General features: G+C 38.9%; 1 protein-coding gene across 8 annotated transcripts; it reads left to right on the top strand.

Moving 5' to 3' along the window:
• The first annotated feature begins 55,612 nt into the window (after positions 1-55,612).
• kazn (kazrin, periplakin interacting protein) lies at positions 55,613-273,629 on the top strand. 8 transcript variants are annotated; one of them, XM_031904692.1, is made up of 10 exons: positions 55,615-55,747; positions 156,428-156,611; positions 189,243-189,314; positions 219,675-219,866; positions 225,421-225,557; positions 239,787-239,957; positions 243,304-243,387; positions 265,536-265,725; positions 267,707-267,845; positions 270,357-270,450. In XM_031904692.1, the coding sequence occupies exons 1-10, from the start codon at positions 55,712-55,714 to the stop codon at positions 270,361-270,363; spliced, it is 1,212 nt and encodes a 403-aa protein (XP_031760552.1). In that variant the 5' UTR covers positions 55,615-55,711; the 3' UTR covers positions 270,364-270,450.
• Positions 273,630-288,358: the final 14,729 nt, after the last annotated feature.

Raw genomic sequence — 288,358 nt, 5'->3', positions numbered from 1 at the left:
GTTTTAAAAAAAGGGATTTTGTTGTGCTAATGTAAAAAAAGAATTGCCTGAAAAGAATATTTATTATATATAAAATCTATCACCCTGCAATTTAAAACGTAGCACAAGTATAAAGGATATTTGTGGTATAGAAATCATATGTTTGAAAAATGGAATGTATAATGCAGTTGGTCTAGCTGAGCCTGCGGCTGTGCAACATCTATAACATATACAATGTCCACTTTAAACTAGAATACAGCCACTGAAATCTGCCCTAAATTCACAGTATTCTGAACCCATTTCCCCAATATATATACCCCAACAGTTTAATGAACAACACCAAGCACTATATACCTGACTTTCTACAAGACAAATTTGCTGACTCACAGGGTTATAAACACCAGGCAAATTTGCACCTGGGCAGTAACCTATAGCAACCAATCAGTGGTTAGATTTTTTTTCAGCCAGCTGCAAGTCGAACACTGAAAGCAATAATCTGATTGGTTGCCATGATTTACTGTCCAGGTGCAAATTTTGGTAATTGCTTATAAATCATTAGATTGTCCACTGCATACATTGCATGCCCAAATCTAACCCTGAAAGAGGCCATCAGTAACCTGTGTGCATAAGACTTGCTGTACGACTTATATTTATTTTTATTTAAAAACAAATCATTAGGGTTGAGGAGACTGCCTCATACAGATACAAATAAACAAAAGGAATTCTGGGTATGAATTTACATGGGTTTATCCTATAGGCTAAAGCTTACCCACTGGGTTTTTAAAGCAGAAGCCAGGATAATAGCTGATCAGATTCCCAACTACAGACTGGTTAAAAATACAGACCTGCTTTAAAAACCCAGTGGGCGAGCTTTAGCCTATAGGATAACCCCATGTAAACAGGATTTTTTTTGGAGCTTGTTTGGAATTCATTCCCAGAATTCATTTTGTTTATTTGTATCTGTATGAGGCAGTCTCCTTAACCCTAATGATTTGTTTGTGAAACCACAGGGTGACTCTACCTAAGCTGATCAGAAAACCCTGCACTACACTGATGAGCCTCAAGAAAGGCGAAACCGGTCTGTACTTGGGAATTTGATCAGCTATTATCCTGGCTTCTGCTATTATAACCAATTGGGAGAGCTTTAGCCTATACGATAAACCCATATAAATGGGATTTTTTTTTGGAGCTTGTTTGGAATTCATTCCCAGGATTCCTTTTGTATATTATTTATAAGCAACAGAACTGCTTCTGGTACTGTGTCTTATATGACTAGGGAGTATTAGAATAAGGACTACAATAAATGATCTTCAGCAACTCAATTGGCTTGTCTGAATATCAATTCAATTCAAAGGGGAATTTTACATTTTGGCACTACTTAATGTACAATTGCTTAGAGTGCTGCTCTGAGAACATTTCTCCATTATTTTCTATGATATTTGCAGTTGAAAACGGCAATTATCATGAATGTGTATCACAAGTGCCCCCTGCTGTTCTGTTGGGGTACATTCCACACAAGCAATAAGCCTCTTCTGTTCAGTTCTATAGTTCAGTAAGACAAGAGTGATAGAACTGAGCAAAGAAGCATCAGAAGATAGTTCTTGCGTAAGACGCTAAAGCTGTTAAAGTTCTTTTTTAAAGCCTTTGCCCTGACAGAAAGCAAGAGGTATTCATGGCAGACACTCATGATATTAGATGTGTCTTACTGCTAATAAAATGGAAATGCATGGAAAAAAAATAATGAATGTAAATTACAAAAGTGCTCACAAGAGCAATTTGACATTATATCCCCTTTAAGTGCCCCTTGTATGATCCAGTGTGCCATTAAATGCAAAACTAGATCATCTGACTGTTTATGCAGTGTATTACATTAAAATATGGGTGACATATTATATTGGCATGACCACATTGTATAATTACATCTGCTGCCAGACCTGCACACTACAACACACAATGCTAACCTCCTAAGCATTATATTGATATATGGGGTGGCTTATTACATGCATACAAGCTATGAATAATAGTACAGGTTTTCCGAATCATAGTTCTTTCCTTTCCCACCTCCCCAAACTTTATTTATACTTATTTAAGAACAAAAATGATTATTACATTACCAAATGGGATTTTCTTTTCCCCAAAGGTATAGGACATTATAGCATAATACACAGTGTTTGAAGTATACCATAAGTGGGTATTTATGCGGGAAAAAAGGATATGCAGGTTTAATGCAAGTTTTTATTTCTGATGAATCTTTGCAGTCAGCACCTGGATTAAAACTTCGGTGCAAGGCGCAGAGCATAGTGCCGGTGGGCGCAATGCAGCCCTGTCCTTACTGCGTGCCATAGGGCAGGATTCCTGCACCCTGTGACTGCCAGAGCTTCCTAACGAGCATCTGAATGACACACAAAGCAAGAGGTAGAGGGAATACCTACTGTATGTGCCTTTCTCTACATGTGAATACAGTGTTGCCAAAGCAGCCAGCAGTGTATTTATGGAGGAAGAAAAAGTCCTTGATGGTGGGGGCAGGATCCAAAGTGTAAAAAGCATGGCAGCTTGCACTTATTTTTTTTCACTTTGCACCTTGCCCCATTGTCAAGTGCCCTCCTGTGTCTCTCATGATACTAGGCTGCCAGCGTTATATGATATTATTATTACCTAAAACATGTTCCTGTAAATGTTCTCTTTAGTAGTCTTGTGTTGTTGTTTTTTGCTAATAATAATGAATTGGAAACACTTTCCAATTGTCATTTTGAGGTGATGACATGCATTAAAGCATAAGCAGTTAATTGAGCTGGATGGAAGCCTATTATAATATAAAGTGAACCGGTTAAGAACACCCTGAATGCTAATTGCAAGTTTCTCATCCAATTTTCCAAGCAGTTTCATTTTTCTTTTATTTATGTACCAATAGAAGACTGTTTTTGACAGATGTGACCTCTACATAATAAAACATTGCCAAATAAATGCAATGAAAATACAATTTGTTAAGCCAGTGACAGGAACAATGCCATGTTCTATGCGTTAATCAAATCAGAAAAATTGCTTTTTGTATCTCAGTGCCATCGGGAGAACTGCCTTATGTGCCATGCATCTCGTACTGGGCTAATAAATCCAATGTCTGGAAAATCTGCAATTAGGAATTCCAGTTTTACTTATGAAGTAACAAAGGTTTAAATGACAGTGCTATTGGGACTACTGTACATTTGTTATCGTTTGGCCAAAGTTTAGGCAAGAAACATAGTCAGGAATGAGCCACAATAAGCTTTCTCATGTAAATGAAAATCTAATTTGTTTCAAGCTTCATTACAGTTCCTTCCTTAACGGGTTGTTCACCTTTGAGTTAACTTTTAGTATTATGTAGAGGGTAATATTTTGAGACTATTTGCAATTGGTCTTTATTTTTTATTATTTGTAGCTTTTTTTTAATTATTTACATTTTTGTTTAGCAGCTCTCCAGTTTGGAATATCAGCAGTTATCTAGGTGCTAGGGTCGAAATTACCTTAGCAACCAGGGAGTGATGTGAATAAGAGATTGGTAGATAAATTGGAGAGGGCCTAAATAGAATGATAAATAATAAAAAGTAACAATAACAATAAAATTGTAGCCTCACAGAGGAATAGTTTTAGGCTGCTGAGGTCAGTGACCCCCATTTGAAAGCTGGAAAGAGTCAGAAGAAGAAGTCAAATTATTCAAAAACTATAACAAATCAATAATGAAAAGTTGCATAGAATTGGCCATTCTATAACATACTAAAAGTTAAAGTAAAGGTGAACTAATCCTTTTGCTTAATGCCAGGGATATCTACAAAGGGTGCATTGGCAAAACTGTGAAGACATAATGAAATACTAAAGCTCTCTGACAAAAATTGCTGAAAACTACATAAAAGGAGATAAGGGTGAAACAAATGAAATAACAAGTGATCTCTGTATATGGTATGTGTTCTACCACATATGAAACTCCAAATCTATTTGATTTTATAGCCAAACACTGTTAAATACTTCTCAGACATGGCAAAAATGAATTACAACTGGGGTTTAAACATAGGTCAGAACAAATATTGGACCCCTTTGTGGACTATGGTTTGGGCATTCATCATATAAATTGGGTGTCCTTACCAATAAATTATATAGAATCTTAAATTACCTGAAAATGTTTTCTTCTGCCTTTCATAGCAAAAAGGCTACTTTTTTTGCACTGGCAGAAACATTATGTTCAAGAAAGGGCTGGATGGCTTATTAGCAAGTGAGAAAACATGGGGTTATTCAAAATAGCTTGTACAGGGACTGGTCCGATTGCCATCTTGGAATCAAGAAGGAATTTTTTCCCCTTTGAGGCAAATTAGAGAGGCTTCAGATGGGTTTTTTGTGCCTTCCTCAGGATAATTAACAGTTAAGCGGGTTATATATAGACATGAAACTTGACAGAACTTGATGGACGTGTGTTTCTTTTCAGCCTAACCTACTGTGTCATTATGTACTATTATGAATACTACATGCACAGCTGCAGGAAAGGAAAATTAGAGTTACTGAACATAAGTGGAGAATGTTCCTTTAGAGTTGGGGAGGTACAACTGGGACAAAGATTCACCTATATATTCATTGTCTCTAATGAGTCCCTAAGATGGTGGCATTATTAATACATACATTTTAGAGTTTTAGTGAGTAACCCTTTCCAACATTTCATGCACCGCTGCCTTTAAGCTTATACATGATTTCTCCACACCATAGCATTGGGCACCTCTGAGACGGAAGTGCTCTTTGCAAAGTAAAAATTCAGACGCAATGTGCCAAGTTTTTTTTGTAACCCAGAATGCAACATTTTTTTGGACAATTCCTATGTAATTGCAGCTGTGAGATGAGTTGGATCCAATGCAACTGCAGCCAGTGCATCAAAACAAACGCAATCAGTTGGTTGAAAATTTTCTACATCCAGATCTCATCATTTCTGGCACTTGGCATCAAAATGATGTCTGCCCTGAATTTTTTAGGTGCAAGTTCACTGCATGTATTGATGTTGGCCACTGTGGGAATCACAGCTTGAGCACTGGTGCCGAGCTCAACTTTATGGAAGTGCAAGAACCGGCTTTTGACTGAACCTGCATTGGATGTCGCCAGTTCGTACAACTGCAGTTATGGGCGTTATTGAGCCTTTTTTGGATTTAGCGTGAAATAAAGCCAGTGGCCTTTTCTTGATTAAACTCATCTTTGTTATGAAATATTCATGATTTTTGCTTCTTTCACAATTTATCTACCAATTAGTGATCGGCGAAATGTTTTGCCAGGCATGGATTTGTGGCGAATTTCCGCGTTTCGCCATTGGCGGATTGTTTCGTGAAACGGATGAAAAAATTAGCCGCAGAAAAATTCGCCGCACATCCAAAAATTGTCGCCGGCGTCATAAAGGAATAGTCGCGGGCGACAAAATAATAGCAGCGGGCAACAATTTTTTTTTGCCGCTTGACACTTTCGCCGTTTTGCGACAGATTCACTCATCACTACTACCAATGCTTTGGCAGTTTTGTGTGCCAATACAAAAGTCTGTAGTACAGATATCTGCACTTTTACTAATAAAATAGTTGATGGGGTAATATAATTTAAGTCTTAAAGTTTGCAACAGGTCTAGAAACCCACAACAAACAATCAAATGTTGCCTGTTAAAACCTGTGACCAGTGAGCTGCTGATTGGTTGTTATAGGATAGGTTATTAGACCTATTTGAAATTTGGCTAATGTTATTCCACTGACAATTTTGGCAGAACATTAATAGTAGTTCAGATGATTTCATAATGGAGACCCGACACTACTGGAGCTTCAGGTAAGTTAAAGGAGTGGTTCACATTTAAGTTAATTTTTATAGGGGAATGTAATAAAAGTCATTAATAGCTTAAAAAATGCACTTTTCCGCATTTACAAAAACTATATTAAATTCACGGAGAGGCAAATGTGTCCGCACAAAGGCAAACTTTTAGCATTGTTTATTTATTACATTCCCCCATAATTATGTTATAGAATGGCCAGTTTTTAGTAACTTTTCAATTGGTCTCAACATTTTTTATTCTTTTTTCATTTTTGAATTATTTTCTTTCTTTCTCTGACTCCTTCCAGGTTTCAAATGGGGGTCACTGACCCTGGAAGCCAAACAACTATTGCTCTGTGATGCTGCAATGTCATTGTTATCGTTAATTTTTATTATTTATCTTTCTATTCAGACCCAGTTATACTCATTTTTTATTATTTTATTATTTATTTCTCATTCAAACCAATGCCTGGACCCTATATTCCAAGCATATCAACCTAAGCTCTGTTAATTATATTTTATAAAGTTTTCAATAAACAACATAAAAATCCTGTATTCCAAACTGGAGAGTTGCTAAATAAAGGGCTTAATAACTCAAAAACCACAAATAAAAAAAAAACACCAAATGCAAGGTGCCTTAGATTAGCACTCTCTGTAGCAGGGATCCCCAACCTTTCTTACTTGTGAGCCACAGCCAAATGTAAAAAGACTTGTAGAGCAACACAAGCATTATAAAAGTTCATGGAGGAGCCAAATAAGGGCTAAGATTGGCTATTAGGCAGCCTCTATACACACTGTCAGCTTACAGGAGGCTTTATTTGGTAGTAAATCTTGTTTTTATTGAACCAAAACTTGCCCCCAAGTCAGGAATTCAAAAATAACTACCTGGTTTGGGGGCACTGGGAGCAACACCCAAGGGGTTGGGGAGCAACATGTTACTCACAAGCCACTGGTTGGGGATCACTGCTCTACAGCATACTAAGGGAGTTATGTAATACAAGGTACAAAGTTAGCCCAGGAGCAGTAACCAATAGCAACCAATCAGCAGAAAGCAATTATTGGTCATCTGTTTAACAGCAATCTTCTTGTTGGTTGTTCCTGGGCAAATTTAGCGCCTTTTATTACACATGGGGTATAAGTTAATTTAAAGGTGAACAATGCCTTTAAGCTCTAGCTCTGCCCGGTAGCGACATAGCGTTCCTGCAAGAACTCAAACTGCCTCTTCACATGGTGGATACATCTAATTATAGGCGTCAGTCTTTTCCAGAACTCTGTTGTCTTCTACCTTAAACCAATGAGTTAGGAAATGAATACAGCTTGTCCCAATGCCAAATACAGGACTGACTAATTTATGCTTTTAGCATATGCTATATGCTATACTATATTTACTGTAAACTCATTTGAACAGGATTCCCATGAAATGCTTGCTGCTACAGAAGATTGTATGGAAAATTCCATCAATGTGCAATTTTTTGTACTCAAAGCAAGTTTTCAAGTCAAGCTGTTTGATGCCATTGATTCTGGGCAGGCAGTGCTGGTATCTCAGGGAGCAATATCTCAAAAGCAGCTAGTGCAGACCCTGGGAACAAATGTAAGGTTTCTGCCTACTTCACTAAATGCAAATTGCCATGCAAAAGGTCAACAGGATCATCAAATACAGCAGACATAAGTATAGTCTAATCATTTCTCTCTACAGTATATTTTCCCGGGAGATATTTACGTATATTTTTGCTGTTATCTTCAGAGAGCACATACATTTCATAAGTTGCTAGGCAACATGATTGCAGCAAAGGCCGATTAGCAGGCTTTCTATATAATTAACTCTTCTGCTTTTTAAAACAAACTGCAAAGCTTTGTGAAGATATGACGTGGAAGTCAATGTTTGTTGCACAGAGGCATTTCTCGGGGAAAAAGCAAGATAGGCTCAAAGAGGCTGAAAGGAGTTAGATTTATTGACTATAACATCGTGCAAAATCACTTTTGCAGTGTAATCAAACGACAAATTAACCCTTTAGGGTATGCATCACTGCTATATATGGGGGGAAGGAGGCTTGATGTTGCGCACAGAGGAGAATAAACTAGAGGTGCACACAGTCTTGCATGGAAACAAGTTACTAGTATAGCTTCTCCAATAATAGTCACTGTGGACAAAAAACACAGTTATCATGAAAACAGAACCAGGATTCCCAGGCCGCTGGCCATGCCTGCTGCCTACCTTCCTGCCTCTGACTTCAGGTCAGGGACTCCAGGCACAGGGGTCAGCCTTGGTTAAGGCACTAGACCATATGTAACCTAGTTCCCTCTCTCTGGGTCCCTATCTGGCGAGGTACCACAAAGGCACTGGCCTCTTCATTTGAAGTCTCAACTGCTCAATTAATTGGCCTTCCACCATCTCTCACCACCTATAGTGAGCTCCACAAATCTAGCCTCATTAGCTACCCTAACTATTGATTCCCTAGGGTACCTCACTGAGGTGAAAAAACTCCCAGGCTCCCTGGCATCGTTCACTCTTCATCATTCACTCTTCTTTGCCAGAAGTGGCCCTCTGATCTCTTGCTTATATAGCCTCTGTAGGGAAATTCCCTCCAATTGCCACAGAGGAGAACCTGCTCTACAAGCTCATCTAAATCTAAATGCACCATCTGGTGGCTGGACCCTAAATAACACTATTTATACAAACAAACAATTTCTACGCCTTACAAGGATTTACTGGTCACCTGTTTAAAAGTAAATATTTTGCAATGGATTACTGCACCCAGGCAAACCTTGTGTGTTTTATTATATATGGGGTAAGTGGATAATGTTATAACAGGTGTAGATTTGCTACAGGTCTAATCACCTATAGCAGCGCTTCTCAACCTGTGGGTCGGGACCCTTTCACAGGGGTCGCCTAAGACCATTGAAAAATACATATTTCCGATGGTCTTAGGAACCAAGACACCGCTCCTCTATGGTTGGGGGTCACCACAACATAAGGAACTGTATTAAAGGGCATTAGGAAGGTTGAGAATCACTGACCTATAGCAACCAATCAGCAGGTAGCTTTTACTGATCAGTTTTCTTACAGGGTTCTCTTACAGGAGGTCAAAATAGAATAGCAGAGGTGCCAGGAGGAAACAGGGCAAACACCTGTGTACAACCACACAGCTGAACAGTGGGTTAACAAATGGCCCCCTTCAGCTAAGATGACCAGTGATGTTCCAAAACAGAGTGAGACCAAAACTTGGAGTCTAGGCTTTCAGTATAAGAAGAACTGCTTGAAAGGGAAAATCCTTCATACAGTCCTCTGCACCCCTGAAGGCCAAAGCCTCTCTAATAGGCAGTTGTGATAGCTTCCATATTTTTCTATTGTTTTGTTGTTAATTAATTATAAAATGTAAACAAAACCAGCATTCCCTGCTGTAGCTGATTAGGCCGACCATGAAACTATTCTACAGAGCACCAAGCTGTATACTAGGTCTCGTTCTGTGGGGACTGTAGGAGCAATTCTCATGGGAAGATCTAGCTAAGTTTCAGTACAATCCAACATCACTGTCTATCTATAAACTGTTCTTAGCCAGTTTTTGTTTTTTAGATTACCTTTGTGAATATACATTGCATCAGGGAAGGGATTATAATTTGGTTCAGTTCCCAGATTTAAAAAAAAAAAAAAAAATAATAAGTTTCAAAGAAACAATGCTACATGGTTAAACCTCCCCCAGAAGGTATACATAATAGATTCTTAGTTCATCTTTTTTATAGATATTACTTGCTCTGACAAAGCCCTCATTCTGCACCCTTCTCAAGAACTTGGAAGAGGACTGTGACTGTTAATGTAATTTCTAACTCACACTTGAAATGAAAGAAGAAATTTATACCATTCAATTACTTGGCACCGCATCAATGTTCATTTTATGTTCAGACGGGCTTTTAGAAAAACTTTGCATTAGATCCTTTTTTATTTTCTGTTATACTAAGGTACAGTGGTCAAAGGAGCTCTGGTTATGTGATGGATTTTTAAGAAGAAATTGGGTAAGAGATGCAGAATAGCCTAAAAGCCCACAGCAACCATTCAGATGTTTTCTTTTATTAGTCTGACTAAACCAATAAATGCTAGTTGCAGGTTCCAATACTAGACCTGGAGCAAACTGTTACTACAAGAAAAAATGAAAACACTAAGAGGGTGCCAATTTATTTGGCCAAAATTGCTGACATTTTTTTCGGGCCTCTGTTCCTCTTCTTTAAAAAAAACTTATTGGTCCAGGGTACTTTTTCTGAAGAACTCCACAATGCCATTTGTTCCCCATGCCTAGCTGTGCATTATGCTACCCAGGGTGGGCAAATTCACAGTAGAAAGCTTTCTTCGGAGCTTACTCTACAGTTAGGGGATCCATTATTCAGAAACCCATTATCCAGAAAGCTCCAAATTATGGGAAGGGATTCTCTCATAGACTATTGTAAGCAAATCACAATTTTTAAAAATGAATTCCTCCTTTCTCTGTAATATAACAGTACCTGGTATTTAATCCCAGCTCAGATATAACTAATCCATATTAGTGGTAAAACAATTGTATTGGGTTTATTAACTGTTTAACTGTTTAAATGATTTTCAGCAGATTTAAGATATGGAGACCCATATTACGGAAAAACCCTGGTCCCTACATTCTGCATAATAGATCACATAACTGTACTATTCCTGCATCCCAGCTTGAATTAACACAAGGTATACCACTGAGCAAAGAAAAAAAATGGAAGTGTGGAACTCTGGAGAAAATTATCGGAGGCTGGCACATTTATAAAGAAGAAGCACACCAGCCTAGAGAAAAAGTCAATATTGGCCACTAAGGTTTGTTTAACCAATTGGCATTTATCAGTATTTTACTTATGTCTTTTAAACTGCAAGGGTGGGAATAAAAATATTTTTTCCTGATTAGAAATTAAATTATATTTGTCAGACCGGTAATTAAACTATTTTATTATACATTCTTCTCAGGCACATATCATTGAAGCAAAAGGTGAATGTTTTCTTTGTGACCTATCTAAAATTTAGCAAATCTTTAGCATTAAATCCCATGTGGAACTTTCCTATTCCAAGGCAATTTGCCTCATCACCTATTGCGGTTTAGGTCCTAAGAGATCCAATATCATTAGGATTTTTCCTTAAATAAAAATATAATATCCAGAGATGTAGCACTAACAGTACCTACTACTGGTTTTACATATATATATATTTATATATTGTATATGTAATACATATTAAAGAAACCATAGAGATACAGCTCACATAAACAGGTTCCTGATTCCAAACCTTAGAGCCATGGTTGGTATGTGTGCTTTCAATTCAAGAAACATTTGTATTTGAGATTGTTTCCTAACTTGTATTAAAGCACTAAATCACTTTTCTCAGCTACACGAAAACTCCCTGAAGGTCATAATCAATAACCACTAATAATAAAAAAAGACAAGTTGTCCACATCCTCTGCTGCTGCCTTCTATTTGTACTGAGTCACTTATGCTGTAGAAATATTACACTTATAAATAATAGACCTTAAAAATGATTGTACAAACAACAGACAACTTGGAGCAAATGTGATGCATATTTTTTTTTCCCATACACTCTGTTTTCTTATATTAGAAAGATAAGGCATTAAATACCGTAAATATGGCGCTATCATTTTATAGGAAACAGAATACTCTTGCAAGTATTGTTTCACCAAGTCATCTTGCAATTATAGTCCAGAATGTAGTCAAACCACTCCTCTCCAATAACTATGATTTTAATTTGTGTGTATTCACCAATGTATTTTGCTTTATTATTTAATATGTGAGTGTAGTTTTTTTTCAAACTAGCACAGGGGTCCTCAAACTTTTTAAGCAGGGGGCTAGCTCATGGTCTCTCAGACTGTTGGAGGGCCGGACTAAAGTCCTCCCCTGTGTCCTCATACTATGGCCCACTCCCCGCTGCGTCCTCTGGCTCCCCGCTGCGCCCTCACGTCAGATTATAGTGGGGGCCGGGTAAATTACTTGGGGGGCTGTATCCAGCCCATGGGCCATAGTTTGAGGATGCCTGCACTAGCACTTTCTGCAGAAGTAGTGATGGCCAAAACTGGACAAGATGACTCCAAATGCAATAGTCAATAGGGTGGTAAAATTACATTGCAGTAAAGGTGTTATTAGCACTGCAATACCATATACATTGCCCTACCATGTTAAAGAACCTTCCACAATGCTACAACTGTTCTTCATAGGTAAAAAAGGCTCCATTGCCAGTTTCTTCCAAACATGATGCCTGGACAGCTTCTTAAATAGACATGGGGAGGACTCCAATCTGATTAATTCATATGTAAGGCAGGGGGGTGAATAATAATGACCTTGGTGGGGGATTTTTAGTGTTTTTTTTTCTGTTTGGCAAAACAAAATTATAGCACAGACTTTACTGCAAAACTGTACCAGGCAAAAAAGTTTGGACATTCCTATTCACAAGATGATTTATATGCTCACAAGGTATAGCAAGGTTCCCTGGGCATTTCTGCATATGTACCAAGCATTAGATTCATGTGCGCTAGAGCAAGTGGCCAAGCAGTAGCTACAGCCTCTCTACACTTGATCATCACAGACATTTTACTACACTCTCTCTAAGGTAACCGTTAGTGATGAAAACTGCCCCATTTTGCTTCAATGATAAATGTGCAAAACCGCAGGAAAAAAAATACAAAATGGCATTAGACATTTTTATCTTGTGTTTTTTTTTTCTAGCAAAACAAAACACGTGGTGAAATTCTAGCACAGATTTCTGAAAAAATTTGCCACTCACAAAAAGGTGAAATTCACTTAAAAATATTTGCTTATCCCTTGTCCCCAGTCTCTTTAACTGTGATTAAGCAGTGACAAAAGTATAGATCATTTATAAGCTCATCGTGGTGGTGCAGAGCACGCGGAACTCTTGCGTTAAGGCTACAATTGATACGCCAAGTTGAAATTTGCTTTGACAGCTTGTGACAGATCTGCTTGTAACACAAACAAAGAGCAAGTTTAAACTTGGCAAGCAACCCCAGACTGAATTTAATGCCTCAGCATGCAATGAAGTACCATACACATGCCAATTTATTACCATAATCACAGCAGGCACTGTATTACAGGTATTTCTAACTATACTATGTCAGTATTTGTCTAAGGAAAAGAAAACAAGTAAAGACTGTGGGACCCAAAGCAGCAGGCAGGGCAGTCTTAAGAACATTTATTTAAACACAGAATGCGGTGTATAATCTGATTACTAATGGAAATAATTGAGAAATCTATGATAGCATATAACAAGTACAAAATGTATTTACACGGTAGTATTTTGTAACCTATAACTATTATGGCAACTCCCTATACCATTTATTAGGGTTCAATACACCTTGCAATGAGAGCAGTTCATTAGCTGTACACACAGTACAATAGGTTGTGCAGTCAGTTTTATGCAGATAACCTGCAACTCCCTTTACCTGTGCAACACCAGTAATGATCCTTATTTTCATTTTTTTAACAACCTCACTTTTCAACTGGATGTTCCCAGACCACAATGGGCCTAATTTACAGATGCACCAGGTGCAAGTGCTGAGACTCTAAGGGGAGTAATTTTGCACCCATTAGTGGTCACTAAATAAGGACTTGTGTCCAGGGCATGGTGGGTGCAAGGGAGCCCTGTACTTACTGCTTGCCCTTTGGCCTGCCTATGCCTGCCAGGGCTCCCTAACTTGTGCCTCTGACTGACATGCTATACCATATACATTGCCCTACCATGTTAAAGAAACGTCCACAATGCTACAACTGTTCTTCATAGGTAAAAAAGGCTCCATTGCCAGTTTCTTCCAAACATGGTGCCTGAAAAGCTCCTTAAATAGACATGGGGACTCCAATCTGATTAATTCATATGTAAGGCAGGGGGGCGAATAATAATGACCTTGGTGGGGGATTTTTTGAATGGTTTTTTTTCTGTTTGGCAAAACAAAATTATAGCACAGACTTGTGAAAATTTTTGCCACTGAAGGAACTGTGATTTACTGCAAAACTGTACCAGGCAAAAAAGTTTGGACATTCCTATTCACAAGATGATTCATATGCTCACAAGGTAAAGCAAGGTTCCCTGGGCATTTCTGCATATGTACCAAGCATTAGATTCATGTGCGCTAGAGCAAGTGGCCAAGCAGTAGCTACAGCCTCTCTACACTTGATCATCACAGACATTTTACTACACTCTCTATAAGGTAACCGTTAGTGATGAGAGAAACTGTCCCATTTTTCTTCAACGAAAAATGTGCAAAACTGCAGGAAAAAAAATGCAAAATGGCGTTTTTATCTTGTGTTTTTTTTTTCTAGAAAAACAAAACACATGGTGAAATTCTAGCATAGATTTCTGAAAAAAATTTGCCAAAAAGGTGAAATTCACTTTCAAAAATTGCTTATCCCTTGTAACAGTCCCTTTAACTGTGATTAAGCGGCGACAAAAGCATAGATGCCCTGGCAGGGCTCCCTAACTTGTGCCTCTGACTGACACCCTAGTTAGGGTAGGGGCAAGACTGGGGATGTCTATATGCCTTCCCCCAGCTAGCCCATCATGAATACAGAACTGCCGAAAACAGGCAGTTGTTTATGGTGGCCATACACCTTTTAATTACAATCTTTCCCATAACCATTGGTCACAGGAAATATTGTTCCTTTGCTCTACTAACGTTAAGAGCCAAATCATCAAAAATGCAGGTAGAAACAAAAGAATTCTACTCCTGTCTGACAATTCATTGATAACATTTGGTCTAATCTCCCACCAAAGTTTGATACAATTATATCAGTGTAATATGGCCATTTTTTTTTCACTGGGAAACTGCAGATGCTCAAGCTTCCTTTTATAGTTCAAATACCTGCCCCATTGGCAATGACAGCTGGACATGGTCCACAGTGTGAAACTCTTGGCCACTTTTGCACTTCAAAAGTCAACAAACTATAGAAGGTAAATTCACAACGAGCATATACATATATATATATAGAGAGAGAGAGAGAGAGAGCATAATGTACCCCCAGATGTAGAATATAAGGCTATTTTAAGTAGTTTCATGACCATATAAAGTCATAAGGCCAGGTGCTTTTATACAGGTCATGAAACTCCAAGGTGACTTTTAAAACCCTTATTTTTTTTTAAAAAGGTACACTATTTATTATAATACACAAGTTTCAGTAAGTCACGTGACAGAAATTACATCATTAAGATTATACCTGATAACATCACTAAGCACCATTTATTAGGATAAATGGTGCATCATCTGCATCATCTGCAGGTAGTACAGTGTTGAATGCATACATTTTAAGTTTACCCTGCATTCTAATTACACGTAATACAAACATTAACAGCCTGCTAATCAGTGATTGCCAATATGGCCTCTGGCGAAAGGGCACAATGTTTGGGGGCAGTGACTTATTTCAAGGTACAAGAGTAGCTGTGCAGGTAAGGGCTTTGCTTTACTTTCCATTCTCAAAGGGAACGGGATGGAAATTGAACCTAAAAAGGCAGGAAAGATCAGAACTAAGGGGTTACAGTGCATTGAAAACAAATCCTGTTGCTAGGTTGAGGACAGAGAGTGGAGATTATGCTAGTCTATAGCTCATATCTGGCCAGTGGGCCACAAATGTAACTTTTGTTCACTTTTATTCCCCACAGATCTTTTACTGTTGTCCAGAAAATGCCGACTGTAGTCTGTTGCTTTAGTACAGTGCTGTCCAACTGGCGGCCCGCGACCCCCCTCTGTGTGGCCCCCCACCTGTCTGGCTGCTTTGATGGCTTACTCTTGTGTAAGCTTTAAATGGTATCAGTACTGAGATTAACTCCCCCCCCTGCATGGTTCTCACCTCAGATTCAGGCTGTAATCAGGCTGTATTGTTTAAACATGTAATCACCTGTACTGTTCACACCTTTAAATCTCTGCATTGTTCACCCCCTGCAGTGTTCACACCTCAGGCTCAGGCTGTAATCACCCCCATTGTTCCCCTGTTCACACCTCAGGAGCAGTAGAAAAGAACATATACTGAGGTGGTACTGCAATTAAAAAGTTTTTTAATATATAGTTATTGTACAGACTGTAGGAGCAGTGCCAGCATTGTGTCACTGTAGGCTGCCTGTGTGTGCCATACACACAGGCAGCATAGGGCAAGCAGAGTATGGCACACACAGGCAGGGTAGGGAAGGCAGAGTATGGCACACACAGGCAGAGTAGGGCAGGCAGAGTATGGCACACACAGGCCAAGTTTGGCACAAACCAGCCAAGAATGGCACACACAGTGAAAGTATGGCACACGCAGGCAGGGTAGGGCAAGCAGAGTATGGCACACACAGGCCAAGTTTGGCACAAACCAGCCAAGAATGGCACACACAGTGAAAGTATGGCACGCAGGCAGGGTAGGGCAGGCAGAGTATGGCACATGCAGGCAGGGTAGGGAAGGCAGAGTATGGCACACACAGGCAGGGTAGGGCAGGCAGAGGATGGCACACACAGGCCAAGTATGGCACAAACCAGCCAAGAATGGCACACACAGTGAAAGTATGGCACGCAGGCAGGGTAGGGCAGGCAGAGTATGGCACACACAGGCAGGGTAGGGAAGGCAGAGTATGGCAGGTTTTTGCTGTACTACAACCATTAATATGGGTATGGTCATGTGATAACATGGGTGTGGTTTCAAGTGGGTGCGGTTTCAAAAAGGGGAGTGGTCAATACTGGCTTCCATTATCGGCCCTCCACCACGTAGGTCAGAAAAATTCCGGCCCTCGGTACAACAGAAGTTGGACAGCACTGCTTTAGTAGATATGTGTTTATATTACGGTATCTTTATGCCTTTATTTAATGATTTAAAAGGCTTTGCTAAGGTGCTATGGAACTTCACTTAAAGATCCATAAATAGGTAATGTTAAGTGTTTCTGCGTGGACAGTAGAAAGCCTGTGAGTACAGGTGTTGCATTAAAGTTAAAAGGGTTCCATATAAAAATTGCACAAGACTATTTTTGAACTCCCTGATTCTTTTACTTTTACTTGAAAGATCTAAGGTTTTTTTAGGCTTTGAAAGGTGCCCTAAATACATTCAATTCTGTTTATCATCCACTTTTGGAAAAAAGATATATAGGCTACACCAGAGATGAGGGATTTATCCATTACATTATACATTACCCTGTAAAAGCTTGCACTTTCTTGGTTGTGCAGTTCAGGGCTACCTAGCCTTTCTCTTGGAATTTGCTATATTTTCACATTGATTTCTATGACCCTTATTGCTTAAGGCTGCATTATCAATTATCATTCCCTGAAAAACTTGCTATAAAATAAATCTTATACTATAAACGTGAGCAAATTTTGCTCTAATACAGTAGTTATTAGCATTCAGTTAGCTGTTAGCTTGTGTTGGACTATTTCGCCCCCCAAATTTACTAGCCGGCATTGAGGTAGGGTGGTGGTGATGACAGGAGGTGGGCAGTGAAGCGTTTAAGGGGTGGGAATGGGCATGTTGGCGGGGAGGGGGTTAAGGAAATATAGAATAGAGCTGGTACTTTATGGTTAGAAAGAAACTAAGCCAAACAGTTCAAAAATTGGATTTTTCAAAATGAAAGGAAATGTAATGTATTTCTAAGTAACTTTCCAATATACATTCCTACATGTTTCAGATGATTTTAGTTATTTGTAGATTCACATGCTATTAAAAGTAATGTTTGTCTGCCCCTGTTATTCCCAGGGAACTAGGGGTAGGCAAAAGAGGCATGTGCCTAGCCGTGTCTGCCATCTGGATCTCCTGGTCATAGTGTGTGCATGGGGGGGGCTTGTTAGGATGGGTGCTTGCCTTGGGTGCCCTCAGTCTTAAGCCTGGCACTGACTGTTGGTCCTGACTACATGCACCATTTAAACATTACAGCATAAGTTAGCTCTTCTCAGCTAGTTCTTCTCATTTGTATGTAATTCTGTTTTATCTATTTATAACTACAAACAAGCTTGAATTAGTAAAGAGAACTGGACAAGAACAGGTACACTGGGCAATATGCTTTGTTGAGTACTCTTGTCAATAGTGATCTGACGCAGAGCTAACCTAAGGAGCTAAGCACTTCTTGCTTGCATTAAACAATAGAGATATATCTGGATAAGACAACAAGATTAATTAGTGATGAGCGAATCTGTCCCATTTTGTCCTATGTAGTAAAAGGCACTGAGTTTTCCCAGTAGCAATAACCCACAAAAAAACAATAAGATGCTTGCTTTTAGCAGGTAAACAGTAAATTCTACCTGCTGATTGGCTAAGAGTAATATATGTGTGAGTATGTATATCTGTAAAGCTTATAGTGTATTTATATAATCAGACTTGGTACTATGTACTATGTACTTATTATATGGTTACTGTGCATTAACATGAATTAATTACAACCCTTATACCCTGCAAACCTGCCAGTATATGTGTCATTTTCACATATTTCATTGTAGTCACAGCCAATCACATTCCTAATAATTATAGGCACTTTACTGGCAACAAGAAAATAATAGAACAGTAAATACAAGCAGATTAAAAAAAATTGCCTTGAGATATATGGAATAGCAAATAGAAACAGCAAGTATTGATTTAAGTGGAAACTAGCAAATTAAATGCTGAATACATAGTATTGTATTAGTGTATACTGATGAGTGAATTTTTTAACACGCATGGATTCGCAGCAAAATTCCACAATTTGTTTTTGTGAAAATTTGGCACGATAAAAAATCGCCAAGGGAATGTCAGCAAGACAAAAAAGTCACTGCAAAAAAAAAATAAAATCTATTGACTTTAATGCATTTGGAGTAAGAAAAAAAGTTGTGCATAAAAACTGTTGTGTGTAAAAATTGTCGCCTATTGACTTCAATGTGTTTCTCAAATTTTTCACCATTTCATGAATTTTTCAGCAGTTTGGCTAATTTTTCTTTAAAGCAAAACAGGACAGATTCACTCATCACTATTAGTCAACTGAAAGAACTGATTTAAACAGATGCAGATTTGGAGCAAGGGGACAGAGTTATAAATCTACAGGCAGCAATATCTATAGAATCAAGGCTGTGCATTTTCTATCTACGGAGACCTGTGTATTTTATATCAGTCAAGAAAGCAAAGGATGACAATATTATCATGCCGTGGGCATTAAAAGAAATGTTACCAGCTTAGCATTATAACAGTACAAGGTGAATTGTGGCGAGGTTGACAGATAAATCAATGCTATTGATGAATGTGATTGAAAAATAGAGGTGATATAAAGTGCTGTAGTGCAAATGTCAGAGCTGGCCAGTAGAGCCATGTAGGTGCACAGGCCCCCGGTCTTTCATGATTTAAGAAGAAGAAGTCTCTCACAGATCACACAACAAGCGTTGTAAAGGAAACTTCTACTATGAAATCCATATCGGGTATAAAAAGTAGCCCAACAGCATGACATGCTCACACCTTGGCATTCAGTTTCTGTTATCCAGAATGACATTTCCATAATATGGTTAGGGGTAAATTTATCATAGTGTGAAATTAGAGCTCTCCACAGAAATATTCATCCACTCTCTATTAATTCCTAAGGGGTTTTTAGAAGCATATTTATCAAATGGTGAACTCTAACTTTCCCCATTGATATGCTTCTAAAAGTCCTATAGTGAAATGTATGCTTTGGTAAATCATTTTCTGGCCAAACCATGGTGACCCACCCTAAACAGCATGAGGAACGATTTTTGGGTCCTGACCCACAGGTTTAGACCCCCTGAAATAAAATGAAATGAAAACCCCTATTTTCCAAAAAAAATTTCAGTTCTTTTCTAAGAATATTCTTACAAATAAATAGCATTCATGTTTCTCTCCCAGCTGTATTATTCAGGTAGCTGCTATCTAGAGATAAAACTCAAAAACATACACTATGAATTCTTTAAGCAATGCTGTCTGAAAGATGAAACACTTCAATTATACAGGCCCTGCAAGGGAAGGAAAACTGGCAATAGGAAGAAATTGGACCAATTTAAACTTTGTATTGGATCTGCAGATATTAATTAGACTTCAGTTAAGAATGTGGGTAAAAATAAAGCAAACGCTTATTTGTATACAAACACATGACATACAATAACGGATTATTAGCTGTAGCTATGCTGTATATTGCTAGTAATACAGATATTTCCAATATTTTTTATTGTTTTAATAGCAACAGCCTTTCTCATAGTAAAAGCTTCATTGGATCAGGGTGTAGGGGTGGGTTCTCGGCCTGTGCTTATTCGCAGGCCAGCAGAATCAGCCTGGTGTGGCTGTAGCCTAAGGGCTAAAAATATGTTCCTAGTCCCATTTTGTAAATGAACCCTGGAGTCCTTATAAAGTATTACCATTAAACAGTGGTGCCAAGTTATGCTGACTCAGATCCCCAGTTACCTATTTATGTTCCAATTTCATTGCAAGGTGACGGAAAAAGTTATAATGGTCATATTGTTACAACATTCTTTGCGTTTCTACAGAATACAATAACATCTTGATTGTGCAGTTTTATTTCTTTAATAAATGACATCCTAAATATTTTTAAGACATCTATAAAATAGGTCCATCATTGTTTCTAGGCTCTGGACCCATGGGTTCAATAAGCCAATGCTAGGGATAGCCTGCTAATCAAAGCAACCTGATAGTAGGAATACTTCTGAGTCTTTAACATTGTTGGTGATATAAACCCAAACCCATGGAACATATTTGTTTCCTTTTACTTAGTACAGGTTACCCTGGTTAACAGGTTAACCTGTACAGGTTAACAGGACCCACTATCCAGAATGCTCGGGAACTGGGGTTTTCCGGATAAGGGGTCTATCCGTAATTTGGATCTCTTTACCTTAAGTCTACTAAAAAAAATATTTAAACAGTAAATAAACTAATATTATTGTTTTGGCCCCAATAAGGATTAATTATATCAAACTTGGGATCAAGTACAAGGTACTGTTTTATTATTACAGAGAAAAAGGAAACCATTTTTAAAAATGTGAATTATTTTATTAAAATGGAGTCTATGGGAGATGGCCTTTCCGTAATTCAGAACTTTCTGGATAATGGGTTTCCAATACCTGTAGAAGTAAAAGGCAAAGTAAAGGAGTTATTGGATTAAAAAATATCTATTGGTTTCCCATGTTTTTCTAAACTTTATCAGCTTTTGCCAAAATCCTTTTATTTCCATCCAGAAAAGAGTGAGCACTCCAACAAATACTCACAGTAGTCAGTTTAACCCATAGTTTGGCGATGGAGAATATTCCATACACTATAGTTGACAACTGATGGATCAATCCTTATTTGGATAATAGTATACGGCCTTGGAGAAATGTAATACACTCAAAGTTCTCTGTTTAGATTACTTACAATTTTATACTTTTTGATACATGTTTTTACTGCAACTCCAAGTCTCTAACACTGCAGAGATGACTACTGTGCCATTGTTTCAAGGCTTCATTTCACAGATCCGATGCTTCTCTACATATTGAATGTTTATTCCCCTGCCTTTTCCTCATATGTTACAAATGCTGGCTTGATAAAAGGGTTCCCCTCTAGCCATCCCATAATACCTGACCAGATGGCAGATGTGTCAGTGACTTTATATTATTACTGAGTTACATCACAATCAGCATTGCATTGTAATGAGCCAGTAAGTCTATTGGGGGAATGAGGTAAACAACGCAGATAAAACAAAATACCAACTCTTTGTGCTCTGCAAAGAATTTTTTCTCTGAGTGAAATGAATTAATATTTCAGGAACTAGTGACTCAATAGCCCGCAGAAAAAAATGTCCCATGTTGTCATTTTCACAAGTGCACAGTGTATCTAATAAAATATATTGCTGAAAAAAGCAGTGATTTCACACCAAATAATTGCACAACCTCTATGCGGGCCTCAAACAATGTGCTATCCATAATTAAAATTCGTATGAACGCTATTAAACTGTGAAATGTGTTTTTTCATTCTTATTTTGGAGACTTTTCGAGCTGTTAATGGTTTATTTACTAACATTGAGTATGTTTAAACCTGGGATTTAACCCATGGAATCAAATATTTGCTTTAATTGTTTTACTTGCAGCTAAATAAACAAAGATACTTACAGACTGGTTAGTGATACACATTTTTTACAATTTTTTGTTTTGTTCTTTTTTATATAAGCACATTTCTTAAGATTACCATTAAAAGCTGCAACAAGTTTAAACAAGGCTTACAAAGTTATGCTATAATTGCACACCATGTTAGACCTGGCAAATCCCAATAAGACCAATGAAATAAATGTAGGCAGGGAAGGTGAAATGGGTATAATGTGCTGTGCAAAAAAAATCATCAGTACTTAATGGCAGCTTTTACAGACCTTATTTTAATGTAACATCTCTTTTATACCAGACGATTGCACTCAGCTACACATCTGCATAAAATAATTATATGCATGTCTGATTTTACATGACGTACCATGTTGTTAAAAGGTAATGTTTTGTGTATTTCAACTAGATTTAAATTTCACACCTTTGTGAATATGCCCCTAATAATGGAAACCATTGATGCAAGGAATCTTCCACAGCTGCAGAATCCTTCAGTCATTTTAATAAATTTCTACATCAAGGCTTTTCCCCATATGTAATAAAAAGAATTAAGTTTGTCCAGGTGCATAAACAACCAATAAGATGTTTACTTTTAAACAGATGACCAGGAAATTCTACCTGGTTATTGGTTGGCATAGGCTATAAGAACGGTAGCAAACTTTGCATTTTATATTACATAACTCATGTTATAGGAGAGGCCTAATTAAAACACCAGTATAAGTTCATAAAATGCCTAAAATTGCTAGTCCTCATTGCAGTCTTAAAGGCAGCCTCATTTGGTGGCAAGTAATTCTTCTGATTTCTTTTGGTTGTCTTCTCTCCACAGAAAGGACCTCTCCTGGCCAATATTTTAGTGCTGCAAGCTACTCCTTTCCCTAGCTGTGTTTTTTACTGTGGAAGAAGAGATTTCCATGGTCAGTGCACCATTGTGGTGCTTATTGAGCATAATATACAGTATCTAGTAGAATTAAGTCTAAAACAACTGGACTTTTCTGAGTTTTTCTTGAAAACGTTTTACCACTCATCCGAGTGGCTTCTTCAGTTCAAATGACTGGTAGGGAATTCCCCGGTATTTAAACTCTTGATGGTAGTAGAGTCACAGACATCCAATCACAATGGTTCCATTGAACTTGTTCAGTTAGGTGTTAGCTGAAACTGACAGGTGTAAGAAGGTATGATCCAATCACAATGGTACCAAGATTCTCATTGATGAAGGTGTTAATCCTTCAAAGTACATGACTGGAAGTGTGAACTGTTGTGAAACTGCCGGGGTAAGGATGTCAACGCGCCATTGTATGTTGGTGACAAGCGGTGTCTCAGGCCCCCTCCTCTGTTCAGGGATGGTTTTTCCAGGCTGGCATAAATGGCCTCTTTCACACCTCTTTCAAACCATCTGTCCTCTCGTTCCAAAATATGCACGTTACTGTCCTCAAAAGAGTGACCTTTTTCTTTGAGGTGTAGATAGACCGCTGAGTCTTGTCCTGAGGAGTTTGCCCGCCTATGTTGGGCCATTCTCTTACAGAGAGGTTGTTTTGTCTCCCCAATGTATAAGTCTGAGCACTCTTCACTACACTGGACAGCATAGACCACATTACTTTTCATGTGCTTGGGTGTTGGGTCTTTCGGGTGCACCAGCTTCTGTCTCAGGGTGTTGCTGGGTTTGAAAAACACAGGAATGCGATGTTTGTTGAAAATTCGCCTAAGTTTTTCCGATGTTCCAGCAACATATGGAATGACTATGTTGTTTCGCCTGCTGTGTTCCTCCCTTCTGTTTGTAGGTCTGGTCTTTCTGTTGGTCTTTGATTTGGTTTTGATGAAGGCCCAGTCTGGGTACCCACAAGTTTTCAGAGCTCCTTTTAGATGTTTATATTCTTTCTCCTTAGCCTCTGCATTGGATGCCACAGTTTCAGCCCGATGATGTAGAGTCCTAATTACACCCAGTTTATGTTCCAAAGGGTGGTGGGAATCAAACAGCAAGTACTGGTCTGTGTGGGTGGGTTTCCTGTATACTTCAATATCCAGGTCCCTCCCCTCTTTGATAACTATAGCACAGTCCAAAAAAGCCAGTTTGCTGTCTTTCACATCTTCCCTTGTGAACGGGATGTTTTTGTCCACCGAGTTTATGTGTTTGGTGAAGGCTGGAACCTCGTGTTCTTTAATTTTGACCCAGGTGTCATCCACATATCTGAACCAATGACTTGGTGTTGTTCCCTTGAAGGTGTCCAGGGCTTTCTTTTCCACTTCTTCCATGTAAAGGTTCGCTACAATTGGAGACACAGGCGAACCCATGGCACAGCCATGTTTTTGTCTATAGAAAACTTCCTTGTGCTTGAAGTAAGTGGTATTGAGACATAGGTCCAGTAAGGAACAAACTTGTTCTGGGGTCAGTTTTGTTCTGCTGCTGAGGGTGGTGTCTTGTTGCAGCCGTTTCCTCACTGTATCAATTGCCTCGGCAGTGGGTATGCATGTGAACAGAGATGTTACGTCATAGGACACCATTGTATCATCGATCTCCAGCTTTAACTCCTTCACTTTTTTGACAAAGTCCATGGAGTTCTGAATGTGGTGTACTGTGTTTCCAACTAAGGGGGCTAAGATGTTGGCCACGTATTTAGCAATGTTATAAGTCACACAGTTAATGCTGCTGACAATTGGCCTCAAAGGGGCTCCTTCTTTGTGTATTTTTGGGAGTCCATATAGGCATGGAGTGGCTTCGCCTGGGTAAAGGCGACGGTACAAAGCTGGACTGATGACCTTTTCCTTCTCAAGGTGCTGCAAGCAGTCTATAACCTTCTTCTTGTAGTTGCTTGTTGGATCTCTCTTGAGTTGCTCATATGTGTCTGAATTGTTGAGCAGTGTGGATACTTTGGCATGGTAGTCTGATGTATTCAGTACCACTGTACACCTTCCTTTATCCGCAGGCAGGATGGTGACACTTGAGTCCTTGGCAAGTGATGTCAGAGCCCTCCTCTCTTGCAGACTTAGGTTGGAAGGGGGAGCTTTAGCATTAGCTAGGGCTGCTGATACTTTTAACTGGATGTTTTCAGCCTCATCCACTGGTATCTTATTGTTGTGGATGGATGATTCTGTGGCTGTGATGAAGTCTACCACTGGTACATACCGTGGGGCCACTGCAAAGTTCAGTCCCTTGGCTAAGACATCCTTCTCTGGTTCTGTGAGTTCCCTGTCTGATAAATTCTTTACCCACAGATCCTTGATGTTCTGGCATGTCTTGTTTTCATCTTCCTTCCTCCCTGTTGATTTGTCTGTTCGCTGGGTGTTGTTGGTATGTGATAATAAACTGGTGAATTTGTTTATTTGCCTCTCCTTGCCCTTGGCATGTTGTGCAAGTTGCGCCCGCTCTGTGAATTCAACCACTCTTTGCAACGTCAGCACCGGTAGTTTTGCTGTCACCAACATACAATGGCGCGTTGACATCCTTACCCCGGCAGTTTCACAACAGTTCACACTTCCAGTCATGTACTTTGAAGGATTAACACCTTCATCAATGAGAATCTTGGTACCATTGTGATTGGATCATACCTTCTTACACCTGTCAGTTTCAGCTAACACCTAACTGAACAAGTTCAATGGAACCATTGTGATTGGATGTCTGTGACTCTACTACCATCAAGAGTTTAAATACCGGGGAATTCCCTACCAGTCATTTGAACTGAAGAAGCCACTCGGATGAGTGGTGAAACGTTTTCAAGAAAAACTCAGAAAAGTCCAGTTGTTTTAGACTTAATTCTACTAGATACTGTATATCATGACCTGGATGAATGAGAATCTTCATAGACATATTGAGCATAATCTTTTGGCCTGACATTTCAAGACTAAAGGTTGCCATAAACGCTAAGATTCGCTTACTTGGTGAGGTCGACAAACAAGCAGATCTTCTCCCGGTGTCCCCACCTACCAAAGATGTCGGTTGGGCAGGCCCGTCTTCAGTGCCCATACACAGGTCGATAAGCTGCCAAATCAGTTTAAGGGACTGATATCGACAGCTAGAATCGGCCAGTGTATGGCCACCTTAACAGGTTGGGCATTTCAACATGTTGAAAATCTGTGTTCTCATTTATATACAACATAGCAAGGCTTGGTATATTATAAAAGAGACCACATTTAAAATAATAAATTCAATGAATTTGCTTGGCCTTTTCAGAATTTCTGCCAAGTCTGCCTGCGCAAATATTTCTCAAGTGTCTGTATGATGTAGGAGAGGTCTTGGGAAAATACTTCTGTTATTTGCTAAAGATAAATGTTCAAGTTTGTAAATGCAAAACTTCCTCCAGATGTACCTGTCCATTTATATCAAGCCATTTTACATTAATAGAAGCCTAATGAAAATGCTTCTTACAGTATATAGAGACAGGTATTCTAATGCATTAATTCAACCCTTTCTCCATGCTTGTCTGCTCTTATATATATCAAGGAGAGGTACTGTATGGGAGCCCAATTAAGGTACAAATTCCTTTTGTATCCATTTATGTTTGTAACTCCAACAACATGAAGGATTCCCAGAAGCTCCTGAGAGCAACACGCACCACAATTGCCCCGAGCCAATGATTGTATCAGATTTGGAGCCTGTGTAGATAAATCTGGATTGGATCAGACAGTGGTCATCATTTTGGCCCTATGCTCTTTCAAGAGGGACTGTTTCAGCTGCCAATATTAAACCATGTATGGAAACAAATCCCCTTATTAATGCAAGGTGCAACAAAACTAGCAAGGTAAAATAACATAATATCAAAATATCTACTAATCAAAGATAATAGAAATATTTCTATAGCATTTATGATTTAATTGTTTTGACATTAAAATGAACAAAATATATAATAAAAATAAAATATCTAAATATGTCTATATAAAAAAGCTATATATTGTTGTTTGTTTCTTTTTTAAGGACTAAAAGAAGTGGAATAACTCAGCAATCAGTATTTTCTATAGTTAAGGTATCAAAACAATTGAAATCATTCACAAATTCAATTATTTTTGTTAGTGGGATGGGATGTGGGGGTATGGGGATAATTCCGCACACTGTAAAAATGACAGAAAGGAAAAGTTATGTTCCAGGTGCAGGAACATAATAGTCTAGCATTTTAATGTCCTTGACCACTTTGACTGGATCAGATGCATTAAAGGGCTTTTCAGCTATTAACATTCCCACTGGACAAATATCAGTAGCATTTTTTTAAAATGAAGATATAGCAGTCTTTTTATGAAATATAATACATATTTATTTTCTTCTTTTGATTAACACCAAAGGGGGCATTTTAAAGCTCAGTTTTTTGGTTTAGGATTTTTGATACGAAAACCCAATTTTGTCTTGAAAAAAAACACGATTTTGTCCAAGTTCATCAGGCAACAAAACCATGACAAATCCAAAAGCAAAAATACGCCATCTAAAACCTGTCAAGATAATGTAGAAGTCAATGGCAGATGTCCGTTTTATAAGTGGAAGATCTTTTATTGCTTTGTGGTTTGGGGTGTTTTGACACTGGCTTTTGTATGTCAATACTAAAAAGTTGATGGTTTTCATGCAACGAATAGAAAAAGTTGTTTTTTTCACGACTTTTTTCATTACTCCACCCAGTGCTAAGCAGTTAACATTCATGCAGGGATGGATGGAACAGCATTACACCTACCGTACTGTGCCCATTTATTCAGTCTAATAATTTCAACCACAGTGGGAAGAGGTTAATATTTTGATATGGAGAGGCTAATAATTCCTACTGCCTAGAGTGAAACAGTTATTCACCCACAAAAATCCCCCAATTAAGGAGGTAGGGGACAAGGTTTGCTCATAAATTGGCAACACATAGTAGATATTACAAAATGTTGAATATGTTTACCCCTAGCAAATCATTCAGCTCATTTAACATAGAAATCATATCTTGATGTGCTGCTACTTAAAGGGATGCTATTATCACAATAAAAAAGACTAAGACGATTCACCAATAACCAAACTGAAATTTGCTGTGCGACCATAACCTACTAGTAGATACAGTATATAGCATTCCAAAAGGGAATTTTTATAAAACACTTCTATAAGAAAAAGAAATAACAGCCCCTGCATGTAGTTACTGCTTTGTTACACAAGGAATGACATGCTGTAAATGTATTTCCTTACCTGTCAATGTAATTACTGTGTTATTGTGCCCTGATGATATCACAGTAATATACTGCTGCTAAAACTAATAACAGTGATCTCTTAGAAGAGCATGTCTGTGTACAAACAGAAAATAGGCTATTTCATCTATTCCCATACTGAATCTACTACATTCGTAGCTTTCCTTGATTCAGAATGATTTTCTTTTTATTAAAGGGTCAGGCAAAGCCCAAGGAAGGCTGACTTGTTTGCAACTGACAATGGCGTGCCATAACATTTAATAGAGGATAGAGATCAGCTAATAATGAATTGCTTAAAGAACATGAAATCAAGATTTACGAACGGAATAAAAGGACCAGCGTGTTTTCAGCTGTATTGGATTGTAATTGATCTGATATTAAAGCATATTTCATCTCAAATACTATGAAATTTTAATAAAAATATATATCTTTACTTTTCATCTGAGTAGCAGACACCTTGTTTCCCTTGATAACATTTCAAAATCATTTCTATGGTGATCCGCATTTCTGTCATTCTTTCTCCTCGCGCACAGTGTGCTGTGCCATGATATCATTTCAGCAGTAAAAAAATGCTTTAAATAGCTATCATTGTTATTTCTAATCATATGTGGCTTAGTTTACCCTTAAGGGGGTGTGTGCCTTAAAATTACATTTTAGTATGATGTACACAATGGTAGTTTGGATTTTATTTTTTCCTTTATTTGTTTGGTGTTTGAATTAACATTTTTATTCAGCATACTGGTATATGGTATTTAAACTGCTTTCTTTTTGATGGGGTCACCGCTTGGGAGCAGTTTGAATGACAGCCTGAAAGATCTATAGGAGAAGGCCTGAACGGAAAGATTAGTAACAAATCATAAATAAAATATGTTGCCTCACTGTAAAGCTGCCTTCTGGTTACTATTGTGACTGTCCTTAAATTGCACTTTAAAAAGAAACAGAATAACAATAACAACTTTAACTGCACAAATTGAGATAAAAAGACGATTTGTAAAGCTCATTTTTTGCCAATTTTTATGGCCACCCAGAGAGTAGCATTATGTATTAAAACACCAGAAATGTTATATTCAAGGAGAAGGAAAGGTAAAAACTAAGTAAGCTTTATCAGAAAGGTCTATATAAATACAGCCATAAGCACTCACAGAACGAGCCCTCTATCAAAAGAAACACAGGATTTCTTGTCTCCTTTTTTGTAAATATGTTCTTAGGGTATCTGACTCTCTCAGAAAATCCTTCATTCCATGGGCCATTCCCTGAGTCTACACAGTTCTCACCTCTCCTCTCTCCCTTCTCCTGCACCCCCTAAGAATTCAATTCACTCACTCCCCCCATCCTTAGGAATGTGTGATCTCAGCTATAACGGCTAGACTGCAAACAGGAAGCTATGAACACCAAAATGGCAGCTGCAATCAGAGAAAGCTTCTAGGGCTCTTTACTTAGGTATGGTAAAGCTTTCTGCAGAATAAATATAGTGTTCTAATGTGGCACTAATGTGGCTAATCTATTGGCGTTAAAATGCCAAAATGACATTCCTTCTTTAAGTAACATTCGGGGGGCATTTGCTAATGCACAATTTTTTTCAGGTTGCACTTTTTGACGCAAATTTTTCATGAAAAAACTTTTGCTCGATTTATAATGCGGCAAAACTACAACAATTCCAAATAAAGAGATCCTCCATCTAAAACCTGTCGAGATCATGTAGAAGTCAATGGCAGATGTCCTTTTTACAAGAAGATCTTTCTTTGCTTTGTGGATTTGGAGATTTTTGGGGTTTTTGAAGCTGGCTTTTTTAGGACAATTCAAAAAAAGTTGTGGTTATTATGCAACAAGTCAAAAAAGCTTTTTCAGTTTGTATCTTTCGATAAATGACAGCCATTGTTGACAGTCATGAGTTTTTTTCCTGGCTTCAAAAAAAGAAAAAAAATGAGTTTTAGTAAATCTTCCCCTTAACCTCAGTTTTTTTTTAACATTAGCAGCAAAAACAAGTAAGATCGTTAGGGTAAAATTATATATTCATATTAGTGATAAATAATTTCTGATTTCTTAATTTACTGTCCATAATTACATAAAATAATACATTGATATATTGCTGATAATTCCTATTCTATATAAGCATATGCATGATTGTGGTCACTTGCAGTGGCGTTAACAGAAATTGCCACGATTTCTAGCACATTAGGCACATGGACTGAATGAACAGCAACAAAAACATTAGCTGTTACTCTTCTGTACAAGACTAATTTGTCATATTATACTTTAGTAAACATAGGAGACATGCTCATTTGTTTTCCAAAATAAATAAAAAAATACATAATTACAGCCTTATTTGGCGATGAGCTAAAACAATTTTTCCCAACTCTAGTAAGACTGCTAATACCTATGTAGGGCAACAAAGATAAGACCTGGCAAATGATTTGCTTGCACCGAATCCATGATATTTGAATTCACCCAAATACCGAATACTTCACATTCAGCACGAAATCATATCAATTTTTGAATTTCTAAATTTGAGAGATTCTTCTACATTAAATACACTCACATTTTAAAAAAAAAAGCAAATGTTTATTTATTTATTAAAAATCTGAATATGAAGAAGTTGATCAAATAAAAAAACTTGAATAACTTGAATTTGAAAAAATGGATTGATTTTGCCTTGGACAACTCCCAGTGACTTCTACATAAACTAACAAGCTTTAAAGAGTTACTGACACCAGAAATTAAACCTTTTTTACATTTATCTTAACATTGTCTTTGAATGCTATTTATGATTTTGCCTTAAAAGTATTTGCCCGATACATTTACATTACATTTACATTTTCCCCTATAAGGGGGCGGCCATATTTGTGCAGCAGTAGGCTGTTAGTATTAGAAGCTATAACTGACAGGCTGAGAAGGGACAGTCAGGTTGCAAAACAGTCAGGTTTAGGGACTTCAAGTAACAATTACGTACAAATAGGGATGGGCAGAATTATTCAGCAGGCATGGATTCACACCGAATTTCTGAGTTTCACCATTGCTGGATTATTTTGCAAAACGGGCGACAAAATTTGCAGTAAAACAAAAAATTAGCGCGTCAAAAAAATGAGGTGCGTCATTGTTTTAATGTGGACAACAATTTTTTTCAGCATTTTCGCCATTTTGCAAATCTTTTGAAAGATTCACAAATTTTTGGGTGAAGCGAAACGGGACAAATTCACTCATCTCTACTTACAAAGCAGCCCTATCAGCGACAAACAATCAACATGACCTATAGGGAACTTTTTATGTAGATTCATATTTTCATATTTAGTTTTTTAGTGTCAGAATCACTTTAAGATTCCAAAGTTTTACATTTTTGAATTCCCGAATTCGAATATCGGGAGTTATAGCTCAAAAAAATTAGAATTTGAACATTGCTAAATCACCCCCTAATGGCATATTAATATTTAAGAACAGTTTTAAAATGATATTAGTTGTGAACAAAAACATTTCTCATTCAGTTGTGCAGAGATTTAGAACCACGTGACTTTGGTTTGGCTGATAAAGTCCAAATCCTTTAAAAGGTTCTATTGTCCCAAAGTAACTGCTGAATTCAGTACATTTATAGTAAATAGAAGGGCTATAGCACAGATGTGATTGGTTGTTTATTGGTTGGGTGAAAATGTACATTCAGCAGAAGGACCATAGGGGTTCTATGCCTTGGCTTTACATTTCCTAAGAAACTACCAAAGCTGCTCACTAAGAAGAAACATTTGTCAGTTTTTGTGGAGAACAAGCAAATACATAAAGAACAACAGAGCTGAGACCTAACAACGAAGAACTGACAGTTACTATCTTCAGATATTTGTGCCTTGAGAATTTTCCAGCCTTCTAGCTACTTGGCCACAGGGATAAGTGTAATGAGTATAAAACATCAGTGTCACACAGGCCTACTGTTCTTGTTAATGAAAATGATCCTATGAAACGGCAGAATTGTGACAATGACAACTTTCTCTCCCACATTATTCTAATTACTGCAGCACACAAAGCTGCACATTTCTCTCTCTACCTGTCACAGGAGCACGGCAATGGATGTTGTTTGTAATTCTCTGCACCTCGGAGGGAAAAGGAAATGATGAATGTGATGAGACAAGCAAATTCCTATCACTTAATTGAATAAAGCAAATTACGGCAAGCTATCTGACAATAGTAAATATTTGTTATGACACGGGTGACCTTATCTGTCAATGGTAACCCGAGCTTAAAGGCTGCCGTATTGTTGCACAGAATGGGAATTGATGCCGATGACATTATTAAAATGATATGTTTTCATACATCCAAAATCAATTAAATCTATTTCTGATTTGTGGCAGATGAAGGAGATGGATTTCTGACTCAAAAATTGCAATTATGCCTGACCCTGAATTAACCTTAAACTATATATGAAATAAAAGATCATTGTAGCTTATAGATTTAATAGTAGAATTTTAATTGGTATAGTCAAATGCCTGTACTGACTCAGGTGCACTGGAAACTATAGAGGAAGCAGACCCCTGGTCACTGGGGGGCCTGGGGGACAATGGGGTTTAGACTGCAGGGTCTGCTTCCTCTATAGTTGAAAATAATTCCCCCTTCCCAGCTGCTCTTCTACGGAAAGGGAGAAGAAATGCAGGAGGCACAGGTGGGGGATGGGGAGCCAGTAAGGAGTCTCTTTGCACTGGGCCCCTCCCTTTTTACAGACTACTTACTCCACTGCTCAGGTGACTAATCAATAGGGCTTGAAACCCTGGCTGGTCACTCCCTCAGTGACCTCTAAAAGAAAATCACAGGGAGCAAGGTTTGTAAACTAAACACACAGAAGTCAATGTGTCTGTACACACTGCTCTTTGCTAAGGGGTCTTTTTCCTTGTTTTATACTGCTGCTAAAAGCAGTCTTAAACTGCCTTAGGTTTTCACATATTACTCCCAAATGAAATAAAAGCCATGTTTCTTTAACAGAATTTTATTTTGTTGCCGTCCTGACAATTGGTGATGAGCGAATCTGTCCCATTTCGCTTCACAGATTTGCAAAACTGATTGGTGAAAAATTTGTAAAATACAGCTACCAGATAACTTCTTTTACATGCACGACTTTTTGACACAACCACGATTTTTTTTGCCCTGACTGTGACTTTTTTCTCACTCCAAATACATTAAAAGGCATTTTTTCTCTGCAAATTTTTTGTCGTGCCAAATTTTTGCTGCTGTTTCACAAAAACATTCACCAATGATGAAAAGCAGAATTTTGTAGCAAATCTATGCCTGGCAAAGAATTTCACTCCTCGCTACTGACAATTGCTTTATATTGAGTTTATATTAAGTTATGTAGTCTAGTGTTACCATGCATCCAAATGGATGTCAGTAGATTATATATAGTATTATCATTAATGATAAGCGACTCTTTGCTTCTCTGAAAAATGTGTGAAACTGTGGAAAAATTAGCAAAACGGTAAAAAATTTGCGAAATGTGGGTACCGCAAATTTTTTGAAATGTGAGTTATTAAAATGATTGACATTCCCATGCCTTGGTGCCTTTGACCCAAAGATGACCATGGATCTGACTGTAAGAAAAATGGCTTGTGCTGCCTTGAAGTAGCGTTATCATTCATTTGTAATTATGAGTCGATGCACATTCAACTGTTAAGCAATAGGTGATTAAGCACTTGGATTATGAACTCTTCAATGTACTTTAAGAAATTGGAAGTGTATTGAATGGTAGTCTGACAATACAACGTCGGCGCATTTCCTAAATTGGCCCCCTGCCCTGTAAGATAAAGCAGTGGTACAATTAGCTGCACATTCTCCCTTTATATGCTTTGACAGATTTTCTTATGCTTCTGTAGAAGACTAAAAAGAAAATTGACTATAACTCAGCTTTCAGTTAAATTTCCCAAATGTACAGACCTAGATCTATCTCCTACACTGGTAATAACAAAATATGATAAGCCACAAAAACTTCCTGTAACACTCAGTTTCTAAATGATACCTGTCTTCTTCTGGCAGCTTGTCAGAGATCTGATTTAGTTTTATAACCAAACTAACTAATGCTGGAAATCTTCCCAACTACAGGTATCGGATATGAGAACCCCGTTATGCAGAAAGTTCCCACACAGCGCCCAGGTCAGAATGATAAATTTCATTAGGGATACACACAGCGCCCAGGTCAGAATGATACATTTCATGGGGGATACACACAGCGCCCAGGTCAGAATGATACATTTCATGGGGGGGTACACACAGCGCCCAGGTCAGAATGATACATTTCATGGGGGGGTACACACAGCGCCCAGGTCAGAATGATACATTTCATGGGGGGGTACACACAGCGCCCAGGTCAGAATGATACATTTCATGGGGGATACACACAGCGCCCAGGTCAGAATGATACATTTCATGGGGGGGGTACACACAGCGCCCAGGTCAGAATGATACATTTCATGGGGGGGTACACACAGCGCCCAGGTCAGAATGATACATTTCATGGGGGGGTACACACAGCGCCCAGGTCAGAATGATACATTTCATGGGGGGGTACACACAGCGCCCAGGTCAGAATGATACATTTCATGGGGGATACACACAGCGCCCAGGTCAGAATGATACATTTCATGGGGGGGGGTACACACAGCGCCCAGGTCAGAATGATACATTTCATGGGGGGGTACACACAGCGCCCAGGTCAGAATGAATCTCAGGGCCCCAGTGCTGCATGGTACCAGTACTTACTACTAAATAACAATGTTTTGCTATTATAAATTTTTTATTTATTTTATGAAGTTTTACAATTAAACACCCATGAACCTTTGTCAATGTTAAATGGTTTTCATCTATTTTCATATACAAAAGGATGAGAGAAGAGATTGATTCTTATTTCTGCTTCCCAGATACACTGTATAACCTTACATAAAAGAGAATATCGTGTTTTAATGTTGCATTTTCATTTCTCCACATCTAATTAGCACTCTGCAGATTTCTATTACACAATATCCATTATAGTCAAATTATACATTTAAATTGTAAAACAAAAAAAACTCAGAAAGGAGCTCTGAAAGGGCTTCCATGCCAAACTTTCTATGGAGTCTAGCTTGGTAATGTAATAAGTATGAAGTCGTCCAAAGCAACCAATCAGAACTTTGCTTTCAAGCAGGTCTCTAGAAAACGTTATCTTCTGATTGGTTGCTATGAATGAATAAGTTATATTTTCCTACATAAGGATATAACTGACTATAGATATAGTTTTTTAATCATTTAAAAAAATATGAATGTCTCTGCCAGTTTGGTATTGAACCATCATCCTCTAGGATAGTTCTGAAAAATCCATTAGTGAGTTATATATCATTCTTTGCATATTATGCATGTAATTGGGATTCAAAATGAGAAAGCCATAATGATCATTGCTCTATAATTCATTCTGTTCATTTTTCCCAGCTTAATAAATGCACAATGGATCAATGTAAAGGAACATGGAATTATTTTAAATATGTATTTTTCATACTTTTCTCCCCCACTTCTTCTCCATTTGACCCTGCAATTAGCCCTGGATTAAAGGATACAGAGTAACCATGACACACTAGCAAATCATGTAATTTAGGTATCCCAACAACCCTGTCAAACCAAAGAAATAATACATATCTTAGATCAAGGATCCCCAACCTTTTTCACTCTTGAGCGTTACAAGTGTTGGGGAGCCACTTAAGCATGAAAAACCTCTTTGGGGATGCCAAATAAGGGCTGTGATTGGCTATTTGGTAGCCCCATGTGACCTGTTGGCCTGCAGGAGGCTCTGCTTGGAGAGAAACTGTGGCTCAGTTTGCGTATTGTGCATAAGGCAACTGAGGGACATGGTAGACCAGTGATCCCCAACCTGCTCAAGAGCCACTGGTTGGGGATCAGAGTAGTAGACTAAAGTGCATGCTACTCATAAAAGTAAGCATTTTTGTGTAGGGCTACCTGTGACTTCTCTGTATGCTTTACACTTGGGCATGGCACTTCTCAATTAGTAACAAAATGAGAACATGGTGACAGGCAAAGAAGGACACATTGACCATTGCCGTTTTCTGCCAGATTGCAATGGCGGCCAAATTTTCCTTTTGCAATAAGCCTTAAAGGGTCCCTGTCACCCAGAAATAAACATCTGTATAATAAAAGTCTTTTTCAAATTAAATGTGAAACCAAAATTATTTTTTTATTGTCAGTCATATATCGTCTTCCCCACCTCTATGTCTGATGCATGAAGTCACTTTCATTTCTGCACTTCACCAATGTCACTGCCCCTCTCACATGCCCCCTCCCTACTTGTGAATTCTAAACTAATAAAAGAAACAACATTTAATTAAATCATAGAGCATAAATAATGTTTATTTAGCTCAACTAACATGGCAAAATAGGATTTGGAATTATTTCTTAAGTCCCCTTTAACTCAACATGTGCAATGCATAAAGGGTATTTTCATTCTGGAAACCCAACAAAGCATTGGATGCATATTACCTAAATCTTTTTGAGGTCACCGCTTCCACACATCCTTCCCAGTAGAGGAGAGGAAACCCTGAGCATTTGTATTTTTGTGGCATACAAGTTTACCTGCCATGCCTTCTATACTTATGGCATAGTGTATATATACATCCATTTTTATGCTGAAGCAAATAGAACAAAGCTTAACCAAACTGCATGAAGTCTTGGCTTATAGAGGGCCTGGCCTGAAATCTTCTTGATTTTATAATTAGGGGATATATGATAAAGTATCAAAGTCATGCTACGTATGATTTGGTCTGCTTTAATAAAACTAAATGTGTTTCTTGAAATGGATATACAGTAGGACTGGTATGCTGGCTGGGGGTAGGGGTACTAAGTAGTCATGGGCGAAACAATTGGCCAGGCATGGATTTGAATTTCTGCGTTTTGCCTTTGGTGGATTATCTTGTGACAAAATTCAGCATTTAAAAATTCACCATGCGACAAAAAAATTGTTGCCCACGTCAAAAAAAAATGGTTGTACTATTTTGTGCATCATTTTTTGGGCACACGCATTAAAGAAATGATGTGCACATTTTTTTTGACGCACAACATTTTTTGCCGTTTCACAAATCTTTTCAAAGATACACAAATTTTTCAGCAAAGCAAAAAGGGACAGATTCGCTCATCATTGGTACTATGTAGTCTAGAAAAATGCCAGCCTTTCTATTTTCATCTTACATTTGCATTAATAACGTTTGTTCCCAAGATCAAATTTACCAACTCAACCAGTAAAAGACATTCCATAGGGCAATTCTATTTGTATTTATTTATTTCCTTATGTTAATGGTACATTTCATTTATATAAAACTCCAAGCTACCTTGCTTTTGTACCAATAAGGATAGAATGAACAATTTTTTAAAGGTAGCAGTGTCTTCTCCATAATGTGCTGTGGAACGGGGAAAAGGAGTTTTCTCAGCAGTTGCCACAATTTACTATATTCTGAAGAAAACCATTTAAGAAGTTGATAGGAAGCAGGGTAGTATGAAGAGACCCCCAGCTTATCTGATGTATGGCTATTTGGCACACTACATGGGAAATGGATAACACTGACCTACAAGAAAAATAAAATAAAGATCTCTAGCGCTATCCATAGATTGACTATCGATTAAATCCCACTTGTGGATAAGTTACCAAAGAGCACCAATGTGCATGAACATTATTAGAATGATATTAGTGGATTGTTATATCATGTAGCCTCACCTTACATGCATTACTGGTAGTAAATAACTGTATGCTAAAAATGGAAAACCAAGCAGTGGCTTTTTTTTAATTTGGCAATTTTTCCCCTCTCGTGATAATTCCCTATAGCACCCCATATTACTTTCTGGTTAAGCTTTCCATAACTCATAACCCATAACTCAGAGTCTGGTGTTTTTCCTAGGTGCAACTGCTAGGTTCTTCAAAACAGTAAGAGAAGGCAAGGAAAAAGCAAACAACAATTCCAGGAAAAGTGCCAAAAGGTTGATGCAGACTGTTAAGCATAGATGTAACCATGGCAAAATTTGTACAGCAGAGAATTGGAAAAACACCAAGGAACTCACAAGATAAGAACTAAGTAGCAAAGAACCAAAAGTAAACTGGTAAAACATAGTTAAGGAGCCACCCAGCATGCTGGAAAAGGTGCAAAATGAGCTTCTTTACACATAATTTGTATTTCATATAGAAATGAATGAGACAGAACTAAACTAGTAAAAGGGTTTTAAACTATAAGGTTAGACTGTCAAGGCTGGGTTTTTTTGTTTTTGTCTTTTTTGGAAAAAAGCCACTTTAGAGGGGACATGATTACACTTTACAAGTACATTAGACGGTGTTAGTGCAGGTGGTGAATCATGCCGAGGGCAGTGAGGTTGGGGAATGCCCTTCCTAGTGATGTAGTAATGTCAGACTCTGTTAATGCCTTTAAGAGGGGCCTGGATGAGTTCTTGAACAATCAGAATATCCAAGGCTATTGTGATACTAATATCTACAGTTAGTATTGATGTTGGTATATTTAGTTTATTAATTTGTGCATATGTGCATTGGGCTTTACTTTTAAGGGTTAAACTTGATTGTCTTTTTTCAAACCAACTTAAAGGAGTACTAAACCCTAAGAATGAATATTGCTTAAAATGCCATATTTTTTATCATGAATTTTTTGCTCCAGCCTAAAATTTTAACATCTCAATAGCAGCAATCCCCGATCCGACTAGATTTTTTAATCTGGCCGATTTCAGGCCAGATATCGGGCAGGCCCGTCGGTACTGCCCATACACAGGCCAATTAGCTAGAATCGGCCCGTGTATGGGGACCTTAAGCTCAGTAACTAAGAACAGCACAGAGCATGTGCAGGGAATCAGCAGGAAAGAAGATGGGGGTCTACTGGGGCATCTTTGGGGGCACAGATCTTCCCTGCTTAATGGCTGCGGCCTTGGGCTGGTAGCAAGTGAGGAAAAACAGGGTTATAGCCAATAGCTCACAATATAATTGATCCAGGGACTGGTCCGATTGCCATCTTGGAGTCAGGAAGGAATTTTTCCCACTCCGAGGCAAATTGGAGAGACTTTAGATGGGTTTTTTTTTATTTTCCTTTTATTTTTTCTGGATCAACTAGTAGTAAGGCAGGTTTCTTTTTCATATAAAAGGTTGAACATGATGGGTATCTGCCTTTTCTCTACCTAATTTTACCATGTACCAATCTTCCAGAGCTCATTAAACATAAGATGGTGATCTGAGCCTTTTAGAAAACCAGATAACATATAGCAGAGGAAAGAAAGTTGTTAGGAAATGATACAGTAAGTATAATACCCTAAATCCCTAGGTGTCTCTGACAGGGTATGGTATGCTTACAAATTGCGAGCTTGAATATAATACAGCAGAAAACAAAGGATGCCAGAGGCAAAATGTATTGAAAATAACACTTAGCTATCAATGATATATTGTTGTTTATTTAGGTTATTTTCTCACCTAGACATATCAGAAAAAAAGAATGTCATCTCGAGCAGTAGAAATATATAAAGATTAGAATGCATTTTGCAATGACTTTTCCCCTGCATAAAACCTTCTGTTTGTGTTAAGCAATAGAAACCTTTTTGTACCTCTGCAAGTAACGTAAGTGTGTATGAATAATGCCTTGGACTAGCACAGTAATTACTTACATGCAATTTTAGCTCTTTGTGCACTTATCCTTATTTGTAAATGCCTTTCTGACTCATAAAATGCAGCGATAATAAAGGACCACAAAGACTCAAAGTACTCATTTTGTGGTTTAGGGCAATAGAACGTGTTAGAGCATTCATTTACTGTACACGGTGTGACTGGTAAACACACTGGCATGTAGTGGGTAAGATTTGATAAAAAGCTCTGAACTAAGAAAACAAGATAAATAAACAGAATAGATACTTACACAGCAAAAATGGAATATTAAGACTCTGGGGGGAATTCACAAAAGTGGTGATATTGAGACAAAATAAAAGTGGATATAGATTTGTCAGATTTTCTACCGTATTCACAAACCTCTATCTCCACTTTTGTGAATTTGTCTTTTAAACAGACAGTTTTCAGATTTTGTCATTTTACCGACATTTTTTTATGAATTTGCCTTTAGCTCTTAGTAAATCTGTCGGTGCCACCAAACCCAGTCCCACAGCTACATGAGCATTGGAATAAGGATTTTACCAGCAGGATTTTGCATTTCATTTGCCATTTGTCATTTCACTTTAGGGGCATTTCCTGAAGGGCTATTTTACTTTGCCAAGGAAAACTATACATCATTTTTTTAGGACAAGCTGGGCTTTCTAATGTTGTCTATACAGGTATGGGACCCCTTATCCGGAAACCCATTATCCAGAAAGCTCCAAATTACAGAACGCCTGTCTCTCATAGACTCCATTTTAATCAAATAATTCAGAATTTTAAAACTGATTTCCTTTTTCTCTGTAGTAATAAAACAGTCTCTTGAAATTGATTCCAACTAAGATATAAATAATCCTTATTGGATGCAAAACAATCCTATTGGGGTTAATTAATGTTTTGTTGATTTTTTAGCAGACTTAAAGTATGGAGATCCAAATTATGGAAAGTTCCCTTATCTGGAATACCCTAGGTCCCGAATATTCTGGATAACGGGTCCCATACCTGTACTATATTTCTGTGTAATTCCACTTCTGTAATGAGATGTAAGCGTCTAAATACCTTCTTCGAGGTGAAAAAGTGAATCAAGGACTCACCCCTTGCTCTACTCTGCCCCCGCACTACTTCTCTAGCCCCTACTGATTACTGGTCAACAGCAATCCGTCCCACACCCCAACATGCCTGGCGAAAAGGGGCCCCAATAGGACACCCCAGCCACATACTGAAGAGTGAAGGGTCTAAACCGGAAGCGGCATAAGGTCTGGGTAGAGCACAGTTTTCAAGCAGACATAATTGAACTAAAATTAAAATAAAAGCACTTACTTCTATTTTACATTATTTTCCATGGTTTAGTGCATTGTAAAAATGTATGGTATATGTCCCCTTTAAAGAGGGGGCACTGCTGCTAAAACTAAAAATTTTGCCTGGGAGGCTTTAATTTTCCTTTAAATAAAAATGAATATATTCACTCAAAATGTTATTATTGCCTCATTCATTAAGCTGAAACTAGCATAACAATAACAATGCAAATGTGAGGGAAAAAACTTTTTTATATAAAACATATCAATTCAACTTTTTGTTTAATCTGTGTTTTACTTGTTTATAAAATGTCGATGAGGCTTTTTGCGCCTATTGTTTTAGGGTTAGAAAGAGACCCCCCCCCCCCGGGGCTCACTTATCAACTTTCTCAGAGAATGTTGATAAATGGAGGATTCATTCTCACTACTTATTAAACAGTCCCCCTAGTTATTTAGGTCTTGAGCAAACAGCAGGCTTCTCAGTTAGGATACACCAACTGCCACTATGTAGCAAATAAAAAACATCCTATAAGTGGGAGGAGGTGGGATAGCCTAGTGGTAGGGAGACCGCCCTGTGACGACGGGGTTGCAGGTTCAATTCCCTCCACCGGGGTCCGCCTCATGACTGCCCTGGGCACGGTCACATAACCTTCCAACGTAAAGATATCAGCCTTTAGAAATGGGCTGGTGGAGCGATGTCCAGATTTTTTTTCAGTGGCTGCAGTTTCTTATCACTGGCAATAAGAAGCCAATTGATAGGTGAGCTGAGCTGCAGCACAGGGCCAATGGAGCCACCAATGCAGCTAAAATCAGCGAGTGCATTTTAGGGTTATTTTTGGGAATTTGATTAAGATATATGGAAATAATCATAGAACAGGATCTACACTGGGGAGCTGATAGGAGAGTAATGGAGATATTCCCTGAGCCGTATAATAGTGCCCAGCTGGTATGTAATACAGGCGATATCCTGTGAGCGCTATCTGTTATCCCCTGCTGGTATAAGGTACAGGAGATTAAAAAAAAAAGTGGAGATAGATTTGTGGGTATTTCCACCTAATTCACAAACCTCTATCTCCACTTTTGTGAATTTGTCTTTTAAGCAGACAGTTTTCAGATTTTGTCATTTTCCCACCATTTTTGTTATGAATCTGCATTTAGCTCTTAGTAAATCTGTCGGTGCCACCAAACCCAGTCCCAAATCTACATCAACCTTGGAATAAGGATTTTACCAGCAGGATTTTGCATTTTATATGCCATTTCACTTTGGGGGCATTTCCTGAGGGGTAATTTTAGTTTGCACAGGGAAACTATACATCATTTTTTTCAGGACAATCTATAATTTTTTTCTATATTTCTGTGTAATTCCACTTCTGTAACAAGATTTAAGCGTCTAAATACCTTCTTCTCTAGCCCCTACTCATTACTGAGCAGCAGCAATCCGGCCCCCACACCAACATGCCCGGTGAATAGAGCTCCAACTAGGGGACTAGGGCCCACTGGGTTTTTATTCAGTGCCCTGTTGGGGCCAGTCCAACCCTGTACCCCAATATCCCAGTTTGGGTGCCAGTGTGTATGTGCTGTTTGCTGATCCCCAAGATGGCTGCTGGGAACAGGTGGGGCCAATGCTGTCAGGCAGCTCTGTAGTTCTGGACATGCTATGGGGGCACAGATAAGTTGCGGAAAGTGTCAGTGAACTGATTAAAGAGGGGGCACTGCTGCTAAAACTAGAAATTTGCCTGGGAGGCTTTATTTTCCTTTTAATAAAAATGTTTACAATATATTCACACAAAATGTTATTATTGCCTCATTGATTAAGCTAAAACTAGCATAATTATGTAAATGTGAGGTAAAAACTTTTTATACATAAATTATAAATTAAACTTTTTTTAATCAGTGTTTTACTTGTTTATAAAATGTTAATGAGGCTTTTTGCACCTATTGTTCTAGGGTTAGACACAAACTTGTTCCCTAACAATAAGCTGCTAATCCCCATTAATATGTTAACGATCCCCAATGGGGCCCCTACCTTAGGTGTGAAATGGAGACTGGGGGAAACAAAACAAAACAGAAGAGCTTAGAATTGATCTGACAGAGTTACACTGAGCTTTACTCCATTTTGAAAATGTCAGGAAAAAATGTCGTTAAAATGTTGTATAAATGTCATTTAAACGACAAATTCCCGAAAGTGTCTGTAAACTGTCTTTCTTTCACCAAAAACGGAAAAGTGGCGGTTGAGTCGGAATTTAGGTGGATTTCTGTTTGTGAATCTGGAGAAAGTGTTTTCCACCAGTTTTTCCACCACTTTTACTCCAAAAAAGGGCTACCTCCACTTTTGTGAATGTCTATCTCTTCATCTAAAGCTTATAGGTAAAGTGATTCAAAATGGTACAATAATGCTTAAGATTTTGTTTTATGTCAAATGCTATGTTGCACCATTATAACATAACAAATACGGACAAGTGGACACTCAGGAGGCTGTGTAGATAATTTTCCGCCAATATATGGCACTGATATTCAATTCCATTCATTAAATGACCATAATGCTTTCATTTTTATTTGTCCATTGATTTATCTCTCAAGCTGTATTTCTTTACCCTCATTCCTTCCCCCATACCTTAAAAAAAGTTGTTGCTAGCTTAGAATTATAGCATTGTCTGAACAGCCACTGTGTCTTTGACAGGATGGCTACAAAATTCTGTAGTACTTTATACATTCTTGTTAGATGCCCTAGCAGTGCTGAGAGTGTGCCCAATCACAGGGGCCATAAATGGCTCTCTTTATGCCAGTTCTTTAGTTTTTCCTATTCTCTGCACAGAGAAATGCCTTAAAAATATTCAAGTACTATAAGTAAGGCTAGACCATGGAGTAAGCACACTTGAGCAGGGGGACAGGGAGGCTACAGTATTCTCTTACTCTAATCTAATTTCACTTAATTTTAGGGAGGCAAACTATTTGTAAGCTGTGTGAGGGAAGTCAAGGTGAGGGTACAGGAGGGTAGGGTGAGGGTAAAGTTGAGGTGGGGGTAAAGTTCTAAAGACAGGGCCAGCAAAGACCCAAAATACATACAGCCTTGCACATCATTCTGTGGTGTAGGGTAGGAGCAACAAATGCAGCCACATTGCGCCCTGACACCACAATCTTTACTGAGCACCGGATTTTTCATCCGGCACTTAGTACAGAGTGCAGTGTAGAGAGAGGCACAAGTGCTCCATAGATGAGCACTAAGGGGCACGCTCTCGTGCCAATAAGTGTTCTTGTACTTGCTCCCCCCTGGGGTCATAAAAGACCTCTAAGATTGGGACAGGGAGAGAGTGGGTGAAGTTTGGTAGGATGCAGGAATAGGGTAAGAAGAGAAGGACAGTAGGAACAGGGTCACACAGTGCAGCTATAGCTCGGGTCAGCGTCATTCACAGGATGCTAAAAGCAGTTGAAATGCAACCACAATAGGGGAACTGGAAATGTTCACTAGTGATGAGTGAATTTTTTCACCAGGCATGGATTTTCAGTGAATTTATGCATTTCGGCATTGGCAAATTGTTTCACGAAACTTCCATGAAAATCTGCCGCGATAAAATTCGTCACGCGGAATATTTTTTTTTGTTGCGCATCAAATCGGGCACGGTCATGTCAAAAAAGGTGTGGTTGTGTAAAAAAAAGGCACGGGCGACAAAAAATCGAGGGTGACAAAAAACCGCACCACAAATGCGTTTTCGCAAATTTTTCGCCGTTTTACTAATTTTCGTGCAGTTTCACGAATTTTATGGCAAAGCAAAATCGGACAGATTTGCTCATCACTAATGTTCACATAAGTACTTAATGTTTTCTAATATCCTTAGAATTTATTGAGGTGCATTATCCATTATATAATTAATGCAGAAGAACAAAAGTGACATTTCTACCCCTTTGGCAGTCTGCATAACTTGTAAGAAATCTTCTGTAAAAGAAGAAATATCAAAAAGACTGCCTATTCTTTTTAAACTGGAAAAAAAAAATTCTGTCTGATATAATAATGTTAAATGTTGCTTAGTAAATATGCACAGTGTTTCTCTGTTCTTTATTTCCAAAATGCCCATTGCAAGCACAGGAGTTAAAAAAAACCCATAATATTTAATATCTTCATTTTCCAGCATCCGCAGACTTCTATTTCTGCATTATAAATAGGGGTCACTTGTGTCTGGCAGAAATGAAAAAGCACAGCTTTATGTAAATTATGTTAAATTGCTGGTTTTATCCTTCAGCCTCTGCAAGGACCCACCTCCATTATACTGCAGTGGGCTGAGAAATGGAGCAGAGAAACTGTGTGACTTATACAGTGGAAATACAGTGGATTGTTTGCTATTAAATTTATGCTTTTTAACCATTTTAAAAGCTTCTGTAAGCAGTAACGCAAGATAAATACATCCACTTTCTCTTTGCTAGGCCTGATTAAGTAAATTGGTCGAAGCAAATAGAGTAAAGAGGAAATATAATATTCATTCTTTGTTCCATTATCTTTACTACATAGAAACAGAAGCAGGCAGAAAGGAAATAGTGTTATTTGGTGCAGAGCTTTTATGGGACACATAGAAAGGAGGGAAATGCTAAACAGAGACAACATCGTTCTAGACAATAAGACAATCATTTAGGAGAAGAGGCATCCCCAGTGCAGGACAAAGCATCTTGCAAGCTCATGTTATATTTTAAAAACCTATAGATTACCCAGGTGCAAGGAATTTATGCCTGGTTTACTCCATTTCCACACGGGCCTTTTTTACATTTTCAATGATAATGCAAATATACAGGGAAAACACCAGTACATCCTGCCCCCCTGCCCCCAGCATATAGGTAAACAAACTTTCTCCATGCACACTTTTCAGTATAAATGTACTGTCATTACTAAGGCCTGAAAAGCATTATTTATTATGGCTTATAATGTTGTACAGGGACCAGGGATATATTTCTGTCCATTAACACCCTAGGTACCTGACTCCTGATCACCCCCACCCCTGTCAGCAGTTGGTACAAACAGAGTACCCCCTCCCTCTCAACTCCACCCTCAGGAACATTTTTTTCTCTTTTGTAAACATATTTTTCATATATAGCCGCCCAAGGCCAGTGATTCCCAAGCAGTGGCTCATGAGTAACATGTTGCTCACTAAACCCTTTTGATGTTGCTCCCAGTGGCCTCACAGTAGTTTATTTTTTAATTCCTGGCTTGGAGGCAAGTTTTGAAAGTATAGGGATACAATTTACTACAAGCAGAGGCTCCTGCAGGCCACAGTCCCCATGGGGCTACCAAATAGCCAATTATTGCCCTTACTTAGCACCCCCAAAAAACTTTTTTTATGCCTGTGTGTCACCCTAAGCACAGGCCTTGGGGTGCCTATATATAAATACAACCCTGATGGGGGCCTTAATTCCAACTGGAATATTTAGGGCCAGATTTATTATGTTTACAAAAACTGTGAAAAAATTTGCCACACATAGTCAAGCTTCGTCATGTAAAAAACAGCATAAAATCAGCATTTCTATGTGTTTTTTAAAGCACTGGAACTTACATAAAATAATGGCATCAATTCTGCCATTCGGACGGTGAACTTTCTATTTACTATTTATTTTACACAACTTTTGACACCGTTTTTTAATGAATTTCATTTTACACAGCATAAAAAATAAGCCCCATAGTGTGGTGAGATTGCTCCAAAATGACATAATAAACAAAGGGTAATCTCCCTGCATTGATTTGCCCTGTTTTGCTGGTTGTCTGCTTTGCTGCTAAGCAGGTGCTGCTCGCAGCATTTGTATAAATAATAATAAGCTTATCTTCATACTTTGCCTTACTGTGTATCTAAGAAAATAAATGGAAGTTATAACCTTTATATAAACAGGGCACATTTTCCATTTAAGCTACGCGTCAAACTACTCAAAGTAAAGATATTCTGTTCATTTAGTTTCTCAAAAGCACTTGCCGTATATTAGCCTTCCTGTTAATTGAGGTCCCTCCTTGCTGCAAATATTTACTTGAGTATCTATTTAAGCTATTATTAATTCCTTTTTCAATCAGTAGACTGTTGCTTACACACACTGCCTTGATCTTGCTTGTTTTTTTAAAGAGAAATAGAGATTACCACTTTGTAAAAATGTATTCTTACCTTTAAACATTACTTTTCTGAGAGTGTTTTTGTTTGGAATCAATCCCACTTTGTTCCCTACATGCTGCCAGTTAGTTCCATATTTGCATACTTTGTAGAATGAATATTGGCATGGAATTGATATCTCTAGCCTAAATGCAAAAAAAAGGTTGCACTGCTTTCTGCCCACTCTTTACATTATGCAGTGGAACAGTCGCACGGTAACATAGCAACATATTAATACATTGCCATTGAAGCTATTATTAATTTTGCCTCACAGATGGGAAAATATGTTCAGGCTCTCAGAAAACATTTATTCCTGGATGAACATTGTACCTGGGTTTTATTTTATCTCACAGTAGAATAAAAAAGGGATATCCAATTCTTTCTGGAAGGTGTATCTGCCAAAACAAATACCCTTGCCTTCAATGTTAAACTTTGTCACTCCCTCTATAAAATGAACTTCCGATAGTTAAATCTGAAACCTCATTTCCTTTTACCTGAAAGGATGATTTTTAAGCCTTTTCACACCTGGAAATATGACCTTGTATATACTGCAGTAAAGCCATTGTGTATGCATCCATTGAGAACAAAAACCTGTTAGCACATACAGCAATTCATTCTATTTTGTATTCAGTCTGATTTTTCTTTTCAGTTTGTCCATGTGTATTATTACCCAGATATGTACTTTAGAATTATCACTACTGTTGTCCTCCAAGAAACAATACTTGTTTTAAACATTTCCGGCTTTCGCTCTGACCCATTGACATTGCCTGCTACTGCACAATCTATCACCTACAGTAGAATTCCCCTTCCATACTATGATCTGAATATATTTATTCTATAGTTGATTTACATTTATATAGAATTGATTTTGAGTTTTATTTCTTCATTTGTCCAGGTTGCTATGCTGAAATAATATTGCTTGCTTCAGGAACTGAGATTTTCCAGATAAGGGGTTCTTCTGTAATTTGGATTTCCATACCATTAATCTACTAAAAAATGATTTAAACATTAATTAAACCCAGTAAGATTGTTCTGCCTCCATTAAGAATTAATTATATCTTAGTTGGGATCGAGTACAAGGTGCTGTTATTATTATTATTATAGAGAAAAAGGAAATCATTTTTTTTAATTTTGAATTATTTTATTAAAATGATGTCTATGAGAGATGGCCTTCCCATAATTTGGCACTGGATAACTGGTTTCTGGATAAAACATCCCATACCTGTACTTAAAATGGTTACTAAAGACTAATGGATTGACCCAAGGTGCGCACAGCAGTACATCCAATATTTTGACCAGGGTCCAATCATTGTCTCACCTTAAAACCCACATCTGCAATTATAACCAATTCCTTAGTCTCACACCTTCCATTCATCCATAACCCTCAGAGTATGCACTGGTTCTTTTTTGCATAGCATCTTTGAACTATTGTGCCCAAACGCCAGGACATTGTCATGATTTCCTGAAACCTCTGTAGTTACAACTATGGGCACATTCATATGACTCTCTGGCTCAGTAGAATATAGTGCTGCAACCTTCTTCCCACACTTTGTTTGCACTGACATTTTTCATGTAAATAAGCAACGCCACTCAAGGATATCACTTAACCAGCTCTGGAGAATGAATAAGATAAAGTTTTATAAATTACTTGGGGTGGGTATTGCAAGGACTCTTATTTTTGCTGACGATAATAAATTGTGCAAAGCTATAAGTTCCATGCAGGATGCTGCCACTTTGCAGAGTGATTTGATAAAATGGGAAAACTGGGCAGCAAACTGGCAAATTCAACATGGATAAGCGCAAATTACAGTATAATTTAAATGCAATTTATACAATAAAGGGGGGTGTGTTAGGGGGATCCTTAACTGAGAGGGAAGCCATCTTGGTGAAACACGTCTGACATGATGCTATCAGGGAGCACAGGACTGGGAGACATGCTATGGGATGGGCTTTTGCAAATATTATACTTCTGCCAAATGAACAATGTGTAGATTTGAATTTTATGTAAAAATAAGTGGCTCAAGGGCAGAAATTGAATATATTCAACTGTACCAGTGCAAAATTTTACGCAGGTATGGGATCCATTATCCAGAAACAAGTTATTCGGAAACCTCAGAATTACAAGAAGGCTATTTCCCATAAGCTCCATTTTAATCAAACAATTCAATTTTTTCAAATATTCTTTCCTTTTTCTCTGTAGTAATAAAACAGGAGGCAAAACAGTCCTATTGGGTTTACTTAATGGTAAAATGATTCTTTAGCAGACTTAAGGTTTAGAGATCCAAATTATGGACCAATAACCATTATCCAGATAATGAATCATGGTATGTACACTGCGGACATTTTATGTGCTTGCCAACTTGCTTTGATTTCCCAATGTCAAAAAGATAAACATGAAAAAGAGACTTTGTACATAAAATAACATTTTATCACAACACACTTCATTAAGTGCAAACAAAGCAATTTCTTACCCATGTACACAATTAAACAGTTGCTTGAGTAACAGCAGCTTCACATATACAGATGGTTATTAAGTCCTCTCTTTAGGAGCATAAATGAACTGAAGCATTTTATAAATACAGGGGAATTTTTCCTGTTAAAGGACAACCTCACTTTTCATTTTTATTTGTAATTATCTCATAGAAACATTAGCATATAATTATTCCCACTTGCTTTGTTTTCTCTGGCATGTATCTGACTAAGCCCACAGGTTCAGTCTTACTTTAGTCTCCATTATACTTCAGTTATCTGACTACCTTCCATTGCTCTGCAATTACATTCTGCCAACAGCAGCATGTTTAGGTTTATAAACCAGGGGGGATCGTTAGGTATTGGCCAACCAACATAGTTTATTAAAGTAAAACTATACCCCAAACAATGTAGGTCTCTATAAAAATATACTGCATAAACAAGCTCATATGTAAAACCCTGCTTCATCTAAATAAACCATTTTCATAAAAATATACTTTTTTAGTAGTATGTGCTATTGGGTAATCCTAAATAGAAAATTGCCATTTTAAAGGAACAGTAACACCAAAAAATGAAAGTTTATAAAAAGAATTAATATATTATGTACTATTGCCCTGCACTGGTAAAAGTTGTGTGTTTGCTTCATAAACACTACTACAGTTAATATAAATACCCTGCTGTGTAGCCATGGGGGCTGCCATTTAAATTGAAAAAAAGAGAAAAGGCACAGGTTACTAAGCAGATAACAGATAAGCAGCAGATTCCCATTGTATTCTACACAGTTATCTGTTATCTTCTTATGTAACCTGTGCCTTTTCTCCTTTTTTCAATTTAAATGGCTGCCCCCATGGCTACACAACAGCTATTTCTATTAACTATAGTAGTCTTTCTGAAGCAAACACACAACTTTAACCAGTGCAGGGCAGCAGCACATTATATTTTAATTATGTAGGGACCCATAGGGTTAAATGGTCCCTATGGCTTTAAATCCCTACAGGTTCAGTTCCCTTAGTTGCTGGGCAGAAGGGAATGTATCTAAGTGAGTTCATTAACATGTGTGCTATTGGTTAGAAGGTACAGTGACCACATCCTGCCTGACTTTGGTATAGTGTTGGGAGAGGAGTGGCACCTTCCTGTTGTTTGCTTCCACCTTAGGGACAAGGTGGATGTGTGCTGAGAGCCCAGGGCATGGGCCCAGGCCCAGTGAAGTCGGGGAACAGGGCCCCATGAATGAGGCATTAGATAGTGGCAGGTGTAGCTCCCTTTATAGTACACTCTAGGAGTGTAAGGCAGTTAGGGCTGAGCTAGAATGAGCAGCATGAGCTCCTGCATAGGATTTGCAGTTTTTCTGGAGATAGTTCTCCCAGGCCACATTGCCTGTAGTGTAGGGATCCAAGTGAATAGGGAATCAGGATAGAGAATTCCCTGAGGGATCCACTACAGGGTGTGTCGCAGAGGTGAAGGGAGATTCCTGCCAGTCTGCCCGCAGGAGAGTGTGAGTCTGAATATACACTCGGTATATGTTGCATGTACCAATGGCCTCTGAAGCTGTATTGTGAGTAACCCTGTGGATGTTCAATAAACACTTATTCTTTTGTTAATTGCAAGAACCTCTGGCGCCCTCTGTTTTCATTTTTCTGCATAGCAGCAAGAGAGGTGTAGTTGCACAACACCCTCACCTTCCTCTTCCACTTAGCGAAGGCCCATTCTGGGTAAGAGAGTACAGTGTAACCCATGTTCTACTGGTACTAGTCCGGGAAAGCAGCTATTGAGCTGAAATAGGTGTTACAATTATTTGAAAACATTTTTATTTTTTAGTGTTACTGTTCCTTTAAGAATTAAGGGCCGCCCCCTTGGGATCATAGGATTCACAATGCACACAAACAAGCCAAGGCACACATACATGCTAGGCCACATCATCCAATGAATGGACAGAGTTCTGTCTTTTGCTTCCACACTACTTCCTGTTACAGTTAGAGCTGCATTACTTCCTGTCAGGTGATCTCAGAGGGAGCACACAGCCCATCACTAAATGGTGGCTCAAGGGAAAGGATGTAAAAGGGTAATATTTACTGATATATATATATTCCAGTTTGGCAAGATTCTTTAATAGGTCACTTAACATAATATAAACTGTCCTTTGCCTAAGTATTCATTCTGGGGGTATAGTTTCCTTTAAGAAATTATTCTTAATTATACTCCTCATATACAGTAAGTATAATATTGTACGACAGTGATTAATGTGACATTGTAATGAAAGAGTTTGGAAAACTTAGACAAATACAGCAGAGGAAGGATCACATAAACTCCTAGGCTTTGCAAGTCCTCAGTTGTTTAAACTTTCATTAGTCCCATACCTGTTGTTCACAGTGAATAGCTGAGTAGCCCTAGAATAACAAGAGGCAATGTGTTTCTTCCTTTCTCAGCTAGGGAATTTGTATTCAGTCTTGTGTATACTTACAGTTAGAGGGGGATTTAGCAATGTTCGAATTTCAGTTGTTTCCACATTTCGAGTTCTTTTGCAATGAAACTGAAAAGTGCAAAAAATCCGAAAACCGAAAATGTAAAACTGCACATACTCTGTGCTGCTGTCCCTTACTGAGCTTAGGGACCCACTCACAATATACTGTATATATGGGATATAAATGTCACAACATAAGGCTAATAAGTAAATAATACAGATCATTAGTGAATGGCAGCTCTGAAACCAGTGCAGTTAGTATCAGGATTTAATAACCAGCACGGTAGCATCAGCTTATATTACAGAAAAACCTAATTTTCTGCTTAATATTTGAGATGACCCCTAAGCTCAGCTTCTCTACAGCTGCCCAGAGCCCACTGAGCATGTGAGTGTCATTGACACTTCTAGCGGATTCCAGTATGGTGACCCCCTGTAACAACTTTGAAGTACTGCATCATTACTACTATAGAGATGCTGAAACTTTAGGTTTAAACTTAAGTTTAGTATATAAAATATGGCGTTTCAAGCCATATTAATTTTTAGGGTTTAGTTCTCCTTTAGACCTGCTAATGATAGGCGGTTATGCTAATGTATTAGTCCAGCCCATTTCTGACTTCACAAGTTCTGATTCTCAACTACACTTAATGCAAAGAACCCATGAGCAGTGACCATGCATGTGTCAGTCTGCAGAGTTGTGAAGCACAGAGCTGCTTGTGAAACCGCCTGACGTACAAGTCAAGGTTGAAATTTGGGCAACCATTGCAAGTTTGGGTTGGGTGCATGTCAAACTGGTCCAACACTCCTCCAAGATTCCCTTGCAGGAAGACATGGGTATGGGTATGGTGTGGATCCTAGAATGGCTGGTTAGATTCAGGTGTGGGTTGAGGTTTCGCTTACCTGTAAATCACTAGTGGGCAGTGTATCTCTGTAACATATCCAGTCATGTTTGTCTCTAGATCAGATCCCATAATGCCAGACACTCCACCAGCCTACAACTCTATTATTAGAGTACATATACCACTGTCAGTAGCGTCTTATTTATTCTCAGTAAGTTTATTTGGAGCATACCCACAAAAAAGGATAAACAATTGTAAATGTGTTGCATATGTTCCCCAGATGGCTTCCCTTTTTATTAACAGTCTTTCTTATGTGGAGTCACCAGCAGGGAACTATGGGGTGGCAGAAGAGTCACCTGCCTAGGGCGCAAGGTTGGGGGGTTGACAGGCAGGTACCTCTTCTGCCTACCCCGTGTCCCTGCTCCTTTACCTCCCTGTGCGAATGCACAATGATGCCCCCCCCCATCAAAAAAACACATTTTATTCCAGAAATGCTTTGTGTTGGTGCCTGATTGTAAGTTTTCTGCCGTGGTGCTGATGCTAGTACATCTGTCTGAATTCCTGGCTTTCTGGTCTTGGCCGGGGCAGGAAAACCCATTACGTGAACAAGGCTCCTCCTCCTCTGCCTAATACAAGGGACCTGCAATTAGGGGCCACAAATTGTTTAGTTCTGCAAGGATTCAGCTACTCATTGAACACAATACAGAAGAATGACAGCTGAACCTCCTGTCTAGTGGTGAGCGAATCTGTCCTGTTTCACACTGAAAAAAATGTGTTTAAGTCAAAAGGTGTTTGTTTGCACAACTATTTTTATACACTCAACTTTTGTATGGGCCTGACTTTTATTTCACGCTCCAAATGCATTCAATGTTTTCTCAAGTTATTTTTTCCAAAGATTTTTTTGCTGGGGAGCCCAGAACAAAGAGAGAAAGAAGTTTAATAGCATAAAGGCGTAAGAAGAGCTACAAATGTAGTAATAAATGTAATAAATCAGTAGTAGTGATAGGGTAAGGGGAACAGGAAACAAAATGTACTTAGGGGCCCTGTTGTGTGTGCTTTTTGAAGTTGGGAGCTCTACACTGCCTAGAGACCCTCAAGTAAGCCAAATGTCACCCATAATGCAATATTCCAAATACAGTGTTATCAGACTAATAGCTTAGAAATGGAGTTCTTTAAAGTTAAGCCAATGTACTAAACATTTCCGAGCAGCAGCTCTGTCAGCAACTTACTGTATGTATTATAGTGTTGCAGCTATTTTGTAACAGATTTAAGTAAAGTTTAAGAGAAATAAGTGCAATCATGGCTGTTTCTGTAATGAGAAGTGATAACCTGGCCTTAGGCAGCACTTTATAGAGATCCATAAAACTTTTTTCAACCCTGAGAGGCAGATTTATTAGGACTCATATTTTCTGTACTGGCCGTAAGCGCTCTTCAAAAAAAAACTAATGTTTCATATTTACAAATCCTTTTCAGGGTTACTACAGATTCATAGTTACACCTAAAATTATATGTAGCAATTTAAGTTCCCATAGATTTTTTTATTTTTTTTAAGGACAAGTTGTATCAAATGTTATATTTCAGTGCTGCTGTACTCACCCAATACAAAAGAATCGCCAATATAGAGTTTTTTGTATACAGAGTCCTGATGGCACACCAGTGATGAATCCCACAAGCACACTACTGCTAAATGAAAGTTAATCCATTTTCACAAATCAGTTATTATGTCCTAGAATGGATATTAGGCAATAGGCACAAAATTGTCAAGAAGGGATTACATTGTGTTGTTTCCTCTCCAGTGGATCAGCATAGAAATGGTCACTTTTAATTCCTATTGTGTTATTTAGGCACCATGTACCATGGGACAACATATGTCCTGCTTCAATTATTGTTACTGTGAATATTTATTGATCCAAACAGAAACCCACTCCATTTCAGGCGGCATAAAGCAAATATGTCTGTACAGCATCTATAGAAAGACTGAAGGTGAAAACATTGCTGTAATCATAATGGGCCGACAAAGGGAATCTGGCCCCCAATACAATTCCATTCTTGCTGTAAAACTACAAGAGCACATCTTTTTTATTCCAACTCTTCTGTTCATTATTCATTCTATTGCTTATCTCAGAACCTTTTCCTGTTTGCTAAAATAATGAATTCAGAGCCCAATACTGAACTGATTGTTTAGAAGTTTGATTATACCCTATATTCCCAATGGTCCAATAATATGCTTTCATTTTTAGAGTCTAGTCTTTATTTAATTCTGGCAGCTTCATCTACAATTTCTGTGCCAATCTAGATCTGGATTCTGATATTTATGGAAAAGAAATTCATCTTCTACAGTCATTGAGGCTGCTAATGAAACAGCTTGGAGCATTGTATGCATTTATATGAAAAACAGCAAATGCATTTTTGCTGAAGAATATATATTACACAGTTGGTGCCCTCTCTTATTAAAGTATACAAAACGAGTTTCACTGTGATTTAAATATTACACTCCTTTTCACATTTATGGAAATATGCAACCCCCTGACCCCTGAATTATTCTTAATAATGCTTTGTTTCCCAGATGCAGACTAATTTAGGCGCATGGCAGGACCCCCATTGATTGACAGTTAATCAGATCCAGGTAGATAAGACACTGGGCAATAACAATTCATCCTTTGCTACAGCCTTGAAACATATAAGACTACTTGCACCTGGGAGCACAATTTGCTGGATATAAATATACATGTTGTATTACTATCTAATACATCAGTATTCATTAAATGTGCAGATTTACATTTTCATTTTCTTCCCTTCACAGCTGTGAAATCACTGCATACCTTGAACGACCAGATCTCGCATTTTATTGTGGCAAAGCCATCAGCACTGGAGGAGGATGAAGACACTTTTCACCCTGTTGAAAAAGAATCGCTTAAAAAGTCGATGATTATTATGAGACAACTTCTGGTTGAAGCACAGGTAACAAATAACCTGGCCTATTGCAGGGCAATCAAAATATATCAGGGTGGGGCAAAGTAACAAGTGCAAAATGCATATTTTTCTACAGTAAATGGATCCTTGGGACAGACTCCTGCATTGGGTCAGGGATTTGTGGTTTACGTGCAAAAAAGTGGGAAACCTGCAGGTTGTGGGTAGGTCAGACGTGAGTATAGATTTTGGTTGGGTGGTCTGCAGTTTGTAGGTGGGTTTGCAGGATTATTTTATTGCAAGTACTACTCCTTTACACATATTCTAAAATGTTTTTTTTCTGCCCCCGCCTGCTTCTGATCATGTCACACCCAGTCTACAGCAACAGCATTTCCTGATTAATGATGTTCAACGAGTCAAGGATCAGTTTGGGAAAAGGCAGTTTTGGGTTGTATAGCGGGTCAAAACCTGTAAAAATGAAGGTCGCAGGAGTGAGCCCGGTTTCAAAAATTAGACTCTACCCTGGAAAATGCAGTGCTTTCAGTTTTAATTGGTGTCTCAGTGGCTGAGAACAAGATTGCAAGCTCCATCAGTATGGAACCTTGGGAGAAAGGCACTGTACAGTGGAAGTCTATGCTTTCCCCATTAGATACATTTCATTTGTATTCCTTTTTGAAGGGCTGAGTCAACAACCATGGTTGATAGATATATTTGCACATTCATAGGTGTTTTAATTGGAGGGCCAGATTAATATTCAAGTATGGTGATGCGTCTAAATGTATATTTTTAGATTTTCTCAGCATGGCTCCATTATGCTTCAATGATTTGATCCAATGAATGGATGCTGATGGTGTAAAAGGTTACCTGTGCCTGCTGTTGCTGTATAGTATACTAGTCTGTGAGAGTGGAATGAATACATAGGCTGTTTTACTACATAACAACAGGTACTAAACATGGATTAATAGCCATAAATGCCACTATGACTCATATAGAAACTGATTCAAGAATTTGAACATTCACATATATAAACATTCTCATAAAGGAACAATATATTAGACGGATGTTCCTGGTGACCTCCCCTTTCTGATTTGAAGAACAGAAAGTTCCACTTGCTGCCCTAATGCAAAACTGCTGCAAGGCACAACAAAAACAACTTATTTGTGGTATCCTGAGGTTCTGAAGAACTCTGTTGCCACTCTTGTAGCTAAATGTAGCATATAAATCTCATATCTCAGAATCTGCATGAAAACATCTAAATATTTTTTAATGTTACAAAATATTTCCTGGCCTGTGAGGGGCATGTCATTGTGCTACAATTTTCTTTTAATCAAGACAAGCAATTAGTATGAGAATGGTTAAGCAGTGAGATCACACAAGAATAATAACGTGTATGGCAGGGCTGGCCTTAGGGTAAATGTTGCCCATTGTGAAATATAACAGCAGCCTACCCTAACAATTCGAAAACAGCACATACTGGGGGACATTTATAAACACTGGGCAGTAAAAGTGGCCATACACAGGCCGATTTCATCTGACAATATCAGTCCTTTAGATCAATTCGGCAGCTTATCTGCCCACGTATGGGCACCACCGACAGGCTTCCCCGCCCGACATCTGGTCTGAAATTGGGCAGACCTCAATCGGACAGGTTTGATTTTTCAGTTGGATCGGAGACCACATCGTTCATCGGTTTGGCCCCAAACTGATGGTGCCACCGCATTCATTAAATCGTTTGACACAATATCCCCAACCCTATTGTGGTCATATTGGGAGAAGATCCAACCTTAGCAACCTTGCCAAATGAGTGGATCTTATAGTGTATGGCCATCTTTACTCAGATGCAAATTTGGTCAGTGTTTATAAATGAGCCCCATTAAGTCTAAAACATAGCATCTTCCCTAGCTCAAATGCCAATACTCAGTAATACCTGGTTGACCTTCGAGTAAGTGCTGAGTAGTATAGGAATACTGTATGTACAGAATGAAAATGGTGGCCATTTGAGGCCACACAGTCACCTTGTCAATCTGTATGGTCTCACGGGGTAGGCAACCCAAACACAAGCCCTGTGTTCTGTGTGGGGGGGGGGGGGGTTCTGTGAGATTTTTTATTATCATGTATTAAACATCTTTATAAAGATGAGCCCCAGCACAACCCAATTCAATTGATGCACATATAAGTGGAAAAATGGATGGCTAGAATTTTTTTGTTACAAAGGACTGAACCCATGCAATAAGCAGATATTTGGCTGTTCTAAAGCTATATATACTTAAACTATAATTTCAACCTCCAGTTACCATAACCACCTGGCTAAGAATCCTTGGAGTTTACAATAGATAGGAGGTTCCAAGTCTCATAGCTTTGTTACTTTTCATTGTCGCATATAATTATTTATTACTCTTGTGATCTTTATTCTCTCACTTGTTTCTAAATTCCAATATTCTGGACATTCAGTTCTATGCCTCTTTCCTTCTGCTCATCTTAATTTTTTTGTTTATCAAAGAGCTGCAGAGCCATGATTATGTATATTTAGTCTCTGAAGTCGCCATGGTACAGAGCCCGGTACATAATTGTCTGCCTGAGACAAGATCCAAGGATTCAGTTGCTATACCTACAAAAAGAAATGGAAATTGCAGATTTATGAATTGCTTATCAGCCTTTGCCCACACTTCCACAGGGGGACGAATCACTTTGCTTTTTTGCCACTTCATCAGCAAGTGGGTTAATTTACATCTCTTGTTAACTTAAAAAATGCTAACGCTGTAAATTGGCCTCTGGTAGGTAAATACTGTAAATGGAAAAATTCATTATGGGCAAACAAAAGGGATTGAGGCTACAATAACAATACCATAATATCAGATTAAATGAGAAATAAGCAGTAAAATGCCAAAGACAAGATAACTATACAGAACTGTTTCTTCCATACAAATCATAGGAGAGCATTTATGTGTTGCTGCACTTCCCTGTGCTTTTAGAGACAGTTATAAATCAAAATCCCGTCTGCTATATCTATGCTTAACATCTGGTGCCCCATGGGATTTAAAGAGCTCAAAATATAATGGCTCATAAACATGCTATACATATTATAAAGAAAACAGACCCTATCAGGTAGTTCTACACTTCTATAACTTTCCCTGAACCAATCACTAAGTTAGCAGTACCTATAGCAGTGCATACAGATACTATAAGTGGTAACTGCAGATACTATGAGTCATTTTAGTTACCAAATCCCCTGCCAAAAGACACAGCCCATCTACACCCTATGGCAGATGGTAAGTACCAGGCCCCTATGACTTCTGTTCCTGAGAGCATTCCCAAACTGTCATGTCTGGATAGTTATGGGTAGGGGGGATACCTATGAGCATCTCTCAGCCTACCCCTCATGATACCCCTGTTGAACTGACCTCTGTATTCATCAGGAAGGGATAAGTCAATGCAACCTGGAGCACAAAGACACGTGCGTGTGGATGCTTAGTATGGGGCAGGGAGCAATGTGTGAAAGAATTATGCAACCTGCCATACATTTAGTAAATTGTTCCTATATTCTCTGCAAACATCTTTTTTTATTTATTATTACAACATTTTTTATGAGGAAGATTCAACATTGCTTTTCTTAGCCATAGTCAGAAATATCTATAGTATTGCAAGGGCACTGGAGCCTAAACGATTTAGGTAGTCCACTGGGCACATACTTAAAGAAGGTAGAAAGCCAGTGTATTATATAAGTGAGCCTTCTAGGTCTTGCTCCAGATAAAATGTTCTGCACATGCTTTCGCTGAACCCTACCATCTTGTGCATGTAGATAAATATGGTTGATACACCCTATAAATATGTCTGCTATAAATGCACCTTATAAATATGTCTGCATTTTGAACACCTCTGAGATTATGTCAAAATAGCAGGAGTAAAACTGTCCCTATCCACCTACCATGGTGAGTTACATAAAATTCGCTGCCTGTTTACAGACACAGTCAAAATCTCACATGTGCCATAGGCCTTATACTATGTATACTGTGTATGAAAGGGAACATTTATAGAAGACATCCTACAAATGATGAATGATGTAAGCTCTTTTGGGCAGGGCTCTCTTCACCTCTTGTATCGGTTATTGATTGCTTTATATGTTACTCTGTATGTCCAATGTATGAAACCCACTTATTGTAATATGTTGGCACTTTATAAATAAATGTTAATAACAATAAAATGTAATGATGCACAGAGTTGCTCATCATAAGACAGGATCTGTCTGGTCTAAATAAGGAGAACCATGAGTTTTGTAGCCCTTTCCAAGTGACATGCAAGGATCTTACTCTCCTCTCTGCACAGCAGTCAGGCTCAGTGCTATCAACGAGCAGCAGATTTAATTTCTGTAAGCCTCATTAAGGGCTTTCATTAAGTTATTGATAAAATAATAATTTGCTATCTCACTGATTTAACAAGCCACAATCAAAACAGCAGCTGCAATAATTGGGAATAAGAAGTAGGGAATAAGAAGAGACAGCATGTATTTAAAAATCATAATGTCAAGTGGATTATTACCCTTTTAGAGAAACTCTTATCTGACATAGAAAGTCACAAACCTGCTATAGGCCTAATGCACAAAGGCAACTTCTGTCTGACTGCAGTTGAACCAAGTGCCCTGTGGGAAACTGAAGGAGACTGTCTGCATTGCACCAGCAGCCACCTGCTGAATTCAATGCAATTTTTAATTGTGTGTTAGTGATCCAAATTCAGCCAGGCATGCACAAAAAGAGTAAGGAAAAAATGTATATGTATAGATGTGGTTAAATTGAACCATGAACCCTGGAGCTACTGCCACCTCCGGACCAGGAGGTAGCTCCAGGGTTCCTACAGTGCCCTGCGTCAATAAGAACAGCACACAGCACGCTGAATAAATAGGTTGCTCACATCACTCACACACCAAACAGCAGAAAAGTCACCAGACAGACTTAGAAAATATTCAGCACAAAAGGGCATGCGCAGCTGCATCCATTTTGTCAACGCAACTGCAATTGGCACAGTGTAATTGCGTCAAGAAAATCACCAGTTTGCATCCACAATGATGCTGGTATTCTGGGAAAAACAGTGTATTGTGGGGAAAAAAAAACATTATTGTGCTTGAAATCGCACTTTGCAAATTTGTGCCAGATTTCCATTAGACACATATGCAATTGCTGGCTATACAGTATATCAAAAGTCTATGGAAATGGATCGTAGTGGTTTATTCTGCATTAGTTTGTTTAGAGAAGTGGTTGAGTCTATTGATCTTACTATGTACCATGAACATATAATTTATGTGGTAACCTTCTTATGCATATTCTACAATGATAGAATATATTGATAGCTGAAAAGAGTCTGAAAAAGAAGGCAAATGATATATGAAAATAAATAATGAAGGTCAACTGAAGAGTTGCTTAGAATTAGTCGTTCTATAACATGCTAAAGGTGAACTACCCCTTTAAGCATTTAAGAGTGCACCAAAGTATGGATGCTACTTTGAATGCCTTATATATTGAATGCTCTATATTTTAACTAAGTGTGCTGTGGGGATCATTACTGTAAAAAGCTGTCATAACAAAAGAAGCATAAAGCATAAGGTTTATCTAACCCTGGCAGGTTTAGGGAGCAGGAAAAAGAGTTAAGCTGTTTACAATGGGGGTTGTCGTTTGCAATATTGGGAACATTACCATACATTCATTTTAACGGGAGCCCACCCTTGCAATGCAGTTAATAACATGACTTACCAATAGTTTGGAGGCAATTGGCAGGAAAGAGATAGATAACAGTATCTGAAGGCACCCAAAACATTCTATGGGCCTCCTCTAATTTTTATAGAAAGCAAATGTAGAAGTTAATAACATGACTTACCAATAGTTTGGAGGCAATTGGCAGGAAAGAGATAGATAAGAGATAGATAACAGTATCTGAAGGCACCCAAAACACTCTATGGGCCTCCTCTAATTTTTATAGAAAGCAAATGTAGAAAGTAAATGGTATAAAGCAAGCATTGGGGTTATCCTCTCATTTTACAAGTGGTAAAAATACAGTTATTTAGCCCCACTGGCCTTGTTGAATCTAGTAAACTAATGCAGAGTGAATAATATACATATTACAGTAACCTCATATACATAGGAGCTAAAAATTATTCCAAAGTCCACATTAGACAACAGTAAACACAATTCCTGTTTAAAGAGCCATTATTATTGTGTAAAGCCCATACATTAATACATGGCACAATGTCATGTGATTTTGATCCATTTTGCTTTCGATATTTGAAATATTTTCTTTTCTTTGAAATAATTTCTCTGTGTCTGTCACAGGACTGTAAGACTGTAAGTATATATACATTAATACAATGTATATCTATTCAGTTTACAGTTGTCTAATTTTGCTATCTTGGGACAAATGAATCAATTCATTCGTGGACCCCCACCTTCCCCTACAGAACTAAGAGCACGTTTATGTCCAGAGCATAGGGGAAGATATATCCCTGCCACAATTGAAGTAAAGTTTGCAGATTCTGTGGTATTTCACAAGAAAGTACATGGCTAGATTGAAATATGGATTAGTAATCCCACTCCTCGACCCATTCCAAGCAAAGAAGGAGTTAACCAGGGTGGTAAGGGAGGGTGACATTGGGTTTGCTGTCTTGGGAACCATGAAAGCAAGAGGTGCTACTATATTGCATCAACTTCCAATCAAAGGGCTGGTTCCTTCTGTGTGTGAGAGGGCTGAATATAGCCTATGTATAGCCAGTTTAAGTGGAAATTAGGAGACCCTGTTAGTGTTTTTGTCATTATCAGAAGGAGTGGGCTATCAGCAGAGACATTTCTGCCCTTTTTAATATAACTGTAACAATATATATGATGGAGTGCCCTAAAGTAAGAGATCAGAATAAAATTATCTGTAAGATAGCTATAATGGCCCTATGGGAATATCCATATTTAGCTCCAGCCTAGGAGACTTGTATGGATAAGCACAGCAGCTTTAGAAAGTACAGCAATACATTTATGTTCTCATGTGATTTAAATGAGAAACAATTTTACAGCTTTTCACTGGAATTTGAGTGCTTTCAAGCTGTGGGTTGTTTATGGCAGCCACAAACCCCTTCATTTGTCTATAATGAATTGCATGATAGTGTATTTACATAGCAGAGGCAAAGTTAAAGCATTTTTCATTTTCTTTTGTTCAGAAGGGACACAAATGAACCCGTCTGTTTCTGCTAGTGGCAAGAGAGCAAAGTGTGTTCGCCACACATGGGACACGGCTAATGCGTAATACATATGTCTTTAGTTTGCATTTCTTTTTGTAAGTGCAGCAGCTGAATGAGGGGCATCTTGTTTTAGGCAGACAGTAAAGTACCAGGCCCTGTACCATGGTGAATTTAGAGGCTAAATATACATAATCATGGCTCTGCTGCGTTTTGATAAACAGCATTCAGATGAGCACAAGGAAAGAGCAATGTGCAGAGCTGGAGTGAGCTGAATATTGGAATTTACAGAGTACTCTGAGAATAAAGGTCACAAGAATAATAAATCATCAGATTTAAAAATGCATTGAGAGTCTGTATCAGCTATCACAAAGATAGGCTCATGTCACATTCCAGCTTCCGATTTGATGAATTGCAACTCAGTGTATCAACAGAAAGTGGAAGTTGCAGTTATTAGTAGCTGAGTTTATATTGCATTTTTAATAACTCTTATAAGGGAAGATATCATTGATTTATATATATATATATATATAAGGACAGAGAGCCGCACGCACAAGGACTTAGTGATTAGTGAAAAGTCCTTGTGCGTGCGGCTCTCTGTCCTTATATTTCCTCATTTTGCCAGCACCCAAGGCATTTGAGCCTTTATAGGGTGTGCTCCACTCTTCCTTGTATATATATATATATATATATTGCAAAAAAGACCATTGTGATATCAGCCTGGCTCTGTGTATCTCGGTGTTACTGTTTAGATAATTTTTTTAGCAGACTTAAGGTAGGAGATCCAAATTACGGAAAGACCCCTTATCCAGAAAACCCCAGGTCCCAAACATTCTGGATAACGGGTCCCATACCTGTTTTTTTTCTGAATTTACATATATTATTGTGCTTCCAAGATGTTGTAGCGGTGTGCCAACTGTAGTTCTTAAATATATAAATGCATTACATTACATGTGATCAAAAACTACGGGGGCCATTTAGCACTTTTTCTCCATAATAATTAAATAATACTTTGTACAGGATGCAAGCTAAGATGGCAATAGATCCCACTGGTTTTGTCATTGTTTAATTTTTTTTAGTAGCCTTAAAGCATGTTCAAGCAAAGTCCCAAGCATTCTGCATAACAGATGATCTATTATGATGTATTTTTCCCATACGCATACCACATACGGCAGTAGAACATCTTTCTATCTATAGATATCAGAAAGGAAAGCACCTGGGGAACCTATATAATTTAATGAAGATTAACTGCAGCAACTGGGTGATTACTGAAACAAGACCTCTAGAATAAATCATATTTAGATTAATTTAAACCACTGAATATGCCTCTCTCTGCTACTCTAATTTTATTTTTAGAATGTTTAAACAACCTGCACTCCATTCTACAAGCCAGGTGTACCTACAAAGATGGAGTTTGATATGTGCTTAGATATTCTGCACTCATAGAAAATAGATAGCAGAGTCCGTATTATGTTCATTGCTTACATAACGATTATTAATAGAAGAGAAATAATGTGTGCCTATTGATTTGCTCAACTACTGAAGTGTCATACCAGTGACTTAATATATGATGAAATGAAATTCCTACCCAATGGCATTTCCTATAACACTACTAATATACACAGATAAATCAAAATCATATAGTTTTAGCCAACAAGAATCTTAGCTATTGTTGTGAAACCCAACTTTACATGAAATTCCAGTTACTTTTGTTCTGAAAAACTCACAATGAGGCAATTTCTATTCATTCCCAATCACCGGCATTCTAAATGTAACTGCAGCCTGAAGTCTTTAGCCAAGTTCTGCAGCTTCCGTTGTAAATTTTTCATTGTTTATTGTTGTCTCTCAGTAATAGCTTGTGCCTTCATATAGCTTTCCTGGCTAAATTATGCAGAATTTTTACAGTATTGGGGGTTAGAAATACTCACATGTGGTTTTTATGGGAAAAATGCTATTTGAAACCCCCTGCTAATTCATTAAAACTAATGTACAGTCAAGAGAATGAGGGAGAGAAAAATCAGTACAAAACTAGAAAGGGAAGATTGAGAACAAACTTCATGATGGTTTAAAAAACATGAAGTCACTAAATGAAATCTGATTTGCTGTTGTTGGCTCCACCCAGTTTTTCTAACCTTGGACCACAGTTATATAGCAAAAACCACTGTGCAAAGTTTGGGGACCCCGGTTTTAATAGTGTCTGAATGGCAGCAACTTAAATTTCCCCACTGAAAGTCAATGAGTGACGTCTGATTGGCGGTTGGTGGCTCTGCCCACTTTTTCTAACCTGGACCTGCAGTTACCCAGTGACTAACTCTGCAATGTTTAGGGACCCTAGGATTAATAGTTTAAGAATGGCATCAATTTAAATTTAAACCAATAAAAGTCATTAGTTGTGATTGGCGGTTGGTGGGTGTGCCCACTTTTTATAACCTTGAGTCGAAGTCACCCAGTGACAAACAGTGGCATAAATAGTGTGAGAATGACAGCATTTTAAACTTAAACCAATAAAATTCAATGGATGAAATCTGATTGGCTGTTAGTGGCCCAACCCATTTTTCCTATTTGTGAACTGCAGTCCCCCAGTGACCAACTCTACAAAGTTTGGGGACTCAGGCATAAAAATTGTGGGACTGACAGCATTTTACACTTCACCATCGAAATGTGAATGGATGTTTGTGGCTCCGTATTTGAACCACAAATACCCAGTGACTAACTTTGCAAAGTTTAACAACACTGGAATTAATATTTAAATAATGGCATCAGTTTAAATATAAACCAATGAAATTTAATGGATGGAAACAGATTGGTTGTTGGTGGCTCCACCTACTTTTCCTAACCTTTAACCTTAGTCCCCTAGTAACCAACTGTGAAAAGTTTGGAAACACTGGCATTAAACGTGTGAGAATGGCAACAGTTAAAACTTCTCCATTAAAATCAATCAGTCAATGAATGTCTGCAGCTCCACCCACTTTTTTTAAACCTTGAATTATTGTCACCCAGTGACTGAATTGTGGACCTTGCATACATAGTATAAGAATGGCAGCATTTTAAATTTCAACCAAAAAAATTTAGTAGATGAAATCTGATTGACTGATGGTGGCTCCACCCACTTTTTTAAACCTAAAACTGAAGTCCCCTAGTGACCAACTTTAAAGAATTTGGGGATCCTGGGAGAATGGGCAGGTTGAATTTCCCCACTGAAAGTCAATAGGTAAAATCTGATTGGCTGTTGGTGGCTCCACCCAATTTTTCTAAACTTGAACCGCAGTTACCTGGTGCCTAACTCTGCAAAGTTTGGGGCCCCCGGCGTCATTACTGTGAGAATGGCAGCAGGTTGGATTTCCTCCATTGAAAAGGTGAAAAATCTGAATGGCTGTTCTTAGCTCCACCCACTTTTGGGCATCCAACAAATATGATATTTTCATTCAGGCTGACCCCATGACTATGTGATTAAAGTTATGGAAGTGTAGCCTAAAAACTTTAAGACTGGCAGCAGTTTAAATTTCCCCATGGGGTCCATGGGCGAAATTTGATTGGCTGTTGTTGGTCCCTCCCACTTTGGGTCATCCAACAAATGTTGCTGTTTCATTAGGGGTGACCCCATGATTATGGGGGGTGTAGATTCAAAGCTGTAAGTGTGGCAGCAGTTTGAAGATATTCCCTGTCAAAGTCAATGGGAAAATTGTGGGGTTCGGAGCAGCACCACAAAAATACGGGGGGCGGGATCGCTTAGAAAAGCACAAGCAACCTGCTCCACTATAGGGCAAAGAAGTGTGGAGAGTTTGGGTGTTGTACCCCTAAAACTGTAGGAGGAGTAGCGTTTGGAAAATGGGGGGCGCAAAGAACAAGAAGGAGAAGAAGAAAAAGCGGAAGAATAAGATGCAGTCGAAGAATAGTATGTTGGGTTTTTCAACCCAACATAATAAGGATTTAAATTGGTTCAGATTTGGTTAAAGACAAGTTATATATTACAATTACAATTATGAATTGTCACTATATCATCATTGTTACCTTTATATAATTCCTATATAATATATAATATACATAAATGTAAAGTTATTTTTTTAGCACTTTTCTAGCGCAGTTCGTACTTTTAGTATTGCTTATACTGCACGTGTCTCTCCGGGTGATTGGCCACAGGATTAATTATTACTTTATATATCACTCCTTCTAATCTATAATTTCCTAAGAAGAAGCAACAAAATAGCTTTTGAGTCAGTGTATAAGTAATTCTCTGTAGAGAAAACAAGTTCCTGGGCTGCTCCAGTGTAAGTACTTCTCTATAATAAGCATACATTTCAAGGGATATATGAGAGGCTAGTGGCACTTTTAGCACTTATATTTGACCATAAGATGCCATGTATATCTGCAAGCCTTGGCCTCAGCATGTTCAGTCCCTCCATTACACTTTTACTCGTTCTGGTCATTCAGTAAATAAGTAAAAGATGAAAGGGAAGGACTGAACATGTTGAGACCAAGGCGTGCAGCTGCAGCCATGACAGAAAAGCCCTGAAGGAAAGCTAAGGCAGAACTCTGGATATTACAAGTAGCTTTCTTTTATCCAGAATGCTTGGTGTTCCAGATAAAGGCTTTTCTGTAATTTAAAAAAAAAATGAAATATTTGCTTCAAGTTGACTCTGTGGGAGGTGGTCTTCCACTTCAGAGCTCTAGTCAGAGCTCCCTGGGTTTCAGGATAAGCAATGCCATACTTGTACTACATTATTGAGCAATCCTTTGTTTATGCCCCCTATATGGTAGCTTTTAATTCTAATAATAAATGCAAATGTTCAAATAAATAACATACATTCTCTGTTCACCAGTAAATGTTAATGACAGGCCCAGACTGGCAATCTGTGTATTCTGGAAAATGCCAGAGGGGCTCCTGTAAGATGCCATAGACAGTCACTATTTATTGGGCTGGGGGGCTGCTTGGGCCTCTGTGTACTTAAAATGCCATTGCTATTGAAGCATATATTGTCTGTGAGAGGATTTCACATAGACATTGCTGGCAGTGTACAATGCATATGCAGCTAAACTACAATGGGTGAGAGTCTCGATTGTCTCAGCTGGACAAAATGGAAAGCAGAGGAGCAGCAGGGAAAGGTTTTCTCTTATGGGGAGGTAGTGGGTATCATTGCTGTGACAAAGTCATGTTGTGAGTGGTCCTGATGTGTCTAGGAATTAGATAGTTGTACTCAAAGTATAGTAAATATTAAAACCCAGTGGTGTGTTACACATAAATGTGTTGCTGCTACATCAAAAAGCGTAATTAAACTCTGACACCCTTAATGAGAGTGAAGAATTCTACAATGTCAGAAAATGTGTATATTCTCATCCTACAGAAGAGCTTTACCTACATTTTAGTTTAGAGTAAGCCACGCAATAAGCTCTATACAAACCTTTTTCAGCACCGATCACCCTACAGCCTCTTTACAAAAGTAACATAGTATTACTATTTGCTGCGCCACTTGCTGTCAGAATGCACCTCCTAATGAACAAACACAAGCGCCCATGAAAAGGGTTAAATTACATATTTTTAGAGCCTAGTTTTGTACTTCTACTGCAGACCTTAAAGTGTTTGAAGCTCACTATTGATCGTGTTCTCCAGAAATGCAGTTTTATTGATGATGCCAGCAAATGAAACCACATCTATATCAGCTTTTATGAACACCCTAGTGCCGGGATAATTCTGTAAAAGCTGTAATCAAATTCTTTTTGCACCCCAACCTTTCCTAACATACAGACTTTAAAATATCATTATATGAACAGTCTGTAACCTTTACAATGGGAAGAATCATAGGTCAGCAATGCCCAGGTGGACAAGCCCCACAGTAAGAAAAACACTTGTTTGAATAAAAGGGCTGAGAGAAAAGGTCACAGTCTGTTGACATCTCTCTCCCTCATGATTGAAAAGCTCAAAATAACATAGATACTACCGGCCAGCACTGCTGAAATGTATGAGCTGCTCTTCTCTACATCCCTTCTCTATGGCTGCCTATATGCTTAGGCTGTAGCAGGGAACCTTACTGTTATATAATTTAAGTAAATCCATATATACATTTTTCTTTTGGGGGGCGAGTTGCTCATCAGCAATCCCATTGTCTGGCCTGACACAGATTCTCGTTGGATATTGTTTAATTAGCAGCTCCACTGGCTTTTTACTGTCCTGTTGTGCTCTACAGATATCTGCTGTAAACAAATACAAAACAAGGTAATCAGCGTTCCAGGGAATCTTCTAATTGCTCTTCAGTCTTCAGTTGTGAATGATTGCACTGATCCTCAACATATTCCTTACTGTACAGATTTGCACAAAACATGGCCAGGGCATTTCCAGTAGCAAAAAGGGTGTTTATTTAGTGATCCTTTTTTATAACTATAACATGTGGGCATCTTGATAAAACCACCAATCTCGGCAGGTCACTCGGTTTTCACTACAGAGGTAAGCACATGACAGCCCATCTATAACACTACTTTTGCCAGAATTACATGGGTTTTTCACAGCATGTTTCTTCTCTGCATTATCAAAGTGGGATCACTGGGGATCCATTGCTGAACCAGCTGAAGGTTAGCATTAGCATCAGTTATACAATTCACTTGCACAGATATAACAGCTCTGCTGCTTTACAGAAATAACTGCAAACACAATTCAATAATTAATACCTATATTAAATAAACACCATAAAAAGCATGGAAGGCATCTGTATCTTCATCAGTCATACAGGAATGGTGCCATCTGTCTGCTTTTAGTTTCAGACATAACTACCATGATACTCCATCCCTGCTGTGTTCTTTTTTGGAAATGGATTATATGGAATCTGTGGTTTGAATTCCAATGACAGATTTAAGTTGTTTTCATTATATTAAAAGGGTTGAAAATAGGTACTGGCTGACAGTGGGTGTTGAACATTATTGCTCAACAAAACAAGATGTCAATAAAGAGCCAATAAAAAGCCTGTGTAGCTCTTAACCCTTTTGCCAGTTGCTACAATTTTCTTTCTAAACGTGTTTTTTAAAGAAGAAATTATGGGGTATCCAAACTGTGCAATTCTTGTTTTACAATGTGAATATCAGAGTTTAATGTATAAAGCAGTGGGCATATATTGCTCTTGTGATGTCACAAATAGATAAGTACAACCTCCCTCAGTCATCAGTATGGTAGTCAGATCAAATGTGTAACTCTAAAGGTGGCATATACGCTAAGATCCGTTCGCTTGGCGAGGTCTTCTCTCTTCTTCCAACAAGCTGATGTGGCCCCTGATCTGACTGATTTTTAAATGATTTCCAGCCAGATGTCTGTCGGGCAGGCCCGTCATTAGTGCTCATACACGGGCCGATAAGCTGCCGAATAGGTCTAAGGGACCAATATCTGCAACTAGAATCGGCCCATGTATGGCCACCTTTAGACCAAAGACTGGATCATGTTGGAGGATTGGTGCAGTGCATCAGCCACTAACTGTATGTATGTCCCTATGTGGTTCTTAGCCAATTAGATTTTGATCAAGAGAGGGTATTGGTTTTGTCCTATTCATTAAGAGGTCAACTGTTTGTTCAAGAGAAGCCACACTGGAACCCAATACCTGCTAATGCTTGGTCACCATAAACCTGCTACTTCAGAGATTTTTTTGTTGTTGTTCTTTATATTTAACTTTAGGTCTGACTGAGCTTAAAGTCAAATCTATAATTATAAACAGAAAAGATATTATAAGTGTATTATCTGTACTACCAAGCACTGTTTCATTCTTAAACTTCTGATTTCTCTGTTTAAAATAATAATGTCTAATCATCTTTAGATATTTCTTCTATGCACACATATTACATTATTGCTATATTTACAGGCTTGAATTTAATAGCTATACATACACGTGATTAAGTATTTTATATTCTAAGCAATGCTCTTATTAATTAGGTATGATGCCAAGGAAACGCATTTCTGTTTGTTAGTGTGCAGCTAATAAGAAGACATAAGGAAAGTGCATTGCGTGACTTCAGGCAGCTGGGAGGCCAAGAAGGCTGGCATTAACATAAGGAGTTTTCTAAAAGATATTGCAGCTAATAGTAAACAATAGGCTTTGGATATATAACAATATATGTAGTGTCAAATTTAGTAAGATAGAAGCAAATCATTTTTACATATTTAGTAAATTTATCATAAACTGGATAAGAGATTAGTTCACTTCCCTTCATCATTCTACCCCAGTTCAGAACTACTTAGAACAGACGGCAATGTAATTCTATAGCAGAAGTCCCTAACCAATGTAAAAAGTTTTGGGGAACAACACAAGCATGAAAACCTTTCCTAGGGGTGACAAATAAGGGCTGTGATTGGCTATTTGGTAGCCCATATGTGGACTGGCAATACACTTGGTTTTTATGCAACCAAAATTTGCCTCCAAGCCAAGAATTCTAAAATAAGCACCTGCTTTATGACCACTGGGAGTAACATCCAAGGGGTTGGGAAACAATATGTTGCTGGTTGGGGATCACTGATCTATAGTATCAGAGAAGGTTTTTATCTAGACTAGCCTACCCCTTCCGATACTTATGTCTGGAATTCCCTACAGACCTCACTTGCCTGCCTGGGATATACCCTAAAACAGTTTGACTAATGCAGTAGCAACTTAGGCCATGTGACCAATCTGGTTGGTTTTCAGTATATTTCCAAACAATTGCTAAATATTTCACAAGGTACCAACATTTTATAGAATTTTAAAGTTTGCCAAACATTTATCTCTAATCACAATGTAGAGCTGTGACTTGCCTAGAGTGTTTCTCGTGATTTCTGCTCTCTCTGATGGCTAGGGCATTGTCTGAGTACAATGTTAGGTTCTCCTTACTTTTATGATATGCCTGTTGTAGAGGTTATAAGCTTCTCAACCTCATTTACAGCAGTGTGTTCAAGTCTAATGTGGAGGCTCTAGAAGTGAATAGCAGAACTGGTAAAATCATTTAAAACAACACAATTTTTTAAAACCTTAGCCATTTACCAAACTTGTAGAAGATTATCTTTTTTGTACACATAGCTCTAGATGGCTGGATACCTGCCTATATTGTTACATGCTTCTAAACACTCTGCAGCCCCCAATCCATCATTAGGTTATGTAAATATGTACATTTTCACTCTGTGCCAAATGTCCAACAATTTAACCCCTTTGTAATATGCCACTGTTTTAGCCATATGAATTTCTCTTTTAGGATTAACTACACGTTGCTGTGTGTTTCTTTATGCTGATAGTGATGACCAAAAATGTGTTTAATAAACATAATACCTTGTTATTATTATCATATTTTACAGGGAATTATGGATTATGAGCACTTAGGGGCGCACTCTTTAGTGGGCTCATTTACAAGTGAAAGTGTAAGAGGACTAAGGGGCACAAGAGCGCATTTAATAGAACATATGCCACCAGGGTTGTTGCTCGCTGCATATAGTAACATATTGAAAATCTGGTGCTCCATGCAGAGAGCAGTGTTAGGAGATGCAGCAGCCCTGTCCATCAGGGCCATTTTAATAAATGTGCAAAAGAAACATTTGCCCAGGACCCACCTTTCATCATGGATTACTTTTGGCAGAAGCATCCTGTAGAGATGGCAGACTCCACTAGATAAGCTCTACAGTATGATTCCTTTAATTTGCCTTTTTTCTTGTGGCATCACCATTTTGTAATTTTTTTGCTCCCAGCACTGTTGGTCCAGGCAGGCACACCTGGAGATTACATCTACCTCAGCAACAGCAGGTCATTTCTACACTGCCTACCTTACTATATTGAACTTTACATGCTTAGGAGTTATTCTATCACAAATTTTCCACCAATAAAAATTTTTTCTTCCATTCCCTGACTTGTGCGAGCAAATTAGGGATGCACCGAATCCAGTTTTTCAGGTTCGGCCAAACCCCCAAATCCACTGTAAGGGATTAGGCCAAATAACGAACCGAATCCAAATCCTAATTAGCATGTGCTAATAAGGCTTTGGAAGGGTTAAAATTTGTCCACTTCCGTGTTAACGTGACAAAAAGTCATGTGATTTTTAGGATTCGGATTCGAATACAGAACCGAATCCTGGATTCGGTGCATCCCTAAAGCAAATAATGTGCAATTCAGGGGAGAGAGGGGGAGGCCTACATGCCTTTTGCCACCCAACCCTTATGAATCTAGCACAGCCTAAAGCAATTCAAACAGCAGCCCGCAGGTCTCTGCACTCTGAAGCGAAGAGGACGCCTGCAGCTATTCACACAATGCCCTCTGCAGTGGGCAAAATGCCCAGTTTCAGCCTTCATTGCACCCTGCATACCGCATGGCGCATAGTAAATGACCCTTTTGATGTTGCCTTTTTTTCTGGCATCATTGCTACTTTTCAATTAACTGCTATAATTAATCCTATACATAAACATGCTTTCACTGCTACAGTCGCTTTTAATGAGACATAGAGAAAGATGCAGAATTTTCTGAATTGTCAATTACAGACTTACGTTTGCAAATTAAGCCGCGCAGTTTACACAGTGAGATATTGTTAATCACTTCTGTAAGACACAAACCCTATCTGAACTTCAATGCATTTAGTTGTAAAAAGGACATTTTATAGGCCACAGCTCTGCTGCAAATTGTTCTAACTGGAAACTTAGTCAATTTTTTGATAGCTGCAATGATCAGTTAGAAGAATGCACTGCTGTCACATAGCCTTCATTAATGTACAGAGCCTTGGTGCTCAACTCCTACTCATTCATCAAATCTATCAAATGAAACCTTTGTGCTTGGTATCAAAATTGTTTCAGTCATGCTGGTCACAATGTCCTTCCAGAAAAGATGATTTTCACCTCTACACTACTATTACGTTTTGAGTCTGCAAAGTCATTTTCTGCTGTCTCCATGGCAAAGGGAATGAAAGTCTAAATTTCGACCTGTCGGGTGATTCCTTCAGTAGATATTGTATTATCCCTTTACATCAGCTGCAATATTGCTCTTGATTAATGAGTGTATATGTATGTGTGTATATCTTTAGAAACGTATATAAAATGTATGTATTTATATATAGGAAGCTACTCACCTCCCGCTATTGTTGAGGTATGAGAGTAGAAATTATATCTAGGGAAAAAAATTTCAGGAAGAGCCAATGGTGGCTAATAGTGTTAATGACCATCTTACCCATAAACTTTTATTTATTTAATGATTTAATGAGTTTCTATTTAATGATTTCTTTATTGAATTGTGAATGGGCCTTCATTTTATTTAACATTTAGATATTCATACCAATATTTTCTTTGAATTATATCCAAAATATGCAAAACCCTGCACCATTAATAAATGGGTATCTAATTCAATAATTTTGTATAAATGTAACATATTGATTTAATATATATAAGCAGAGCTTTTCTTTTACTAGAACTAATGACTAGTTAGTCTACTCTTGCTAATGAGATATATACTAAATATACTATATTAAATATCAATAGATAGACAGACAGAGTAGATGGAGATATAACCAAAGGATGAAGCATGCACAGAGATACATAAATCTCAAGAACATCATTAAATTCCATTGCATGGCATTTGGACTGCAAAGGCACTGAATGTTTTTTCTTTTCTAGTGTTTTTTTTGTCTTTGTTTTAAATTAGTTTTGCCAGGGGTATGAGTTACCTTTTGTCAAACACACATTTTAAATGTCATTTAGTTTGTTGTTACATTCTATTGTGTATCATTGAAGGCAAAACTTACTTTGTAATGAGAGACATAGTTGTGTTTAGTCTATTCAGCACCACGGAGAGCAAATAGAGTTGCAGTCTACCAAAAGGTGATGGCAGATTTGAAAGGTTGGGAGACGCTAGTGATGTTTTTTTAAGTAGTAAAAACACACAGTAGTGATGGCTTTTTGATGCTTAAAAAAAGAGGTCAGTTTTACAAATTAAAACAATTTTAAAAACAAAGAATAAATAGATTCACACTCCAAGGCTATTGCGATACTAAAATCTACAGTTAGTATTGATGTTGATATATATGGTTTATATATGTGAGTGTATAGATAGGTCAGTATGGGTCTGTATGTGAGTGTATAGATAGGTCAGTATGGGTCTGTATGTGAGTGTATAGATAGGTCAGTATGGGTCTGTATGTGAATGTATAGATAGGTCAGTATGGGTCTGTATGTGAGTGGATAGATAGGTCAGTATGGGTCTGTATGTGAGTGTATAGATAGGTCAGTATGGGTCTGTATGTGAGTGTATAGATAGGTCAGTATGGGTCTGTATGTGAGTATATAGATAGGTCAGTATGGGTTTATGTATGTGAGTATATAGATAGGTCAGTATGGGTCTGTATGTGAGTGTATAGATAGGTCAGTATGGGTCTGTATGTGAGTGTATAGATAGGTCAGTATGGGTCTGTATGTGAGTATATAGATAGGTCAGTATGGGTTTATGTATGTGAGTATATAGATAGGTCAGTATGGGTCTGTATGTGAGTGTATAGATAGGTCAGTATGGGTCTGTATGTGAGTGTATAGATAGGTCAGTATGGGTCTGTATGTGAGTGTATAGATAGGTCAGTATGGGTCTGTATGTGAGTGGATAGATAGGTCAGTATGGGTCTGTATGTGAGTGTATAGATAGGTCAGTATGGGTCTGTATGTGAGTGTATAGATAGGTCAGTATGGGTCTGTATGTGAGTGGATAGATAGGTCAGTATGGGTTTATGTATGTGAGTGTATAGATAGGTCAGTATGGGTCTGTATGTGAGTGGATAGATAGGTCAGTATGGGTCTGTATGTGAGTGTATAGATAGGTCAGTGTGGGTCTGTATGTGAGTGGATAGATAGGTCAGTATGGGTCTGTATGTGAATGTATAGATAGGTCAGTATGGGTCTGTATGTGAGTGTATAGATAGGTCAGTATGGGTCTGTATGTGAGTGTATAGATAGGTCAGTATGGGTCTGTATGTGAGTGTATAGATAGGTCAGTATGGGTCTGTATGTGAGTGGATAGATAGGTCAGTGTGGGTCTGTATGTGAGTGTATAGATAAGTCAGTATGGGTCTGTATGTGAGTGGATAGATGGGACAGTATAGGTTTGTGTGTGCTGGGTTTACAGGGTTGAACTTGATGGACTTTTTCAACCCAAACCCAAGTTAACTATGTAACTATGTATAACCCACAATGATTAGATACCATAGAGGCTCCAGAATGTAAAAAGGAATCTCCAAACCAGGCAAGGAGAGCAGATGATTATAGCTATGAACAACAGTGATGATATGAAAAGAATCAGAAACAATAAGCAAACAGAAAAACTTGAATTCTCTGTGGTTGTATTTGCTGTTGAGTCTTGCTGTAAAACAATCTAAACCTGCGTATTGGAGCCTAATTGTTAAAAGGTGCTGCCTGAGGAATAGTGATAAGCGAATTTGTGTGAAACTGGGAAAAATTTGCAAAATGCATTGAAGTCAATAGGCATTCACAGCTACTGTGCTTTTTTTTACGCATGCAACTTTTTTTTTACACCCAACATTTTTTTCTCACTTCAAGTACAAGTGACCAGACATTTTTCCCTCAAGTTTTTTTCTCGCTCCCAATTCACTCAAATGTGCTCGTGACTACTCAGGAAGTCAGGCCCCTCTGCCCTCCCAGAGACAAAAGCAAACAGAAGGCCAACTTCCAGTGCTCCATAGTAACACGGGCCTAGAAGTTCAGTGGACTGTAGACGAAGAAATATGGATTTTTTAAAAAATGCCACCCATATGCTATAGGGTCCAGAGGATGGGAAAGCAGATTTTTTAATATAAATTCAGTACCTCTTTAGGTTTTCCTGCTTTCTTTTTTATTACTCTCAAACTTTGTGTAAAATGTGTGTCCTGATGAGACCCGTGGAGCATTCCACTGAGCCGTGTTTCCATTTCTTTCTGCACTGCCTTTCCTTTGCAAAAAAATCCCGCACTTCTTGCTTATAGAAATTCAACACATGTATCAATAAATCTAATGCCACAAAAGTCATCATTTGTACTTCAATTTTGCTGTGGTATTTTAAAATGACTTAGTTTAGATAGAAGGCGCTGGGGAGATGTCATACTAAATAACAAAGTGTCCGCACAAATTGCTTCTAGGGCTTTTCAAAAGCACTAAAAAGGCACTCTGGATGGATAGGTTACGCTAGTTTGTAAGGCACTGACTGCATTATCAGCAATCATAACTTTCTACAACTAACAACTAAAGATCTTGCCAGTGTCTCCAACCTTTAGCAAGAAGCAGGGAAAAATATTTATATAATATGCAAAATGAAATGGGCTGTTTGCCTCATGTATTTTGTCATCCCCAGGTATACTAGTAGATAGATGGCGGCACATGCAAGCAGTTACTATTGAAATGGCTATTGGTACAGGGGTGGCACTGTAAAATGTGCACCTCAATAGTGGCAGCCAGGGTCGGACTGGGCCGCTGGGACACGGGGAAAAATCCTGGTGGGCCCCAGCGGCCCAGACCCGACCCTTGCTGCGCTCCCCTGGCCGACCGCTCCTGCCCTGATGCGTTAATTTTACGCGTTCAGGGGTGGACATCGGGTGGGGGGCTATGGGCACATGCAGGGCCCCTGGAGCGGAAGCCCCGGTGGGCCTTTCACCCCCCAGTCTGACCCTGGTGGCAGCTGCATCAGAGACACAAACAGTGAGACACAAAGAGAGAGGCTTTTGCAGTTGTTTTTTTATGGAATAAATAAATTTTGATACTTTTATTAACACTACAAGCTGCTTCTTGAAAACTTTTTTTGACGCAAAAGGGACCCCAGATGTGCCTGCCTATTTGTTCCAGTATGTTTCTGCACAAACAGTGAGCACTGACAGTCCTAAAAGTGCCACCCCCTGCTTCCTTTCTCTAGGTAGATCTGTAAGGGTGCAATATAAAGTGAGAATGAATCTTTAACATATATAATGCTGATATGTTGCTAAATGTGTAAATACTAAAAACATTTAGTTAACTTTTGGTACATGCTGAGCCCAGGAGGAAGAGCTTTCTGTTTTTGTGAAGGAAGAGCAGGAAAAAAGAATAAAAAGTCAGTAAGGACAGGTGGGCTATCTTGGGTGGCTGGAGCCAGAGTCAAATGTGATAAAGTTTGTTTATATGTTGGCCCTGCAAGAAGGGTCTCCACCTCCATTGCTTCTTTGTTTCAGTCATTCAAGGATATGGAAAGTGCTATCGGATCCAGTGCTGAACCTGTTAGCAGGTCTTCTACAGCTTTGATGCCAATACCAATGCCAATGTCTGGAGTGACTAAGTTTAATGGTACTAACATGGCCATTGCTGAGTGGGCAGAACAGTTAAAAGGCAGGGCCAGATTATACCAGTTACTTGTAGATTTCCATGCTAATTTTGCACTGAATGCTTTAGAAGGTGATGCTCGTGGGTGTGCGTTGTATCTTCAAGAAAGTTGTGGGGCATTTGAAAACCTTTTTATGGGGAAATGACATCAGCAACTGTACTTTAAAATAAACGATTTACTCATGCACAGCCCGAAGGTGTGTTGTGTAGAGATGTAGCGAACTGTTCGCCGGCGAACTAATTCGCGCGAACATCGGGTGTTCGAAAGTCCGCAAATTCGCAAACTTTTCGTGATGTTCGCAATTTGGGTTCGCCGGCACCGAAAAAATCGCAAAACTTACGATAACGTTACGAATGCTCCGAAAAAGTCGCAAAACTTACGATAACGTTACGAATGCTCCGAAAAAGTCGCAAAACTTACGATAACGTTACGAATGCTCCGAAAAAGTCGCAAAACTTACGATAACGTTACGAATGCTCCGAAAAAGTCGCAAAACTTACGATAACGGTACGACTGCTCCGAAAAAGTCGCAAAACTTACGATAACGTTACGAATGCTCCGAAAAAGTCGCAAAACTTACGATAACGTTACAAATGCTCCGAAAAAGTCGCAAAACTTACGATAACGTTACGAATGCTCCGAAAAAGTCGCAAAACTTACGATAACTTTACGAAAGCGCCGGAAATTACGAAAAAGTCGCAAAATTACCGATCATTTCGAAAAACAGCGTGGGTCAATTTTTCAGAGAAATTTTTGCTTGATCCCCCTCCTGCATGCCACTGTCCAGGTCGTGGCACCCTTTAAACAACTTTAAAATCAGTTTTCTGGCCAGAAATGGCTTTTCTAGGTTTTAAAGTTCGCCTTCCCATTGAAGTCTATGGGGTTCGCAAAGTTCGCGAATATTCGCAATTTTCGGCGGAAGTTCGCGAACAGGTTCGCGAACTTTTTTTTTGAGGTTCGCTACATCCCTAGTGTTGTGTCTGGTGGTTTGTTAGAGTTGTTATTGTTGGGGTTATATTCACTGGTTTTATTTTTTGTTTTAATTGTTTAATCATTGAGAGAATGACTGCAACAGAAGCCCCAAATTCAGCAGCAAGCACTGGAGGGGAGGAGGCCCAGGTATCTGCTACGAATCAAGGATTTCTGTTGCCATAGGGAAATGGAGCTTGTAAGCGATTCAACAGAACATTACTAGGAATGTTGTTAATGCTAAAAGAAAATCGGCAGGAGTTGTAGCCTGAATATATAAAAGAGCGGTGTTGGATATACACTTTGACAGTAGCTGAATAAGATAGAGTTCTTAAAGGGGAAGGAAAGGTAAAAACTAAGTAAGCTTTATCAGAAAGGTCTATGTAAATACAGCCATAAGCACTCACAGAAATGCTGCATTGAGTCCTCTATCAAAAGAAACACAGGATTTCTTGTCTCTGTTTATGTAAACATGATGTTCCAGTATCTGACTTCCTCTCTCAGAAACAGCCTTAATTCCCAGGGCCAGAGTCTGCACAGTTCTCTTCTCTCTCCCCTCTCCTGCTCCCCCCTCCCACCAGAATGCATAAGGACTCCCTCTCCCCTCCCCTAGGAATGTGTGATCTGAGCTATCACAGCTAGAGCTGGAGCAGAAAGGAAGCTACTGAAAATGGTAGCTGATATCTTAAGAAAATCGAGAAAGCTTCAAAAGCTGTTTACTCAGGTATGGTAATGGTTTCTGCAGAATAAATATAGTGTTCTAGGTGTCACTAATGTGGCAAATCTATTGACAGTAAAATGCCAAAATGACTTTCCTTCTTCTTTGACATAGGTGATAAATTTAAGGATATACTTTTTGGAATCTGACCAATTGGCAGCTGGAAAAAATATTTAGTGCACCATAACATGCTGAAACCTTGTGTGTTTGATACAGAAAGTTCATCAGATACATCAGTACCCTCTTAACAACAGCACCCTCCAGTTGAGTCTACAGCTGTTAGGAGCTATGTGGAATCAAACTCCAACCTATGCACGAAACAGCTCCTATATTTGCATTCTAAGCAGCCTACTGCTCCATCCTGTAATGAGAGTGATGAAGAGGAACTCTACTGGGAGGAGGTTTTCGATGAAAGTGATTGTGCAGATGATATTTCTAAAGATGAAGAGTGGGAAGATATGGACTGCAGATGAAATACCCACAGCATTTACTACTAAATTGAATGAATGAATGATCGATTTGTCAGTCAGTGCCAATCTGACCTCCAGTCACTCCACGCCTTCCTGTGTGCTCCTATGTCAGCTGCCAAGCCTGTGTCACCCATTTTGTCTCTCAGACTTGAACCCCAGTTTGTATGTCCATCTAACATAGCCAAGCCAGAGTCTGCTCGTGTAACAGCTGCCCAGATAGTGTCCGTTCCTGTGCTGGCGAGCGCCAGCTCCTGTGACAGATGCCCAGCCAGTTTCTGCTCCTGTGACAGATGCCCAGCCAGTTTCTGCTCCTGTGACAGATGCCCAGCCAGTTTCTGCTCCTGTTCTTGCACCCTGACAGCTTACTTATCCTGTGTCAGCAGCCCTGCCTGTACCAGCTCCTGCGTCTGTGCCAGAGCTCCCGAGCCTGATCTAGCCCGTGATTCTTGCAATTCCATGATTCTTGGTTCCTGTGTTCCCTGCCTGGTTCCTGTGTTAAATGCCTGGTTTCCTTGCTCCTGCTCACCTGTCCCCACACAGTACCTGCCTTCTGTGGATTCCCTGGTTTGACCTCCAGTCTCTTTACTTGATCTTGCTTGCATGCTGCTTGCCGCTGACCTTGGCCTGTCTATGGACCTTGCTGGTCTTTGGCCAGGCATGACCTTCCAGCCTGTTACCAGACTCTGCCTTGTTGGCCATTAGCCTCACCACAGGCTGAAATTTGGACTCTGGTTTTCTGTCTGTACTTCATCTGTTTTGTTTATTTTTCTTATTTTTGATAATAAAACCTATTCTTTTACTTACCATGGCTTCCCCTTATTTTCCAGCCATTAATAGATGTTTCCTGAGTTATTGGCTCCTACCTGCTGGTTATCTACCAGCGGCCTGACAACAGCATTTTATGCTGTGTCTGTTACTTTACCTGGTCCTGACCAATCGAACATAACAAATAACCTGTGCACCAGAATTAGAGGGAGCGGGTGATTGGCCAGAGGACAGTGCATCAATGGAGTCAATTGGTCCAACAGAAACTAACAATGACAGATCTGTTACAAAAAGTGCAGGACTATGACAGACGATAACACCATAGGCACAATAGGGATTAATTACCCCATAGATATAAAAATATGGTATAGTTTTGAAGCTCTCATTTAAATGCTGTAGAGGACTACAAAGAAAAACTGGGAGGGGCGTAAGGGTACAATATGGAGTGAGGCTGTATCCTTTATATATATATATATATATATATATATATATATATATATATATATATATATATATATATATATAATGTTGATATGCTGCTAAATTTATAAATATTGAAAAAAGCTTAGTTAACTTTTGGTACATTCTGGGGCTAGTGGGAGGAGTGGGGAGCCCTGCAGTAACAACAGTAACTGGAGCAGATGGTAGACTTGGGATCTCCTGCACCAGTGTTGCAGCTCTTCTGGAAGTTTATTTATACTAAAAATCTGGTACAACTGAACAAGCACAGGTTTAGGACATCTGTTGCATCAAACTCTGCAAGTATTAAATGCTATACCTTTGGGTGTGTTTGCCGGGGCCCTGCTAAACAATCTAGTTTGTACTGACATTAACCCCGTCGTACAACTACCAACAAGCCTGCTCAGCACAGAGAGATAGACAGGGGGGTATGGATTTCATTACAAATCAGCTCACTAAGCCCCTGCTCCCTGTGCAAGGAAATAGAAACAACTTACAATAGCACTGGTGCCTGCTAATAAGCGGTTGTGACTTAATACATTTAAATTGGACTTGCGTTAGTGTTTATTTTATGGTTCTTATTTTTCATTAAAACTGTTACCGTCTTACATTATACATGGAGTTGAGTTGGATGTCTCCATCAATACCAAATGAATGAAAACATCCCCATATAGCAATGCATGCAGCTGCAACTGAAACTATAATAATGGCATTGCCGTGTGGTTGTAGTCTGTTGTGGTATATCACAATGCATAGCAAATGGCTATAGATATAGTAATCAATAAGCAACTAATGAAGTAATGCAGATCCTGCTTCAGACAGCAATAGATGCTCTATTTAATACTCAGCAAAATTTCCAGCAAGCAATGTGAAAATCAGAGACATTTCTAGAAAATCCAGCTAGAAGGGCAGAGCCTATTGCCTATGATTTCAATGCACTCAGTTTGTGATTATGCAGCCCAACAGAAATTAGAATTGTCCCTGACTTTTCACATGATCCCATAACTGTAAAGGGGTGGTTTACCTTTAACGTGGTATAGAATGGCCAATTCTAAGCAACTTTTTAATTGATCTTCATTATTTATTTTTTATAGTTTTTGAATTATTTGGCTTCTTCTTCTGACTATTTCCAAATTTCAAATTGGTGTCACTGACCCCGATAGCCAAAAACTGCTGCTCTGTGATGCTACAATTTTGTTGTTATTGTCACTTTTTATTACTTATCTTTCGATTCAGCCCCAATACTATCCATATATCAGTCACTTTCTCAAACCACTCCCTGGTTACTTTGGTAAATTTGACCCCTAGCAACCAGATAACTATTGAAATGCCAAACTGGAGAGCTGCAGAACAAAAAGTAAAATAATTAAAAAACTACCAATAATAAAACCAATTGCAAATTGTCTCGGAATAGTACTGTCTACAATATAACATAAATATTTAAAACCATGGAAAAATCATATAACAGATACATGGTACATTTTACTTGGAATAAGGGAATGCCTTAATCCAGACAGATTCCTGCATGCTATAAGTAAATCCTCACACTTGTAAAGTTACTTTTTAATGCCTGGAATTCGTATGGATGGATGGACGTTTAAAGCAGCAAGAACCCTAATGCTGTCTCTCAGAAAAGCATGCACACTCACATCAGCACAATAAAAACTTATACCATTTGCTTGTGTAGCAAACAGGAGAAAGGTCAGGAAATGCAGTAGAACTCTTCAAAATAGCTATGTGGCCTATTAAAATGTTTTGGGATCCAGGGTTTTCCTCATAAGGGTTATTATTCTGCTGAAACACAAAAAAGTAGGAACAGGATTATAAAAAACAGCATTGTATGATGTAGTAGCACCCATGTCAGCAATGATGGCTGTGGCTTCATTACTTAACTTCAAAAATTAGAATAAGATCTGCATACTTCTGGCTATAAAGTATATATTACACTAGAATACTATGCTCCAGTGCTGGGATATGAAATTGTTCTTTTGTTATAGTAATGTAGTATTTTTGTGTTCTCACCCACCCGTAGCCTTTCCTGTGTTGATCAAGTGGGAAGGTCTGGGGTGGCTACCTGTAACAGAACCTTTACCTACAGGAAGTCAGTTCTCTAGGTGGTTGTTGGCCTTGTGTGGTTGCTATTATTCGACAAGTCCAAAATCACCACACACTTCCATATTTTATGTTACAACATGGCAGCAGGCAAAAGGGTGGATAATAATGCCTCCATGGTTGTAAGATTATATCACACAGATATTGTTATATTGCAGAACATTATCTAGGTACCATCTAAAAACATTTACTTGCTTTTGTAAATATGCTTGTGGACTGCACTTAGGGAAATGAGACCTTGAAACATCATTGTATTGTTGAATGATAGCAGTTAAAAGCCAGAGCATCTTGTGCAGCTTTGATTGCCATGAGCTACATGTATCTGTGCCTAACACAGTAGTCGTATATTGCTTTGGCACAACACAAATAATTCTGCACTTTGAAGAAATTATTCTGTGCTTTGAAGAAGTAAATGCATTTCAAAAATGGATTTATCTCCATAGGTTACATAAGTACAATATCCATTGTGAGCCTTTGGCAGACTCAACAAACAGAAGTGAGTTTATAAAGCAGCCACGAATACAAGTTATTTTCCACTTAATGCATTTGATTAAAAAATAAACCAAGTGCATTAAGTATGTTATTTTGGCAGGTGTTGCTGCATTTTTCTGCAGTATTGTATTGCATTAGAAGACATTAATAAATTAAAATATGGGTTAGTCAAAATAAGGGGGGTGCAGTGAGGTTTGTTTAGCAACAACTGGAGGGCTTCAGGTTGGATGTTTCTATGTTCTCAGGAAGGCCACAGATGACACAGCATATCCTTAAAATGACATATATTAATGGATGAAGAGGCAATGAAGCACATTTTGGATGGATTTGTGGAGAACTGCCTATTCACCCGAATTAAATTACAATTGGCAGTTTTGCAGTTGTAGCTGTAATTGAATATTGTGCAGTTTATGATACCTGATTACAAAAACAGTGGTACAATATAATATTAACAATAGCATTAATACAACCACAATAATAAATATGTAGCAAAGTCTGCATTATGGTTACTAGTGCCAATGGCCATAATAACCAGGTAACATTTTAAATTCTAGAGTATTAATAGCAGAAGACAATAACTACCCCAAAAACAAAGATCAGCTTCAAATTTACTTTGTTTTGTTCTAGAACAGTGATCCCCAACCAGTGGCTCAGGGGCAACATGTTACTCACCAACCCCTTGGATGTTGCTCTCAGTGGCCCCAAACCAGGTAGTTATTTTTGAATTCCTGACTTGGTGACAAGTTTTGGTTGAATAAAAACAAGATTTACTACCAAATAAAGCCTTCTAAATTTGACTGTGGCTCACGAGTAAGAAAGGTTGGGGACCCCTGATCTAGAATATACTAGAAATTTGTATTGGTGCAAGAATCCCCTGTGTCTTCTCTTTTCCAGCATTATTTTTATTTAAATATACCCAAACCAAAATCAAATGGGGCTTTGTTCCATTGTGTTCTAGCAAGTAGATTTTTTAGTTCCATCAATGCGGTATTTTTATTCTAAACTGGTGAATAAAGAGGCCACATAAAAAGGCAATAGAAGGAAAATTGCCCATGTGAATGATAGCTATCAGATCTATCCCAAGATCCCCTCATCATGGTATTTATAAATACATTGCATTCAACTACCTGTAAAAAGGCAGAATTACATGTTCCTCAAATTATACCACTTCAACCTTCAGCAAATAAACCAAAGGCTCTAGCAAGAGATGTATTTAATGGATCTTTGCTTACTATGGAACTATAAATGTCAGTTTTCATGCAAGATTGTCACTTTTGTCAATCACTGATAGCTCTTCCATTACAGCTGGACGTTTGCTCTGTTCTTTGAATGTTGTTTCTTAAGGCTCCTCGGCACATTTTCACATCCTGGAAGCTCTCCAGCTCTGATGTTTTTCAATTTAAAATAGATTGCTTTGGGAAGATGTGTGACTGGAATGTGTAATTTAACTTTAACTGCTCACAAGCTATTTGTCCATCACTTTATTCCGTTGTACTATTCATTAATTGAGCAAATGCCTTCTAAATTCAAGTAGATACCCATGCTTTAAATAGATGGATGAAATATGTTCATTGGATATGTAAAGTATTTTATAATGTTTTTATCTTGCTTTCCTTGTTTAGTGTAACACACAGAACTCCTATGTATCAAAACGAATATCTGTGCTCAAAACATCAGAAGATGGTAAATTTGTTTAATGCCTTTTACCAGCTTCTCAGCTAGCAAGCCTTTCAAAAGTGACAGCAGTTACATGGAAAAAGACCATTAATGTCACTTCACCAATGGTCACTTGGCATCATCTTTGGATCAAAGAGAAGTTTAATACTGTTTTTTTTTATTGTTAGAGAAAAATATGGAGAATCAAGATCTTTTATGACCTTGAACCAAAAACACATCCTCTGTGTTCCTCATGTTCAGACCCCAAGACTGAAAGGGTTTTTTGCTATTGCTTTCTTTAGAGCAGTGTTGCGCTCCTGATTCACTGAACTGACCCTGTCAAGTATGTGCCATTCATACCAGCTTCTATTTCAATGGAAAAACTTACATCAATATATCAGAGATTTCCACCCATACTTTTATCATTCACATTGCATCTGACTATGAAATAAGGTTGGTGGGAGTAAGGGCAAAGCAATTAGTATAACTGGTTTCATTTTGGATAATCAGTTACTGCTTAATTTTAACTAATCACTTACTGCTAATATGTTAAATGATGACATAGTAACACTGTATTTGCCAAAAATAAAGATCATAAGAAATGCTACCATCGATAAGTAAACTTCCAACATAATTACTTGTAAACTGCATTATCTGTTGTTAAACCTCAGGGTGTATATCTTAGATCCTTTGGTTTGATAAAAAATGAAAATGCAATTTAGATTCTCTAAACGGGTGGAGTCAAATTTTCAGGACAAGCAGGTTTAGGACCAAAAGAATGGAGCCTGTGTCTTGGTAACACCGGGAGTGGCTGTTATTTGGCTTAAGAGAAGGAGGATAGTAGCCACTCATAGTGAATGATTCAATGTTAATGTAGAAAAACAGAGTTTGGGACTAGCTGCAGGCAAAATACTGGCCACAGGACAGTCAGCAGTCAGGGAGTCATTTCCTGGTATGGGTCAAAAATAACAGAGTTGCATGCTGCAATGAAAGTCCCTATATCATGTGAGGTGTCAGGGCAGGCAGCTAAGTAGATGGCAGCTTAAAAGGCAAGTCTGTGTATCAGGCCAGTGGTCAATACAGGCAAAATGCAAGATCCAAAAACAGGCTGGAAGTCAGAACTGGGAACTGAACCAGACAGATACTCAGATAGCATTTCAGAAACTCGGTGCTGAATCACAGAAACAAAACTAAATGTGAAATATGAACATAGCCCCTTAATTAGGGAATTACTTACAGATAGCCAAAACAACCTGCAGGTGCAAGTCAAGGAGGGAAGAACGAGAAGGAAAAACCAATAATTATTAATAATTATTTACAAGGATGAGCCTACAGAACATCCTGGGGATCTGTCAAAAGGAACACTGGCCAGTCACCCCAAGGCCCCATGTACATTCAATGCCTCAACAAAATTCCAGATAAATGGCAGAATATGGGCCATTTTACTGTGAGCTGCAGTTACTGAAAAACAAAGGTTTTAAAAGTCCCTTTAAACTGACAGGACAAGTTTATGGAATACCATGGTCAGTTTGTTAGTGCAGAGCTCTCACAATGACATATGATCTGACTGCCAGCGGAAAATCTGTCATTGAGGTAAAAATCTCACTTCAGTGAGAGAAATTAACTTCCGTTCAGGTGTCAGCAATTTGTGATATTTATCAACCAGTCACAACTTTATCACAATAATGAATACCAGTTTCTACCTTATATTTGTGTTAATCATTGAATAGACTGCTAAACCAGGTACAAACATTTCCATAAACACTTTTATTATATTTAATGTTAGAATTTGTGAATTTTGTATGGAAAATGTTGCTAGTTATCAGATCTATGGAAGATAATGATTATTAAAGGAAACTGAAAATCAATTCTGGGGTGGATTTAGCCATGGTCTGCAAAAGCCATGCCAAGAACCACAGTTCTACATTATAACAGGTCATAATCATTAACATTAACCTTCCAATCGAAGTGTCCACCCCAAAATCGTAGCTGCCCCAAATATTGACTGTGGCTATGACCTCTCCAATAAAAGACTTGGTTAGAGAATGCAAGGGTATCTCACAACTAGAGTGCACTAGATTTCTACAGGACTTATCTCACTCGTTGATGACTGTGTCTAATGTGCCTTTATTTTAATAGCCAGCACATGATTCATGTATACGATGGGAGGCTTAGCCACTGTGCACTTGAGTAGAATGTGCCCATAATACTTAAAAACCACCTCCTGTAGTGTTCAGGAGAATAGAGACCATTGACTGCATTTGATTTGGTACTGTTCTTGAAGTAGATATCTACTATAAAGAACTACCATAATAACTATCATGTCACTAAAGAACAAGATCAGTCATTACCCAGAGGTTTCATTATGCTTCAAAAACACATATTGACTTAATATGGTTGGTATTGATTGTGTTGAGTAGTTTCGGGGTGCATAATACGGCAGCAGATTTGCTGATTCTTTATCAAATACTACTGAAAAATGACAGTTATTAGTTGATAACAGACGCACCAAGTTGAAGCAAAAAAAAAAGAGAAAGCAGAGAATCATTGAAAGGTTATCCGCCCGGACTGGCATGACGCAATTACAATCATGTCTCAGTGCTAAGTAATTTATGCAAATGACACATACAAATTGGTTTGCAGGACATTGCAAATGCTTCTGATCTATGAGCGCATTTGACTCTGGGCCCATGTGTAGCTGTGCACTGCCAATTCTGGTCTATCAGCAGAGGCCTAGATATGTCTGTTTTGCTTGTGGCTGTTAGTCAGCAAAATTACCTAGATAGGAAGTGACTGAGTTTTTGGCACTAACAGATTGAGCAGCGTCGCTATTGCTTGTACTGGAGATCACCGATTCACAGCTCAGTAATTTTATTACAAGCTAAACCATCTAACCGTGAAGGGATGGGTAATGATAATTTGTACAACAAACATACACATATTACAAGTGAAAATGGAATTTTTGTAAATTTATTATCAAAAAAGTCAGAGGGGCAGTGGAGTTCAGTGCAAGACTGCATTGTAGATTAGAGTGCAAGAGTGCATTGTGGATAAAATTATAGAAATCAGGGATGTCCAACCAATTGTAGATAACCTGTAAACTCCCATTATTCCTTGCAGTGTTCAGCATGTACTGAAAATATGTCTGTTAATACAAAACTGAGCACATTTTGGTGCCCTGACAGTGTAGGGTAGATATTCAGGGGCAAAAGTAAATACTGATCCAATGATTACAGAACATGTCGCAGATTTGCTGTCATATAACCTATAAAATACATTATCTGATTTGGGGGAGAGCTGTGTTTACTTTGCAAACAGAGCTTATACTTATATCAGTGTAGGATAAGGTGACCTTAGATGCTTGCAGCCTGCAAAGCTGGCGTTCTCGCTGTAATGCTCAGCTAAACCGAGCAAATCTATTCCTTGAAAAACATGATTTCTAGCTGTTGGTGGACTCTACTTTACTTACAGCAAGGAAGGCAATTAAATGGCTGCAAGTGGTTGGGTTTTTTTGCACTTTGCACACTGCTTTTTTCTGTGTTGCATTCCCATAGGTGTCAGTGTTTCTTAGCGCAGAGACCTGTGGCTATCCCCTTAAATGGAGCACTGTCTGCGATCCTGAGCTCACTATTCAAAAGTGGCGGATGGGAGGAGGCAAGTAGGAGTTCTCATCTCACCCCCTACTCAAACATTTACTTGATGCACAAATTTGAGGGATCATGGTGCAACAGAGCCCTGTCCTTACCACCTGCCCTCTATCTGGCAATAAGGATTGTGCTGCCCTGCACCCTGACACTGCCCTCTGCACCTTGAGCTGGATTTTTTATCTAGCATGATGTGCACAGCGCAGCCGTTCCCTCAGGCAGGAGTGTTGCCTAAATGAGGCAACTGGTAAAATGTACTGTAAATGAACCCTAATGACTTTCATGCACATTCAGTAATACTGTAATACATTAGCAAGATCACAGCCAAGTTATATACTAATTTCCTTAGACTCCTCCGTAGGCCTCCATCAGTGCCAGGGGGCCCAACCAGTGTTAGAAGACCAGTCACAGCAGCAGAATAAGTAGCGCTTATGAAAAGAGTTTGGCATGCAGCTGAATTACTGCCAGCACAGGAAAAATGTAAAATGAATGTACTGCAAAGAGATACACTCTGCCCTGCAGTATCAGAATGGGCTCCCTAATTTGCAGCCAGTCAGTAATCACCTTTCATTGGTCTACTGATGCTTGAATTGTCAAAGCAGCATTCTATAGTTTTATTTCTACATTTATATGTGCACTTTATTGTTTCATAGGTATTTGTCATCATTGTTTCATAGATGCATTAGAAGATGGATCAGGGTCTTGTCTCCTAGACAGGGAGACTTTGGCACAAGTGGACCCTATTTCAGTAAATCTTTCTTTCAGCCTGGAATAGTTCTGATAGCTATTTAATTTACAGTCCATTTGTAAAGATCAACTAATATTTGAAAAGCAAACACATTTTTTTATTTGTACATTGTTTTATTTGTAAATTATACTTGTCTATTTTATTTCTGTATCCCTTATTGTTTCATAGGTGCATTAGAATATGGATCAGGTCTTGCCTTCCTAGTGAGGGAGAGTTTGGCACAGTTGGCCCCATATTTCAGTAGGGCTTTTTTCAGAGGTGGAATAGTGTTGATAGTCATTTAATGTACAGTGCACGTGTACTGGTTACTAAACTTGCACAAATATAAAGACCTAAACAAAGAGCATTGTGCCCCAAATCCTCTTTTCAAATTCAAAATGTCATTGTTTTTATTCATTTATGTATTTTGTTACCTTCTAGATGTGAGTAACGTGTGCCCATGATGTTGCTATTTGATTTCCACAGTAGTGTTCACTAAAGGTTTATAGATGAACACTTGCATTTCTCCATGTCTGTCTGCTTTCCTTCTAATGTGCTGCTGCTCCAGCCTTCCCTCGAGAGCTAACTTACATCAACAGACAGTCTAATAATGTCTCTGTCGTACCTTGACACCTCCAATTATGATTGCTGAGAAATGGGTTCTGTGCTGTTTTCAGATAGATCTCCAGCTCCGGCAAATCTTATATGTCCCTGTCTGGCTATTACTTGAACACTGAGATGAGTGGAGAAGCTGCGATGAGATTTAGGGGAAAAGATAATCAGTTTCTAAATCAGTTAGGATGGAATGCACAGACTTAAAGGTCTCACCCATGCTCTGACATTGATTTACCGATACTATGTAGTTGTTGTAATCATTGTTATATTACTTTCTTTCTTTTCCTTTTTATCTTTTATTTAACTCATTCTTGTCTTGGAAAGTATCCAAACTGTGAAACGGATTGTTTGGCTGGTGGCAAAAAGGGATGAGAGATTAAACTAAAGTGCATAGGGATGCACATAATCCAAGATTTTGGAAATCTCAGCACTTTTTTAAGATTTAGAACTTAAATTGAGGTTGGAATTCAGCAAAATTTATAATTATGAATTTGGTGCATCCCTAACAGGTGGTATGCCTATAGTCCAGCCCTGCCCAAGAGTAGTCCATCATTTCTAGATATGTGTGGTTCAGGGAATATTTTGCAACCAAGTTCAGGGTAGTTTTCTATGTGACATTATTCTCAGCTGCTTCCTTTCTAGGACACAATGTCACTTCATGTTATCATGACCCCCTCACTCACCCACTGTCAAGTAAGAATCAGGCTCATTAATTAGATCCTGCAGGAATGGCTGGACTGACATTTCCTCTGCCAGTCTCTACTAGACCTCACACATCAGAATTCACATCATGTGCAAGTGATCTGCAGTATGAGACTTGAACCTTTCTATTGCAAGGTATGAAGAAATCAGCATTGACCGGAGCAATGGTATAGATAATCATTCCATTGCACCATCATGAATCTGCCTGGTGTTAAATTGTGTTCCTTGAGATGGCAAGCAATTACATGGCAAAATTAAATAGTAAAAACAATATTATCTAGGGTTCCAAAGAAAAAAGGCAGTAAGCTCATTTTATTCCTGAAGATTTCTTACCTGTAAGCTCTGACTGTCTTAGCATTGGCTTTCATCAATTGCCCTTAGACATTAGCCCAGAATGGATTGTTATTATTATAATAGTTATATGTTATGTATGGTATGTATAATAGTTATATGTTATGTATCCAGAGAAGGGCAACTAAGCTGGTAAAGGGTATGGAAAGTCTCAGTTATGGGGAAAGGCTGGCCAGGTTGGGTCTGTTTACACTGGAGAAGAGGCGCTTAAGAGGTGACATGATAACTATGTATAAATATATAAGGGGATCATATAATAACCTTTCTAATGCTTTATTTACCAGTAGGTCCTTCCAACGGACACGAGGGCACCCACTCCGTTTAGAAGAAGGGAGGTTCCATTTAAATATTCGGAAAGGATTTTTTACTGTGAGAGCTGTGAAGGTCTGGAATTCCCTCCCCGAATCAGTCGTGCTGGCTAATACATTATATAGCTTTAAGAAGGGAATGGATGGATTCTTAGCAAGTGAGGGAATACAGGGTTATGGGAGATAGCTCTCAGTACAAGTGAGAGAATACAGGGTTATGGGAGATAGCTCTCAGTACAAGTGAGGGAATACAGGGTTATGGGAGATAGCTCTCAGTACAAGTGAGGGAATACAGGGTTATGGGAGACAGCTCTTAGTACAAGTTAATCCAAGGACTGGTCCGATTGCCATCTTGGAGTCAGGAAGGAATTTTTTCCCCTCTGCGGCAAATTAGAGAGGCTTCAGACGGGATTTTTTGTCTTCCTCTGGATCAACTAGTAGTTAGGCAGGTTATATATAGGCATTATGGTTGAACTTGATGGACGTATGTCTTTTTTCAACCCAACTTACTATATTTACTATATTTACTATATTTAGCTCTTTCATAGTCTTGAAAACAAGATGAAATCAAAGCAGGGGATATTTTCCACAATCTATTGAAAAGCAGATTAGCAAACCACACTACTGCTGCATAATGCTGCATGAGAGAAATACAGGTAGTGAATTTCATATACAACTAAGTGCTTGGAACCTGGTATTTTCTGGATAAGTGGTCTTTCTGTAATTTGGGTCACCATGTGGAGATGGCCTTGCCACAAATTAGAACTTTCTGCCTAACATGTTTCCGGATGAGGGATCCCCTACCAAGTTTCCTGTAAATCCAAAATGTAACACCAAAACATCAACAGTAACAATCCCCATGTAAAGTTTTTTACTCTTTGTTTTTTATTCCTAAAGAAATTGCTTCATTATAAAGAGTATTGGCTGTCTCCATTTAATGAACTTGACAGTTCCTTTCCTTTGCTAGAATCTAGTTTAATATATACACACAATAAGCCTACATTATGAAAATTAATTCAGTTATACATTATCAAACAGCAGAGCCATGGAACACCAAAGGGCATTTTGATATATTAAATATTCGTTGGAAACTCTTAGCGAAACCCCAGAGCCCAGTGTTTTTAATTAGGTAGGCTCAAATGATTCCTTTAATAGGAAATGAGACAGCATATGCCCAAAGGCAGTATTGTCACACACTGTCCCAAAGTTCACAATATAGACCCTTGGGGGCCTAGGCATCAAAACACATAATGGCTTGGGATATAAATATACATTCACGTTATTTTGCAAAAGAATAAGAACCCCAAAATGCTGAGTAATAGTGACGTTAATCTGAAAGAGGGTCCCCAAATACAGTCTTAGGACAAAACTCTAGAAAGTGAAAGATTTCTTAGTAATTTTACTTGGCAGAAATGAGGTGGCAATAAAGTTACAGGTGCAAAGTTTGGGGCAGGTGCAGCAAGCCATAGCTGCCAATGATATGGTTGCTTTTGCTTGTTGTAGGGCAATCGGAGCAAACTCTGTATTTGGATGGCTGCATCCTAATTGGTATCATAACTTATTTCATACCACATTTTTCCCCAAGTCCAGGTACTTAGAGGGCACTAATAATGTATCTTGGTAAGGAAATCATGAAGTCTAAATTAAAGTCCTTCAGTGGGTCAGTTACAAGCAAAAACTGCGGGTAACCTGTTGGTGGGTGGCCGAGCGGGTTGCCTAGGGCTCTTGGATGGCTTGGCCCGCCCCTGTCATGCCTCTCTCATTGTATTTTGCATGATATAGTTTCTTGTACAGGTTACGTTGAGTTTTTAGGCAGTTTTCACTGAACTTACACAAATGATGTAACTTTTGCCGTTAATATATATGTAACCTACATAACTTTCACAACGTGTCCTTGCCCCCTTCTGAAGAAGAATTCACCGGGCCTGGCACACCAGTACCCCCTCCCCCGGGGGTGGGCCTAAGTTATGCTATAAAATTACAGCTCAGAATAGAATTTTTGGCCAGAAATAATTAATGAGCCAAACAGACTTATGTGAAAAAAAGTTTAAAGTTTTTCTGTAACCCATAGAAACCAGCATTCTAGTTCATTTAAGAGGTTATGCAGCAACATGTTAAAAGGTTTGTCATGATTTAGTAACCCATAGCAACTGATCATATGTTTGCTTTTCAGCTTTAACTATATTAGGTCAGTAAAATGTGCTGATTTGTTGCTATTGGTTACTGGACTGTTGCTTATGATGTGATTTAATATTCCCTTGAAAATGTTGAAAGCTAATTTCTAATGGGTACAGGCTACCGATTCAGGTCAAACATTTGCCCTTGTTTGAAAGTACAAACCAAATTAAAGCAATATCTGAGATATTTTTCCTGCATTCTCTAGGATAATTAGATATAATCTTTTACAGATGACAGATTTTGCCTATTATAATGGCAAACAAATGGCATTCTACTCTAATTTTGCTTTTCATCCCACCATGATTCCTGAACTTCCTAAAGATGTGCCTGTACTTGCTGTCTAAGATAGACTTAGCTTTTTACCTGTTACCCTTTATGCTACTTGCCACCAGCTCTGACCTCAGTCTGTGCGACTCTCCGTCATGTATATCTACAAGCTGAAAAGCTGAATTCTGCCTACTATTATTTTGGCTCTCATACCCCTATTTCACCAGTCCCTCTTGGGCTACTGTCTATGGGGGGTTCTGTGTATGAGGCAATTGGGGGCACTGTGTGTGGGGGCTACTGTCTATGGGGGGTACTGTCTATGGGGCAATTGGGGGCACTGTTTAGGGGGGCACTTTCTATTGGGGGCACTGTTTATGGGGGCAATTGGGGCACTGTGTATGGGGGCACTTTCTTTCTCTATTTATGTATTTACTTTTATTTGAATAAAGTTCTATTTTGGCCCCTATAGTAGGTGTTTTTTTTTATTATTTTATTTTTACTTCCGTAATATTTGGGGGAGGGGCACAAAAGTAAATTTCTGCTTAGGGCACCCATTTGGCCAGCAGCGGCCCTGAATTGGTCCCAATACATAATTGCACTGCTACAGTTTAGCACCTATGCTCATTAATGTATGGTAGGTAAAGTATCTATACAGATGAGAGTAGGCACCACCACACCATCAAGTAGGCTGCATGTTGGTAAGCCACTCAGGGAAATGTAAAATATTTAGCTCCTTATAAGAAATCCATATCCTCAACCTTTCATTTGCCAGTAGATTTAAAAAGCAAAATCTAGGTTTACATAATAATGAGGCAATAGAAAGAGAATAAAGTCTTTCTAAAGAGGAAAGATTTAAGGGAAGTATGGGGCTCAATAGTTAATACTGCAGCCTTGTAGCTTTAAGGGCCTGAGTTCATTTCTTCCAAACTCTAAATAGGTTAAATGATTTCTGATTTACCTGTAACTGACCCTAGTGAGGGTTTATTGTTTGACTGTAATAGGGAAATTAGATTGTAAGCTTCGTTGTGGAGGGATTGATGTAACTAATCAATCTCTGTAAAGTATCACATAAAATGTAGTTCTTTATAAATAAAGTACAATAATCAGATAGTATTTAGGCAAAATCACTATATTAAAATTACTCTTGTTGCAAGGTGCAGTAGGGAATATACAGTATGAAAAGCAATAAAATGGTCTTGTAAGGATACAATGCATTAACTAAACAATTAGCTGTACAGGCTCTTAGGAGCATAGGTTGTTAGGCAAGAGTTGTTTATACTTACAGCTCTTCAAGGCTTTATCTTATCAATATCCATTGACAAAACCCAATTATGGCTCAATTAGACTTTGGGTTCACATTCCAAAAGGACATCCAGGTCAGGCTGAATTTATTGACCAGATCCTTCTCAACAATTGTAGCCTTGAGAAGAGAGTAGCTGAAAGAATTACTCTTAAATTATATTTGCAATAGAAGAAAGATGATCGCCCTTCTCTAAGGGTCTGATTTACTAATCCACAAATCCGAATCCCGAATGGGAAAATATCGGATTGGAAACGAACATTTTGCAACTTTTTTTCGTATTTTTTGCGATTTTTTCGTCCCCGTTGCGACTTTTGTGAATTGTCGCGACTTTTGCATAGCCATTATGACTTTCGGGAATTGTCGCGACTTTTGCATAGCCATTATGACTTTCGGGAATTGTCGCTACTTTTGCATAGACATTATGACTTTCGCGAATTGTTGCGATTTTTTCGTATTGAGCGCTCGAAAAATTCGCTGCAATTCGCAAAAAAGTCGCAAAATACCGATCATTACGAAAAAAAGGCATTCGGACGCTTTTCGGACGTTCGTGGATTAGTAAATGTGCCCCTAGGTGTCTGTCCAAAGATTTCAACATTTCAGAAACCTTGGGAAATGAGACCGATAAAAAACAGTGATAACCTAGAACAAGAGAAATGTTGAACCAGTCAGACTTGGTACTTTGGTTTGTTTATATGACAAAAGTGAGCCTTTGAGGTACAGTTATTCAGGGACATTTCTTCTTTTATTAAAGTTTTATATTCTCATTCCTTGCTCCTTATCTATTCTATAACTCATTCTCTCAAAGATGTTTGACTGCTTCTTCTGGGTTTACTAGTCTGTACCAGTGCCTTTTCTGTAATACAATATTCTATTGCCTCTCCAAAAACCTAATTATAAAGTCTACAAATCTATAACAATGATGCAACTTTAACACCATTTCATTATTAGCTGGGGTAAATATTCTAGGCTAGGGTGACAAAGCAGTCAGAACTAACTACAAAAGGGATAATGTTAATCTAAACTTTGTGCACTCCTCCCTGCCCTCATAATATTTCCATATCAAGGGCAACTTGACTGGAAAATGCAGTAAAAAGTGATAAACTGTATTTAACATTCAATCCAATGCAGTCAGTTGTAAAATGATAGGTAACCATTATAGAGGATTACATACATTATTAGTTTAAATTCCTCATTGGTAAAACAAATAGCAGTGAGTGTACTCTAGCTTATACAATCATTTTAGTGTTTTTAAACCAAATACAATATGATACTTGGATAAAAATGGTAATGTCAAAAGATGAAAGATAAACTATCACTGTCTGTTTTTATAGTCAATACATAGAAAAACATTGGGACAAAGGTTGATGAACTAAAATGTTAGTTTCTTCTATACATGAGTCTTTTCTTCTATTTGCCTAGTACTGTAACTAGAGTTAAACTTGGGTTTCTAGTTGTCTGTGAGCCTAGTCACTATGACATCCAATAAAACTGCCCAAGCTGAACATTGTATATGTTTCTAGCCCTATGAAAGTGCTCTTGACATCTGTGAAAGTCATCCAAATGCTTGAATGAGATGCAGGAACAGCTTTTCTTGTTTCTTTGTCTTTAACAGCCTTTAGTCGCACAGAGTTTCAGAAATTAGCATCTGCACACCATTTTATTCATGATGAATTTTTAATCTCAAAAACGGATGTACATAAAGTCAGTTTTGAGCCTTCTCATATGGATAAAGAGACAAAGCACATTCACAATTGCCAAGAGCGATTCTAGCACATTTATTATATGATTACAGGCACTGCATTTTGCTGCTTAATTAACTTTTTTATCCTCAAGGCAAAGTATTTATACATCATACCAATTATGTTATCTTCTATGTTATTGCTTTTTGCGTCAACACAACTGAAGATTAGTTCTGCATTGTATTGGGTTCCTAAAACAAATACGTCCATTAACCAGGCTACACTTTCTGATCATCCTCTGCTATTCTTCATGAAAACCATTTCAATTACATTGCATGCTTTAGTGCTTAAACTGACATTTATTTCAAGAATTGCTTTCATCAAAAGCAGCTGGGTGCAGGTTGTCCCAGTATCATTTCTAGATGTCAGAGTGAACGGCTCCACTAACTTCTATTAGGGTCATTATTAGTAATATACACAGGCATACCTTAAATGCTTCTCCTTAACTTCTGCCCAGTGCACAGCTTTGAAGGGGATCAACGCCCCTTTATTCCCTGGAACATAAGACATGTGTATTTTGCTTAACACAATGTGTGGGCTCTGATTCATGTTGTCTTACAGCGGTACCTGAATTGCCTCTATATTTTATGCAGAGTGTAAGCCCATGAGGCATTGAACCCTCAAGATCTGTGGTTTTTGAACATTTTTACTTCAAGACCCCTTTTAAGGTTAGCAACTCTTCAGATCCTTCTATGGAAAGGACATCTATTGAACACAGAACTGAGACTAACAGGTTTAGTTGTTGGTTAATCAAAGTCTCTTATTTTTGGCTGGTTTGGATTCTGATTTAGATTTTGCACACTGTATTACCTTGTATAACCCCTGTCTCTTTAACAGCTACATGCTGAAACTTATGCTGTGCATGTGTAAAATTGTGTGTGTGCATGTCAGTGTGAGAAAGTGTGTTGTGTTTCAATATGTCTCATTGTCCCAAACCTCTCTCCTCTTAGTTAAGAACCTCCCTATTCTTTCTTTTTAAATAATATCTTGGCCTTTTTTCCACCTTAACACCTACTCCCTAAAAGTAGCAGAGTTCAAGAAATTATATAAGCTATGTATATATAGTATGTAAGGAAGTCAGTAATTCCCTGTTCTAGAACCAGGAACAAGGGAGGAGCATATTATACAAGCAGTTGGCTAAGAGGGAGAAATACTAGTTTCTACTCCTCCTGCAGTTTTAATAAAGAATAAAGGAAGCAAGAAACCTACAACAATAAGTAAAACACATTTCCAATACAATCTCATATACTGAGCTCATGGTGCATCTCTCCTTATCATGAGTTAAAGAAGAAGGAAAGGCATTTTGGCATTTTACTGCTAATAGATTCACCACATTAGTGACACCTAGAATGCTATATTTATTCTGCAGAAAACTTTATCATACCTGAGTAAAGAACCCAAGAAGCTCCCTTGTTTAAGATAGCAGCTGCCATTAAAGCTTGGTCTCTGAAGCTTCCTGCGGCAGCTCTAGCCATTGGTAGCTCAGATCAAACATTCCTAAGGGAAGGGGGAGTGAGTTCTTATGAATTCTTATGGGAGGGGAGAGCAGGAGAAGGTAAGGGAGAGGGAGAGAGGATCAAACTGAGCAGACTCGTGCCCCAAACCTGAAGGAGCACTAAAGGATAGGAAGTCTGATACCGAAGAACATGTTTACAAAAAATGAGACAAGAAATCCTGTGTTTCCTGTGTTTCTTTTGATAGAGGACTCTTTTCTCTGAGTGCTAATGGGTGTATTTACATAGACCTTTCTGATAAAGCGTATTTCGTTTTTACCTTTAGTTCTCTTTTAAGAGATATCCATCACTGTTTTTATTGTACATGTAACTAAGCAATTCTTGCAAGATGCCTAGCCAAATGCTGGACTGCAAAGTAGCCTATACACAGAAGGTCCTTGAGCTTGACCTTGAGCTAATGGGGCTAACAGAAGGAATCTGAACTCAGAAAAACTGCTTGTTTATTGACTTTTAACTTTGTACCTTAGAGCTTCTAACTAAAACTTTTTTTAGCTGATTTATTAATGACTTTGTGGTCATTTTTATGTTTGTAATAGTCTAAAAGAATGTTTTATTTATTTATTATTAAAATTTCCTTTTTCAAAATGTCAGATGCTTGTAATGATTACTCCCACTGGATACCTTATCTAAGGTCCTGTGTGACTGCAGCCTTCTCTTTCCCGGCCGTGTCTGCCAAGTATCAGAACAATGATAAATTAGTTTAAGGGTGCTGCCATCTCCAAAAATTTCAAAGCCTTATCCTTCTTCACTATCGTCTTTCATAATTCTAATCACTTTAATAGGTTAAGGAGTCAGGTCAATATCTGTCAAACGACTGGGACATTTTATATGACATGAGACCCCTAATGATCCCCTATGTACATTTCTTTCACTCTATGTTTAGTTGCTTTTCAGGCCAAACACTGAATTTTGCAGTTATGATAAAAGAACATGGAGAGGGAAAGTTATATTGGATTTGCTCGTTATCTAACTTGTAACCCTAGAGGTTAAATTGCTTTTTATAAAGGCATTTTTTTAAAAAAAAAGTGTGTAACTGCAATTTATTGGTACTCAAAAAGAGAAAACTGGGATAGATAATAATGACTAATATACAGTATATATACCGAGAAAGAGAGGATTGAAGCATATAAAGAGTCATTTATATCTCAGTATGTCTCTTTGAATTATGAGGTTTTAATGTTTTCACATACATTATGTTATTTTTAACATTTTGAATTAATTATGTTTTACCATATGGTATAGGGGACTCACACTGAGAGAAGCATGACACCAGTGTGTGAAAACAAAACAGAATCTATTGTGGACTGGGGTTTCTAGATCACTAAATCCGTGTCGAGGTTGGGATATGGGCTTTGTCAATTTAAAAAGATATGGCTGTCCTACATAAGGAATGGGATAAGTGGCACAGTTTTATTATACTATATTTAGTATATTTTCTGCAGCACTTATATAGAGCATTACTGGCACTTATTGCTCTGCTGTTAGTATCTTGCCCTACTCTACCTGCAATTTACTAATGCTTCCTACCTATAACAGCAACCCTGGAGGGACTTTCTGAACTATATATAGGACCCAGGGCTGCTGTCCTATTTACACCTTGAAAAGACAAGTCTGTTAGTGCTTCCTTGATTTCAGAAGTTACCTGTATTATAAAAAAAGACCTATATGTATGCACTCTTCACCTATCCTAAAACACCAGGTGCAGAAACAAAGATGCACTCACCTGATTGGCCCAGGTAGTAAGGCAGGTCTCTCCAGCATCGATCTTCCCCAGCTTAGGACAATGAAGAACTTGAGAAAAATGGGAAAAAAACACATGAATGTGGCTTTGTAGGCCATGAAACACATAAGGGCGCATGTAAAACCACTTTTATTAGTGGTACTTGCCTCAAATGCGCTTGTACTTCTGCATAGTTGTGCTTGGTGCCACTAGGGCCTTCTGCTACAAATTGAGCCTCTATTGACAGAGGGCAACACAGGAACAGAATAGAGTGCAAATATCATGCACACATTGAACGCCAGGAATTCTGCCACACTTCCCCGCAATTGCAGCAGGCAGTCCAATTGGATAGCGCGCATTGCCCCCTTGCAACTGCAGTGACAATGATGAGAAAAAAAACACTGCATTGTGGATAAAAACATGATGATTGGGGTCAAAATTGCACCTGCCTCAGTGTACTTGCGGACATATATGTGCCCTGTAATCTCCCATGTTTGTATATAGGTGCCTTGATTTTTTTCAATGCTTAGTTTAATAAAGATATGCTTTTGACCCCATGGAAGTATTCCGGGTGCTTTACCTTATCCCCTATATTTAGTCACAACCAATTCAGTTTTAACTTCAAAATATTTGAGGGAAAAATAGATCCATAGGACAGTAGAGATGCTCAGTTTTTATTAAAGATGCTACTGTGAGGACTAAAATTTGAACAAGATAATAAATTCTGGTTGGCCAGTGAAAGTCAGTTTCCATGTAGTGCTGTTGTTTGCATGATACTCACAATAATTTATTGCCAAAGGGACTGGAATAAGATGGATGTGTGAGCTACGTAAAGAAACATGTCTTCCACAAAGCTGAAGTTAGAAAATATATTGCCTTTTCTAAAAAATCATTCTCTTTTGCCCAAGAAAAAAAGTAGATAAAAATTCAAATAAAGTGTTGATGAAATCCATAATGCAATTTGATGTATTTGGCTTGTTGAGCTTGTATACCAGCCAGAACATTTTCTGGTGATGTTAATGATGCAAAGAAAAAAGATCTGTCAGTTTCCTTGGCAACAAAGAGTTGTATTGAATGATGTATATACGATGTATTGGAAGCAAGTGGAATGTTGCATAAGTCGAGGCTTGGGGAAAATAAAGCAAAGTGGATGACTGAGAATGTTTCTTTGTAAAGGTGCGCATTGTACACAATAAGAGAAAATGACTTGCATTTGCTGATAAATGGTTTGAAACAAAGTCATAAAGGATGTGTTTTATACATTTTACATGCATCAAAATCAAAACACTGCCCCAATTAAAAAGAAAAATAAATGAAGTGTACATTATGTCTGAGAAAACATACACTCATGCAAAGCCTTTTAACATTATTTTATTAAAGAGCAACTAAAGCCCTCAAGCAATATCTTACCTTTGGACTAATCATTGTCATATAGATCTATGACAATTTGTGCCCCTGTGAGAGTAAGGGTCCCTTTCACTGTTTAGTCAGGCCTTCCAAGATGATTTGGGTATTTATGTATTCTCAAAAATATCTATATGGCAGACATGATTTAACCCTAAGTGCCAACCTTGACCCAGAATGCCTGCAGCCTGTGCAGCTCACAAAAGACGCAGAGGCTACAAAAGACAGAGCTGAGAGGTACAAAAGAGGGATCTGGGGGTATCTTTGTGCCACTAATTATGTAGAACAGCCCTGTGCCATGACCTGAATATAAGTTCTTCTACAGGACTTTACTATTATTTGGACTTCCATCATTTCATCAGTATATGCAGCTCTGCATTAGTCATATTTATAAGTTGATTGTAAATGATGATGTTCATTCTAGAGGCTGCTCTTTCAGGCATTGAATTTCATTTGTTATAATACGCAGGGCATTTCTGGCAGGATAAGGTATGGCAAATGCACTCTCTGCTCAGCCATACACAAAGCTCTAAAACTTACATGATAAAAATACATTTAATAATAATGCAACATATAAGCTCATAAATATACACTGTTTGCATTGTTTATTCTTATATCTACATTAGACTCTTTTAGCCTATCTTGTTACTTGTGTATTTCAGTTTGTAACAATACTTAATTTGTGTGTAAATATACAAGCAAAGGCAGTGTTATTTTGGGTTGCTGCTGTGCAGTGGTGTATTGTTTTATAATAATTACTGCTTGTGGGAGATGACAACTTCAGATCCTGACAAATTCTGCTGCCAAGATCCCTTAATAGATTTTCTACAAGTCTTTGGCAGTCCTTGTCTCTGGGGACATAGAGAAAGGCCAAGGGAAGCAGGTGCTGGACTGAGCTAGACTGGAAAGCTCCATTAGCTTGTTCTAAATTGCCTAGTACAAATCATACACACTCTTTATAATTCACCTCTTGTATCAAGGCTGCCTGTTATAAAGGCAAATTGTTGACTTAAATATCAAACACACTGCTTCTATATTAGGTGTAAGTATTTAACATTCATATATATTGGGATAAAGGTTTGCAGGAGCATAACATTAACCATGTACTCCTTTCAGTTGGCTGACTGATAACAGTATATTCTCCCACTTGTAAATCATTCATATAAATGTTCAACTGTATTTTACAAATTTGGGATAGGACTGTAAGCGCAGGTTCCTGTTTAATACAAGGTAATAATTTAGAATGAATAATGTTAAGAATGCAGCTCTTAATGGACCATCAATTTTCTGGAGCAGTTCACCCATATTTTCCCTGATGTGGTGGGTGCCTTTCCCAGTATGATTGGGCACTGCAGCCCACCCTAGATGTTTTATCTAGGTATGGAGCCTGTCCCTTTACTACACCTTACCTGAAAGGGACCTGTATTTATTAATTTGCCTGCAAAACAGGCCTCCCTTAACCTTTTTAGTGCCATAGGACGTAGATTCTATGTCCTAGGTACCAAGGGACCAAAGTGCCATAGAACGTAGAATCTACGTCCTACAGCACTAACGGGTTTACAAGCGCTGCGCTCGCTTTTAAAGCAGCGCAGCGCTTGTAAAGCCTGCACAACCCCCTAGGCAACGAGCAAGGAAGGTCATACTTACCGATCCGGGTCCCCCAGCGCCGCCGATCCGGGTCCTCAGCCAATGACAGCAGTGGACACGCATTGATGACGTGTCCACTGCTGTCCCTTTAATTGTCGCCGCCCCCGCCGTCGCCTCTTCACTCTGCTGCCACGTGAGACTGCTGGAGCCCCCCTGCTGCCTTCCTGCTGCCTTCCTGCCAGATTGGACGCCCTGATCGCCTGCCTGCATTGTGTAAGCTGAACTACAACTCTCTAACCACTGTTTATTTTGCTTATTTCAATCTCAACTGTCTAAAATTTTTTTTTTTTTTTTTTTCCATTTCTTCTTCTATCTTTGTCATTGTTACACTTTTGTACACATACACACTTATTTACAACTTTCCCAAGCACACACAGACACTTACACACACACTTACACTTACACTTTTTTTTTTTTTTTTTTTTTTTTTTCTTTCTTTTCTTTTCTTTCTTTCTTTGCTTTCTCTGGCAGTCTTTTTTTTTTACTAAAACTTTATTTCTGATCTTGCTCTATAATTATCTGATTTATTTGGTTGCATTTTAGTGTTTTTTTTGCATTTTCATAATTGATTTCTGTTTTTGAATTATTCTATTGCACTATAACTTTTGTATTGCTATTGGGTGCTGAATTTGCAGTGACATTGGTGGATCCAGGGCTCTGACCACCGATTTCATTGCAATAATTGTTCTTCTGTTGGTTTGAGCGGTTTTTATTTGAATTTACTGATTTTATGGTGTTTTATCTTTGCATTGTTCTTTATTGTGTATTTAGTGCCCCCAAAAGGTTGCTTTTGCAGTGACATTGGTGGATCCAGGGCTCTGACCACCGATTTCATTGCAATTATTGTTCTTTGATTGCTTTTAGTGGTTTTATTCCATTTTAACTTCATTTGATTTCAGTTGTTCTAGAAAGGTCCAGAGGTGCTAAGATTGTTCTGGTAGTTTCTATTGCCAAGGGTTAGGCTGATGCCACACATGGCGTAGGGCTGATTTTTTCAGCAAGTGGAAAAACGCTTGCCGAAAATTCAGCCCTACGCCTGCTACTTGTGCCTGCACCCGAATGAATGGAATACGCTCGGGTGCAGGCACATGTAGCCGATATACACATGAAAACGCGAGACTTTGCATTCTCACGCGTTTTCATGCGTATATCGGCTACATGTGCCTGCACCCGAGCGTATTCCATTCATTCGGGTGCAGGCAAAAAAAAAAGGGGTGCATAGAGTGCAGCCCCAATATTATGCATTTTCAGGTTTGGCGGCCATGTACTTATGTGCACCCATACATATGGGGTATCGTTTTATTCAGGGGAACTTGCAGATTTATGGTTAGTAAGTTTTTGGTAGTTGCCATGGAGATTTTGGGGAGAAATCTAGGTTTGTATCTGGTTTTTCCTTGATTTCTGACCAAAGCGTGACTTCTGCAAGGGACTGCGGCCACAATTTTCCATGTAGAAAGAGAAGAGTGGTGTCTTTGAATAGCTGAAGCTGTGCACTTTTCATAAATATATAGTTATTTCACAGGTAGGGGGGTGTTTAGACTAAATAACTGCAGGTAGAGCACATAGAGCACAGACCCCCCTTATGCATTGCCCCTGTTTGGGGGCATTTGGTGGCCACGTTTTTATGTGCACCCATACATATGGGGTATCGTTTTATTCAGGGGAACTTGCAAATTGAGGTTTAGTAAGTTTTTGGTAGTTGCCATGGAGATTTTGGGGAGAAATCTAGGTTTGTATCTGGTTTTTCCTTGATTTCTGACCAAAATCTAGGTTTGTATCTGGTTTTTCCTTGATTTCTGACCAAAGCGCTGACTTCTGCAAGGGACTGCGGCCACAATTTTCCATGTAGAAAGAGAAGAGTGGTGTCTCTGAATAGCTGAAGGTGTGCACTTTTCGTAAATATATAGATTGTGGGGGTTATTTCACAGGTAGGGGGGGTTAACACTGAAAAACTGCAGGTAGTGCACATAGAGCGCAGCCCCCAAAATTTCAACTGAAATTGCCCTTATGCATTGCCCCTGTTTTGGGGCATTTGGTGGCCACGTCTTTATGTGCACCCATACATATGGGGTATCGTTTTATTCAGGGGAACTTGCAAATTGAGGTTTAGTAAGTTTTTGGTAGTTGCCATGGAGATTTTGGGGAGAAATCTAGGTTTTTTATCTGGTTTTTCCTTGATTTCTGACCAATGCGCTGACTTCTGCAAGGGACTGCGGCCACAATTTTCCATGTAGAAAGAGAAGAGTGGTGTCTCTGAATAGCTGAAGGTGTGCACTTTTCGTAAATATATGATTGTGGGGGTTATTTCACAGGTAGGGGGGGTTAACACTGAAAAAATGCAGGTAGAGCAAAGCCCCCCCTTATGCATTGCCCCTGTTTGGGGGCATTTGGTGGCCACGTCTTTATGTGCACCCATACATATGGGGTATCGTTTTATTCAGGGGAACTTGCAAATTGAGGTTTAGTAAGTTTTTGGTAGTTGCCATGGAGATTTTGGGGAGAAATCTAGGTTTTTTTTATCTGGTTTTTCCTTGATTTCTGACCAAAATCTAGGTTTGTATCTGGTTTTTCCTTGATTTCTGACCAAAGCGCTGACTTCTGCAAGGGACTGCGGCCACAATTTTCCATGTAGAAAGAGAAGAGTGGTGTCTCTGAATAGCTGAAGGTGTGCACTTTTTGGAAATATATAGTTTGCGGGGGTTATTTCACAGGTATGGGGGTGTTTAGACTAAATAACTGCAGGTAGAGCAAAGCCCCCCGTTATGCATTGCCCCTGTTAGGGGGCATTTGGTGGCCACGTCTTTATGTGCACCCATACATATGGGGTATCGTTTTATTCAGGGGAACTTGCAAATTGAGGTTTAGTAAGTTTTTGGTAGTTGCCATGGAGATTTTGGGGAGAAATCTAGGTTTTTTATCTGGTTTTTCCTTGATTTCTGACCAAAATCTAGGTTTGTATCTGGTTTTTCCTTGATTTCTGACCAAAGCGCTGACTTCTGCAAGGGACTGCGGCCACAATTTTCCATGTAGAAAGAGAAGAGTGGTGTCTCTGAATAGCTGAAGGTGTGCACTTTTCGTAAATATATGATTGTGGGGGTTATTTCACAGGTAGGGGGGGTTAACACTGAAAAAATGCAGGTAGAGCAAAGCCCCCCCTTATGCATTGCCCCTGTTTGGGGGCATTTGGTGGCCACGTCTTTATGTGCACCCATACATATGGGGTATCGTTTTATTCAGGGGAACTTGCAAATTGAGGTTTAGTAAGTTTTTGGTAGTTGCCATGGAGATTTTGGGGAGAAATCTAGGTTTTTTTTATCTGGTTTTTCCTTGATTTCTGACCAAAATCTAGGTTTGTATCTGGTTTTTCCTTGATTTCTGACCAAAGCGCTGACTTCTGCAAGGGACTGCGGCCACAATTTTCCATGTAGAAAGAGAAGAGTGGTGTCTCTGAATAGCTGAAGGTGTGCACTTTTTGGAAATATATAGTTTGCGGGGGTTATTTCACAGGTATGGGGGTGTTTAGACTAAATAACTGCAGGTAGAGCAAAGCCCCCCGTTATGCATTGCCCCTGTTAGGGGGCATTTGGTGGCCACGTCTTTATGTGCACCCATACATATGGGGTATCGTTTTATTCAGGGGAACTTGCAAATTGAGGTTTAGTAAGTTTTTGGTAGTTGCCATGGAGATTTTGGGGAGAAATCTAGGTTTTTTATCTGGTTTTTCCTTGATTTCTGACCAAAATCTAGGTTTGTATCTGGTTTTTCCTTGATTTCTGACCAAAGCGCTGACTTCTGCAAGGGACTGCGGCCACAATTTTCCATGTAGAAAGAGAAGAGTGGTGTCTCTGAATAGCTGAAGGTGTGCACTTTTCGTAAATATATACATTGTGGGGGTTATTTCACAGGTAGGGGGGGTTAACACTGAAAAACTGCAGGAAGTGCACATAGAGCGCAGCCCCCAAAATTTCAACTGAAATTGCCCTTATGCATTGCCCCTGTTTTGGGGCATTTGGTGGCCACATCTTTATGTGCACCCATACATATGGGGTATCGTTTTATTCAGGGGAACTTGCAGATTAATGGTTAGTAAGTTTTTGGTAGTTGCCATGGAGATTTTGGGGAGAAATCTAGGTTTGTATCTGGTTTTTCCTTGATTTCTGACCAAAGCGCTGACTTCTGCAAGGGACTGTGGCCACAATTTTCCATGTAGAAAGAGAAGAGTGGTGTCTCTGAATAGCTGAAGGTGTGCACTTTTTGGAAATATATAGTTTGTGGGGGTTATTTCACAGGTATGGGGGTGTTTAGACTAAATAACTGCAGGTAGAGCACAGCCCCCCCCTTATGCATTGCCCCTGTTTGGGGGCATTTGGTGGACACGTCTTTATGTGCACCCATACATATGGGGTATCGTTTTATTCAGGGGAACTTGCAAATTGAGGTTTAGTAAGTTTTTGGTAGTTGCCATGGAGATTTTGGGGAGAAATCTAGGTTTTTTATCTGGTTTTTCCTTGATTTCTGAATAGCTGAAGTTGTCTTTTTTTAATCAATATACAGTTTATATGGTTTTTTTCACAGGTAAGGGGCAATTTTGTCTGAAAAGCTTTGAGATGTGCACATAAATTGCAGCCCCATTATTATGGATTGCCCCTGTTTTGGGGCATTTGGTGGCCACGTCTTTATGTGTACCCATACATATGGGGTATCGTTTTATTCAGGGGAACTTGCAGATTGATGTTTAGTAAGTTTTTGGTAGTTGCCATGGAGATTTTGGGGAGAAATCTAGGTTTGTATCTGGTTTTTCCTTGATTTCTGACCAATGCGCTTACTTCTGCAAGGGACTGTGGCCACAATTGTCCATGTAGAAAGAGGAGAGTGGTGTCTCTGAATAGCTGAAGGTGTGCACTTTTCAGAAATATATAGTTTGTGGGGGTTATTTTACAGGTAGGGGGGTTAACACTGAAAAACTGCAGGAAGTGCACATAGAGCGCAGCCCCCAAAATTTCAACTGAAATTGCCCTTATGCATTGCCCCTGTTTTGGGGCATTTGGTGGCCACGTCTTTATGTGTACCCATACATATGGGGTATCGTTTTATTCAGGGGAACTTGCAGATTGATGTTTAGTAAGTTTTTGGTAGTTGCCATGGAGATTTTGGGGAGAAATCTAGGTTTGTATCTGGTTTTTCCTTGATTTCTGACCAATGCGCTGACTTCTACAAGGGACTGTGGCCACAATTTTCCATGTAGAAAGAGAAGAGTGGTGTCTCTGAATAGCTGAAGGTGTGCACTTTTCAGAAATATATAGTTTGCGGGGGTTATTTTACAGGTAGGGGGGTTAACACTGAAAAACTGCAGGAAGTGCACATAGAGCGCAGCCCCCAAAATTTCACCTGAAATTGCCCTTATGCATTGCCCCTGTTTTGGGGCATTTGGTGGCCACGTCTTTATGTGTACCCATACATATGGGGTATCATTTTATTCAGGGGAACTTGCAGATTGATGTTTAGTAAGTTTTTGGTAGTTGCCATGGAGATTTTGGGGAGAAATCTAGGTTTGTGTCTGTTTTTTCCTTGATTTCTGACCAATGCGCTGACTTCTGCAAGGGACTGCGGCCACAATTTTCCATGTAGAAAGAGGAGAGTGGTGTCTCTGAATAGCTGAAGGTGTGCACTTTTCAGAAATATATAGTTTGTGGGGGTTATTTTACAGGTAGGGGGGGTTAACACTGAAAAACTGCAGGAAGTGCACATAGAGCGCAGCCCCCAAAATTTCAACTGAAATTGCCCTTATGCATTGCCCCTGTTTTGGGGCATTTGGTGGCCACGTCTTTATGTGTACCCATACATATGGGGTATCGTTTTATTCAGGGGAACTTGCAGATTGATGTTTAGTAAGTTTTTGGTAGTTGCCATGGAGATTTTGGGGAGAAATCTAGGTTTGTATCTGGTTTTTCCTTGATTTCTGACCAATGCGCTGACTTCTGCAAGGGACTGCGGCCACAATTTTCCATGTAGAAAGAGGAGAGTGGTGTCTCTGAATAGCTGAAGGTGTACACTTTTCAGAAATATATAGTTTGTGGGGGTTATTTTACAGGTAGGGGGGGTTAACACTGAAAAACTGCAGGAAGTGCACATAGAGCGCAGCCCCCAAAATTTCAACTGAAATTGCCCTTATGCATTGCCCCTGTTTTGGGGCATTTGGTGGCCACGTCTTTATGTGCACCCATACATATGGGGTATTGTTTTATTCAGGGGAACTTGCAGATTGATGTTTAGTAAGTTTTTGGTAGTTGCCATGGAGATTTTGGGGAGAAATCTAGGTTTGTGTCTGTTTTTTCCTTGATTTCTGACCAATGCGCTGACTTCTGCAAGGGACTGCGGCCACAATTTTCCATGTAGAAAGAGGAGAGTGGTGTCTCTGAATAGCTGAAGGTTTGCACTTTTCAGAAATATATAGTTTGTGGGGGTTATTTTACAGGTAGGGGGGGTTAACACTGAAAACCTGCAGGAAGTGCACATAGAGCGCAGCCCCCAAAATATCAACTGAAATTGCCCTTATGCATTGCCCCTGTTTTGGGGCATTTGGTGGCCACGTCTTTATGTGCACCCATACATATGGGGTATTGTTTTATTCAGGGGAACTTGCAGATTGATGTTTAGTAAGTTTTTGGTAGTTGCCATGGAGATTTTGGGGAGAAATCTAGGTTTTTTATCAGTTTTTTCCTCGATTTCTGACCAAAGCGCTGACTTCTGCAAGGGACTGCGGCCACAATTTTCTATGTAGAAAGAGAAGAGTGGTGTCTCTGAATAGCTGAAGGTATGCACTTTTCAGAAATATATAGTTTGTGGGGGTTATTTCACAAGTAGGGGGGGTTAACACTGAAAAACTGCAGGTAGTGCACATAGAGCACAGCACCCACATTTTTAGCTGTAATTGCCCTTGTGCATTGCCCCTGCTTTGGAGTGTTTGGTGCCCATGTCTTTATGTGCACCCATACATATGGGGCATCATTTTATTCAGTAGAAATTTGTCTTTCAAATTTGCCTTTGTTAGAAAATTTTTATGAGATTTTTTTTTGTCAAATCCACATTTGATCATGCGTCCAAGTTTACGTTTTAGAAAAAAAAAAAATGTCAAAAAAACTTCCAAATTTCACAATGCACTGACAAAAGGTATTTGGCTTTTGAGTGAAAACTACATTGCACCTAGAAACCTGAAGGTCTGTAGTTTCTAAAGATACCGAACATGAGGGGATATTTTAGATTTACATATAAGTTATGCTGCATCAACTGTTACAAGCGCTTTTCCGCTTTGTTCTGGTGTGATATTGTACTAAGTATTGCTTTAGTTTGGGGGTTACTTCTGGACAGGAACTGTGGGGTACCACCACATATTTGGTATCGTTGGACTTGGGAGTATCAGGGCTTTTACAAACAACAAAAAAAAGTGTGTAAAATTAACTTTTCTATGGAAAAAAAACTCAAAATATACAGAAATTTTTCATAATTTTATTTTTTTTTTACATAATTCACCCAAAATACACATCATATCTCCAGAAAAGTTATAAAATTTGGTATGTATGTCGAAGCCCAATTAGTGACGAAAAAAACGATATATAATTTCCCTAGTTTCATGGAGGTTTTCCTACCAAAAAACATTGTTAAAGCGAATGAGTACAAAATGCTTAAAAAACGTCTGGCACTGGGGGGAACCGAAATGACGAATTCGGCTGGCACTTAAAGGGTTAATAAAAAGGTCTTAAAGACATTATTATTGATATAACAGATGGACTGCAGGAAAACTTTGCTTCTTTACTAATGACACAAATCATTTAAACAGAATGGTAGAGTAAGATAAATAATGTACTTAGCTAAATTAGAGGGGCAGAAAAAAAACAACTGAAAGCTGCTCTTCAATGCCAAAAATATGCAAAATAATGCAGTTAGGATATGATCCAAATAGAGTATGTAACTGATGCCATTAATATAAAAACATCAAAACATTAAATGGATTGTCGTTTCAGTTGATTTAAAGCCCTGACAAACTCTTACAGGGAATATCCATCTTACTCATAGCTTTAGGGTATTTCATTGTACAGGTTATGAATCCATATACTGTATGTTTAACTTTTGCAAAGACCATCACTTTCTTGAAACCATACCCACAGTTGTATCACACCATGGGCCTGCTGAAATGACCATGTACTGGTCTGGTTTCTTGTAGAAGGATTATATGAAGGCATTTGTAAGGACAGAACAGTGATTATGGGAAAGAGATTAGAGTACTGACACCGTGTTATGATAGCTGTAATCCCCTTGGGGAAAAGAACCTTAGATGATATCAGTTGCTGATCACCACAGTTTTCCCTGACAGTGTGGTGTCCAAAAGGCTGTGTGCGCCACTTACCTTTATAGAGAATAACTACATAGCAGTTACATAGTTCATTTGGGTTGAAAAAAGACAACTACTCATTGAGGGGAATTCACAAAAGTGTCGCTAAGTACACAGTTCCCAAAGTGTTGGTCGCCAAATTGTTAAACTGTCATAAGCACAACAAATTTATTCAGGTATTATATAATTATATGGATTTCTCGTAATGCCTCCAGATTTTAAAAAGTGGTGTTTACACGGTAAAAAATTGTCTTTATTGCGCTGTGAAAATGTCATTTGTGCACCAAAAAAATGTCTTTATACAGACATATGCCAAATTAACATTTTTTTCCCAACATTTTTGTTATTTTTTTGAAAATTGACAGTAGAGGATTGCCAGAAAAATTACGGAAAATTGGTCTGTGAATATATATATATATATACTGTATATATGCATTAATTCGCATACAAACTATACAACTGTAGCACTGGATATTTAGCCTGTCCAAGAAAATAAAACATTGGTCCCACCACCATCAAGGTGAAGAATTCTTTTCATTGCTTTAGGTGAAAGTGGCTTTCCTGTAGTTTAGGGGTGGGCTCTTGTCGTCCGTTCCTATGAAATAAACCCCCATTACCTCCACCCCCATGCCATCTTTGTATAATACCTTTAATGGACATGTAAACCCTACACTTTCATGCCATGTTCAGAAGTTGGGCACATCGTCCCCTTGAATGCACTGAAGTGTAAAAGGCACAAAATAGGAGAGCTATACAATATATATAAGTACACAATATATAACATTTTACATTTGCTAAATAAAAAAAATAAAACTATAAACCCTATCCCTATCAAACTAGGGAACAGGAAAAGATTTGTGGCAAGGTATGTAAGGGGTGTGGAGTTTTTTTGGGGTAATCTACCCAAAATCTGCTCCATTTGCCATAGGCCAATGTAGAACCCAATGTAGGCAGACTGAAAGTACCTCTTTCTTATAATTTATAATGTTTATCAACTCCACATATTTTATTTTAACATACCGAAAACTAAATTCAGAAGACTTTTTCAGAGAGTGCTGTAAAATGTTTTATAAAATGCAGCACAGGGAATCCTAGGTGAGGATTATTGTTAATCTGAGATACATATCTCTGGTTTCTATATATTACAGTGCAAACTAAGCCCTGGGGATTTCTTCAACATTCACTGAAAAAAACAATAACTGTAAGTAGAATCCCCTTAAGTGCTGAACTTTCAAATGTTAACCCCTTGGCTGGCTTACTAACTTGTATACAGTATATAGCCATGGTCAGTCAGACTACAAGAGGACAGAAAGGAAAGAATAAGGTAACACCCTCCACAGGAATGTCCCAGGTCTGACTCAGTTAACCCCTCGAGGGGTCTCTCTTGAGGTGAGGATGGGAGGTAAATGTGCAGCAGGAGTATGAGACCAATATAGAAAAGAAAAATGAGCACCATACAGGTCAACCTAATAGACTACAAGAGGGTCTGCACTGCAAGGTTCTAATGCCTGCATTTTAAATTGTAATTTCATTACAGCATTAGTAAAATATAGCTTCTACATAAAGGCTTAAACATAATAGAGCCAGGTCGAGGATAGAGTTCACCGCAGTTCACAACCCTCTTTATTTTTTATTTTTAGGGATATGTTTTTAAATTCTTTGATAAATATGCCCTAAAAATTCTATAAAAGGTAATAAAGAGCCATATTATCTGTGGCAAACTATGGCGAACTCTGTTCTCACCTGTTGATAAATATGCCCTAAAAATCCTGTACAAATAGATAGAAAGCTGTGAAATTCTCCAACTGTGAGGACTCTGCAAACATGGAGAAGTGCAAGTGTTAACTTGGTCTGATGGACCCAAATTGGCTCCTGGAATCTGCCTGAGTATGGCCATCTTTAGAGCTCCCTATTTGATAAATACACTTCTAAAAATCCCTTAGGAATGAGTAGAGAGTGGGTGAAATAAATCAGGGTGAAATAAATCCCTTAGGGTACCCCTAATAAGTAATAAAGTCCACCAATACTTATAAAGAGCAAGGTGACCAGTTGCACCTCTCCATGTTTGTAGAGAGCCCTCACAGTTGGAGAATGCCACAGCTTTCTATTAACTTATACAGGATTTATACAGGATTTCATCACAGTTTGCTAAAGATGATACAGTAATGTGTATGGCCATTTTAACTTTCAACCATCGATAAATACATTTTCAAAAATCCCATAGGAATAAATAGAAAGTGGGTGAATTCATGAATTTCATGTAGCCCTAATTGTAGTGGGAACTGACTGTGATAGGCCTGTGGGGCAGTGGTGAGAAAAGCTGGGAACCACAGCTGTAGTAGTTTTTATTTACTAAGCTCTGTTCATTTCAATTACTAAGAGGTGAATCTTTCCATTATAGTTCTGCTTCCCAGCTGCCTCTGGCTTTCTTCGGCATGTTCTCAAACCACAATAACATGCAAAGCTAAAAATGTTTCTCTTTCCCTCAACTGGAAATATATTATCTGTCTAGGATTAATAAACCAGAGAGAGTGATAATTCAAAGCGAATGACAGGATCCAAATATTTAGGATTCTTGTGGTTAAAAACAAGTGTTTGCACTCACACACACACATACTGATACCGACCATATATCCGCCCTGTTGAACTTTTGCTTGGATTTGACATTCTTGACAAAGAATTTCTATAGCAGAAGTAAGCCAAGAGGACATAGTGACCATATTATTCCCTTCGGATTGCCTCACTTAGGGATAATACTGTTATTGTTTTATGATATGATTCCCCGCTGCTGTAAAATAGGAATGGATATATCCAAATTTGCAGCCAAGCAAGTAAGAATGCCAAAATATTAATGCAAAAGAACAGATGGTATTGATCCTTGGAGCTTACTATCTAAAGGGAATGAGTTTGGGATGCTCTGTGTTGCTTGCAGCTTTAATTGTCTTTTAATTTACTAAAAACCAACCTTTTCTTGCTTTTATTAGGTTTATGTCAACTTACTGATAGAGTATAAGTTAAAGTCAACCGTGAAACAGAGAAAGCATGGGCAATCAAGGTTTATGCAGCCTAAGAGAAGCAATTAAACCCTGCTATTGGGAGAAATAATTCTGGCTCGCGGCTTCCCTAGACAACTAAGCTATAAATATATGGAATGTCACAAGCTGCCTACAAGGTGACTAAGTTTACAAAGTTGCTGTTCAAAGGAAATATAGCAAATTATACAAAATTCTGCATTCACAAGCATTATTTCAAAGGATGCATTGATATGCAAGGCAATGGCGTTCAATGAAGTTCTTGTTCGGCAGTAGAGCGCTGCTACAGACTGAATAAGGAAGAAGCCCTATCTTTCCACATTAAAAAGAAACACAAAGATTATGTTGGAATAGAGCAAATACCTATGATATTGACAAACCCCTGTTTGCAGGTGGAGCAAGATTGTCCTGCAGATCTTTGATTTATTTGTTAGTATTCACTATACACATATCTCTTGCAGTGCAATATGTTACAGAAGGACACTTCAATAGGAATAAAGGGAATTTTGTGCTGCTACGGGAATAATTAATTCAGCTGAACTGAATATCTGTTTTATTTATCTATCATCTATCTGATGGCTGGGCATTATAATCACGTCAGCCCCACTCCTTCCCGCCACTGAATGTTTTTAAGGCACTGTGTTTGATTTATTAGTCACTTTGAAAAATGCTAGTATGTTAGCCGAAACATCAGTCTGCTTGAATAAACACCGTTTTTTCTTTATAAGTCCTGTGAGTGCGGATCCTCTTCTTGCTGTATATATATATATACACACATACACACATACATTCATACATATTGAAAAAGCTAGTGTAACAGCCTAAACATTGGCTTTGTATCAAGTTCAACTTTCTGACCTGTGAGAGCGGATTTCCTTCAATGTGTGGCTATCTGTTGTTGTGCAGCCTGCAAATGGTATGCAATATAGTATGCATGCTTGTGCTGCTCATCTTTTTATTTGTCACATTTAATAGATCAATCTGTAGGTTACCAGTGTGTAGTATATCTATCTGTCTATTTATCTGTCTGTCTTTACACCTATCTGTTTTTCTGTTGATTTGTCATCTGCCTTCTGTAATGATCTATCATCTATCTCTCCATTTATTTGTCTATCTCTCTGCTATCTATCTATCTATCTATCTATCTATCTACCTATCATCTATCTATATCTATCAATATATATTGTGATTTATGTATCTATCTGTCTCTACACCTATATGTTTTTTTCTGTTTGTTTGTCATCTGTCTTTTTGTTATAATCTATCTATTCACTTATTTGTCTGTCTCACTGTCTATCAATCTATCTATCTATCTATCTATCTATCTATCTATCTATCTGTCTGTCTCTCTATCTTTCTATCCTTCTATGATACTGATAGACACCTTAGATTCACAGTTGGTACTAAAAATAAAATAATGTTAATATATATATACTGGAAAATATTATATAAAATAAAATATACATTTAGTAGCTATGTCCCTGAAAAATAAATGTAGTTAAACAGTACACATAACCATAAGGGTGTATTATAAAGTTCCAAGCAGTACTTTCATACAAAGCTCATTACCATGACAAACTCAAGGGCAATCTTTAACGCCGCAAAGAAAACAAAACCACTCTACAAGCAAGAGCAATTACATTGATCAAGGTGATATCTTCAAGGTATTTATTTCATATTTACTTCTCTCTTAATTGCAATGAGATTGTATTACATTTATCATCTGTAATGTAGGAACAGCAAGAAATACAAACAGCGTAAGCCAGCTGTTTTCCCTTGGCATATTATACTTACCATGGGTTGTTTCTTCAGATGTATCCATTAAATAAATGTTGTATAATTCTAATAATTACAAGGAATTAAAAGGAATATTCTGTGCATAGTATAAGCCATATCATTTCATAATAGTATCTATTTAAATGGAAAAATATAAGACAAAGACACTAGGGGGCATATTTACTGTGTAAATAAGTGTAAATATCCTCCTTGTCTAGCAAGTTCAGCTGAATTAAGCAGGTGTATTTTCACAACATATCACATATTTACTTAAAATTGTAAATGCACTATTGCAAGAGAAATAGGTTAAATTTTCTGAAAGTTCACAAGTGATTTTCCTCCAACTGTAGTAGAGAAAACTCGCTAGAGAATTTGCTCCACAAACAAATGACATTTGTGTGATATTAGCATGGAGGAGGCGACACAGATAATGAGATGTAAAAGTGGCTGCTCTATCTTTTTAAAGGCAGTTTGCCAGCCCGCACCTGGAGTTATTACCCTGGCGAAAAATTTGTGCTCTTGGTAAATTGGGAAAGATTCTCTGGGCAAATTTTGTCTGGCAAAAAAAGATGTGAACTTTCCCCAATGCAAAGAGAATGTTTATGTGATATTATTTTGCCAAAACTTGTTTTACTTTTAGTAAATTGCCGATGTCATGACAAATTTTCATTTTTGGTGATAATGCAGCAAATTCCATGTAAACATGCCACAGGTGTGGGAAAAAAAAGCATATTTTCCCTTTAAAACACTTTGACACTTTTGGGCTTATTTATCAGTTTTCGAGTTTGTAAATTCAAGTTTGTTTTTCAAAATTGAATAAACTCGCACATTGAATGGTCACTTGTTTATTAATAAGGAAAACACATCCAAATAACAAACTTGAATACCTCAATTTTTTTTCGAGTTTACAAGCTTCGAGTATCAGAATATGGCTTGACCTTGCCTATGACAACATTGACTTCTACAGAAATTTGCAAGCTTTTACATGGGCAATTGAAAACAACAAAGTCTTCGCAGATAGCATTCAGGTTGGAATTGAACTCAGGACTTACAGTGCCACAATATATTTGCGAAACCACTATACCACCATTCCCTTTCCAGACTCAAATGCAGCTAAATAAAAAAATATAATGGTCTAGCACAGGAACACTAAAGGGTGTCAAACTTTCATTGGCTGCTGTGGACTAGGGCAAATTTTGCCCATTTGCAACAGGTATGGGACCTGCTATCCAGAATGTTCAGTACTAGGGGTTTTCCTGATAAGCAACATTTCCATAATTTGGATCTGCATACCTTAAGTCTGCTAAAAATCATTTAAACATTAAATACACAAGTATTAGCTGTAAATACAGACAAGACAAGCTATATAGGCTAGAGAGTATGGGGAGCCAATAATGCACAACATGCTAATTTCAAAATAGATACCTGAGTCTTTGCCCAGTAACAAAGAATAAGGAAACTGTAGGATTTAAAGCCATAGGGGCATATTAACCCTATGGGACTCTATACACATTAAATAAAAATACATTAAGTAAAATGAATAGAATTGTTTTTCCCTCAATATAGATTAATGCAGCTTAGTTACCATCAAATACAAGGTATGTTTTATTATTACAGAGAAAAAGGAAATCATTTTTAAAAATTGGAATTCTTTGCTTAAAATGGACTCTATGGGAGACGGCCTTCTTTAATGTGAGCTTTCTGGATAATGGGTTTCAAGGTAACAGATTCCATACCTGCTCTACTACTTTGACTGAATATTATTGTTCTACTATCAAGACGTTAGATGTGGGTCAACCTGATGAAAATAAAGAATATAATAACAGTAAACAAAACCAAAGGATAAAACAATCAGAAGCCAATAATATGCTGTCACAGTTATGAAACAGAAAGCTACATGTTATTTTTATTGGCACACGTTGTTACCCGTTTTAACAGCATTCAAATAATTATAGATTTGATGACAAACAGTATTAGAATCTGCTTAAATTGCACATAGTGATTAATGCATACGTTCTGTGCATTCCCACAACCCTGTTATTAAAACGAAAACAAGTTCACATCACATTGAGAGGCAGGGAGATGTTCCTGTGGCAGAATTACATAAAATGACAATTATGGGGCCAGGGAAATATGAAAGTCATTATATACTAATGTGTGGGATAGTATTGCACCCTATTCCCCACAGCAGTGAAATGTCCTTGCATGTATTTCCACGACCTTTATTAGTCCTGCAGGGTTTTTTCAGTTCAAGCTCCTCTTTGAGGTTCAAAATGTGGTCAGGCCCCCTTAACATTTAACAAGGCAACAGATATGAAAACATTGCTGTAACATTGTAAGACTTCCAAGAAAATCTAGGAGCCCAAATCCTCCTTGTTACTATTTTACCTTAAAGGGGTGGTTCACCTTTGAGTTAACTTTTAGTATGATGTAGAGAGTAATTCTGAGACAGTTTGTAATTAGTCATTTTTTATTATTTGTGGTTTTGTATTTATTTCACCTTTTTGTTTGGCAATGCTCTAGTTTGGAAGCAGTTAACTGGTTGCTAGGGTTTACTTTACCTTAGCAACCAGGAAGTGGTTAGCATGAGAGACTGATATATTTATATCAGAGAATCTGAATAGAAAAAGAAATAATAAAAAGTAACAATAACAATACAATTGTAACCTCAGAGATCAATAGGTTTTTTGGTTGCTGGGGTAAGTAACCACCATTTGAAAGTCAGAAGAACGTACAAAATTAAAAAACTATAAAAAATAAACAATGAGATTAGTTGGCTATGCTATAACATACTACAGTCTATCTTAAAGTTGAACTGCCCCTTTAACTAGTCTTCAGGCTGTTCACCCCCATCCAACCATGTATTCAGAGCCCCAAGGTGGGCAGCCCCAGAGTTCAGAAATCAATGCTTAGAGCAATGGCACACACAACTGCCTCTATCCTTACATTAGGATACAAAATCAAAACAAGAAATAAGCTTTTTAGTTATTGAGACAAACTGCTTCCCCTGGAGGCCTATAACTGAGCTCACACAATAAAAACATTTATATAAAAAAGTGAGAAAATATTTTTATTATCAGCAATAACTAGAAAACTCTGCAAACTTATAGAGCTTGAAACCTATTAAAATGAATTGATGTACAAGGGGCCCAGTGAGCAACAATGTAAGCTGCCTTCAGAGCTGGGGGGAAATCTCTATGCAGAGAATCTGACTCTGTCAGCAGTAATATGGATAGGGGAAGCCAGAAAGAACATGTGGCCCTTACATGGGGCAAGTGGAATTATAAATTATATATGATAGTCTGTAGTAGTTGATAATTCTGCTCTATGAATAGGGCATGTCCAAGCTGCAACTCACTAGCTGTTCTATAACTTAATCACAGTCAAGGCTGTGTTGGAACCCCAAAGACAGTTTTCAACATCTACTGGAGGACCACAGGTTGGATAGATATGTAGAATTTCCCACTCCCCCAGATGGTGAGCCCCGGCACCCTGCATTGCTAGAGCCCCTTCTTCTCCAGTCCAACCTTGAAAGCAAGAAGTGAATGTAGACTTTATATAATAGCACATAAATTATATATTGCATTTTATGAGAAACCTAAATGAATACAGTAATCCCATGTAATAAAACAGGCAAGATTTATGACATAACAGATGGAACAATAAACCAAACATAGAAAAACAGAGAGCAAGAGAGAAAAAAATATGAACTTCATTATAAAGGTTTCTTTTGTCCAGGCAGCCAAATGTCGTGTACTGAGAATTTTCCTAGCATTGTTTTAAGTTTTGTTAAACTGATTATAAAGTCTTCTGACTTTTTAAATTAAAGCCACAAAGAAATGTTTGGCCAGTCATGTAATTTATGCTTTTGCTTACAGCTGTAAAGACAATGGCAGATGGGCCTCCCACAGATCCACTGGACCATGGCCACACCACTCATTCCTGTTAATCACCAACAACCCCAAGCATGTTTGCCTATAAGGGTGGTCAAAAAGAGCCACAGTGTGGGTTTGAGGCATGGAAAGAATTGGACTAATTGGAAAGCTTTGGTGAGGGAGATGGGGTTGCGGACCAACAGGGAACAGTCAATCAGCTTAGGAATCCCCACAAGTCTCCATTCCCAGGATGGCTGCCTGGACAGGCCCTAATTATAATTTCCTATTGTACTCAGGCTTCTCAGTGTCTCTGCCTCTTGGGTGATATCTGTGCTTCTCACTGACACATATTTTATGTAGATAAAACTACAATCCCATTCTGGATGGGTTAGAAAGGAGGCCTGCAAATACAAATAGATGGGTAATAAATGCCAATCAAAACAGTTGTGGCAACCTCTGCGTCAGGTTTTATGTCTTAAAGGAATACTCACAGGAAAACAAATCAGGTAATAGTGCTGCTCCAGTAGAATTCTGCACCTTTGACATAGGGATAGCCCAGGTGCGACCAGCCATGCTGCACTGCAAGTTGGATTGATATCACCCCTCTCTTTCTCCCCCCCAGTAGCCAATCAGCAGAACAATTGGCAGGTAACAAGATAGCAGCTCCCTGACACCTCTGCTAAAAGATTCAGCTGCCTGAATTGATAGTACCTCCATGGGTTAATAGCATTGCTGGTACTGCCCTAAAATGTATTGAGTGGTAAACTGCCTATACTGCCTCCCAATACTTTAGGGTGACTTCAGACGTTTCTCTCCAGCTAAAATACACTGTTTCATAACTGCCCCATGTGCCATTAGTCTCAATTAGCTTGTAGCAAAATATAGATAGATATAGATTGATATACCTGCTGTATGCAATTGTAAATAGTCATACAATAACTTCTATGAACAATAACTTCAGATCCTAAATACTGTACATTAAATACAGTAAGGCACAGTAGTGGCACCCAAAATACATGAAATACTGTGAGAGACATTGGGTAGTGGCACCACAAATACATAAAATACAGTTAGAAGAAGTGGGAACTTTAGCCCCAAATACATTAAATACAATGAGAGGCAATGATTTCCGACCACCATACCCTTCCAAAAAGCAGGTTTCCTGAAGGCTGGATACATTATTCAGCATTATAGAGATCAAATCATTTCACAAATCATTTACATTGCAAAATGTGCTCACCTAGTGGTAGACAGGGGAATATCATTCAGAAAAATAACCTGTATTATCTGACGTGGGTCCTAAGGTGGCAATATCAGGTGAATTTGATTGTTTTGCCCTAAGGCCAATTGATAGAATTACAACTATGGAGATAGGACTGATCGGAGAGAGGACCGCATCAATGAGCTAATGCAGTACCCGATACAACTAAACAATTGAAGCTACCTGATCAACACCTCGTCAATTTTTGGCCAGATATAGGTTGGCTAGGGCCATTGGGGGCCTCTATACACATGCAGATAAGCTGCCAAATCTATCTAAAGGACTCAAATCGACAGGTTTAATCTGCCTATGTATAGCCAACTCTACGGCCAGTACATTGAATAGGAGAAACAATAGGTTACCTGAAAGCAGTTCTAATGTGCAGTGCTGGCTCCTTCAGACTCAATGCATTGAGATGGCGCCTACATACCAATATAACATCTAAAAAAAAAAAATTTGTTGGTTCAAGTATAACATTTTAAATGGTAGAGTGAATTATTTGCTATGTAAACAGTGCAATTTAGAAATAAAAAGTACACCATAAAAATTATGACAGAATCTTTTTATGTATCTTGAGTATTACCATATAGAAATCTTCAGCCCCCAAACTGTTCAGTCACAAAGCATTAATTTCTCATACTTACTACAAGGAACTGGGGAGCCAGTATGAGATATGTGCACTCCCACTCTGCAAAGTAAATTCTGTAAACTCTACTACTCGGGTGTCTGGAGTCAGGTGAGAGGTTAGCCTGAAGATTTCTATATTGAAATTCAAATGGAGCACAATTGTACTTGTATTCCAGCTCCTATAGAAGATGCAAAGCCCACTGCTGCTTGGAATAATACATTTGGGGCAGAATCTTGGAGCTGGGAAGCAAGGAGTTGGTATTTTAAACCACAACCTGAGCCATGAAGTGAAGTAACTCCCTCTAGTTCCAGCAGATCAGATAAAGTACTCATTTGAGTTTGGTTTAGTTGGGCTGAGGGACAGTTAAGGCCATACACTGTAAGCTAGCAGATCTTCTCCCAATATGCCCACCTACGGGTGGGTGATATCAGGCTAATTTGATCATTTGGCCCTAGGGCCAAATGATCAAATTAAAATGGCGGGCATATGTACCACTGGATTGGGGACCACATCAACGAGCCATTGTGGTCCCTGATCCAACAGAAAAATCAAACCTGCTTGATCCAGATCTGGCCAATTTCAGGCCAAATGTTGGTCAGGGAGGCCCATAGGTGGTGCCCATACACAGGCAGATAAGTTGCCGAATTGTTCGAAAGGACCGTTATCGGCAGCTAAAATCAGTCCATACATGGCCACCTTTTCTTAGGATAGAAGTTAAAAATGGAATTCCAGGGGTTAGGAGCAGCAAAATAGAAAGGTTTAAGAAAGGAAACCAGTGAATGTAGGTGACTCTAAGGAGATATATTAAGGTGTAGGGTAGTAAAGGGCTTGAAAGTTAACAGAAAGATCTGCAAGAAGTTTGTGATCTCTGCAAAGAGTTTGTATGTTCTTCCCATGTCTGTGATGGTTTCCTCTTCAAAAACATACAGGCAGGTTAATTGTCTCCTGATAGAAATGACTGAACTTTGTGTCAATGTGATAGGGACCTTAATCTATAACAGTGATCCCTAACCAGTGGCCCATGAGCAACATGTTGCTCCCCAACCCCTTGGATGTTGCCCCAAAAGGTTTCAAGGCTTTGAGGCAAGTTTTGGTTGCATAAAAACAGGTGTACTGCCAGACAGAGCCTTCTGAAGGCTGCCAATCAACAGGGTCAACCAAATAGCCAATGACAGCCCTTATTTGACTTTAGCCAGGAAAGTTTTCATGCCTTTCATGCTACAGTAGTTCTGTTTACATTTGAATGTAGCTCACAAGTTAAAAAGGTTGGGGACCCCCGGTCTATAAGCTCCACTGAGGAACTCACATATAATCTTGGTAAAGTGCTGCATAAATGTGTGGCAAATGTATAAAAAGAAAATAATACAATTTCTGTTTGGACTAAACTGCTAATAACCTCACGGATATATCAATAGCCTGGGGAAGTCGTGTGTACTCTGTGCTGTATATGACAAGTAAACCAATTTCCCTGCCATTTACTTACATTAGCATTTGGCATATTTCCTAGAGATGTCAGTCCTTTTCATTTTGGTTATTCCATTGAACCTTTATGCACTTTTATGATTCTCACATGCTATTTTAAAGAGCTGAGATTGCTGAGATTGCATTTACATCCTCTGTGGTTAGTAAGAGTAACTTCAGAAGATATTAATAAAAGGCATTTTTCTAAACAGCATGCCCTATGGCCTTTTCCTCTCCCTACACAATGCTTTGGTGTCTATGGTATTATTACAGGGAATCGATTGATTTAAGTGCTCTAGTCTTGTCTGGGGGCTTCTGCATTTTCACAGAAACTTTTGTCGCTATGTTTTGTACTACAGCCCTAACAACACTCTTATAAAAAGATATGTTTAGATTTGTAAGGCCCATAGCCTACCTTAAGATCTGCTCGCTTGGTGATGTCGCCAAGCGAGCGAATCTTCTCCCGATATCCCCACCTACAGGTGGGTGATATCTGGAGAATCAAGGCTAATTCGATTGTTTGACCCGACTTCAGGCCAGATATTGGTCAGGCAGGCCCATCGGTAGTGCCCATACACGGGACAATTAGCTGCCAAATCGGTCTAAGGGACCAATATCGGCAGCTAGAATCGGCCCATGTATGGGGACCTTTAGGTCTTAGATGACTTTTTTTGTATGTCATCATCATTTAATTATCTAGCCATCAACATATGGTACAGTGGATACCTGGACCATTTAATGAGGATTATAATCCAGCAGCAACTGGGAATCCAAACTTTACAGAAGGGGTATCCTCCCTGCATCCCTCCAGAAGCTGCTTACCTACAGTTCCAGCATGGCTGTTCAGCAGGCTGTAGAATTGTAGTTCAACATAATATGGAGGGCAGTCAGTTACCAATCTCTGATCTACAATACAGTATATGCCAGAAGTTCCTAATCCCCCCCCCCAAAAAAAATGTACATGCTTATTAAAGTCAACGTCACCTTACCTCTTTAAAATATCAAAATCATAATTTCATTTAACCAGAACATTAGGAATGCAATATTTTCTCACAAAAGAGCTATATATTGGGAACAAAGGATAACGTGAGCCAGGATGGCCTCGCAGGTTCAGAAACATGAATGTATATTATTGTTGCACAATGGTTATTTCTGAGGTTCTTTTAAACTGATACTTGCACTAAAAAACTACTCCTTAAAATATTAATATGCATAAAAAGTTCCCTATAGGTCATGTTATTGATGTTCCACTAATAGGTTTGCTTTTGTAAGTAATTGCTACCTGTCAGTTATAGCTCCTAGGGATGCACCAAACCAGGATTCGGCCAAGATTCGGCCTTTTTCGTCAGGATTCAGATTCAGCTGAATCCACGCTTCTGGGCGAATCAAATTCGAATCCTAAAAATCAAGTGACTTTTTGTCAAGTAAACACAAGAGTTGAAAATATTTCACTGTGCGCAGCGCATGCATTGACATATAACCCTTCTGCCATCTAATTAGCATATGCAAATTAGGATTCAAATTCTTTTAGGTATTTAGCCAAGTGGATTCGGTGCATCCCTAATAGCTTCTAATGCTATCAGACTACTGCTGAACAAATATGGCAGCTCTTTCATAGGGAGACCAGATAGGTAAAATAAAAGCACTGGGCAAATACATTTATGGCAAAATTATAAATAGCACGCAAAGACAATGTTTTTAGTTGTAAAAAGGGTTTAATTTCTGGTGTCAGTCACTTTAAGCTGGCCATACATGGGCCAACATTGCCAATCAAGACTAATGTGGCACCTAGTTGGTCCAGTATTGAGGCCACAACTATGGCCTGTTTAGTGTGGTCTAGGATCAGAAAGATTTGGAAATCCTAATGGGAGAGAACTGCTTCAATGGCACATCGCAGTTCTCTCCAAATGGGACTGCATAGATAGTAACATAGTAACATAGTAAGTTGGGTTGAAAAAAGACATACGTCCATCAAGTTCAACCATAATGCCTATATATAACCTGCCTAACTACTAGTTGATCCAGAGGAAGACAAAAAACCCCATCTGAAGCCTCTCTAATTTGCCGCAGAGGGGAAAAAATTCCTTCCTGACTCCAAGATGGCAATCGGACCAGTCCCTGGATCAACTAGTACTAAGAGCTATCTCCCATAACCCTGTATTCCCTCACTTGCTAAGAATCCATCCAACCCCTTCTTAAAGTTATATAATGTATCAGCCAGCACGACTGATTCGGGGAGGGAATTCCAGAATTTCACAGCTCTCACTGTAAAAAATCCTTTCCGAATGTTTAAATGGAACCTCCCTTCTTCTAAACGAAGTGGGTGCCCTCGTGTCCGTTGGAAGGACCTACTGGTAAATAAAACATTAGAAAGGTTATTATATGATCCCCTTATATATTTATACATAGTTATCATGTCACCTCTTAAGCGCCTCTTCTCCAGTGTAAACAGACCCAACTTGGCCAGTCTTTCTTCATAACTGAGACTTTCCATACCCTTTACCAGCTTAGTTGCCCTTCTCTGGACCCTCTCTAACTCAATAACTCAATAATGTCAATAAAAGATCTCTTTTGCGATCCAATCATGAGGACATGTACTGTGTGCAAAAGAAAAACTTTCCAATAATAGTCTTAGAATTGACATGCATACACACATGTGTGTGACCCAGCACTTCGGCAGTCAAATAGGTCAGAAAGCCAATGCTTATGCGAGCATCAATCAAATGGAACTAGTGTGTATGCCCTGCTTGAACATAGTTGGGGCCACAACCAGAGAGGCCAAACCAGCAAAGATCCAATGATCAAATGAGTCAAAGTACAGTTTCATTTCTGATGTTTCTGAACATTTCAAGTGAACCAGTGCAAACACTGGCTCTTTATTGAAAGTAAATAAGACTACAAAGCAAATGATAATCACTCTCCCTACAGATAGCTCATCAAATTAAAAAAGAAAGAGAAACAACCTTTTTGAAAGTATATCTATTGATTGTCTGAGCCAACACGTTACACAAAGAACAATACAGGCTCAATTAACCTTTGGCACTCGGAGGGTTTAAGCTAATTATTGACTAAAATGCGGAAAGATTAAGTGATTTCCCAAGTGACACAAAACCGTGGCATCAAATCAAATCATGCTACTTATTTTATTACCTCAGTTTTCAAAATTATTATTGCAAATAATTGCATTTATTTGACTGCATGCATGTTTATTGGGACACAATTTTAATTTGCCTTATAAATAGGTAAAATGGGCACATTTATATTCCTGCCACTTTTCTAAAAGTTATGTGAGGCCGCTAGTGGGGATGTACCAATGATACAGATTTATGTTTTTATCATGTACAGATGGAGCAGTATTTAGTGAAGCCACTGAAAATCCCTTTATTTACAAAAATATTTTATTTACAAGTAATTGCAAACATTTTATTTAGGCATTATTTATACACATAGCCACAAGTGCAGTTGCATTGAGATGGAGCTAAATTTCCAAAATTCATTCAAGGTACTTTAGTCCAAACACACTCCTTGCACTTCCTTATAGTTGTAATAATCACCACTATGCATGGGAGGAGTGTGGGGGCCCAGTGAGGCCCTAATTAATGAGAAATTTCAATATATCCTGGTAAAATGGGTGTTTTTCTGAATGTTTTGGGGCCCTAAATTGAATTTGCTGTGGACTCCAGTGATATCTAGTTACACCACTAACCATTGTTTCCATCCTGTCTCTTCTGCTAAAAGTGCTCCTACTAAAACTGTGGATGCCTGGAATCACCATCACCCTGAACATGACAGTAATTACCGGGTTCCTACAGTGAATTGCATCAATAGGCAGTGCAAAAGGATCACAGGCCTAGTCATTTTAACACCAAGCACCAAAAGTGAGGCAATTTAAATCACCCTCTAGTGTTTGTAGTTGGTACTTTTAATGGAGCATCTGGCACAAAACGAAGTGGACCATGCTTACAGATGCAAACAAACTAGAGCTCCAGTATGCCTTGCATCCCCTTACACTTCTTATTTTGCACTTAACAAGGAAGCTATCTATCAATGTCATCTATATGCAGTCTCTTTTGTATGAAACAATGGCAGGTGCAAGCAGCATTGCCCACAGGCAGGGGCATGGCTTTTTATACCTCTTTTGTGCACCTTGGTAACAATAAATAAGTCCTACTACCATTTCCACTTTCATAATGAAATGTATTCTATTCTGCTACGTTACAACGACAGGATTAAAGTCTGTATTACAGAAATTGTGGCATGATCCTTATCTAAAATATTAATTATTGCTAAGCAACCATGTTGCTTGGGGAGAAAAGAAAATGGAATAGGACACTGTCATCTTTTGTAGTCATTTCCCTTTTATATTTGTCTGGTATAATACTGCAAGCATATTTGAATAATTATGGGCAGACTGCTGTTAGTCAACTAGTTTTCATTAAAAAAATTAACTATTTCACTTGATAGATGGAATTGCTTTTTATGACTTTATTTTCTTGTGCCCTTGACTATTCTGTTGTCTACAGATCAGATTTATATTTTCTTGTATACCAAGAAATATGCAAGAAGCAGAGTGGCACCAACACCTCTCTTGCCCTAAGCCCTGTTGAGTTTCCAGGATAATAATTAAATGATTGTGGTGATAGAGTCCCTTTAAAGCATAACTAAATACAAAGAATAAATATTGCTAAACATGCAATATTTTATATACTGTACTTAGTGCTGCAACAGTGTAACGTTTTAGCATCTCAATAGCAGCAATGAACCCGGACTTTAAACTTGTCATAGGAGCTCCCCATCTTGGAAAGTGCCTGTGACACTCACATGCTCAGTGTGCTCTGAGCAGCTGTGGAGAAGCTAAGCTTAGGGGTCATCACAAATTATCAAGCAGAATATGAGGTTTGTCTGTCATATAAGCTGAAGATATAGGGTTGATTATTAAGTTTTGAAACTAATTGCACAGTCAGCTTTTTATTGTCCCATTTATATTCTATAAATACAGTATATTGTGCATTGGCCCCTAAGCTCAGTAAGTGACAGCAGCACAGAGTATGTGCGGGGAATCAGTAGAAAAGAAGATGGGGAGCTACTGGGGCATCTTTGGGGGCACAAATCTTCCCTGCTAAAGGGTTGTGGTTGCCTTGGGCTGGTACACAAACCCAAAACATAATGTAAAACATTTCTGCCCTACTTCTTTAGTTAGGCTTTAGTTGTCCTTTAAATGTGGGGTATGCAATGATAGTTAGCTTTAGATCTGATAACCTATGAAAACAAGAAGTTAGCATTCAATGGTCTGCTGTTTGCAGAGTCACCATCAGGGGGGGGCAGGCAGGAGTTGTATTAGGGGCCAGTAAAATGGGGTGCAGACTGGCACTAAAGTATCTGGGCTCTACTCTACAGAGATACTGACAGCAAAAAATATTTCTATACAATGCAGCAGTGGCATCCCCAGGACCCTCTATCCAGGGGAAAGCACTTCGAATCTACAGCAGTCATTTCTGCTTGTTATTCCCCATCAACCCACACAGCAACCTTACTGCTTACTGTACCCCTTTGGCAGTAGGGGTTTGTGTCTATTTCAGGGTGCTGTATCCCAAAAAACACTTTGAAAAAACACAAATGCCATCGCTAGGATATTGTGTACTGAGATGGTACTGCTCTTCACCTAGAAATGTCAGTATTTATTAGCACACCATGCTTTGTGTGGTAAATCAGGCTTGAGAAGCTCCAGACACCAAAAAAATATGCTGCAACTAATGACCCACTGGGGCCTCATGGTGAAGAGTCATGGTTGCGTAGGGGTGTTACTAAAAATACAAGAAAAAAACATAAAAATGAAATATTACATGACTTATCTTGAGTTGGCTTTTGCTTCATTGCTTCATAACCAGCAGGGTGGAAAGGGACAAATGCATTCTAATTGCAAGCAATTTTAAGCAAATAATTCCAATTTTTTTCTCTGTAATAATAATAAAACAGTACCTTGTACTTAATCCTAAATAAGATTTCATTAATCTTTATTGGAGGCAAAACAATTTTATTGGGTTTATTTAATGTTTAAATGATTATTAGCAGATTTAAGATATGGTGATCCATTTTACAAAAAAGATAGTAGATCTTTAGATAATAGATTCTATACATTTACTAATAACTTTCAAACCAATTAACATTTTTGAAAGATTGCACCTCATTGTGAATGTGGCTCTTCTGCATTCAGCATGGCTACATTCAGTGAGGGTAGGTCCCGTGGGATACCCACTAGATTGCTTATCATTTAGATGCCCGCGCTAGGGAGTGCCTAAGCCCACAAGGAGCAGGAAAGATCTGTGGCAAATGTCAAGGAATGGGCTCCCCTGCACATGACATTGCTTTAGTCTTAGTGCAAGGTGCACCCTGCAAAGATCATTGCCCTAGGAACAACTGGACCAGCCCTGCACTTGCCTGGGGCAATAGAAAATAGGCCCTATTGCTTTCAAAATCTACTCATTACAACAAATAATATTGTAACATGTAATATTACAAGTAGTGTAGCTGCAAAATGAATCAATAAGTTAGAAGCTTAACAAACACGTTGCAGCAACCAATACTTAAGAGGTTTGCATAATTAAAATGTTCTGTAGTTTCCAGTTCTAAAGCATAAAACAACACAGATTTAAAAAGAAAAAAAAAAAATGTCAGTATATTGCCAACATTTAATCCTTTATTGGGATCTTCTGCTGAGCACTATCTGATTCAGCCTGGGATTTTGAAGTGAAACTGCCTGTGCAAGTCTATTAAATCCAAATAAATCCTCTGAAAGCAGCTTAAAATGACCGTATCTCACTAGCGAGTATCACTGAAATGAGAAAAATGGGAAAGTATATATAAATATATATATTTAGAGAACTATATTTTATAGCCATTAAAAAATAAATAATTCTCCTTATTACAATTGTTCATTGCAATATTCATCCTATAACTTTTAAAGGGGTAGCTCACCTTTTAACTAAACAGTAATATTCTGAAACAATTTATAATTGGTCTTTTTTTTTTTTTTTTGTGGCTTTTGAATTATTTAGTTTTTTATTTAGAAGCTCTCCAGGAACTGCAGCAGCTATCTAGTTGCTAGTGTCCAATCAGGCAATGGTTTGAAAGAGAGACAGGAATATGAATAGGAGAGGGACTGAATAGAAACTTAAGCAATAAAAGTAGCAACAACAATAAAAATGTAGCCTCAGACATCAATAGTTTTTAGGCTGCCAGTGTCAGCGAGAGATGAAAAGAAGAAGATGAAGGTAAAATATTCAGAAACTATAAGAAATAATAAAAAAAGACAAACTGAAAAGTTGCTAAGAATATGCCATTCTATAACATACTAAAAGTGAATCACCCCTTTAGGTATCCTTTAGAAAATGATATCTTTGTCATCTGCACAATATAGATCGCACCGCCGCGTATGACATCCCACCGGCGATTTACATTTTCGCCGGTGGGATGTCAAATCGGGGAGATTAGTCGCCCGCAACAAGGGAGATTTGTCGCGGGCGACTAATCTCCCCATGTACCAGAGCCCTTAAATTAAGTGTTAAAGCCAAGTAATGGCTAAACTCAGGGGTTATTTCTCACAGTAATCTGCTAACCTCCAAGTGCTCCTCAGAACGTGGCACCCCTCTTTCCCAGAAATGCAGGACACCACTATGCAGCTGAAGTAGCTACTAGTTATACAAGGGTGCCATGCAGACTTATTTATTATCATACTTTTCCCATTTTTATGGTGATAAAACCAATTATATACAGCTTCTAATAAAATGTATCTGTACACAGTTATACAGAAATAATATCAGACAAGCTGGGTGTGTAAAATTCATTTCAAGTGCAATTGCTTTTGTTACTGTTTCTATTGTGGGATAGATGTATGTAAGGCTGGTTATAGACAGACACAACATAGAGAGCAAAAACTGAGAGCAGTGTTAAAACACCAAAAGACCTGACGGTCTTGAGTACAATATAATGTCCTTATAAGTAAAAATCACAGTAAAAGGACAGGTAAGAACACTCAGATCTACAGGCACTAGCTTGGGTGTAGCAATTCTCAAGACTGCAGCAAAAGCAAAACATTAGTGTCAATAGGCATTTCCTTGAACTAATATTACGCCACAACAGACTAGTGTAGTGCATTTCCTTCTGAGACATTACACCACTCGCTGCTCATTGTCTTTATTGTTTTCAAACTGTGAACAATGTGCTGAAGTCTAAATTTAAATTGTCCATCACAGAGGAGGCATGATGCCAATGCATGATCACATGCAACCACACTGGGTAGGTACCCTGTAAACCAATGCCTCTCAAACTGTGATGCAGGTCTGGACATTTCAAGTACACAGTGGCCCAATTAAATAGTGACTGTCTATGGCATCTTACAGGAGCCCCTCTGGCATTTGCCAGAATCCACATCCATTGTCAGTCCAGGCCTGCTGTGATGCCAGCCTCACTAATGGCCTCACTAATGGGGTTCACTTGCAATCGAGATGAGACTCCTAGCTCCACCTTCTCCTTCACACATTCTTTCTAAAGCACCTATTTCCCTTCCACTGCACTAAAAAACATTGGGCCCGATTCACTAAAGTCCGAAATAAGGAGTGCTATTTATAGCATGCGCATAATTAAGAAGCGATGTTCTTGGCGTTATTTATCTTGCGACAACATATTTTCAAGCAACGTGCTGCGTAATATGTCGTGCACTGCGTAATATATTGCTTGAAAATATGTCGTCGCAAGATAAATAACGCCAAGAACATCGCTTCTTAATTATGACAAGTGTCCTTTTATTGAATCGAGTGAAAAATAAGTAGTGATAAGATTTTTAACGCATGCTATAAATAGCACTCCTTATTTCGGACTTTAGTGAATCGGGCCCATTCTGTCTTCTAAAAGATACACAGATTTAAATGGATCGAATTCTGCAACTTTTGCATACTCAATGCCAAAATAGTAACCTACCCACTCTCATGGCTAATCACATTGGTGAAAATGCATAATTATATATAAACTGTACCTATAGGTGCTATCTTTGTATATATGTAACACCATCCTTACTATGTGCCGGAGCTCCTTTCCCCGCTTCCTTCTTCCTTGCTTGCAGGCCTCCAGTTGGATGGTCATGTCTAATAAAATAACCAGTGAAGCTTTGTGTACTCTGGAGATGCTTCATCATAACCTGGCTAAGTTTAACCCTTAATTCCAGTTTAAGCCAGTCTCTTATATATAAAATAGACAAAATAATGTTCACATCCCCCCTCCCTAACATGTTTGTTTGCCTCCAGTACTAACAGTGCAAAGCAAGGTATTAAACCATTGTTAAAACTTAATTTAAATTGTATAATTTTAGTCTGTTGCCACCTTAGCCCAGTGCCTATGTTGCCTTTCCACAAATTCAGTCATGTTCTGAAGTAGCTACACAGCTGTACGCGGCATCTTTAAGAATAAGGTTTCTACTGAGGAAATAAATGATGACTTGTATACATCTGAAGGGATGTGCACTAGATTATAAGAGGAGGTGTGATGCGGCTTATCATTCACGTGTGCATCACCCTGGAGCCTTTCCATTACTGCATTCTGTCAAGGCAAGTGCATTTTCCCATTAGTTTATAAGAGGCCTTTCTTCTGCTCTGAGCTTGGCTACAGGTGCATTTCAAGATTTTCATTTTTCCATTTCTTTTTTGTTTCCTGTTGTTTGTTTAAATGGAATTGTGTGGGATTGTTTTTCTTTGCCTGCAGTTACCACAATATATTAAAATACATTCAAAATACATGGTAAAAGTACAGTGGCAGGGTATAATATGTATCTCGTAATATATCTAATATCTCTATTCACCCCACTATGCATCTGGCAGGCCCAGACTGGCAATCTGTGGATTCTGGCAAATGCTAGAGGGTCTGTTGCAAGATGCCATAGATAGTCACTATTTATTGTGCTGGTGGGGGGCTGTTTGGACTGCTGTGTACTTGAAATGTCAGGGTCTAGTTTGTATACTAGTTAAACCCGGCATCTGGGACCATTATCTTGTTCTTTTCTATTTTATTGGCAACACTATATAAATAGTTGCACCCATAACACAGCAGTCCCCGAACGTCAGTGGTTTTAGGCTCTGCTTGTAGCATTTGACCTGTAAAGGATGTTTACTGTTTGTTCAAGCACAGAAACAACTTAACAAAAATTCTTCATTTCCACTTTTCAATGCATTGTATAGCTTTACAAACAAGTACAGCATGTTGGCTTAGAAATCTCTAAATACTGTAGCACTTTCAATTGACCTGCTCTGGAGCGTGGCAGCACAATTTGTCACTTTTGTAAATCAACATGCTGTTTTACCTGAAATTTTGTTTTTGCAAATTTGTTTCATATTTTCCTTGCAAACTAAAAGTATATGTTGCATATAACCATTGTAATGCATATATCATAGATCGAATTGTTATTATTGTTAAGCTTTGTTAGTCCTGATTTTGTAGACTTTTACAAAGAATCAATATTTGTGTGAAGGTAAAACATGATAACTTGTTTAGCAGGTGGTTCTTAAACAATACAATTAATTCTATTTAAATAGAAAAAGGGGTTAGCTTATAATGGTATAGGTAAAAATGCTCATAAATGCAAGGTAAAGTAATTGCCTTTTCAAAACAGATTGTATTCATTTGTCTCTCTCTCTCTCTTTCTCTCTCTCTCTCTCTCTCTCTCTCTATATATACAGTGGTGTGAAAAACTATTTGCCCCCTTCCTGATTTCTTATTCTTTTGCATGTTTGTCACACAAAATGTTTCTGATCATCAAACACATTTAACTATTAGTCAAAGATAACACAAGTAAACACAAAATGCAGTTTTTAAATGAGGGTTTTTATTATTTAGGGAGAAAAAAAATCCAAACCTACATGGCCCTGTGTGAAAAAGTAATTGCCCCCTGAACCTAATAACTGGTTGGGCCACCCTTAGCAGCAATAACTGCAATCGAGCGTTTGCGATAACTTGCAACGAGTCTTTTACAGCACTCTGGAGGAATTTTGGCCCACTCATCTTTGCAGAATTGTTGTAATTCAGCTTTATTTGAGGGTTTTCTAGCATGAACCGCCTTTTTAAGGTCATGCCACAACATCTCAATAGGATTCAGGTCAGGACTTTGACTAGGCCACTCCAAAGTCTTCATTTTGTTTTTCTTTAGCCATTCAGAGGTGGATTTGCTGCTGTGTTTTGGGTCATTGTCCTGCTGCAGCACCCAAGATCGCTTCAGCTTGAGTTGACGAACAGATGGCCGGACATTCTCCTTCAGGATTTTTTGGTAGACAGTAGAATTCATGGTTCCATCTATCACAGCAAGCCTTCCAGGTCCTGAAGCAGCAAAACAACCCCAGACCATCACACTACCGCCACCATATTTTACTGTTGGTATGATGTTCTTTTTCTGAAATGCTGTGTTACTTTTACGCCAGATGTAACGGGACACGCACCTTCCAAAAAGTTCAACTTTTGTCTCGTCGGTCCACAAGATATTTTCCCAAAAGTCTTGGCAATCATTGAGATGTTTTTTAGCAAAATTGAGACGAGCCATAATGTTCTTTTTGCATAAAAGTGGTTTGCGCCTTGGAAATCTGCCATGCAGGCCGTTTTTGCCCAGTCTCTTTCTTATGGTGGAGTCGTGAACACTGACCTTAATTGAGGCAAGTGAGGCCTGCAGTTCTTTAGATGTTGTCCTGGGGTCTTTTGTGGCCTCTCGGATGAGTTGTCTCTGCGCTCTTGGGGTAATTTTGGTCGGCCGGCCACTCCTGGGAAGGTTCACCACTGTTCCATGTTTTTGCCATTTGTGGATAATGGCTCTCACTGTGGTTCGCTGGAGTCCCAAAGCTTTAGAAATGGCTTTATAACCTTTACCAGACTGATAGATCTCAATTACTTTTGTTCTCATTTGTTCCTCAATTTCTTTGGATCTTGGCATGATGTCTAGCTTTTGAGGTGCTTTTGGGCTACTTCTCTGTGTCAGGTAGCTCCTATTTAAGTGATTTCTTGATTGAAACAGGTGTGGCAGTAATCAGGCCTGGGGGTGACTACAGAAATTGATATTGAAATTGAAAATTGAAATTGATAAACCACAGTTAAGTTATTTTTTAACAAGGGGGGCAATCACTTTTTCACACAGGGCCATGTAGATTTGGAGTTTTTTTTCTCCCTTAATAATGTAAACCTTCATTTAAAAACTGCATTTTGTGTTCAATTATGTTATCTTTGACTAATAGTTAACGGTTTTTGATGATCAGAAACATTTAAGTGTGACAAACATGCAAAAGAATAAGAAATCAGGAAGGGGGCAAATAGTTTTTCACACCACTGTATATATATATATATATTTGCTTTGTAAAACAGGGAAAATTAGACAATAGTCCTCATTTGAGAGACTGTGGGCCAAGACGTGCAAATCACTAGAACTGTTGGCTTAATTCACAGAAATAAATTCTGAGTTACATTTAATGTTCAGTTTAGCATTTATAGTATGCCTAATGTTTCAAGGGAACCTCTACATTTTCCAATACTACCAGGTACAACATATGATCAATTAAGTAACCCAACTCACATTTCTTGTCAAAATAACTTGCCTAGCCCCAGCAATAACCTCCTAAGTACTGGACCAATATCCTCCTAGTTTTTCTTAAGTAAAAACACAAGCCAATAAAAGCTTCCAGACCAAGTCAGTAGCTTATTGGCCAATGTATGAGGCCCGCCAATGGGCCTGCATTCCATCGGGACAAAACTGCATTGGCTCATTTAACTTTGGCTTGATCAGCCCATTATCACCCAACTGAACGTGGGCATATTGTTTGGCAAGGTCACCATTAATTCTATCCTATGCTTACATGAAGGAACATATCTCAGAGAATTGCAAAACCTTGTGGAAGCAGCAGGTCCTTTGTCACTATAGAAAACATGATCTGGTAAGAAAGAAATACCTCCTCTCGCTGGGTAAATATCCACCATTGTTCTACTGGCAAAGCATACAGAATTCTAATGAGAGAACTAGCACACTTTTTAGCACATGTAACTAATAGTGCACTTAATTTACAATTAGGAATGAATGAATAGCTAAACTACTATATTGCACTGCTGAACAAACTAGTACTCATGCCCTCCCCCTATTGTCTCCTAACAATATGCAATTCTAACTGTGCATTTACTCTGGGGAAATGTTTGTCTGGATATGTAAACTGTTATGTCTGTTACTTGTTAAATAACTCCAGGAGATGATGGGGCTATAAAAATAATTATAACTAATAATAATAATATGGATAAAGAGTTAAATCATTTGGGGTCAAATGTAAGCTAAGAAATCAGTATAAAGATAAGAAGGATTGAATAGGTCTTATATTTCACTTCCCTCCTAACAAGTATAAAGCGTAGAAGAATGGGATAAATGTAAGAGGAAAAAAGTTTCCTCTAAAATTAAAATATAACTTTTATTGCCAAGGTATTAAAACCCCATAAGGAGGGCAAGTAAGATTAAAAAGAGAAAGATAAAACTAAACACCATGGATGCAAGGATGGCAAAAGTATGAGCTCTGTAATAAAAAATAACTTAATATCCTATCATTCATATTACTGCTAGAGCAACTGATTATTTTTAAAGTAGTTTCTTGGGAGATGTATTGCAAGATAAAAAATGTACTAGATATTGAAAGCCACCAATAATTCCCTTCTTTCCCATAGCTGCTAGTATAGAGATGTAAGGCTTTATCTTCTTAACTTGTCCAGTTAGGCCTCACACATTTCCATATCCCTACCAATACAGGGTGGGGATGGTATCTTTTATCCAGAAACCCAATATTCAAACAGCTTCAAATTAAGAGAAGCCCATCTCCCATACAATCCATTTTAAAGCAAATAATAGAAAATAATTTTAAAGCAAATAATTAACATTATTTCTATTTCTCTGTAATTATAAAACAATAAGTTATCTGAAAGCAGTTCTAATGTGTGGTGCTGGCTCCTTCTGAAAGCTCAGACTCAGCACAATGCACTGAGATGGTGCTTACAGACCAATATTACAGCTAAAAAAAATACATTTGTTGGTTCAAGAATAACATTTTAAATGGTAGAGTGAATTATTTGCAATGTAAACAGTGAAAATGTAGTTATGGCTGGACTTAGATTTTTACTATTGAGTGCTATTCTCATATCTACCACTAGGTGAGGCATGGGAGCATTTTTAGCAATGAAGGTTATCTTTCCATTGTTCTTCTGATTGGCTGCTGGAGGGAAGGGAGGGGGGTGATATCACTCCAACTTGCAGCGCAGCAGTAAAGAGAGACTGAAGTTTATCATCACATGACTGTGGCACCCTGGGAAACCAAGAAAATGTGTAGTCCCATGAGAAATTTCAAAATAAAATATTAAAAAATCTGTTTGCTCTTTTAAATGGAATTTAGAGCAGAATTCTGTTAGAGCAGTGCTATTAACTGATGCTTTTTTGAAAAGAAAACATGTTTTCCAGTGACAAAATCCCTGCAATGATCACTGTTCTCCAGGGTGGGGATCTGGAACCTGGGGTTCTCCTTTTGGTAATAAACTGTAAATCCCAAATAAAATATTAGCAGACGCTGGAAGCCATAGTTTATCAGTAGCTGTTGGGCCTCCCGTCTCTGAAAAAATGAGCACCTTCTCTGAGAACAGATAACTCCCACTTAGCTCGCGTGCCTTCCTCATTATCCATGTAATGAGAACTACTGGGTGCTATTGCTCAAACCAGAATAACAATTCTGAAAACCACAACTGTTTGTTGGTTTTGGATGTAATTACACACTGAGATATATTTTCAAGGATGTGATTCAGTCTTACATCTTGTGCCATGCACCCAACAAGATTTTATAATGTAGCAGCGCAATTAACAACAAAAACAAACAACTGTGGTGAGTGCATTATGTGCTGCTTGGGGCTGAGATTAAAAACAGGTTTTTTTGTATGAATAAATACATCTAATTAACTGCAATATCTCTCTTTAGATTCTTACTAATAGCTTCATTGTTAAAAGCAAGATCTGTTGCAAGTGCAATATACTGAAGGAGCTCAGCAAGAAGTGGCAGAAATGTAATATAAAACCTGCTTGGAGGTGAAAATGAACAATACAGAAATGGAAGCTTAATAATAAGAAGCTGTGACTGTTTGATCTATATGTATTGGGGTGAGATACTCTATGAACCATAGTACAGTGTTTTAAAATCAGTAAAAAAGTAATAAAAAGAAAATTTGTCTCAAATATGTAGAGCTCAGAGCTAAATAAATGCATAATATATTGCCATCAGATTTCATGCACTGGTATGATCATTCCAACATATTAGCCTAAAGGGAGAACCACATTGCATAATAATTCTGTGGCCATTTATAATGCACTATATCAGTTGCTTTACTCTTTTTCCAGCTTACAGAACTATGGGCAGATATATTTACCCCCAGACAAATGCTTGTCAACAAACTCCAGCTTTAAAATGGCACCATGATGTGTACTCAATCCTACTGCCACCAGCCTTCCACGGGACTGGTGCATATTTCATGGTAGAAGACACTCCTGCAGACAATTACAAGAAAATCACCCATAGCACATTTAAAAGCATAATATGGTGTAAAGAGGTTTTATGTCATTATAAGTATTAGTGGGACCTGAGGGATAGGGGATCTTTCCATAATTTAGATCTTTATACCTTAAGTCTGGAAACAACATCTACTCAAGGCAAGTATTTATTCCAGTGACATGTTCTTGTACGTGAATTGCTTGTATTTCAATAAAGCAGGCTGAATTGGTCACTGATGGTGAAGAGCTTGTAGTGGTACATAGACTCATTTATATGTCCTTTATACGTGATATTAGCCTTAAAAGGGCATATGAAGTTAGAAAAGTAAATTTGTATGCTTCCCTTCCTTTGTGCAGAGGATTTGTTCAAAAGATACAGGCTGGTAAATATATACAAGTATTTGTTATATTAAAAGGGGCACCAGGGAGCACTGTTTAGTGGGAGCCTTTGGGGTCTGGTAATTAAGATGAGAATAGGAAAGTCTAAGGATTCCTGCTCACCCAGACCAACAAATAATAGCAATATCAAAACGTGACACACTCCAAAGAGTTAAAAATGGTTACAAAAAAATATATAAAAGGTAGAAGTATTTTTCTGCATGATGTGATTGGGTGAGGACATTTCTGAATATGTTATGGGTCCATTAAATAATCATTCTCATGTAATAGGGCTGTTGCTAGGAGAGGTGTTAAGAGTATATCATAAACTGTGATTATCTTTCCTGCTATTTCTACCTTTAGTCTGGAGGTGCTCAATCAGATGAGACCAAAGAGTTCAGCGATGGGTGAGGGCTTTCAAAATGCCTGTCTAGCCAGTGCCTAGACTAAACGAAATGGACATTTTATAGCTGGTAATTTATAACCTTTTAACAATAGGGAATTACATTAGATATCATCACTGCCACAACACAACAGCGGTTTGTATGAAATTCAAGGAAAATAAATGTTTTCATTATTTTGAGTTTTATAATAATCAAGGTACTTGCTGATTTGGTCGCCCTTTTTTGCTCAGAATCATAAAATCGCAACTAAGAGTAATCTCATTTATATACAGTACATCATGTCTGGCTGTATTCCTTAGAGGTAGGTCCCTCTAGCTAAAGGTTAAACATTATTTTTACTTTGTATTTGTCTAATGGAAACATTAAAGGTGGCCATAAACGTAGCAATAAAAAAGTGGCCATAAACGTAGCAATAAAAAAGTGGCCATAAATGACCATTGGTCGCAAGAAAGATCGTTTCCTCCCTCCACTCATGTTTTGGCTGAATTGCCAGCCGATCAAAATCTTTTAACCTGCCCAATAGACGAGTCGACAGATATCCGCAGCCTTCTGCAATATTGGTCGCCTCTTCGAGCCACCATACACGCAATGAATATCGTATGAAATTAGGTTTTGTATAATATTATCGGTGCATGTATAGCCAGCTTAAGAGTTAAATATATTATTATCCCCTTCTTTGTTTTTCTAGTTTCTTTGAGTGTGCTACTGAATATGATTTAAGGTGGCTTTACACTGGCTAACATTTGCCAGTATCTAACCAAATGGACTGAACAGACAAGTACCATACAAGTGGCCATACATGGTATGGTATGGTCACATATCTTTTGGAAGTGCAGGACCTGCTAAAGCACTATGCCATTAAATTGTAAGTTTACAAGGTACATGCCATTACCTAAGCTGGCCATACAATGCACTGAGATGGCTGCCAATAATACAACAACAAAAAAATACAGGTTTAAGAACAAAATTTTAAATGGTAGAGCAAAGTATTTACTATGTAAACTGTAATTTAGAAATAAAAAGTATGCCATAAATCATGACAGAATCCCTTTAAATCAGCCTGTGTATGCCCCCCTTAGATTAAATAAACCCAATAGGATTGTTTTGCCGCCATGGTGAATTTATGCAGCTTAGTTACAATCAAGTACAAGCTTTTGTTTCATTATTACAGAGAAAAAGGAAATAAGTAAAAAACCTGGAGTTGTTTGTTTGGGCTTTAAGGGTGAATTGCCTTCCTGTAATTCAGAGCAGGTTTAATACTAGGTTTCCATATACCTGTATTAAACTTCTTATTATGTCTTTTTTCTTTATTATCTGCTCATAATAACCCCAGGCATGTAATGTGTGTTTATGGCCTACCTTGCAAGGTAACAAAAAATGACTGTTATCACTTCATGAGGCATGTTGGCTTCCAAACAGAGCACTAATTCACAGCCTTAGGCCAGTTTGGATGAAAAAATACCAATTTTTAACCTATAATTGTGCTGTAAGGAAAAGAAAATAGGGAAATACCATAGTTAATATCGCAGGCTAATTAATTAGTGTATTGTGAGACTACACAATTTCCCGTGCCAGGCTGATGTCAAATCACTGGCAGAATCTGATACACACATGAGCACATAAAAACGATTCTGTGTTGAAAGGAAGCAGTTTTTTCTTCTGACTGTAACCACAGTTCCAAAATATAGGGGGACCAAGCTACTGACATATGGTATGATATCTTTGAGGGTCACCTGTTTACCGAATTCAACTCTTAGGGGCACATTTACTAATCCATGAATTCGAATCCTGAATGGGAAAAAAACGGATTGGAAATGAAAATATTGCGACGTATTTTGCGCAATTTTTTCATCGCCGTCACGACTTTATCGTATTTTGCGCAACTTTTTCATCGCTGTCGCGATTTTTTGTATTGAGCAATTGTAAGCGGCAGAAAAACCAATACGATTTTTTCGCAATGGCGCCAAAAAAGTCGCGGAAAATATATGATAATATCGTCACGGCAGCAAAAAAGTCGCAAAAATACCGATCATTATGAAATACGATTTTTTAGCAACGGCGCCGAAAAAATCGCGGGACATACGAAAAAGTCGCGACGGCGACGAAAAAGTCGCAAAAATACCGATCATTATTAAAAAAACGCGTTCGCCCACTTTCGGCCCGTTCGTGGATTAGTAAATCTGCCCCTTAGCTACCAACACAACAGTGCCTGAGGAGAACTGCTGTCCCTCACAGGGAAGTACTGAAATAAATTGCCAAACGTGCAGGACAGCACATTGAGCAATTTTGTTTGTACCTTTTTGCTGATGAGTATCTGTCCCCTTTATATACATATTGAAAACATTTCCACCTAAAACCAAAAAAACTGTTTAGTAGCTGGCATTTCTGAAACAAAAAGAAGCAGGCAGGCACCTTGTTGTTGGCAGTTTTCTTGAGGTTAGACATTTAATCTCTAAGTCACCAGAGATGCCTCTAAATCTAGAACTGCAGCGCCACACGATTGCTTTATTGCTGAAGGCAGTTCTTCCATGTGAGGTACAAGCTGATGTGTGAGACATTTTCCAATGTGGGTTTTCAATCTGATCTCACTGTACATATCTTTAGCCCTTGTAGAATTTGGAGCATTTTTAATATCTGTCACATTTTGGTGGTCAGCAGAAATCTCTGACAGGAAAGGAACCTTCGGCCATGTTTCGCTGAATTTATAGTTTCAGCAATGAAAAATGAAGCCTGCTAGAATGTTGAAGCTTTTCATTTTTTATGCTTTACTCCAACATTTGATCACTGGTATTGTAAGTGAATGGTATTCTGTGACAATGTTTATGTGATGGCTGTGAGGAATGTCTTCTGCTGCAGATTATGTTTTTAAAGAAGGAATCTGCCAATACTACAATCTGACACCACCCAAAATATTGATTTATTCCTGGCTTCATTAGTGGAAGCAAAGGCACAAAGATGCATGTTCTATGTGTGTGCACAACAGATGGTGCTGTTGAATGCCCAGCATGATGCAAGAGTGACCAGATTAAAAGCAGCCGGCAAAGACTCTCCCTCGGCACTAAACTAATATCCACATTTGCTAAATATAAATGAGCTGCTCCAACTGGTTTCCACCAATATCTTTATTTACAGCAGAAGGGTAATTTGTTTACAAAGAGGAAAAAATGGTTTTTCCAATCTGTTTATTTATTGTAACTAGAATCTCTTCCCAATTGGATTTACATTTATATATCAGAAATTAAATACTAAGTAAAACATATGGGCATAAGTTATTCTGCAAACAGTGTTATTTAGCAGAACGTATATATGAGTAATTGCTGCCACAGTACTGTGGGAAACAAAATAATCCTTATTAGTGGTTTAAAGGTGCAAATATAATTGCTATTAAAGCAGTACTGGTACAGTTTATACTGGGGCCCCGCACCCCCCAAGGTGCCCCTGTCGCGTTCCCCGCACCCCCACAGGGGCCACCACCGCACCCCAACTAACCCCCCGCCACCCACCCAACATCCTTCCCTGAGCGCATAAGTGAAACTTACTTTCAATGCTTCAGGGGAGGGACACCAGCGGCTGGGGAAGTGATCAGGTCTGGTCTGGGGATCGGGTCTGAGCCACCGAGGCCCACTGGGTTTTTTCTTGGTGCCCCGACAACCCAGTCTGACCCTGAGTTCAAGCATGCCCAGGACCAGATAAAAGATCTTTCCATAATTTGTATCACCATACCTTAACAGCCATGTTAACCCAAAAACAAATATTTGCCTAATAAAAGAAATCATAATTCTAAGAAACTTTGCAATATACATTTATTACAAATTTGTTTTTTACGTTGTTTGTAAATGTAATTGCTATCAAAAGCAGTGTCCTTTTCTATTCTCTGCCCTGGTGGCTTTGACTTGACCTGATAGACTTGTCTTACTGGGGGAGACTGACCTTTGCAACACTGTTTAAAGCATTTATTACCTGTGAGCAACATATAAAAATTTGAAAAAAAAATTGAGCAACACAACCATGAAAAAAGTTTTAATAAATTCATACTGCAAAGTTGCTTAAAATTATGTTTTATTATATTAGGCAAAAAAAGTATTTTGGGGGTTGACATGTCCTTCAAATCTACCAAGAAACATTTAAACATTACAGTAAATAAACCTAATAGTATTGCTTTGCTACCAATACAGATTCATGTAGCCTAAGCTGGCCATACGTTATAAGATCCACTCATTTGGCAAGGTTGGCGATACCAGGGCTGATTCAATCATCTGGCCCTAGGGTCAAACAATCAAACCAGATCAAGGGGAATACAGACCGTGGGGCCAAGGAACACATCAACAAGCTGAAGTGGTCCTTAATCAAATGGGAAAATCAAACCTCCCCACTCTGGCCAATTTTTAGCCAGATATTAGTTGGTTAGGCCTGTCAGAGGGCCCTATACATGGTCAGATAAGCTGCCCAATGCGCCTGAAGGGCTTGAACTACTAGCTTAAATCTGCCCGTGTATGGCCATGGTTTACTTTGGATCAAGAAAAGGTACTGTTTTATTATTACAGAGAAAAAGGAAATCATATTAAAAATTTTAAATTATTTGCTTAAAATGGAGTCTATGAAGCATGGCTTGCCTGTAATTTGGAGATTTCTGGATAATGGGACTCCAGATAAGAGATCCTATACCTGTCTGTCTGGCTATTTTTCTTCTCTTAGCTTCTGGTACTGGCTTAGCACTAGCCAACTGAAGTACCTGGTAATTCCGCTTTGCCGGAAAATTTGGAAACTTAAGAAAGATGAACGAAACTGCAACATTTTGACGCATGCACAACTTTTTTTGACTCAACAGCGAAGTTTCCACAGCAGAACTTTGCGCACTTTTCTCAAAAACATTTGCTGATGCCGAAATACAAAATTTCACTGTGAATCCTTTTCCAGCGAATAAAATTGCTCGTCATTAACTCTCACCCATTGATAAATATGCATCTAAAAATAGACAGATAAATCTTCTCCATAGATTTGGACTTGATCCTTATTTATAACACTTAAAACACAAAGGGCCTATTGATCAAAATTTGAATTTGTGAGAGTTTTTTGCTAAATTTTTTGTTTTACTAATAAATTCACAGTTTAAAAATCTGCGAATGTATGCTTACTTTTTGAAAATATAGTAAGCATACAGTTTTTGAAAATATAATTCAAATTTGTGAGTTTTTGTGCAAAAAAAATTAAATCGTGGAAAAAATTTGTATTCAAGCGTTGATAAATCACCCCTTATGTCTTGGTCTAAAAAATTAATTTGGATTATTATTCATTTTGTAGCCTGTACAATGGACACATTATAAATCCAGCAAAAGTTAAAACTGCTAAATTGCTGTCAGTTAGAACCTGCATTTGCTTTTCTTCTTACAGCTCAGCAATATATTTTACTGTTAATATATTTAAAAGCTTTTCATGCCAAAACAATAATGAAGTAAAACAGCTCTAGAGGTCACAATAGTGAATTTCCAACTACTCAATACATGTTTTGGTTGCAGAGTGTTCCTGTGCTCTTACATCTTATATAACCTCAGGATATAGCAATTATCTAGCTATGTGGAAGGTGAAAATAGGTATACTGACACAGATGAATGATATGCCATTTTCTTTTAGATATCGGCCACTAGAGTTTGTAGTATTACTGCCTTGTTCCTTTTATACATTAAAAATGTACATCAATAAAATTAAAGCTATCCCAATAGAGGTATCTTGTAAATAATATTGGCATCATCTTTTAATGCGGGTCCAGGGTTATATGAAAGGGTATGTCATTAAGTCATCAGCCAGCTACAAGTAGCACCTACTTTTCTCTCCCTCTAAAATAAGTCTACGTGATTTATGATAGTAAGCAAATTCAAATCAAACATGAATACATTTTAAAATATATAAAATGTTTAACAAATAATGTGAATATTTAAAAAAAATAATAAAAAAAGGATAATTATATGAGGGAAAATAAGTGCAAGCACTCTGACATCTGATTCAGGAAAGCCTGAGTTCAGTTCTCATGTTACCTAGTTTTGATCTGGGGTAAGTCACTTACCCCGGTGGCTCTGCCACCCAAAAATAATTTTAGACTTTAAAAGGCAGGGACTCAAAGTATCATGTCAAATAAACTTTTAATAATTACTAATGTAAAAATGAGTTAAGATCATCTCATTATATGTCTATATGTCATTAAGAAGTTCCACATAAAAAATGCAGAACACCTAGGGGCTGATTTACCAAGACACGATTTCGAATCCGAATTGGAAAAATTCCGATTGGAAACGAACATTTTGCGACTTTTTCGTATTTTTTGCGATTTTTTCGGCGTCTTTACGATTTTTGCGAAAAAACACGAGTTTTTCGTAGCCATTACGAAAGTTGCGCAAAGTCGCAATTTTTTCGTAGCATTAAAACTTGCGCGCAAAGTCACGCCTTTTTCGTAGCGTTAAAACTTAAAAGGCGCGACTTTGCGTGTAAATTTTAACGCTACGAAAAAATCGCAACTTTCGTAATGGCTACGAAAAACTCGCGTTTTTGCGCAAAAATCGTAAAGACGCCGAAAAAATCACAAAAAATACGAAAAAATCGCAAAATACCGATCATTACGAAAAAAACGCAATCGGACGCATTCGGCCCGTTCGTGGGTTAGTAAATGTGCCCCCTAGGCTGAATGAATTTGGATAAATAACACCTTAACTATTTCAGCTATGATTAAACTACAAATGGCTCAACCTAGGCCATTTAGATAAGGTGGTAAGTAAAAGCATAACTGTTAAGTTAAAAATATTTTCACTTCTTATATTTTGAGAATTAACGATCGATTCACTAAAAAGACACTTGCCTGAATTAAGAAGCGATGTTATTGTCGTTATTTATCAGGCGATGACAGATTTTTAAGCGATATTTTAAAGCATGTGATATATTTATGCATTATTTTAAAGCATGCGATATATTTATGCGTTATTTCGTAGCACGCAATATTAGCACACGGTATTACGCACGTAACCGTTACTTTCTGAAAACTACCGTTCTGAAAATTACCATTTCCCTGAAAACTTTAGGATGCATCATTCTAAGGCGAACACATACTTGATTCTCTTCTTCAGATTCCAGAAAAAATCCAACTGCAAACTCCATCTTGTCACCACAGACAATCAGCAGCTGCCATGTTGTTAAGTAACACTTACTCCTGGGAGGCGTTAAGTCTCACAGTAATTATCGCCACATTTTATGCTTATAATGCGTAAAATATGTCTGTGAATTATGCGTTAGTATTATTTCTATTAGATAATTATCGCAATGCGATGGAAATAAAGCTTTGCGATAATTGGGGTTATTGCGCATGCGATATGAGTAGTAACGCATGCAAAATTACTTTGATGAATCGGTACTTAATTAACACTTTTTAACGCATAAAACTATGCGTTAAGCGTTAACGATCTTTAGTGAATCAGCCCCATTGTATGGACCAAACTGGAACAGTCTATGAAAGTGACCCTTCCTGCCTGGCCTCTGCACTCCAGCACTGGAAACCCCTTTTTATTATCCAGATCTGACAGTGATGTTACAGAAGGTGAGGCTCTGGAGTCTAGAGTCTAGAGCTCCAGGACCTCACCTTCTGGATTTCACTGACAGGTCTGGATTATAAAAAGGGTTTCCTGTGCTAGTTTTAAATGCAAGGGTTATGGTGGGGCTCAGGTATTTTTTAACCCACTCACCACTATGTGGAATGCTGGTATAGACCAATGGAAGGTATAATGGGGTAAGTTTCAATAAAATCTTACAAAAGGAAATACAGTTTAAAATACATTTATGTTGGCCAAACAATCTTGATATGGTATGAATAACAGTCATCTAACCTATCAGGCAGGTCTGAAAACTGAATCCACCAATACAACATATTTCTCAGAAAATAGTGACTTGGCATACAAAGAATCGAAGAGGCTCCAGCAATTCCTCACTTACTGCTGTTTTAGTAAGCAAAACTGCAGTAAGTGATGAGTTGTTGATGAGCAGAACAACAGAAAGGTGGCCATATCTTGTATGGCCCCTTTGTATGGTATCTGCCCATCCAGCTGTGGGATGATTGGTTAGATATCTTGCAGGGTCAACCTGCGTATGGCTGCCTTTAGACATAACCATGATATTTTATATGTCCTTAAGAAAAAACAATGTTTAAAGCAATGGATCTTTGGTCCCCAATAAACAAGACCATGCACTATGGGCAGGGGGTTTATTTGGAAAATAAAATGTACATATTTTCTCTGTCAAGGACTTGCAGTTTATTAGGAACTTGGTGACAGTCTGAATTAGAAAGTGTAGACACATTCATGCAAAAATATTTAATTGCCCCTCGGCTAAAGATGTGGACATTTTAACAATTACTTTCAATCTTCTCCTTAAGATATTCCTCTGCAAAATAAACTGATATTCATATGACTCTAAGGCATACAACAACCAATATGATACATTTATGGTTCATACACTATGTTGTACCTATCGAGGAAACCAAGTGAAGCAGCAAGTGCATGCACATCATAAATGTTTAAAGCACAGAAAATGTGTTTGAATGCCAAATGGGATTTAAAGCATACACTTGTTATGAACACAACAGCAAACAAGAACAGCAGAATGTTAAGTATAGTTATAAATATGATATGAGAAATTAGAAAAGCTGGATATGATATATTTGAGGAGAAGAGCAACCACCAAGTATAAAATCCAGAAATAAAATTGGACCAATCTCACATGCTCATCTTGAAATGCAATTCAGGCCTAGGGAACTACAGCATGATTTCAGCCACAGTGGCATGCAGAGGAAGAGAGTAAAAATTATGTTTGGGAAAACTATCAATAAAAATATACACATATATATATATATGGCAGTTGTTTTCTTTTTGGGAAGATTTAGCATCCCTAATCTTTCTCTGGCTATCATGTACAAAAGTATTGGGACAATGTCTCACTGTCTGACTTAAACATACAGGGCAGTCATCCAAAATGTGTCAATGTGCCCCCTTAGGCGCATGGCAAATAGGAAAGTGTTAAGAATTTTTTGAGAACTCATGCTTCTGAATGCAAATGAAAATCACAAAGAGTGCCTTTAATAAATCAAAGGCTACTTGTTATTCTTGTTTACTTTAAATAGTAAAGGTCAAAGAGAAGAACTTAAGAATTAAAAAGATAATTGTTTATGATTATTGTGACAAAGATTTCATATGTTTTTTCACATATATAAGTTTTATTTCACTAGAGCACAGAGCACTATCTGCACAGAGTTTACATGTTCAACTCATGCCAGTGTGAATTTCTTCCAGGTACTCAATTTCTGGCTAATTGGCTCAAGATGAAATTTACCATAGTGTATTCAAGTTGTGCGTGTGTGTGTATGTTTGTGAGTGTGTATGTTTGTGAGTGTAATTAGCTCCACTGGGAAAGGGAGTGATGTGAATGACATAAAGAACTTTGTAAAAGTTTTGGAGTGCAAAACTCCTGTCCTTAGAACATTCTTCTGCAAATATTTTTGTTGATATCAATGGTTGATGATATACTGCCTGCAATGACTTTACACAGGGTATAGCAGAACTATAAGATCCACACATAGATGTCAGACTGCAGAAAATGTGCTTTTATTCCTAGCAGTTCTACCCACTTTCTTTGTTCCCTTTCCACTGTCTACAATCTTTCCATATACTCTGCCCGGTGCTAAACAGAAAATGCATATTAGAATAAACATGTACAGGTATGGATTGAACAACATTACACTGCCCAACATGAGAATACAAATTATCTTGGAAAATGTTGCTCTTATTTTCCTCACAAGCACTCCCCATTTTCAGTTTCATTGTTTTTTGAAACCTAAAGCTTTTGAAGATTAGCTCAGCAAACAATATGGCCTCATTGGTCTATTTACAAACAGATAGAGAAGGGGCTTGCTGTGCATGCAACAAGCGCTCATACTTTACTGTCTATTTAGGGAAAATAAATGAAAGGTAGAAATAAGGTTAATTTTCCTTTTGACACAAACCTGCTGTGTAGACTCAGTCAGGCGGAAAGGTTAATCAGCTGTGACTGTAACTTCAAAGGTAAACACTGCAAAACCCATTACTTTAAACTAAAATAATCAGCAGAACTGTACAACCACTTTATATTGTTATTTCTGATGGAGATGGATGGTCAGCCTACAGCCCAACATCTGTTGTTGAACTACAAGTTCAAGTGCCATGTTGACAACCTCCAGTCTGGAGGGCCTTTGGTTGGTAAAAGCACTATAGAAACTGTAGGCCAACAACAGCCAGGAGAACTAGACACTTAATTTAATTGACCTCTTTCTAATTCATGCTTTACAGCACTAATTTCTCTCAGCTAATTTGGAAAACAAATACTACTTATGAGAAATATACAAAATGGAATGGCTTGGATCAGGCCCATTTAGCCCACAACATGAGGGGATAAATTAGGCAATGATTCCCTCATGTGCAGATCTTGAAAAGTATAGCCAGTTTGAGGGTGTTGCTGCTGCTGGTCATTACTGATTGGCCATGCCCCCCAGTGATGCCAAACTATACCCTCTGAGACACTACATTCTGTACATTGTTGGATTATCATACCACAGTAAGGAAGGCTGTGGCCAGGCAGTAAAAGAAGAGCTGAGCTTCACACAAGGTGAAGCTTTAACAGCAAGCAGATGCAGAAAAATGTTCAGAGAAGCTTAAAGAAAGCACCAGAGTTAAATAATTATTTGTTCCTCTCTTACCATTTATAATGCAGTGTGAACCTACTCTCGGGAAATATGTAATCATTTATTTTGGGCCATTTAAATAACACTAAGATTAATTTAGCTAAAAGCAATGAGAAATGCAATAAGAACAATATTTTTCTGTGTTTTTATCTGGGTCTGTAAATGTCACACATTTGTAAGAATCAATGCATGAGTGAAAACAATGCACTCATTGTACTAAGTGAGAGATATACAAAAACAGGGTAGAAGCAGAAGCTGACCCTTTCTGTTTGCCTGGTAGCACTCAGCAGTATAATAAGCCTAACACCCACCCCCCAATTGCACAAACTGCATTGTTGCTGCTCTTCTTGCGGGAAATTACATATACCAACAAAATAACATTCCTCTTTTACTGTGAAAGCCTGAAATTTATCTGCATACATGAGCTGTATATTACAACTAGGCAGGCAAACCAGTTTTAAAGACACACAACTTCTATAAGTGGGGTAAAACTGTGCATTACACCCTAAGTATGACCTCGTTGCCTCACAGAAATTACAGGTGCTTTTTCCACCAGGTAGGTTTTCAGAGACTGTTTTGATAAAATGGAGAATTTTGGCCTTCCACATTAAGGCTTACTCTTACAGATTTTTTTCTCTTGTACTGTCATGTTTGTACCCTCTTATATAACCAAATTATGTATCAGCCCCAGGATCAGGGTAGAGGTATTTTTGATTATGAATACAGATGCAGCCTGCATGCCAGCTCTGGAGAGCAGTCTGCAGTAACCCACACTCCAAAGACCAGAGTAGAAAGGACTCCCTTCAGAATCCTCTGTTTTAGTAATCCTAAGGAGGCCTGTGCTAAATTTCGGTTGCTCCCTCATGAGAGACATAGAGGCAAAGGGATCCCAGGAATGCAGGACTTGCACTTGCTTTCATAATATTTTCTTTCCAAAGCTACTAAAGATAAAATTTACCAATATATACAGTATCACCTAATTCTAGCTGCAGCCACAGGCCTGCAAGGAGTGTGATCTTGTGATCTGTGCTGCATGTTTGAAATAGAATAAATAGCCTACAACATATTTCTTTATCACAGAAATACTATGATAAAACCATTCCATACCCTCCTGCTGCTTTACAGCATCAGAGCAACTGGTCTTTTGTTGTGACTAGCAACAGCAACCCCAGAACAGAAAACATGAATTCTATTTGTTCCTATTCTGCTTTTACCCTTTATTTCAAGCTGTCCCTTTCTCGACCTCCTTAACTTTTTATGTCTCCACAACCTTTTCTATTCTGTTCTCTCCAACCCTTTCCTTTTATTTCTTGTATTAATTCTCTTTTCTGCTATACACTTTTCTCCCTCCTTCCCTATTCTTCTGCAGAACCCCTCCTTCTTTCTTTTATCGTCCATTGCCACCCCTTCTGTCCCTCACTATTCCCTGGCTATTCATCCATGTTTATTCTGTTTGTGTCTCCCCCTAGTGGTAGTGTAGTGGAAACTGAAGCAAAAGATTCCCAGAACAGTATATAAATGTGTTGTTGCATGAAAAATTTAATAAAATTTGAGTTAGTTACTATTTAAAATAAAGATGGTGTGAATTATAATATGCACCCCTGTAACTGTGTATAGATTGTTATAATACTATATGTGCAGTTATATATTCACTGTGGTATAGGTGAGCTAGGTAACTAAGTATGCAATCTAACAGGTTGTTAAATCTGTTTTCAACCTAACTTACTATGTTACTATGTAGGACCTGGAATCTTAAGTATGGTTTGCAAGATATGTTCCTTTTGACATGTGAATGATGGTTCTTCAGTATGATTATTTGCAGATCCATTCGCAGATCATGCCATTAATTTTATGATTTACTTAATTGCTGACAGTACTGTCAGTGTTACTCATTATGCTTACTCACAGTCTGTGCCATTATTTAGATTTTATTTAGATTTTGTTCCTACAGGGCTTGCAGTGCATCCAGAATGAAACTGTCCCAGCAGGATACCAGACTTTGCCATGGGCCAAAGCTCAAGCCCTCCAGTCTACCCAATTATTTGACCTTAATTTGATGCCAGTACTATTCCTCTCCTCCCTTTCCTTAGGCTAAATTTTACAGGGTGAAGTGTTCCTGGTCACAACCAACATCAATAACCTTAACAGCTATAGAACATTGTACAAGTGGGCTTTATTTACTGGAGACTCTGCAATTGCTTTGTGCTACATCTGTTGCAAAGGTCACTGGGCTCTACAGCAGATCATTTCAGGGTCCCCATAAACATGGAAGAAAATCTCTCAAAGTAAGATTTCACATATGTGGGGATATTCTGGCGGGCCCCTGCCACCGAGCCAGCTATAAGTGCTTCTTCTTGTATTCATTGTGTGTGCGCCGTTCATTTAATATTAGCTTCCTCAAAAGCTGCAAAGGCCCCAATTAAGAGAGTGTGCCATTCAGTTGATGTTAGTCATCCAGGTAGTTCAACTTTAAATTCATGTAAACACTATTTCAGCTCAATAACTGCCTTTCCAAACTAGTTCCAATATAATATGGGTTACACTTGACTCTCTCACACGGAATGGGCCTTTGCTAAGTGGAAGAGGAAGTTGCTGTGCAACTACATCTCTCTTTCTTTTATACATGAAAGCACCAAAGGCAGGTGGCCAAACTGCATCAGAGTGAGTACAACCTCACTGGAGAATACAGGCTGTGTTTCTTCCTTGATCTTTAAAGATCCACTGCAGGGGATCCCAGGAAGAACGCCAGTGCAGCAAGGGCAATCAGTAGGTAGCTACACATTTATCAGTTTCCTAGCCATCCTACCAGGCAGCCTATCAGTGTTTGATCATATGTGACTGGGCAAATCACAAAGATTTCCAGATTTTAAGGAAGCTATTGTTCCCAGGAAATGTGAGAAAGGTGTTGTCACCGCCTCTGTCAGCTGATCTGATTTCCCAACCACACGTAGGTCTCAATCAACAAGAATATTTACCTTTGCAGACCAACATTGAACTAGTCTGGACTGCCAGAACTGTCTCTTGAGGAGCCTACACATGGACCAATGGTGGTAACTGACTGAATTGTCAAACCTTATAAGCCCACAGCTAGTCCTCTTTGCAACTTTAATGTTTTTAAAGCTCAGAAGCAAATTATATGCCTGTCAGTGTTATTAAATGTGTTTCATGCTTTGTTGCTATTTATCCTGTAAATAGCCATTGTACTATATATTTATGGGTTTAGTTAATGCATGAGTTAACACTCGCACCACACTGAGAAAAAGTGGCTGGAGATGGAGCACTTCTTTTCAGCAATAGAGAACGCAGTACCAGAAGCCTGGGTCCCCCCACGACCGTCAGGTCTGCTTCCTCTATAGTTACGCCACTGCTATCTATACACTCACATATATAAACTATATACACTCTTACCTACACTAATCTGTAGATCCTATGATCACTATAACTTTGGCTATTATGTTTGTCCAAGCTCTTAAAGGAATTACTAGAATGAGCACTGTTAGAGTATAACCAATGAATGCATTGTATGATGCCCCCACACCTGCTTATTAATGTTTTGTAACCATGCCTCATCTATATATCTCTGCTATTTTACTTGTCACCTTGTAAAAAGGAAGTTGAAACTAGTTATATAGTTTGTAACTAAAATATTTGTAATACAAACATATATGTAATTTTTAAAAGTATGTTTTAGCAGTTGCTTGAAGGGGATGTAAACTCCAAAAACATGTTTTGCCTTAAGAAAGAAAGTCAATTCCAAGCAACTTTCAGCTATTTGTAAATGTAACTAGAATTGAATGTAATATTTGTCCCTTGTCTTTCCTGGTTCTGACTGAAAAAAATGTAGCAGGTCAGCTTTTCTCAACCTAAAGCAGGTCTGCTACATTGTTTCTAAAGTCAGCAAGGCAGCTTTCTAGAGCACTGACATGAAATGTGTTTAATATACAATGTAAATTTGCTCAGATTTGTGTAAGTAGAGTAACATCTCAAACGGCTGTGGGGCTGCAATTTAAACCCCTGCTATACAGGAGAGCATCTCCCATACAAGAAGTTGGTCTGCTCATGAGAAAGTACCATAAGTTAGAGAGCTCTTCCCACATTCCTTGGCCCAGAGAGGGGTGCAGGGTGGGAGTGTACTAATGGGAGAGTACTAATGGGAGTGTACTAATGGGCCGCATTATCCCACACATGCTGCACTACAAACTGCTCGCTAGAGCCCTGTCCTGGTACAGTGATACCATTAGTGCCACATCGTGCAAATGCAATTGTTCCCGCTCAGCACAGCTAGGTATCCATAAACAGACACTGACTGAAACATGCCCATTGCCCCTCGGCTCTGTCTCTTCATTCCCTTTTACATCTCAGTGCCCCCCTAGGTCTTTGTGGTTCCTCTGCTCCCCCCGCCCTAGCATGGGAAATGGTTTGTCTTGGGGACTCGGCATTGAATAAATAATGAACACAGGGAAACGAAGCCAAGAACTGCGCTCACGAGTTTGTAGCTGTGATTTACAAGGGAAGAGGAAGGTGCTAATACAAAAGGAAAAAAAGGAAGGGGGTCGCATCCTTCTAGAGTAGAAGCTGCGAATCGCGGACAATAAAATAGTATCGGCTATGCAAGTAACTTGTTATTTCTACCTTCTTTTACTACTGATAAGGGATTTGTTATACTCTTGCTGCTTCCGTGCGAACATAGTTTAACCAGCGCGCATAGCGCGCACCCCTACGGATCAGAGGAGGGTGGTAGATTCCATTTAAAGAGAGCGTGTCAGGTTGGCTGTGCGCTATGTCCTTCGGTGAGGCGGTTCTTCGTTCTGTGTCTCCCGCAGTGCTCTTCATTCCTTCACTGGGGGGACTCGCTAGGCGGTAACGTGCAGCACGCTGCTCTCCCCGGCTCCGGAGTTGCACTTACCCACCATGCTGCTCTCTGTCCCGTCTCTCCTCAGGCCAAAATCCTGAAGATGATGGAAGATAACAAGCAGCTGGCTCTGCGGATAGATGGGGCCATTCAGTCCGCCAGCCAAGAGGTGACCAACCTTCGAGCCGAGCTGACAGCCACTAACCGGAGACTGGCTGAGCTGAACAGTGCCGACCCCTGTGTCATGGAGAACAACCAGCACAACACGCAAGGTAAGCGGGGCTCTGGGAGCCGGGAAGAGGCATGCGGGCTGCAGCATGCTGGGACGGACGGAGGGAGGGAGGGAGGGTAGCAGCATCATGGTAAAGGGGAATCTGTTCCTTACATTACATGTATGAGGAATATGTCAGAATATTTCTTCCATTGGATGTGTGTGCGGTATCTTAGCACAGCAATCAGTATGGCAGCTTCCACTCACACGCCTTCATACAGGCAAATACACAGTAGTTTGTGTGCTTGTGCCACTGGCTGTCTGAAGACGTGTACCCTGAATGGGGCGTTATTTCCCAGTGTATTTGTCCCTAGGGAGAGCGCCCATCAGTGCTGCACACACCTGCAAACTTGTATGATGTAAAGGGGGCTCAGCATTTATTGGCAGTCATAATGCAGCTCGGTGCCATTCATTCGTGCCCAGTAACTGTACAGCACCGCCTGGGAATGCTTATGTACAACACCCAGCATCGCCTGTGCAAGGAATTCAACCTGTGGCTCTCCAGCCATTGTTGGTCCTCCCCTCACTTTCAGCAGGATTGATGCTTCCATTCTGTATGTATGCTTAGCGTTCCTGGCTGCCTGTCCTATCGAGTGAAGCTAATGGGACACATAGCACCATCTGTTGGCTAATGGATGACACAGATGTGCTGTCCTTACAGTTTTAACTGGCGCTGGTTGCTCCTGCTTAGGGAAAATACATACAATTGAATTAACCTCCCCCCTTGAACTGGGATTGATCTTGGGCAGGAAAGAGTTTACAGTTTGCCTTTTAACTGAGTCATGTTTAACCTCTGCCAAGATTAGTCTTGCACATTTTCTGTGCTGCTATGTGATGGTGATGCCCATAAGATGCTTAAGGATCTGTGAACCTTAATATTTCAATGAGTTGCCCTTGTGAGAAGGATGCATGTGCTTCAGCTGTTCTAATATTATTTCTAGAAATGATCTCTTGTGTAATTGGGAAAGCTGACATGCGTTGCTCCAGGGCTTCATTTGCATAGCAAATTACTGATAAGCCATTTAGAATGCAATGGGTATGTCAGCGGCTATGGAGGAGCTAGGGTCAGATGTCATTGTTGTCGGTAAACACACCCATAGGATCCTGCACATACTGTGGGTTTTTCCTGGGTAAAAGTAAATACACATTTATTTGAAGTCTGTATGACTTTTTGGTGTTGGTGGGTTACACTAGCCTGGTGTTTTATCCCTCTTCATGAAATGTCTTTGCATAAAAGGTCTATATATAATGCTCTGTACCATGAATGTCAAATGTATGTGCAATGCAGGGGAAATGTGTGATCACTGCAAGGTATATCTCTTTCCCTCAATGTGATATGTTGATAGATTGTTTCATTTGGCAGCTGGAAACCCTGGTCTGACTGTTGAACACAATGGCTCTGGCACTGTACGTATCTGTGAGGCTTGTTGGTGACAACTTGGATATCAGGATAATAGTCACATAGCTGTTTTCAGTTAGAAAGCACTGGGGTGCTGGAGTCCTAAAATACCAAGTTTACTGAAGGTTCTTGTAAATTATTTGGTTATATTTATAGTTTGTTTTTGTTTGTTTTTTTTTACCTTCAAAGTCTTCACTCTTAACCTTGCAGAGGTTTTCCAGACCAATCTTCTATCTTTGACTTTGAGCAGTTGTCAGTACATCCAGGGGAATGTTGGGGAATTTGTAACTTGTGGTTCAGCAACTGCTTTAGATGTTTACTTCATTTAGAGCATCTTTTACCCTTAGGCCGTATTTAAATATGTCCCGCAGGCATGGTCATGTCAAATGGGGTCTTCCACCCAACAACTTTTATTTGTTTGGAAAGAAATTTTAAGAAATTTCCAATGCTTTTAAAGTTGTAAATATAATAGAAGTTGAAATCAGTTTTTGTTTATACCTTTTTGTTCTCAGGGTGTGACTCTTAAAACAATGTAACAGAACTTGGTTCTCCTTTAGGTCAGTTTTAATCAGCTGGTTGCTACATAATATAAGCACACATTGCTTTCAATAGCACTTACATTGTAAAATAACTTACTGAATTATATTATTTCAATGTGTAGGAAAGTTTTTAGGTGGTGGATTTTTTTCTCATAAAAAATTGCTGTATTTTAGCAAAATTTTTAATTTCCAATTAAGATTTTTGGAGGTTGTATCTGTGTTGTTTTTTTTTTTTTCTTTAATATTTCAATTAAGGCTTGTGTTGAATATTGGATGTGTGCTCCTTTCTTTTGATCTTTTGTTTATCTTTAAATGTTGAATGTACAGAGCAGTAACCTTTTTTTTTTTTTCTTTTTCTCTATATTTAAGTAAACATTATTGTGTAAACTGAAGGTCCTGGGACCAGAAAGGTTGGTATCACTAGTTTAAAAGTTGACTGATGACATTTTAAGAAATATGTAAATATAGCTGCAATTACAGTAAGAATGAAAGCCCGGAGGCAACATTTGGCCTGGTTGGTTAATCCTTTACAAAGTTTTTAACCTTTTCTTATTTTCAAATTTATTTTTAAATAAAAAGCCACCTGCATTGGCTCATAGTTATAAAAACTGCCTGCAGACAGTAGGTTTTTTTCTTTGTCTAATCTAGAAGCAGAGGGAGGAAAAAGTTGGTGGATGGTGTGTTTGCACTTTTTAGCCAAAACTTGCCCTGAGTGCACTGGGTCGGTGGTTCTGTTATGTAAATGGCAAGTGGCTAGGACACTTAAGTAATCATGGACATGGAAGTTAGCCTGAAGCTGGGCATACATGGTAAGATTTGCTCATTTGATAAGGTTGCCAGATGTGGGATCTCTATCTAATTTGACCACCAGCACAGTGCATCAGATTGGGATGATTCAGGAATGATTCAGATTTGGGATGATAATTGGGGCATGCAGAGATCCATTGGGAGTAAACTAAATCAATGTGCTGATTCAGTACTCACTCAAGGGAAATTTTAAACCTGACCAATTGATATCTAACTGATTTGCAACTGAAGAGCAAGAAAAGAAGCAGTACACGTCATGTACAGAATTGATAAATGTTTGCTATAGCACAAGTGTGCTCACCCCTTCCCTTTTATTGTGCTTAGGTTTGGGGTGCAATATATGGCAAATACACCCAGCTGGCCATCTACTAACTGATATTGGTAGCCGTTATGACGACTGCCCAACACCTGCAGGCCTGCAATAATTTGGTATCTGTTTGGAAAATTGGAAACTTTTTTTTTTTTTTTTGGCTGACCTTCTCATTCTTGGTTATCTGCAATCCTATGGTCAGTCCTAAGGTGGTCATACAAGGACTCGAATCAACAATCTGCCTGTGTATGGACCCCTAATGGGCCTGCCTGACCGATATCTGGGCAAAAATCAGCCAGGTGTCAATCGGGCAGGTTTGATTCTCCCATCGGATGGCGACTGCATCAGCTCATTGATGTGGTCCTTGCTCTGACAGCTCCTATACCCACCCCCCCCCCCCCCCCCCCCCCATCAGTGAATGTTTTAGTCCTAAAGCCATAGACCAGGTGCCAAAGGCATAGTTAATGAAGGCAGGAAACAAAGTTGCAAGGGACAGCATCTCTTTGGGTAGCATCCTAATTTCTTGAACTAAAGCAGAAAAATTGAGTTTAGTGTATATATGGACCATACGGAAGATACAAAGGACAAGCAACACCTCTGTACATTTTAATTAGAAAAATATATGAAATATGTGCTGATGTATCCATTTAAGCAGATTGCTAAAATAGCATATGAAAGGACTAACACCAGATTGATGATGGAAACTACACAGTAAGCTTCGCCTTGTGAAAGCATTGCTTTTTATATTTCTAATCCATAAAAAGGGATAATATACCCCTAAGGCAAAGTGATGTTTTATATGTGTATTTATCTTTAAAGCAAAATCTGTTATATTTTCAAGGTCTTGAATGTAGCAGACGTCTTTAGAGCAGATTCTAGAGAGAGTCATATTGAGCGATTATGTAGTAAAGCTGTTGCCTTTGCTTAAGGCCCATTCACTGTCTCAGTGGATGGATAACTGTTTCCTAATTGCCCTCCACTTTTGCTGTGTTTTGTACCCTTAAGTATCCCTTACTGTACCTGAACATCTCTTTAAAATCTGAATTTGTAATTTCCTGCAAATGAAATATTCCACATTCTGGGTGTTTTTCCCAAGAGAAGTAAAATGTAAAAATCATAAAATATGTATGTATATAAAGTACAAGAAAACACATTTTGATCACCAATAGATAATAAACATATTCTATGATTTTTACATTATGGCTGGTGTAGAAGTATGGACAGGATGTCAAGCAGCCAGAAATAGCAGCCCACTGTTCTGCAATGCCTTGCCTTTTATAATAAGGAATTGTGTGTGAAACTCTTTATTAGCCTTTCCTTTAATATGTTGCTTTTGATTTCTGCTGATAATGAGCAGCTCTAAGGCCAATACCAGTTGTGGCGTTTGCCGTATGTTTTTGGCAAGCCGGAAATCGCTTGCCAAAAATAGCGCCATACGCCTCCTACCTGTGCCTGCACCTGAATGAATGAAATACGCTCAGGTGCAGGCACATGTAGCTGATAATCAGCCGAAGATATGAAGTCTCGCAGTTTTTGGCGGATATCGTTTACATGTGCCTGCACCCGAGCGTATTTTGTTCATTCGGTTGCAGGCACAGGTAGGAGGCGGATGGTGCTATTTTCGGCAAGAGATTTTTGGCTGCTGAAAATATACGCCAAACGCCACGTCTGGCATTAGCCTAACAGACCATGGCAAGTAAAATAGACCACGTTGTTGGTCTGGGCTGGGGCAACATGTACAATGGGAAGAAACTTGTGGCAGACATTTTGATTTTTGCAACTCTATACCTTGTGTGCCATTAAAACCCTTTTGGTTATAAAAGATATTTTTGGGGAGTGGATTGGAAGACATTTATGAATGGTCCCCCTTTCTTTGGTTTAAATACAGTTTAAGAATGCAAAATCATGTAATACTATACATCTTTCACATGAAGGCCTACTTAATTAGTGTTAGTCTGATTTGAATATCCTAGGAATAGTTGAAAGGACATGAGAATTTTACCCAATTTAAAATCACTTTTATCTTACCAATATGTTATAAAAAATCATTTACATTCATGAAAACTTGCAGCATAATTACAGTCATTTGAAATAATTGCTGCCTACCCTGTGCAGTTGTTAGTAGCAGTAGTCCCACATTGACAACTCAGTAGTTACAAAATCATTGAATATAATTGTGTATCCTCCTTGTTATATTATATGGAAGTAGGATTCCAAAAGCCAGCCTGGCAGTTTAAGCATGAATGCTATTCTCCCTGTTGAATAGAATTAATGATGGCTCTGACTCACAGAACTTGTTCCTGTTCGCAGTAAACATGGACACAATGCAAAATGATTGCTTTTTTTTTTATTCTGTATTGGGAATTGACTGCAGTTTGAGGGTAGGTCATATCTGCTGCTAGGCTACAAATGGTGCACCCTCATCACACCAAAATTTGTTTTTAACAACTTTTATTATGCAGCAGTCTACTATAAATCACTATGACTACTGCAGTATTGTAAAAAAAAAAAATTCTGGATCATTTATGTCTACTTTAATTTGCTCAATCAGGACATACATGATTAAAATTGCTCTAGAATAAAGAGAAACCACAAATAGACCCAATTTGTTTGGGGCTTTTTTTGTTCTTTCTAAATATACATAGCTTATTCTGGGCAGAGGTCAATTCTTTCCCAGACATTTTACAGATATCTATAGCTGCAGCTTTGTTGTTAGTCTTTGCAAAGGTATTCATTCTCTTTAGATAAGATCTAGTACAGTAATACTAGTTAATATTTAAATATACTGTATGTGTGTAATCGATCTAAAATTAAAGCATATATTATCATTTTTTTGGCTACTGATGCTTCTGTTTATATGGAGTTAAACTTGGTTGCATTTAACTGGCAACTACCACTTACCTGAATTTAAAAAAAAAAAAAAAATAATGAACATGAATATTTTATGCTGCTATGTTTTAGGCTTGATTATTTTGTTGGTTTTCATCTGATTCTAGTAGAACAAAACAAAATGAGATTTTCTGGATCACATAGGAAGTACAGTGATTTTCTTGCAGTTTGGTGTAAACTCAAACAGCTTTCCACACCTGCCCACATTCTGATTACAGACAGAACTCAAATCTGACTGCAAAGAAATTTATTGCATGGAGTACTTCTTATGTAATCCAGCAACATGAAGTAGCTGTGATTTCATCAAAGCTAATGTTGTCTGTGAAAACTTATATAGGGAATAATTTACCACTTGTTATAAAATACCTGTATATTAATATTATATTTCTCCCAACTCCGAAGCCACTTATATTTACAACAGGTTATAATTCACAGTGAGTCATGTAACATATAACATCACCATGTACCAATTATAACTGATGACTTTAATATGCAATGTTTATATAGTGAATTATGTACCCCCTATTGTAAAATATATAAGGATATTATAAGCCACCAAGGTGGTGCTTTTATACACATCATGGAATTCCGAGATGACTTCTAATATCCTTATATGTTACAACAAGGGGGTACATTATCTATTATAATACACAAGGTAGTTGTGACACATTTACATTACTAAGCATTGATTATAACTAATGACCTCACTAAGCACCATTTATATGGATATAATTTATAGGATGTTCATGGTTTATGTATATTAGAAGAAAAATATACATAAACTTAAATGTGATTAATCTCTGAGGGAAGGAGAGGTGAAAACTTTTCTCTTTAACATTCATTCTAAACATCTAAGATTACTAAAAGCAACTCTCAACACACGGGAGTATGCATTTTATCCACTTTCTAGTAGATTATAATACTAAAATTAAAAGAATTTGAAATATGCAGTTGTTTTACATATACTGCTAAAAAATCTAGGAGTGTTTGTATTCAGCAGAGGAATGAGCCAAGAAGAGTTTCTGGATATTTATGAAAGCATATTTCATCTTTTATTTGATTTGCTAAACTTCTGTTCCAGCAGATATTAGTTGTAGTTTACAGAAATCTTCAGTCTAAGAAACTAGCAATACACCAAGAATTTGAAGGCTGTGCTTTGAATTGACATGTTGATAAATCTTGTTGACATGTATTCAAAGTCACCCACTTTTAAAACAGAATTTAAGAAAATATTCTGCTAGGTTAGTGGGTAAATCAATGATCATGGAGCTTAATGGAAGTGCAGTGTATCATTTAGCAGAACGGGAGGTGGTTGAAGGGAATTTCATTTCTCATTAAGACAGCTTTGGTGACCCAAAATACCCATGTGCTGCAGTCCTAACAAATTATAAACACCTATATATTTGAGCATGTGTAAATTTTACTGCCATAATGAAGCGATTAAAAAATGAATGTGGGCATATATTAAAATTTGTTGCTTCCTGAGTTAATTAACATTCTGTAATTATTAGGGTCTTGTGTATAAAATTATGAGAGGCCGATATATGCCTAATATGATTTCCAGGAATTGCCCATGGGGAAAGTTCTATTCTTATCACACCCAATTGATCATTTTCCCCAAAGCAAAGAGATGTACATGTTTGGGCGGTTATGTGTGCCATATGAAGGAGGATAGATGGAAATTCTTGACATTTTATTTTGGTGACTTTGCCATGACACAGTGTTGTTAGTGCCATTATCCTTAGAAGTCTTGTTGTTGTCATTATATACAAATATTAAGGCAGTGTGTCAGATTTTTTTTCTGGGGTTTTACTATGTAAAGAAAATGACGCATGGCGATGGGGCATTTTAAACGCTGCGTACATTTTAGGGCAGGTCCGGACTGGGATTCATAAAAGGCCCTGGCATTTCCAGAACTCAGAGGCCCAAACAACCCCCCGCCAGCCCAATAAATAGTGACTGTCTGTGGCATCTTACAGCAGCCCCTCTGGCATTTGCCAGAACTCACAGATTGCCAGTCCGGGCCTGTCTTAGGGTTAACCTTAGTGTTATGCCCTGTTTATCATAAATCAATAGGTGTTAAACTTCCTTTGCAGGTTCTGTCTTCCAGCCTCTCTCTCCAGAAACACATCTTGTCATTGAGGTGTGATATTCCATACTATAGAGTAATTGACAAGATTGGAAATGAGCAAATAGGGGTCATGAGCTGGTGTCATTGGTGTGGCCTGAGATAAAGGAGCCATTCAGGGCAGTGACGCTGTCCTAAATCCCCATAAATTTGCTCCCCATCAGTTCTGAGGCAAAATACATTGTTGGGATTAGCACAATGACCAAAACATTTGAGGCTGTGGTTTTAAAGGGAACTTCTTATACAGAGGAGTTTAAATTTACCTGTATCTATCATAACGACATCATTTATACACATGTACACACAGATATCTACATGTGTAGAGGTACAGATATGTGTGCAAATAGCAACTATAGCTACACATTCATATAAAATATATGTATTGTATATAAGTAGGATTGACATTTACTAAACAGCATGAAAGTTCTAGGGTGCATTGAGAATAGGAATGCAAACTGTACAAAAACTGCTTATTGACCGTTGTCATTTATTGCGCTAAATCACATAATGTATGGGCTTGCTTGATGCAATGCAATATAAACATTGGCTGTCTTAATAATATATCCTACTTGTATATTGCAGATTAACTAGGCATCTTATTTTAATTTGCTGTTGCTAAACTACAGCCACCTCTGTAATGTATGGAATCCTGCATAATGATCTCCAGTCAGCTGTGTGCAGTGCGTCTCCTTAAAGCGATTCTGATGATGCAATGGCATGCCTAAACCAGGTGTTGCCAAATAATCATTTAGCAACTCCCAAACCACAGATGCAACAAATATGTGTCAATGTAATTTCCACTCTGATTAACGATGATTTTTACCCATGAAAGGCAATTGCATGCTGAGTTCCTCGGGGTGAATTTGCACACTGTAACTTGCCAGAAGAGCTTGTTATGGAATAGACATGTCTAACCTGTCACAATCTGGCTGGACTACAACTGCTTAGTTGCCTGGGGATTTTGAAAGCTGGACAGCCACAGGTTGGGAAAGCCTGTTTTATTAATTGTGATTTGCTTAAAGAATGAATAAAAATACTCTGAATTTAAATTAGTCATTGCACTGAGGACTGCATATAGATCGACCAACACAGACACTGTGAAAACTGTGGTCACCAAGTTAATACAATGGAGCTGTGGACAGCAGATTTTCTACAGCCATTTTTTTTCCAGAGATGAATGCACATTTATTTGCATTAATATACCCTCCAGCAAAGCCACATTCCACCTGCTGCAACTGTACGTGCCTCACATGGTCATACTTATTTTAGTGTGATCTGCTACTTTTGCCTAATATACAATCCCATTACTACCAGACCATTATTTCATGTATGGGCCTCTTGGGAGGCAGACTAGTCAGCCATTGTTCTTACTGAATTAAAGGTGGTATGTCTGTGCAGAAAAGCCAGTTCCAATTTCGTAACTGTATGGGAAATGCATTGTGTCCTTCTAATCTTCGCATTTATTTGCACTCGTACAAGTTCTTGAGCACAAAACTAATAGCTTGGATGAAATATTTACTGTGCTCTGCAAGTAATCCAGGCTGCCTGCGCAGTTTTTTTAAAAGTGCACAAAAAAGGTGGGTTTTGTGCACTCTACCTTTAAGAACAACACTGGCTGTACTCCCTACAGCTCCGGTCTTCTTGATCAAACCATTTATTTGCTTTAACTTTGCTCCAGCTATTCTATGAAACTTGTGCTTAGGTTGTTCAGCGCACAAAAACGTATATATTTCTATTTGGATATATTAATGGGTGGGAGCTGCGAGAGCGGCCAGTCTAACAAGACAAGCTCTGAATAATAGTTGCCAGTGAAACCATGTCTCCAACAGCCAACTTATTGCAACTTATGCAAATCAGTCGCTTTTTTTTTTATAACGTTTAAATTATCTTATGCTGAAAAGGAGGAGGAGTTGATGATGATGATGATGATGATGATGATGATGATGAATGCTCCTTGTTGATTATTGTGATATTCCTTCTATTCATGCACAGATGAAAGTATTACAGCTTCTGTCCAAGTTCTTCATGTAATCTTGGTTTTGCTAACTACATACACTCCTTCAAAGAGATTTTTTTTTTTTTTTTTTTTTACACAGGCAGTTTATGAAAGTGCACGCTAATGTGTGCATGAAAGAACATGTTTATAGGTCAGTCTTGTTGGATTAAGAAGGTAAAATTGAGCAATGAAGTCTGAATGTTTCCTGGATAAAATTTATCATACAACAGGTTCAACCTGTTCGAGTGAGTTTTGCATACCATGAAAACATCCTAAAACCTGGCTTGAAATAAGCAGGTTCTTTTTGACAGGATTATGTGGGCTCTAGCCTCTAGGGACAATTACTGCTGGCTTTGGGCTTTAGTATAATATACTAATTTGCATTCTGTGCATCTGATAATGCTAAACATTTAGGTGTGTAGTACACTATCCTTTCCTTGCCAGTATATGGAATTTATATCAGTGTAAAATCATTAGTTATGTGTTGCTATTGAAGAACCCTGCAGATTTATCTGATTCTGCATTACATGGTTTGTCAAGACTGTGTTTTTCCTTGTTCATAAGATACTCAGGGCAAATGTCATTGATAAGGAGAGCTGATTAAATGAAAAACAATACGTGTTCATAAACAAATGGTGCACTCAAGGGACTTAAAAATGTAGATAAAATAAATTATTATGAGTCAACGTTTCAGTTTTCCCTGTTTGTATTGAGAAAAGGTCCCAGTGAGGACTGAAACATGATTCAGTCATTTTGTTTTTCTTTATTTTCAGCCCCTTGAGTGTACATTCCTGGGTGAATACATACATGTGATATATAAACCACCCTATTTAAAGAGAAAACAATCTCTCTACCAGCCATATTGCACAACAATATTGCCTTTATAATTTGTGTATGGCGCCCAGTAAAAGTAACTGTGTACAATATTTGTAGAACATCTATTAATGTTTTTGGGATTTTCTTTATATATAGACATTTTAGAACTTCCACTTCCTTCATCTCAAATAACTAGAGGTTATAATGTGGGGCACAGAAAAGTAGACCGTGGACCCAGCAGTGTCCTATAACAATTGCTATGACTTTCTATGTGTGGTGTTTTATAGGCAGGTTGCTTATTACACTTTTTTTGTTTACACTATATTTAAAAGGGAACATCTGAAAAAACACTAGTCTATTGGCACTTAGATTGTAAGCTCTACGGGGCAGGGACCTCTTTCCTACTGTGTCTCATACCACATGGCACGTATTCCCTGTGCATTTATATATATTTATTGTATTTATTTATTATATCACTTGTCCTCCCTGTGTGATTTTGTATTCTGTAAGATTGTACAGTGCTGCATACCCTTGTTGCGCTTTATAAATGAAGTTATACATACATACATACATACATACATACATACAATGGGGCAGCCGGTTCGACTGAATTTTCTAACCTGGCCAATTTCAGGCCAGATATCGGGCAGGCCCCTCGTTTCTGTTCCCTACACGGGCCGATAAGCTGCCGAATCGGTCCAAGGGACCAATATCGGCAACTACAATTGGCCGGTGTATGGGGACCTTTAGGCCTGTTCAAGTCTCAACTATCTGTTTGGTTTTCAGCTCCGTGAAACCTGAACAATAATCTGGACAACAAATGAAAAACATTTTAAATAGAGATTTTTTTTTTCTATCAACATGGCTTAGTTATCATCAAGTTCAATTAATTTCTTATTACAAATAATAATGTACCAGTTATCCAGAAAGCTCTGAAATTTGTTTAACAAATCCCATGCAATTAAAGGATTGGACTCATCAGGCAGAATAAAGACAGAACTAGTGTTGCCAATCATCTGGTTTTGTACCACACATCCCAGTTTTCCATTACAAAAGTGAAAACTGAAGCAGATAATGATGCAGTACCATCAGCCCCACCAGGGGAGGGGGGGGGAGTCAGGACACTCAGGAACACAAAAGCGAGTATTCCTCAACAGTGCCCACATGAGCATATATGTGGCAGGTTTTTCAAATGAATAGTAAGTGTCTTCTGGCAGTAGTTCCCATCACCATGGTTCCAAAACCATGTCCCCTTGCAAGAAATTTTGTTTTGTGACAGAGCATGGAGAAATTCCTATAATTTGGCAAAGTTTTCTTTCATCAGATATTTGCATTAGCAATAAAATATCCCAGGTTTGCTTGCAAGTTTTATTTCCCCACATTTGCTCTGAAAGCACTTTTGTTTGCCACTGCTGTATAACACTGTACACCTGCAAAGCTTTCATTTGGGACACTGGAGTACAGGCAGAAAATGAAAGGACATTGTTTGGTGTGGAGCGAACCAGCTGTCATGGATTGAGGCTTGTTTTAGATGTTATCTGAATAAAGTTCTGTGGGATTGTAGCATGCCTAGGTCAGGAATGATTTCTCCAAGTGATAAAGTAGAAGAGCAAGCCATAGTTATTAGATATGTTGTTTTCTAGACACTATGTCAGTGGTTTGCAACCTTCCTAATGTCGCAACCCTTTAATACAGTTAGTTCCTCATGTTGTGGTGACCCCCAACCATAAAATTATTCGTAAGACCATCGGAAATATGTGTTTTCCGATGGTCTTAGGCAACCCCTGTGAAAGGGTTGTTTGACCCCCCCAAAGGGTCCTGACCCACAAGTTGAGAATCGCTGCATTATGTCATACCTCCCTGGCTATCTTGTATATGCAAGCATTTCATTAGATGGAAATTCTAATGATAACACTTTATTCCTACCCAGTTGCTTTATAAAGGAAAATAACCTTACCATGGCAACAGTAAGTCCTGCTTGCTCCCCTTGGCCTTCCTAAGTACAGCACAGATTGCTTGTAACATCTTGTTGGTTATTTTTTTTTCTCTCTCTCCTCAAAAGTATTGCTGCAAAGTCCCCAAGTGGAATAATGAGACTGACACTGGATTTTCAATATCTGTTACAGGTGTAATGTAGATCTGAACTTCACTTAGTGGGGAATATTATCAAAAGGGGAAATTTAGCCCGCTACTGGAAAATTTCATGCTCTCTGTTTACTAGTATGGGAAATATAAGGACATATTTAGTTATTTATAAGGTTAAATGTGAGTATTCACCCATTAATAGATATGTGTGACCCTAAAAATCCCACAGAGTAGAAAGTGGTGAAAATTCCCTGTGGTGAGCGCTGTTTCAGCTTTTGATAAATATGTATCCAGAAATAACATATCTGTTTTAAAATTTCCTGCTCCTTGTCTGAGCCTCACATTTGGCACATTTTATTTTAAACTTGCTGGCAGAGTATTAGGGACATGCTGTGGGATATTACCATTTTATCAGCACACAGTAACAGAAGGGAGGTACCCTATCCATCCAGTTTATCTTGTATCTTGTTTTAGTCCGCTTATCCCATATTTCGATGTCATTGTTAGGGCAAGTCTGAAGTTCCTTTTAATGTTATCTTGGAGCTGAGGTGGTCCAGCTTTTGGAGCCTGAGGGGAGCTAAAGGGGACATATGAAGGAATGCTTTATAGAGCGGTGATTACTTCATAGAAAATCCTGGCTACAGATGTGACAAGCACTTATACAATAAGGGAATTCATAGCTAAACTTAAGGTTTATTGTACATTTCTTATAAAGCCTTGAATTAAAGCTACGGTTGGAGGAATTACTGCACAATAAAGATGGTACAAAATCCCCTCCAAAATGAGAGGTTTCTACTTTGTAAAGGATTTCTGTTTTTTAAAGGGTCCTCCAACCAAGAACTGTTTTTGCAAAAAGAAATATGCATTGATTAAAATTTTCCAGTTATTTGTAAATTTAACTGCAACTGAAAGAGTTATTTATTCCTTTTTATTCTCTCCACTCACTGCTGCTTCATACTTCTGATATAACAATATAACAGAAGTACCTTTTGCTCCAGGTCTGGTAATCAGTTGCTTCTGCTACAATGTTTCAAATGTCATAGCCAGTAGTGCAGATAATATGAACAGCTAGATAATGAAAATGCTGCTTTTATTTGGCTAATGTCCCACGGTGAGATTAGTCGCCCACAATAAATCTCTGCTATTGCGGCTACTAATCTGTCCGAAATGCCTTTCCACCGGCAACAAAGGAATTTCTGGGGGAAAGGCTTGTGCATAGATTTGGTTTTCCATAGCTGCGCAAAGTTTCATGCAGGAGAAATCGCAGGCGTCTAAGGGCTCTGGCACACGGGGAGATTAGTTGCCCGCGGCAAAACTCCCTGTTCGCGGGCGACTAATCTCCCAGAGTTGCCTACCCCTGCCATCCCACCAGCGAACATGTAAGTCGCCGGTGGGATGGCAGACGCGGCGGCGCGATTTCGCGCAAATCGCCGAAAAAGACTCGCAAGTCTTTTCCAGTGATTTCCTGAAATCGCGCTGTGGGACATTAGTCTTAATATCGGTTACATTTACAAATCTTCTTTACTTTTTTTTTTTTCAACTTCTGTTTAAGTAGAGTGAATATTGGTTATGTGTTCTGGTCCAAATGTGTGTTACTATTTTTTTTTTTTTTTTTTTTTTTTTTTTTTTTATACTTTGTCATGTAGACTATGATCAAATATTTATACATCCACTGATTTATATCATTAGGGTTTCCACCCGCCCAGAAATATGTTAACCTAGAGGCTCTGGTACACGGGGAGATTAGTCGCCCGCGGCAAAACTCCCTGCTCGCGGGCGACTAATCTCCCCGAGTTGCCTTCCCCCTGCCATCCCACCAGCGAACATGTAAGTCGCCGGCGGGATGGCAGACGTGGCGGCGCGATTTCGCGCAAATCGCCAAAAAAGACTTGCGAGGCTTTTTCGGCGATTTCCCAAAATCGCCCCGCCGCGTCTGCCATCCCGCCGGCGACTTACATGTTCGCCGGTGGGATGGCAGGGGGAAGGCAACTCGGGGAGATTAGTCGCCCGCGAGCAGGGAGTTTTGCCGCGGGCGACTAATCTCCCCGTGTACCAGAGCCCTAACTGGGAAATAACCACCTGTGGCTGTTCCAGTGTATGTCCCAAGCCACTTCAAAATTAAATTTGTTTCTCCAGCCCAAGCCATATGTTCATAGAACTGCTAAACTGGTAAACCAGGGTCTCTGTTGGTCAATTTGACTCCTGGGATTCGCTTAGAAACTGCTCTGTGACATTTCTTTCAGCCATCAAGTCAGTCAGACTTTTCATTACACCACAATGTTGCTTATACAGTTTCAGTATTTACTACTTTTTTTCTGAGAAAAACCATAAGAAATCACCCCAATGATAATTTCAAGTGCATATGAAACTTTACTAGAGCAGGTAGGCAGCACCAGAAGAACTTGCCCTTAAAATAGAAAATCAGTAAGTATACATACATGTATAAAACCTATGCTGAAGACAACTGAGGTTCTAGAACAGATCATTTGATATTTATGCAGGTACTCCTCTGAACAAGGTTACAGATGTGTAAAATACTGTAACTGTACCCCTACTATAGCTCATAGTGTTTTGAATGACAAATAGAAATTCATTCATCACCTTATGGCCGTATTACCACCGATCACTGTGCCAGGAATCCAGGTCATCTCCATTTAACTACAGTAGAAAAGGTTGTTGGCTCAGTTTATGATTGAATTGTGAAAAGGGACCTGCTGCCTGTCCTGGTATATTGATCTTTTCCTATTTGAGCAATGATCAAATCACAGGGTAGGCCAAGGCTCCAATTGGCCTTCCAGCTTTACCCTGCTGTAGAGGGTGTTTTGGGAATCTTCACTCTTGAGATAAATTACTAAATATAAAATTATAGGTGGAAATGTAATAAAAGGTGTAACATTTGCTATTGTTTAGTCGCCATTGCCTTGAGGTCCCCATACACGGGCCATTGTAGCTGGTGATATCGGCCCCAGGGCCAAACGATCGAATTAGCATACATGTTCCCCGATATCGCCCACCCATAGGTGGGGATATCGGGTGAAGATCCGCTCGCTTGGCGACCTTGCCAAGCGAGCGAATCTTCACGTGTATGGGCACCTTTAGGTAGAATTTAGTGGTCAGATGATTAAAACCAAAACGTATATGTTGCTATGGGTTACTCGAAATTGGTAAACTTTGATCCTTTTAATTTGTTACTCTGTTTAATTCTTTCCTTGAGATTGGGATGTTTTAGAGCAAGCTGTACACAGGAAATCTTTATATTCAGTTGATGTTTATCTCATTTAGGAAGTCTGTAACTTGGCACCGTGTGGATTAAGTAAATCACGGAGATAAGTCAATGACAGAGTAACTTGAGCTGCCAAGAAAACCTTTCATAAAGTTTCACTTTGACCCAAGAATATTTATAGGGTAATCATTTAGAAATGGGATACCAGAGTAGGCTGCTGACACAGTAACAATGGCAAGGAAAACTGCGCAGGCCTCTTGGCACAACTGCAAAGCAGCATCTGTACTGTATCTAAATACTGCGCATTTGTTCTGCAAGGTGATTAATATTTGTAAAACCTTCACTTTGTTTTAATTCTAAAATGACAGCTTTAAAGTAGCTAAATATCAATAAAATCAAAACTATAGGAAAGCTTAGCCTTTTTTTGAAACTGGGGTCTGTAGCTTTTATAAATGACAATTTGCCTACAGTGTTCATGTTTTTTTCAGAACTTTATATTTCTGCAGTCTGCGTTATACATGCCGGGACTAAATAGAGCACTGTGTAATGGTATATAGGTTCCTCAAGAAAGTCTGGGATAAATGCATAGCTGGCCCACTTAAAATGGAATTAACATAAACAGGTGTCAGATGATACTCTTGAAAGCTTCAGTGGGAATTACCCCAGTATCGGTTAGTTGGATGCAATAGAACCTGGCAGCTAGGCATTTCCCAGTGCAGCTGCAGGAATTCTGGCTGCAACTTCAGTTAGCAGGTGTCTCTAACAGGGGGCCCTGCTTAGCCCTTTTGGCTTCTCTCCACAGTGTTCAAAATGATTCAAGACACAGGACTGGTACACATCCTTTTATTACTGTAATTTCTTTTAACAAGTGACAGATGCAGCACCATCCAATGATGGATTGCTCAGTTAGAATTAGAATATGGGTACAGCATATTTTAAAATAGGCACATGAGATGCAGTGTAGTGAAAGCACACATTAGTTAAATAACTTTTCCAAAAATTAGCCATTTCTTTTAGATTCATGAATCTTTTGATTTGAGAATTCAAAACATGTGCAATTAACTTTAGAATATACTTTTTAAATGATTTAAATTGTAATTCTAATAAATTTTAAAGCAAATGTCTTCATTATGTCAAAAACTATAAAAGATCGTTTTTTGGGCATAGGCACTTTTAATTAAGAGGAGTTCCTAGAGTAAAGACAAGTCTCATGCAAAGATATTTTGTACAATTTGTCTAAGGGCTCTGGCACACGGGGAGATTAGTCGCCCGCGACAAAACTCCCTGTTCGCGGGCGACTAATCTCCCCGAGTTGCCATGACCCGCCATTCCGCCGGCGGGATGGCTCTCGCGGCGGCGCGATTTCCCGAAATCGCCGAAAAAGTGATTACGGGAAATCGTGCCACTGCGTGTGCCATCCCGCCGGCGATTTACATGTTTGCCGGTGGGATGGCGGGTCATGGCAACTCGGGGAGATTAGTCGCCCGTGAACAGGGAGTTTTGTCGCGGGCGACTAATCTCCCCGTGTGCCAGAGCCCTAAATTTGTGGGGTGAAGACACACGGAGCTACTTAGTAGCCGCTACTTGTCCCACCTACTAAATGTTAGAAAATACCCTGCCATAGACAATACTGAGAATTGCCTCTGGTAAAACATACATAGAAAAAGTTATTAGTAAATGATCAACATTGTCTATAGCCGTGACAAGTAGCTGCTACTAGTAGCTCCATGTGTCTCGACTCCTTATTCTATAAATGCCAATTTTCTCCCTTTCTCTCTTTTTTTAAAACTCAATCTCTACCCCTTTTCTTATCTTTGACTTCAATATATGCCTATCCTCCTTTTTCTTCTGTATATACCATGCTTTAGACATTTTAAATGTCAGTCTTTACCCATACCAGATTCCTAGTCTCTATATTCCAGTCTTTGAACTTCATATCATCATATTATAACAAGACTTGTTATACAATTTGTGTTACACTTAATTTGTGTAATAACATTGAGTTGTAAACTCTATATTAGAGTGCTGGAATTAAAAAAAAAAATTAAAAAAAAAATAGAAGAAAAAGATCTTGTCTCTTGTTCTTCTAGATTCTTTCAAAAAAATAGTCTTTTTTTCAAACTGAAGGGTATAAGGTCATGTCATATTTCTAATACTGTGGTTTGATCAAAGGAAGTAAAATATTGGCAGCCTTAAATGACCCTGCTTAAGATCATGTTAATGGCTTTTCTTTCTAATAGAGGCGCAGCATTTTGAAAATAAATATTACCCTCTTTTTTTTTTTTTTTTTTTTTTTTTTTAAACCTTTAAAAATCTCTGATAACAATTTGTACATGTTTTAAAAAAAAAAAAAAAAATCCTTTTAAAACCTAATGTAATTCTATTTTTCTCAGAGAAGAAGCCTGATACTTCTATAATGATCTACTGTTCCCTAATTCATAGGACATGCTTTTCATAGTACAGGTTCGGGTTGTGTTATCTGAAATGCTTGGGACCTGGGGTTTTCTAAATAAGGGGTCTTTACATAATTTGGATCTCCATACCTTATCTGCTAAAAAAAAAAAATGTAAATAAAATTAATAAAATTATTTTGCCACCAATATGGATTTATGTAGCTTAGTTAGCATTAAGTACAAGGTACATTTTTGTTATTACAGGTATGGGACCTGTTATCCAGAATGCTCGGGACCTGGGAGTTTCCAGATAAGGGATCTTTCTATAATTTGGATCTCCATAACTTGAGTCTGCTAAAAATCATTTAAATACTGAATAAACCCAATAGGCTGGTTTTGTGTCCAGTAAGGATTAATTATACCTTAGTTGGGATCAAGTAAAAGGTAATGTTTTATTTATTACTGGAAAAAAAAGAGATCATTTTTAAAAATTAGAATTATTTGCTTATAATGGAGTCTATGGGAGATGACCTTTCTACAATTTGGAGCTTTCTAGATAACGGGTTTCTGGATAAGGGGATCCTGTAACAGTATTTTATTCATTATAACTGTTAATGCTCAGATTCTAATGTGTGCTACAATGTCTACCTCCGTTTCTCAGCAATATTCATCTGAACTATCGCCATTGTGATTATTCTGTGTGCCTAGAAAATCGAGCTATATGAGAGTGTGCATTTAAAGTGACTTTAAATTCCTTTTCTAAATTGCTAATTTGGTCAATTTTAACTAAACTGGCAGGCCAGCTGTCTCTTTCCTGGGCCTTTTCCTACAGCTTGTCTTGTTTTGATGGCCCTCAGAACTAATAATGCAATATTCTTTCAGCAATTTATTTTATAGGCTGCTCTTTTACTCCCATGGGAATGTGCACACAAATTGTGTGTTTGTGTTTTGCACTGAGTACATTGATCTTTTAAGGTGTCCAGTCGGTGTATCTTGTTTTTCATATTTGCTTTCTTTTGAAGTTTGAGGAATTCTAGGTAAAAGGTATAATATTCAGTTCAGTCAGTCTAGACTAGAAAATGCAAAATGTCAGCCCTCAATTAGGTATAAATGCAAAGAGGATGTTCCTTAAACACAACTATATTCTCCTACTTGCTGTGTTTTAAAGGAAACTAACATACTTAGAAGGCCCTGGAGCTCCAGCAGAAGAGGAGCCCCTTGGTATTAATAATATTTGTGCTTTGTACCTAATGTACCTAACGCTTTGTTAGGTATTTTCAGCAATGTCCAACCTGCAGACCTCCACCTTCTTGAATCCCACCTCAGACGAATCACTCCCTGTCCTAAAGGTGGCCACACACGTGGCGATTTGCGATGGTCACACGAAAGATCGTACAATCAGCCACAAATCGTTCAGGGCTGAAACGGCAGATAAGGAGGTAGAAACAATAGGATTTCTACCTCCTTCTGCCGATTCAGCGCTGAAGGCAGATTTTGGTCAGGCCCGATTGGCGAGTTGACCGATATCAGCAGCTTCCTGCAATATCGGTTGACTCGCCGACTTGCCATACACGCACCGAATATCATACGAAGCGAGGTTTCGTACGATATTATCGGTGCGTGTATGGCCAGCTTAAGGGCTCACTTCTGACCATCTGAATCTGCATGGAAATGATGATCCATATTTTTATTTCTTTCAATCTAAAAGCTAGATTTATGTTTTATATTAATTGAAATATAGACATGCTGTCTTCACCAAAATGGTACAGCCCTATCTGAAAAGCAGCTATTTTCCCTGTCCTAAATTTCCAGTCTTGTGTGGCCAGTTAAAACAATGTTGTTACGGACTGCAGTTATGTATTGCTTGGATATGTTTTGAAATTTTACAGATATCAGACTTTCCTGCCATAAAGAAAATTCTGTAGTTGAAAACTCACTGTGCAGCATTCAACGCATGGTGCTACTTAATCTACAGAGAATTATTCTCTGCCCTGACCCCAAACAGATGCCACCATGAGCCTTTCCTAAAGCTTCTGCAACAAGAAAAAAACATTTAATCAGTACAATTGGGTAGCACTAATATGCACCATGCTGGTTGGTTGGTTGGTTTCATTTTACATGTTGCAGATTTATAGGCCCATCAGCGTGCAACTATTCACTTGTGTCATTCTACACAAGTGAATAGACTGTGCTGCTGTCATATGTAATCACGGTCTCTGTCCAATGGAAAACTTCAAAAAAGGTTTTGTGTATGATAATACAGAATTGGTCACTATTCATTCATAAATGTGTACTATTGGTTCAGCAAGTAGTTTTCTTTATAGAATTATTTATATAATGTATAATTTATAGAACTTGTATTTATGCAATATATACCATACTTAAATGCAGTCATAACTATACAAACATGCCTATATCCTTGTAGTAAGTGAATTTTGTGATTGTGATCCAGCATAAGGTTTACAATGATTAGTAATGCCCCTAGACCATATAAGAAAAGAATATTTTTTCTTTAATATTTACTGATACGAAGTGGTTTTTAATTTGATTTACAAGGCACATACTGTATTTCTCCATGCTGTGTTTTTAAAGGGTGTTTTTCTTTTCAGTGCAGTTTATAGACAGCTCATTCTACAGGAGGAAGAACAAAGCAGGAAGACAATGAAATAGATTTTACTATAAAACATGTAGGCGATGCAGATTTATGAACACAGAGAAACTTAGAGGGATGGGACGAGGCCATTCTCTTGGGCATGGCTAGTGACTTGTATGATTTAATCCCTGTGACTGTTTAGGTAGCAGACTGTATGTCATCTTTAATGTATCCAATTCGAATGGGCCTTCCTTACCAGCCCTACAGCCACTAGGGTCACATCAGAAGATTGGCTACCTTTTACAGGGGCAGTTCACCTTTAAGTTAAACTTTAGAATGTTATAGAAAGGCCAATTCTAGGAAACTTTCTATTAGTCTTAATTTATTTTTTATAGTTTTTAAATTATTAGCTGCCTTCAAACTCTTCCAAACGAGGGTCACTGACCCCCACAACCAAAAAACTATTGCCTTGTAAAGCTATAGTTTAATTGTTACTTTATTTGACTTATTCTATTCAGGTTCTCTCCTATTCATATAAAATAGCTGCTGAACAAAAACTGAAATAATTACAAAAAAAAAAAATCTATAAATAATAAAAAAAAAAAACGAATACTAATTGCAGTTTGTCTTAGCATATTACGCTCTGCATCATACCTCCTTTACATAAAGAAATCTGTTCTGGACTGTATGGGTCCATAGAATGCTTCTTAAAGGAGAAGGAAAGGTTAATAAAGAGTTAATCTCAAACTGCAGGCATACCTTCAATTCTCTCAATAGCGCCCTTAAGTCTCCCCATATTTCCCCCCCTTCAGATGATCGGAAGCCTCACAGGAAAAAATGCTGAGCTCTGTAAAGAAAATTCCCATATTGCCTTGCTCCTGCACCAAGACTGGAGTACATGCTCAGTTAGTAAGACTGAGGAAGCTTCCTGCTGATTGGCTCAGATCACACATTCATAAGGGGGAGGGAGTTCTTAGCATTCTTGAGGGAGGGGGTAGCAGGAGAGGGGAGCGTGTCTCTGGTAGAGGAAAAACAGACAACAAATCCTGTATCTTTTGAAAGAGAAGTCAGTGCAGCATTTCTGTGAGTGCTTATGGCTGTATTTACATAGACCTTTCTGATAAAGCTTACTTAGTTTTTACCTTTCTTTCTCCTTTAACAGCTCAGTGACAGTCTAAATGTATGCTGCTCAAGTAGCTGCAATCGAAATGTCACTATCCATAGCCCTAAGCATACAGTCAAACGGTGACTCTTGCAGAGTGTAGTGGTTGCAGTGGTCCATAAGCCCCTTTGCTAAAAGCCTCCTAGTGCCTTTTGGTGTCGGTTCTTTTTATTTTAGATTCAGAACAGGTGTTTGCTCTGCTTTCTGCTGGATTCATTGTTTTTCTAAACACTATTCTAGGCTCTCTCGCAGATGTTATCTCTGCTGTGATAAAACAGGGTTTTCTTTTCTTACTAGCTATGAAACCCTGCAAGATTCACTACTAGGAACAATAGGGATGCAATTGTGATGCCATATAACACACTTCAGTGATATTGTAATCACATGTGTTTCAGTGGGTTAAGTGTTGGTAACCAATGTGTCATATTGGAGCACTTTACATGATTATGGGCTCTCCTGCATAGGAAATACTCTTGCGGAACAAACCCTTTTATTGCACACTCATAAATTGTTCCAGCGGTGTAAACAACGCGGACACACATGGTTTGCATGAAGTGTGTCCATAGTGGGAGGCACTACAGGAACAATGGCTTGTAGAAGTCAAACAATGCTATCTGCATTTGCACTTACTGTTCTCCATATCTAAGGCAATTATTATGTTGCTGTTTATTCTGTGTCTCGGTGCTGCTTTATCTACACTGTTAAACAAGAATGTTTTGAGGAAGACTTATCTAAATACAAGAACTTGACACTGCATGGGTTTAGAAGGATTGGCAACTGTACACTTTTTCTGGCTTAAACTGCAATATTCTGTGTACTGTATATACTAACAGTGAGTGGGTTTAACTAACTTTTTGCTGCTGCTATATCTTACCAGGAGTAAAAATAAAAAAATAAGTTTTGGTTCTTGTTGTTGGCTAGTGAACAAAATCAACTTATGAATTACTTTCAGTCCACACTTTGTTGCTAGATATAATGTGCAGCGGGTGGGGGGGGTGTTATGTACGTAACAGCTGGCCAGACACTTGTGGGATCAACTGTAGCAATGTATTAAATGAATCCCTTTATTCTGGACATGCATGTTGTAGTGTATATGATGACAATATCAATTGTTTTCCTCACTGATATAATTTATTTTAAATCTATTCAGTGTAGTAGGTGTGATAAAACAAAACATACCTGTGTATAGAATAAAAGCCTTAGGATGCTATTGCTATTTGTTATGGTTCCACAGAATATATATGTCATGGCTTCAGGAAATTCTTACAACCATTTTGAGAGCTGTCCAAAAACATTTGGGGCCCCATACAACCCCGGCCCTTTTTTAAACATGGCACAGGGTACTAAATATTGCCTTGCCACCCAACAGGGTGGAATTTCTAGGCTGTTAAATTGTTATCATGTCTTCCAGTACAAACCAAGCATATCCTAATCCTCTAATTGGTCAGTTAAGGTGCAAATTGTGTTGGGCAGAATCAAACATTTTAGTGCTTGTAAATCTCTAGAAAGTGTGTAAATTCTACATACAGTGGTGTGAAAAACTATTTGCCCCCTTCCTGATTTCTTATTCTTTTGCATGTTTGTCACACTTAAATGTTTCTGCTCATCAAAAACTGTTAACTATTAGTCAAAGATAACATAATTGAACACAAAATGCAGTTTTTAAATGAAGGTTTATGTTATTAAGGGAGAAAAAAAACTCCAAATCTACATGGCCCTGTGTGAAAAAGTGATTGCCCCCTTGTTAAAAAATAACTTAACTGTGGTTTATCAATTTCAATTTTCAATTTCAATATCAATTTCTGTAGTCACCCCCAGGCCTGATTACTGCCACACCTGTTTCAATCAAGAAATCACTTAAATAGGAGCTACCTGACACAGAGAAGTAGACCAAAAGCACCTCAAAAGCTAGACATCATGCCAAGATCCAAAGAAATTCAGGAACAAATGAGAACAAAAGTAATTGAGATCTATCAGTCTGGTAAAGGTTATAAAGCCATTTCTAAAGCTTTGGGACTCCAGCGAACCACAGTGAGAGCCATTATACACAAATGGCAAAAACATGGAACAGTGGTGAACCTTCCTAGGAGTGGCCGGCCGACCAAAATTACCCCAAGAGCGCAGAGACAACTCATCCGAGAGGCCACAAAAGACCCCAGGACAACATCTAAAGAACTGTAGGCCTCACTTGCCTCAATTAAGGTCAGTGTTCACGACTCCACCATAAGAAAGAGACTGGGCAAAAACGGCCTGCATGGCAGATTTCCAAGGCGCAAACCACTTTTAAGCAAAAAGAACATTATGGCTCGTCTCAATTTTGCTAAAAAACATCTCAATGATTGCCAAGACTTTTGGGAAAATACCTTGTGGACCGACGAGGCAAAAGTTGAACTTTTTGGAAGGTGCGTGTCCCGTTACATCTGGCGTAAAAGTAACACAGCATTTCAGAAAAAGAACATCATACCAACAGTAAAATATGGTGGCGGTAGTGTGATGGTCTGGGGTTGTTTTGCTGCTTCAGGACCTGGAAGGCTTGCTGTGATAGATGGAACCATGAATTCTACTGTCTACCAAAAAATCCTGAAGGAGAATGTCCGGCCATCTGTTCGTCAACTCAAGCTGAAGCGATCTTGGGTGCTGCAGCAGGACAATGACCCAAAACACACCAGCAAATCCACCTCTGAATGGCTGAAGAAAAACAAAATGAAGACTTTGGAGTGGCCTAGTCAAAGTCCTGACCTGAATCCTATTGAGATGTTGTGGCATGACCTTAAAAAGGTGGTTCATGCTAGAAAACCCTCAAATAAAGCTGAATTACAACAATTCTGCAAAGATGAGTGGGCCAAAATTCCTCCAGAGCGCTGTAAAAGACTCGCTGCAAGTTATCGCAAACGCTTGATTGCAGTTATTGCTGCTAAGGGTGGCCCAACCAGTTATTAGGTTCAGGGGGCAATTACTTTTTCACACAGGGCCATGTAGATTTGGAGTTTTTTTTCTCCCTTAATAACGTAAACCTTCATTTAAAAACTGCATTTTGTGTTCACTTGTGTTATCTTTGACTAATAGTTAAATGTGTTTGATGATCAGAAACATTTTGTGTGACAAACATGCAAAAGAATAAGAAATCAGGCAAATAGTTTTTCACACCACTGTAAAATATTTGGACTTTATGGTCATGCACACCTAAGGATGGTTATTTATTAGAATTTTCTTCCCTTAGGAAATCGGCATTTTGTTTACTGTTTCATGCACAATCCACTTACTTATATTAAATGTTTTTAAACCTGCAAAAACATTGTTGCAAAAAGTTGAAATATTCTGTCCCCACTCCTGGTGAAGAGCCATCTTAAATTTTTCAAGGCCACTAAACCATTTTAAGTCAAGGACTAAATGTTATGAAAACATAGACACCACATCAAATTGTCTGCTTATAAACACGTCCGTCATTAGGCAGAGTAACCATAGATGTAGTCTGCTCCGGAGGCTGAAGATGAGTGTTGCAGACATTAAGTAGGAGGACAGGCAGCTATTATATTGACATGGCACTTTCCTCCTAGCATCTTATTTCTAAATCTAATACTCTAAAACAAAATATCCTTGTATGACAAATAACTCTCTTGAAAAAAGTTGTTTTTTTTTTTTTTAATGCTTGTTTTCTAGCAGCTGTAGGGAGTCCTTTCAAAATACTCTTTAGCATTTTTAGTACAGCCACCTGCTGCCATAGAGCTTGGAATTTGGGGAGTTCAAAGGAGAATTGCTTTCCCCAGCTGTTCCGTGCCACACGTGCACATGAAAGTATGAACATTTTCTGGGAAAGCTAGACAAACTTTCATTAGGTGTATATTGTTATTTACGATAACAATCGTAAATCGGTGCGTGTATGGCATGTCGGCGAGGCGACCGATATCGCAGGAAGCTGCTGATATCGGACGACTCGCCGATCTGACCAGTTTGAAAATTTTGATCGGGCGCCATAGAAGGCGCCTGACCAAAATTCTCCCTTCAGAGCTGAATCGGCAGAAGGAGGTAGAAATCCTATTGTTTCTACCTCCTTACCTGCCGATTCAGCCCTGAATGGTGTGTGGCGGATCTTACGATGTTTCGTGCGACCGATGGTCGTACGAAACATCGTCAGATCGCCACGTTTATGGCCACCTTTAGTCTTAAATGTGTATAGCATTTTATAATGTATAATGTCCTCCTTTGCTTAGTTTCAAATCAAATCCTGTAGTCCCGGTAGATGGTAGTTCTAGAGCCCTATCCTCTTGTGTAGACAGGGAAGTCAGTCGAATTAACAAAGTGATTAACCGTTTCCTGGTCACTGTATTCCTTGGGGGACAATGACCCACAAATCTGTAGCTCTAACTTTTCTGCAATTGGCAAGTATAAATAATAAACTAGAGTGGACAAGGTTGACCATGTGTCTGTTCTATATTTTCAGAATGGCTTTCTGGACAGGTTAGAGGATGCTGCAAGTTGTAATAACAAGACTGTGGGTTTTGCACCCCTGGATTGAAGGAAGCATGACTCTTTGAGAGAAACCGGAATAATATAGAGGAAGCAAACCATGAGGCTTAAAGGGGCAAGCAGAAGTGTAAATGGTGCAGTGGGGTTCTAATTAACAAGCAATTTTAATAAAATATTGTTGAACTAGATAAATGTCTATAAGTTAGGGGCCCCTTAAAATGAAGGTATGTGGAGCTCAGTAACACCCATTTACACCATTGGAGGGGCACTTGCCTAGAGTGAGTTCTATGGGAGTACTGATAAAGAGTTTTTTATTTTTTCTCTGAAAGGTGGCAACCAGTAAAAGTTAGACAAAATTAATGAAAATAATTATTTGTAAGGATGTACTGAATCCAGGATTTGGTTTGGGCCAAATGCCCACGTTTTAAGCTGAACCAAATCTGAAGCCCTTGAGTGATCTAACTTTTAAAGGGATTGTTCACCTTTATGTTAACTTTTAGGATGTCATAGAATGACCTATTCCTAGCAACTTTGCAATTTTTTTTTCATTTTTTTTTATGGTTTTTGAATTATTTGCCATTCTGCCCCTTTACGGCTTTCAAATGGGGGTCACTCATCCGACATTGCTCTGTGAGGCTACAATTTTATAGTTACTGTTACTTTTTATTACTTATCTTTTGATTCAAGCCTCTACTATTCATATTCCCATCTGTCGTTTAAACCACTGCCTGGTTGCTAGGGTAAATAAGACCCTAGCAACTAGATAGCTGCTAAAATACCAAATAGAGCTGCTAAACAAAAAGATAAATAACTGAAAAACCATCAAAATAAAAAACGAAGACCAATTGCAAATTGTCTCAAAGTATCAATGTTTACATCATATTTAGTTGATTTAACGTGAACTACCCCTTTAGGCTCCCAACAACTGAATGCAACAATTCTTTGTTTATATTTGATGCAATATTTTTTTTTATCTGAATATGCGTATTAGAGATTGTATTCAGGGTTGTAAGGGATTGGGCAAATTCTGTGGTGGAGGTATTTGGACAAATCCAAAAATGATGCATTCAGTTCATCTTTATATTGAAACTATGATTCAATAAGAAATTCATGGTAGTTATCCTATGAATCAACATGTAGGATGTATTTTAGATGGCAACCAACAGTAACATAATTAAGTGATCGCAGAACAGGTTCAGGTACGTGTTGTTTCAGGATACCACAGTCAAAACTATTTTAATATAAAATTTTGAGGAAATCAATCTCATTATTTTAAAGTGGTAGAATGAAGCACATTTCTGCACAAGGATTTGCTAGTTTTATTATACTCGAGACCTGTATGGCTGATGTTTATAGAAGGTTAGAAACCTTCCATTTTGTTATTTCCCAAGTATATAATTTACACTGTTGGATTTATCACAGAGCAGCCCATTTACTTTTTGCACTAAAAACCAGTTTTGTTGCCAGCATTAATAACTTGGGTAGAATAATACACATATTCCAGCAATGAAAAGCAAGCCATTATTTTATTCTTTTGATCTATGAGTTTTTTTGGCTACGCTTAACAATTTCTCAAACCCCCACAATAAATGTCAGAATCCCAAAGCTGTGTCGCTCTCTGCCAAAGGATACAAAACCAGTCAGTGGACTCAAGTACAGTGATTTCTGACAAGCCCCATTATGAAGCTCTCATTGGCATTCAGAGGCTGTAGTTAAGCATAAGGCTGCGCAGCCAGTATAAACTGACAGATATCCTATCCATAAAATAAGCACCATTTGCATTGGCCTTGCTCCATACTCCTGAATCCAATACTGAGCAAGTCAATGTTAAGTTATCTGTATCTATGCAACTACTTTTTTTTTTTTTTTTTTTTTTATAAAGAAACACGAACAAGCATCTAAGTTAAAATCCCTTGATAAATATTTTCTTTAAAGACGACATTTTCCTTGCATATATACTCTACTTAATTTAGAAGGAATGGGCTTAGAAAAATTGTGTTTTGGGCTGCTTTTATTGTAAATTTTCACCGAAACACTTCTATTCCTGCTGGCTGCTTTTCCACAATTTTGTGTGCAATAATGAATATTATATGGTGCCAGTTAAATCTCAGTAACTAATCTCCCAAAAATGCCTTCCCCAGTGGGAAGTCATAGGCGACACTTAGTTTTCAGCAGTCACACAAGGTTTCCGGCAGGAGGAAAGGCATTTTGGGGAGATTAGACACCCAAGGTAGCTGAGATTTAACCACAGGGCACTAATCTTCCTGTGGTTTCCATTAATTATTGCCTACAAATTAGTGGCAGTTATATGTCCCATTTAAATGGCATTTTAAATCTACACCGTGGTGATGGGAGTTGCAATAAGCTATTTCCTGTCCTAGATAGACCTGAACAAAAGGGGAAAACAGTTTTCGCCCATTATCTCACCTTATCTGATGTCCTAGATCAGGGGTCGGGAACCTTTTTGGCTGAGAGAGCCATAAACACCACATATTTTAAAATGTAATTCCGTGAGAGCCATACAATATGTTTGGCCACAGATGCTGTGGGGCAAGGTAGGGTGGGTCCCAAGGATGCCTGATGTGATGCAGAGGAGGGCGTGGCCTGCGCTCGGCGGATAGAAGACGCGTTCTAAGGCTTAGAACACATCTTCTACCCGCGGAGCACAGGGGCAAGATAGGGTGGGTGCCAAGGATGCGATGCGGAGGAAGGCATGGCCTGCGCTCAGCGGATAGAAGAAGTGTTCTAAGGCTAAGTGTTCTAAGGCTAATGGCTCCAGAGCCATAGGTTCCCTACCCCTGTCCTAGATAGTCTTGGAATAATAGTATAATGAGTGATAACTCCAATGTTTTCCTGTATCTATAATCTTATAAGCTAAGCAGGGCCCTGACTAATCTTTGGCTCCAAGGACACTCGAAGTGCCATGGCCCATGGGGGCAACTAATGTCAAATGTATCGCTGGTAGGACAGGCATTCGTTTTCCCCTCCTGCAGGAAATTTTGCGGAACTTTGAAAAATTAAGCAATGCATATGACTTCCCCCTTATGATTCACTCTGTTGCCAGTGGGAAGGCATTTCAGGAAGATTAGTTTCCCGCGGTAGTTGAGATCTAAGGTCTCTGGCAATCGGGGAAATTAGTTGCCCGCAACAAAAATGTAAATCAGAGAAATTGCGCCGCCGCGTATGCCATCCCACCGGCGATTTACATTTTCGCCGGTGGGATGGCATTTCGGGGAGATTGGTCGCCCGCGAACAATCTCCCAGAAATGCCATCCCACCGGCGAAAATGTAAATCGCCGGTGGGATGGCATACGCGGCGGCGCAATTTCTCTGAAATCGCGGAAATTGCCTTGGGAGGGAACTTCTGCGATTTCAGGGAAATCGCGCTGCCGCGCATGCCATCCCACAGACGATTTACATTTTTGTTGCGGGCAACTAATCTCCCTGCGTGCCAGAGCCCTAACTGTGGACCACTAATCTCCCCATGAGCCTTGGCCCTTAGACTGCTGCTAATTGGTCCTTTTTGTAAGAGTACTTTGTTCACATTATTCTAATCTAGGTTTATTTTCTGATACATGGGCCAATCAAAGCTGCTGTTAGTCGTCACCTTATCAGCCCGTGTATAGGGATCACAAACAGATTTGCCTGACTGATAACTGCTCAAAAATCGGCCAGATGTCAGACAGTTTTAAAAATCCCATCAGGGCAAGGAGTACATCTGCATGTTGATTTGGTCCTCATCCCAATCAATTCGATATCGCACACCTTAAGTAGAAAGATCCACTTGTTTGGCAACCTTGCCAACATGTGTATGTGTCTTCACTAGAACATTTCCTTGTATAAATACAGGTATGGGATTTATTATCCAGAAACGCTTGGGACCTGAGATATTCCCGGATAAGGGATATTTCCATAATTTGGATCAACATACCTTTAAGGCTGCTAAAAATCATCTAAACAGTAGGATTGTTTTGTTTCTAATAAGAATTTAATTGTGTTTTAGGTACTGTTTTATTGTTACAGAGAGAAAAACCCCTTTTTAAAAATCCAAATTATTTGACTAAAATGGAGCCTATGGGAGATGGCCATCCTGTAATTTGTAGCTTTCTGGGTAACTGGTTTCCGGATAAGGATCACATACCTTTACTTATAGATTAATAGGCTGTTGGGCTCAAACTTTAACCTGTGTATGTCCACTATTGGTGATGAGCGAATCTGTCCCGCTTTGCTGCAAATCCATGACTGGCGAAAAAATTCGCTTATCACTATTTCCTGTAACAGAGGAGTCTAAAGTGATAGTGTCTGAGCATTTAAATACCTATAACTGAGTAGTATCGGCATAAATGTAGTTTAGATATCACTGGTACATCCTATATAGGTGGGTTAGAAAAGCTAAAAGTGGTTGCTAAGACACCTATATTCCATATCATATATTCAACACAAGTAACATCATGCTTCGTTTGTACATCTTGTTTGTACGCTGAACAGCAACTGCTTTTCCCACAAACAGAAGGCAGCTGCTTTCAATCAGCAAACAATGCAACTACAGTGCATTGTATGTTCTCATGTGTTCCGGATATAAGCAGTACCATTGTGTGACAGCAAGGTTCCAACCAGTGGCAGAAGGGGTTAAGGTTGCAGGGTACTTATTTTGGTTTCACTTAATGGATTTTACAACAAAAGGATGTAGTTTGCTTAAAAATGTGTGGTTTTTCTTGCACATTATGCAAGGTGTCATAACGACTATTGCTCGGTTCATTGGCTAAAGTAAATAGCTGTCAAACATAAGTGGATATGTTGTATCTTTTGTCATGTGTTATATTCCCGTTCATCCATATACCTGCACTCTTCGTGGCTTTATATGTAAATGTTAAATGCTTTGTTATACACGCTATGGGGGGTTTTACTAGTTTTCTAGGTGTTATGCCTAGGAAAAGTCTATATATTAGTACTATTTGCTTATCTGTAAAAAAGTGGATAGCACAGCCACCTCAGAACATAATTAAACCCCTCTAACAACTATTTTCAAATGCTGACAAACTCCCAGAACAGACCCCTGCCAGGTTCACCTCTCACAGGTAGAATAGGGCAGGCAGAGTATGGTGCGCGCGCGCGCACACACAGGTAGGGCAGGCAGAGTATGGCAACGTGCACACAGGTAGGTTTCCCTGGCTCCTTCCCTATTCTGCCCTATCATATTTATGTAAGTAACTGATCACAAACACTCCCAAGATGAACAGTTTGTATCGTGCTATGTACAGTTACACAATGCTGGTACTGCTCCTACACTCTGAGGTGTGAACAGATGAACAATACAGGGGTTTACAGTTTGAGGCCTTACAGGTGTGGACAGTGCCGGCCTTTACAGCCTGAATCTGAGGTGTGAACAATGCAGGGGGTCAGTTAATCTCAATACCAATACCATTTAAAGCTTACACAAAGGTAAGCAGTCACAGCAGCCAGAAGATCATTTATCAGTATCACTGTTATCTTCCCCCATAAAAAGAGTTTTCCATTTAATTTCAATTAATTTTAATTTGTCATTTTTAATGTGTTTAAATTTGTTTGCAATGAAAATGGTATTTTCCTGATATTTTAGTTGCATGGATCGACTTCCTGTCTGGAAAACAGACAGCAATGCACTTCTGCTTGGTGGCATGATTTTAGATACACACTTAGGTCCTATGTTGCTTTATGAAATGGATCCTAATTACATAGGCATGTGGCATTTTAATGATTATAATGTATTTCAGTTATATATAGTTGAATACCATCCTTACATGATCACTAAGACAACTCTGTTCATCCTGCTTACTTGTTAATAGGTATGGAATATGGCAAAATGAAGCTGAGCAGATCTGGTACACTCCAAATGCAAGAAAAGTACACAAATGGCTGTAAGTAGTCCCTTTTTTTTTTTTTTTTTGCATAGTCTGCATTGTTGTTTGATAATAAAAAGCTTTGTAGCTCATCGATGAAAAAAAAAATCTGTCAACAACTACAAATACTAGCCACAAATCTCCCAATGTAATATTAACCATATGGCTGAGGTTTTATCTAGCCAATGCTTACAAGACACTGCTTATGGCAATCAAAGTGCTATAGGCACAAGAGAAATTCTGCTGAATTTGCCACAAACCACAATTACCAAATAAGAAAGCATTGGTTTTGTTTATGCAGATTTAATTCCATAAGGGACAGTGCAATGATATCTAATTGGCAAAAAAGAAGGGCTTTGACGCTGGTAAGACTGCAGTTGCTTCCTGTCTGTGAAATATGAAACCTGCTTTAACCATTTTTTTTTTTTTTTTTTTTTTTTTTTTTTAATGGTCTTTATTTTTTGAGGTTCTTGAATTATGTGGCTCATTGCTTAGCATTTACCAATTTGGAAATCTAGCAGCTGTCCGGTTGCTATGGTGCAATTAACCAGTCTCCTAATGAAATATGACTTGAAGAGGGGTTCCATGTGGGACATAATTGTTCAGTTAGTTTTCTGAGCACGCAGGTCAGGATCCAAGAGCAAACTAAATGAACAATTATGTACTTTGTGGCCTACCTTTTAGTCGCGGAATGACTAATAGGTTAGACCAGCGGTCCCCAACCGTTTTTACATATGAGCCACATTTAAATGTAAAAAGAGCTGGAGATCAACACAAGCACAAAAAAAACTTCCTGGGGTGTTATTGGTTGTTACTGGCTATGCGGTAGCCCCAATATGGATTGGGAGTCTACAGGAGGCTCTGTTTGGCATTACACTGGGTTTTTGTGCAACTAAAACTTGTCTACACACAATAAGTGTTTTTCACATAATATATCCCATTTGAAAGCAGTGTTTGTCTGTCCTTTTTTCTGCACAAGTGGCTCTGGCTTTGAAACAATGTAACACAAACCAGCAGATTGACAGACCTGTCTTGCTGGAGGAGTCTGACCTTGGCAACATTGTTCCAAAAGTCATAACAAGGAGTTAAGCAATTGCTGCTTTCAATAGCAATTAAACTTAACTTTTAAAGTGCTAATTTTTTTTTGATGAGTTCATGTCGGAAAGTTGCTTAGAATTATGTTTTTTCTTATTAGGAAGAATATTTTTTTTGATATGTCTTCTAAAAATAGCAGCACTAAGGTGGGAAACCAAGCCAGGGACACTAAAACATGATAATTGTGAAGTCCGTACACCTTCTTCTGACTACCATGATTATTAAACAATATTTTGTGTGTCGCACTATAGGAAGTTCTATAAAGTGTCCCACGGAAAAGAAACAATACTTGTATAGAACTGTAGCAGCAGCTTGGACTGTGCTCACAAGACACAAGTGAGCATGATAATTCTGGAACTGGGCAGAAGGGAGAGCCTTTGTTATCATTGCTTCCCCTCCCACCCCCTGCTGATTTTTGTTCACTCCAAGTGTATGCGCTTCAGTGTGGCATGTGGTGCAGAGGGAAAGTTACACTGGGATTAGAATTTTCATGGATTTTTACATTCAGTTCTCATATTGACTTTAACACCCCAAATAATCTGACATTTATTTGCCAGCCCTACAATTTAACAGTGTTCATGTCACTTCTGTTTGGCAAAATGTCAAATGCTGCTTTTGGAATTAATTGACAGAATCAAAGCGTGACATTAATGCGTTCCTATTTATACTTGCTTGCTCTGCAGATAGTAACTGGTTACTTTTTAAAACTTCTAAGCATTATTAAGCAATGTGTGCCTCCTGCCTACTGATTTATATGGAAAGGAGAGGTGTAGCTTTACAATGGTTTCACCTCTTAATAGAGTGAAGAGTCTTCCAAATTCTGACCAGATTAAGCCGGGGATGTCCCCTTGTTATTGAGGATTACTTTTTTTCTTGTTTAAAAAAACATTTTAACTAACAATTTTATAGTTTTCCTAAAATAACCGTTGCCTTTGCTATGCAAGACATTGGGATATCACACTAATGAGACAATTGCTTAATGGTTCATTTAACATTTCATTTAACACTAAGGATTGTAAGTGTGGTGCTGTTAGGCTCTCTGGAAGACCTTTTTAAAGCAGCAGAAATTGCTTGTCCCACCGTAATGAATACAATTTGCTCAAAACAAGTTTTAATGTGATGCACAATATTATTGTTATTGCTCTTGAATTTTACTCAGTGTATTCAAAGCTGTATTTCCCCACTCATGCTCAAAAGTAATTAAACGGTTTCCATAATTAATACTTTTTACCCCCAAGTTTCTGTTCTTTCCTACTCATAGTACATTGTTTCCAGACGCACAAACCAAGCTGCTGTTTTTTATGATAGTTTCTCTTTAAACATACATTTCTTTGACCTGCCTAGCATGGTTTATTGTAACACTTTTGTTGGCAACGAGGAGATTAACCTACATTGTCTTTTTGGAACAGACAATCAGAAGGAATTTGCTGTGGGAAACACATGAGTGTAGTCAAGCTCAAATGCCTCCAGCCCCAGTGACGTGCTTATTAGAAAAACAACCTACTGCTTTAGAAAATGTTTTGCTCGCTTCGTGTAGCCAATTGCCTTTAGTTGATAAAACTTGTTGGCAATTTTTACTAGTTTGTTGACCTTGTTGAGCAACTAGTTGGAAAGCCGTTTTCACCAGTTTAAAAGAGAAGGAAATACTAATAAAGAGTTAATCTCAAGATGCAGTTCTCTCAATAGTGCCTTTAAGTCTCCCCATATTTCTCCCGTTCAGATGATCAGAAGCCAAACAGGAAGAAAAAATGCTGAGCTGTGTAAAGCAAGTTCCCATAATGCCTCACTCCTGCACCAAGACTCAGACCAGTGTACATGCTCAGTTAGAATATGAGGAAGCTTCCTGCTGATTGGCTCAGATCCACATTCCTAAGAGGGTGGGGAGTGAGTTCTTAGCATTCTTGAGGGAGGGGAGAGAGGAGAGAGCTGCGTGTCTCTGGCACAGGAAACCAAAGAGTCAAGAAATCCTGTTTCTTTTGACAGAGAACTCAGTACAGCGTTTCTGTGAGTGCTTATGGCTGTATTTACATAGACCTTCCTGATAAAGCTTACTTAGTTTTTACCTTTCTTTCTCCTTTAAGCCCTAATATTTGTTAGCCTGTGTGTTTATGTACAGACCGGGTCAAGAGATTACTTTTAGGAGTAATAGCTCCCACTCTTGTCACTTTCTGTAGGAGTGACTTCCGTCTGCATGTAAGTGCTACTTTTCATCTTAAAGGAGAAGGAAAGGCTAAGTCACTTGGGGATGCCAAAATGTTAGGCACCCCCAAATGACTTAAATCGCTTACCTTGTACCCTGGGCTGGTGCCCCTGTACAGAGAGGACAGCACCAGCCCGGGTAGCAGCAGTGCTTCCTCCTTCCTGGTTCGCGTGCGCACGCATGTGCAGTAGAGTGAAAAAGCCGAACTTAAACTATAAAGTCGGCTTTTCACTCTAATGCACATGCGACTGTCCGAAGGAGGAAGCACTCGCTACAGGTACCCCGGGCTGGTGTAATTTTCTCCTAACAGGGGCACCAGCTGGGGTAAAAGGTAGTCGATTAAAGTCACTTGGGGGTGCCTAACATTTTGGCTTTTGACTTAGCCTTTCCTTGTCCTTTAAGTTAGAAAGTGGTTGTTTTATGTAGCTGCTCTGTCATGATTTGGTAAGGTGTTGTCCATCTGTCCATGCACCAGCAGAATCCCTGGCAATTCTTTGCTAGTCTCTTTGCTAGTCAGTTCTGTTCCCTCCATTTTGCTTGAACACAGGCAGCAAGCAGATGACCACAATGATTCTGCAATATGTGTTATTGCCTGATAACAATTGTTATAAATGTATAGTCTTTGTATGAGTGGTCAGTCTCCATCCATTCCTCCTCTACAAAGGCGAAGGTGTCCATAGCAGCAGAATAGTGTTCATTAAAGTGCTCTGAGTTGTTCATTATTTTGAAGCAATTTCTGCTTGCTAGACTATACAAACACAGCTAGCTTGTTTCTGTCTAGCCGTCTCCCTCTTGTTTTATGGGTGTACTGCAACAGCTATATTCTCAGCAATGTTCTAGTCTGGCTCTTTTTCAAATGTTAACCTTGATGCAATTAGTCAGTCTGTAATAAGTGAGAAATCACGTGTTCAGACTAAAACTCTGTAGGTATTTTGTTATTATTACAGGTATAGGACCCATTATCCAGAATGCTCGGGACCAAGGGTATTCCGGATAAGGGGTCTTTCCGTAATTTGGATCTCAACACCTTAAGTCTACTAAAAAATCAATAAAACATTAATTAAACCCAATAGGATTGTTTTGCATCCAATAAGGATTATTTAAATCTTAGTTGGGATCAATTCCAAGGTACCGTTTTATTTCTACATAGAAAAAGGAAATTAGTTTTACAATTCTGAATTATTTGATTATAATGGAGTCTATGGGAGACGGGCTTTCCGTAATTCGGAGCTTTCTGGATAACGGGTTTCCGGATAAGGGGTCCGATACCTGTATTAGTATTATGTCCACATACTCTGCAGTGCCATACAATAGAAGGTTGTATACATCAAATATTTAAATACTAAAAGATACAGAAGTTAAAGAGGGCCCTGCTCAACTGAGCTTGCAGTCATAGGGTTGGGCCATTACATCACTGTCCAGAATATCTAAAATACCCTCTTAAGCTGCTAAATACTTATTAAGGGTTAGAAGGAAAGTTTGAAATCATTGAGGGTATCAAAAGTTAGCTCCCCCCAGTGGTTTAATTACTCACCTGATACCCCAGACCAGTGCTCCAGCTTCTTGTGTGGGTGCACATGTGCAGTAAAGTAAAAAACCGAACTGTAACAAAAAAGCTGTATTTTTTTCACTCTACTGAGCATGCATTGGCCCTGGGGTAGTGAATAAAGACGAAGTGGAAGATGAGGATCACTCTCTGATGTTCGCTGAGAAGAGCCCCTGGCAAGGGCCCAGAGTAAGTAAATGCAGTCACTGTGGGGGTTCCTAGCTTTTGGCACCCCAGTGATATTAACTTTCCTTCTCCTTTAATGTTATAAACATTGTCTAGAAAAATAAGAGATTTTACTTGAGAAGGCACGGCTTAGCTAGTAAATTTTGTTTAGTTTTCAAATAGCTGAAATGTTCCAAATGCTTTAAATTGAACATAATTCTACGCAACTTTGCAATACACGTTCATTATAAATATGTAATAGTTTTTGTTATTTATATAATTGCAACTAAAAGCAGTGTTAGTCTGCCCTTTTCTATTCTCTGCCCTGGTGGCTCTGGCTTGTGAAAGAATGTAAGACATGCCAGCAGATTGACAGAGGAGACTGGCTTTTGCAACATTGTATAAACAGTCTTAACTAGGAAATAAGCAAATACTGCCTTTAATAGCAATTACATTTAGAAATAACTTTTAAAATTTCCAAAAATTCAAGTTGTTTAGAATTGTGTTGTGTGTTTTGTTTTAGTTTTTTTTTTTTTAGGCACAAAATAATTTTTTTGGGTTGACATGACCCTTAAAGAAAGGTATGGCTTTTAGAGAACTGGATGCTGTATGTAAAACAAGGGCATTCCTGTGTATGAGCGGTTTTGAATTCAGAAGAAATTCTTCGCTAAAGCTGAGCAACATTTTGTCATTTTTATCATTGTTTTGCCAGCCGTGGTTTCACTGGAACCTGCAGATATTTTTTTTTTTCTTGTTCTGATGTTCACATGGCAAGCTTCCACCTATATGAATGAACAAATAAGCAGCTAAGTGCAGAACTACCTGTGCAAACCCCACCTACACCTCAACACAGAAGGCACCCAGTTTCTAAGTAGGTTTTAGTTTTCTTAGGGAACATTTATAGAAGAGAGAATATAAAGGATGTAAAATTGGATATTTTGTCAGTTTGAGGTTTCCTCTATGAACCAGTTTGTCACACTGAGCGCTTTATCAACTTTTTTGTGAGCATTGCCGTGTTGCTTAGTAATTGTGTGGATTTTTCATGAAATGCAGACATTCAAAGGCATTATTTCTGAAAATGTGTAAGTGTAGTAGCACAAATGTTGTGTTGCAATGTCTGCAGCTCTTGGTATGAGTAAACGTTGCTAACTGGCTGGTGAGAGGATTTATGTTCATCTCTTCCCTTAGGCCATTTGGATATTGATACCAATTACAAGCTTCTGTAAATAAAGTGAAGCAACATTAGCTACATAGAAACATGCTTGTCTACCAGTATGATAACTGAAATGTTTGTTTATTCTACTGTGACTGGTTTGACACATTTTAAAGGGGCAGTTCACCTGAAAATTAACTTTCTTAAAAATTTTTATTTATTGGTAGCTCTTCAGATTGCAATTTAAAATGTTTTCTGACTGCACAAGGTTAATTACCTCAGCAGTGGTTTAATGTTCACATGAAGGGAGTGGGACTGAATTGAAACAAATGCAGCACCTGGATTAATGGCAGCAGTTTTTTGCAGGATTTTTGTATTCTGCTCAACTGCATATAAAATACCTTCAGTGTTACACGACCCTAAGGTGCATGGCACCAGGTGCCACATTTTGGCACTGATGATACAGTTTACACAAGTAGCACCCACATCTGAGGGGTCAGTTTAGGGATCAGATTATATTCCATAGAAACAAAAAAACTAAGCGCTTTGTGCATTTCTATCGTAAATGCATATATTTGGTTTAGCATTTTGACTAAATCGAGGATTCCTTTTCATATTCTGCTGAATCATTAGTCTTACTTGTGGTGGACTGAAGGCAACACGTTTTTATTTCCGATTTTTTTTTTTTTTTTTTTGTAGAGAACTCATTCTTTAGCCAAATCCCTGTTTGCTAACTGACCATATGTTTAAGTTTGACTCCAATTTGTGACAGTTTCACGGCCCTGTCGCTTCCTTTGTTTTTCACTTGCTCAGACCATCTGCCAAATTGATCTGTGCTGTGTGGCCAAATTGTGTAGTGATCAACACCAAGGCCTGCAGCTTATTGTTGGATAAAACAAGGGCAGGAGCAATGCTTAGATACTTGTTGTTCAGGGGCCTTTACATCCAAGATACTGCCCCCCCCCCCCCCCCCCCCCCCCAACATTGTTCTGTGTATGGCTACCTTTTAATAGGTCCATTCAGTCTCATTTGTTCTGTTTAATCACTAAGAGGGTTAATTTTGCACAGTTAATTGCCCAGTGTGACACTAGCCTGAGAATCAGTCTGTTAATAAGTAGCTAAGAAAAGCCACATCCATGCACTTATTGAAATAACCAGTTTAATACAAAAGCTTCCAGACAATATAATACAATGCGGACATGCCAAGGTAAGCTTCAGAGAGACTTCATACAAGTTTCTATCAGTACTGCACCTGTCAGGGAGAATGACAGCCCAGCTGGGAAGGCTTCTGCCTGTTCTTTGCTCATTTATATTGGATGCCTCGCAACTGAAGCAGTCTGAACTGGCTTGAACTGAAATATCCTTTAGGGGAGATGAGCAATCATTACTCTTTACATGCAGATACTGTAGAGCAATAGGAAGCTGAGTTTGATAGAAATCAGCATGTATTTGAATTATGCTCTATGGAAAGAGCAGAAACCAGCAAGGGCAGAAGGATAATTATTTGTCATATTCTTATACCATGTTCTTTTGTGGTTTAAATAAAAAATGACTAGAATGATAATATGAGCATTTTCTAAGCCCCATCATTGCAGGTTTAATTAGGGTTTTTATGGCATGTTGTTTCCGTGCCAGCACTGAGAGTTAAGTCCACAAGTTGCACTACACAGGGTAAAGCTGGCCATTGACGCACCGATACTATCGTACGAAACCTGGTTTCGTGCGATATTCGGTGCGTGTATGGCATGTCGGCGAGTCGACCGATATCGCAGGAAGCTGCTGATATCGGTCGACTCGCCAATCGGACCGGTTAAAAAATTTTGATCGGGCACCATAGAAGGCGCCTGACCAAAATCTGCCGTCAGGGCTGAATCGGCAGAAGGAGGTAGAAATCCTTTTGTTTCTACCTCCTTATCTGCTGTTTCAGCCCTGACGGTGTGTGGCGGATCTGACGGTGTTTCGTGCGACCGATGGTCACACGAAACATCGTCAGATCGCCACGTGTGTGGCCACCTTTAGAAGACATCCCTCTGGTGGGTTTTTGTGCTGCACTGTTTCTCTGCTGCCACTAACAATATCTCATTATGATTAGAATGTATTGCAGGTATTTGGTGTCCACAAATCCTACTTGTTGCCTCAACTTTTCTGTTTAAATAAAACTTGTGCAAGAAAGCTGTGATTCTAGGTGCAATTCCAGCTAGAGCACTGTCTCCAAGTAGATGTTTTTTTTTTTTTTTACCTGCATCCAAAAACATACATACAGGTATAGGGTCATTTAGTTTCTAAAAAAAAAAATGACTATCGTCTGTGTGTAAATGCAATAGGGATATAAGATTGTAAGCTCCCCTGGGGAAGACACTGATGTGAATGATGTATAAGCTCTGTAAAATGCTGCAGAATATGTTGGTGCTACATAAGTAAATGAAGAATAATCTGCCATACTTGCAGTATGGTGCAACTGCAGAATAGTGGACAGCAGCATAAATAGAGGTTACTGGGCCCCACAGAAAATTAAGTATGTGGAAATTTGCTCATTACTCTTAACACTCCTGGGCCTCCTTGCAGGTTGCAGGGTTTGCTTTCTTTGTAGTTATGGCCCTGATAGTGGATCAGCTTATTGTATACACAGAATATTCCTTTTCTTGTTAGCATTTTGAATGGCAGCTACTATAGTGTTTGCTTCATTTAGACATTGTTCATAGAATTTATTATAACAGTCTTGTTTTACTGATGATCACTATTAATGTATACTTGTATAAACATGTATACAGACCTGAAATGTGGACAGTCAACACAACTATGAACATATGCAAAAAAAAAAAAAAAAAAAGGTAAATCCTGTGTAGGCACAATGTAATATCAAGGTACCTTGTCTTCCATTCATGTCTGATTGTGTGTTATGTACATTATGTACATAACTTTATGTACATTACATTTTTGTCAGTGCATGCTATGATTTCTATTAAGGAGCTGTTACTCCTGTTATGCAGGATGTAAGAAGGCAGTTTATACATAAATACATAAGAGCCATTGGAGCATCTTGTTTAAACCAAAGAGCTCTTTATATCTGACTGCTGATATCCCCCCCCCCCCCCCCAAACAAAAAAAAAAGATGAAAGCATCTCTTTTACAGCAATATCCTTTATTAATGCACAGACATCTGATGATCGGGTCTGGGGCGGGCTATTTCCCTAGGCTGAATTTCCATGTGTAGTTAAGAGCTACGGTTCTAAGATTTGTGCTGGCAGTTTTGTAATTGAAACTCCTTGATTTCCTTCTTCACCATTATGTGGAGAGCGCGGCTGTGTAACAAATCTCCTTCTCTTGGCAGGAGCAGACAACTTCATTCGCTTTTAATAACAGCAATTGGTAATTATAACCCTGAGTTTTATAGGCTGTATGATCACGATCTAAGCCAGGATGTAAATATGAGTTTAAAAAGTATGCATCAGTGCAGCGTCCTAGCTGCCTTTCTGGAGAAGCACTTCTGTTTTACAGTAAGTCTCTCCCAGCATAGGTTTAATTATCAGTACCAAAAGGGCATCATTTTTCTCCAGAGGGACAGTATACACTTTTGGCCACCATAAGCCATATGAATAGGACTTAAACTAAATTTTATATTTAAAGGGGCAAAGTCAAATAAATAGGAGTAAGATAAGAAATACTAGCGTATTTGATATTGATCAAGGAACACCTTAGATCTCTGCTACCGCGGGTTAGTCGCCCGCGATAGATCTCGGCTACCGTGGGCGATTAACTGCTCCAAAATGCCTTTTCACTGGTAACAGGCCCACACATCATTTTGACTTTCCGAATTTGCTAGCAGAAGGAAACTTAATCGCCCACTGTAGCTGAGATCTGTCGCAGGCGACTAGCTTGCTCCGTGGGCCATCAGCCTAAGAGGATGCAATTATATTAGGCGTTTAATTGCCATTACCATATACTCTCATCATTGTTATCTATTGATTTCTTACTGTTACGTTGCTGCTGCAGCATGTTTCCAGAACAGCTCAAAAGACAACCCAATGTGCTGTGCACTATGAAAAAAATTCCAGGGGCGTTGTAAAACTTTTTTTGGATTTTATCATTCATTTAATTTGCTAAAAGGCATGCATATGTGTGTGATCACCTGTTGGTAGAGCCCTTCTTTAAAAAAAAATGAACCCCAATTACATTTTTTTTTTAATTAAAATTCATACTAATGCCTAAGGCAGGGCTGGAAATTACTTTCACTGCTCTTCCTAGTTGTCACTGCACTTCTTACATTTCCCTCATAACTGAACAGCCAGTGCATGGTTTTGGGCATCAGGTCCCCCATTCTGGTCCATACACAAGATCTGGGGATAATACAATGCTTGTCTTAATAACCATGTTCACCTGCCTACTTGCTGTGGTTGTGAATTCCAAGACTGGAAGAAATCTGATTTAAATATATTATTTAAATATAATTTAATATAGCTAAGTATTGTTTATTTTGCTTGACAAACACAATATAAAATAATTTGGAATCTTTGATTAGGGTGACCGATCCCCTTTAAGCAGATCATATGGGCATTGGTAAGTCAGTAAAGCTCACCTAACATGCATTGTGGGAGATACTCCAATAAAAATAAACCCATGGGGATAATTTTATCATGAAATGACTAAAATACCTTTTTGCCTTCATAGAGCAATATAATCTCTGACATGGGAATACACTTGTATTTTTAGTAAGCAGGAAAAGCCACACATAATTTCTATTGTTGAACTTTGCTGAACAGTTAGCAGTACAGTCACTGTTATTAGGCTTCAGGTCAAGTGTTTTTTTTCTCTTGGTGGCTGCAAAATTTGTCACCTTCATATGTTTTGATGAAGATGGTTGCTTCATTTCTGTGGTTTTTTTGTTAGATCAAGACAGCCTTTCAAAATGCTGCTTTATAAATATATCTGTATAAAAATATTTGCAACCTGCTTAATTATGAAGATTACAGTAAGGAAAGTGGGATTCCTTCCTCAGGATGCACAAAATCCATCAGCATTGTATTTGTTTTTACTTTCCCAACAACCCTACATTTATTAAGGCTAAATTTTGTAAACTTAGGGCTGTAGGCCAATTTTAGTTCTACTGCCAGCAACAGAACAGTTCTGATTCTCTGCAGATTAAACAGTGAGGTGTAAAATGTAATGCTTGAATGGAGCGTTAAATGGGGGTGTTAAAGGCAGCTATACATGCACTGTTTCTTCCATACTATAGGAATATTTCTCCTCCAGTCTGTACTCACTCCTGCTATGTGTGTGTGCACATTTGTGAATACCACACCCTTGTTTGGGTGATGATGGAAGGGTTTTCGTATTGTTGCTTGTGGGAGGGGCAGACATTATGGACCAGATTTGGGTCACCTCTTGCTCCAGCTGATACAAGCTACATAAGCAACAGGGGGATCTGGCACTGTCTAGGTGACTATGGTATACTGCAAGCTCTGCTGAGGTATAGGAAGTTTCAGCAGTGCCATCTGCCATGGGCTCTGTCAAGTAGCAAGACAGATGGCTAGATAGGACAGATGGCCAAATGCCCCAGTTCAACAGGTTGCTGCAAAAGTAGGACTTCCTAAAGCAGCTCCAAGCTTGAGTTTTTTCATCTTTGTTGTTTCATCCCAGTATAGAAAATTGTTCCCACTGGGCTGCTGTATATATTTGTTCCCAGACTACATATATTTGTTGTCAGACTACAAAGTGGGCAATGAAGAAGGAAAGTAAAAACTACTACAATCCTTTCACATTAAATGTGAATTTGGCCCTGCATTTATATATTGCTATGTGTATTTGTTAAACATCGATTGATATTTTTTTCTTGTTATTGCGCCAAATGATAGACGTTGCACTATTTTAACTGTGGTAGATCTTATGACAGAGGCCAGGTGGCAAGAGTAGCTCACAGGGTGACAAAGTCTGGTCACCCCTGCCCTAGCACATATGAGGAAGGCTTATCCGTCTAACAGTCATCCTCGCTGGAGCTGTTTTTTGTGTTACCTTTTTCCTATTTCATGTTGTGCCCCCTAGTTCTAGGGTTCTTTTGCTTGCTAAAAATGCTTAAAGCACTAAACTCACTGGAGGATGGCAATGTATTTGGACAAAATGGTAATCTTCAACACTGGAATGGCACTTTATCTTCTATAAAGAGAGGAAAAATTGCAATGACCCATAGCACCATTTTTCCTCTAAATTTGCACGGTAAATAAATTCTGTTTCACTGAATTTAGTTTGATTAAAAAGAAACTGGCTGAGATCAAAATGCTTGACCTGTCCCTTCTTCTCAGCGAGCCCTGAGGTTTATGGCAAATGGAGTAAGGGTGGACCTTCTACATACATTTGCAACATAATTGCTGCCTTAATGTTCTCTTTTAAATCCCTAAATCCGATGATTAGAAGTTTGGAGGCGTGGCTAGAGTATGACGGATAAAAAGGCAAGACTGCAATTCATTCTTATTAGGACCCACGCCATGCGTAAATACACCCATGCCATGCACAGGAGCTAAGTGTAGCGCTTTCTGATTTATATGTCTTTTGCTATCTTCCCCTCATATCCAGAATTGAGCTTGTTGCTGTGGATACAGGGAGACTGAAACCGAGCAATGGAGTCCTGCTATTTACCTTTCCTCTAACTCCTGCATGGCAAATTTCCTGCTGCTGCTTGTGCTTTCTCATTAGCAGGGTTTAATTATCTTGCATTGCTGAATAACTGGCCTCGGTGTTCCTCTGGGACTTTTGTGACTGTAAAACCTTTTGTCCCAGCAAAAAGTGGAACATTTAGGAACTTTCCCTCAAAGGTGTTTGATTACCTTTAAGTAAACTATTGCCAAACAATAGTTTGTAATTGTCTGAAAACAATGTGTAGTACACTCAGGCATATTGTCATCTGTGGTTTTATCTTTTAACACATTGGGTTTGTCTACGAACAAGGTGCTAAGGTGCATCAATACAGTTAAGGTGGCATACACGGGCAAATGTAGACTGTCGATATCTGCCCAAAAACCTGCCAGATGTCAATGAGGCAGGTTAGATTTTCCCGTTGGATCAAGGACTGCATCAGTTTGATGAGGTGGTCCTCACCCTGACAACCTGGATCCGTACTGTTGTGATCGGATCAGCAGAGGTGTCCACTTCAAATGGCTGAGATTCTGGAAAATTTCAAAAAATGCTAAATATTGTGTAAGTGCAAACCCAGGAAATGCTTGGTAGCAATGGGAGCCAAGGGGTGGGAGCTAAAAATTGTGTAACTTCCAGGGAAATAGGGGTGGTTGGGTGGTATCAGACTGATCCAGACCTGTCCGATTAGGTGGTCATAGCGGGGAATGATCCACTCTCGGCTAAATGAGCAGGTCTTTACGTATATAGCCAGCATTTCCCCTACCAATTAATCAGGTCTTTGCTTTTGTTTTCTAAGGACTCTGGCACATGGGGAGACTAGTCGCCCGCGACAAATCTCCCCGAAATACGCGGCGCCCCACTTGATGAGAGTTGAATATATTTTGCAGTTTACTAGGTTGCTGCCCAATGACCTGTCTGCATCAGAAGTATGTGGACCTGGTCATGTGATTCCTACACTGCTCATGAGAAGTCACAGGAGGACATGACATTTTATAACCCCTCTGAAAATTTGGATAAAGCTCAAAACATAGGTGAGGGAGTGCAGCTATGATGTATATGTGAAAAATGCAGTGCAATCGGTGTCTGCACTTTACATCTGTGTAGCTCAGCATGCCTTGGCAATTGCTAACATGCTCTGGCATTAGCTGAGCAATTTGTGCTACACCTTAAAGGAACAGTAACATCAAAATATGAAAGCGTATTAAAGTAATTACAATATAATGCACTGTTATCCTGCACTGGTATAACTGGGGTGTTTGCCTCAGAAAGACTATTATAGTTTATATAAGCAAAGCTGCTGTGTAGCCTTGGGGGCAGCCATTCGAATGAGAAAAGGCACAGGTTATTTAACAGATAACAGATAAAATGCCATTGTATTCTACAGAGTTTATTTGTTATCTGCTATGTAACCTGTGCCTTTTCTCCTTTTTCCAGCTTGAATGGCTGCCCCTATGGCTACACAGCAGCTTATTTATATAAACCATAGGAGCGTTCTGTAGCAAATACACCGGTTTTACCAGTGCAGGGCAACAGTACATTACATTTTAATTTAAAACACTTTCATATTTTGGTGTTACTTGTTCCTTTAAAGGCCTGTATTGAAAAAAAATATAGTGTAAATGATTAACAAGCTTTTCTGTTGTCATAAAAACACGTCCGCTGCCCTCATTGAAAATGTACTTGTAATATATCATCAACGTGCTGTGCCAGAGGGATCCAATGGCCCTGCAGTGGTCTCAAGGCTAGTAACAATGCTATTAGGTTATAACAATTGTTACAACAATAAGGTATTGGGGCAAAGTTAGGTTTTGTTGGAGGCTCCCCTCCATATAATAGACTCCTCCACATCAGTGATATGTTTACTGCTACTTGGTTTCTGTTGATTACATTACTTATAGGGACTGAAATTACATTAATGTTAAGCACCTGACTATATTACAAGTCAGTAGTTGGTTATGAATTATATAAGCCTGGCAAGAAATTATCTAAGATAAAATATTGCCTTTTAAAGTAAGGAAAGCTGTTAAAGGAATAGTGTCATGGAAACATTTTTTTCCCCAAAATGCATCAGTTAATAGAGCTTCTCCAGCAGAATTCTGGATTGAGATCTGTTTTCAAAACACCAAACAGATTTTTTTTTTTATATTTAGTTTTGAAATTTCACATAGGGATAGCCATATTCTTCATTTCCCAGGATGCCACAGCCATTTGACTTGTGCTCTGATAAACTTCAGTCACATTTTACTGATGAGCTGTAATTTGGAGTGATATCACCCCCCTCCCAGCAGCCGATCAGCAGAACAATGGGAAGGAAGCAAGATAGCAGCTCCCAGTAGATATCAGAATAGCACTCAATAGTAAGAAATCCAAGTCCAGCTTGGGACTCCTCCAGTTACATGGGAGTAGAAGAAACAATAGGTTATCTGGAAGCAGTTCTAATGTGTAGCGCTGGCTACTTCTGAAAGCTCAGACTCAGGCACAATGCACTGACTGCCTACTCACCAATACTATAACTAAAAAAAATATATATTTGCTGGTTCAAGAATAAAATTAACAGTGTAATTTAGAAATAAAAAGTACATCATGAAAATCCTGACAGAATCCTTATCACCCCTATAATGTTTCCCCCACCAGAATTGCTTGCTAATAGAGCCATCACCGCTGGGGAAAACAGTAGTTTCGTTTTGTGTTTCGCGTTTTTTTTTTTTTTTTTTTAAATGGCTGCCCACACCTGGGGCTCCCAGTGCTGGCAGGGGCAGTTTTTTAACCATTAGCCAGCACCTCAGGTGGGAGAAACAATATAGGAGAGATAGGTGCCCTTTAAGCTTCCACTCTCTAAGCCAAATTTGTCATTGTCACTTGCTTAATCTTAGCTGGAATCTTTCAGTTTTTCTGACCCCATGATCTGTAAACTGACCTAAATGTAGCCATACACTGGCTAACCCTCTGAGTGATTGGCCCATTGTTTGATCATATGGATACAGTATAACTGGCCATACGTATGGATGGTCACATTCTACTGCTCCATTAGTCGGGGCATGAATAGCACATGGGCTTTATTATGGGAAGCACAACAGAGACCTTTTCCGCACACCCTGGCTCTCCAAAAATAATGAGCGCCCGGTGCACACTGTTGGAGGGATCGGCACCCTCCCAAAACCAACTTAGCAAAAAAAGCAGATGGCACACAGAGCTGTAAACTAGGGAAAAACCCTTTCAAAGTTTTATTGCGGAGGTGCAACGTTTCAGGGCAGAATAACTCCTTTATCAAGCATGCTTGATAAAGGGGTTATTCTGCCCCGAAACGTTGCACCTCCGCAATAAAACTTTGAAAGGGTTTTTCCCTAGTTTACAGCTCTGTGTGCCATCTGCTTTTTTTGCTTTATTATGGGAATCCATAATTTCTTTTTTAGAGACTGTTCTCCGTGGCAAAAGGGGGTGTTTTAGTCAGTATATAGGTTCTGAGAGCAATAACTTTGTTTGGGGTACTTGGGGAACCTTTGTAGGTATGGGCATGTAATTTTTCTCTTTAAAGGGAAAACAAAAGGTCTAAAACGTTACTTGTATTTTATTTATATTTCAGCATGAGGCTTTCTACACCCCTGGCAAATAACTGTTGCTACATATTATTTGCTATTTACGATAGTGCATCAGAAGATTGTTGGTTAAATGTAGTGTAGTGCATGTGTGTGAGAGGACTGCTTTGTGACCCTCTGTGGCAGCACAGGTTAGTGTATTTTGCTAGTAAATGAGGGGGTGGATGATCAGGCAGGCAAAGCAGCTTGTTGTGCTGAGAGGCAAAGCAATCAGTTAGCAACCTATAGCTCTTGTAGTAGTTGAATAGGTGAGCTGGCCCCTCCTCTCCTTGTCCGTTAGCAGTGACATCATGGCAGATCCTAGTGCAACCTGTGTGAGGGTCAAATTCCTGGCAGCACAGGTAAAGCAAACATTACTTCCTGAAGCACGGGGAGGAGCCAGGGACTACATTGTGACAGAGCACTTTCCTGCCATTCTGGGAGGATTCATTCACAGCATGAAGTCTGACGGTGAAGAAAATAAGCCTGGTATGAAGCATGCCTTTATTCTCTCACACCCTGCACTGCTGACAGCCTGGAGAATGTGTGTTGTGCTGCAAACATAATTTGCACAGGGATGTTTTAGAGCACTTTTCTACTCTTTAGTCTCTCCAGGCCTTTCTATTTTGTTTGGGTCACTTAAACAACACACCTCAGCACTGCTAGGGTGAAGACACATGGAGCAACTAGTAGCAGCTACTTGTCACAGCTCCAAAAATATAATGCTGATCTTTTACTGATATCTGTCTCTACGTGTGTTTTAGCGGAGGCAATTCTAAGTATTCTTTATGGCAGGGTATTTTTCTGGCGTTTAGCAGCCGTGACAAGTAGCCACTACTAAGTAGCTCTGTGTGTCTCCACCCTTATGTGTGAGCAGCTACTGCCTGATCCAGGAATGGGGGGTGTCCATAGGTACACAGAGAAATTTGCTATAATGATGGTCTGGAGTAATGTAACTTATTGCAGAAAGCAAAGATACTCTGTTCATCTTGGTTCAGCACCGAAATAATATCCTTATTAATAACATTATTTAAACAAAGTGTAAAACTGGTTTGTAATCGGAGTCATGGCTCAAATATGGGTCCTGAGCTAGTTAGGGTTGGTCCCCATTATCCCTCTGTTTGCTTTGGAGACTTTTGGCATGTTATATGTGCATATATTCAGTTTGTATGTAGATGCACCCCAGTAACAATTACTTCTAAGAAGGACATCTGATTTATGACTGTAGAGAACGTGTGTGTTATATAAGTGTCACAGCTGTTACCATATGCAATAAATTAGCTTATGCAATCTTTGATATGTTGCAGGTACCTTCAATCTGGTCACTTAGTTGTCTAATTGATATTGGTACAGTACTTGCTATTTAATTGAAGAAGTATTTAGATACCCATTCTAATATTGCATGTAACCATTGTTGGCACATTTTTTTTCCCTGAAAGTAACCTTGTGAGGAGGATGCTATTGTTTATATCACTACACACCGTTCCAGACATCCAGTAGAATGATGAATCGCACTTCCGCATGTTGCAGTATTAAGGATTTGGACTTGTTTTATGCCAGGAGAATGCTGTCTAAATGAATCATATGAAGAATATATTTTTTGATAGACAAGTAATAATGGTCTTGGTTTCATGGTTTAGGCTAGGACCACTTGTTCTACTGTAGAAAAAGTTAATATAACACTGTAAAGTGACATTATACTTGATAGTTCTGCGCTTCCCAGAGCCCACTTTGTTGATGGAATAATCTGATCATCTTAAACAAATTATACCATGTTTCACTTTCTGCTATGCTAATGTGTTGTGCATGTGAAGTTGGAACTGCCATTTATACGCATGGCTGTGTGACAATGCTGTCTGCATTGCCAACTAATCAAATCATCTGAATTTTGTCAAAGAAAAGAAAATGCTGATGTGTTCTTGGCCCTACTGTAATCTGTAAGTTTAGCCTGCAGTAATCCTTACAAGCAGGCTTATATGGAGAAACAGACCCTGCAAGTGCTGGGGGGCCCTGTTGTGTAGGGGGCTGAGTGGGACTTTGACCAATAGACAATTTCTGTATATGCATGTGAAACATTTAAACGTTTCATCCCACAGACTGGGGGGTCCAGGGAATTTATGGCCACTGGTTACAATTCAGTCTCTGATTTAAGTGTCTTGCATTTCTATTGGTCTGGACTGAATTATTCCAGTCCTTTTTGTGTGTTGCTATCAGACCTGTCAACTACAGGTCTGCATCACTAATGAATTAGTGGACAAGTGTTACTGTTTGTTGCAGCTCACAGCATCTGCAGGTGATGTGTTTCCATTATGAGACTAAAATAAATCCATTATTGGTATTCTACAATTGTTTATGAAGGGCATGAAAAGTTAATTATTTCCTCCGATCACTAATTTGAAATTATCAGAGTTTGCATATATTTTGAAAGTGGTAATTATTTCTGGTGATACTTTTCATGGAAAAGATGTGTAATGGACCCAGAACTTCCTTTAAGCCCCAGCGTATTTATGAGGTCCCTCTTGTAGAATTAGGATATATGGAGATATAAATATACTCTATTGCTATTAACCGCATTAAAGCTAAACTTATCTTTGATTCTTTTCAATTTATAATTATTTTGATATGACTATGCTGCACTTTCTCATTTCAGTTGCAAATGTCAGAGGCTCTGGCGTAATTGAATTTATAATGAAATCCATTTTATCCCCTTTTGTTTGTGCATTTAAGTAAGCTGTTAGAGGTGCATTTTCTTTTAGGCGGGGGAATTCAGCATCCCACTGCCTGCTCTCCAAAGTACCGTACTTGAGTCTTTGCATCAACCTTTGTATTGACAGTAAACCCCAGTGAAATGCTCAGATCAATATGTTCTAACCTGCCTCCTTATTTATTATGTCTGTGTAGTATATCATATTAATGGGCAGTCATCATGCTATTCAGGCTATGACATTATTTGGCCCTTGTTGATTTGCTTTGCTTACACAGATCCTTCAAGTACAATAATTTCATGCTGGATGCGTGCCTGGTCCCTGCCTATCGGCCTCTTGTATTGACCATCTCAGAAGTTCTGTGTGTACTTCTTGTTTGCACAGTGTCAAATATATTCACTTTATGCTCAATATTACTGTCACTTATCCTAGTGTCTGAAGAGGCTATTTTAGTGACAAATACACTAAAAACACTTGTTGTTTTAGTAGCGGCAGTTTCTGGTGTTTTAAGTAAGCCAGTGTGTCTTGACTGTATAGATATCTGTACCCAAAATACTGACATTCACTGGCAATTAAACTTAAGCCTGCAATATTGCAAACATCCAAAAACTATTGATTTGTGAGCTTAAATTTGTATTATTGTTTATTTTTATTACTAATGTTTCTAATCAGTCCTTCTCCTATTCATATTCATCTCACTTAAACCAATCCCTGGTTGCTAATGAAAACAAAGCCCTAGCAACTCTATAACTGCTAAAATTCCAAACTGGAGAGCTGCTGAACAAAAAGCTAAATAACGGACTAAAAAATGAAGACAAGTTGCAACTGTCTCAGAATACTAAAAGTTAATAGCCTCTTTAAAGGAACAGTAACACCAAAGATGAAAGCATTTCAAAGTAATTAAAATATAATTTACTGTTGTCCTGCACTGATAAAACTGGTGTGTTTGCTTCAGGAACACCACTATAGTTTATATAAATAAGATGCTGTGTAGCCCCAGGGGCAGCCATTCAAGCTAAAAAGAAAGGGAAAAGGCACATGTTATATAGCAGATAAGATATAAGAATGTGGAACATACTTGGAAGATTGTAGTAGCAACTGGATACAACCTGGAACAGCATCACCCTTGTCCTTTTAAAGTAAAATGCCTTTTTTGCACACTTTCAGGGCATTACAGCAACATTTATGCAGCCCTTTTCAAGCTGCTTGTTAAAGGGCTGCATAAGGCCTTAAATGTAACTATAATGTCTTTAATGACAAGGAAAGGCAAAGTCACTTGGGGGTGCCAAAATGTTAGGAACCCCCAAGTGACTTAAATCTCCTACCTTGTACCCCGGGCTGGTGCCCCTGTTTGGAGAGAACAGCACCAGCCCGGGGTGGCTGCAGCGCTTCCTCCTTCCTGCTTTGCATGCGCGCGCATGCGCAGTAGAGTTAATAGTGGAACTTTAACAGAGAAGTCGGCTTTTCACTCTACATAGTTACATAGTTACATAGAGTTGAAAAAAGACCAGTGTCCATCAAGTTCAACCCATCCAAGTAAACCCAAAACACCTAACCCACACCTACCAATCTATACACTCACATACATAAACTATAAATACAACCACTAGTACTAACTGTAGATATTAGTATCACAATAGCCTTGGATATTCTGATTGATCAAGAACTCATCCAGGCCCCTCTTAAAGGCATTAACAGAATCTGCCATTACCACATCACTAGGAAGGGCATTCCACAACCTCACTGCCCTCACCGTGAAAAACCACCTACGCTGCTTCAAATGGAAGCTCCTTTCCTCTAATCTAAAGGGGTGACCTCTGGTGCGCTGATTGTTTTTATGGGAAAAAAGAACATCCCCCAACTGCCTATAATCCCCTCTAATGTACTTGTACAGAGTAATCATGTCCAAGTGCCTCTTTTCCAGAGAAAACAACCTCAACCTCGACAGTCTCACTTCATAGTTTAAATCTTCTATCTCCTTAACCAGTTTAGTTGCACGTCTCTGCACTTTCTCCAGCTCATTAATATCCCTCTTAAGGACTGGAGCCCAAAACTGCACTGCATACTCAAGGTGAGGCCTTACCAGGGACCTATAAAGGGGCAAAATTATGTTCTCATCCCTTGAGTCAATGCCCTTTTTTATACAAGACAGCACTTTATTTGCTTTAGTAGCCACAGAATGACACTGCCTGGCACTAGACAACTTGTTATCAACAAAAACCCCTAGATCCTTCTCCATTAAGGATACCCCCAACACACTACCATTCAGTAGATAGTTTGCGTTTATATTATTTCTACCAAAGTGCATAACTTTGCACTTATCAACATTGAACCTCATTTTCCAGTTTGCTGCCCAGTTATCTAATTTTGTCAAATCGCTCTGCAAAGCGGCAGCATCCTGCATGGAACTTATAGTTTTGCACAATTTAGTGTCATCAGCAAAAATAGAAACAGTACTGTCTATGCCCACCTCCAGGTCATTAATAAACAAGTTAAAAAGCAAAGGACCAAGGACTGACCCCTGCGGTACTCCACTAACCACACTGGTCCAATTAGAAAATGTTCCATTTACAACCACTCTTTGTACTCTATCCTTCAGCCAGTTCTCTATCCAATTACAAATATTATGTTCTAGGCCAATATTCCTTAATTTGATCATTAACCGTCTGTGAGGTACTGTATCAAACGCTTTAGCAAAGTCCAAGTAGATGACATCAACTGCCATTCCAGCATCAAGGTTCCTACTCACCTCCTCATAAAAGGCGACTAAATTAGTCTGGCAAGATCTGTTACGCATAAAATCATGCTGGCACAAACTAATAGTATTGTGAACTGCAATGTATTCAAGTACCCTATCCCTTATTACCCCTTCCAAAAGTTTTCCTACTACTGATGTCAGACTAACAGGCCTATAGTTTTCAGGCTGAGAACGGGATCCCTTTTTAAATAATGGCACCACATTAGCAATCCGCCAGTCTCTCTGCACCATGCCAGACCTCAATGAATCCTGAAAAATTAAGTGAAGAGGTTTGGCAATCACAGCGCTCAGCTCATTTAATACCCTGGGATGAATCCCATCCGGCCCTGGACCTTTGTTTACCTTTACATGTTCAAGTCTCTTTTGAATCTCCTCCTGAGTGACCCATGCGTCAGTAGCTAAATTACTAGAACTGGGCATATTACAAGGGAAGCCTTCATTATCTGGCTCCTCAGATGTATAGACAGATGAAAAATAAGTTCAAAATTTCAGCTTTTTCCCCGTTCTCATCAACCAACGTACCCCCCCGTGATAATAAAGTTCCCACCCCTTCATGCTTCATTTTTTTTACTATTCACATAATTAAAAAATAATTTTGGATTCTTTTTACTCCTAGCTGCAATATCCCTTTCCATTTCTATTTTAGCTTGCTTGATAGCTTTTTTGCATGCTTTATTTGCTTCCTTGTACCTGATGAAAGTTTCTGCTGTCCTGCGCTTGCGCTGGTCGTGGGGTCCCGGCAAAACGAAGCAGGAGGAAGCGCTCGCTACAGGTACCCTGGGTTGGTGCTGTTTTCTCCTAACAGGGGCACCAGCCCAGGGGAACAAGGTAAGCGTTTAAAGTTACATGGGGGTGCCTAACATTTTGGCACCCCCAAGTGACTTAGCATTTCTTTGTCCTTTAAGGGCTGTGACAGACTGGGAGATTAGTCGTCGCGTGACAAATTTCCCTTGTCGCAGGTGCCTAATCTCCCCGAAATGCCATCCCACCGGCTAGAGTGTAAATCGCTGGTGGTATGGCATACGTGGCACAGCGATTTGACGAAGTTGCTTTGAGAGAAACTTCAGCAATTTCAGCTCTGCGTGTGCCATCCCACCGGCGATTTACACTCTAGCCGGTGGGATGGCATTTCAGGGAGATTAGTTGCCCACGGCAAGGGAGATTTGTCGCACGGCGACTAATCTCCCCATCTGTCACAGCCCTAAAGCATGCAATAAAGGCATTTTATTTTACAAGATTAAGAGCAGTGCTGCTCCAGTTTGTATCTAGTTCTATGTACCAGTGGGAAGTGGCCATTGGGTACCTGCACTGTCCTAAAGTTTATACAATTTTTTTGTGCTGACTACTGGCTGCTAGATTTTAGTAGCAACACAAGCGGGACCTGCATTATTTTATTTTTTTTTTACAATTTTTTAGGGATTTATGATTTTAAAAACTTTTAATCTTTCTATCTTGCCTATAAATTCAATGAAATACAGTAGGTCACTGACCTTCTGAACTGTAAACATTTTAGTCCTTAGTTGACATGTTTCTTAGCAGAGTTAGAGAAACGGCAGTGGTGGCCATACACGTTATAATTATAATTTTTCGTCATTCGTAGACTACACTAATGTTCACAGTTTAATTGCAGATATGCATGTAGAAACAAAAGAATTCTACCCCTATCTGATGAATAAGTACCAAACTTTTCCAGCTGGCCTGATCGACGAGACAACTCATATCCTAGGCCCCTTAAAATCCTACTTTTCAATACTTTTCCTAGTTGTTACTGCTGCTGCATATAGGAGCGCTTTAATCCCAACTAGGGTTGCTACCTGTCCAGTGTTGTAGAAACATGGGCCATAGATAGTATACATTGTTTATAGGAAGCTGCAGGGAAACCCTTATCCTAACATAGCTGGCACATAGTGAACATGCTTTCCATCCTTGCTACCAGCAAGCCATTATTGTAAATTCTCTTAGGCTTTATATGTGATTTTCCCTGAATGTTCCAATTTCTTCTTTACAATAAGTTGCATTTGTTCGTTGCCCATCCAAAGCACCAAAGGTTAATAGCAGATCTTTACTATGTAGAAGTTGAAAGCAAAACACAGCCCTTTCTGTACAGTTAAATCAGTCTCTTGGTGCCAAGGCATTAATAATTTTAACTTGAGGATCAAGTGATTGCCATCGCAGTGATTGCATGATGTGCACATAATGCCTTTCAGGTCAGCCCTACAGGGAAGCTTGTTAGGTTTGAATAGTACAAAGAGATGAAGGGCCTAATGTATTTCTCTACTAAAACTATTTCCTCTGTTCTCCCTCCTATAATGGCGTCTGTCATTTAATCAGTTTTTTATCTTTAAAATCCATAGGCTAATAAAGGGCTCTTGTTGATGTGTAGGACAGAAATGTTATTTTCTATTCCATTTAAAGGTGCAGTTCTCATATTTACTTTTCTTTTCTGTATGGTTCATGGTTTTCTGTTTCATTGTACACATGGACTTTTGCTGCAGGGCTAAAGTCATATTTACTCCCAACATCACCGTATTGCCCTGTGTGGGTTTTACTTTTGACCCTGTTGTTAACAAAATTTTCCTTTGAACTTTGGGTGTAAGATAATGCTCTCGCCCAGGGCTGATTATTAGGAGTTTAACCTGCACAGCAGGTCCTTATCAGTACAGTACTACTCTAGAAAATGGTTATTCTGTCTTTTTGTTTCCTTATATGTTATAGTAGGAGGCACTTTATTCCCTGTATATAAATTTGATTGCCGAGATTATATATACTTTCCTTTTGTTTCCTGGATCTCCATTAGAATGCTTTTGGAATTAACATTTTCCACGTATGCAGCGGTTTCATAAATAATGCCCTTGTGAGGTGTTTGGAGGCATGCCTCAACTGTGGCCATGTAGGGTATGACCAGTTAGCCAACAAGCTAACTTTTGGGCCAAATATCATGATGATATGGGTTTTGGCTGACCATGAGATAACCAAATGGCTTTTATCTGCCAGTTGCCTAAATGTGCATCTAAGTGAAAGCAGTGGTGAAGTGCCACCAACAGAATCCTGTTCATTTTGAAATTTCACATGGGGCTAGCCATATTTTTCATTTCGCAGAGTTCTACAGCAATGTGACCAGTGCTCTGATAAACTTCAGTTACACTTTACTGCTGCGCTGCAAGTTAGAGAGAGATTACCCCCTTCCCTTTCCCCCCAGCAGCCGATCTGCAGCACAATAGGAAGGTAACAAGATAGCAGCTCTCAGTAGGTATCAGAATAGCACTCAGTAGTAAGAAATCCAAGTCCGGCTTGTGAATCCTCCAGTTATATGGGAGTAGGAGAAACAATAGGTTATCTGAAATCCGTTCTAATGTGTAGCGCTGGCTCCTTCTGAAAGCTCACTCAGTGTAAATTTAGAAATAAAAAGTAGAATATAAAAATTTACAGAATCCCTTTAAGGTTTTGTATTGCACCCTGCCCCTCTCCAATATGAAATACATGCCTACCTGGTGCAGAAATATGTGGACCTCTTGGTCCCTTGAAAGTAGAGGGACTTTGTTTTTTTTTAAGTTTTTTTTCTGTGAATTTGGCCAAAACACCATATTTCCTTAAGCCAGTGGTCTCAAAAGGGGGCATAAAATCTGTCCATAAATTCTGTCCGTCAATTACTCAAAATATTACTCTGCAAAAAGTTTGGGATATATAATTAGGTCTGCCACATTGCTGGTAATTTTAATCTTTATGTCCATGTTATTTATAGGTAGGAATGGTAAAAAAAAAAAAAAGCCCAGTATTCCATAAAGATTGCCTTCCCTAGTTACAAATAGACTTCAGGTACATTAATGCATTGCTTATAATGCATTATGAGGAGCAAGAAGTCCAGATTTTACTAGAACTGTTGGCAAACCAAAGTGAGTGTGAGAAATGCTGGTTTGAACAGTACCGTTTGAATATATACATCAGTGCATAATCTAATATAGTCTTTGAGGAAAAATGCACTGCTCCTAGATGTTTTCTTTTGAATGGGAGAGGACAGATGCATCTGTGGGCATTTAATGTAGGAAAAGCTCATGAGCCTTTTACTTATGTTCAGTAGAGGTGCTGCTTAGTTTAACTTTCCTTTCCTTTTGAACTGTACACAATCACCACACACTTTTACAGTTTTTTTATTTGCAGTTTTTTAAATGATTTAAATGACAGTTCAGCAGATGTCTGGTTGCTAGGGTGCTATTTACTCTTAAGGTAGCCATATCCTCGGACCGATTCGGCAGCTTATCGGCCCATGTAGGGGCAGAAACGACGGCCATACCCGACTGATATCTGGCCTGAAAATGGTCAGATATCAATCGGGCAGGTTAAAAGATTCAATCAGATCAGGGACTGCATCGGCTCGTTGATTCGGTCCCCGAACCGATTGTGCCATTGCCACCGTTAGAATTCGATCGTTTGGCCCCTAGATCGAATTAGCCTACGTTTTGCTGATATTGCCCACCCATAGGTGGGGATATCGGAAGAAGATCCGCTCACTTGGCGACCTCATCAAACGAGCGGATCTTAATGTGTATGGGCACCTTTACACGAAGGCAGCAATTTAAAATGGAAGAGGAATAGCATAGAGCCACTATAGAGAAATAAGCAATAACATTATTTATATAATGAACATGTTCAGCAGTGCTTCAATTATACATAATTCACGACACAAGTAACAATAATAACAAATCTATCTTATAGAAGAATCAGCATTTTTATTTGCTAGGGCTAGTGACCACAGGAACCAGAAAGATTTTTTTAAAAACTATACCCTGAAATGAATACTTAAAATGATATAAACTATCTGCTGGTTAAGTGACCTATTAAAGAATGTGGCCAAACTGAAATGAATATAAATAAATATATGTAAACTTCCAAGTAAATGCCGGCACTCACGTATAGATAAGTTGCTGTTGCCTGGGTGCAGGTCCAAATAATGTTGAAGGTGCTTGAGAGAGGGTCAGCACTCACAGGACTTATACAAGCAAATTATTTTTATTAAAGAGGAGACTAACGTTTCGCCTAGCACTCTAGCCTTTATCAAAGTGGTGAATACAACAAACAGTGTCTAAAAAGCACAAAGTGGCGGGAAAAAGTGGAGATGACGTCATCAAACGTCGCCAGAGACAGAATACCAGAAATAAATCAATAAAAAACTGAAAACATGCAATAAAAACAAAAAACACAAGAGAAATAATAAGTACAAGCAAGTAATCAAAAGGTATAAGCAGCAGCTTAAACAGAAACAAAAGTATCATAAATAACACGCTACTGTAGCTAGCTGTCAGAGGTGAGCCGAAAAAGTAACAAGTTTGTATCAACACAGTTCTGTTTCAAGTAAGCCCCATGAGTTGAAATAGACTCATAATCAAGAAAACTTGGTCAGTCAATGGAAACTTAAATAGGGCTAAAATGGGTTGCTATGGTAACTGGTTGCCTTGGTAACACTACAATTTTTACACCACTCCCCATTGGGATAGTAGGGGTAAAGTATTAGTAATCAGAGGTATATAATTAATCTCATTGTATTACGCAGTATGGCTAATTATGGGCCCCAAATGCTCTGTCTGGTCTGGTCTACAATGTTTCCTGCTAACCTTTTACTCACCAGCAAGTACCCTCACACTAAAGGGTTTATTATACTCTGCCTAACCACATTTGGGTACACCTGTTCATCACCACTGGATGCTTTATTGGACGGGGGGTGTGTCACTTACCCCTGGTTACACCCTAATTCCTGTATGGGTTTTGACAGGTGGTGGACCACACCTAGTATCCAGCGTCCTTTTGGTTCTTTGCACCATCTATTATACTCATTGGTGACAAGATGCCTCCACAATTGACCAACTGACCATGACAACTGTGTGTGTAGTACCCACTTGAGTCTGAAATCCTCCAACAGGTGCCCTTAACCCTCTGCCAGAGACTACGACACTCCAACAATACCTCTTCTTTGGCCTTTTCAATCAGAGGTTCCTCTCCTCAGCCACTTACCTTTATTTTATCTCTACTTTCCTCACGGTATGCTGCTCTACTTTGAGATAGCTTTCAACATGTCACTTTCTTTCCATATCAAATCACATCTGTGTATTCTCTCCTACTTTTGTAGACAGGGATATGTTATCCCCTGCAAGAATAATGACTCCCATGTTTTATGAACCAGAACAAGTTTTCGATGATTAACCTGGCAATTAAACCTACTTGACTCTGGTTACTATGATGCCGGCAACCTAGCAACCTGTTCCTTGTATGTATATTCACACCCCACATACATGGATTTGTAATCAAATGAACTTATTGTGATGAACCTCCTGTTTACAAATACTTTACCCCTACTATCCCAATGGGGAGTGGTGTAAAAATTGTAGGGTTACCAAGGCAACCAGTTACCATAGCAACCCGTTTTAGCCCTATTTAAGTTTCCATTGACTGACCAAGTTTTCTTGATTATGAGTCTATTTCAACTCACGGGGCTTACGTGAAACAGAACTGTGTTGATACAAACTTGTTACTTTTTCGGCTCACCTCTGACAGCTAGCTACAGTAGCGTGTTAATTATGATACTTTTGTTTCTGTTTAAGCTGCTGCTTATACCTTTTGATTACTTGCTTGTACTGATTATTTCTCTTGCGTTTTTTGTTTTTATTGCATGTTTTCAGTTTTTTATTGATTTATTTCTGGTATTCTGTCTCTGGCGACGTTTGATGACGTCATCTCCACTTTTTCCCGCCACTTTGATAAAGGCTAGAGTGCTAGGCGAAATGTTAGTCTCCTCTTTCATAAAAATAATTTGTTTGTATAAGTCCTGTGAGTGCTGACCCTCTCTCAAGCACTTATAAATAAATATATATATATTGTGAATCCTATGATTACAGGAGGAGGCCCTTAATTCTAAATAGAAAATTGCCATTTTTAAGGAGAACCAAATAGCACATACTACTAAAACAAGTATATTTTTATGAAAATGGTTTATTTAGATGAAACAGTGTTTTACATATAAGCTTGTTTATGCAGTATATTTTTAGATATTACATTGTTTGGGGGTATAGTTTCTCTTTAGAGAAAGAATGAGCCTTTTTTTATATTATGGATTTCCAAATCTTCATATTTTTATCAGCGGCATACATTGTGTGCTTACAGAGTATTGCTCACAGTCACTGTAACCAACAGATTTGCAAAGCAGTGAAATCGGGCAGGCAGGGTCACAGGAGGCAGGCAAATAACTTGGCTGCTAAGCAGACACCCAGGCTTGTATCCAGGCAGATGGGCAGAGAGCAACAGGGCTTGCTGCAGCCCTCGCTCTGTTGCACTGTAATAATACTGCTCCAATGAAGTAACATTGCAGAATCTATTCTGTCTTTAGGATATTAATATATCACTCAGGCAATACTGTAGGCATTAGATTGATTGACATGTTTTTAACCAGAAGTATTTTGTTGACCGTTCTGTAAAAATAGGGGATAAAATCAAGCTGAACACAGCTTATAGTGTTTACCTGCATTAGATCATCCTCTGCTCCAGACCCCCTTGTTTTGTGGAAAGCTGTGTTTTGACTCACCCTTGATCTGCTGTTTCAGTGATTCCTGAGGCTTCCTTTAGAGAAGTTTATTTTTGGCATTAACAAATTATATTTAACATTATATAGAACATATTTAAAGTTTAACAGCATAGTATGAATTCTTTTTTCCCCCAAGCAGTTGGATAGGAAAAGTATTGTCTGTCGGTAGTTGGGTGTCGCTAGTAAATAATGGGGTAGATATTACATACACTATTTACTAGTGTATGTATCATCAAAAGAAAGTGTATTTACCATCCAAATGAAATGGGAGCACGTATCTTTGGATGCAGGTTTTGTGATCAGTGTTATGTATGAGAGATTTATCAAGAGAAACCAATGGTAACGGATATTATTATTAATAATAATAATAATATTATTATTATTATTATTATTATTATTAAAGTAGAAAAGGTTGGGGATCCCTGCTCTAGTGTATATTATGTGGTATGCTCTGTTTATCAGCATAACTTGAAATTTGGATTCTAGGCCTTCTATGTAAGCATGTTCAGCAAGGATGTTCATACTACAGTCCTCTTTCTGTTGCTAAAAGTTAAGACCCCTGCCATCGAATTTCATTTGCAGCTGAGAAATTCTGTAAAGAAGAAATGTTGTTTATTTGCTCAGAAAAGAACATTTTCATTCTAAGAATGAAATAATTTAAATCATTTTAATAGGTTTAAAGTTTCAAGTAAAAGCAGTATTGGTTTATCCCTTTCTGTTGTTGTTCTGCTACGGAGCATGAGTCAGAGCCACTTCAGAGGATATAAACAAACAAACATGCAGTGCTTTCAACAGCAATTACATTTCTAAAATGACTTTTACAATCTTTGAAATGTTAATTTACGTATGTCTGAAAGTAGCTAAGAATTTTCTTTTATTGTGCAAAACACCTCAGTGTTGGATGAGATGTACAATAACATTTTATATGAATTCATTACCCCTATTTGTATATCTATATTAAAATGTATTCTCCCCTTTTTCTAGTGTTGCTAAGGGAAGAGGTGTCACAACTACAAGATGAGGTTCACCTGCTCCGACAAATGAAGGAAATGTTAGCAAAAGACCTGGAAGAGTCGCACGACTGCAGGTCTGCGGAGGTCCTTTCTGTGACAGAGCTTAAGGTTCAGTTAGCGCAGAAAGAGCAAGAATTGGAAAGAGCAAAAGAAGCACTTCAAGGTAAATTGTGTCACTAAATGGTAGATGTGCAATTTGCTTTGTTGGCATTTTTGTATGTGTAGTTGGTGAAATTATAAAAAATGGCAATTATGAATATACGTGCGTCAGACATAAGCGGCAGACTGGAAGGGGAATTATACAAAGATAACAATGTGATATTTTGGTTATTCCTGTGGGACAGGTTAATGTGATCTGTCATGGGCTCTTGGGCAAACACAAATCTTCCCCAGAGTGATGCTTTATTTGGTCATGTTTAGATACAGGTATGGGACCCGGGGCATTCTGAATAAGGGATCTTTCCGTAATTAGGATCTACATAACTTCAGTCTGCTAAAAATCATTTAAATAATGAATAAACCTAATAGGATTGTTTTGCCTCCAATAAGGATTAATTATATCTAAGTTGGAATCAAGTTCAAGGTTCTGCTTTATTACAGAGAAAAAGGAAATCATTTTTAAAAATTAGTATAATTTTGCTTATAATGGAGTCTATGGGAGATGGCCTTTCCGTAATTCAGAACTTTCTGGATAACAGGTTTCCAGATAAGTGATCCCATACCTGTATAGATTTAACCATGTTGAAAATTCTGTTAGCAGCTCTGCATGGGGCGCCCACAACACAGTGGATATATATATATATCTATCTATCTATATATCTATATATATCTATATATCTATATATATATATCTATATCCAGTTTAGTGACCTAATCAGCTGATCTTAATCATTGCCCTTATCTTAACTGGTCATCATTGTCTCATGTATGGTTCCAGAACTAACACTATGTAGGGGTCACCCCTGGATCGAGTAAGGTGGCACTAAACTCAGCTTTTCTGTGGCCTGCTTAAAAGGGACCTCTGGTAACAGAGTAGTGGGTATGGCCATTTCTATTGTAAAATGCTGAAGGGAAAAGCTGAAACCTATCCTAACCTAGATCTTATTTAATGCCAAATGTATTTTCCCAAATACAATGCTAATGGATCTCAACCTTTTACACACTTGCCTAGTAACCCTTTCCTCAACGGACTGCAGCAGGACAGCATCTTACTAGGCAACACACTTTCCATAATTTATTTATTTTATAGAAATGTACAACCTACATCTCTAGCACTTTGGCAACTTCCTTGCTGATGATGTAGATTATGAAGATTGTTGTGTCGTTGGCATGAAAAAAATATTAAAAGGTTCCATAATATGAAAGAGCAAACCGTATTGTGAATAGAACATAAAAGAATAGGAAACAGCGTTTTTATAAAAATGTCTACTGCCTCTCCATCTGTTTGATATATCACTGTTATCACAACATATGATAGCAAAGTCTGTTATGTATGACCTCAATTTGTTCTCTTTGAGTTATTTTGAACTATTCCATATAAATCTGAGAATTTAGACTCATTTAATGGCTTTAGCATTTCTTCAAATTATTTTTTTTTGTGCTTAGCAGTAACACTGTATAAAGAATAAACGGGATGATTTGGCAGCTATATAATGCTATAAAGGGACAGATTTATTTGTAATTTAATGTGGTTGGCCATGGGAGACATGACAGTGTGTGCTGGGCAGGAACGGCAAGGCAGTTTTGATTAGGCCCTGCAAGTTAGACCTTAGCAGTTTACTCTGTAGTGTGCTGTAATGGAGAATATGGAGTTAGCTTTGGACCCTGTTCTTTCAATGCACATGCTCTGACACAAATAAAACTGCCAGGTGGTCAGTCATCAAGTGTGACACCACAAAAGTTGGCAGCCTGATGCACAGCTCTACAGGTGGAAAGCAGGTATGTGGGCGACCTGGACTTAAAGGAAATCTATACCCCCGAACAAAACAGGTCTGAATAGGAATATATCTCATAAAACAGCTTGTATGTAAAACCCTGCTGTATCTAAAAAAAAAATACTTTTTTTCTTTAGCATGTGCCATTGGGTACTTAAATAGAAAATTGTTATTTTAAATACAAAGCTCTGCCCCCTGGGATCATACGATTCACAGTGCATGCAAACATACAAAGGGTACACCTACATATTAGGTCACACCTGCCAATTAATGGACAAAGTTTAGTGTTTTACTCCCACACTTCTTACAGTTAGAGCTGCATTATTTTCTTGTCATTTGATCTGAGGGAGCTCAAGGACCAGCAAAAAATGGTGACTTGTGGTGAAAGATGTAAAAGAGGCAAACGATTGAAACCCTCCCCTAGTTTGTGCAAGGCAGCATGGTAAATGTTCCTATTTAATGGAAGTCTTTGCTCGCCATGTCACAGTTCCCACACCCTGAAAATACTGGCACTTTAGTCCAGTGGCTGTTTATTTAATATAATTTGTCCAACAACAGTGATCTATTCCATGGCGCTTGCATTTGTCCCCACTTGCTCTGACTGCCATTCTCAAATTGAGTTTTCATTTAATATTTTCAGTTAAATAATAGCCAGCAGAGTCAGTATTTACTTTTGTTTAGTATGTATTTGTGAATATGGGGGGGGGGGGGGTACGACTATATTCATAAAGTACATCAATTGAAGCTTTATCATTGTGTGAGCACTCAGAACAGGTGCACTGGAATAAAAACCAAGTTGGGCCCTAGAGACTCATTTTGAAAGTTGCCCTAACAATAACAGCCTGGAACATCATCTAAGTTGTGTCAGTGCTAATTTACTAATGTACTCTGTGCTTCAGCAAAGGTGTGTACATACTAAACTATTGCACATAGAAATTACTTGGCTATGAGCAATAAGATGACACCCAAGCCTTTATAGCAATGTCTGCATGGGGCTGAGGTGTTATTGAAATGCTTTCAACAAACAGAGAGGGTCTGGGCCTATGCTGAAACTAAATATATAATATATAGCTTTTTCATTAAGATAACCATTCATATTGAGATTTGATAGATTTGCAAGTCTCAAGAGCAGGTAATTTTTCAGATTCTACCTGGGTCAAACAGGCCCCCCTAAAATTTTACCTGCAGGAGCCCATCCCCACCTTTTTATCTTAAACACTGTTCCCCAAGCAGGTGCCTCTTCTGCTTATTCCTAGTTCTATCCCTGCTTCTGGCCACCGATCAGATCTTGCAGCCAGCCATTGATAGATTGAACCAGCCATACAAGGCCTGATGTAGTCTCTGCCACCTATACTCAAATTGCATTGTTTTGATGCTATGCATGGGACAGTTGACTGTCAGTTTGTTTAGGGCTGTGACACACATTTTCTAGTGTAAAGTAGCGGCGCCGCATTTTGCCAATGTCACGGGAGTTTCCTCTCAAGGCAACTTCGGCAAATCGCCACTCCGCATATGCCATCCCACCGGTGATTCACATTCTAGCCGGTGGGATGGCATTTCGGGAGATTAGTCACCCGCGACAAGGGAGAGTTGTCGCGGGCGACTAATCTCCACATCTGTCCCAGTCTGTTGTGACGTGTTAAATTATGTGTATTTTCTGGTACTCCTCAAAATTGCTGTTTTCCTTCTCTTAATAACCAGCTGTCTTGCCTTGCTTTATGGTTTAGATTTTTGTCATCACCTAGGGTACAGTTAATTAACTGCCTGACAAGGTTTGTGGCTGAACTGCACAACCTACAAACTACACACTCCTGCAGTGGTGGTGCAGACCTCCTTAGACGGTAGGCATGCATACTGTAACATGCGATTTTGAAGGAGACACTCACAATTTATTCAGCTGCAGGTGGGGGGCTTATCCCATTGTGACTGCCTTTGCATCAATAGGTAAACACCCCTTTGTGAACATTATGGAAGGCAGCCATCAAGCGGGCACAGGGGGGCTCAGTAATAACAGGTCCCTGAAAGCAAAATGTATTTACAACATACAGTATTACATGTTTTTGTGTGGCTTGCAGCACTTACGATTCAAAGGGGAATAAATGAGTAAATGTTGGGAAGTAGCATTTTGGCTGCCACAGGGAGCATCTATTTTAAATAACATGTAAGTGATAGCCCTCAGCGAGGGGAAGAGTTTGCCGCAGCTCAACCAGGAGAAAATGCTTTTTTAGGATTGAGTCCTCTCCACAATCCCCACATAACCATAGACAATGGGAGTTGGAGAGTACTACTGGGAAGTCTTTGTCTGTTATCCAGAATGCTCGTGACCTGGGGTCTTCCAGATAAGGGATCTTTTTGTAGTTTAGATCAGTGCTGTCCAACTTCTACGGTGCCGAGGGCCGGAATTTCTCTAGCATACATAGTGGAGGGCCGCTAATGGAAGCCAGTTTTGACCACTCCCCTTTTTGAAACCACACCCACTTCAAACCACACCTATTTTATCACAATGGTGGTAGCACAGCAAAATCCCAAATGCTTGGTCCTTACTGTGGGGATATCAACCATCATTCATATCTGAAAAAATTATGTCATATTAAGATATACCCTTAAATTCCATATGCCTCCTCCTCCCCTGTGGATAGCAAAGCAACCCCCAGTACATAATTACACACCTTTGGGACCATTTAATGGCTATTTCCAACTGCTAACAAACTCCCACAACAAACCCCTGCCAGGTTCACCTCCCACAAGCAGCATAGGGCAGACAGAGTATGGCACACACAGGCAGCACTCTGCCTGTCCTATGCTGTCTGTGTGTGCCATACTCTGCCTGTCCTACCCTGCCTGTGTGTGCCATACTCTGCCTGCCCTACCCTGACTCTGTGTGCCATACTCTGCCTGCCCTACCCTTCCTGTGTGTGCCATACCCTCCCTGACCTATGCTGGCTGTATGTGCCATACTCTGCCTACAGTACCTATGTCTGAGGTGTGAAGAAGTGAACAATGGGAGTGATTACAGCCTGAGCCTGAGGTGTGAACAATGCAGGGGTTGAACAATGCAGGTATTAAAAGGTGTGAAAAACACTGGGGATTACATTTTTAAACAATACAGAGGGATTACAGCCTGAATCTGAGGTGAGAACCATGCAGGGGGCCAGTTAATCTCTGTACTGATACCATTTAAAGCTTACTCAAAGGTAAGCCATCAAAGCAGCCAGACAGGTGGGGGGGCACACAGAGGGGGGTCGGGGGCCGCCAGTTGGACAGCACTGGTTTAGATCATAGTGCTTTAAGTTTACTAGAGAATTATTTAAACATTAACTAAATCCAATAGGATTGTTTTGCATTGAATAGGGATTAGTTATATCTTAGTTTGGGTCAAGTACAAGGTTCTGTTTTAATATTACAGAGAAAAAGGAAATTTGTAAAAATTAGAATCATTCGTTTAAAATGGAGCCTATGGGAGATGGCCTTTCCGTAATTTGGAACTTTATGGAAAACGGGTTTCCGGATAATGGATCCTATACATGTACCAAAATATAGCTGTATTCATCCTTGGTAGAGCTGAACTCTTAAATGCTTTGCCCCTTTAAAGGTGACATATAGAGTTTTAAAAACTCACCGTTGTGTTTGCAATGTGAAAGTTTCACATTAGACAAGTATGTACTTCCATTAAATTCCCTTTATTTTGTTGCCACAAAAATGCAGTTTGTTATAAAAGGAATGGGCAAGCACTGTTATCAAAGTCAGATATTTTTATTCTGAATATCCCCTTTTTTTGTGCAGCTATGAAAGCAGATCGAAAGAGGTTAAAGACAGAGAAAACGGACCTGGTCAGCCAAATGGAACAGTTATATACAACCCTTGAAAGTCGGGAAGAACAGCTGCGGGACTTTATCAGGAATTATGAGCAGCATAGAAAGGTGAGGGTAAAAATTGTTTTTAGCTAGAGAATATCTGCTTTTCAAACAGTCGTTCTGCTGCTGTGTGGGCTTTCTTGCAAATATTAAGGAGCGGCATGAACCCCACCAGTTGCGAGAGTGGTAGAATCAAATCAGGGATGTTTTGTCCTGAGAACCTGAATATGACGTTTAGTAACCTGCAGTGTGGAGTGAATGCAAACTAATGTTTCTCATGCTGCCCACTGAACAGAAGCCCAGAGCCAATGCACCACTGTCACAAAGGGGCCATTGTTAGACATTTGTTCCTCTGATTTGCAGACATGTCCACTACTTTTAGATCTAATCAGAGATGTTGTATAGAAGCATTACTGGCTTAGCAAAAGGTATGTCTGTAGAACAAAATGTCCTGCTTGGAATCAGCTTGGCTCTCCATAATGCAGCTTCTCACTGTAAATGGCAAAATATTTTAGGTCTCTATAGAAACCATAACATTGAAATTATGTCTATAGCTAGCTCTGGTTTGCAACACCAAGGCTTATTACGTACAAAATGGTCCTGTTCATTGTGTATTACTTGCTCTTAAAGGAGAACTAAACCATAAATTATGTGGCTAGAATTGCTATATTTTATATACTGAACTTATTTAACCAGCCTAAAGGAGTCACATCTCCTATAGTAATAATGATCCAGTAGTTTAAAAGTTGTCACAGGGGGTTGCCATTCTGGAATCTGTTAAGAAGTGTCTGTGACACTCACATGCTCAGTGTGCTCTTAGTAGCTGTTGAGAAGCTAAGGTTAGAGGTCGTAGCAAGTTATCAAGCAGAAAATAAGATTTGTCGGTCATAGAAGGTGATGCTACAGGGCTGATTATTAGATTCTGATCCTATTTGCATTGGTTTCAGATGCTAATTGTATTGGTTGCAGAGCTGCCATGCAGTAATACTCTGTATTATTAACTAATCGGCCTTGTGACATTTGTTTTTTGTATATACAGTATATTGTGAGTCGGTCCCTAAGCTCATAATATGCAACATTTCTAGCCACCTTCTTTAATTAAGCTTTAGTTCTCCCTTACGGTAGCCTCTTTAGAATGAGTTGGCCGCTTATTGGCCCATGCATGGGGCCCTCCAGAAGCCCTGGCCAACTGATTTAATGATCAAATACCATCTATTGCAGACTTAGAACAAATGGTTGCCCTAAGACAGGGGTAGGGAAGCTATGGCTCGGAAACCAGATGTGGCTCTTTTGATGGCTGCATCTGGCTCGCTGCCAAATCTTTAATAAAAAAAAAAATAATGGGGGGCATGGCCTGCGCTCGGTGAATAGAAGACGTGTTCTAAGCCTTAGAACACGTCTTCTATTCGCCGAGCGCAGGCCATGCCCTCCTCCGCATCACATCCGCATCAGGCATCCTTGGGACCCACTCTACCTTGCCCCGCAGCATCTGCAGCCAAACATATTGTATGGCTCTCACGGAATTACATTTTAAAATATGTGGGGTTTATGGCTCTCTCAGCCAAAAAGGTTCCCGACCCCTGCCCTAAGACATCCGTTGTATTTTTTTTTTTTTTTCTTCGGGGGGGGTTGCAATACATTTTTCTTTTATCAGTAGTAGTGTTAACTGCTTTATTAAGTCAGGAGCTTTTAACCTTGACATAAAATGTAGACTTAATGTTTGATAAGGCTTCACTACATTTAAATACCCGTGCCAAAAATTCTGCAGACTCCAGATGTTCGCCACTTCATCAAGGTATTGACACCCTCAGATCCTTGTTTTAGAAAAAGGAAGTATTTACAGGGCGTTCATATAGACACAGATGAATTCTGCACATTTTCAGGAAATAAAGAACAGAGGAGAAGGCAGGATTGTGCTAAACTCTAACTGGTATGAAAGAGACATGGTGTTGAATCCCTTCCTATTACCATGTATCTGGTGAAACTGATCTGCCTTTGTGTTGATAATGTGCCTTTTGTAAAGTAGATTTTTATGTTTGTCTTTTGTGCTTGGTGTATTTTTTAGCTCACAGGTAGCTAATAAGGGCAAGATATGAGTAAAACCAACATCAAACTGCCAGAGAGATGAGAAAATGAGATACAGTTTTGTGGTAGATGTAAGCATTTTAACAGTTACTCCTGCAGCTGGAACAATAAAATTACTTTGACAGTTATTGTTCCGATCATTTCAGGCAGTGTGTATGTTGTTAGTGCGAGAAAATGTAGTAATAGAGCAACGTTATTATGCTCCAGTTCTCATAATAAATAGCAACCAAACAGCAGGTAACCTTTCCTGGTCTGCTCTTTAAAAGCAAAGGTCTTTGGTCTCAGGGGTGCTGCTGCATTGGGCTGCTGTCTGTTACTAGATCTGGTGCAAACTTTGCATCTGTTCTATTACCCCTGTTAATTTTCTCTGTCTAGACACTGCCTGACAGGTGGATAGGGACTTTACAATAGATGCAAGGAAGGGATGAAAGGACTGATTTACGAACGTACTGTAGGTGATGCAATCACTTCTCCTCCTGAAAAACAGTCACATGGCCTCATCTTCTGTATTTTGCAGGGTTAGTATTTTTATACTTGTAGTGTAAGGAGTGGTCAAGGGATGCCAACTGTGGCAAGCCCCCTCATCCACATGAGTACTGTGGCACCCCATTAGAAATTGCTCTAAAATGCTGCTTTTACCCATCACCAAATGCAAGATATCATTATAGCACCTCTTGAAGGATTCAGATTCAGCAAGTCCCTTAGTGATTTCCCAAACCCTTAAGCCGGCCACACACACACTGATATTATCGTACGAAACCTCGTTTCATGTGATATTTGGTGCGTATATGGCGGCTCGAAGAGGCGACCGATATCACAAAGGTCGATTGGCCAGGTTAAAAGATTTTGATATGGTGCAATTGAAGGCACCCAAGCAAAATCTACGTTTAGGGCTGAATCTGCAGGTAGAAGTTGAATTTCTATTGTTTCTACCTCCATATCTGACGATTCAGCCCTGAATGTCGGTGGAGGGTGGGAACGATCTTTTGTGCGCAGCCCCTCATTCAGCTGGCTTATATGCAGGCTGAAAAATATAAAAATATCTAAATGTCACTGGTTAACCACTTTTATTTTTGTTTTACCTTTTAGGACTTTGCAAATTTACTGCGTTGAAGTGCAAGGGCATTATTTTGTGCCAATGCAATGTTTTTTTGTTTGTTTTTTATTGCTTTCATGTATACTAATTATAATGAAAATGTATATATTTTCTATATGCTGCATGCTGGTAGATATGTCTACTAGGTGTTTTCTTTTAATAATCAGAAGCTTTACTTTAACATTTAATTAATTAACTATTCAGCCTAACTGGTTTTGTGCTGCTTAGCCATTTAAAGATACCTGATACGGTAAGCAGCACAGAATAAGTAAACACTGAAGAATGTATCCATAGGGAATGAAAATTACCAGTCGTATTCTCCTGGGGACAAATTACATGCTACAGTACATTTAGCCAGAAAGTATGGCTTAAAAACAATGAGAACAAAATTCCACTTCAAAGAGTCTGACAAGTCTTGTTTTCCTGTACCTCCCATGCCAATGTACAACCCTCTGTCAATAAAGAAGTCATTATAAAAGTGTTTGTCACTGCTTCTTTTTCAAAGGGAACAAACCATGAAATTGTTGTTGCTTTCCTCATATACAGTTGTAGTCTCCTGCATTTCCATTTGTATTGCACTGCCATAATTTGCTACAAGTATATGGTTGCTGCACACCTTTTTTAGTGATAATAATAATGATGTGTCATATTGGCACCAATTTTGAATATCCACAATGGAAGATGATTGGTAACAATTCCTTCTGCATCTGGGAATGTATGGAGAAACTTAGTGACTCAGTGTGTGTGATATTTCCCTGGTGTGGCATTAGCTCAGTGTTTAGGAAATTGTTTTACTGCAGGGGAGCAAAGGTGTAAATAAAGGAGGGCACACAAGTGCCTTCAAAAAGAACACAGTAAATTTAAGCACCCAGTACCATACCGTATCACACACAAACAAAAAAATAACTTTTAGGGTGGAGACACACAGAGCTACTAGTAGCAGCTAATTTTTCATGGCTACTAAACCCCAGAAAATACCCTGCCATAGACAATACTGAGAACTGCCTCTTCTAAAACACATGTAGAAACAATTATCAGTAAATGATCAGCATTGTCTATTTTAGTAGCCACGACAATAGCTGCTACTAGTGCCTCCATGTGCCTTTAGTATGTTATAGAATGTCCTATTCCTACATCATTGCAGTTGGTCTTCATTATTATTTTTTTTATTTTTTTTTTTTAATTGTTTGCCTTTCTTTTCTGCCTCATTCTAGTATTCAGACGGAGGTCCCTGACACTAGCAGACAAACTATTGCTCTTTGAGACTATAATTTTATTGTTATTTTATTTCTTTTCTTGTTCAATCCTTCACCTCTTTATATTCCAGTCTCTCATTCAAATCGCTGCCTGGTGCAGAACAAAAAGCTAAATAAAAACCATAAAAAATGAAGGCCAAAGGCAAATTGTCTACACTGTATTCTGAGACAAAGGTGAATAGGACAAAGGTGAACTACCCCTTTAACATGCTGCACTAATTATCTCTATCCCAGTCCTGGATGTCAAGTTGGCTTAGCTATATGGGGGCATTAAAATTCCCATGTAACAGCCCAAAATATTGTATTGTCTTTAGTTCAGATGATAGTGACAACACAAGACTATAATCTGCTTTTATCTACTCCAGGGGCACAGTAGGGAGAGTGTTTGTATACTGCACTTCCTTTATTAAATGGAGCAAATCAACTTACTTTTATTTGAAAAAATATTACATTAGTTCCTCAGAAGAGCCGCCTAGAGACATTTGCCTTAAGGGAGAAACATTATTTATGTATATTTTTTCTTGATGTTGCATGCTGAAAAGTTCACAAATCTGATTATTTCCTGAGCAATAAAAATGCTTTTTATCAAAGTTAGACACTTCTCCTTTAAAGAGCTATAGTACTTCTGCTTTTCTCTAATAATGACTTGCTAAATGCGCAATTACTTGCAAATGTATGTCTGTGAACGCCTAAATATTTTACAGTTTGCCATATGTTCACATTTATAACCCAAGAGGGTACTGTACATTTTTAATGTAGTTAGTTGCTATGGGTAGCGAGAGCCTGAAAAGCAATAAAATAGCCTGTTAGGGCATTATCCTTGTTTACCCCTTCCTTCTCATGTGTGTAAGTGTTTTTTGTCAGGGAGGACTTTTCAGAACTAGCACTGTCGCCGTTGATGATTTCTCGGTGCAGTGGTTTTTAAAAGGAAAAATAGTAGAAACTGGTTGGCTTTGTTGTGAATTTGTTATCACTTTGGCACAAGTTAGGGGTATTAGCACAATTGTTGCCTGGGTTTTTAGATGTAATTTATTTAGAAATGAAGTGGGGCAGAACTTGCTGCTGATGTATCTGACATACCCAGCACCCTTTTGGTTCAATAGGGAATTGCGTCCGACTGTGTACCTCATGAATCATGTACGTTCTGCTGAAAGCATATGGTTTGGATCTCTGCTTTGAGGGATTTTTAAATGGCCGGGGCATTATTTTACTCCTTTTTAGAGAGGATTGAGTTTTTTTATAGAGTTCCAGCCAATTAAAAATTGTCTATCTGTATTCTCTATGAAGGCTACATCTTTATAGTGATATTAAGGAATAATAGGGATATTAACTCAACCTTTATTACTTTTGTAATCAATTTTATTGGAATTCCACGTGAAAGACCAATACAAAGTGGGGTACAGGTGAGAAGTGGAAGGAAAATCATACATGATTCCAAACATTTTTTACAAATAAATAACTGCAAAGTGGGGTGTGCGTAATTATTCAGCCCCCTTTGGTCTGAGTGCAGTCAGTTGCCCATAGACATTGCCTGATGAGTGCTAATGACTAAATAGAGTGCACCTGTGTGTAATCTAATGTCAGTACAAATACAGCTGCTCTGTGACGGCCTCAGAGCTTGTCTAAGAGAATATTGGGAGCAACAACACCATGAAGTCCAAAGAACACACCAGACAGGTCAGGGATAAAGTTATTGAGAAATTTAAAGCAGGCTTAGGCTACAAAAAGGTTTCCAAAGCCTTGAACATCCCACGGAGCACTGTTCCACCAATCATTCAGAAATAGAAGGAGTATGGCGCAACTGTAACCCTACCAAGGCAAGGCCGTCCCCCTAAACTCACAGGCCGAACAAGGAGAGCGCTGATCAGAAATGCAGCCAAGAGGCCCATGCTGACTCTGGGGGAGCTGCAGAGATCTACAGCTCAGGTGGAGGAATCTGTCCATAGGCAACTATTAGTCGGGCACTGCACAAAGTTGGCCTTTATGGAAGAGTGGCAAGAAGAAAGCCATTGTTAACAGAAAACCATAAGAAGTCCCGTTTGCAGTTTGCCATAAGCCATGTGGGGGACACTGCAAACATGTGGAAGAAGGTGCTCTGGTCAGATGAGACCAAAATGGAACTTTTTGGCCAAAATGCAAAACGCTATGTGTGGCGGAAAACTAACACTGCACATCACTCTGAACACACCATCCCCACTGTCACATAAGGGGGGGCAGCATCATGCTCTGGGGGTGCTTCTCTTCAGCAGGGACAGGAAAGCTGGTCAGAGTTGATGGGAAGATGGATGGAGCCAAATACAGGGCAATCTTGGAAGAAAACCTCTTGGAGTCTGCAAAAGACTTGAGACTGGGGCAGAGGTTCACCTTCCAGCAGGACAACGACCCTAAACATAAAGCCAAGGCAACAATGGAATGGTTTAAAACAAAACATATCCATGTGTTAGAATGGCCCAGTCACAGTCCAGATCTAAATCCAATGGAGAATCTGTGGCAAGATCTGAAAACTGCTGTTCCCATCTAATCTGACTCAGCTGGAGCTGTTTTGCAAAGAAGAATGGGCAAGGATTTCAGTCTCTAGATGTGCAAAGCTGGTAGAGACATACCCTAAAAGACTGGCAGCTGTAATTGCAGCAAAAGGTGGTTCTACAAAGTATTGACTCAGGGGGCTGAATAATTACACACACCCCACTTTGCACTTATTTATTTGTAACAAATGTTTGGAATCATGTATGATTTTCCTTCCACTTCTCACGTGTACCCCACTTTGTATTGGTCTTTCACGTGGAATTCCAATAAAATTGATTCATGTTTGTGGCTGTAATGTGACAAAATGGGGAAAAGTTCAAGGGGGCCGAATACTTTTGCAAGCCACTGTATATGCTTTGCACATGAATTGTCAGGTCTGCATTGAATGTACAAGTGCTTTATACAGTTTTATTAGCTTCCCTCTTAAAATTAATTCATATTAAAAAATGTTTTTTTTATTACATTTAAATGGGATGTGAAAAAGAAAATCAATACTTGCTCTTCCGTTTTCATTTTGTATTTTGATCAATTTAAAATGATACTTGACTATAAGAGGGAGACTTAGAAACCCGCCCCGGACTCAAGGGAAGTAGTTCCTTTTGCAGCTGAAATCCCCCAGGGACTGGGGGGGGAATTGGGTTCGTTTAATTTATTCCTCAGACAAACCGCCCGGAAACCCACAGAAAGAGATGCTGAGTTAAGTCCCTTTAGAAGTGTAAAATGCTAATATATTTTAAGCCATTTAATGTGTAAAATGGAAAAGTGCTCAGAAGAGCATACAGAGCCGATTCCCTTACTTTGAGTTTACATCCATTTTAATGTAAGAACATAGTTTTTTGGGGGTTTTTTTTTTGGTTTTTTTTTTGTTTTTTTTCTAACCTTTCTATACCTCAAGCTGCCCTAAATCCCCATGCCTACTTTCTAAAAACCTAAATAGTGTGTCTGCCATAAATGACAGCTGGTAGCTATAGGGATTTGTAATATCATAATTTACATGCAGAATAAGCTTAATTTTATGAATTACACCAGTGATGAGTTATAGTAGCCATCCAGATAAGTATTAATGACTAGTACAGTGTTTAGTGGGGAGCTGGCAGCTGTAGTCCAACGTTATCATGAGGGCTGCTACTTGCCCCTGCATAACACGGATCAGTGGAAAGGCACAGAGCTTTATCATTGGGTTCAGAGCTGCTGTTACATTCAGCAAAAAAAATTGCAACAGAAGCATGCACTTCTTAACTTTTTTACTTATATAAGCATAAAGCTTTTTGCTATTAAGCAGTTGGAATTAAATTCCCTTGTGTCTCTTGTGATAGAATTTGCTGTTGTAATGCTGGGTAATCTGATCATCTCTACGGTGGATCTTTGTTTTCAGAAATAGGTACAGTGTCATGATTAATGAAGCACTTGGAAGTAAGCAGAAGTAATCTGCGTTCAGCACAAACCGCTGCTCTTTCCATGGCTCTGACAATGCCAATTATTTCTGCCTGTGCTCACAGAAACCAGAAGATTGCAACTGCCCACACTGAGAAATAATTGCAGCAGGGAAGCTATGCAATGTGTTCTTTATGGACTTACAGTGCCTTTTAGCCTTCTCGGTATACTCGGTATCATTGCTTTGCAGCTTTCTCGGGTTTATTCTCTTGTGGGACCACCAGTTCCTTGTGACTGCATTGCTGAGGTCAAGCACTGGAATGTGGAAGGCAAATCAAGAAATAAAATCAGCAGATGGCTTGCGTAAGGTCGCCGGTTCATACGAAACAAGTATGAGATACTTTCACTTTTGTGCTACATTCCATCAGCTTTTTTTTATGAGGAGAATTTACTGGGCATCTGGGTTTCATGACATGCTGCTGAAAATCCCAAGAACCTTTGTCAGTCACAACTCTAAGTAGTAACAGGAGCCTGATTGTGAAAAGCAACTTATGAAATAAGCCTGCAGTCTCTAGTGTCCCTGGTACATCATATGAAATGCAGAAGAGAACAGTACATTTATAACCACTGACTTTCCCTGAGCAGTCCTTTCCCATCATCTTCTGCTAATACCACTACTACAACTGTGTGTGGGTATTCATTGGTTATACCTGGTAGTTAGACTCCCCCAATATTTTCTAACTTTTGGTTTATATTTTATTCTGGATAAAATATAAGCTTCCCTACATGGTTACAGTTTTGAAAAAAAAAAAGCTGGCATCTGCTCTATCTCTTGAGCAGAGATGCCAAACCCTTTCAATAGTGGATTCAGAACTGACTTTGCAGTGTACATGCGGGTACTTTCCCCAGTGCTGAAAGATCTTGCACCACCCCAGATCAGAAACTTTTTTTCACCTTTTTTTTTTTTTAATGGGTCAGGCAAGGCCACCACTCCCTGTCTGACTTATTTCTGAATTAATTGTCTTTTAAGGGGCTATTCCCAACATACGTTGCTCAGTGTATTGATTTACTCCAGTGAAGCAAAGCAATGGAAAATTCACTAAAAAACTGAATGGTCAGACATTTTTTGGTAATGTGTACAGTGCTTCACCAGCATAATCGGGAAAACTCTACAAAGTTACTAATTGATGGAATTCGGTCCGGTAAGGCTAGTCTGTTGGTATCCTAGCTGTAGTCCCCCTGATTTAAAGGCCATGGACTACTGGTCTCCTTGTCACATATATGATGGGAGTACAGGTATGGGATCCCTTATCTGGAAACCCGTTATCCAGAAAGCTCCGAATTAGGGAAAGCCTGTCTCCCATAGACTCCATTTTAATCAAATAATTCAGAATTTTAAAACTGTTTCCTTTTTTCTCTGTAGTAATAAAACAGTACCTGTACTTGATCCCAACTGAGATATAATTACCCTTATTGCATGCAAAACCATCCTTTTGGGTTTAATGTTTTATTGATTTTTTGGTAGACTTAAGGTATGGAGATCCAAATTACGGAAAGACTCCTTATCCGGAATATCCTTGGTCCCGTGCATTCTGGATAACAAGTCCTATATCGGTACTAACCAAGGCAGGGGCGAACACTACAAAAGATGTTTTGTTGACAAGCCAGGCACTTAGCAATTCTCTTGCCACCATATTTTTAATTTTCTTTTATGATGGTGCAAAACTAAATAGAAATATCCACTAATTACCTGGTTTGTGGTTTATAAACATGTTTTTTTAGGGCAACAAATTAATTTCTCCTTTTCTGCGCTATAGTTTGCAGATCAGCTCTTCCATTGCCCTTCATCTCCCCAAGCCCCGCTCTCATTCCTGTCACTCCACATTTGATGCATCAACCTGTTCAGGCTGGAACTCACAGTTCATATATGACCAGAGGGGCACGAAACTGTCATGTGTTGTGCTTTGGCCCCTGGTACCTCCCCCTGATTCTGGTGTTGTCCTTCATTATTTGTTGTGCTGACTGCTTTTTCCTGTGCTAGTTCTGATCTGATGGGCTTTGTCGCATCTATTATAACAGACATCTATTATGTTTTATAATAGACATCTCTTGTGTCCAAAACAAGTTAACAGAATATCAGCAGTACCACTGGATGACACCAGATATGTGACAAGCCACAGTCTCAGGCAATGTAACTGCACATTGAAACAGCATCATTGAGCTGTGTCATCTTAGTTTGTTTTGATTTTTTTCTTGCAACAGGCCACTCCAGGATTTGGTTTTGCAAACTCCCACTGCTGCACTTTTTTCTGCAACAATAGGTGCCCTGCCATTCTCTGGAACTTATAGTCTGTCGGGATGTACAGGACAGAAAAACTTTGGTGTGTTCCATCTGTTCCAAATAGTCTCTCCTGAGGTTCAATCTCTCAGCAGAAATCAAATTGTATCCCATTTGCCCCTCTTTTTTTTTGTGTTTATTTTGCCTTCATTTCTTTGTAGTGTAGTGTTCTGAATCAATACATACAGAAACAATGGATACTGTGTAACCAGTAACAAAACCATTTGCTAAGGATCACATAGTGTATTGCAGAAAAGTTCATTCCCTTTCCTTTCTGCCATTTAATGAAAGCAAGCTGAGTGGTGCTATAATGCAGTATACCCATGAGCTTGCTGTTACTGTACTTGCTGAAATTGAATGAGACCATAAAGTATCCCCACAGGCACAGCTGTACTAAATTGTTCACATGACATCTCAAATTTTAAAGCCTTTTCTCCCCAACAACAAACCTTGCTGAGTTTTGCCAATGTCAAGTAATGCATCATTGCTATATTCTCAGCTTTCTATTTGAGCCGAGCATATCTATCTATCCATAATATATAAATGACATATAGTGGCTCATCTCTAAATTTCTAGTAGCTGAGGTGAGCAGAGAACTTAGAGCCAGAGTATTTGGATCACTGCAGTCCGAGAGTGTGAAAGCACTGTACCCTGCCAGCTGGCTTAATCCACAGTCTACCTGGATTACTCTCTGATAAATCATCAGAATAAGGCAGCTCTGTGTGCTGTTTAGTAACTGATACATGTTTGTTCTGAGATGTTCCTTGTGCTGTTACCTATTTTAGCATCCCAATTTTCACCATATGGGTTTAATCCTAATCATATTTATGTAATGGCTAAACATATGTTTCTACACTACTTAGTAATGTTTAGTATCAAGCTGCTTGGAAATTTTTGTGGGCTGTTTGGAAAACAACAAATTCAAAATCACATTTTTCTATCTCTGCTTAGCTTGCTAAATGGTCTTTCTCTCTAAAGGTGGCCATACATGTAGCAATTGTGATCTTTCCTGCGACCATTGGTCATTTCCCCCATTGACGTTCAGGGCTGAATCTTCGAATATGAAGGGAGAAACAATGGGGATTCTACCTCCACCTGACAATTCAGCCCTAAGCACAGATTTTGCTTGGGTGTCTGATCAAAATCTTTTAACCAGCCTGATTGACAATGAAACGAATATACGCAGCCTTTGCAATATCTGTCGCCTCATCGATCCACCATACACGCCCCGAATATTGTACGGAACAAGGTTTAGTACGATAATATTGGTGCATGTATGGCCAGCTTAAAAGGCAGCCCTTAAACAATTTGCTCAGTTGTACCAGCTAAATGGTACCTAACCGACGGCAAAGTAGCCAGGGCTGTGTGTGGTTATAGTTTTTTCATCTAGGTCTTTTGTTTTCAGAGTTGTGTTTTAATGGAAACACTTTCACTTGCTAATAGTGATGAGTGAATCTGTCCCGTTGAAAAATTAGCAAAACCGCAAAAATTCTTGCTAATAGTACTAGAGCCTAAAGTTCATATATCGCACATGGTTTATTGTTGGTACTTTTTTTTTTTTTTGTTTGTTTAAATGTCATTGTTATACTGTTGTGAGCAAATGCAGAGAATAATTATTTTGTCTGAATGGACCCCCCATCCTTATCAAGTTCTTTGCTGCCCTGGAAAGTGACCGAGCAAGTCACAGGAATTTTGGTTGTTTAAGAAACTTGTAACGGCAATCTTTCCTTCCTTTTGGAAGCTTCAGAGTCTTGCTGTCTCAGGAGAGACATTCCATATAATACTGGTGAGGATGAGTGCAGATGGTTGGTTGGGCTGTGTGTATACACACTGTATTGACACAGACAAGCAAATGCATCTATATATAGATTGAGAATTCCCTTTATCTAAATAGAAGCATGTTGATATCTCGCTGTAATATAAGTCAATTGGCATGCCTAAATGTCGGGGTTTTATAAAGTGGCTACCAATGTTACCATTTGCCAAGGATGCATGAACATCAGATTGTAACACTAACTTTTCTATGTGCAGCGCATCTAATCTAATTGCTACCAGTGGAATGGCAATTTAACTGTATCTGCCCTGCCATGAAGGAGTTTACAACACTTGGGTAACACAGGTGTCATGAAGAGCAAAAGCTGTAACCCAGCCAACAGTTTAGCTCAACAAAAATAAGACACATGAGGGCTGATTCACTAAAGTGCGTTAAAACGTGCGCTATTTATAGGATGCGGTAAAATTTTTATTGCGTCTAAATTTTCGCGACTTTTACACGCGATACTGCATGCGTTATTTTAGTCTCAAAGACGGTACATGCGCGTATAAATAGTTGCCGCGTATAAATAGTTGCCGCGTATAAATAGTTGCCGCGTATAAATAGTCGCAGCATATAAATAGTCGCCACGTATAAATAGTTGCCGCGTATAAAAAGTTGTGCGAATAAACGCACGCCATGTTAGCCATATATATGCCAATACTTGCGGAAAATTACTGTACTGAAAACTACCATTTCCCTGCAAACTGGAGGCTGCATCACTCTAGGGCCAACACAGACTTGAATAAATAACACTGCAAAGTCCATATTTTATTGCCAAAAGTTGATTAACTGTACTTTTCTATAATTACCGCCTGCCCCAAGTAGGTGTTAATTTTTGCATAGACTAATGCGATATTTAGCGCGTCTAAGTGTTTGTGAATCATGCGTTATTGTTATTCCGGTGCGCAAATGAACGCGTGCGATGTGCGACTTAACGCACGCGGTAACACTATAGTGAATTGCGCGTTAATTTTCGCGTCTATATTAACCCAAAAAAGCGTGCGATAAAAATTAACGCACTTTAGTGAATCAGCCCTATGAGGTCTTTGGCATCCTCATGATATTTGTCAAGATTAGATGAGTTCTCCACTGTTTGATAAACCACAAAGGTAAATGCCAGCTGCAAGATGCCCGTGAGCCCTGCTTCTGTTAAATCACTAGTTGTGTTTTGTGGGCTGGGCATGTGAAAGGAAATTCATAGTATTGCACCTCTCTGGGAAGTCGGCACAATCATTTAGGAGGTTCACTCAGCCCCTTAATTAATAAGTCAATGTATCCTGCACACAGCCATCCAGTTGTGTTACATATGGTAACTTTCTGTGCTTCAGGCCTCGTTTACACTGGTAGTTTTGCTGATACGCCCACCATAGTTTGTATAAAGTAGTATATTCCATCTGCAGTTTTTGGATAAAGCTGTAGTTCAGCTTAACTGCCCTCCTCTTCAAACTGCATTGCATTGATCTATATGTAAAATACATTTTTTTTTAGTGAAGACCTGTAGCTGCACTATTGCCTTTTTTTAGGCTCCTTGGGAAACTATGAAAATATTTAGTTATATTTTAAATTATGTGTAGAAAATCTGGCACCTAGGTATACTAAACAGTCTAGGGGGAATAGCAGATTGGTTTGACTGTGACCTATTCCTGTCAGTCACTGTGTAAATGAGGAATTATTTCCCCTCTAAAAAATCTTCCCGGTTGTGTTAGGATATTGTCTCTGACCTTTTGCGTCCTCATTGTCCATTCATGTTATGTTTGTGATTAGCAGTCATTTCTCATTCTCTAATCACCTGCCCTTCTTCCAGGAGAGTGAAGATGCAGTAAAGGCTTTAGCGAAAGAGAAAGATGTTTTAGAAAGAGAAAAGTGGGAGCTGCGGCGCCAAGCCAAGGAAGCAACGGACCATGCAAGTTCTTTGCGGTCACAGCTGGATTTAAAGGACAACAGAATTAAGGAGCTTGAAGCTGAGCTTGCAATGGTAAGGAATAAAATGTATTAACTTTCAACCCCAAGCAGTTTAAAGGATCTAGCAGGGTTGGGTGGAATGAATAATGCCACCTCATTGTACAAAGTAACTACATTGATTTGCACATTTAGCAAAGGCACACACAATATCAAGTAACAGGATACACACAATCACTTTAGTGGGATCCATTACGCATACAGAGTCATGGTGATCCTCTGGCAGATAGTTGTTGTTTTTTTCTCAAAAGTAGGAAATGTGTTTTTCCTTCCTGTTAAAACGACAGTAATATCATATTTTCAAGATTAATATTTCGCAGGTGAGCTTGTCTGAATTAGCTTCCCATTAAATCTTACTGGATGGTGTCAGCGACTGACTGACTTCTGGGACAGTTAGAGAGGCTTGGTGAAGCATGTGTTCCTCCTACTGGTTAGAGCTAGGTATTGCAGCTAAAAGTAACATATTATCATGACACCATGACCAGAAAGACACAGGAAAACAGGATGCTTGTAAAAGGTTAAGCCCTGCACTGTGCACACTTATCCTGATCATCCTGTAAAGCTATTATTTATCTAAGCATTAAAATTAACAACGCAAACTAAATGTAGTACATGCTCTTGCATTTTTCTAGCTTTTCTTCCTCCACAAGTAAACACAGCCCTTATTATGTTCTACACATATCTCTCTGGGAGTGATAAGAACAGTTTTCCTTTCTCCCCAGTTTTAGGGTTTCATTTTCTTTGGTCACTGTGCTCCTTTGTAACCCACATACATAAGGTTACCAACATTCTTCTATGTGTTATTTACCTTTTTGTTTTGGGATCCCAACTAAGTCAAAATCATTATCTCTAAATAGTAGCGAAAATGGTGACAAATTGCTGGCGCAGTGTGTATATACTGCATGCATGTGATGGACCTGTGAAGAACATGTGCCCAGGCCTCTCTCCATTTATTCTTTGACTTTAAACTGTTACATTCTTTGTATCAAAATTTGTTTATAAAATGCTATTTAGTAGCTAAGCCAGAAATGAGCATCTGGTTTGACCAATTTATGTATTACTTTTTATCCTCTTCTAGAAGGTGTCCATAGAGGTCCATTCTTATAATAGAGGTAATGTGCTGAGACTGAATGCAAAACTGAATCCAAACCCTAACCTGCATATTATGCAGATATTATTATGCAGATCACTTCATCAAAATAAAAAAAAAATACAGATACAAATGGTCACAATCCATTATTCACTTGAAGAGTTCAAATTCAGTTTGGCTGAGTATTAAGAATTTGGCTAAATCATGGATTTGGTACAACTCTACATTGAAACGTCGTTGCCTGTTTTAAAGAGACAAAGTTTATCTGGCTCACTGTACAAGTTGTACCCATTAATCATGACAAGCTAATTCAGTGCTCACTTGGCACAATGTAAGCCACAGTTATTTAAACTTAATGCCCATCATGCAATGTATGGGGGGTGCAACACGTTTTTCTTAAAGTTTGTGGCACACAAGAAATTCTGATCACTGCTACATGTGTTTGCTATCAAACCTATGTGTATCATCTACCACTGACTGCAGTGAATTTAGCTAAGAGTCTGAATATGTCCTAGTGTGAATATTAAGGAAATAAGTGAATGTGCAGTGCTGCTTGTAGCAATTTTTATTTCTGTGTATGTAAAGTAACCGATGACCAGGTTAGTTATATATTTACTTTAGTAAATGGCTTAAGTTCAAGTCAGCTACAAGTAGTGTTTATCGCTACACACAAACCATGTTCCATAGGCCTGAGCATTTCATTCAGCTCATGTGTTCACAACTATGATTTCAGTATTGTTTATGATTTGGAGAAACAATGCATTTGAAGTAGGAACAGAAAAAAACTGTTATTTGTTTAGTCTAATATGACCTTCCTTATTAGCTGTTAAATTTATGGCAATCAAATTTAGTGGGAAAAAAGATAAAGTATTAAATTACTGTTTCTATTGTATAAAATTCTGCATTTCCCAGATTTCACTAACAGCCCAAATCTGCCAGGGGCTGCTGGGAGTTAAAATTCAACAAGAACCATGTGAGCTGTAGGGTGTATATCTTTCTGAATGTTTTCCTTTTTTTTAGGTGGGTTCCAGTTAAGAAACAATCTAGCTTTGCTAATTCATATTCTTTCACTTATACCAATTGCATGTTATTGCTTGGGAAGTCATGTTTTAATGACTAACAATAAGGTTTAATAAATATACTTTGTTTCTTTCCTTGTTAAAACTACAACAGACACATTTTAAGAAAAGACTCTTGACTTAAACTTCTGAACCCAGATGCTGGCAGGGAATCCAGGATTTCAAGTTTATTGGCCTTTTGTTTTAGTTTTTTTTTTTTTTTTTTTTTAAGCATTTTCAAATCCATTTAAATATTTTTACTTCTATCAGAATAAACCCACACACATTAGGCTGTCAGAAGAGAAAATGTTTAGAGAAGGTTTGGAAAAAAATGAATTCAGGTTTAAGACTGCTCAGCATGATTTCGTACTGTTAGCCTTCAGCTAAGTATATGTTTAGACCTATTCAAACCTTGGGAGAATGGCCCTTCAGCTTCCAGACATGTCACAGTGTTTGTCACCATAAATTACTCTGGGAAAATAGAATATATGCCTTTTTTTATTCCCTGCATGGTTACTAGAGGCTGCACTAGTTTCTTCCGTGAACTAAGCAGAGATGATCATATTGCTATTAACACTATAATCATCTTGCAAATATGTTTCTGTAATGGGTTTTTTTTTTCTAAAAAAGAAACAAAAAATCGCATTAAGCTTACCTTTCTATTAGTCTAACAGCGTGTGGCTTTTCACAAAAAGAGCTGTTCCCTCAAAATACCAAGAATTTATATTTATCTCACGCTGTACATGTTCAATCACTGCCCTGAATGGTTCATGGGAAAGTCTCTGGGTGATATAAACCATTCTCGGTTATTTGCCTTGGGGGATATCAGGTATTGGGCCCATGGATTGTTGATATTCAGCCAGTCAGCATTTGATGTTTGGATGCTGATTATTTTTTGTAACACCACTGTGCATATTATTATTTGGAGTACAATAGATCACCCTGATAACGTGGGCTGAGTTATTTCTGATATTGATTTTCAAATGCTTGTATTGCTTCCTACTTAAAGTTTTTGATAATACTCATGATGTTCTTACCTCACATTGTCTTGCATTTGTGCTTGTCTTTGTTAATACCTATAATTAATGAAACCCTTAAAGTTGACTCACATGATTGTTACTGCTCTTGTAAGCTTGTCTATGTAACTATTATTACTCTATAATCCAACTTGGATACTCTGGTTCGATTGTCATGGTTGTGACCTGTTTCTCCAGATAACAAAGTGCTTTGTCCAGAGAAGGGAATATCGTGTTTTTGATCACCTCTATGAGAAGGAGCACTTTTCAAGAGGGATAGCGGTAAGACTGACGCTCTTTGGGAAAACCATCTTGTTTTCCCAAATAATTGCTTCCTTTCTTTTTGTTAACATGTATAATGGGGTCCAACTGCTCGTATGCTAACATGCACCTTTCCTGGAGGAAATTCACATGATTCTTAACCCACTGGTGATTACCTGTTAAATAAATGGGACATAGAACACAAAGGGGAACATGCACTGCTGCCAACAAATAAAAAGACGTCTATATGGCTATATGGTATCTATTTTCTTCTGATCCATAATATTACAGCTTATAGCAATATATGTATACTCTAAATACTGGAAATCATCAATTGCATAATTATTTGTTTTGTGAATCAATGTAAAATTGGCACCAATGCATGTTCCCTGTTTGGATCCCCTAAGATATGATTTAGGTTAATCACTTACTACCTCTTTCCACTCTTGTCTTCTTTGTTCTGGTGTCCAGGATATGGCAGTCCTGTGTAAAACTTTTCTGTACATGTTTAATGGAGAAATGGAGATAAGTGTTGTCACCAAGTTGGTTCACCTGAGTCTTCTATGTAACGTCTTAAGGTCTGACAGCATGTACAGAAATACTGGCAAACTGTAGGCAGGGATTTCATTTTCACTGGGGTTCTTTGTATTTGAAATCTAAAACATTTTAACCCAAAAACATTATAGGTACCTTATACTGATGATGCACAAATTATGCACATAATACAATGTACATAGGTTTTCTTCAAACCAAATCAAAATTGTATTAAAGAGCTTTCAATTATTCTGCTAGGTTTTAAAGGTGTAACGCCTCATTGCACCCCTGCCTAACATTTTAGTGGCAAGCACAACTTCCCTTTATTTGCTACAGTTTTTAAAGGTAAAGGTATTCCACTGTTTTTATCATTGTTTTGACTTCCATGGCCACAGTGGTCTAAAGGTGTGTTGCAATGCTGGCCACACAAGTGTTCCATACAATTATTTGAGTATGATTTCCATACTGGATAGAAGTTTGTTCTGAAATCCGGCAGTTCAGCAGAATCGGCTTCTCTTCCCTCCCTCCCACCTTCAACAATATAAACAACAATATAAAGGTGGCTCTACCTCATGTAAACATAAAATCTCCTTCCATTCATCCATGGGTGTAAAGCCGGAGTCTCCAACCTTTTATACATATGAGCCACATTCAAATGGAAAAAGGGTTGGGGAGCAACACAATCATGAAAAAAGTTCTGGGGGTAACATATAAGCAATAATAAGCTAATTGGTAGCCTCATATTGGACTGACAGCCTACAGAAGGCTGTTTGTCATTACACAGGGTTTTTATGCAACTAAATTCAGGAATTCAAAAATAAGCACCTGCTTTAAGGCCCCTGGGAGCAACATCCAAGGGGTTGGGGAGCAACATGTTGCTCTTGAACCACTGGTTGGGGATCACTAGTGTAGGTGGCACCTGGTCTTCCCTTGTATGACCAACTTAAGTCTTTCATTACAGAAAAGTTAAAGTATACATACATTAAAACTTTATTCTGGCTGAAAAAATATACTACTGGACAGTAAACCCCCCCCCCCCCCCCTTCCCTTTGTAGCCATGTTTTCTGCACTAATATCCCTTTGGGCCTTTCTTTTGTATGTTCAGCCATATCACTTAATACAGAAGCACACAGAATTAAGTCTCACTTAAAATGGTTATTCAGCCACACCCCAAAATAGTTTTGTGAGGATATTTTCTCCCTTTGTCTTTCTGTATACAGCTCTCCTAGACATTAGCCTAGCTTTGTAAACATTGCAGCAAGGCTACTCTTCTGCATTCTTTCTACCATAGGACTTCAGCTCTGAATCTGACATAGGTTAGTGTATTGCAATCATAAGAATGCCTCAGGATGGAGCCTTTACAGCAGTGTTTTTGCTGTCCTGTTAGTGTCAACTGTTTCAGCCTCATACTACCCAAACCTATATCATCGCTCTCTCTGTAAACGGAATAACTCTTGATAATATAAATAAAAATAAGACTTTATAGTATTGCTTTATATACTTTAAAGCTGGCCAAAGGTATATTGAATCAGTAGAATTCTTAATGAATCTGATAAAAGTGAGTGTAGTACTGGCCAGACTGGGGATGACTTTGATGTAGTTGGCCAGCTTGTACATATATTGTAATATATGGACAAACAATCCCTGTTTTGCTTAAAGGAGAAGAAAAGGCTAAGTCACTTGGGGGTGCTAAAATGTTAGGCACCCCCAAGTGACTTTAATCGCTTACCTTGTACCCCAGGCTGGTGCCCCTGTTAGGAGAAAACAGCACCAGCCCGGGGTACCTGGAGCGATGCGCTTCCTCCTTCCGCCTTCGTTTCGCTGCGACTAACACAATAGGCGCATGCACAGTAGAGTGAAAAGCAGACTTCTCTGTTAAAGTTCCACTATTCACTCTACTGCGCATGCGCGCGCTCGCACAGCAGGAAGGAGGAAGCGCTGCAGGTACCCCAGGCTGGTGCTGTTCTCTCCGTACAGGGGCACCAGCCCGGGGTACAAGGTAAGCGATTAAAGTCACTTGGGGGTGCCTAACATTTTAGCACCCCCAAGTGACTTTGCCTTCCCTTCTCCTTTAAAAGGGAGGGTATTGCTTGGTAGCTTAATGCACAGAATGTCTTAATATCCTATAGCACAACTTTTCCTTTATTTTTGTTTTCTAATTCTTGATGATAACCAGATACCTAAGCCTGTATTGAGTGTTGTGGGGATCTCGCTGTGAGTTATTTAACAGCCCCTATACTGCAGGTAGCAGTAATGACTTTGTCACTTGTCATTTACCTTTCTCCCACCACTTGCCCACACAGTCAATAAGTGCTTTCACTAAGTTCTTCTTCAACAGCTGTAATTTTTCTCCTGCGGATGGCGAGGAACTCTTTCTATAATGTTGATCCGTGCATGGAGAATAATTAGTCTTCCTCCTGTCTGTTGCATTCATTTATCCTCCCCACAGCTTCCTTTTCTCTCCCACTCTCCTGATAAGGTTGAAAGGAGGGCGCTGCTGTACTTTCATATAAAGCGTCAATGATGTTACCCAGCTGGATCCACACTAACAGAATAACAGTCTGCAAATGATTCGCAGCAGATGTCCGTGAGTGCTTGCAGTCAGTCATTATGATTGGCAGCCGCTAAAAAATCTTTGCTTCCAGTGAAATCACTTCAGTATTAAAAATACTTTCCTATAAATCTTCCTTTTTACATTGGACTTCTACTTAATGTGATGCATTTACAGAATTACAATTAAATGCCTTCTCTATCCGCCCCATACATCTATGCCAGGGATGATGGGAATTGTAGTTAGACAGAATGACTGGTTGCACTCATGAGGCTTAAGATATACAGCGCTAAATGGAGGCTTTATTAGAAGTTGCTTGTCTGTCCCGTCACCTCCGTGATCAACGCCCAAGGGGATTGAGTGGTGAGCCTTGGTGTCTTCAGGTCAGAATTGGCACTGTGAGAAAATGTTTCATTCTAATTGGAAATCCCAAAGGCATCTTAAAAATAGTGGTCTAGATGGTGGGTCAATGAAAACTGAAAGCAGCATGTTGCAGTAGGCCTGGTAGGAGAGGGACCCTAACAAGTAGATGGCTTTGTAAAGTACAACTAAAGCTCTTAATAAAGATGCACCTATTTTATCCATATTAGGGGACAGAGCTATGCTTCAGCAAAACAATCATGTGAGGTTTATACTATTTTTTATTTGCACATGAGGATGCTGTTGCACAGATCTGCGCCCTTGTGTCCAAAGAATCAGGACAAATGCATCTGGATGTAAATGAGCCCTAATGTTTTCAGTGTAGCTATGGCCAGGTTACCTACTGCATTTCTGTCTAATGTCACAGCAGTGTTCTTATGGGAATATTTCTAATACCTTTGAGGCAGGATACTGAAACATGAATATTTTTAATGTTTAAAAATTTAATATGTTTAATTTAATATTAATAATATGATATACTCCTGTTCAATTATCTTCAACTTACGCTTCCTTGCTTGTTTTTTACTCACCAAATACTGAAGGGATCTTTGAAGCTTTATGAATGGTAAAGTAGCCATATATTTCACCCATGGTGTTCAGCCTGTTATTTCGCCAGCAGTAAGTGTGAAGACACACGGAACTACTAGTAGCAGCTACTTTTTCACGGCTACTAAACTCTGGAAAATACCCTGCCATAGACAATACTGAGAATTGCCTCTGCTAAAACACATGTAGAGACAGTTACAGGTATGGGACCCGTTACCCTGAAATCTATTATTATTTTTATTGTTATTATTGTTATTATTATTGTTATTATTATTATCCAGAAATTACCGAAAGGCCATCTCCCATAAACTCAATTCTAAGGAAATAGTTCACATTTTTAAAAAATATTTCCCTTTTCTCTGTAATAATAAAACAATGCCTTATACTTGATCCCAACTAAGATATAATTGATCCTTATTGGAGGCAAAACAATCCTATTGGGTTTATTTAATGTTTAAGTGCTTTATTAACAGACTTAAAGTATAGAGATTCAAATTACGGAAAGATCCCTTATCCAGAAAACCCCAGGTCCCGAGCATTCTGGATAACGGGTCCTATACCTGTATCAGTAAATGATCAGCATTGTCCATTTTAGTAGTCACAAGTAGCTGCTACTAGTAGCTCTGTGTGTCTTTACCCTAAATGTTTGTAATTGTAAGGTTTCACTACTTTGCACTATTGTTCACATGTATTTTGACCCAGACTTTAAATCCTGTTCAGCTTCTGTTTTATTAAATAGCTTACTGGGTTCTGCCATTTAATTTTGTAGGTAATCCATTTCTGCTAAATTATTGGCAAGATATTAAGTGAGAGGTGAATAACGCAGTTTTATATATACAGCCAATCACCCTTGACATTTAAACAAGTATTCATGTGAGAGTGGGTGTAAAAGTATGAATCATAGTCACATCTCTCAGAATTGATGTGCTGCATTCTTGCTAAAGCAGTAAATGGATCCCAGCATTACAGAACAATTAAGTGATCACACTTACTTTTGTACACAGAGCAGCAAAAGTTCTGAATAATGTATTTTGTATGATCTCTGGATATTGCAGACTCCTACTCACAGCTGCTCCAACTTTTCTATTTACCCTGTTCCTATCTGCCCAATGTTTACCACCCCCAAAACATTAGGTCATTTTGTCAGTTCATCTTTGGTTGACTTTTCCTTTTTTTTAAGCCACATGTACATTTATTGAGCAAGGACCAAAAGAGCACTAACTTTAAGTAAAAATATATTCTACACTGCTCCAATAATCGCCCTATCCTTCCCAGCGTTTATTATTTTACATGCTTTATTAGAAAATACCTTGTAAAAATGTAGCATCCGGTCATTTCAAATACAGCGATATGGCGATCCAGAAGGTGCAGAATCCACTATGCGATGATCGACATCTCCTCCTAGCCCGACTCCTTCCTATACAGAAGGAAGGCTAGCATCGATCAATCGCATAGTGTCGCATAGTGGATTCTGCAATTTCTTGAAATGACCAGAATGCAATGTTTTTACAAGGTATTTTCTAATAAAGCATTTAAAATAATAAACACTGGGAAGGATAGGGCAATTATTGGAGCAGGGTAGAATACATTTTTTACTTAAACATTTTTGTGTTACTTTTCCTTTAACATGACCCTATAATCTATACTTGATCTGACCACTGAGGTTTGGCCAAGATTGATTTCCAGCAATTCTAATGTTACATATTCCTTTTTGATGGATAAAAGGAGAACTCTTGCTATTATAAGCATAGTTACATAGGAGTTACATAGGAGTAGGGGAAACCAAAGGTTACCTGAAAGCAGATCAAATGTGTAGCGCTGGCTCTGTCTGAAAGCTCAGACTCCGTGCACTGAGATGGCACCTACACACCAATATTACAACTTTTGGTTCACAAATAAAATTCTAAATAGTAGAGTGAATTACTTGCTATGTAATTTAGAAATAAAAAGTACACCATAAACAACTAACATATAAAATATTTGTGTAGCTAATACACTATGCAGCAAATAATGTATTTGGCAGCCAGGAATAAAGGAAAGTCCTTGGGCTCTTTATTTGGTTTGTGAGAAGAACAGCTGAATGTAGCTGGTGAATTCCCCAAATTCCTTGAAGACTTAAATCTCCTTATGACGAAGACCTCTCGCTGCTGCTTTTTACCCTTTTGCGAAAGAACCAATAAGCTTGGGCTCACTAGTCATTTGCTCCAGCATCTCCTTCATACGTTTTGACATGTGCATTCTATAAATGTCTGACCTGAAACTGAAGGCTTTGCTCAGAGTGTCAGAGGGGAGGCCAGTTGCACTTCAGAAGTGATGGCTGGAATGACCTTTAGCCATCACTAATCTGAACTATACCCAGCAATTTTGATTCTGTCTGATGCACATTTGTCAGCAGAGATCCATATGGAGCCCTTTAGTCTTTTCAACTCTCCTGAGTTGAGGCAGACCGGTTGAAGGTGTAATTCTTAATATTTTTCTTTTATGATTATCTGTTTAATAGCGCAGTAGTTGAAGCTATAGCCTAATGATACCCAAACTCTAAAGCTGGCCATACACGTGGCGATCTGTGACATTTTGGCAGATGTGACAGATGTGCCACACACCATTCAGGGCTGAATCGGCAGGTAAGGAGGTATAAACAATAGGATTTCTACCTCCTTCTGCCGATTCAGCTCTGAAGGGAGATTTTGATCAGGCGCCTTCTATGGCGCCCGATCAAAATTTTCCAACTGGTCCGATCGGCGAGTCGGCCGATATCAGCAGCTTCCTGCGATATCGGTCGACTCGCCGACATACCATACACGCACCGAATATCGTACGAAACGAGGTTTCGTACGATATTATCGGTGCGTGTATGGCCACCTTAAGGCTAAAGCAGTTATTGGGTGGCCAAGCTTAAAGATCATGTGAGATTTTGGTAAAGGTCTGTTTGCTCTCCTAAGTAAACACCTTTTTTTTTTTTTTTATGATATCATTCAAACTGTGTCTGAATGACTTTAATCTGCTTGAAACAAGCAACTGCACTTATGTTTAAACTTAAAAGGTGCCCCTTAAATGAGAGAGAGAAAGTCATTTGGGGGTGCCAAAATGTTAGGCACCCCCAAGTAACTTAAATCGCTTACCTTGTACCCCGGGCTGGTGCCCCTGTTAAGAGAGAACAGCACCACCCCGGGGTAGCAGCGAGTGCTTCCTTCTTCTGCGTTTGCGCGCTGCGCATGCGCATTAGAGTGAAAAGTCGAACTTTAACAAGAAAGTCAGCTTTTCACTCTAATGCGCATGCGCCGGCCCAGGGAATTCGCCGCAGAAGAAACACGGAAGAAGGAAGTGCTCGCTACAGATACCCCGGGCTGGTGCGGTTTTCTCCTAACAGGGGCACCAGCCCGGGGTACAAGGTAAGCGATTTAATCACTTGGGGGTGCCTAACATTTTGGCACCCCCAAGTGACTTAGCCTTTCCTTCCCCTTTAAAGTCACCGGTATTGACTGACTTAAGTTACCATTTATGGTTTTTAACGCTTTGCAGATTTAGTAGATACAAAATTATCCTGTGCACATCTATGGGATGTAATTAGTCGCAGAATATTCATTATTTAGGGTGAAGGCACATGGAGCTACTAGTAGCAGCTACTTGTCACGGCCACAAAAATTGACAATGCTGATAATTTACTGATAATTGTCCCTACGTGTGTTTTAGCCGTAGCTATTCTGAGTATTGTCTATGGCAGGGTATTTCCTTGTGTAAAGTAGCTGCTACTAGTAGCTCCATGTGTCTATACCCTTAGGGCTGTGACAGACTGGGAGCTTAGTCGCGCCGCAACAAATCTCCTTGTCACGATTGACTAATCTCCCCGAAATGCCTTCCCACCGGCTAGAATGTAAATCGCTGATGGGATAGCATACGCGGCGGCGCGATTTGCCGAAGTTTCCTCTCAAGTGACTTTGGCAAATCGCGCCGCCGCGTATTCTAGCCGGGATGGCATTTCGGGGAGGAATTTGTCGCGCAGTGACTAATCTCCCCTTGTGCCAGAGCCCTTAGGCTGGTGGCACACAGGGAGATAATTCACCCGCGATAAATCTTCGCACCACAGGCGACTAATCTCCTGAAATGCCTTCCCGCCGTTATCCAAAGTTCCTTCATGAGGAAATGTGTGTATGCCATCCCACTAGCGATTCAAATTCTTGCAGGTGGGAGGGCATTTCAGGGAGATTAGTCATCTGTGGTGCAAAGATTTATCGCGGGTGATTAATCTCCATGAGAGCCACCAGCCTTACACATAGCTGAGGTGCTTCTTTGACTTCAGATTTTACTGTTCAGATTGTCCAGTTCCAAAGGAGCAGTTGCAGCACGTTCTACTCATTTGAACCAATGATCAAGTAACTGCCTGCCTATCAATTGGTTCATAGGAAATGGATGAGCAAAAGGTTTTTCATACACAGACCGACCTGATTCAAACTAAAGCATTTGTTTTTTTAAAAATTAGATCCATCTGGGCTTTGCCATAATATCCTGTAATCCCAGTTTGACAAGTTGGATCACATTTTCGTGTAGGTTGAACGTGGCTTGCAGCTAGAGCCTGTCTCCAGTCTGAACAAAAGTTATTATATGAGGGTAACCATTTACTGGCATTAATGGTTGGCATGTGCTTTCAGTCATAGGAATAGTCTAATTCAGTGCTGTCCAACTTCTGCGGTGCCGAGGGCCGGAATTTCTCTCGCATACATAGTGGAGGGCTGTTAATGGAAGCCAGTTTTGGCCACTCCCCCATTTTAAACCACACCCACTTCAAACCACACCCATTTTATCACAATGATCGCTGCAGGGATATCAACCATCATTCATATGTTAAAGAATTATATTATGTCATATTAAGACACCCTTAAATCCATGTGCCTCCTCCTCCCCTGTGGATAGCACAGCAACCCCCAGCATATAATTACACACCTTAGGGACCATTTAATGGCTATTTCCAACTGCTAACAAACTCCCAGAACAAACCCCTGCCAGGTTCACCTCCCACAGGCAGCATAGGGTAGGCAGAGTATGGCACACACAGGCAGCACTCTGCCTGTCCTATGCTGCCTGTGTGTGCCATACTCTGCCTGTCCTATGCTGCCTGTGGGTGCCATACCCTCCCTGCCCTATGCTGCCTATGTGCCATACCCTCCGTGCCCTATGCTGCCTGTGTGTGCCATACTCTGCCTGCCCTACCCTGCCTGTGTGTGCCATACCCTCCCTGCCCTATGCTGCCTGTGTGTGCCATACTTTGCCTGCCCTACCCTGCCTGTGTGTGCCATACTTTGCCTGCCCTACCCTGCCTGTGGGTGCCATACCCTCCCTGCCCTATGCTGCCTATGTGCCATACTCATGTGTATGTGTATAGGCAGCATAGGCCAGGCAGTACATACAATGTCTGAGGTGTGAAGAGGTGAACAATGTGGGTGATTACAGTCTGAGCCTGAGGTGTGAACACTGCAGGGGGTGAACAATGCAGAGATAAAAAGGTGTGAACACCACAGGGGATTACATTTTTAAACAATACAGGGGGATTACAGCCTGAATCTGAGGTGATAACCATGCAGGGGGCCAGTTAATCTCAGTACTGATACCATTTAAAGCTAACACAAAGGTAAGCCATCAAAGCAGCCAGACAGGTGGGGGGCCACACAGAGGGGGGTCGAGGGCCGCCAGTTGGACAGCGCTGGTCTAATTAATTGTGCTTGGTTACTCTATTTATGGACCTTTTTTTTTTTTTAAATATATATATATATATATATATATATATATATGGATAACTATTAGTTACTTATATATCTTTAGCAGGTGATTTTGTATACTGCAGTTATGACTGCATTTTGTGGATAATAAGCAAAGCAATAAGAGGTGTGACAGAAGGATTTGTGTAGACCACCATTCTGAACCAATTGTTTGTGGAGTAAACAAAGCACCCACCCATATTTATGTTTGGTTTGAGCCTTGGCTGTAAATGTGTTTATCACCTGACCCCATGTGTCTAAGCTAGAATGAAAAGAATCTGCTCAGAGGAAGCATGTGTCATGCACACTTACTAACGAAAAGCTGCCATTAAATTTAGCAATGAGACTGTGTTCTGTCTAGCAAGTCTTGCAAGACCCAAACATGCTGCAAACAAAATTAAATCTAGTACATATATCATAAGATAGGATATATTCTGTTATCGTGATAAGTATTTTTAACGGTTTTAATGGATAGATAATGAATGTTGAACAGGAAATTGGACACCTGGGCAATGTAGTTTCCTCTCTATGGCATCTTTGAAAAAGCTCTGTGTATGCCTTCCTAAAATGGGGAGCCATTGTGGAGATAAAACTACTCGCCAAAAATTACTGCAATGGTACAGTTTCAGTGTTTCCAGATTTAAATGGTTAGGGTGTAAATCCTTATCTGACTATCTATGTCCAGTTGACCTTAGCCGACGAATGTAAAAAAAAAAAAATAGTCCATTGGTGTTCTTTTCCTTGAAATCCCTTAACTCTTTTACTGCCAAGCACGTATGGCATACGTGCTGGCAGTAAAAGGGCTTAAACGCCAACGACGTGTCTCATACGTCGTTGGCGTTTAAGCGCTGCCCTCTGCAGCGGCGGCATGTGCCGCCGCTGCAGAGGGCTTCTAACAATGACAGCCCCCCTGGGCAATGTGCCAGGGGGGCTGTCATCAGGGTCCTGCGAACCGATCGCTCGCAGGACCCTCCAGGAAGCAGCAGATGCGATCGCATCGCATCTGCTGCTTCCTGCTTCCTCCCTCTCCCCCAGCGCCGGCCCAAATGACGAAGGAGGCGATCGGTCTTCAGGAACAGGTAAGGACTTTTTTTTTTTATTGCATTTACACACTTTTACACACTTATACACACATTTACATACATTTATACACACTTACATACATTTACACACACTTACAGCACACATTTTAGCATTTTTTTATTTTATTTTTTTTTTTTTTTTTTTTTCCATTTTTCACACTTTTATACACTTATTTACACTCATATACACACTTACACACTATCACACAACTTTTACACATGTACACACATGTATACACAAACACTTTGGTTTTTTTTTGTTTTGCTTTTTTTTTTTTTTTTTTTCATATTACCACTTTGTTTTTATTTTCTTTTACCTAAAAACTGTTTATTTTGACAGCGTAACTATTGGATCAGATATTCTGGCCACTAATTACACTGTCATGTAACTTATTTTGTTGTTTCACTGATTTGCACAATTTTTGTGGTTTTATCACATTTTATCCCTATATAAGTGTTCCTGATCTGTTTTTAGCGTAGCTTTGCCAGGTGTAACTTTGGTGTACAAAAATAACTTTACCTATTTTGAATTCATCAGAATGTGTACTTTCCAAAAATATATGGTTTTCTGGGGGTCACTGTATAGTTAGGGGGGGGTTACTGCACATAATACACTGACGGGGCTCTGTGTGCAAAAGCTGAGCTGGCAGGCGAGAAATCCTTATGCGCTATTTTCATTTAGGGTTCAGTACATACCGCAGACTTTGGTATATCTATGCATATTGGGCATCAAACTGTTCAGTAGGCCTCTGGTGTTCCTATTTGGGGTGACTTGCCTTTGTACGCAAGAAATTGTGTGAGATAAATGCGGCAAATTGCAACATTTTTAGGCGATTTTCTGAAATCTCATAAAAACCGATAACTTTAGGAAAGCTTTGCGGCTTGGTACTTTGGTGTAGAAAGGACTCTTTACCCTTGTTGGATTTGTCAGAATGTGTACTTTCCAAAAATATATGGTTTTGTGGGGGTCTCTGTATAGTTAGGGGAAGTTTTGGCACATAATACACTGACAGGGGGCTCTGTGTGCAAAAGCTGAGCTGGCAGGCGAGAAATCCTTATGCGCTATTTTCATTTAGGGTTCAGTACATACTGCAGACTTTGGTATATCTATGCATATTGGGCATCAAACTGTTCAGTAGGCCTCTGGTGTTCCTATTTGGGGTGACTTGCCTTTGTACGCAAGAAATTGTGTGAGATAAATGCGGCAAATTGCAACATTTTTAGGCGATTTTCTGAAATCTCATAAAAACCGATAACTTTAGGAAAGCTTTGCGGCTTGGTACTTTGGTGTAGAAAGGACTCTTTACCCTTGTTGGATTTGTCAGAATGTGTACTTTCCAAAAATATATGGTTTTGTGGGGGTCTCTGTATAGTTAGGGGAAGTTTTGGCACATAATACACTGACAGGGGGCTCTGTGTGCAAAAGCTGAGCTGGCAGGCGAGAAATCCTTATGCGCTATTTTCATTTAGGGTTCAGTACATACTGCAGACTTTGGTATATCTATGCATATTGGGCATCAAACTGTTCAGTAGGCCTCTGGTGTTCCTATTTGGGGTGACTTGCCTTTGTACGCAAGAAATTGTGTGAGATAAATACGACAAATTGCAACATTTTTAGGCAATTTTCTGAAATGTCATAAAAACCAATAACTTTAGGAAAGCTCTGCAGATTGGTACTTTGGTGTAGAAAGGACTCTTTACCCTTGTTGGATTTGTCAGAATGTGTACTTTCCAAAAATATATGGTTTTGTGGGGGATCTGTATAGTTAGGGGAAGTTTTGGCACATAATACACTGACAGGGGGCTCTGTGTGCAAAAGCTGAGCTGGCAGGCGAGAAATCCTTATGCGCTATTTTCATTTAGGGTTCAGTACATACCGCAGACTTTGGTATATCTATGCATATTGGGCATCAAACTGTTCAGTAGGCCTCTGGTGTTCCTATTTGGGGTGACTTGCCTTTGTACGCAAGAAATTGTGTGAGATAAATGCGGCAAATTGCAACATTTTTAGGCGATTTTCTGAAATGTCATAAAAACCGATAACTTTAGGAAAGCTTTGCGGCTTGGTACTTTGGTGTAGAAAGGACTCTTTACCTTTGTTGGATTTGTCAGAATGTGTACTTTCCAAAAATATATGGTTTTGTGGGGGTCTCTGTATAGTTAGGGGAAGTTTTGGCACATAATACACTGACAGGGGGCTCTGTGTGCAAAAGCTGAGCTGGCAGGCGAGAAATCCTTATGCGCTATTTTCATTTAGGGTTCAGTACATACTGCAGACTTTGGTATATCTATGCATATTGGGCATCAAACTGTTCAGTAGGCCTCTGGTGTTCCTATTTGGGGTGACTTGCCTTTGTACGCAAGAAATTGTGTGAGATAAATGCGACAAATTGCAACATTTTTAGGCGATTTTCTGAAATGTCATAAAAACCAATAACTTTAGGAAAGCTCTGCAGATTGGTACTTTGGTGTAGAAAGGACTCTTTACCCTTGTTGGATTTGTCAGAATGTGTACTTTCCAAAAATATATGGTTTTGTGGGGGTCACTGTATGGTTAGGGGAAGTTTTGGCACATAATACACTGACAGGGGGCTCTGTGTGCAAAAGCTGAGCTGGCAGGCGAGAAATCCTTATGCGCTATTTTCATTTTGGGTTCAGTACATACCGCAGACTTTGGTATATCTATGCATATTGGGCATCAAACTGTTCAGTAGACCTCCGGTGTTCCTTTTTGGGGTGATTTGTCTTTATCTGATCTTTATCAAGAAATTGTGAGAGATAAATGCGGCAAATTGCAACATTTTTATGCGATTTTCGAAAATGTCATATAAATCTGCAAACTTAGGAAAGCTTTACAGCTTGGTACTTTGTAGCAATAAGAAATATTTACCCATTATAGATTCGGGGGGATGTGTATTTTCCAAAAATATATGGCTTTCTGGGGTGAATGTACTTTTTTTGTAGCATTATCCCACATAAAGGATGTAAATGTGTTGATTTTGCAGGAGCTGAAATGATAGATCATATGGGGGTATGTTCCCATTGGGGCCCCTACATGCCACATACTTAGGTAAACCTATACATATTGGGCATCAAACTGTTCAGTGGACCCCTGGCGTTCAAATTTAGGGTGTTTTATCTTGGTACCTAACACTATGTGGGAGATAAGATGCTGCAAAGTGGAAGCTTTGAGGGGATTTTTGGAAATGTCATCAAAATTGCTAACTTTAGAAAAGCTGTGCGGCTTGGTACTTTGGAGTAGAAAGACATGGGTACCCATTTTAGATTCGGGGGAATGTGTACTTTCCAAAAATATATGACTTTCTGGGGTGAGCGTACTTTTTTGTAGCTTTATCCCACATATAATGATGTAAATGTGTTGATTTTGCATGAGCTGAAATGACAGAAATGACAGTATATATGGGGGTATGTTCACATTGGGGCCCCTACATGCCACATACTTAGGTAAACCTATACATATTGGGCATCAAACTGTTCAGTGGACCCCTGGCGTTCAAATTCAGGGTGTTTTATCTTGGTACCTAATGCTATGTGGGAGATAAGATGCTTCAAAATGGAAGCTTTGAGGGGATTTTTGGAAATGTCATCAAAATTGCTAACTTTAGAAAAGCTGTGCGGCTTGGTACTTTGGAGTAGAAAGACATGGGTACCCATTTTAGATTCGGGGGAATGTGTACTTTCCAAAAATATATGGCTTTCTGGGGTGAGCGTACTTTTTTGTAGCTTTATCTCACATATAATGATGTAAATGTGTTGATTTTGCAGGAGCTGAAATGACAGAAATGACAGTATATATGGGGGTATGTTCACATTCGGGCCCCTACATGCCACATACTTGGGTAAACCTATACATATTGGGCATCAAACTGTTCAGTGGACCCCTGGTGTTCAAATTCAGGGTGTTTTATCTTGGTACCTAATGCTATGTGGGAGATAAGATGCTTCAAAGTGGAAGCTTTGAGGGGATTTTTGGAAATGTCATCAAAATTGCTAACTTTAGAAAAGCTGTGCGGCTTGGTACTTTGGAGTAGAAAGACATGGGTACCCATTTTAGATTCGGGGGAATGTGTACTTTCCAAAAATATATGGCTTTCTGGGGTGAGCGTACTTTTTTGTAGCTTTATCTCACATATAATGATGTAAATGTGTTGATTTTGCAGGAGCTGAAATGACAGAAATGACAGTATATATGGGGGTATGTTCACATTCGGGCCCCTACATGCCACATACTTGGGTAAACCTATACATATTGGGCATCAAACTGTTCAGTGGACCCCTGGTGTTCAAATTCAGGGTGTTTTATCTTGGTACCTAATGCAATGTGGGAGATAAGATGCTTCAAAATGGAAGCTTTGAGGGGATTTTTGGAAATGTCATCAAAATTGCTAACTTTAGAAAAGCTGTGCGGCTTGGTACTTTGGAGTAGAAAGACATGGGTACCCATTTTAGATTCGGGGGAATGTGTACTTTCCAAAAATATATGACTTTCTGGGGTGAGCGTACTTTTTACTAGCTTCATCCCACATATAATGATGTAAATGTGTTGATTTTGCAGAAGCTGAAATGACAGAAATGACAGTTCATATGGGGTATGTTCACATTGGGGCCCCTACATGCCACATACTTAGGTAAACCTATACATATTGGGCATCAAACTGTTCAGTGGACCCCAGGCATTCATATTTAGGGTGTTTTATTTGGTTACTTTATGACCTGTAGGAGATAAGATACTATAGACTAGAAGCTTTGAAGCGATTTTTTAAAAAAATCACAAATTTTGATAAAAACCAATAACTTTAGGAAAGCATTGCGACTTGATAGTTTGGAGTAGACAGACAGTTGTGCCTATTCTGTATTCCCCAGAATCTGTTCTTTCCAAAAATGTACAATTTTCTGGGATAAACCTTCTGTTAGTGGAATTTTGGCCTTGAAATCCAAAGTATGCAGTTTTTTTGGAGCAGTGCTTTGGGAATTTGGTAGTGTACTGCTGGGAGTTTTTGACCTATACAAGTGAGAAATCTCCATAAAACTATATATATTTGGTATTGGCACGTTCAGGAGACATGGGACTTTCCAAATCAGTTGTATATTCGTGCATAAAATAATTTTTGTTTCTAGTATGTGTGATTATATTATGGAAAATTTGATTTTTTTTGCATTTTTAGACATTTAGAAGCCTATATCTTGTTACAGAATTGGAATTACACAAAAATTCTACCATATTTTGAAAGCTTAGGTTGTTCTGAAAAAAACGATATATTGTTTTCCTTGGTAAACTAAAATTCCCCCCGAGGAAAGGCCCCTAAAGTGAAACAGTGCAAAATGTTCAAAAACTGTCTGGCAATACAAGTTCCGCTTTGACCAAAATGGCTGGCAGTAAAAGGGTTAAATTCCTCAAGTATTTTGCTATTACTAAGCTAAATATAAAGATGAGCAAACATTTTGCAGTATGGTTTACAAAGCTCATGCACCACAGGTTTGCTGTAGGCAAGTTGAATTTAATTAAAATAAATGGAAAATGGATTTCTTGCTTCTCTATGAAAAATTGTTAAACCTCCCAGATATGCGCAGTTCTAATACAGGTAGAAGTACTTCTAAGGTACAGGATTATTTTTGATCCTTAGTATTTGAAGAAAGGGCAAATTATTGAGAAAAATGGCTAGTGTGCGGCATTATAGATGGAAAGATGGGTCTGCTTTTGCCTCTGCACTGCATTGATCCTTAATTAAGATTGGAAGATTGGTGCATTTTCTGGGAAAACAATCCAGTCAGTCCTATTTCTGTTATCTTTTCTCTGTTAATAAGGTTTGCAATTAAGTGTAATGTCCCACAGGGAGATTAGTCACCAGTGATAAATCTCTGATACCGCGGTGATGAACCACCAGTGGAAAGGCCTACGCATTACTTCAGCTTTCCGAAGTCGCACAAAGTTTCCTCCTGCAGGCAACTATTTTTACTAAGATACTGGCAATGTAGAACCCCTATTTGGATTCTTACAATAGAACTTGCACAAACATCCCCTAATTTTCCTCTGCTCTTTTCCTTCTATGGGCTTTGCTGTTGGAGAGGGGTTGGGGGCCAAAACGCTGATAAGGGCTCTGGCACACAGGGGGGGTTTGTCGCCCGCGATAAAACTCCCTGTTCGCGGGCGACTAATCTCCCCGAGTTGCCTACCCCTGCCATCCCACCGGCGAACATGTAAGTCGCCGGCGGGATGGCAGACGCGGCGGGGCAATTTCAGGGAATCGCCGAAAAAGACTCGCGAGTCTTTTTCGGCGATTTGCGCGAAAAGCTTCTCTTTAAAAGTGCTAACACTATAGCACACTGAACATATTGGGCATTTTTCTTGTCTTGTATTTTTTTGGTGCAGGGTCATAATGTCCAAAACGGCTTCCTGCCACCACTATTAGTGTTGAATTGGATTGGCCACTGCCAACTGAAATTGGTTAGAGTTTTAGGTGTCGGGCACTGAATTTCACCTCATAACCAAAGGCTTTTACACAGCTATGTGGTGGTAGTGTTGGAATTGCTGCAGCAGTTGTAATTTCTGTATTTTACCTTTCAGATATTGGAAGTTATTTCCTTGGAGTTCTTTTTTTTTTTATTTCTCCTGTTGCTCTGGCAATGGATTTAATGTGCTATAGGTGTGTGGTTTTGTGTTCTACCCTTGCTGCTCCCAGTTAAAAGCGCCTGAGCAGTGCACTGTGACAACTCCGGCAGTGAGAGGCTGTTAAAGAGCTGCTAATGCTGACACCTACTGTGAAAAGGCAGACACACACATACGTATATATACTGAAAGTGGTGTAATATACTTAGCATGGCTTTTAAAGGATTATATAGTTAAACTATTATTAAAATAATTAATTCAGCCTGATCTTATCTCAACTGAGAAACACACACTACCTGAAATTCACTGCTACTTTAATATCACTGTGCGATCTCCATATTAATGAAATCATTTTTGTTTTCTTATTCAGTGCCTCTGTACTATATATTAGTGGTAGAACCACCATTTTGGGTTCGTTTAATGTTTGAATGATATTTAGTAGATTTTGGGTATGGTCATCCAAAAACTGAATATCTGGATAACCCTATCTTCCAAGCATTCCAGGGAATAGATCCCATAACCAAACTAGCAGAGATGTCAACACAGATCCCAAGTAATCTGAGGGCATCTTAGCCATGTCTGATACCCCCCTACCCTGCATCCTGCTGTGCTCCCTGCTCCACTGATTCAGGCAATATCAGAACTGTGGGTGACTGTTATCTGCATTAAAGTGGAGTGAGTAATTTGAATTCTGTAGCTGTAGTATGGTGTTTTCTGCAAAAGGAATACAGAAATAACTGTTTATCCTGACACTTCCAGTGGGAGGGTAGCATGTAATAGCAGTAGTAGTAAAACCAGAAACTATTCACTGAAACTTCTGGGGGTTCTGCCAGTTGCTTAATGTTACATGTTAGTGTGTTGTATGCTAGATTTGACAGACATGACCAAAGCACCCTATTTTCTATTAGTCGCTAGCTGATGCTGTACTGTTATGTTGGCTGTGTGTATAAATGCCTGAGCCGTGCTTTTGTCTTCTTAACATGCATGTATGTTAATATATTCACTGGCTCCTGAGGGTGTTTATATGTGACTGTATAAGGAAAAAGGTATTACAATATATATTTAACGTCATGCTGTTCTTAACAGCGTGAAGTATATTATGTTATTTTGTATGAATTAAAACGTATATGGTCAGGTGTCTAGGAAAGAGACTTCATTTTCATTGGAATCCACGCCTGGGACCTAATCAATACACTCAATTGTTTTGCATTGGTATTTGGTGTGCTTATTGCCTAGCTCTGTGTGTATATAACTATAATATAGCACCATATAAGTAAACAATTTAAAAGGCATAAATTAAACACAAACAGGGTTATAGTTATGAAAAATTAGAGAATAAGAATAAATATATTCTGAAGTGCTAGGAGTTTAAATACACAGTCGGGGTGAGGTCCCGGCCCCAAAGAGCTTACAGACTATTAGATACAAACTATTGGATCTTCAAGGTCCATTGTGTGGCAAGCGTGGGCAGTTACAGGCAGTCACACTTGCACAAAAAAGTTAGCTGGGGAGATTTGCACACATGGTGCTGAGATGGCACTAGGCTTTGGTACAGGAGGGACAGTGTGTGTGGAATTTCAGCTCCTCGGCTCGGTAGGTAGCTTGTGTCACACAATTGTCATAAAGTGCTTCAAGTTTAGATACAAATGTTATGCGTTACATTGTGTTTTTGTGTTTTATTGTATTATGGTAAATGTATATATTTCTCTGTATTGTTTTGAATATGTCCATGTTTTGTTGTCTTAATGTGTATTAGTAAATCACACTCTGAATTCTACATTTACGCATCTTGCACATCCCTTTTATAATGGTACAATGGCCAACTTTTTTATTCTTTTTTTAGCGTTCAATGTGACATTATATCATTTTATTAAATACAAAACTTTTCCCCCAAAAAACTAGAGTTCTTGGATATACGGTGCATATTATAAGTATTCAGCCTCTTGAACATTTTCATGTTTTATATTCATAGAACATTGCATCATTATCATCTCATAGAACATTGCATCATTATTATCAAATTTCATTTTTGGGGGGACAGTGAACGATAAAAACAGACTAATGTTAAAGTGAAAGCCGATCTCTGCAAAGTGATTGTACGTGGTTAATTAGTTAAATAAATATCACCTAAGTGTAGTCAAGGGTTTACAAGTGTAAGGATAATGCCACACGTAGCTAAAAAACGCTTGGCAAGGATACACCCCACTGCTGCAAAATCCTCTTACTTCCACAGGAACTGCAAAGCATTGAATACACTCCGGTTCAGGCACATGTAGCAGATATCCGCCAATAATGCAAAGTCTTGTGTTTTTGGGCAGATATCATGCACCCAGCTGTATTCCATGCTTTTGGGTGCAGGCACAGACATTAGAACCTAAAGGCAAAAGCACACCCCAAGCCATTCCATTTAAAGGTGATTGAAAAGCATGGAGGGATGCATATAACAACTTTTCACTAAATATCCCTTGGAGTCATTAAGAAACGATTAAATCTGCGAAGAACAAGCCATCCACCAAAAGCGAGTTTTCATGCAAGAAGTAGAATAGTAAGGGAGGCCACCAATAGACCTATGATCAACGTTCCCTCTAATTTTTTATAGGCTGTGTGCGCAAAAAATATCATCCGTGCGCATTTTAAAGCAAGATTAAATTTTTGTGCGCTACAGAATGTTTGTTGGAGTTCAGTTATGGGCATTTTTGCGCAGGTCTTTCAGTTTGTCAAGTTACAAAAATGTAATTTTTGTGCGCGCTATTTTAATTTGTGTACGCGGGTTCGGAAAGTCGTGTGCGCGCGCACACGCGCACAGCTTAGAGGGAACAGTGCCTATGATGTCTCTGAAGGAGTTCTGTGCCTAGCTGGCTGAGGTTGGAGATATCATTCATAAAACAACTGTTGTTCTTCACCAGTCACAACTTTGTGGGAGACTCTGAAGACAGCTAGCCGAAGGTTCTATGCTCGGATGACAAGACCAACATTGAAGGATTAAAGGCTAAACATAAGACAAACACTGTACTTCACCATAAGCACTCCATCGAATAGTGGGGACAGCATCATGCTATGGGGAGCTTCTCTGCAGCTGGCCCTGGAAGGCTTGTGAGGGTGGAATGAATGCAGCAAAATACAGTGAAATCCTGAACACAGTGACTGTCTACAAGAAACAAGAGCCTTGGGAGAAAATTTGTCTTCTAGCAAGATAACGTCTCCAAATATAAAAGTCTAAACGGAATAATGGATAGTTAATGCCCTGGAATGGTCAAGAGTCCAGATCTAAATCCAATAGACAATTTGTGGTTGGATATTTAAAAAAAAAAAAAAAAAAAAAAAAGCTGTTCATTCAGCTGTTCAGATTGGGCAGTTTTGCAAAGAGTAATGGGCAAACCTATTTGAAGGCTGTTATTGGTACTTAATATACTAAATACTGGCTTGAAGGGGGTGTATACTTGTGTGTATGTTGTGTGCTTTTATTGTAATTCATTTAAATCACTATGCAGTGATCTGCTCTCACATTAATATGAAAGAGTCTCTTTGTTCATCAGTCTTTTAAAAAAAAAAAAAAAAAAAAAACTACATTCCCTGTGCTTCAAGCAAAGGAGATGATTAGTTTTTGTAGGTACTGTAGGTTTATGGCCATTTCTCAGAATACCTTGAGAAGATGAATGCAGAACATGCATACTCCATGCAGATAGTGCCCAAATCGGAACTCAGAAGCAAGACAGAAATAAATTCCGCTGAACCATTGTGCCGTGCGTGCACTCCCAACTTAAACTAAAGCATATAGTAGTAACCAAACGGCATGGGGCATAACATTTTGTATCTACTTTAATAAATGACTGCTCATGAAATAGCCAACGTGGCAACTAGATTAAGAATGGCTTTGTAACTGAGCCAAAACTCTGGTTATTTTAAGTGCAGTAATGCAGCACAGTTATAATGCAGTAATGCAGCATAGTTATAATGCAGCAATTAAATCCTGCTGAGTTCCAAGCTGTTTTATTAGTAAGGTAAATAAGCTATATATATGCTGTGCAGTTAGTTACCCATATTTCTATGGCATTGCCCGTAAAATGTCCTTTATGATGATCCTGCCACCTCACTTACAGCTTTGTGCCCCTAGGATGTACAGCCCTTTAGCGTGGAAACCTCTGCTGGAGCTTTTAGAAAAGAAGGGAAGGATGTTATTGGTTAAACAGCTGTTTATTACTTTGATACAGAAGTTGACTTCACACCGCTTTGGAGCCGTTTTTTCCATCTTTTTTTAGGGCAAATATTATTTCTTTTAATCTTCCCTTTATAAAACATTCAGGGTTTTGTCATGCTCAATGTCCTTTAATCACTGATTTCCTATATTCATTTAAACACTGTGATCTTTTAAATATTCTGGCTAATTTTGGTGATGGGATAATTGCAGTTAGACTGGCCAATACCTGAGCTTTGTAATATCAAATAAACATAAATACCCAAGTAGTCACAAATGTGCTAGTAGACATTCTACTCACAAATAGATCTAACTAGTCAGGGGTTTGTTTTGTTTTATTGCGATGACCAATCAAAATGTCTGGCAAATTAACTGTATTGAAATCTCTTAGTAACCATAACCTCCAGTTCAGGTTGGTTGGCATTTTGTGTTCTGGAATATTTTCTTTTTTTTCTTTTAGGCTAAACAGTCCTTAGCGACGCTTACTAAGGATGTGCCCAAGCGCCACTCTCTAGCAATGCCTGGAGAAACTGTGTTAAATGGAAATCAAGAGTGGGTAATGCACGCAGACCTCCCGCTTACTGCAGCCATTCGACAGAGCCAGCAAACGCTATACCATGGACATCCCCAGCATACCACAGACCGGCAAGGTTTGTATCTGAATAGCTACTGATTCTGATTGCTACCGCCAATACCTTACATATTATTCTGTTTAAATGTGCTGCATTCAGTAACACACTGTGACACACAACATACATAAATTCCTGTGCACAAACGCGTGCTTTCTGCTTTCTTTCCTGCACCTCAGGATTAACCGTGCATGCCATGTCTTCTACCTTGCCCATAAAACCAAAATGTTTTCTACATCTTACACACAAAGTTTAGAAATGGCCTTAGCATTGAGCTGCAGTGGGCATTGCTACTATATCTGCTGCACATGTGTATTTTATTTACTTTGTCTGTCTCCACGGGGACTGCATTGTACAACTATTTGTTTATTCAGCAGCCCCCCACCCTTAGACTTTTTTTGAAATTTAAATGTGTTTAATTGGGAATATTTACTATTTGATTTACACAAGGTGAAAAATATGTTTTATTGTGACACAAAAGTTATTTAAACACATAAAAGCAGACATTTCTTGGTTGCATAAGTATTCATTCCCCAGTAAACCTTTTGGCTGCAATTACAGATGCAAGGCTTTTAGGGGTAAGTATATACAAGTTTTGCACACTGTTCAGGAATGATTTTGGCCAAACCTTCCAAGCAGATTTGCTCTGTGTTCTTAAGTTGGAGTAACAAGTGTATCTGCAAAATTAACCAATCTTTCTTAAGTTAATTGCAAGTAAAATTGTTAAAGTAAAGTAGAGGGCCCCTGTATTGGCCCCTGTATTGGCAGCCCAACCATCCCATTAGAGTCGCAAAGTTGTGCCATGGTGATCACCAAGGTGGTCCGTGTACACTGAAAGTTGATCTACTCCTGGTTAGGGATTATAGTGTTGAACATTCTAGCATAATGTGACAGCCTTTTAGGCAAAGTGCATTTTAGGCATTCGATGGAACATTCAACGGAATGTTAAAGGAACAGTAACACTAAAAAATAAAAATGTTTTAAAATAATTAAAATATAATGTACTGTTGCCCTGCACTGGTAAAAGTTGCACGTTTGCTTCAGAAAGACTACTATAGTTAATAGAAATAGCTGCTGTGTAGCCATGGGGGCAGCCATTTAAATTGAAAAAAGGAGAAAAGGCACAGGTTACATAAGAAGATACCAGATAAACTGTGTAGAATACAATGGGAATCTGCTACTTATCTGTTATCTGCTTAGTAACCTGTGCCTTTTCTCCTTTTTTCAATTTAAATGGCTGCCCCCATGGCTACACAGCAGGGTATTTATATAAACTGCAGTAATGTTTATGAAGAAAACACACAACTTTTAACAGTGCAGGGCAATAGTATATAATATATTAATTATTTTTATACACTTTCATTTTTTGGTGTTACTGTTCCTTTAAGAGGGTTGGCCCTCCCAGAGGCCCTCTACTTTATAATGGGCTTTACTTCTCATTTAGTGCTAAGTAGAACTACAGCTCCTTAATCGCCCAACTGGAATGGGGCTTTTGTGAATCTGCCACTCTCATTCCATTAAACCTTTAGCTCAATACCTGTAATGCACAACACTGCCTTCTGTATTGGCATTATATAGCAACTGATTAATTCAAGGGCCCAAAATGCACTATGACACCTATTTGAATATGAAGTCAATTGACAGGCAGATTTGCCTCGCAGCTGTGCAAATGATTTAGTCATACATATCAGTCACTTTGGGGCAATATGATTAAGCTCCCTTATCTCTTTGCATTGATAAGAGTGCTCTGCAAATTAAAATTCAAGCTCCAGTTCAGAGTCCAGGTTTCCAAACATATTATGACCACTCCAACCCCCTCTGTTTTTGCAGTCAATGCAGATTTACATGTGAAAACAAAGAAAAAAAAATGACCGTTAAAAGCTGAGATTTAGTATAAACCTTTGATACATTTTGTATTTACTCGGCTGGTTTGTGAATGTGTATTCGCGAGTGCAAATGTTTGTGTCGAGACTCACTTTCCATGACTGTCTTTTTTTTTAAGCTGTCAGAGTTAGTCCTTGCCATTCCCGGCAACCCTCAGTAATATCTGACGCTTCTGCAGCAGAAGGAGACAGGTCTTCAACACCAAGTGACATCAACTCTCCGAGACACCGAACGCATTCCCTCTGCAATGTAAGACGGTAGTGTAGGCATTTTCTTGGCTTCTTCCATCTTTTCCAGAAAGGTTTTTGAATATTTTACTTTTCTATCAACTTGTACTCTGCTTGCCTATTCCATGTAGTCAGGACTGATGCATGCCGGCTGAGAGACTGCCATTGTGATCATTATCCCACATACCGTAGTTGCTAGACAAAGCATGCCTTTAGGAACACATTTGTACTGTCATGGTGCTTAAGTGTGTGTGTGTATTAGGGTACTTAGATAGAAGAAGCAATAAATGTGGCATTTTATTGTCTAAAACGTGGCACCAGTGTTTTGCAGGCCCATTTAAGATAGATGAAATATTGTCCTAAATCCCACTATTGTAGTGGTCCAATTGTATCCAGAATAGCCAATTAAAATTAACTTTAAATCCTTTGCTATCCTAAAGTTAAGGTCCACTTATATAGTTATGTCGTTTCTTAAAGAAAATGGGAGAAAAAAATGAAATCCAACACAACTGCATCAAATATACAGACACCAATGAAACATCTTGCTCTCTGTTATGTACGACACAAACCTGCAAACTCCAGTGTTTTGCAGGCCCATTTAAGATATATGAAATATTGTCCTAAATCACTCTATTGTAGTGGTCCAATTGTATCCAGAAAAGCCAATTAAAATTAACTTTAAATCCCTTGCTATCCTAAAGTTAAGTCCACTTATATAGTTATGTCCACAAGCAAATGAATCTTGGCCTGATTTATCCCCCAGGTGCTGGGCCAACAAGTGTATTATATTAGGAACAGCCCCCACCTCACGGGCTTTTACTGCCAAGTTAACTGATATGTGGCTGAGTGGACACGGGCCACTATGCTACAGATTTGGCTCAATGTAGCCCTGCTTATTTGACCTTTAGGCTTACATTACTGATGTAAAATCTTTGTAAAGAGCTGTGAAAATGTGTCTGCGTTATATGAATAGCAGGAAATAATAAATCCCCCCCCTAAGCTGGGCATACACATAAATATCTACTTGTTTGCAAAGGCTATTGCCCGATTTTGGTGACCTACACACTTGATCAAATCATTTCAGCAATTTTGCCCCAGACCAAGGACTGGATCATAATTCTGGCCTGTGTAGACCTGTCTGGAGTAGCTGAAGTTTATCTTGGCCTGTGTATGGCCAGCTTTAGAAAATTGCAAGAGCTGTAAGTGAGCAGAGGATTCTTAGTATGTATGTATGTATGTATGTATATATATCTGTATTTATAAAGCGCTACTTATGTATGCAGTGCTGTACAGTAGAATACATTAATACAAACGGGGGTTATTAACATAATAGATAAATACAAAGTATTACAATAAATACAAATAAATACAAGATACAGTAGCAATAAGAGTAAAAAACAAGAGGATGGAGGTCCCTGCCCCACAGAGCTTACAATCTATATGGGAGGGTAACTTACAGACACAAATAGGCAAATATAAGTGCTGTAGGTCACAGTGGGTGACACTACAATGTAAGTGCTGATTCCCAGATCAGGTGCTGGGCGAGTGCTCCAAAAGGTAGTCTTTTAGTTTGGTTTTGAAAAGACTGAGGGAGGATTCTCTTTGGAGGAAATCAGGGAGGGCATTCCAAATGTAAGAGGCAGCCAGGCAGAAAGGTTTAAGGTGGGAAACCGCAGTTGTAGTGGGGGGCGCAACCAAATGATTGCTCTGCGAGGAATGAAGGAGTCGGCCAGGAATGTACGGAGACACGAGGGAAAAGATGTAGTGAGGAGCAGAGGAATGGAGGGCTTTGAAAGTTAAGAGAAGGAGTTTGTAAGATATTCTTTGTTTAATAGGAAGCCACGATAAGGACTTTAGCAGGGGAAGGGCCTGAACTCTCCTGGATGAGAGGAGGAGAATTCTGGCAGCAGTGTTTAATATAGACTGTAAGGGGGGGGGATATAGACTGTAGACTGTTCTTTGACATAGAGTTTCCCAATATACCTGTAGATTAGAGAGTCCCACTAGCACATATACTAAGGACACTTTATTTTATTGACCAAATGTTTTGGGGGTTAATGATCATGGCAGTGTGCTATATTTGTCTTTCACCATGCCCTCCCATCTTAAGCTCTGCCCTAGGGACTACTGTAGGAAATCCTGATGTCCAGTGGTGCAGAGGGTTCATGTAAATCATGTGTCTGGGAAGCAGTTTTGTTTTGCATTTCTTACGCGATCCTGGACAAATAGCTGCATCTGGCAGTTCTGAGGGTAAACCTGATAAATGCAAAGGAGATTTCCATATGTTACAGGGGGCTTCAAATAATCTGTTTCCTTGCAGCCCAAGAAAGCTTGTTCCACTTCTCCCTGAAAAAAATAGAATCTCTCTGCATTTTGGTTCCCTATAAACTCATCTTAGGCCTGCAAAACATGGGCCAGGAATGAAATATGTGCCAGTATTTAAGAAGTGAAAATACAAATAAGTAGTCTCCCAAACCATGTCTAGGCACCCATCATTACTACTCAGGTACTGACATGCCATCCCTCTCTATTTTTTTCCAGTCTTTAGAAGACCTTGAAGACCAAAAAAGGAAGAAGAAGAAAGAAAAGATGGGCTTTGGGTCCATATCCAGAGTATTTGCCAGGGGAAAGCAGAGGAAATCTTTAGATCCCGGCCTATTTGATGGTACCACACCCGACTATTACATTGAGGAGGATGCAGACTGGTGAAGTGCCTGTTTATCCTGTATATGTACATGTGACTGGGTACATGCCTGTGTCATAAGACGTGAGCCTTTTAATTTTGTATTTGTTGTATGAGGAATTGTGGCTCTCCAGCTGTTATTGCGCTACCGCTCCTGGGAACCAAAAAAATCCCTCAGCTCTCATGGCATTCTGGGAGTTGTAGTTGAACTGAAGAAGCTAGAGTTTGCAGGTTTGTGTTGTACATAACAGAGAGCAAGATGTTTCATTGGTGTCTGTATATTTGATGCAGTTGTGTTGGATTTCATTTTTCCTTTTTTCCCATTTTTGTTTCCTTTTAAGAAGGGTTTTTTTCATTTGGTGATCAGGGGATTTTTAATTTCTTTTGTTTGTTTGTTTCAAAACTTGAAAAACTACTGTGTATTTGTAAATAACATAAAAAGTGCACTTTGTGCTTGTAGTGTCTCTCGTCCAGAAAGCGGTTTTCTTGAGCCCATAGTGTGATGCATCCTGTTATTTCATATGTTTGCGTGACATTATCCTGTTTAAGGGGTGTGCCAGTGCTTTGTTTAAAAAAAAAAAAAAAAAAAAAAAGTTTAAAAAAAAAAAATATATATATATACAGAATCTTTATTCGGAGAAGGTCATCACTTTTCTGAATGAAGGGTTAAATAACCTTTAATGCCTGCCAGACAAAGTTTTCTTTTGTTTGTATATTTTAATTTATTTGCATAAATGCACAAACTTGTTATATCTAAATTATAAAGTAAATGTTGAAGTTCTATTTTTCCTAAAGGATGAAGGGTATGTTTATATCATATGTTCTCTGGAGCTGCTGTCACAGTCTGTAAGTGGAGCGTAGAGATGGGCAGCTCCAAAGGCAGCGCAGCGCAACCAAAACCACTTGAGTTACGGCATTTCAATATCCACTTGGTTATGTCTTCCAATATACAATTTCTACCATATCTGCAGTATTTATAAGGTAGCAGCACACACACACACACACACACACATATATTATATATATATATATATATATATATATATATATACATATATATATATATATATATATATATATATATATAATGTATATATATATATATATATATATATATATATATAATATATGTGTGTGTGTGTGTGTGTGCATGAGGGTTTACATAAAGCCGTGTATCTAAATGCTTACAATGCATATTTTTAGGTATAGGCTGCAATCTTCAAAAGTCCCCCACTGTTTAATCAGATTCTTTCTTTTGCAAATGTAACCCCAACTTCATTTAAGTACCTTTGCTCAATTTAAAGGGGAAGTTGTGGACAGTAGCTGCCTTAAGTAATCCAAAAAGAAAGGTACCGTCACCAGGGGGTGCCCTACTTGATACCCTGGGCTGGTGCTCCTGTTAGCAGAAAACTGCCCAGGCCCTGGGTACCTGGGAGCGAGCGATCCTTCTTTTGCTTTTTTTTTTGTAATCCTGACACTTGTGCAGTAGAAATCATGTACCTTGGCCCGTGCAGTTTTCTGCCAACAGGAGCACCAGGTTATTAGGTAAGTGATTACATTTACTGGGGGTGCCTAACATTCCCCCCCACCCCAGTGTTTGTACCTTTCCTTCTCCTTTAAAGTTTTGCATTTTAAAAGCACATCTGCTTCTCCTGCAGTCTGGTATTATTATATCCTTGGCATAGCATAGCTGCCATGGGCCTTATGGTGGGGGCTAGTTGGCCAGACACAGGTTGCGAGTACCAGAATACTCTAGGTATAGCATTAGCCTAAATGAGGTAGTCAAAGCCTGTACAAGAGAGACCATATAACTATGTTAGCATAAGAATTCCCCTATACAAAGAGCAATTTATCTGGATAATTGTAGGGTATAATGGCCAATAAGAACATGCTACCATATACACACTAGTACATTGCACCCACAGAGGGGTTATTACCTTGAACATTGTGCAACCAGCAGCCATAAATGATGAGCAGCAAGGTGCCATTTACTCCCCTATGCAGTGTGCCTAAGGCTGCACGTGTATTTAACTGGTGAATGTGGAGAAACACCTGCTATCCATGGGAGTTGTTTATGCAAGAGGAGTATGGGGGGGGTACTCATGTTTCAGTGACCCCATCAGTCAAATCAAATGGATGGGAGGCCAGACTGCAGAGCAAGTAAGGGTGTATGTGGCCAGAAGAAAAAGGGCAGATTAGTCCAAAATGAGGTTTTCAGAAGTATAGACCTGTAAAATTACTAGGATTACTACACAACTTGATTTGGGCTTGTTTTATTTCCCAATCTCTCCCTATAAGAGACATTTTTTATATTGTATAGAGAGGCCTGGAGAAAAAAAAACCCATCTCATTTACCTCTTTCAAGAAACACTATCCGGATTTATTTTTGTCCTGTGATTTCCATTAAAATGCAGCAATTTCTGGCCCAGCAGAATAGGCTGGCAGTGGCATAAATAGATCTTTGTTCGGGCATTTTATTTTCAATCAAAGTACTCTCTATGTGCAAGTGACTGTGTAATTTAAGCTCTTTCAGACTGGTTGAGTTGCCTGTAACCAGCTTTGTGTTTCTCCCTTCCTACTAATCTGTGTAGATGGTACATCAGTGCTGCCGTATATTTTGCTTTATCCTAAAAAAAACTGAATGTCAAGCTCTGAAAACTGTAACATGGACATTTGATAATGTTAGATGGTATTTTTCAATTTAGTGCACCCTATTTAAGGGGTATTTAGTCTTACAAATCTAAATCTGTTTTCTCGTTAACATGATGCATATTATCACTGGCAAACAGTGGCTTGATGACTAGTGCTTTTTAAAGGGACCGGTCGGACCGAAGAAAAAAGCCATGTATTTTTTTTCGCGTCCAGGCGAAGTGTTTTATAAAGCTTTTTTCCCTGTGTTTTATTTTTTTAAAAAAAGCTCATGGTTATTTAGTACTTTTCATTACATGCTAGGAAATAATTTTAAAAAGATACTAAGAAGATGGTATATTAAAAAAAAAAAAGAGCGATAATATGTAGTATAAAATGTTTGGTAACTTTAGTTTTAATTATGCCCACCTTGGTGTGGATAAATTCTAAAGGCATGGAGGCAAATACAAAAAAAAAATCAATAAAGCATATTTTAAAATATTCATATTTGTGTGTGTGTTTTTTTCACCATGGAAACATTAGAGTATACATTCACACACCAAGAGACTCTCTGCACTGGACTGATCCCAAGCCTGTCAGCGCACTCAGGAAGGAGGAGGTGTATCCACCCTTCTGCCATTAGCCTTAAGCTGGATATCTGCTTGTTTGGTGAGGTCACCGCACTATGCCCACCTTCAGCTGGACAATATCAGATTTATCCAGACCATTGGCCAAAAGGATTGGGGTGAGGACTGCATCAATCAGCCAATGTACCCGTCACCAGATGGATTTCTAAATCTGGGATCAATATCTGCCAGATATCAGTCCGTTAGGCCTGTCTGCGTGCCCCATACACAGGTTAATAAGTGCCAACTATGTCCATTGGCAGCTTTTATCCCCCATTTATGTGCAATAAGCTCGGTTCCTGTGAATGAGCGTTATGTGCTGTAATTGTTTTCCACAGTTGTTACATTATTAAAGGGGACATGCCCTACTGCTAACTGTAACATTGTTCCTATTGCTCTTTTGAGCTATTTTTACATCAGTAGTTATTTTTTTTTGTTAGCAGTTTTTTGCCTGGATGAGGGCCAGACAGAATGGCAAAAACTTAAGCAGGGAGTAAAAAATTAGGCATCACATGATCCTTCCTTTAGTAAATTAAGCTTTTGCCCTTCTGCCTGGGTCAAACCGCAGGGGGCACTCCAGTTACACAAGATGTTATTGGTGCAAAACACTATCATAAAATCTAAAAATACATATTGTAAATTGCAAAAGTGTTCAGAAGAGCACTCGGATCATTTTATCACTGTTATATGGTAGGGTGTATGTTTCCTGTAAGGGAGATCTAGAAACTGTCAGCACTGCCTAAAGCAACCAAACAATAATAAATGTTTATAAGTCAAGGGCAGGGCTTCCTTATTTTCAGATTTAAAAAAAAAAAAAATTATATATATTTCTAAGGGCAAACTGTGATGATACTGGGATGCATTACAAAAAGGGGGAGGACCCAGAAAAACTGGTTTGTATTGGCTGTTGCAGTGAGGACTTTCACTTTCTTATCTGCTGAAATGTATTTGTTCTTTTCTTATATAATTTTGAAAGACCGATCTCAAGTCACATGACTGGGAGAATGTAGATAGGCCCATATATTGGGCCACTTACACACTAGAACAAAACATAGAAATATGTAATTAAATTCATCCACTCCCCTCTCGTGAGTTGCTTCCCAAAGGAAATGAACTGTTAAAGCATTTCACTCTATATCACTCTATATCAGCAAATGGATCATAGTAAACTGACACATCTTCCAATCATACAAACAAACTTGTTTTGGAACTGTTTGCTCTTGCCTTTTCCTGTCTTTTACATGTTCTTGTGCCATGAGCTGCGTTTGGGAGACTTTTCCCACCCTCTCTTCATTCCATTTGTGACCTGACTTCCTGCCCTTCAGCTGTTTCATATGATTCCCCACAGCCACATCCATTGCGTAAGATACACAGTACTTTCCTTTCTGTCTCCATCAGTCATGTGTGGAACTAAATTTAGTGCTGGGACTGCAGTTTATCTGGAATTACAACTCTCACCAGGCCAATATGTCAGCCCCGTGGTGGTTAAACAAGCTTCTCCCACTGTGCTCGCTACATCACTAAGATTTGCCCTTTTTTCCAGTGGATGAGAATGTAAATCTGTTTCAGGGGAATATCCAGGAATAAGGAATATACCTTCTTTTTCATTAACTGAACCTTTATTAATAATGACATTAACCACTTTGACTCTGTAAAGTGTTTCATGTCTTCTTTTTTTTCCCTGCCAAAATTCCATCCCCCTCCCCACATTCCCTAAATGAAATCTCAGCAGATGTTCCTGGTCGTGGCTTAGACCACACAATGGGATGCCAATGCATAGAACAGCATGTTCTAAGCAACTTTTCAATTGGTCTTCACTGTTTATCTTCTATAGTTTAACTATTTGCTGTCTTTTCTGGCTGTTTTCTGTGAGGCTACGTAATTTCCTCATCAATACAACATGGCTACACTATTAATGACAAGGCATCGCTTTGTAGAATAACCTGTGCTGCAGAGGCAGTGCCTAATACAGGGCAATAGTTGTACTAATAGATTTATATATATGACCTGGGCTTCATTCCAGAACAAGCTTTTTGTTTTATGTCATGGAATCTTCCTGTACCCTAGGCAACAAAACAAGCCCCTATGGGGCAGTGACCCATAAAGGGGGATTTAGGAAGGCAATACAGATTCACATCTCAAGAAATTGCCCCAAGCCTATTATATGCCTACAATAACCCGGTGATGTCAGCCAGCCCTAGTTCTCTAACACGTGCCTATTGCCTATTCATCCTCTCAGCATCCCTGCAGGTATATGTGGAACACTGATCACTATACAACACGCACTGGCACTAGTGCTGTCACAGAGCAACATGGCTAAGGGGAGTGTGACAACATTATAGAAAATTATGGATAGCCACTTTAGTAAAGGAGTGTGCTGTTCAGTGACCAGCTCTGTAAGTAAAATCATAATGATATAAAACATGTAAGAGCTTTATTTACCCCTTTAGAAGATATTGACCATTTTTGTTTTGCTTTTAGGACAGCATGATATTATTTGCCCATTTAAGGGAAGCCAAGCCATCTCCTTTAGTCTCCTTATGTACCTGCACATGTAAGTGTGTGCATCATCAAGTCGAAACGGCATTACATGTGACCCAGCAGGGAGGTTTCAAAATATTTTCATTATATTTAAGAAATCTAAATATCAGTGGCATAGGCAAGTAATCCAGATACAAAGGGGCTGATTTACTTACCCACGAACGGGTCGAATGGAGTCCGATTGCGTTTTTTTCGTAATGATCGGTACTTTGCGATTTTTTTCGTATGTTTTGCGATTTTTTCGGATTCTTTACGAATTTTTCGTTACCAATACGATTTTTGCGTAAAAACGCGAGTTTTCCTATCCATTACGAAAGTTGCGTAAAAAGTTGCGCATTTTGCGTAGCGTTAAAACTTACGCGAAAAGTTGCGCATTTTTCGTAGCGTTAAGTTTTAACGCTACGAAAAATGCGCAACTTTTCGCGTAAGTTTTAACGCTACGAAAAATGCGCAACTTTTTACGCAACTTTCGTAATGGATACGAAAAACTCGCGTTTTTACGCAAAAATCGTATTGGTAACGAAAAATTCGTACAGAATCCGAAAAAATCGCAAAACATACGAAAAAGTCGCAAAATGTTCGTTTTCAAGTTGGAACTTTTCCAATTCGGGTCGGATTCGTGGGTTAGTAAATCAGCCCCAAAGAATGAATATTAGAAAAACATTAGGAGTTAACATCAGGGCGCACAGGTAAGTGTGTGCATCATCAAGTCGAAACGGCATTACATGTGACCCAGCAGGGAGGTTTCAAAATATTTTCATTATATTTAAGAAATCTAAATATCAGTGGCATAGGCAAGTAATCCAGATACAAAGAATGAATATTAGAAAAACATTAGGAGTTAACATCAGGGCATGGTTTCAGTTTGTATTTGATCACTACATGTATCTTTCTTTTTATATAGATATGTTAAAGGTAAACTACCCCTAACTTTTAGTATGATACAGATGGTATTTCTGTGATGGTCTTTATTTTTTATGCCTTTTAAATTATTTAGTATATTATTTTTTAAGCAACCAGACAGCGGTGTGCATGACAGACAGGAAAAGGAATATGTACAGCGCTGCAGAATATGTTGGCACTTTATAAATAAATAATAATATGAATAGGAAAGAGTATGAATATAAAGATATAAAGTATATATCCTTGCAGAACAACCAGTTTTTGGTTGCCAGGTTCAATGAGTCTAATTTGAGAGAAAGGCAAGTGTAGAGGACTAGTAAATTGTGCCCCTTTCTTTGTAGCAGTCCCTTAGTTATTTAGATGCCTATATGGGGTCCTCAATATAGAAGAGAAGAGTCCCTTTCCTGGGTCAAAGCATGACCCTTGTAGTTCTGCAGTTTTGACACAAGGTGGCACTATGTAAATATAAAAGGCTTAGCAGCCATGTGGATGAAGTCCAGTTTGTTAGGAGTTTGTTAGATAGTGAATCACCTGGGTTCCACTGGGGAGTAGCCCATTGTTGCCCTGCGGGGATAGAGTCAATGTGACTGTACTTTGAGTTTATGCCTGACCTGTAATATGCAAGAGACCTGCATTGTTATCTGTTAATGCTCCTGGGCGGATCAGATCAATAAATAAGTTCTTGTTTGTGTTAAAGAACCACTGGCGCTCTTCCTTTATTGTGAGTTTCAGTTGCACAACACCCTGGCCTCTAACACACATAAAGGCTCATGCCTGAGAGATATACTGGGTAAAGTTTAGTGTATCTTATAGTCTGAAAACACCTAATGAGGTAATAAGGATGGAAACATAAGATTTCTTATATAAAATGTCTTAATAAAGAAAATATAACTACAATTATAGGGAGTGCTTGCCCTCTATTTTTTAGAAGTGTGTGTGTGTATATATATATATATATATATATATATATATATATATATATATATATATATATATATATATATATAGCAAGACAATGAGCCGCACACGCAGGGACTTTGTTAGAAAACAAAATTTTTTTAATGAAAACGATCCAACGTTTCGAGCACCAACTGTGCTCTTCCTCAGGGACAATCCCTCAGGTTTGTCCCTGAGGAAGAGCACAGTTGGTGCTTGAAACGTTGGATCGTTTTCATTAAAAAAATTTTTGTTTTCTAACAAAGTCCCTGCGTGTGCGGCTCATTGTCTTGCTATATACATGGTTTTTGCAAGCACCTGGGGCATTTGATTACTATTAGGGTGTGCTCTGTTCTTTTCTGTATATATATATATATATATATATCTACACAAAAGTATGAGTTATTTGTTGTGACACATGCTTATAGAATTCCATAGGAGCGCCAGGTCCTGTTATTAGGTACTTATAAACAGACAGCTGGGATGAAGTGTTGCAGAAACTGGCAAAGGTTGGAACAAAGACAACATCATGCTGAAATAGGCAGTTTCATATTTAAACAAGATGCACAATTAGTCTTAAGAGGAGGCAAGTACTTTGGTGTGCTCGTTACTGACCAATTACAGAACAGTTTGTCATTGCTCAGCTCTTGCAGAACTACAGGTTTCCACTTCTTCCTTTCTGTCATTGGCTGCTGGGAGTAGCAGCTCTGCAACAGGACTGGCAAAGACATATTTGTGTAGTGTTGTGTCTTTGGAATTCAAAGCGCACTTGGCAGCCCTTATGTAGGGTTGGCGCCTCACCCCTTAACTGGCCACATCCACATCCTGCACATCTAATAAGTAATTAATTTAGATGCATGCTGTAGACTAAACTGATTTATGTACAGCTATGCATCTAAATTATTTGCTAACTAGCCATGCAGGATGTGGACTTTTATTACATTTTTTCTATATACAACTTGTTCAGTGCCATCACTGGAGTTGAACCAGAGCTGTAAATCTGTAACACATGGAAGGCTGACATTTGCCCATCACTACTCTAGGCCAATTTAATAATAGTTTTTTCCCATGTTCCCTATTGCCCATAATTCTTAGTCAAGCCAAGCTTCATTTGCCACCCATCCTACTTGTATTCTGTACCCTTGTTTGCAACTATTGAAAAGTGTTAATTTACTTGCTGGTACCATGTAAATAAATAAATGATGATGATTGTTTGGGAGGATCTGGCTCAAAACTCAGTTCTAGCAGCATTCTTCCTAATCAAACAGACCTCCATGTCATTCAGACTCTGTTTCTAATTTGTTTACAAAATTGTTTGATTGTCACTAGAGGGCGCTGTAGGGTAACACTTGCTCAGGTCCTAAGATTGCAGAGGTTGTGCTTGCAGAGATTCTAATGAAATGAGAGAAAGCAATTTATTGAACATATAATTTCTCTTAAATATTAATTTAATGATTCATTGCAGGGAAAGCTGTGTGTTACGCCTTGTGTCTTTGAAGTAACTAAGGGCTGCATCACTGTGTCCCAAGCCATTCAACTCAAGTCCTGCTTTTGAATAACAATGTTGCTCTTATTACCTACAATCCTCAGTATAGTAAAGACAGGCTTCTTTAATGTGGTTGCATCAGCAGGCTAATATATATTTCTTTCTAGGTCGTATTTAATAGTTTTTAATAATTTTACATCTGCATCTTATAAACAGGTTATTGGTGCAGTGCTGTATTTAGAGAAATCAATATTTACTCATTCGTGGCAAATTCTCTGTTCATATTATTAAAGGGAAGAGTATTAGAGCTGATATTCTTGTCTTTCCAGTTTTATTAAAGGGATCGGCTGCTGCCATAAAAGAACGTCCTATACTAATACCAGAAACTATTGATCATACCAGGTGAAATTGTTAGGCTGAAGTAGCAGTTGATTATTTCTCTGCTCCAACAAATTCATTCCATCATACAGGTTTAGAGATAAGTACACAGAGGCCCAAACAGCCCCCCACCAGCCCAATAAATAGGGACTGTCTATAGCAGGGGTCCCCAACCTTTCTCACTTGTGAGCAACAGTCTAATGTACAAAGACTTGGAGAGCAACAATAGCATAATAAAAGTTAATGGAGGTGCCAAAAAAGGGCTGTGATTGGCTATTAGGCAGCCTCTGTGCACACTGTCAGCTTACAGGGGGCTTTATTTGGTAGTAAATCTTGTTTTTATTCGACCAAAACTTGTCACCAAGTCAGGAATTCAAAAATAACTACCTGGTTTGGGGGCGCTGAGAGCAACATCCAAGGGGTTGGGGAGCAACATGTTGCCCCGAGTCACTGTTTGGGAATCACTGGTCTATGGCATTTTACAGCAGCCCCTCAGGCATTTGCCAGAACCCACAGATTGCCAATCCAGGTCTGCCATAAGTCAGAGAATGGGAAGGCACAGTTGTTTCAGCAGCGACGAGGGGCATTGAGGAGAGGAGCTACTGCGCATGGGTGGGGGCAGGGTGGGGTCTGGGGCTGAGCAAAATGAAATGACTATAGCCCTAACTGTTGGAGAATATGGAAAACCTTGATGAGCATCCACCCCCCTCATTGGCTGGCAAGTTATACAGCTAAAGGAAAAAGATTTGTGAACGCTTTAACATTAGCTCACTATTTGCATGAATTACTGTTCTCATAAAAATGTGGTCTGATCACCTATTGCTATTATAGATAAACACAATCTGGTTAAACTAATCACTATCTCATTTACCCTTGTCAATACTGAACTCACTGTTCAAACATTCACAATCTAGGTTGAAGGGGGAAAGGGAACTACTCGGCCAGTGAGTTGCAGTCAGGTGCTCCTCGAGATGGGAGGTGTGGGTAGGAGGTGCCCTGCCCTCATGGTTTGGTCTGTGCTTCTCAGGCAACAGCTCTGCCCCCACTGAAAGAACTATTAAAGGACCCTAAAGAAAGAGATGCCTACACTGTAAAACACTACAAAAAGTATTTCCACAGGCAATGGCACAGAATAAAACCCATCTGCTGCCTTCCTTTCTCTCTATGTGTGTGTGTACTGACAGGAACAGAATCAGCTTGCCAGCTTGTTACCTCCAAAACCTGCCGCATTCTACCCTCTCCTCTATAACCCCTTGCCCCATATCAGCTGCTTCACCTATTGCTGTGCCCTCTTTCCAAGGATTTTGTGCACATTTTAGGACTCCTTGGGGGAAAGGATATGCTAAAATGTGCGCTGTGCAATAGGATTGTGTTGAGGTGTAAATGACGAATATAGAATGCAATCCTACTGATGTGTCTCAACAGAGATAATACCCTAATACCTTTCTGATGCTCTGGTTTTTTTCTGTGATAAAAGCTGTGCCCTGCAGAGCCAACTACAGGTATCGGACCCCTTATCCGGAAACCCATTATCCAGAAAGCTCCGAATTACGGAAAGCCTGTCTCCCATAGACTCCATTTTAACCAAATAATTCACAATTTTAAAACTGATTTCCTTTTTCTCTGTAATAATAAAACAGTACCTTGTAATTGTTCCCAACTAAGATATAAATAATCCTTATTAGATGCAAAACAATCCTATTGGGGTTAATTAATGTTTTATTGATTTTTTAGTAGACTTTAGGTATGGAGATCCAAATTACGGAAAGACCCCTTATCCGGAATACCCTTGGTCCCGAGCGTTCTGGATAACGGGTCCTATACCTGTACTAACTAAAATGTGCTACACACAGAGCTATACTGGGTTTAAACACAATTTCAAGCAACTTTGCAATACAAGGTTTTGCACAATATTCAGCGATCGGACAGGACAAAAGATTCTGATTGGGGCGCCATTGAAGGTGCCCACAAAAGCTGTGTTTAGGGCTGAATCATCAGATGGGGTAGAATTCCTATTGTTTCTACCTCCATATCTGACAATTCAGCCCTGAACATCAGTGGAGGATACGAACAATCTTTCCTGCAACCACAGGAAAGATCGTAATTGGAACATGTACGGCCACCATAAGCCCCAGAGCCATACATTAGGTCAGTATATTTACCCTGTGTTTGTGCGGGTTTCACCTGGGTGTTTCAGCTTCCTCCCACATTTCATAAACAATCTGGTAGGTAAATTAGCTTATGATGTGTGTACCTTTGGTAGGCAAATAACACTGTAAGCTGCATGATGGCTGTGTCTTTATATAATAATTCAATTTACACTTTTGATAATGTTTATGTTTTGAGGCACATTTGGCAGAGTTGATGAACAGTATTTTATGGGGAGATCAGGGTAGTTCTAAATGACTGCACATGGCTTCTTTCATACATGTTTATACCTGTTTCTATAGCAGGTTAAGCTTCTGATATATCTGCTCAGTTGTGATAAACTGTCAGTTGGTATGCAGCATATCAGGAGTGTACAAAGGGGTTGTAAAAAGGGTGCCCGGATTTGGTCAGAGGGAGGTCTACACTGATACATCAGATCAGTGTATTCCACCTTAAGTGGGGAATGTGATCTCACTGCATTACATTACACTGGGTGTAAGGGTGATGCCCTGGTGCCGTGTGACAAAAAATTGTCACAAGTGGCATTATCGCCGCTTCGCAAATATTTTCACCCAAACGAAATGGGACAGATTCGCTCATCGCTAGTATCGAACTCTATACTCACATTTTGATAAATCTGCCGCTAAGTGATGCCATTTGTGTTACATGAATTACAGTATTTAAAGGTTCTTACTTGCTCAAACTTACTAAGACCTACTGTACCTAGCCATTATAGCCTCCTGCAAGGGTACGAGGTGCTGCTTACTGTAGTTCAACCAATTACACGTGTGCAATAAATAATAAAAAGAGATTAGGGTAAGCAAGTTCCAGTTAAAGTAGAAAGGTAATGGGCTTCTGAGAGGATTTTCCCCGGTATCTCTTGAGTATGTGGGCCATGTTCCAAGATACACGCAGAAGAGGACTTAGTGTGCATTTCTGCTTAATTACCTGCACTTTAATAAACCATATCACACAATATAGCTTTTGGTTTTACTGGGCTGATGAATATTATAGAGAGGAGTAGAATTGGTGTTGGATTCATGGTTCAGGAATACAAAGCTTTGGATGGTGAAAATTGATGTCAGTACAGCTAATTCCCTAAATATGAGTTTGATTCACATTTGATTCATCACTTTATTGTGTATTCAGGGTTGTGAACAGTATTTTTATGGCCAGCGGTTACAAAAAGAGAAATGTCTGTACTGTATTTACTGCTTTATTCACAGTATTTGCACATTTTCTTAATTTGTATTATACCATATGTGTATATGGAGTAAGTACTATTCTTATCAGTTATTTACTATGCATATGAGCCCTGCAGCCTTTTAAGATCCTGTTTGGCAGGTTCCACCACTACAGAGGTGCTCATTTCTCTCAAATGTATTAGGGTGAAGACACATGAAGCTACTAGTAGCAGCTACTTGTTGTGGCTACTAAAATAGACAATGCTGATCACTTGCAGATTATTGTATATGTGTGTTTTAGCAGAGGCAATTCTCACCATTGTCTATGGCAGGGTATTTTCTGGCGTTTAGTAGCCATGGAAAATGAGCTGCTACTAGTAGCTCTGTGTGTTTTCACCCTTAGAGTTCCTATAGCTATCACAGTTTGTACACATGCTCACCAATAGTTTATTATATTTAATGGCTACAGCAAGCATTCCCAACCTTTATTACTCATAAGCCACACTCAGATGTAAAAAGTGTTTGAGAATGTAAAAGAAGGGCTGTAATTGGCTATTCTGTAGCCCCATGTGGACTGCTAGCCTTCAGGAGAGACCATGTCTCTGTGCTTCCAAAACTTGCCTCCAAGCCAAAAATTAAAAAAGGGAACCTACTTTGAAGCCATTGGAAGTAACATCAAGAGGGGTGGTAAGCAATATGTTGCTAACGAGCCACTAGTTGGGGATCATTGGTCTACAGTGTCTTTTAATGTTTATTGATCTTTTAAGTTTGCCTAAACTATTGTGTTTGCTATTTATAGGTACACTCTTCTTAGGTGACTCAGCATGGAAAAGAAAAAATGAAACTGTCCCAGGGTCTTTGTCTTGTTTGCCGACAGGCTGGCAATTTGTGGGTTGCTGCTGTAAGATGCCATAGACCACATATGTCAAACACAAGGCCTGCGGGCCAAATCCGACCCACCTGGCTGTTTTATGTGGCCCTTGTAAGTGTGTCTGACCGTCCAGCGTGATCAATTTCCATTTTCCTCACATAGTAACTAAGACTTAGGGGTTGATTCACTAAAGGTGGATAAAACAAGCGCTATTTATAGCATGCGTTAAAAATGTTATCGCTTCTTATTTTTTGCGAATTAACGCTCGATTTACTAAAAGGACAGGCTCATAATTAAGACACAATGTTCTTTGCGCTATTTAACTCGCAATGAGCATTTTCTTGCGTTATTTCCCGCTGCACGCGATATATTTCGCCGCTTGCTATATAAGCGCACGATATTACGCACGTAACCATTACTTTCGGAAGCTATTACCCAATAGCACATACTACTAAAAAAAGTATATATTTATGAAAATGACTTTTTTAGATGAAGCAGGTGTTTACATATGAGCTTGTTTATGCAGTATATGAGACCTACATTGTTTGGGGGGTATAGTTTTCCTTTAAACACAGTACTGCTGCAGCGCCAGGCATCTCTGAACAGCACAGGAGCTAGTTAGAGAGTAAGAAAGGGTTTCTTTACAGATTTTGGCTGAATGCTGCTTGTGAAGGCAAAAGAGATTTTGTGTCTTACAGCTCAGAGTAGCACAGTTTGAAGCAGTGCAGTCTTCATAAATCTTTCTTTTTATGAGAGCCAAAACCAGACTCATGTTTGATGCCCGGGAGTGGTCTATTATACCCACAGCTCCCAGCATGCATAGCATTTTAATTATATTACCCAAAGAAAAATTAATCAGAAATATAATTATTTACATAATGATTTTAAAATCTCACAAGTACACGTACATATTAAATGATAGAGTAACTGCAGTTGTATAGGTTTATCTAGTAATGTCTGGGCTGCCATTAGGTGGGCAGCTCTGCCTTCATAGTGTGATCCTTGTTTTTTAAGAAACTGCTGTGATTAATGCCAGGACTGAGATTCCTTCAGTCAGCAGAGAAATAGTGGATGACTTTAATGTAGTTGGCCAGCTTGAAGCATATTGCAATATATGGACAAACAATCCCTGTTTTGCTTAGAGTAGACCTGTCACCCAGACATAAAAAGTTGTATAATAAAAGTCATTTTCAAATTAAACATGAAACCCAAACTCATTTTTTATTAAAACATCCATACCCATTATAAAAGCATCTAAAAATCCCAGCTGTCAATCATATATTGCCTGCCCCGCCTCTATTCAGAACTTCTTAGATGTTGCTGCACTCCTCGCATTCCCCCTCCCTCCTCACCATCTAATTTTGTAACCCGTGCATAGGCATGAGCATCAGGTCCCCCCATACTGGCACAGAAACAAGATTTTGGCAAGATACAAAGCTTGCCTTAATAACAGTGTCCACAAAATGGTGTCTGTCTTCTTGCTGCAATTGTGAATTCCAAGGCTAAAGAAAATAAGATTAAAATAATTTTTTTAGTGTATGTGAAGTTTATTTTACTTGACAAACACAATAGAAAACAATTAATGTCCTTAATGTCCTATATATATTTATAATGGGTGAGTGCAGAGGACCTTTTTATGCAAAATATGCATTTTGTGGTCACAGCCACATTGCACCCCCACCTAATGGTTTAAAATTTCGTTTTTTATTGCTATAGCTTATATAGTAGCTGTGGCCAGCTCCATGTTGTAGCTTTCCAGCTACAGTCAGGTGATCCCAGTGGAGCCCATAAAAGGGCAACCATTTGGGCTTTTTAACCTTGAAAGCAAGCAAACAAGTTGCAAGGAAAACTTGCAACTTGTTAAATGCTTTGTTAAATGTATATTAAAGCAGTAGAATTCTTAATGAATCAGATAAGTAAGAGTAGGACTGGCCAGACGGGGGATAACTTTGACGTAGTTGGCCAGCTTGAAGTATATTGGAATATATGGACAAACAATCCCTGTTTTGCTTAAAGGGGAGGACATTGCTTGGTAGCTTAAAGGAGAAGGAAATGTTAGGCACCCCCAAGTGACTTAAATCGATTACCTTCTACCCCGGGCTGGTGCCCCTGTACAGAGAGAACAACACCAGCCCAGGGTAGCAGCGATCGCTTCCTTCTTCCTGATCGTGTGCGCGCGCATGCGCAGTAGAGTGAAAAGCCAAACTCTGGACAGAGAAGTCGGCGTTTCACTCTACTGCGCATACGTCTGTCCTGGACAATTGACTGCAGCGAGAACAGGGAAGAAGGAAGCAATCCGCTCCAGGTACCCTGGGCTGGTGCCGTTTTCTCCTAACAGGGGCACCAGCCCGGGGTACAAGGTAAGCGATTTAAGTCACTTGGGGGTGGCTAACGTTTTGGCACCTCCAAGTGACTTAGACTTTCCTTGTCCTTTAATGCACAGAATGTCTTAATGTCCTATATATATTGATAATGGGTGAGTACAGAAGACCTTTTGTTTTTGTTTATATGCATTTTGTGGTCACAGCCCCATTACATTCCGACCTAATGGTTTAAAATTTAGTGGTGAGCACAACTTCCCCTTCTTTGCTATAGCAAAGGTTATGCTTAGCCAGAAAAGTGTTTCGTGAAACACACCACTTATGACCAAGTGATCAGACTGACACATGGATACACAACCCTATGTAGCTCAAGGTCAGTCTATGAGAATTGGTAAACCCGGGGTTGTCAAATACCCTTGGCTACTGTCACTATATTCAATGTACTTTGTTATTGTAATTCATGATATATCTCTACATGCTATTTTGTATTACTTGGAACTGCAAGTTCTATGATAAGGGAACGTAAAGAAGCAACCAGGTCTTCCCAATGTACAGAACATTATGGTTTACAGGAATATTGATACTTGTGCTGTTTACGTTTAAGCAGAACTTTAATAAGCAAGTTAGATCATGAGCTGTAACTTCCCCTTTCTTGGCTTATCAGTCAGGGCCAAAGTGCATCACAGTAATTGGTGCTTCTCACTAAAGCACTTGCACTAAGTGTATAGAGTGTGCTGTTACTTTAAGTAAGCGGCAAATGGGGGTCCTTGTTTTTATTGTCTCGGTTATACTGCAATGGGACCTTCCTGCAAGAAGATTATCTGGGCTATTGAAAAGGAAAACAGTGTTATATATTGTTATTATATAGTGTTATACAGTTGTTTATTATCACTTAAAAAACAGGAAACAGCAATAAACTGTGGCTGTTGCATGATAAAACTAAACAGATAGGTGCAGCTATGTGAACCGAGGAATACCAGCGGGGGATAACTAGAAATTGAATTCAATTGGACCTCCTATTCCTCCAAGTCGATCTGTTTTGAACATATATTTATACAGAAACTGTCCATCATTCAGGACCCCAGTGGCCCCACTATACTCCTGGGGACCCCAAGCAGCAACTGTGCCTGTCTCTATTGTAACACCCCAATGAGGGATACAAATTGCTGGTTTCTACTACACTCAAGTTCTGTGAAAAAAGAAACCTAGAAACATCTTGGGGCCGATACTGGCAAATTGGACTCACAGAAGGGTGTCCTGCATAATTAGGTTTAATTATCAGACATGGGCAGTGTTTATATTACAGCAAGTGGTGGCCAGTTCAACTGATGTTTTGCCATTATATCAAGTCATAGAAAGCTAGAATTAGAGAATACCAATATGCTTTTAGTTTTGGCTTTTCCTATTAATACAAAAAAATGACCCTAAATAGGAATGATTCATTCTACTTGTGCTACATACATTATGTATTGCGTAATCCGACACTGTTTGAGAAGCCAGAACACTTCTACACCAATATTCATATTTTTTAAATTCTTTGTTATACTTTTTTTTATTTTACAGAGAGGAAAAATGAAATACTAAACACGGAATGATTTTTTTGTTAAATAAAAAGTTGCTCTGAGATACAGATGTGGTCTTGTATATCAATGAAGCATAGCAGTTAGGAAAAGGAAATTATGTAGATTACATTCAGCTGTAAATAAGGTTGGCCATACATGGGCAGATATAATCTTCCGATCAGTCCTTTAGACTGATTCAGCAGCTTATCTATCCATGTATGGGGCCCGAAACAGGCCCCCCCCAACTGATATCTGGCCAAATATGTCAATCAGGCA

The sequence above is a fragment of the Xenopus tropicalis genome, chromosome 7 (genome assembly GCF_000004195.4).
Source record: "Xenopus tropicalis strain Nigerian chromosome 7, UCB_Xtro_10.0, whole genome shotgun sequence".
Classification (NCBI taxonomy): domain Eukaryota; kingdom Metazoa; phylum Chordata; class Amphibia; order Anura; family Pipidae; genus Xenopus; species Xenopus tropicalis.
This window is presented reverse-complemented; position numbering and strand designations above follow the sequence as displayed.

Excerpts from the sequence above, each read along its gene's own strand:
- kazn (XM_018095204.2), top strand. Across the intron at positions 189,315-219,674 it reads AGAAAAGTACACAAATGGCT|TGTTGCTAAGGGAAGAGGTG; the intron begins GTAAGTAGTCCC and ends CCCTTTTTCTAG. Across the intron at positions 243,388-265,535 it reads ACTTTTCAAGAGGGATAGCG|GCTAAACAGTCCTTAGCGAC; the intron begins GTAAGACTGACG and ends TTTTTCTTTTAG.